Genomic DNA, 288,358 nt, shown 5'->3' with positions numbered 1-288,358 from the left:
TTGAAGATGGTATTTCCCAAATTTTAAAACTTTATTTCAAAAGTCTCGAAATTCGTTTTCTTTGTCAACTCGAATGTTTTATTTCAAATTAACCAATATAAGCATAATTTTTGTGTTGAATTTAAAGTAAATATAATACAAAAATTGTTAACATGAGTTATAAAAAAATATCTCATACGTATATTATCTCGTGTCATAGTTTTAGTTACCATGATCCACCGAAGCGGCTTGACCGATTTCAATTAAATTTTATATGTACATTCAGTAAATTTGATAATAGGTTTGTATGATATCCCATTTGTTTATCAATTTAAGAATATAATATAGTATGGTCGAGTTAATATATATTATTACACGAGTCTAGAACTTGCTAAAATATTCATATATCGCAAATAGCTTTTACGGTTACCGTTTTATATATACTGCTAATTGATATAAAGATTTAGCAAATAAATATCTGGAGCCTTTTTGACAGTAATTAACGGAACAGCTAGAAATCATATCCATTGAGATTTCGCCCGGCTCGCAGAACTAATGGTGTGTAAAATTAATGCAGCTCCAGTTTTTGACAGTTTTCTATTAACTGTAGAAATTAATAATTCCACTGGTGGAATCGATTAGGCTTTATATCGTTTTTATTTGAGTATTCAATTTTTTAGTAATGCAGGTTAAGAACAGGCTCACCTTATATTCTGGTTGTACTATGGTCTTTTTAGTTAGATTACCTAATACATGGTGTCTTCGATATGTTTAGCTTATTTATTTTTATTTAATATGTCCTGAAAAATATGCAACGCAAAAACCATTAGAGTTCGTTCGTCGTATATTTATTTATTTATAAATATAATAATATTACACTTTATTTTTGTTTCAAATCCATACTTTTAATCATAAATACGAAAATCAGTCTTCCTGTCTGTTACGCTTTCATGGCAAGTTAAGCTTTATTATAACTAATGACCAAGACAAGAGTATAAACACAGACTATTGGAAATTGTGAGGAACAGCTAGTCTCAGGCTCAAATAAAGAATAATATGAATTGTGGAGCCCACAAACAGTTTGAGTAGAAACAACGCGACGCGACGCGCGCTCTGTTCAGCGCGCTCCCCACCACCGCGCGAGTTGTGCCGTGATGTGAATTACGGGTGCAGTATCAATGTTGTACTATAAATATATGTAAATATTGTAAAATAAATTATTCTACTTCCATTCTTCTCATTGGCATTTTATTTCGAGTAGTCTAAGCACACTACAATTGGTGACCCCGAAAAAAGAAGAAATCTCATAAAAATGGAAAAGAAAGAAGAATTTTCTGACGCGTCCTCCTCTCCGGAAGCGGTTGCAAAGGAAGTGTCAACTATTTCTCTACAGTCAAGAATACCGCCGTTTTGGCGAGCCCAACCTAAGCTGTGGTTCGCACAATTTGAAGCCGTGGTATCTTCATACAAGACCAGTGAAGATCAAAAATATAATCTCGCTGTCGCCGTGTTAGAGAGAACAGACATCGAACAAGTGAGCGATATCATCTGCAATCCACCATCCACTGGAAAATATCTAGCGCTGAAGAAGAGACTATTGTCGGTATACGAAGAATCCGAATCCAAGCAATTCCAAAAGCTGCTAGGAGGATTAGAGCTGGGAGAACAGAAACCTTCTCAACTTCTTCGTGTAATGCGAGATTTATCCGGAACAAAAGTCGCCGATGACGCCCTGAAAGTTCTGTGGATGGGACATTTGCCGTCGCAAGTACGAGCCGTGCTATCTGTCAGCACAGAATCCTCGCTCGACACCATGGCTACGATGGCAGACAAGATGATGGAGCACACAGAACAAGCGGTAGCAGAAGTCCGTGAAGATTCAACCCCTAGAAGCAGCAGCGAAACGCAAAACAACTTGCAATTTCAAGTCTTAAGCAAACAAATAGAAAAGCTTACACTTGAGATTGCCGCTCTCAAAGAAGGTCGGTCCAGATTTCGTGGTCGTCAACCCTTTAGAAACCCACGCCATAACAGATCATCAACCAGATCGAAGTCGAGAAACGGAAGAAAACCAGGTGACCCAGAATGGGAATGCTCGTATCACTATCGCTTCGGTGATAAGGCCAGAAAATGCCAGTCACCCTGCGCTAGGCGACGGTCGGAAATCTAGAAGCAACATCGACGGTGGCGGGCGTTGGTGTTACTAAAGGGAGTAACCGCCTCTGCATCAGGGAGCTGAACACGAAAGAGCGTTTTCTCATAGACACCGGCGCAGACATATCTGTATTAGCAGCGAAAAACAGAAACCAAACTCCGAGCAACACCTACAAGTTGTACGCAGCGAACAATACGCCGATACGAACCTACGGAGAGAAAACTATAAATCTCAACATAGGCCTTCGTCGCACATACAAATGGACATTCATCGTTGCAGACGTACAGACATCCATACTGGGCGCAGATTTCTTACGAAGTCACAAGTTACTCGTCGATCTACATCAAAAGAAGCTCATAGACAGCGTCACTGATTTGAAGATAGAAGTCATAGAAACAACAAGCAATCAGCCCACAGTATACATCATAGACCAAAATCACATATATCAAGATATCTTAAAAAAATATCCCGAAGTACTACGCCCGATGTCAGTGAAGGAACCAGCAAAACACAGCGTCACACATCACATCGAAACCGCCGGCCCCCCACTCTTCGCCCGGCCTCGACCCCTCCCACCCGACAAGTACAAAGCGGCCAAGATTGAATTTGAGAAAATGATGGAGATGGGTATTTGCCAACCATCCAAAAGTCCATGGGCGAGTCCATTACACGTCGTCACAAAGAAAAATGGCTCACTTCGTGTGTGTGGAGACTACAGAAGACTTAACGCCGTGACTGTACCCGATCGCTACCCCATACCGAGAATTCAAGACTTCACATACAGATTGCACAATAAGAAAATATTTACGAAATTAGATTTAAAAATGGCATATTATTGGATCCCAATTCGAGACGAAGATAAAGCAAAGACAGCCATCATTACACCGTTCGGACTCTTCGAATTCAACTGCATGACGTTTGGCCTACGAAACTCTAGCCAAACATTCCAAAGATTTATGCACGAGGTACTACGAGGCTTGGATGACATCGTCTACTCATTCATCGACGATTTATTAGTATTTTCAAATAATCCGGATGACCACAGAAGGCACGTAGAACTTGTCCTGGAACGCCTAAGTAAATATGGAGTATCGTTAAACATCGAGAAATGTGAATTCGGAAGAAACAAGATTGAATTCCTCGGTTATCAAGTCTCAGTGGAGGGGATAACACCGACCGAAGAGCGCACTCACGCCATCTCTAACTATCCGAAACCAAACACGGTGCAAGATCTTAGAAGATTTCTTGGCATGGTCAACTTCTATCGTGACTGCCTACCTCATCAAGCCGAACATCAACACGAATTAAACAAATACTTACATAACGCCAAGAAGAACGACAAGACACCGATAATATGGACAACTGAAGCCGAAACAGCTTTCGATATATGCCGACAAAGCGTTCTCGAAGCTACTACGTTATCACATCCAGTACCCGGTGCACCGTTATCTTTGTTGACCGACGCGTCTGACTGCAGTTTGGGCGCAGTGCTACAGCAAAAAGAAAATGAAGTATGGAAACCACTCGCATTTTTCTCGAAGTCAATGAGCGAGACGCAACGGCGATACAGCGTGTACGATCGCGAATTACTAGCTATGTACACCGCTGTCAAACACCTACGACGTCTTATAGAGGGGAGCGAAGTGACCATTTACACCGATCACAAACCTCTAGTAAACGCCTTAACAAGACCGCCGAGCAACAGTGACACACCGAGAAGAGAGAGACAACTACATTATATCAGCCAGTTTTGTTCAAGAATCAAGTTTATACAAGGAGAAAAAAATCTAGCAGCCGATGCCATGTCACGCATAGAAGAAATAGATCTACTCACATGCATAGATTACGAAAAATTATCACAAGAACAGAAAAGAGATATCACCCTACAAGATTTGAAAAATCATCCGAAATTAACTTTTGCCGACACAATTCTGACAGGCGTCACTCAACCTATCACGTACGAGACATCGACAGGGAAAAATCGACTGTATCTACCACAAGCTTTTCGTTATGCCGCTTTCAAAGCGCAACACGAATTAAGCCATCCAGGAATACGCACGACGAGAAGAATAATGACTTCAAAATATTTTTGGCCGTCTATAAACAAGGACGTCGGAACATGGGCCAAATCCTGCATTGGTTGTCAGCGTGCGAAGATTCATAGACATGTCGTCAGTCCCTTAGGCGAGTTTTCACCGGCAAGAAGATTTGAACATGTACATACAGACATCGTTGGACCTCTACCGATCTCGCAGGGATACCGCTACCTCGTCACAATCATCGATCGCAACACGAACTGGATGGAAGCGATACCGGTCAAAGAAATCACCGCCGAGATTGTTGCTCAAGCAGTCTATGAAGGATGGATATCGAGATTTGGATGTCCTTTACGAATCACCACGGACCAAGGACGGCAATTCGAGTCATCATTGTTCAATGCACTAATGAAGAAATGTGGCATAAGGCGCATAAGAACTACAGCCTATCATCCTCAAGCCAACGGAAAAGTGGAAAGATTCCATCGCACATTGAAGGCGGCATTGATGGCAAGAGAGGCCAGTACAAGGTGGATAGAAAATTTACCTACAGTTTTGCTTGGCATACGCACTGCACTACGTGACGACAACACTAGTCCTGCACTGATGACGTATGGTTCTACGCTACGAGTCCCGTTCGATTTCTTTGTACCTACAAAGTCAAAGAATGAAGACGCCCAATTCATCCGCCAGTTCACAGAAACAATGTCAACTCTATCACCTGTACAGAGAATAATCGCATCGAGTAAGAACCTCTTCGTATATAAGGAATTATCAACATGCAGTCATGTATTCGTCCGCAATGACACTGTGAGAAGCCCCTTGATAGCGCCATATGACGGTCCATACAGAGTGATAGAGCGAAACAACAAATATTTCAAGATTGAATTGCCACTTCGAGCATCCAATATATCCATAGATCGACTCAAACCGGCACACATAATCAAGCAAGATGACGACGTAGCGGCAAACGCGCAACCGAGCCATCCCCACTCCTCGAAACCCGCACCAGCAACGAGTACATCTCAGCGCGCACTATCTGCTCACACGCCGAGTGCGCCGCAACCACGTATTGTCAAGCCGAGAAAACAGGAAACAACAACTATGCCGAAGATATCAAGACATGGAAGAGTAATCAAACCTTGTGTACGCTTCGCTTGAAGGGGGATAATGTGGAGCCCACAAACAGTTTGAGTAGAAACAACGCGACGCGACGCGCGCTCTGTTCAGCGCGCTCCCCACCACCGCGCGAGTTGTGCCGTGATGTGAATTACGGGTGCAGTATCAATGTTGTACTATAAATATATGTAAATATTGTAAAATAAATTATTCTACTTCCATTCTTCTCATTGGCATTTTATTTCGAGTAGTCTAAGCACACTACAGAATAAATTTAAAAAAGTCCGTGGATCCAAGGTTTAGTAGTAGAGGAGACAGTGCCAGGTGTCACATATATTGTTGAGGTTGACGGCCAAAAATGGAAACGTCATGTTAACCAGATAATAGACTGTTCACAATCTTTAAACGAAGTATGATTATAGGTAGTATAATTTGTAATTTTAAGTTACATTAATTATTGTAATGTTTAAGTCAAAGGGTGGAAGAGTGTCAGATGTCATATCACTAACCCATTCCTTGTCTATGTGTGGTTTGGCGCCTTAACTGTAAATGTGCATTTGTATTTAACAAACTGGTTTATTAATAAATTAGACCTTTTAATATATAACAGTGATCATTTAAATAATCTTTCATTACACGATTACAAGGCAACATAACCTTTCTGTTTCTTTCCATTGAGCTTGTAGAATAGATCCCAGAAGGCCATTCTCTTATGATACGGTCTGCTGCCAAGTGTGAGTTGTGAGTCGATATTCAGGTAGTACCACTGGTCTGATTCAACTGGTAACCATTTCACAGGAAGCAGGTCGGTAATTTCTGGAGTTGGATCACTGGAATTGAAATAGGCAAGATATATTTATTGTTATCTTTAAAAACATTTGTTATGGCAGAAAAATTGAAAATAATAACGTTGTGATTTTGTAACAATTTTCAGTGTGGCAAGGTTATGTATGGACTCAAGTCAAGGCAGAGCGCTACCACTCCATCATCATATCGACGCACTGTAGTTGTGTCCACTGTAATTGATATGACGCATAACGTGTTGACGAAGCACAATGGAGCATTGAGTCTTCGTCCTTATATAGATAGATTAGTAGTAAAATTCTTACCTGTATTTAGCAAAATTAGTCCACAAAGCAGTCACCTTATCTATCATGTCTTTATCAGCATCACTTGGCTCAGTTGCATTTAATTTAGTAAATATATAGCCGAGTTCGTCACCGTGCACTGTACCGTCTATGGTATCATTAAATGTATTTTGTTCGTAGTTTCGTCCACCAACATATGAAAACATGTAAAGAAATACATTTGCTGCTGAATTTGTTAAATATCTTCTAATACTTCTATGTATTGGATGAATATACGTGTGGTCAGATAGGAAATTTCCGATTTCGTCTTTATACTCTTTGCTATAGCCATTATCGCCAAGATAAAAACTTCTTACATATGTTTCCATCTCAGTTAACTCCTCTGTATTAAAATTAAATATTTTTGCTAATTCTTTATGGATCACGTTCAAATTAGCAAAATACTCCGAACTTTTATCAGCAAGAGTACTCGCTTGTTCTTTACTAGTAAATCCAGTTAGTATCGGTAAATTTCTTATTTTTGGTACAATAGCATTAGTATTAATCCAATCATTATTTATAAAAGACTCCACGTCATCAAATTTTTGTTCAGCACATGGTTTGAATTCTATATCAGTTGCCACTACTGCTGCTATAACCATATTAGGATCAGATTGAGTTAAAAATGTTATTGCATCATCTAAAGAATCGGTAATATAACCGAGTTGTTCAGACAATTTTATTGGAGCCTGTTTGTCATGTTCTATAAGCACCGTTGTAGCTAATGAAGATCCGCTTTGAAGTATAATGTTATTAAATAGATTATCATGATTGGAAAGTAGATGCAAGTCGATAGAGTGCCCTCCAGCGCTTACACCAAATAGGGTTATTTTATTAGTATCACCTCCAAATGATTCGATATTATTTTTAATCCATCGTAATGCTGTTAGTTGATCTTTTAGTCCTTGATTGCCAGGTATTTCCGGAGTGTCAAGACACATAAAACCGTATGGTCCCAGTCGGTAGTTTATAGTTACAAGAATAACGTTATGTTTTACCAAATATTTTGGTCCGTTTTCTGATATTCCACCAGTTCCTTTATGAAAACTACCACCATGAATCCATACCATTACAGGCACTTTGTTTTGAGAATTTGCTGAATTTGGAACGAAAACATTCAAGTGAAGACAATCCAATACTCCGATAATTTGTCCAAATCTGTATTGTGGACATGTTTTTGCATCATTATAAGCTTCAAATTCACCATCAAATTTTGTTATCGGAATGGATGCCTATAAGTGCATAAATTTTTATTTATAAATTATCGTATCAATCTATTTTATTTAATCAAAGACTATGAAAAATTAATTCACACGATTATTTTTTGTCATAGAAAATGTAAAAAAAATTGTACTCACCCCAAATGGGTTATTATCGTTAATCTTGGCATAAGGAATGCCCATAAACTTAGAGTAATCACCATCTGTAGCCCTCAATCCTCGTATCAATCCAACAGGTGCGTCTACCAATGGGTCTATTCTAACGTTACCCAAAATACTTGGAAAAAGTAAAAAAAATGGTAGCAGAAAATTCATTTTAACATCCATCACATTTTACACTGAGTGGATTGTTTATAAGAGTGGCTTATGTAAAACTCTTATCTATCAGAGATGTGTTATTGAAATACACTTATTTCAGTGATAAAATCGCAATGTTGTGTATTGATAGAAGTACTTTATCTTTATCTGAACTGCTGTCCCTGTTTAGGTTTCTATCATTATCGAGTTGGTCTTTTATTAACTGATTTGTTGAAGTTACAATCTAATTTAGCAGATTTTACCAGCGAAAGTAGTTTTGTTTTGATTTAATGTGTTTAATTGGAGACGGACATTGCCTTTCAATGTTGGTATTACCTTGTCCAAATTGTTACGAAATACTTGGGGGTAATATTATTAGAATTTAGTCAGGAAGAGTTGACTTTGTACTTCCTTTTCTAGTGTGGTTATTCAAGATAACACAAAACATCTTAATCCGCGCGTACTTAACTTATCTCTGCTCGTATTTCTCAATGCCCTTCTTTTTGAGCAATACGAATAACTGACACATTAAAAGTGTATAATTTATAATGTATGGATTCAAAATGAAATCAAAATTAGCAGTCACAGCTACAGAACATTATTTTATGCGCTGTAGGTTAGGGATAGCACAACTAGAAATGTTTCCTTCCAATAAATTTATGAAGAAAACATTATAGTTATATATATTGTACCTAAATACTTGGATTCCTTTTTACCATGAATATACGAGGATACGAGTTTCAGATTTGGTCAAAATTTAATGAGAGTACACTGTGGATCTGTCTTCTGCCTATACGGGGAAGATCACTAATATTATATTAGAAATTGCAAATTCAATACAATAATTTAATCGTAATAATTGTGATAGTAATCCTATGACGTCAGTTAGGTAATTATCCACTATTCAGTCTAGCTATCGCCATTTGTCAGAACCACTGTCCACTCTATAGAATTAATAACCCAATATTAAAGTGGGCTACAATTTACGAGCTTAATATAAGTGGTATTACATGGGGTAATTGCGCCTGACAGATATTAACAGATTTAAGCAGTGAATGTGAAATATGGTTACGGGAAAATAGGTGATTCGAATCGGGGTTTCACTAGATTTTTATTTAGGGTGGGTTGCACCGTCAACAATTACGTTAACTTTAACATGTGCAGGAAAACGTTTGCGTTTTCGCAAAGTTAACGCCATTTTGTCTAGTTTTTGGGGTCAGCTTAAAAAATATCTTAAAATTTTTACCAGTCGATGTTTTACGTCAACCTTTCTTGGAAATGCAATTGTTGCCTATCAGCTGCCTAGGCTGTGTGTCCCTTAGTCGCCACGTACGACATCTATAGAAGGATATACCACGCATCATAATGAGCAACAGTAAAGTTCGAAAAAGAAAGAAATTCCATTGCCTTAAAATGATGTTTCCTTAACATTAATATTCGTAAAAAAACAATACACCTGTCGTACCATCTTACGGAACTTCTTCCATTGGTTGAAATGAAACTGGCAAAATGCAGTCATAGTCTAGATCTTGATAATGATAACAGATTAGTGACATTATGAATATGAATAGTCTGTTATTTTTCTCCCGGAGTCTGGGCCGGCCCTACCATAAGGCGAAAGGAGTAGCCGTTCCAGGGCCAAGCTTTAGAAGAGGGGGGGGGTCACATTGGTCAAAATTTCCAAGATTTCCTTGCTTATATTTTGGTATTTTTTTAGAGAGTTTATTAGTTATTTTATTATTATTTAAAAATTGTTATTTATATTACCAAACAGGTACGCGGCCCCACTTGACGTGGTGGTTACCGTGGTGGTCACAGTCACCGCACAGCTGTGGACGCACGGCTGTGTGATGATTGTGGCATTGGTCCATTTATATATTTACTTTTGGTAATTTGTTAAAATAAAACTAGAGAATAGAAAACCTTGTTAACTGTGTTATTCTAATCGATTTTCCGTTCCAAATTAAGCATCCTAACACTGATCGCACGGTGGTTAGAGCATCCGTCTCTCCGGATCTGTCATTGAGAAAGACTAGGGCCGATTCATAAAGAAGCGAACTGAACGCGCGCAATAAACCAAGCTTATCGACGCGGAATAGGTTGACTGCTGAATACAACTGAGTCGTGGCTTACCTCAAACCTTATCCTTTGATTAGTTATCGCGGTTGCGACAAGCGATTAGCGTTAAGCCGAGTACCTACATTTGTACTACGTCGATTAGTTTGGTTTTTTCCTCATCCATATTGAATGCTGTGTTTCCAAGTGCCACGACAATGGCTGATAGATATAATGTATTTAAGTTGTAACATATTTACATGCCTTTTAGGTATACTTAAGAGTTAATCAAGAGGGGCGCCATAATTGGGTCTCCCTCCGGAATAAAATTTGTCTCGGGCCGGCACTCGGTGCTGAGAGATGATCCCAGCATCCCGGACAATATCCTCCGGTAATGAAAATAGATCTCGAGTCTAATTGCTTCAACAGGCTTCATTGTTTTTGTTTAGCTTCGGGGGATTAAATGGAAGCGTCTGTATTTCAGATAGTTTCAATCCAATCTCTCTTTCTTTACAGCTCACCTCAGACCTGTGTGGTTTTGGTTGTACCTAAAACCTGGGATATAAAAAATAAAATAAAATAAAAAAGCCCTTTATTTCTACTATCAAGTCGTTTTACATCCTTAGAATTAACTTTGTCTGTACACAACGAGATTCCGTTTTCTTCTTTCTTGTCGTCATTAGATTTGAAAACTCAAATATCACTCAAAGTTCGTCATCTGTGTTGTTATTTTAATTTATTTTAAATTACATTTATTTTTCTTACAGCTTACGTCAGATCTGTGGGTGGTTTTGGTTGTAAAACCTGGGATACAATACTTTTGTCCAATTCTTCATATTATTAGATAGCATATAATTCATGCCTATGTGTGATTTAGTGTCTATGGGTGATTTAGTGGAAAAAAAATGTTGTATGATTGACGTAGCACAAAAAAGCATTTGATTTGATTATTAAATTAGCACTCATTATATAAGTAATATTCATCGTTCTTTTTATCATCAAGCGGATGAGATCTTACGAAATAAATTATATCGTATAAATTTATTTAATCATCTAACCATGGTTAACTTCAGTAATCTAAGGATACTTCAGAACTATATTCTGTCAAGGTATAAAAGCCCTGAAATCATAACACTTCTTTTCGGGTAATGGTGTAAAAATATCAAATCTATTCTATTGCAAAACCAGACAATTTCCAGCGGTCAAATGACATCGTTCAAATAACGTTACCGCTCGTAGTAAATTAAGAGCGGGTTGCACCAGTCTACTGTTTTTGACGTTGATTTTAACCTGCGTATAAAAACGCAAGTGCGCCATTTTTTCTAAACGTCAGTCGCGCGCAGGCGCAGTGTGGTTCCGCCCTAGAATAGGACTACTCCATATCCAGATACGTGGCCGAGGCAGCTGATAGACAATAATGGCATTCCCAAGGAGCCAGGCAGACGGCAAGTTGTAAAATCACTGGCGAATTTTCCAGTTTTTAAAGCTATTTTAAGTTATTGTAACGCGGAACGTAACCAACAAATGCGGAGATGAGAGTGAGAGCGGTCGCAGGTCAAAGTCAACAAAATTGACTGGTTCAACTCGCCCTAAATCCTACAAATTAATCGGAACAATATGTTGCCGTGTTCGCTGTGTGCCGATGTTCGGTTCGCGAACAGAACAATATTTACTTTCAGTTAGTGGAGCACAAAATGCTTTAGAACTGTGATATTAGTTTGTGGAATTACTTTCTTTTATTAAAGTCAGGAAGGCGGTGACAGTGAAATGGAAGAAGTATTGATACATGTTTACCTCTGCCGGTACTCTCTTAAATTCCGGAGTGAGTTTAGTTCAACTCGCCGACGCACCCGCAAGTGTAGCGCTAGTGTTCGAGTGAGTTTTACAGAATGCAAATTAGCCATATCCGCGCGGAATCCAACGTGAGTTTTTTGATGTCTCTTACAGAATCGAAACACTGATATGTTGAGGTTTTTTTTTAAATTTGATAAAACTAACAAAGAAAAACTACTTAACTAACATTATTAAGACATAAAGTTGATATGTTGAGTCGAATTGTAATCAATATCTACAGTGTCCTTCGTATTCTCTTCTTATTCTAATCGTAATAAAATGCCGGTTGCTTTAGAATAGTGCAAACTCGCCCATAGCGTCGCCATGATTTTAAATAAATAAATAAATATATTAGGACAAATCAGACAGATTGAGCTAGCCCCAAAGTAAGTTCGAGACTTGTGTTATGGGATACTAAGTCAACAATACTATATTTTATAACAAACATCAACAATAAACATCCAAGACCCGGGCCAATCAGAAAAAGATCATTTTCCATCATGACCAGACCGGGGATCGAACCCGGGACCTCTCGGTTCAGAGGCAAGCACTTTACCACTGCACCACTGAGGTCGTCTAAACAAAATATGCTACACTGGGTTTTTATAACTCACATTTTTTAAGTATTATTATTTAAAGTATTATATATTATAATTCTCTATATCGACTCTGATAATAGTGGCCTCAGTTTTGTTTTTTAATTTGTTAAAACTGACAATGAAAAATTACTTAACTAACATTATTAAGACATAAAGTTTTACAGCTGTGTTACGTAGAAAAAAATGCGAATTTGAATCATATAATGTTTACCAGTCTTACAGAGTACGCGTTAAGAAAATTACCGAGATTTTGCTATGAAATTCACGCTTGCGAAGCCGCGGGCAAAAGCTAGTTAAGACATAAAGTTACAGCTGTGTTACGTACTCTATTCCACAATAATGATGGTAGGCAGAATTACAAATTGTAAAGTCAATGGCAATTTAATTTGTATGTTTGTTAAATAAATTCGGGTTTTATTACCGTAGGTGGTAGAGATAACGAGCGCGAACCATCAAAAGTGTAAATTGCGGTTTCGCTTTAAAATTATAGTATTTAGTCAGAAATAATTATATTATATCTTATATCATTATGCCATGTAATTTTGCCTTAAATCTATATATATATATATATATATATATATATATATATATATATATAAAAGAACAAGCGTTGTTTACTAATCAACATCCAGCCTAAAACATAGAAGCTATAAACGTAAAATTTGGGCAGTGGCTTTGGGTTATTAAGTAGTGCTCAGATTAGAAAGGAATTTTCGAAATTCGACCCGAAACGAATGAAAATCTTTACAGATCCACTTAAGAGACAAAAATAATGAGAACCGTGTTTTATGGTTATTTTAAATTGAACCTTTAGTTAAATGAGGGTGAAAAGAAATAACGAATAATCCCATTTAACATTTCGTCAACTAAAGATATGAATAGACAGCTCAGCGGTAAACATCATTGAATTGACGTTGTTACTGTTAACTGTTGATGGTTCGAATCCTGAACTACAATTATTTTTAATTAAACCTGATTATCTATAGGGTGATTTCTGTGAAAGTTTTATATGTATATATAGTATAAAAAGAATCTCTGTCTGTTTTGAATTCGTTAAACACAAAAACAACCAGACGGATTTTTTACGGTATTCACGGATAATGTAATTAAATTTTCAGCCCCGTTATATATACACACTAGCGGCCCGTCCCGGCTTCGCTCGGATAAAGACGTAATAAATAAATAAATCTAATAAGTGCGATTCCGGAGAAAGGTCCTCCGGAATCGCACTATCTATCAGATAAATCCGTGCAGTAAGTAGTATTTGAGTTTATCGCAAACAGACAGACAGATGCGATAGAGGACTTTAATTTATAATACGTAAGGATAATTAAAAAAATATATATAAAGAATACGAATAATAACCAAAATACACTTTTTGGTATAAATATTCTGAAAAATACCTAACACGCCAACAACACCACGGCATACGGCACGTAACTAGTTATGCATTGAAATCTATTCGTTACATTCCAGAAATTATAATTTTTCAAAGTTATATGAAACCTGCACACTGGTTGACAGTTCAGTTCCCTAGTGTGTATGCGACTAGCTGCGCGACCACCTGCCACTAGATGGCGGTAAGTCATGTCAGATGCCTTTAGGCCACTTGAATAAAATCTGACACCAGTGTTAGTAATAACACGATTCGATATGATGATGATATTTCAAAGTTACGATTTCGAGTGACCAAATTCCCCTCAGTGCGGCGCATAATAAGTTGTACAATGGTCCCCAGGTGCCGGAGAAAGTTTCTCCAAGAGACATCAATTATGAGGATCATAGGATTATTGCCCTGCAAATTAATAACCAGACCTTTTTGTTTGCTTCTTATTAGCCCAAATTTGGATTCAGAAGGAGTTTGTAAAAACGATTAATTACCCTCATTGGATACAAGACATAAATGTATTTTTGGATATCCTAAGGGTGAGTTGTATCAGTTTATTGAAACTTGCGCGCAGCCGATGTTTAGACAAAACAGCTTACATACACTGCGTTTAACGGCGCAGGTTAGAGTTGACTGAAACGAAATGATAATTTAATTACCAGAGGATGGTTTGAAGTAGTGATGTTTTAATCCAATGAACAATATCGATTGAGCTAGTCGAGTATTTAAAACATTTTTACGCTAGTGTTTCAGGAAAATTTATTTTCATTAAAAATTAGTCGAGGATTCAACCTTTGTTCAGCAGCGGGACATTAAAAGTTAACATAAAATGGTCAAAAAACAACATTGTTAGTTTGATCGTAATAAATAAAAATAGAATTTCACTCAAATTTAACGGAACACACCGACTGTGTAACTCGTGTGCGTGGCTTTTTTGTTTGATGCTGTATTGCATTGAAGTGTCAACAGCCCTACAGCGTGCACCGGCCGTAAACCCAGTGCCTGCTATTAGTAGCTAGCAATTTAGACAAGTTGCATCAATAACGCTATACCCGATCGGCAGCTAATCCCTGATTAAGCCTCTTAATAGGCTTGAGGTAATTGTCAGTAATCATTCAACAGATCATTATGACAAAATGTTAAAAACACAGCGCTAATAAACAGCACCATTATTACATAAACTCTCTTATTTTTTACCCTGTGAAAAAAAATTAAATTATTAATAGTCTTTAGCTGTAATAGGTATAACGGACGAATATTGAGAGAAGTTAATTTCAATAAATTCTTTTTTTTTACTTACCTATATTGTGGTGTATATTTTGTATAGATATTAGTGCATTATAATATAATCTTAAAATTGATTTATTAATAGATTGTTATTATTATGCCTGCAGCGAATAACTATCTATTCTGAAGTACTGTCCTAAATATTGTTGAACGAGTTTTTGAAAAGTAAACAATCTTCACAGTACTTATTGTCGAATTTTTTTTTGACATTGAATCAAATATTACTTAAAACCTATACATTATCTTTAGTAAAATTATCTAAGCCGTAGTATTTGTTAACTACGAAATTAATATCCTAAAAAGTGTATTTCAATATATATATATATATATATATTGCTTTAAAATCATAAAAAAGCCATGGTAAGATTGTTGATACATAACTTATAAGAAAAAACGGAGTGTATCATGTGTTTTAGTTAAATAGTAAACAAACAAATCACAAAGTTGACGAATCTTGACTTTGAGCCGAGCAACTTTCCTTTTCTTTAAATGACACTGTGTAATTATTTTATCGCTGTTTAATAATGTACTTAATAATCATCGTATTATGAGGGCTTCTAAAAGGTGTAACCTCTGGGCTCGCAATATTCTGATAGTAATATATTGATACTTATTGAACGCTAATGGATTCAATTCAGGTATACTTGATTTATAAGGGCTGAGGCAATTATAGTCGCATAAAAAATGTAGCTGGTTTCGCACCATCAGCGAACAAATGATAGTGTGTTGCGTCATGCGTTAAAAACTAAAGTTTGTAATTTTTTAAGGGTGTAGTGGTCCAGTCCAATGGTTAAGATAGACACCCGCCTGTTAACCAAGTGGTCCCAACTTCTAATCCTGTTTATAGGAATGTCATTTTTGACGCAAGCTTTTATTGTTGTCGATATATATTATTGCATTCAATGCGTGACAAAAAAAAATTCTGTGCAGTAAACCGTTGAGTAATTACCTCGTCGGGAGCAGACACACTTAGCGGTCAAACTTACAACACCCGTCTTTTTGCGTCGGGGGTGAAAATACAGCGTACCTATTTGCTTTCCACGCGCAGCGGACTTCACTGTGTTCAAATATTTACTATTCAGACATTCAGAACCTTATATAGCAGGGTTGTTATAGGCGCGTTGGGCACGATACAACGTGGACGGGAAATTCTATGGAAACTGGGAAGGTCCTGAGGGAATTTAGGGAAAAAAAGGTTAGGTACGTAACGTTTTCTTTTTGCCAATACTAGATAATATTCAGATAGACAAGTGTTAGAAGTATCATTTATTTATTTTGTTCAGTCGGTTGCCCGTTACTCTGCCTATTGCATGTCAACATCGGCTTATCGATTAAAAACTCAATATATATTACAAATTTTATTAAAATTTACTCAACGGCTCAGCTATGAACGTGACAGACTTTCGTATATATAATATTCGTATGGATATATTTTTTGTCATTGTTGTTTGGAATGGAATATAAATCTTAACACAAAATAATGTTATCTACTATCAAGTTTGAAAGTTTTAATGAGACGACCTCGGTGGCGCAGTGGTAAAGTGCTTGCCCCTGAACCGAGAGGTCCCGGGTTCGATCCCCGGTCGGGTCACGATGGAAAATGATCTTTTTCGGATTGGTCCGGGTCTTGGATGTTTTTCTATATATGTATTTGTTATAAAATATAGTATCGTTGAGTTAGTATACCGTAACACAAGTTTCGAACTTACTTTGAGGCTAGCTCAATCTGTGTGATTTGTCCTAAAGTTTATTATTTAAAAAAAAAATACGTGTATATTCCGCTTTCGCGAAGCCGCGGTCAAAAGTTTTATACTGTTCAATATGTACTCAAGAAAATACATCAACTTAACAAGCTCAGTGCGAAGAGCATTTATGAAAAGAGTAATTAATGAATATGAAAAATTATTATTTTATACATAGGTATATAGGTTTAAAGAAAATAAAACAATAATATATAATAAAACACATTGATGAGTCTTTAACATGATCTACAGGAATAATCCCAATGAATAATTCCTCTCACTCCACTAATTCTACCGGCATTAGTCAGCGAGGCGTGCTAAGCTATTCCCTTTGTGCCACTATCTTCGTCCCTAGTATGTCCATGGTAGGAAAACGGCGTGAGGAAACGTCTCTTTGTGGCTCAATAAAAAAGTAAATCACTGAAAATGTTTATGCTTCAAGAAATAAATAATTATTTATATGTAAGTTTTATATGTAATGATTAATGGATCACTATGATTATACATCATACTAATAGTTAAATATTTTGAAAAAAGAATTAAAAGTTAATAATAATAAAAATAAAATGTATGTATTATAAAATGTCAAACATTCAAATAAGTCAAGTGTTAAAATTAATTGTGTCTATTGAAATTTATCATTTAAAAAGTAATTTTTACACTAGTAACATTTTTCATCAAATTATATATAATTTTGTTTAAATAATTTCAAATGTAGTAATAGTATTTTATAGTTATTGGGTTTATAAATTTTGTGCCTGTCTGCGTGAATCTGGCAATCTCGGATATAATTTTGGATTACTTTTAATAAAATTGGCTATTCTATAGACACTCGGATATAATTTTGGATTACTTTTAATAAAATTGGCTATTCTATAGACACAGAGAAAGGCATTATGAGGTGAAAAAACTACTGACAAAGCAAATAATTTATATTTCACAGTAGTGATAGTATTTTGAATCAACTGTTGTAAATAGTGAAAATATAATCATTCTCATTAGCTATTATAGCAGTGTTCACTTACAATAAAGTACAGTTGTACATGATTGTTATAAATAACACATTGCTTTTTAAACAAAATTTTAAATACCTAATCAGGTTAAAAAATAAAACGTATAGTTAGGCAAAGGGCGCGGATTCGATTTCAACTCGAGTCCTATTTTCCATCTCCTTTTAAAATAGTCTCTTTTTCTCTTCTTACCTGCTACTTTTTCACAACGTATCGGGGTCAATGTCTGGGAGACAAGGGGATCAGACTGGTGTGCTATATTTTTCATGAGCTGTGCTTAGCCCGACGATAAAATTACGATTTACTGTTATTCCCGAATAAGGGCTCAAAATTGGCACTGGCTTTGCAGAATCGGCCTGTTATTGTTTTTATTATACCGGTTTATTGCGATCCCTAGGTAATATAAAATTTATTTAGCCTTATCTTGTTTCTTGTCGTAAGAAATGCATGAGATGGCTGTATAACCTTTTAATCTAAGACAGACAGCCTTGTTACGGTTCTCTAGATATTGTTCGCAATGATGACTAAAAACCAGAGGTAAAACGAATAAAATGTACATAGTTTTCTGAAGACAGTTTCGTGGAAGGACAGTTAAATATGATATTGCTACAGTAACTGATATAGTAAAAAAATAAACGAAAGCCCACGAAACTGTCCTCAAAAAACTACGAACTTGTTATTATAATTTAAAAGTATAATACCATCGACCGGAAATGGATAATAACTTCTTTTTATAATAAGTTTATAACTTCTCTTTATAATAAGTTTTTTCCCCTGCTGGAATGGGTGGAAAGGGTGTCAAAATTTCATTCTATTAATTTCTAATCTCAGAGAAAATCAGCACAAATGACTTGGAACTCTGAAATTGATGTCGGCGTTGCTTTTCTATACCTCATTGCTTTCATTTAAATCTTTTTGCCAAGGAGCTCTAAGCCAAATAGAGGCAAATATTTTTTAAATGAGCAGTTTTTATTTTTCTTATTTTCAATTGAAGAGAAGTAGTTCATCATGATATATAGGACAGAAGTTACCTACTGGTTATGTTACGACCTCGGTAGCGCAGTGGCAAAGTTCTTGCTACTGAACCGAGTGGCCCCGGGTTCGATCCCCGGTCGGGTCATGATGGAAAATGATCTTTTTCTGGTTGACCCGCGTCTTGGATGTTTATCTATATATGTATTTGTTATAAAATATAATAGTATCGTTGAGTTAGTGTCCCATAAAACAAGTCTCGAACTTACTTTGGGGCTAGCTCAATCTGTGTGATTTGTGCCTAATATATTTATTTATTTATTTAGGACTGGTGAGGATCCAGGAACAAAAAATACATCATCACAGTAGGCATAAGCCTACTCTTATCCCATGTCAGGTCATTACGGTATGTTAGTCTCTTCAACTATTTCGTATCTGATTTAATCAGTTTTATTGCATTAAAAACATAGTTACATTTTTCATAGTCCCTATAAAACCTATAACTAAAAACCTAATCTTTTGAATTAAAGTAATCGTATTTCGAACGAGGTGTCAATTTTGTTACATGTTCTCTGTCTTAGACCATAATTTATTGCGTTTTTACCGCTACTACCAACCCGAAATTTACTAATTTAGATCTCTCAAAGTTTATAAGCTCAGTGATTTCTAAAGGACTTCGAATAATTATTTATCGGAAGAAACATTAATTTTTGTTTCTTCTTATTTATGGCTGTGTATTATAACTAATTAAAATTAAACGCGGGGTAAATCGTAAATGATTTACATTTATTTTAGGAAGGATTTTCATTGTTTTCCTACCTAGCAGATTCGACACCATTATTTTCGGAACATATTAACTTTGTAGGCTTCCACAGTACAGCTTTGTATATGCGTATTACGAACTGTTATTTCATGAACTTTGCATTTAATATAAGTGATTTTATGTGTAAAGAATATTTTGTGTCATTTGATTAAAAAAAACGTATGTTTTAAAATGTTACTTTTTTTATTGTGTGTAGTTAAATAGTATCAAATAAAAATATGTACATGTCTTCGAAAATGCAAATAATTCAATGGCTTTTAACTCCTTAGTTGTTGAAAAAAATCTTCAGAATTAGAATATCGGGCGCTTCACGTTGCGTGGATAATTTAATTTTTTTTTATACTAATTTTAATTATAGATTTGATGACCTCGGTGACGCAGTGGTATAGTGCTTGCCTCTGAACCGAGAGGTCCCGGGTTCGAACCTCGGTCGGGTCATGATGGAAAATGATCTTTTTCTGATTGGCCCGGGTCTTGCATGTTTATCTATATATGTTTATATATTATATATGTATATATATATTATTTATTTATATTTTTTTATTTTTATGCGTGGTTAAATTTATATTATATCAATGGATTTGTTAAACATGTCACACATGCTTTTTAACTTATTTTTGAAAATAATAATGAAATGAAAAAAATTCTGGAATCGAGCGTGTCGTATATTGTATCAATCGTAACTAATATTATAAATGATATTATAAATGCGAAAGTAAGTTTGTTTATTACCTAGTAGACAGAGCGTGAGTTATATATATATATATATATATATATATATATATATATATATATATATATATATATATATATACTTTTTCGATCTTATTTGTTTTGTATTATACGGTCGCCAAGGACAACATCTTTTTCTGATTGGCCCGGGTCTTGGATGTTTATCTATATAAGTATTTGATATAAAATATAGTATCGTTGAGTTAGTATCCTATAACACAAGTTTCGAACTTACTATGGGGCTAGCTCAATCTGTGTGATTTGTCTTAATATATTTATTTATTTATATATTTATTTATTTATAACAGCCTTTTTGTTTCGTGTTTGCGAAGCCGATAGATTTTATTAAATATTTACAAGCCAATAAATTTATCTACAGCATAACCAGCGATGTGCCCATTCAGAATAATTCCACTTAGTATCTGCATCTAATGGATTCCTGCAGTCCATGGCCACTTGTCGAAGATAACTGTCTTGTGCTGCGTTCACAGCGATTTAGTGCCCACTACAGTTTAGTGCTTTGACCGTTTATGTCGGTTTTGATTTACATCTATTAAATCTAGATAGGCTCGAGCTAAGGCGACACTCTCTCCTGATTTATGTGCCTATTCATTACTGAATGTTGGCTGATAAATTTGAAAGTAAGTAAGTATGTTTGTTAACACTTTGCGCCCTCTTACACTCTTCGCCTACTCAACCAATCTTCTTGAAATATTGCATACATGTAGTTTGAAGAATGGAGAAGGATATAAGGTACCTTTCATCACGAAAAAATAGCTGTTCCTGTGAAAACAGCTATTTTTCCGGGCAATGCCGCGAGCAATAGCTAGTTAGATATATTTTCGCTTGTCTTACAGACTTGAAATTTTTAAAGTCGCTGTCAGTTTCTATGACAATGCATGACTAAAAAAATGACATTTTATTTTAGAAATTAATTATTTTAGAAATTTTATTTTCAAAGTGTAAACTTATTTATTTCTATAATGTCTACTTACTTGTATTTCGAACGAAGCACTGTTCATAACACTTTACCGGCCGATAAATGGTAAATAATTGCATTCGGATACAACTGAACAAAACGCTAGCAATTAAAATCGGAGCACTTTTAGAATCGATTGAATCGCATCGATTCAATGCGATGCTCGTAATCGAATTAAAATAGGATTTCCGCTCGGATATTTTGTTCCGTGAGCTCTCTGTGGCTTCGAAGCCTGCAATTTTAATTGCAGAATTTGCTTTGTAACAACCCTTTGCGATTCGGTGCAACTTGATTTTTAGGTTCTTTGGTTTATTTTCTGTCGTAATGCGCGATGGCACGTAATTTCCCGACTGGAATCAAAACAGATTTTATGTCACGCATTAATTGGTACTGCGCGTCGCTCCTAATGTGTGATTGAGAACAATATGCAATGAATTTGGTTAGATTGATGTGCTGTTGACTGTACCGGATTTGAAAAATATCTGCCTTTTAAAGTAGGTACTTATAATTTTAAACCATTAGGTCCCTTCATTTTGTTTTGTCACTTGGGATTTTAACCGTTTTTTCCTTTTTGTGTTTATCCGTAACCCCCTTTTTATTAGTTAGCTAGCGGCCCCTCCTTGCTTCGCATGGGTAAATAATAAATTATACATGTAAATAAAGAAACACACTTAAAAAAAAAACCGCATCAAAATCCGTTGCGTACTTTTAAAGATCGTGTACATAGGGACAGACAGAGGTGAGGCACTTTGTTTTATACTATCTAGTGTTTATATAGTATTTTATTTAATTATTGCGTGTTGATATAGAAATTTTGAAAGTTTACTTACTTACGTCTTGAAGACACAGAATTGGTATTATTATATTTACCAGCTAAAAGCCTACATTTAGTAAGCAAAAGGGGATAAGAAGAAGTTAATATTTGGCGTGTGTTCGAGCGCGAATATTGATTGGCGGTCCATTGACAAGGGTCGAGACTTGGAGAGAGGGACTGACCTTGCCCATACACCTGAAAGGCTTATTCTGGAAGATTTAAAGTGCCTTGTATATTTTATGGTCTTATGAAGTAGCTGAGGAAATAACTCGGTAAACGCTCAGATGAGTGAGAGAGAGAGAGACAAAACTTTCTAAATGAATAGGCTTCTTTAATTGATTTGAAAATGCACAATCAAGATTATTTTATAACCTTTGCGTTTTTCAGATTGCATTTAGTATAACTGTGCAGCAATATCCGGGGGTATTGCAGTCCCAAAAACGAAATAGCTATAATCCCAGTCAATAAAAAAAGTAATTTCAAAATCTCTAAGATTCGTAAGTACCTCTACCTGTAATTTTACGACGGGCCGCCTGTGTGACGACAACCCATTTGGGAAATACAATAAAATATTTTTATTTTTATCTCTCAACATTATAAATGAGATTAGCATTTTTGATACAACCTCATTTTCTACAATATACCTACCAGACAGTAGGTATCTATATTGCAGAAAATATGAGTTTGTTGTATAAGAAATATAATTTTACCCGAGATCAAAAAAGTATATACCTAAATACAAAACAGAAATTCCAAGAGTAAAATTCAAAGATGAACAGAATAGTGCCTCTGCAAATGGGTTTTCACCATGTGTGGTTACGGAGGTGTTGTGTTTGTCTTAGCCGGAGATGAAATACACACTATCGTGGGATGGGCTGCGGGGAGATGCTGTATTACATATGTGAAATTCTCCGAGAAATATTTGTTTGTTATTTGCGGATGGAATCTGAAATAGCTTTATAGTGCCTAATATTAAAGGCGAATGTTTTTATGAAAGTAATTGTCACAATTGTTTATATCTGGTTGATTTTCAACTTTTCGATTACAACTAGTAAGGGAAGTTTTAGTTTTACTTAGCGTTAGTTGCACCGTCAAATTTGACGTTGATTTTAACCGGCGTGCTGCTCACTTTTAGACAAAATCGCGTACTCTGCGCTTTTTTTTATGCACGTTAAAACGTCAAAGTTGACGATGATCCACCTTAAGAAAGGCAAAGGTTAAATATGTTTTTTTTATATTTTTTTGAGTTTTAAGAAAAAATTGATTCCATCACTGTTAAATGTTTTTACTGTTCTAATTCTATAGGTATAATTAGTGAGGCGTTTGAAGATTAGTCAATACAAAATTTGGTCCGATTGCCTATTACAGAATATTGCCCAACTAGACATGACACACCTGTACAGTCAGCTCTTTCAACAGCGACAGTTGCTTGCCTGTCAAGTTACCCTTCATGAACCTTTATTATGTAGTATCAAGGGCGAATTTCCTATGACTGGCTCGATGTTCAGTTGACCGTACTGCCGCATCGGAATACTGAGTGGCGTTAACAAGATAATGAGCTTTATTACCGTGTTATGGATCACGTATTGCGGATCTTAGTGGTTTGTCACTGTAATAATATTATTATTGGGTTCAATATAATTTTATGTAACTCTAACTAACAAATATATAGTTATCTTTTGCTGGAAGGTTAGGTTTTGTTAAAATGATCTTTAAAATTTCAAATGAGAATTAGGACTTAGTGAAACTAGACAAGGGCAGGTGGTGTTCACGTGGTTAAAGCCACGGGCAAAAGCTAGTATAAACCTAATTGATGTGAGATTCTTTATTTTCATTATATTATGGAAAAATCACTTTTTAAATTCTTCTTCTATTGGCTCAAAATGAACGTGATGACAGAAAAAATATTTTAATTTATATCACTGCTATTACAATGGAGTATTTATAACCCCCGACGCAAAAAGAGGGGTGTTATAAGTTTGACCGCTAAGTGTGTCTGTCTGTGTACGTGGCATCGTAGCTAATCAATGGGTGACTTTGATGCGGTTTTTTTAATACATTGCTAATTTTTACGCTAAGAACCACCGTTCTTAAATATATTTGATCAGAATCGGTTTAGCCGTTCAAAAAACTTGTAGCGAAATTAATATGAAAAGTCGGGGCTTTTTAATTTGTCTAACAAATAAACTTGTTAATATTCTTTTCCACAGCGATGCCTTCTTTCAAGGATTTCAGTTTACAGTACAGTGCTCTTTCATTCACCAACCCACACAATACATATTCTAATCTGCATTCAGTATGGTAGTTTCCGAGAACAGTGCGACCAGAGCCACAAATAGTAGACGTTATCAGTGTCCGACTCTGCTCCGATTAGTGCATTCAAGTGCAAGTGCATTGCACAGTGCGCCGCGGTCGAAGACGTCACTGATGTAACTTGCTAGATAAGACAATGTTATTATCTCTCTCTCTATTTATGACCTTATCTTTATAAGACCTACACAAAATTTGCTTCTTTAGAGAAAATCATAATTAAACCGAAACCAACTAAATGTAATTTAGCTTTGGACACACACACACTATGTCTGTTTGCTCTTAAGGATCATTCTCCTTAAGTTACTCGTTTGTATAAAATATTATTTTAGTGATTCCTTGGTCATATGGTCAAAAAATAGCATTCCCAAGGTGGGTAGTAGTTTATGAAATCACAGTTTCGTCTTCAAAATTTTAAGGCTATTTGTTATGCTGACGCTTCGCGGTGTCACAGGCGTCGCAACCGGGAACTTGCAACAGAGAGAGAAAGTTTTAAAATAAACAAATGAAATATCCTATTCAGTACTCTCTCTATCCATATGTTGGCACTCCAGTAGCACTGCATATAATTGAATCTGTGGCGACGGATCGCATTGGCTCCATTCCATTGCTAGCACTCCGTGGACTTAGTAAATGCTTGCTGAATGTAGCTACAGATGTAATGTATGCCCTTTGATCCAGAAATAGGTACTAATTTATTTCTTTCATTACGTTGCGAAAAAGTTTAATGTTAAAAATGTTAACAAACGTAACTCCAACTGGGTAATTGCATTTTTAACGATTAATTGTAGAAAAAACTGTGGATTAAATACAGTTTATTTTTTCTTTAAAAATATAAAAATAAAACACACGCAGAATTTTGGTAAGACCGAAATTAAAAAAAAAAAACATTTCGAATTGTCGTTTAAAAAACTATTACAAATAAATATTTTGTCCACACACAGTAAAAAAATGTTTGTCTCTGTTTCAAATTTTGAAAAAAAAATAGAAATAAAAAATATATACAAAACTTTTCCCATCGACGAGCAAACTCAACCTCAACGATAAAGAGATAGCACTGGCTGGCACGAGCCGATCGCGAACAATTCGAAAATCAAAATCACCTCAGTGCACCCGCGGCTGTGTGCTGTCAAACATGTCGGCGAAACAGACTGACAGAAATAAATGGAGACGAAGAAAGTACTCCAAGTCCGCTGATGATGATAATGACTGTGCGAGCCTTGCGTGGCTTCTCAACTTTCGGTTGGACGAAATCGTTAACGTTAAGGTGCCTGATGATGAGCCAGATTTGAAGGAAGATGTGGTTCCTGATACCCCACCTGCGCCAAGGAAACCGCCTTATACATATCCAGAGTTGATAGAACGGGCGTTGAGGGAAAAGGGGGAATTGACCGTCTCTGCGATTTATCAATGGATATCGTAAGTTACTCGTTTGTTGTTTGAAATCAGGTGGGCTTTGAAATTTTTGCTCATTATTCGAGTAGATTTATACATATAAAATATTATTTTAGTGATTCCTCGGTCAATACTAGGTTATGCTTTTTAGATAAACACGCGGACGGATGTTCGACGAACGATTCACAAGAAGTTTTGTTGTTCGCACAGTCGTGCCTCTGCGAAATATTAAAACTTTTAAGTGATTTACATAAACCATCATTAAGCATATATATTTACAATCTTTTGCCCATGGCATTTCTTACATGATAATATTATGGTTATATCTGAATCTTCATTAAGATAACATCAGAGAAAAACAATAATCCTATAAACAATAATCAAATTTCGTCTTCGACAGACACATGCGGCGCAACATGTCTTTTAAAATTCATTGTATAATTTACAAAATTACAGTAACGATTTTGTAACAAAATTTATAAATATTAATAGATTTTTTTTTACCTATGGTTAACAATAATAATAGTGTTTGATAACTATTTAAATATTGGGTACAAAGAAACTAAGTTAGTTTAAGAAAACCTATTTTAATTTTAACACATACCGATGATCTCAGAAGTCTCATAATCTCAAGCGCATATGAAAGTCATATCATTCAATGGTATTACATTTATCCACCCTAATTTACCTACTATAGACGAATTAGTACCACAATCAGTCATTCCACACTATTATGAACTATCACGACAAAGGAGCCAAAAGCTTTCATGCTCGTATCAAATTAGTCGCACAAAGGGAATAGACTTGATATTACATCGAGGGACGTCGACACGTCTTTGGTTTATTCCATAATCTGCGGTATAATGCGTAGATATTTCTGTTACATATATCCTTACTCATGTAAATATAGTCGTTTTCCTAGACCACCACTTGAATCCAGCGAAGAAAACATTGTAAGGAAATCTGCATGCTGGTACTAAAATTTGAATATAAACACATAAAATTGCCAGTAAATGGCGATATTTGTAGTCATATCAGATGCCTTTACGTGTTAACAATAACACACGCTATAAGGATATATTTATTTGAATCAAAATCTTATAAAAACCTGAACTGACAATATTGACTACACCTTAATAATATTACGTAATCAATAGAATAGATACCGATCCTGAATGGCTATGGAAGGAACATAAAAACGTTCAGATGAAAGAGAGATAGTAATAGCTATTAATGTAAGTCCTTAAAAAGTTATTAACAAATAAGACATAAAGCATTCGGTAGCCACTTAATACAATATTGGTATGGCTAATCCTGATTAGTCTGATAATCACGGTGCAACAAGCTTGTAAATAGATTACCTTATCGGACCACCGCGATCAGCTGTTATCTGTACGAGGGTGATTTTATTAATTCATTATCTGTTGTATCGTATTGATTTTTTCTGGATTCTGTTATTTAATGCATCTGATTATATTGCAGTATCGACATAAAATTAATAGATATTATAGGCGAAATTGTCATATTAATAATGTTGATATTAAAATCCTTTTAATAGTTTAATATATTTTAACAATTTTAAATTTTAATATTTCCCAATTTTAAAAAGGCTTTTAAAACTGGGAATTGTCAAAAACGATAAGCTAGCAACTATTTACTATTTCTTGATCTAAATTTCCATCAATAAGCCCAGACCACCATAACTTCCAGTTCAGTTAAGTATCATTAACACAACAATTTATCCGCAACACGAAATTTCTTCGCTTCTAAATATCAGAACCGTTTTCATAAATAACAACATTTATCAGATTACTTCCATCTACCTAATTGCTAAACTCCGATAACATCACATTACACCTACACAAAAAAGTCAACAGGTGCAAAACTCGCCCTAAGCAAAGCGTTTGACACCGGATGTATTACTAATGGGGTAAATTGGGGGTGCGATCGCTAGGTCTGAACATTGGTCGTGCTCCATGAGGTTATCGATCACCCTCGTGCCAGCCGGTGACGGGGCGCGCGGCCTAGCTACCGCGGTATATCACATCTTTGTAAACATTATTGGCGGGCGCACCGCAAGGAGACGTTTTGGGGCCATTGATTTTAATCTTTGCCGTTTGGGTTTGAGTTATGATTTGTTTATTTAACTGTTTAAAGTTTTTTTTCTAGATGCTTCATTCTTTAAGATCTGAACGTGTTTTTGTCTTATTTGAAAAAAAGCGGAATTTTACTTCCTAATATTAAATTTATATCATCGTATTACACCTTTATTGAAATTTCTTCTTTGAAATATATGATCGTTTTTTAGTGTAAACACTTTTATGTAATTTCACCACTGGAAGTGTTGTGCGCATTTATGTAGTGTGTTTGCTTATTTACATTCACAATAATCAAGGCTGACACAGGCGCTTTAAATTTTATGTTATATATTTTAATATCTCAAAAAGCTACAAACTACTGTTCATTCAATTTAATTTTCTTATTGCTTCCTGATCATCATCTGCTGCTACTGCTCAGCCTAGGACTCTCTTCTATTACGCCAACCTTCCTCCATTCTTTATCTATCTCCTAATGCCGTATTAAAATGAAAGTACTATGTCGCTATAATTAATTTTATGTTTGACTAAAGGTCAAAGTCATAACCGAGAAATGTATCTGTTTCAGAGATCGCTTCCCATACTACAAAGCGAACGACGAGCGTTGGAAAAACTCAGTGAGGCACAACCTCTCCATCAACCCACATTTCCGTAAAGGGGCCAGGGCTCCCCAAGGAGCTGGTCATTTATGGTCCTTGGCAGCAAACGCCATTGACTTGCTGCCCTTGAGGAACAACCCTCCAGAGGAAGACAGTAGGACGAGGGAACCGGTGCAAATGACGAGGATCATTGGCTGTCCTAAGGTATTTTTGTATTTTTTAGCCTTCCTTGTAGGTAAGGTTCCGAGATCGTATTAAAACAGATTTTTTCAGATGCTCCTCCTTCCGAGCCAACTGTAAAAATCAAATAAGAGAATGTAAGGGAATGAACTTATAACTTTCAACGACTTTCGTCGCCTAATAAATTGTCATGATGCCAGGCTGCTACACTGGAGGCCCCGGGTTCGATCCCCGGTCAGGTCAAGATGAAAAAAAATCTTTTTCAGATTGATCTGGGTTTTAGATATTTATCTACATACGAATATAGTATATAATATTGTATTAGTATCCCATGACACAAGTTTCCAACTTTCTTTGTGGCTAACTGAATCTGTGTGATTTGTCCCTATAGGTATATTGTTCGATAATTCTCATGGTTGATGTGCTAGCAACTTGTCACTAATAATCTCAATTCCATCAATAAGGCCCCCATGTGTGTAGACATGTACGTTTCGCAACTATTGGCTATGTCTATCACGTCAGGGTTAAATATTTGAATCTGTATCTGTAACGTAGCCTTTGCAGACTTACCTCGAATCACAATCCCAATATAAATTCAAATTCAAAAATTTTTATTCAATTTAGGATGATATACATCACTTATTGACGTCAAAAAAATTACTTAAACTAAGTCTACTGCCGACTTCCAAAGCGCAGGTGAAGAAGAAGCGGCGCAACAAACTTCACCGCAGCCTTTTCTCCAAGGACGTCAATTAACAAATATAGGTCTTAAATATATATTATAAATTAGGAGGACGAATTTACATCATTATTAAAAATGTCAAAATTTGAATAAATAAATAAAATAAAAGTTGTATTTCCAATAAAATTATTGAAAATTGTCACACAAAAAATATATATAAATAAAAAGCTAAATGTACAAAACGTACGTAATAATGTCATAAATCAATTACATATGTTATGAGGATACTGCACCACGCTTGGGCCGATTGCTTGCTATACGATTTCAATCTCAATGCAAGAAACGTCATTTGGCATTCTCTTGAATTTAACACTAGCGCCTAGTTTTGAAGATAATGGGATCACATAAAGATACATAAGAACTAAATAAGTGCCACCTTCACTATTTTAACTCATATAGTGATGACCTCTCATGCGAGGTTAATGAAATTTTCTAATTTCGAATTGAGTTTACTAAATTCGTAATTAGAAACATATAAGATTATTATATTAATATCATGCACTATCTGGTTTCAGGTTATAGTTCTGGATGAAGCCGCCATTGCTGCAGCAAGTATACTGCCTGACCAAGATTTATTTACAGGTGGTACAAGTAAGTATTTTTTGTCTCTAAAACTATGTAAATCATTTATCTGCTTGTTAATGGTAGACATAGTAATTCTAATGAGTAAACAACCTTAACTTACGGTACAGTAGATTTTGAGTGAAAGAGTAACAAACATACACACATACATCCTCACAAGTAACTTTCGCATTTATAGTATTAGACATTATATATCCGTTTATTTAAAAAAAATCTTTCCGTGGAAAATTCGCCGCGGGCACGAGATAGTTTCGTTTAAATATGGAGAATTTCCATATTTATACGAAACACGCAATTAGTTTTAACTAGCGGACCGTCCCGGCTTCGCTCTACGTAAAACCATAATAAATTGTAAACACAATAAATCACAATATATAATATTGGTGTAAAACGTACAAAAATCCGTCCGGTAGTTTGAGTTTATCGCGTTCATACATATAGACGCGAGAGACTTTTATTATATGTAGTTAACATATATATGTAGAAAGGATAAATTTGTATTTTTTTTTCTTTTTTCAGTGTTCTTGAACCCAGTGTCGACGGAGCAAGTGGTCCGCGAGTGTGGGCTCATCACGGCCGACTAGAGCGCCTCAAGTGTCAATTTAGGATAGACAACGGTTGACACGACTCCATTTCGTTCATTTTAAAATGAGGCTTTGAACGTATTATACAAAAAATCTTTGACAGAAATGTACAAAAAACATTTTAAGTACTAATATAATTTTCAATAACAAATATTGTAAACATGACTAGATATCGACGTCTCGCGTCGCTATTATGCATGTCACTCGAGACAATGTAAGCAAACGTGCGTGTCTCTGCGTGGTATTCCTCTAAGCGCACCTATTGAAGCGAACCTTAAACAAAAAATGCACCATTTATATTTGGTGGTCATGTAACCACTACAATAACTTTAAAATACCCTAAGCAAATAGGTATAAACTAATAAGTACTTTATAGGTTTTAGGTTCATTTCATATTCGAATGAAGATACATCTTCAAACGCTTTATCTTTAAAAAGAAATTATTTCATTCAATGCAACTTTTTATAGATACAAAATTAAACACATATAATTGGTTAATTTTGAAATACCAGCTTGATTACATTATAAACAACAACGTGTATTCGACGAATTTTGATAACTCATAAAATTTTAGTTTCATGCAAAAATAAATCTATAATTAATTATCCGTCCCAAAGTAAATACCGAAGTGGACCGCGGGCGTGGCAAACGGGTGAGGTCCGACGGCGGCGCTGTCGCGTAAAGATAGGATAATAATAATTTAGTCACTTTTATCAAATATTTTGAGTTATATCAAAGCTTATGGAACACAAGCTGTGTTGTTTATGACTGTTCAAAAATAACCCTTTTAATCTTTTAGAAAAAACTAAAAACAATTTTTCATGTCAAAATCCAACGTACACCCTCTCCAAAGCAAAGATCTCCAATGAAACAATATCACATTACAACATTTTAATGCTAACAGCCATAACAGAGGGCTCCCCGGGCTACAGACAGACCGACATGATACGGACAGTTGAATGTGTAATGTGTTCTTTGAAAATTTAATTCCACATTTTCCTAGATGCCTTTGTCCATTCAAAAGGATTTCATCTGTATCGCTGATTGTATTTAGCAAACAATTTTGTGATTTAAAAATAGTTTTCCGCTATGTTATTTTTTCTCCTCCCTCTCCTCTTGTAGCCGCGAAATCAGAAACAAGCGACTGCGTTTAGCAAACGCTTTATGATTGAAAATAAGTTTTTATTTGTTCGTCTTTCGCTAAACGAAGATGCTTGTTTCCAATTTCGTTTGGGGCTGTGAGAGGATCTTCTTCATAGTCGTATTCCCCATGTCTCACGGTCGTGGTCATTACGTGGAATTAAACACACACAACAACTTTCTTGGCTTTAGTAATGGAGTGGTTTGCCATTGCCTTCTCCATTTCACACACAAAATAATAATCAACCAGTGTGCAGGTTTCCTCACGATGTTTTCCTTCACCGGAGAGGATAGGGAGGAAGAAATAAAGCCGTGAAGGGCCTAGACCTATGCCCAGGTCCAGGGTCGATCAGCGTAAAAATACATAATAGTCGCCTACTAAACTATTAATAGGTTAAAAATGTACCACTTACCTTAATCACCATTACGTCAAATTCTATTTACTTTAATTAATTTACAAACTGACAAAGATTGCCACGAATATAATTTTCAAAATATTTACTGATATAATTATTACAACATTACCTTATCATTTAAACGTCTAAAAATACCAAGCTCAAATAGATTTTCAAGCTTTGATTTTAATTAAGTAATTAAATTTGGTAAAAGCAGTTTAATAGATTTTTATTTTCGATTTTATCAGCTTTCTATCGAGATAACATAATTAGGTTCACTTGAAAGCATCAATTACAAAATTCTTGAAATTGTCGTCGTTTCAACCGTTGGTAATATAAATAATATATTAATTAATTACTACTTAGAGATCTCACTATACTATGTAAAGATAAGGATTGATGTATTGGATAATAAAAATGTTGAAAAATGATTACTTATTTTTTTAACAGCACATAAAGTTCCTCTGTTTTTTAACAGCACATAAAGTTCCTCTGCATGAACCTCTATAGTACGGTAATAACGGCGAGTTTGCAATGAATTTGTAGTTTTTTGGTAGGTTGATGTGCTGTGGACTGTGCAATCAATACCTTAGACCTAACAATCGAAATTATGATCATGACCTACAAGAAACATTAATTCAAATATTGATTGATGATGATGAGATCCGAAACAACAACCGGTATGACAATCGCCTAAAAGAAGGTTGCAAACAACTTTGCTTGAAACCTACCTACTTGCTATTCTCTTACTACCTAATTCCTAATTTACTAACTACTTAGGTAAATAATTTTCTTTTTTTTTTTTTTGAAAAAAGAAAGCCAAGAAGGGCTTATATGGACGAAACAAAAGCACAACAAAAGTGCTGTCGTTCAGGAAGGTCAAAACGTTACGATGAACGGCTGAAATTAAAGAAAAATGGAAAGTACTTCAAAAACAACATTCTTATTAAATTTTTAATGAATGAAAATGTTGATGAAAATGAAAAATCTTATTTTTTTTTCCTTTACAGTCATACTGTCAGGATTTCTCTGGCAATATTGAGATAATCTGAAATGCATTCGAAGTTAAAACATAAGTACTTTGAGTGGCTTTATAAAATTCCATTTCAATAGCTTCGTTTTCAACAGATTTCTTTGAATATTTTAGAAGATTACACAAGAAATCTACGTAATTCTGTTTATAATTTTGCAAGTCTTATCACGTAGTTGAGATACTTATATTTTTAGCAGAAGCGGCCAATTACAGGGCGTTGGGATATTTAACTCGCGAGAGGAATCCTAAGCGTTTAATGAGAGAATTAGCAGCTAATTTCGATTAGGGTCAAATGGATTGTACGACTTGCTTTTAACTTGTTTTGCTTAGACCTTTAAAAACATATTGATTTGATTTCTTTGCGGATGTTTATTTCAACTGAAAATGATCGGATGTCCGATAAAACTCATTGAGAACTTAGGAATTTAGGTATACTACAAATACCCAACTCTATCAGTGTCATTTTGTGGTATTTATAAACCTACTATGATACGTATTTTAAAAATATAGTAATAACTTATCTAGAAAATTCAGTATGTGTACAACAATCTTTCTTTTATCGGTCTATATCTAACACCTAGAAGGCCTATAGAAAAAATAATATGCGCCTAATTATATAACTAAATTTTCACTTGATATCTTTAATCAAAAAAAGTTGGCCCGTTGGCTGAAGGAAAATTTTCCTATGCCTATATTTCTGAAAATAATCCAGAACAAATTCCAGATGTCTTACTATTAGATAGCCCTAATTATATAGATCAATTTTACGGAAAAACCTTTTACAAAAGACCAGGAGTTCCCGCTGAGTATAGACCCATGCATATTATCTGTCTGTTTTTCAAATATTACATATGTAATTATATTATTTCTTTTAACCCATTTTTTCATCTTCTGAGGAATAAAAAGTTAGTAGAACTTTTTATTTCTCAGAAGATGAAAAATGCTTTTTTGCACTAATGGCGTGTAGGTGTGGCTCCATCTATCATACAATCGATCGAACAGTTTACTGCGTGTCTCCAGAGAACGTTCGAGAATCGTGGCAAACTATTTGTAACTAGTAACTACAGTTGGGAGGAGTTACCAACAGTTTCTTTGTTCGCAACAATTCTGTAGTTTTATTTGCCTGGTGTTTTTGACATCCGACGATTCTCCCGGGAGGAAGCATGCTCGCAACTTGATTAGATGGTGTCTGTCTTGAAATAAAATTGTATGTTCTTTACTTATTTTTAATTTTATTTAGTGTCCGATCTTTATATTTAATTTTATTTAGTGTCCGATCGAAACTATGAAACCGAAACTTTCCGTTGATATATTTTCTATAAAAAAATCCTATTTTATTTAAATACTAAATAGTTTTGTAACTATTTATGTAAAAAAATTGTTCCAATGAAAGTTTCGGCTTAATTATTAGCCAAAACCGCAATTATGACTGAAATTTGAACGACTGATATTTTCTAAGACCAAAGTCAATTAATTCACCTGATACTATTTCCTTCCTTCTTGAAATCTCATAATAAAGAGAAAATTAGAACAAGGTAATTTTATATCATTATAATTATTTATAAACAGGTCACTTATATAAAAATAATTTATTTAAAAACATAATTTTAGGATGACAAAGAAACGTATACAATTCATAAAAATAAAGATGTTATTACACTGATGAACTAACTAGTTTTATATATACGTATGCCATTGTTCACTCAGTTCGTTTGCTAGTGTCTGCTTCTTCATTTTCAGTACTTTTCCCTTTATCTTGTTTTTCTGCACGAGTTTTTTTAGTATCTTTCGCGTCCTGCAGTGTCGAAGGCAAATCAATATTTTTCGTTTCTGGTAATGGATAACATAAAACTGAACCACAAATAGCTAAAACACCAAAAACGAGTCCTGTAACAAATTCTGGTAAAGAATTTAAAGGCGGCGCGACAATTTGGCCGAATCTAGACATTAAAGATAAAAATCCTAATGCAGACGATCGAACGGCAGTAGGGAATAACTCTACTCCAAAAAGGAAGGCAGTAATAAATGACATAAAGAAGAAACAATCACAGACACAGGCACAAATTACCCTAAGCAAGCTTAATTCATCCGGAATGAAAATAACTATTATCATGAAAAAACCTGATAAAAAAGTGGTTATCATTAACAATATACGTCGACGTAATAAAATTAAAAGAAAAATTGCTGATATAGTTGCCGGAACTAATAGAATACCAGAGATGGCAACGTTTTTGTGCATATCACCGCTCATTTGGCCGATGTATTGTGAAACTCCGAAAAAACCCAAGCCACATAGAAAATAGATCGCTGACATACAACTAATATTGATGAAAAGTCGGCGATGTTTAAACACTTCAATAAAATGCATCTTTTTTCTGGAACTGTTTGAACGGCCAGCATCATACTCTACGATTTCTGCCTTGAACGATCCATGTGGTTTTCTATTGCTGAAAATAAAGTTTTAGTTAATTTATACTACAGTCCGCGTGCAGCTCCGCTGGCGGTGGTTATGTCAAACATAAGCCACCGCCAGTCGAGTCATTTACTATATTAATTCCAAGTGTTTCTTCAAAATCAGTCTAGCAATTAGCCGTTTACAATATTAGTATTGATATGGGTATATTATATTGAGGGATTTTTATCCCGTGATTCATCTGTGTATCTTTCATCTTGAGAAAAAATAATTGAAAGAAGTAATTAATAAACGTTTTTCTATGTAGTTAAGTAGTTATGACTACAATACAATGTAGCTAACATTCATCGTACATTAATTCGTTATATATTGTCGACTCATTCGTTATCTTATTAAAGCTTAAAATTAATTCACTTACAATGTTGAGATTTTTTCCATTATTATCGCCGCCTCTTCAAGGTGGCCCTGGTCCATCAACCATTTTGGTGATTCCATTGTCAAATATCTTATTGACACAAAAAAGAATACTGGCACAGAAAGAGCTAGTTGAAAGTAGCTACAGTCTCTTAAAAAGTATGAGACTCCCGCAAGACTGATGTGTCCAACGTTGAGCGGGAGATGGAAAAGAGCCGATATCACCTCTCGATTATTCGGTCCACAGTGTTCTATGACAAACACAAAACTTGCTACGATGTAGCCACCGGCTGAAAAGCCTTCAAGGCATCTCATGAATATGTATGCGGTCACATTTGGCATGATACTTGAAAGACACCCTGATACTGCTAAGAGGAATATGGATATGGTGCACGCGCAACGACGACCAAGCCTGGAAATATCATTAAAGTATTCAAAATTTACATAAGTTAAGCTCATATCGATTTACCCAAAATCACTAAAATATTAGTCGCTATCACTGTTATATAACTGTATGTTCACATAATGGATATAAGCTACCTACAATCTGATATTGAAAATCTACGGATTATTTAATGGAAAACGACGTAGTACGTAGGCATAAAAGACAGAAACATAAATTCAAGAGAGATGTTCAAGTGTTACAAAAATTATTTTTAAAACGTACATTTTATACAAAGTTTAATAAAAGATATGAACAGACGTCGGTCCTTTTGTCGTACAAAATAAATATATAGTATAAGCATAAATATAATTAATTTCAAACTTTTTCTAAGAGGTTATTTTAATAACCAATTAAAAACTATCCAGTAGAAAATGATTTATCCAAAATTGTAACATAAAACAACTTTACTTACTTGTCAGATAAAATACCAAAAAATATTGATCCTAACAAGGTCCCCAAGTAAAGTATACTCTGAGTAAAACTTATAAGCCATTGAGTTTCACAGTACAAGTCAAATTTTGTCTGAACTGTTTCAGTGAACACACTTCTGTCCCACTTCACCTCATCGCAAGGACAGTAGTTCACAAGACTCGCGTTACGGATAACAAGATGAGTTTTTGTACAATAAAAATTCATATGTGGCGACAGAAATATTAGGCTCAAGAAATGCCAAAATACAGGAACTTGACTCAAGAATATTACGAAGAAAAAGAAGTAATGATAAAGGCGTATAACACTGAAGTATTTTTCTATCGGATTGGTTCGAGATGGAGCATTCTGTTTTTTCATTCTTCTATGATATTTTAAAAGATTAACAAAATAAATTACTTAACAACGTTCATTATGCCAATGAAATGTTTTTGCAAAATCTCGATGGACGAATGGCATTGCAAAAAGGAGCGTTCATTAATAAACAGCATTTATTTATTTTAAACAGTTTGATGTTAATATTATATGAGAAAACTGTAATTAGAATACGTTCAAAAGCTTAATAAAAAATCTATAACCTCTTTTCCAGATTTCGGTTGTAAAAATATAGAAAAAGTAAAATTTAAGGACGTTACTGGTAATGCCGCGCCACCGCACATTGTCGGTAATAAAAACTTTTTTCATTATCCCTGCTAAAGAGGCTTATTGAAAATAACAATGTCGCTTTTTCTGTTTTATTGTAAATGTCTATAGGAACGAGGCCTCATGTATCTGGGACGTACTTGGTATCTAAGAAATACTGTTTATTTATCGTCGTGTATACGAATATCATTCGTCTGCTACCGATACGCAAGTAACGTGAGTTTTTGGTTTTGGATTCACCTTGGTTTTGCTTTACAATAGAACCACTCCATTATGAATGTTGTATAAAACGGCTAAGGATCGAATAAAGCGAATAATTTCCTCAGAACACTTGGAAGTTGCTTCAAACTGGTACTAGAAAACTAGAAACTACCTTCTTTTGCGGGAATGGAACAATCAATCGACACTTATAATGCCAAAGTCTAGTGTCATAATTTCTAAAACCCCTTTCTACAACAAAAAGATACACTACAAATATTGTGACATCCTGTACAAATTAATATAAATATAGAAAGTTGTATTAACCTTTTTTTTCCTGGAAAAATACATAGTTATTATGAGTACGGCACTGAACGTCCGAGCCCTTTCTAGTAGAGCTTGGGATTACGGCTAAAGAGAAAATTATTGAGACAATATCCCAGTTTGTAACTTTAGATTAAACAGTTATTTGTATTTTATTTTAGAAATTATTTTATTGATAAGGCATATAAAATAAAACTTACAAAATAATACAATTTACGTACGAAAACTTTTGTAATAATAATAAATTCTAAACAAAATATGTAAGATAAATCATCATCATACATATAAAAATATTTCGATAGGTAATATAAAAGATAATCAACAAACATGATATTAATTTCGAAATCAATAAATTACTAAAAAAATATTTCTTTAAAAATTGTGTAACAAAAAGAGATTTTTAAAATTACTTCGAAGGAGCAGCTTCCTGATCTGAAGTAGCTCCCTCCACATTATGTTTGACCTTTTTTGCTTTATCCTGAATTTTTGTGTCTTCTACAGTTGACGGTAGTTCGACATTTTTAGTCTCAGGTAACGGAATACACAGGGCAGTACCAATTATCGCCATAATACCAAAAGTTAACGCTGCTGCAAATGGTGACAGTGTATTTATCTGCGGTGCCACAATTTGTCCTATCCTAGATATTGTTGACAAAGTTCCTAATGCAGACGATCGAATAGATGTAGGAAACAATTCAACACCATAAAGAAACGCAACCAGGAAACTCAAATAAAAACCGGAATTGCAAATACAGGCAAAAATTACTTTCAGCAGATTTAAATCTTCATTAAGAAACACTACAATTATTATAAAAACACCTGATATTAAACTGGTCAACATTAAAAATTGTCGTCTGCTTAACACTTTTATGAGTAACAATGCTATACATGTTCCTGGTATTAGCAACAGTCCAGATAGAGCGACATTTTTGTGTATATCCCCACTCATGTGACCAATATATTGTGATACGCCATAGAACCCCATGCCACATACAAAATATATGTAAGCCATGCATACGAAATTGATTGTAAGTCGTTTGTGCTTGAAAATTTCCCAAAATGTGACTTTTGTATTTGAAGTCATACTTGCTCTAAAGGCTTCAAGTTCAGGCTTCATGGACGGGTTGGGTTCTTTATTGCTGAAATCAATTTGCATGTTATTTTTTAAAAGTAACTTATTCAAAGTGCTTATGGTATGGTAAAATAGTGCATAGCTATTACCGACTAGCTGTACCGACCCTGAGTTGATCATTTATGAAGTTTCAAGTAAGTAAAGTAGATAAAAGTTTTGGTTATCTTTTTACTTCGTATACGTATGTAAGGTTTTGTAACACACCCGAACCTACAAGTTTTAATTCATATGTTCAAAAACGAATTAATGAATAAACACTTACAATTTATCTATTTTTCCCATCACGTCTGCTGCTTCATCAAGACGACCCAAGTCCAGTAACCATTTAGGAGATTCATACAGCAAACATCTCATCGATACAAAAATAATCAAAGGCACTGATATGGCAAGTTGAAAGTAATCGCAATCTCTCAGCAGATAGGATACAGCTGCAAGGGTCGCGTGGCCGAAATTCGGTGGTATATGAAACAAAACTGAAACAATTTCTCTATTGTTTGGACCGCAGAATTCCACAAGAAAGACAAATACCACGACAACGTAGCCACCACAAGCAGCGCCCTCTATGAATCTTACTATCAAGAAACTGACAATTCCGGGCATAAAACTCAGAAGACAGCCAGACACAGTTAAGGTTAGACAGGAGTAGACGCAAGCAGAACGACGTCCCCATCTGAAGAGGAAAAAAATATTACGAGGTTAAAAAAAATATTTGTGTTCATCCATGATTGATAAATGCGAAAATATTGCATACTGTGCTTAGAAAAAAGATTATTTTAACACTAATACGGAAACTTGTTATGAAATTTACGTTAATGATATTTAACACGACCACGTTAATGAAGATAGAGCTAATTTTGAAAGTCATTCTAGAAAACATATTTCGATGGAAATACCATTAAGAATTTAATGGTTCCCAATAATTATATTAGGTGTAATAATTAGGTGTAACAAATTCCATAAAGGTCTCAGTCCACTTACTTATCTGACCAACGTCCAAATCCATAAGATCCAAACAAAGTACCAATGTATACAGTAGATTGAGTTAATGTGACAAGCCATTGTCTTTCACAATGCAAATTAAATTTGGTCTGAATGGTTTTTGTGAACACACTCGTATCCCATCTGGGGTTCTCACATGGACAATAATTTTTACCACCTTTGTTAACATCACAATAGAAATCCATACGTGGCGATAGAAATATCAGGCTGATGAAGTGCCAAAATAGTGGGAGTTTACTCAAAAATAGAATAAAAAAGAAGAAATAGTGGTAACGTCGAATTTTTCTGAAACGCTGCTCAATAGGATTAGCTGATTTGACCGTAGTTTCTTCTGGCATTTTCATTGAATGTTTAAATTTAAATTAATCGAAATTATTAACATAATTGAATGACATTTTCATTTGTGACACAAATTATATTTTTGTGTAAAATCTCGTACCCGTGGAAGTAATACATATTCACGCATGAGTTTTTTGAAACTTTGATTCGACAACCTACTTACTTGATTCGATTCAGCGATTGTGCATGTGTTCCAATTGAAATTATTTAAATATATTTAATAGAGATTCAGAGTAAGCAACATATGTGTCTTTTGTGATACAGTTTGTTTATATTGTGATAAATAACTTGAAGGTATAATTTATAAAGAACACGATTTGCGCTCGACCTATTTCCTAAACACTCCAAATTCACGATTAACTTTTCATAAACACATTTCTTGCGTCAATTTTCAGAAAAAGTTTTCTCTTATAAGAAAAGTTTTTGAGTGGAACAGGGAAACCGTTTCCGAAGTTATAAGGATTGGATAACACGAAATAAATAGCTTATGATGGATCGACAATCCATCCATCTTGCTAAGATTATGATCCAATTGCGTCTAGAACGGTCAATGTTTGATATCCTATTATTTTCTTGCAATCAATTGAGCACATGAAATTTACCAAGAGGTAACCTTGTTGTTTCATACAATTACATTATTGTACTTACCAACGTGCCTTTATAGTTAAATAAATTACGTATTGCCTCATTAAGACATTCGGCAAATTAAAGTACTTCATTAGGTTCTTCTTATATTAATGGAAAGGTCTTCAAACTAGACAGGTTAAGTAAATATACGCTATCAAGTAACTAGTTTTGATATGTACGGATAATATTAAATAGAGCCTCGTAAAAATCTAGCGGCAACAAAGAGCTTCGCTCCCGTCCCGTGAAATCGGTTTATAAAGTACCAAATTCAAATCATTTATTCAGAAGTTAGACCTTCACAGGCACTTTTTCTCGTCAATTTTTATATTTATAGTTATTTCTCACAAACTGCAGCACAACTACTGACATTTCGGAACGACCACTGCTGAGACGAAATGCCGATAGAAACTAATTTGAACAGTGTTGGTCCCTATAACGTAGATTTTGATTAGTGGAAACATTTTTGCAAATCGACTGAGTAGTTACATCTACACACAATATACAAACACTGTCTATTTTCCGCGGCTTCGCTCGCGTTTATTTGCCTTCTTAGCAAAGAAATACTTCAGGAGTGGTCAATAAATGTATTTCATTCGTATTGTTTCCAGTCTTTAATTCAATTTCCCGCTACGATTTACGCTCAGTTCCATATGTCATGTATCTCACTTCAGAAATAACGAAGTGTCATACAAACTGGCAACCCCTAGGGGTGTAATATCCAAAACTCCTTACCAAAAAGTTTTAGCAGACGTCTCTTTAGTCACAATATACCTTCCTGCCAAATTTCATCTTCATCAGCTCAATAGTTTTCGAGATTTCATTAATATTGATTGAGTGTTTGTGTATAGATTTTCTTTATATAATATTAAATACATATAAGTTCACATTTAGTTAACTCGACTTGGCTTGGCACATTAGCAATATAAATGACAGGTGCTTGATCCATCACGTGGTGCGATTCCGTCGATAAATCACCCAATTTTCATTCACAGCATGTTTTCAGACATTAATCTTGTACAGTCAACTGAAAGTCACACGGCGGTTCTTTTTTATCGAGTGTGTTATTGCTAACACTGGTGTCAGATTTTATTCAAGTCGCCTATATAGGTAAATATATATCATTATCATACCAAACTAATGGTTGGTTGCACTGGCATTTATAGTAATAGAAGAATGTCTCGTAATAAATCGTGGAGTCGCGAGAGCTATATGCTCTAAGGGTGGATGTGTAAAATGTCATAACGCCGGGGGCGTCTGACTGGATCACCATGATTTCGCGCCCGGCAGACTCACCTTGCCTTAGCCGCCCACGCCAATGTGCCCCTTTGTCGCCAATCGCGGTGACTAATTTGAGGGGCCCATCCAGTGAGCGGCGAGTCACCACCTGCCGCTTAATAATCAGTAATCATGATTATTGCAGGTGTCCGAATCCTTTGTAATAGCCCCCGTTTTCAGTCCATCCAAATTTCATTCCATAGACTAATACATACATTCTGAAACCTACTCATGGGCATATTATTTCATTGGTATATCCTAGAGCTGGATTTGGCGGGACACCTACACGACATCAAAACTCGCCAAAGGGCCTCTATGTGTTGGATCTTCATCCCCACGCAAGCCCCACATAATTATTCCTTTATTTCAGGCAACGTAACAAAGTAAGCGATACATATTGATTTACATTCTAATGGCCCATTTAATAAATATAAAAACACAAAACTTTATAATTGGTGCGTTATGTCTTTTTCTGTTTACATAATTTAATATTTGACATTCGTCTGGATGACAAAACTATGGAATTAGTAGGTACTCCGTACAAAGTACCTATTAATTTCATGGACACGACATTGCTACACCAATAATGATTTTATTTGTGCATATAAAAGTGACTTGGTCGCATAATATGACAGTCAACCAGTGTGCAGGTTTCTTACCGGCAAGAGCTAACATATGTTGGTACAAAAATTATATGGAGATAATAGCGTCGAAATTGCAATGAATTTGCTTACGTCTATATTTTGTTGACTGTATCTTTTAGTAGAAGAGTTGCGACTCGGCAAAATGGACTTTTGCTGAATATTGCTGTTCGATAAATTTGAAATGATAACCCGATAATTGAATAAAATAAAATAGATGTTTATTTAGCTCTTTTAAAAAAGTTTATTATGTTGTAAGACTGTTAATGGAATGATATAGCATGTAGGATTTATTTTTATCTTTATCACAATAAAACGCAGTGCAATGCAATTGAGATATAATATGTTAAAGGATATTAACTTTTCAAAAATTTTGGAAAAAATAAAACGAATGTTTAACGAACTTACGCATCAAAATTATATATTAACACAGATACAATTACACGAACAGCCTAAATGATGATTTATCAAATGTTTTATTCGAATAAAAATAACAATTGCTTAAAATACTTACTTGTATAAAAGACTGTACGACGAGTAGACGGCGCATGGCGTGAGGTTGTCTTTTGTACGCCAATCGGGTAGAGTGGTTTAAAAGTTACACTTTACAATTCATTGAGTGTTACATTGTCGTTTGTTACAGTTACCACTCAGCTTTAAACACAATGTTTATTGCTTTATGTGAAATACAAGTGAGTTTAAAAAGATAGACGATATTAAAAGTAGTTGCGTTCAGTGTCTCGGTTCGGGCCTATTTGGTAGTTTGGGGTAGAAATTACCCTATATTCATTGAGGTTTGAATTATAACTACATATAATAAAACAAATTCGCTTTCCGCTAATGATTATTTTGATATTTTAAATAGATATTGTGATAACTGAGGAAGGTTTAGGTGTATTGTTTATTGTGGATGTACTCTAGTGAAGACGGTCTTTCCTCAGGAATCGCACTATCTATTGGTGCATACCGCATGAAAATCCGTGTCAGTGTATCGCGAACAGAGAGACAGAAGTTTGTTTTTGTAATGAATAAGTAAATGAACTTATAATTACAGATTTACACAAGAATCACAAGATATAACTTGGTATTTTAAGATGATGAGATGTATAATATATATAATGAAAATGAAAATGAAAATATTTTATTTACTTTAACAAAGTGATACAGTATAATCAAGTATTTGTGACCATCTATTAAGTGAGAAACACCTGTATCAGAAAGCCACGCTCTCCCTTAACAATGGTATTACAGTACCCAAAAACTTAATTCTAGTTACAAATGTGTAATGTGGATTACAACAAATGAATGAAAGTATGTGTGCAAGTCTCATTGTGCGAGTATTGCTTTTCTTAAGTTGTTATTATTATTATTATTTTTATTTATTATTCACTTGCCTATGTTATTTTATATAATATATTGAGCTGGCTTATTAGGGATATTTTAGGGAAAAACGGATTTTATATTAGAAAAACCAATGTGTAATGTCGACTGTGAGTAGTTCTTGTATTTTGCTTCACCCGTTTCCTTTCGAGCCAGCAAATGGACTCGAAATAATAGACAACGGGGTATGTAAATAACGCTTTGTATCTCAACAACTTTGATTCCCGATACGAGACGGATCGAAGTCAAATGGAATATTTTCCTTGTTCAAAGACACTATATGGAAAGCAAATATTTGTGGTGGTTACCATTGTTTGTGATGTTTTCTTTAAACTTCCGAAAGGGTTCGGTGATTTAGGACGGAGTTTGTATATTTTTGTGTTGCATTATTTAAAAAAAATATATATTTTGTTCTAATCTTTTTTGTTATCGGAGTGGTGATAGTGGGCTTTAAGTACATAAATTGTTAGCAACCATAAATTAGTCTCTTAAAATAAGGCGCGTGTTTGCGCTTTTCTGCGCTGATTAACGTACCCCGTCAAATTTGACTAGTGCAACTCAGTACTAAAACATAGATTTTTATATATTATTAAAAGTTGTTATTCAGATTTATCGGCTTGGGCTGTGCCTATTTCCTGTTTTTGATAGTTCAGAAAATTTGCATGTAAATGCAAATTAATTTTAACAATAAAATTATATAGATCAAGTCTGGTCCATTAAGCCAGGCGTCCATTGGAACATTATAAAACGACGATTCGACGACCTCTGCCGACCGAAATCTGCGAGGCTAGAAGGCCTTTGCCCAGCAGTGGGACACTTTAAGAGGCTATATAAAAAAATCTTACCTAAACTTACTTATCCGTGCAGTTAAACAATATACTTCTTCAGTATACGGGACACAAACCTTAGCTGTTACAAATTGGTTCACTACTAGTTCACAACTAGTTCACAACTAGTTTTTATTGTTTTATGTTTACTACGCCAATTTTTATAGAATTGTAAAATTTTTACCTTATTGGACACGTAATAAACACTTTTACTTTTTAAATGTGAAATTGCAGTCAGAAGTAGGTAAGTAAGAAAGCGATCTAGGTGCCTTTGCCGAGGAAGCTTTGTGCGCAGTTACCTCGCACCCGAGACAAAAGATGGGAGCCGAGTGGTGCACTACAGACAACCGGATTATTCTGGACTATTCTGGATTTTCACTCATTTATCTTTTCGTTTTTGTATAAATTGTTAACTGGCCATATGTAAATATGTTCGTCAGTACTGTATTCGTTAATTAGTATAGTGTCTTCATAGTCGTATTCCTCATGGCTGAGGATCGTGGTTATTACGTGGAATGAAACATACACAACAACTTTATTGGCATTATTAATGAAGTGGTTTGCCATTGCCTTCTCCATTTCACACACATGTTAATAAGAATCAACCAGTGTGCAGGTTTCCTCACGATGTTTTCCTTCACCGGAAGCAAGTGATGGACAATGAAAACTACTATACATGAGTCAGATTGGTATACAAACTCATGTGGCACGAGTAGGAGTCGAACCTGGGACCTTTCGATCCACAGGCGGGCGTCTTAACCATTACACCACCACCGCTTCACTTCACTTCACTGTACCGAGTGGTGGACTACAGACAACCCGAATATTCTGGACTATTCTGGATTATCATTTTTTTTCTTTTTTATTGTAATTGTTACCTGGCCATGTGTAAATATGTTTGTCAGTGCTGTATTAGAGCTGGAGAGCTGGAGAAGAAGAGAGAGAGAAAAAAATGTATGTCAGGCGTAGAATTTTCAGTCTAAAAAATAAAGCCATTTTCCGCGAAAAACTGTTGAATTTAGATTGGCGTTCTATGGGTATAAATTCTTTAATAAAAGTTTTCACTGACACTTTCCAGACTAGTTTCAAAAAAAGAAAAATACAAATAATTTTAAAACGGCATAAGCAACTTAAATGGGTAACAAAGGGCATACAACAATCTAGCAAAATGAAAAGACTTTTATGTACTAGCAAATCAGGGTATACTAATGAATCTGTCACAAATTACAGAAACAAATATTTATCAGTGTATAAAAGAGTCATTAGAAATGCTAAAAAACTGGCTGTAAAGGCAAAAATAGCAAAATCAAAAAATATTGCCAAGGATGTTTGGAGAATAATAAATAAACACAGGAACAAAAGCGATAAAAACAGACAAGATTTCCTTTTAAAAATGGATGGTAAGATAATTAATGACCCTGATGAAATTGTAGAAATATTTTCTAAACAATTTAATTTAGGTGATAATAGAAACTTAGTAGACATGAATGAGGCAATTACATTTTTCCAGGGGTCTGTAGAATTCGTGGAACAAGAAATGATACTAGATCCAACTACGCCAGAAGAAATAGCGATAATAGTTAAAAAAATGGACAATAAAAAATCTACTGGCTATGATGAAGTACCCATCTCAGCGATAAAAGATAATATTGATATACTGGCTGAACCTCTGAGTGAATTTTGCAACAAATGTCTACGGGAAGGAATTTTTCCTGACCAACTCAAACTGGCAAAAGTCGTTCCCATTCACAAGAAAGGTTCAAAGCTTGATCCTGGAATGTATAGGGCTATTTCACTATCACCGGTTTTGGCAAAAATTTTGGAAAAAGTTTTAAAAACTAGGTTAGTTCGACATTTAACAGCAAATAGAATTCTGCATCAGAGGCAATTCGGATATCAAAGAGGCGTGGGAACCATTGATGCAATAGATACTTTCGTTGATGATATTGTCAGTGCAATGAATAGTAAAAGAAAGGTAGCTGGGGTTTTCCTAGACCTAAGTTCCGCCTTTGATACCGTTAGCCATGAGTTACTCTTAGTGAAGTTGCATCATTACGGTGTTCGAGGTAAAGCCTTAGAGATATTCAAATCTTATCTGCAAAATAGACGAATGTTTGTTCAAATTACTTACCTGGATGAACAAAACTGTGAACAGGTATATAAATCTAAACTAGTAAATGTTAAAACTGGAGTACCGCAAGGAAGTATCTTGGGTCCTATATTATTTACAATTTTTATGAATGACTTAGTAAATTTTACGTGCGCAACTGATCCAGAATCAATAAAATTGGTATTATATGCAGATGACACAAATGTAATATTATCAGCAGATAGTTTAATAAATTTAATATTGACAATTAAAAATACTTTAAATACACTCATTGACTGGTTTAACGCTAACAATCTTATTATTAATAACTCTAAAACTAATCTAATCTTAATTAGGACTAATTCAAGGAATATTGACTCAATTGACATTAAATTAAATAATCAAAAATTAAATAATGCTAACATTGTAAAATTTTTGGGCGTGCACATAGATTGCTTTCTTAATTGGAAAAACGAACTGAAAGACATAGAAGCCAAAATAAGTTCAGCGTGTTACGTGCTTAGAAGTTTAAGGGACGAGGTAGATACTGAGCAACTTAAATTAGTGTACTATGGATTGATAGAATCAAAATTACGATACAGCATACTTTTGTGGGGATGTAGTTATAATTATAATTTGCAAAAGGCTTTTATACTGCAAAAAAGAGCCATTAGAACAATAACTCGAATACACCAACAAGATTCTTGTAGAGAATATTTTATTAATCTCGGTATTTTGACTGTTCCTAGCCTGTACATTTTGGTCTTACTGTCGCATTTTGCAAAACATGTGCATGAATATGAGAACCAGGAACAAAGGTGTTTACGAGAAAGCACTCGAAGAAAGACTTTCCCAATACAAATAGTGCCACAGCTGTTGGTGGTAAAGCATAGCTCACATTACCAGGCAATTAGGTTTTTTAATAAACTCCCAATGGAACTGAAAGATTTACTTTACAGCAAAAATTTTAGTAAAATGTTAAAAATATATCTATTAAAAAAATGCTTTTATTCATTAGAAGATTACCTGACATAATTTTTTGTGATTCCTTAATATTATTTTATGTTATTTTTTTTTTTTTTTGTAATTATTAACGGTATTTAATGTAAATAATGTATTTTTAATAATATTTCCACACAATGTATATTGTTTTTGAAATAAATGAATATGAATATATGAATAATATGAATATATTCGTTAGTACTGATCCATAATGATATTAAAGGAATTATATTTAAGTACCTAGCAGCCCGTCCCTGCTACGCTCGGTTAAAATAAGAACAAATTATTCTCTAAACCTTCCTCAGAAATTACACTATCTATTTAGAAAACTCGCATCAAAATCTATAGTGTAGTTTAAAGATCTAAACTTACATAGGGACAGACAAACAGCAGGACCTTTTTATCTTCGATTAGAAAAATGCCCTATGTAGTGATTTGTAATATACCAGATGTATATATAGATTGTGTGTGAAATGGAGAAGGCAATGGCAAACCACTTCATTATTAATGCCAAGAAAGTTGTTGTGTGTGTTTCATTCCACGTAATGACCACGACCCTCAGCCATGAGGAAAACGTCTATGAAAATGAAGTTAGAGATATCTAGTTATAGAGACTGTTTTATACTATGTAATAAATAGTATGGATGTTTTGTTAACAAACAACACTTTTTGATTGGAAAGTAAGATTGTATGAATTTGACACGTCTTCCTCGACGAATCACTGTAAAAAGACGAAAATAAATATTGTTAAAACAAAAATCTTCAGAATAGTACCGTTTGAGTTAAGTTCCATGAAAAGTTGATGGAAACCGTAATAGGAACACTTACTGCGCCGGAATTGAAATGTAGTCGTAATTGCAATAGATATACTTGTATATTTATATATAACAAAATGGCGCATGAGCTGTGAACATTGAAAGGTATTTAAATGTAAAGTCAGCATTTACTTTTCGCCTCACTGGCTCACGAGTGCATAGTCTCATTGCAACTAAACTGTGAATTTGGAAAAGGTACATTTATGAGCTCTGCACTCTGCCAAAGTAGCGTACAAATATAAAAAACTAAATTTATATTTTTTTAATATTATATGTGGCCGTTCAAATCAAATGGGACTAAGCTACACTTCTTTGTTGCCGTTATTCGAATACAAAACAACGACAATAATTTACCTACATTTACAAATAAATATTTTTGATTGATTGATTTAATTGATTGATTAGTAAGTTAACCAGTCGTGGGCCCTTAGTACAGTTGCAAGAAGAAAGGAAAATATACCTTCTTTTCCTTTCTTTTTCTGCTGGAAATATAAGGATCAAGATAAGGATCTAAGGAGCCTTAGAGATGGCAGTTGGTGAGAATTGGTACAGTCGACCGCATGTAAAGTTACCCTGCACGGCCCTGTATACGGCGGTAAGCTTAGCATGCGGTTGACTGTACAAGGCCGAAGATATTGAATCACTGTATTATAAGCGTTGACTTATCAACTTACTTCTGTAATCCATGATAAGAGGGAAAAAAAAGTACTTTTCCTGTCACTTCATAAAACAATGAATTCCTGTGTTATTCTTTGTTTCGTGCTCGGTTCAGTTGCATTTTGAAGATATTAAACGATCTAGTATTTTTTACATATTTAAACAACAAAATATAGACAAGAAAATTTGGGCTACTGATTTGTGTTTTTTTATCGGTTTGCTGGCATTCTCATTTGCCGACTATGCTATAAAAAACCAATAGCAAATACACAAACATTTTAAAGATATTTTTATAAAATAAATATTAATATAATTATTTATACTGATAGAAAAGTAATTGATTTTTAATTTGAGAAATTCTGCAAGTTTATTTCCTCACATTTCTATAAACAACCAATGTTTCCCGTCATTGTCCCATTTTATTTGCTTTGCAATACAAACATTGGAAGCCCCTTGAACGTTATTATCGACATCCTTCGCTTAATGAAAAAGACTTCCTACAAAGGAAGCCGTTAATATTTATTTCTAAACTTCAATATAAAATATCAGGAAATTTAGAAGTGAATGCTCGGTGTATTTGATAAAAATGTGGCCAGTATTTTTTATTCGATATCGGTTTTAGTTTCCATGACATTGCATTGATACATAATAAACACAAAGGAATGGTGCACCAAGGATTAGCTCCCAATGAGGTTACTCCTCAACTATTTACTGGACGGACATGATATTTTTATCGAAGTTAATAACCAAGAGGTTTGCTGATTTTTCACTCTGTGTCTATAAGCCACACCACGTCTGAGTGTCTCCGGTAAACGGCCGCAATGGAGGATTCCATTGAATTAAACTTTTCTTACGAACCGGTCAATAAAGCCCTTTTCTTATACCACATATCAGCAACATACAAGTATACAACTGAACATGTTTCTGCTTCTACCACGGTCAGTGACCGTTTACATCCTTCTCTCGTCTAAGCATTTTTCCAGTTCGTTCCTCGGCCATTGAGCATCGGAGCCCAGGGTGCGCCTTCCTACTTTCTCCTCTTCATTTCGCACGGTCGTCGGCATCCCTAGTTATCTGCCCATTGGCACGCATATCATCAATAACAACATCAAGCCAGCACTTCTTGGGTTTGCCTCTCTTGCCAGCTTATAGAACACTACATGCTGCCCGGGGCTTCGCTCCCGTGGGAAATGTGAGACAAAATATAGCCTATAGCAATCTTGGACAATGTACCTTTCTAATAGCGAAAGATTTTTTAAATCGGTCCGGTGGTTTCGGAGTTTACCCGCCTCAAACATACAAATTCACAAACGCTTACCTCTTTATAATATTAGTATAGATGGAAAGAAAATCTTGCGTAAACAAAGCTAAGGGACACGGCTAGAACAACAAAGGCAGAACACTGAGTAAGTACGTTGCTATCTCAATGTGGTTGCGGTTGTGACGTCACATGGTGACCACGCTTGACGGCAAGTGTAGGTAGATGAAAATGTGTGGTGTTTCGAATGTATGTGTACAGTCACGTGCAATATATGTTACTCAATACCTATTATTACCAACTAGAGTTTTAAAAAAATACAATAAAATACTAATAAATCCAATTTTGAACCTTTTTTATACCATGATTTAATTCAGTTTTTCGCGCTCACGAATTGTATATTACTTTTATTTTAGCAACTATATATGTATGTATACAGATATAATATCAAAGGTAATTCCTATTATGCTAAAATATGGGTCGTATTTCAATTGGTCATGCCACAAGGAATGGCAGTATTTCACGTGTAAATGGATATAAGACTTCAGGACCGACCGCTTGCGTGAAAGATCGTTTTGTTTCAAGTGATAGGAATTTCACGATAATAACTTCTTGCCTTAGCTTTTGCTTTACATTGAATCATTTAAAATAATTTATTGACTGGAAGAAATCCCTTTCTGGGATAAGTCCGCCTTTGTATGCGTCTTTTTATTATATTGCTTTCTTTGTATGCGTTTTCTTTGTCCAATAAAAGGTTAACAAACTTCTTTTTTTTTTGCAAAAATATCATTTTCAACGTCAGCTTTTACGGTCCACCATCATGATTTGCTTATTACGTGTGTAATTTCATGACCTGTTCAGGTTTGAGGAGTTTCCTCATACATACTTTTTCTTAGTTGTCACTCTTGACAGTCGTGGAGGTGATGGACCTGGCATAAGATCTTCTGTGCTGCCAGTCTCCTGGGCGAGGGTTGCTATTTTCACAATAGCTCTCAACTTCCGCCTATTGCTTTCATTTCTGGAGGACTAAAGGAAATTGTATCATTGTTCATACATGCCATACATAATAAATTAAGTCAAAGGTAATAAAATTAGAATTGTAGGTTTTGTATGTGTTGTATCCGCTCGAAAATAGAATCATTATCGTGGTCTTGTACGAGGCCACTTAAGGAATAAGAAGCCTTGACAGCTGATAAGCAATAACAATTTTCCCAATGATGGTTAACGTTATGTTGGATTAGAGATCACAAACACGCGCTAAGCGAGATGGAAAATCTAGGGATACCGTAAATCCGGAAAGAAAATATTTCTTGGTTGGTAAAATTAATTTGATGTTGCAGCAACCAAGAAATATAAAATTGTATTGGTTAATAAAATTATATAGGTACGTAAATGTTAATAATATACCGCTATCGCTTTTAACTTAGTTCCTGACCATCTGTATTGAATGCTGTCGGAAGTGTGGTGTACAATGCTCTTACAACTGTAGACAATGCGGCCACGATCTGACCACACCTGGGCACCGAGCTTCATACACAATTGTCCCAATTTTTTTGGTATAAATTAGTAGCTGCGCCATCTTGACAATCTTGGGAAATAAAGTTATTTTTTTATAAATTTATTCGAAATTGGTTTTTTATTTACAGCACCTAATGAAAAGTAATTTTAATTTCAGATGTCAACTTAGAAAGTGATATATTCAAAGATTACGTGTATATGATTACGTGTATATTTTAAGCGCATTGTCAGTTTATTTCTCAATATATAATATATTAATACTACTTTTTTCCCCACTTCTCACGATTTTCGTCATACTTAGCTCGCACTATGTCATATGTCATGCTCATAATAATTAATAGTCTGCATATTAACAACATATTTTACGCCCTATCAAAGTGCAACAGTGAGCTGTGTACATCAACTAGTATTTATGTCAACTCACCTATTTTTCAGAAATACATTATTTGAATAATTTGTTTGATTAACAGATAGACAGATAGATAGACAACTCTTAAGTTTACGGGTCATTCTCAAAACTGCGACACGATTGAAAAAAAAAATCTTACACTGATTTATGTCACTTTATTCATGAGAATCATTAATATAGACCTATAAACAGTATTTTAAAAATGGTAACCGAGCATGAGATATAATAGGTATTGAGAAAATTTAAAAATTAGAAAATGCATGTCCATGGTGCCGAACTGTAACCACGGAGCTTCGCATGGAGTAGATTTTTGTCCACGGAGTAAACTTGTGACTGACGATATTGACGAATAAATGAAAAAAATACAAACATTTTGGAATAATAAACATTTAATATTACTAGAAAAAATAGTAACATTATTCAGGAACATAACTGAGATCAAGTTTCTTTCACAAATCACAATAAAACTTATAAAAACCTTTGGAGAAACAGTAATATTTTTAAAGAACACAACTAAGATAAAGTTTCTTTCAAAAATCTCAATAAAACCTATTAAAAGCTTTGGAAATACAGTAATATTATTTAGGAACTTAACTAAGATCAAGTTTCTTTCAAAATCTCAATAAAACTTATAAATATCTTTGGAAAAACAGTAACATAATACTATAACTGAGGTCAAGTTTCTTAAAAAATCACAAAAAAAGTTATAAAAAAAATTGCTTTAACAAGTAATTAAAAAATATTATCGTAATCATCATCATCATCAAAGAAATTTTTATATTTATTATTATTTTTTCCAGAAGGCACATCTTTAGGCATTTCAGTATTTATATTTGCATTATCTATCATGACATCACTATTATTATTAGAAATATCTTTCAAAACCGACTCTTCATACTCGCTGTCGCTATCATTTGTGAAAAACTTTGTGATTCGGTGCTTAAAAGCCATTTTTTTTCGAGAAATGCTTCCAACTTGTTCTACATCTTCGCTATCACTACTATTAATCATATCAAACATTATTCGGCGTCTAGGTCCCTTGTAAATCTCAGGTTCTTCCATTTGCCCTATGAATTGTAACATCTGATCATCATCATCTAAATTTTTTGGAATGTCTGTATCTTTTTGGTATACATATTTTCCGATACCGTAGCGTTGGCAATCTTTCTCACATTTAAGACAGCTTAGTCTTCGCAAATAAATTGTATTTGGTTCAGAAATGTTCCACTAAATTTGATGGACACGCATTGTGTTTTTTATCGTTTTTAGCTCTGGTATTTTAGACAAAAGTTCATCGGCAACGCTAATTTCTTCTTCTTTTACTAAAAATACGTCTACTTTTGTTTCTACTGCAGTGAGGGTTTTGTATAATGCCTCTAGATCTTTAATATCTTTTCCGAGAGCAACATGACGATCAGCCGTCCTTTTCACATAAGCACCTATCCCATCTGGGGCACCCTTTCCATGCCCCGCTTCATGGAAATGCCAGCTAGCTTTTTGCAAGCTGTAGTGTTCTACTAAATGATTTGCAAATAAATAGAACATTTTTTTATTACGGTACTGGGTAGATGGACTGTCTGTTAGGATGTGCAAAATATTTATTGGAGTAAATACTAAAAGGCGAGATAATATTCCTTTGAGATGAGCAAATACTGCACATGCATCATGCCTAAGGGATTCGGACAAACTGCAGAACGATTTTGCTACAATATCACCAGTTGTAGGTGATTTATGGTAAGTCACAACTGTGTGTAAAGTAATTTGCTGGCGAGAAGCGCCAAAATGCACAGACTGTATCTCTTTACTATATTTACACATGTAATTCTCTGAAAAGTCCATGTGAATGAGAACTTCCCCATCTTGGAGTTGTTTTCTCAAATCAGACATTGTTTTTGCTTGCTGATTCCATGCATGTTTGTGTTGTAAAAATTTTGGCAACAAATTTATCATTTCAGTAATAAGTTTTACTTTCGTTGTGGATATATCTTTTTTTATTGTTCTAGAAACTTTTTTTGCAACTCCTGAGATGATCCGTTGCTCGCTGACCTTAGTCCACTTTTTATAAGAAATGAGGCCATCTTCGAAGGTATTTAATGCGGGAACTTTATGACAGCAAATTGGACAATTTCTCATCATGCATTCATCATTATCTGTCGAACATGTTACACTTTTTGCAATGTCATTTGAAGTTTTCTCGCGAATCAACTTAGAAATATGTAACTTGTCAATTATAAACTGAAAATTCTCATGAGTACTGCACAAACATGTTTCTCTTTTAGATATATTTGGTTCTAGAATCCAAAATGGTTTGAGACGGCAAAAAGTTGGGTAATTAATCTTATAAGGATGACCAAGAGATATGAACTTTTCAAAGAGATTACGTAAAGTATCTGATAGTAGGCGTCTTTGTTTTTTTACTTGATTGCGGGTAATGGTATCTTTCTTTCCGGGCATTATTCTGCTATTTTCATCAGATTCCAAAAACTTCAATACATCTTTCTTTCTCATGGCAGTTGTAACTTTAGATCGATCCACAATTCTAGCTCTTGATGGTAATATTTCTTTATCCCTTTGCGAAATTCTTACAGCATTTCGAGATTTCTGAACCCTAAGTGTATTAAGTTTAATCTGTAACTTTTTGATGGTTTTTTGTTGGTTTTCAATAACACGCTTTAGTAGACTATAGTTACGCTTTTTGAGTCTTTCTCCAACAACTTTCTGACGGGTGCTAGTTGAAGATGCCGGTGATGAACAGCCTGAAATCTGTGATGGACACTCTAGCGAATGATCCAAATTATGAACGTTTCCTTGCAAAGATTCGTCATCTGTAGTTGGAGGTGAATTTTCAGCTGCAACTCTCATTGCACTTTCTTGTCTTTTCTTTACTTGTTGTTTAGCTCTGTACTCTTTTCTCCAAATAGCTCGTTGCTTTCTTTGTTCTCTTGGTGTCATATTCTCAATAGTCTTGACTTTTTGTTCAGCCTTCCTTTTCTGCCACCTTTCTCTTTCTTTTGCTTTAGCTGCTTCGTATGCTACGGGATCAGACTTGATTTTATCTCTTCGCCGTTGCTCACACTCTTTCTTTTTTCGTTTGCGCTCCTCTTTTTTTCTTTCTGACTGAGTTCCCGCCATTTTAATACTGCTGACAAAAATTATATTTGTCTAATATTGCCTTTTTGTAAAACAATATTAATACGGTTTACATATACATATAAATTTAAATAAACAAGCTACCAACGTCTCCATTCCATGGACATTCCTCCCACTCCGTGGATAAGTTGTGACCATGGCGTAGAAGTCCATGGAGCGTAGATTTTTGAACGTTTACCCGAGTGACACAAAATTCTTTTACATTTGGAGGTTAGACAGCAGTAATTCATTAAGATGTTCAATTAGAGAATATATTTTCATTATGAATCTATAGGAATACTTACGTATTACTTCTTAGGAATAATCCACGGAGTTGTTCATTTATGCTTTCTAATTTTAAGTCTTTTGAAATGTAATCCTCAAAAATATACTAAGCACTACAGGTGATGCACTGACACTATTTCTGTCAAAGCGATAGTTAATAAGTTGCCACTTTAAGAACAAAAATAGCCCAAATATTGTAATATGATTTTTTTATAAACATTTGATAGTTGAAGAACATAGCGTTCATGGAGTGGTAAAAAAACTTGCCGGTGAGATTAAAGCCGAAACTTAGGTACAATAATAGGTAATATTAAAGCAAAAGTTATGTAACAGCAATCCCTAACCTTTTAGCATATGATTATAATAGATAAAATACCACGTTTTTTTGAGAGAACATGCCTAAAAAAAATGTTTTGATTATAAACTCGTAGTTGTGACAAGGCATGGAGCGGAGTTTTCACCTATTTAAAAATTAATAAAAAATTCTATATAATAATTATAGCTATTTTGTAAATAGGCACTTTTAAAATAAGTATGTAGGTTAGCATTAAATCTAAAACTAATACAACAAAGTAAAAACTTTAGTCGTAAAACATGTGTGACAGTTTTGCTGCTCAATTTTGAGAATGGCCCTTACTTGTTTCTCTTTCCACCCAAAGGTTGGCTGGAAGAAATTGGCTGCATTAGCGATAAGACCACCTTTGAACTCATTTTTGAATGTTTGAATATTTTGTTGTAACATATCTCCTTTGTGAATCGTGCAATAAAGAGTTTATCTTTTATCTATGGAGTCTATCTGTTCATCAAACAGTAAACTTAATAAGCAGTGAACTTAAGAGTTTGAATGAAAAACAAAATTTGCTCGAAGGAAGTGAAAGTTACACTCTTTCGAGCATATTGCACGTCTTTTTATACATGTAGCCTATGGGCTACATACACGCAAAAATCATACAGCGCTCTCCGCGTCCAATATAACAATGCATTTAGGGTGCTGATGGGGTTGCCTAGATTCTGTAGTGCATCAGGGATGTTTGCAGAAGCGAAAGTAGATTGCTTCTACGCTACAATGCGTGAAGCGGTGTGCATCCCTGGTGCGCAGGATGCGGGCCAGCACCAACAGCATCCTGAGTATGGTGGCCAGCAGAATGGACTGTGTGTACATCGGTCGCTGTTGCGCAGTCTCACACGGAACTGGGCAGCAGTGACTGATGGATGTTTTATTTGTAGTTACTAACAATAGGTTAAGGTTTGATTGTTACTAACAAAAATGGACTTATGGTCTGAATAAACAAAATTTTATTTATTTATTTATTTAATAGCATTAAATAAATTAAATAGACAAAAAATATAATAATAAAATAAAAAGATAAAAATTCAGACAAGAGTAAATGTTATTGTTATAGAACAATAAATAGATATATACTTAATAGATTAAAGAAACCTCATGATAATGAGAATGAGATGGATTTTGCGAATTTCAGCCGGCAATTGCATTCCATAAACAGACTGAGAGCTCTGGCCACATCAGGCCGACATACGGTAAATCAGGGCCGCTCACGTCGCCCCTATTTCGTCACTCGTGCGACGAAGCCTTTTGTTGGGTGCTATATTAATAACAGCTGGTTTATAATGGATTTTGATCATACTTATTTCACTATTGCACCACTAAACGAATCTTGATGTAAATTGTCACGGAGATAAACAGAATTTATTATCAAGGAGATAAAGCCTACCACATTGAAAATGTACGGTGTGCGTCAGCGTGCGATAGATTTTCATTCAATAAGTAATGGCAGTAGTCACCACGCGGACGTAGATGCGGGAAAAAGCACAGGGCTACTGGTATCAAACAGAATATTGCTTGTTTTGATGTACCCGAGACATCAAAACAAGCAACTTTTATTGTATGACATTTCGTGATTCGTTTTTTTTTTTTTTCAATTAAAAAAAAATTAATTTAATTTGCGATTCTACACATCTTAACTCTATGTAATGGCCAAACAACACGAGACAGTACAGTAGCGTTATGTAGCGGAATCGAACATAGAGTTAACGTTTTATAGAAACGACATTAAAACTGGAAAAAGGATTTTTTTTGGATTTATTACGTTTAGACAAAAGTTGTAGCCTTTAGAAGGTTATGCGTTAGATACCAGTACCCTGTATATAGTGGCTTAAATGCATTAAGTACATACAGCTTAAAATGGCCTAGTGGAATCTGTGCCGAGATACGGAATCATTTTTTGGGGGTAATTAAACTGATAAAGATGTGCTGTTTAAGATGCAAAAGCGATGTATTCGAGCAATGTTTAGTATAAAGAGTATAGACAGATATAAAACATATTTTAAACAATACAATATTCTAACACTTCTGTCGCTTTATATAATTGAAGTAGATATATTTGTTAGAAGCAATATCCATTTGTTTCAACGTTTATATCAAGTTGTAGAGGGAAATAGAAGTGGTGGTGACAGGCTTTGTCTGCATCCTTCTAAAACGGTTCTTCTCAAGAATAGTATTGTTTGCATGGCACCTAAAATCTATTATAAAATTTCCAGATAGTATATTAGATCTTAACTTGAGTTTGTTTAAGAAAAATACTAAAACATGTTTGGCAATTGTTATCATAAAATAAACGATTTTACGACGGATAAAATATAGACTTATGGCCATTTAAATAAATCATTTTTTTTATTTGAGATTGTATAGCAGCGACTGTAACTATATTAGTACACCATCATATGGTGAGGCATGTTGATTCTAAGTGTTTAACCTTTTCATTACATCACATATTAAAACAATTTACCTACACTAAGTCTATTGACTTCCAAAGCACAAGTGAAGAAGAATCGCCGTAACTAACTTCACCGCAGCCTTTTCTCCGAAGACGTCAATTAACAAATGTAGGTTATAAATAACATTCATTATTCTGAGGGTATTACCGGTTTCTTCGTCAGAGTCCAATGACCTTTAGGGTACTATAATATACTTATCTGTTTTACACAGCAAAAAAAAACACTAAAAACTATTCAGTGAGTTTAAAGCCACATAAGTCAGCAATAACGAGCATGTCCGTATTTAATCCGAGCTTAGCACACAATGCCACGATATTAAGTTCCGCTTTGCAACGATGAAAAAATATAAAGGCTGCCTTTGATGGGTATCTCAATATCTGTAACGTTGATCCGGACATGTGACGTCACACAATAGACAGTGGGAGAGAATATCGCTTTTTTTCTAACGTTGAAGATGAACTAGATAATATGCCTGCTTATTTAGATACTACATAATGTGGAAGGATGTTTGATAGGTGTCCTTTCACGTCAAAACGACGCTTTAATAGTATATAGCAATAGTTAGGCTGGAGAGTAACATATATATATATAACAGGGCTACTATTTGCCGTTCTCATTTTGTGTACTTGGACACATTCGGGGTTGTGACGCTGCAAAACTTGGGTTCGGCGTAAAAACATATCTATCTTTAATTTTTTGAGGTGAGGAGGTCACCTCAAAAAATTAAAGACCGGCACTTGCTAGCCTGATGAAAATATTTCCTTGGCTATAATGTCCTTTATCGCCTTGTACAATATCGACGGGAAAATTCGGGTACAGTTATCCTATTCCATACTGCACACCACTTGTGAGTGTCATCAGAAATGCAACTGTTTTTTCAAACGACACAATTTATAGCTACTGCGGTTCAAAATCTTTTGAACCGCAGTAGCGAAGGTAATGATTTTAAAGGTATCGGTAATCAAAATCAAAAGGTATCCTACCTTTAAAAACATTTTTCTAAAGAGAATAAATTAAATGTTATCGGAAACGATTCATTTCTAATTTATTTACAGTTAAGAGCTTTTCAATGCTATAACTTAGTATTCAAAAGTTCTTTTCATAACAAGGGGAAAGTTTTGAAAAGGAAATGAACGTTTGACGTTTTTCAGTGGACCGTTTCAGTAAGTTCTTAAAACAATGTCTTTGCTATTTATTTATTTTAATGTATAAGAAGACAATTGACATTGGATCGTATTGTACCTAGGCACATGAGTAAGGAGTCGGCAGAGAAGCTAAGCTTCCGATGAGGCGTCTGAAATGGTTACCTCTTTTAATAGGGTTGGCAAAGGAGATTTCGATAAAATACACAAAACATTTATTTGATTTACACTTCCATAAAAAAAAATTAAATAATGGGCAAGACTAATGTTATCTGTTGTGTTTTCAACATATAGGTAGTCAGGTACTTTCAAAGGCTTGCGTGAGGATGTAGATACAACATAACTTGTTGCTATATATCATATACACACACCCATACATATGACAGTTTTAAGAATGTTTATTACTCTATCTAATAATTTCGATGGATGGATTTCGATAAAATTTGATGCACAGGTAGACTTTACCGGGTTTATCAAAACAAGGTTTATTATTATCATAAAGGCGAGTATATAACAAATTGCAAGTGACAGTGCATTTTAAATAATAAACAAAACATAAACAAACCACCAATAACAATACCCCAAGAAACCGAACAAATACATTACAAATTCTCATAACCTTATAACCGAAGCAATTTTAAGCGTTGCACCAAACTTTACTAATATCGAGTTTACACAAAATAATGGGTGCGCAAGATTCGGAACAAAAGCCACAAATCGCTAAAACGTGGGACGGAACTCGTTACAATGGCAGCGCTAAGCCGCCGTGGAAACAATAAAATAGACGCGACAGTTAAGCACTTAACGTGTGGCCACGAAACCAGCGAGCGGCACTTTACCAACGACGAATAGTAAATGGAGTATTCGTACTACTAGTTACTAGCTGGATTCGTTTTGTTTTTTCATTTGCACTCACCGCAAACATTTTATTCTCTTTCTGTATAATTTCTTGATTATCTGGTAGATAAAGCTTTAAGTCCAGTTTTACATGTTTTTTAGGTATTTTCTCCAAGTCTTTACCGCCGCCAGGGACAAAAAAAAATACATTATTGACGTTATTGTGTAATAAGGCCATATCTGTTCATATATCTGTGAATAAAACAATATATTTGTGTTGACGATTATCTTGAATGTTGACATGTTTTTGTAAACATCAATATTTAAAAAAACTCTTTAGTTACTGAGTGACTGACTGACTGATAGACAACGTACAAACGAAACTTCTGGGCGTAGGTAGCTGAAATTTGGCATTTGTGCTTCACTACACTCCCCGGGGAACCTACACCCCGGGGAGTGTAGTGGAGCAAAATCCCTTCTGGATTTTCTGAAATTCCCACGGGAAACGGATTTTTACTCACATACAAAGTTGTGGGCAAAGGCTAGTGGTTTTATAAACGCTTATTTCGTGGCCCGTGAGGGTTGCGTAGGTAATGAAAAAAGTAGCCTCGTTTCGGCCCAAGCGAGTAATGGCGGTATTGCTGTTTCACACTTCTTCGCTTACGAAACAAAAAACTTTTCTAACTGAAACAGATCGGTTTTGGGGATAAATGTAACAATACAAACAGACTATTGATATTTGTATTCAACGGCATTGTCCGGAGACAGTGAGAATCACTGTAATTAAACTTTAATTCTAATTATTACCAAATCAGCGTCTTTCTATAAGCTCATATGTTTAAAAATCTAAAAATTATATTCAACTTTTATATCAGATATGTCATAAAATTTTAACTATTTAAAAGTCCTTTTGGACATTGCATTACCTCGTATTACTTAAATACAAACAAAAAATAATAACGTTATTAATTCATCAAAATTATCAACTCAAGTAACATTCATAAAATAAAATGTATTTAATTAACCAAACAAATATTGGAAATGCTATAAGCCAACTTGTGATAAATTGTAATGTATGTTAGTCTTTTGTAGGCAAAATGACTGATAATCCTAAAACTTCATCGCCAAATCGTGCTTTGCTGTCATCAGATTAGCTATTCGCTTTGTGAGAGCACTCCAAATATTGCCTCTGCGCGCCTCAATCAGAATAGGCTAGTTACCATTGGCTGCTATCAAGTGAAATAAGACACTTTTTTCCATTTTTTATGAGGCTTGTATATCGGTGAGTGAAGGTGACATCACATTTTCTTGTAGCCAAAAAAATGTTCCAAATAAGTAGTTTGACGACCTCCGTGGCCTAAAGGTCATCATGCCGGACTGTTACACAGGAGACCTCAGGTACAATACCCGGTCAGGTGGTAGATGAGATATACAAGATGGAAAATGAGAGTATTTATCTTTATATATTTGTATATTTATATTATATTATAAAATATAGTTTCGTTGAGTTACGATCGAATTTTGTGCTTTTGCGCGAAACACACATGTGCAAAAGACAATTGCGCGAAAGGATTTTCGCGCAAAACATTTTACGCAAGTGTCCTGACACGGCATCAGATAGATTATTCCGCCGGATTTCAGTAAACACATTATCTTTGACCGCTTTCGATGACCACAGAGCCTACAATCACCACAGAGCCTATTGGTTTAGATAAGAAAACATTCCTTTTGTCATTTAGATTAGGTAGTTTAAATGTTTTGTTAGAAGTAGGTACTGTGTTTTATATAAAAGGCAAACTAGGACCGGATTACATACAGAATGGTAAGTTGTCACCGTTACCCTGAAATACTAAGGGACATCACAAATCAGATATTGAAGTGAAAACTTCTTCAGCGGCGTTGTGCACTTTTTGTGATGGGTAAAAAAATGTTAAACTCGCGTCAGGACACGTGACCCTGATCGAAACTTCGTAAGATCTCAAAAATGCACAACGTTAATGTTCAAGTTTTCACTTCTGATGACACTTTCGGAGTGCAACCCGGTTTTTTTTTATTATTAAATGTTTTATTGTAGAAACTCACTTGTTGCGCCAGCTCGGTCGATCCTGAATTGTCATTTCAACTGGGCCTGTTTCAAGTCCTATCCGAGGTTTATTGCTAGCGCTGTAGTTAGATTTTATCTAAATCGGGCATTATATAATAGCATTATTTACAAAAAGGGCATCTCATATGATTTTTACGAACGCCGCAATTTTATCTGGACTATGTACGCATGAACACCGATGAACTCAAAAGCTGTTGAAGTGAATGTTTCCTAACGATTAATAATTTTTAGTTTCTCAAAAATAAGTGGTCTATGAATATCACTTTAACGTATTGTCAATCTTTCTTAAAATTATATTAAATTGAAATTAAAAAACTATCTAATTTAAAAACAACTTATAAATTAAAAATATCTAAAGAAGGCAAGTTGTATAGTTTTTTGTTTCAATCAATATAATTTTGTGTATCTTTCTTTTAAATATTATCTCTCGGGTACAAATTATTATAGCGATAAGGCCGCCATTCTACATCAATCTTTTCGCATTTGTATTTGTTTATAATTTATTATTTGTATTTGTTTATAGTTGATTATTATGTAATCATTTGATTTGAACCAATCATATTTGACATTAACTCATAATTATAATTATTATCACTAATCAAATTAAGTTCGATGATTAATTGAAAAGCCAGTAAAATAGCGGTGAATTTATACAATTAAAAAGCAGGTTGAATTTCACATATTTTGCAGAGAGGGTGACATGTGAACGGCGCGGCGCGTGATAAACGAGTCGACTGCTGTAGCAGAAATATGCCGAGTGGCGATGCAAATGGATTCTGATGCGCTTCTGAAACTAATGCTGTACAATACCTAGATGTGTATATCTATCATCATGATCATCAATAGCCATTTAAATGTCCCCACTGCTGGGGCACAGGCCTTCCTTACGGATGGATAAGGAGCTTGGGCGATGACCCATCACGCGGGCCCATTGCGGATTTGCGGGTTTTAACGACCGCATATACAATCGGGACCAACGGCTTTACGCGCTTTCCGACGCACGTCGACGTGCGACGACGACGACGCACGACGACGGAGCTTGAGATAAATTTGATCACCTATCCAGTGACCGACCATTGTGAGAGTGTCTTAACTGTCACTAACACAGGCCGAGCGTGCTGACCACAGCGCTCTTGAGTTGTATATAATTTTGACTATGTAAGTAGGTACATTATGTACTTTGATATATTATTAGAAAAAAAAATTGTAAGAAACAATAATGGTAAGCCCTTCTGGCATGATTGGGACCAACACTGTTCAAATGAGTTTCTTTCGGCATTTCTTCTCAGCAGTGGTCGTTCAGTTTGTACTCGTAGCTTGTGAGAAATAACTATTTAATATAAAAATTAACATCGCCTGTGAAGGTCTAATTTCTGAATAAATGATTTGAATTTTGAATTTATATCATATTCGCACTCGATACAAACTATACTTTGTCGCTGACTACATGGTTTTCGGCTACATATTGATTTGACTAATATTACGACTTTGTCGCGCTTCGTTTGTGTGCCCTGTCATTTATTTCGCGTTCATTAAGTACATAACTTGTTCATAACTTGTTTTTTGTCTATATCTCAGGCCCTAAGTAACATACCGCGATGAAACCTGTTCATAATTTAGTGATTGGTCCAAAATGCCTAACGACCCATAAAAAAACATATCCGGGAAATAAACAAAATATTTTCAATTTAAATTTCGATTGAACTCATTTTTTTTTTCCACTTCTAGATGCTTTAGATCCGTGGCTGAATGTGCACCAAATTTATGCCTCTCATAATATGTCTATTAAAAAAGCACGAAAAAGCACTTGCGTAATTTTTGTGACATTCGATATTCCGATTTTTATATTTTAATTTAACGGTAAAATAAGTTTTTACCAAAATTTAATTACTGTCATCAGAAAGACGTTATTATGATCAAGACGTGTCAAAAAAGTCGTGTCCAGGCAGTAAATCGCTGAGGAGTTTCCACATTGGAAGCCGAACCTGGATGCACCACCGAGTCGAGGTTATTATAATGACGAATTATTGTGGAAACTAGCGAAGTTGAAGATTTCAACTCTGTTAAAATTTTGTTGTGTCTGACCAAGAGGAAGTAGTTTAAATTTATCTTGCAAGATATGATTATGGACAGAGAGACGGGACAGGTGTAACTAAATAAATATTATATATAATATAAGGTTTGAAAATAACAATGGAATCAATCAAATCGCGTTTAAAATACATAGCTTGGCTAGATTGCTTCAAAGTACATAAACATTATATCCCAAGTTATTACAATATTTGTATATTGTAATTGCGAAAGTTTGTGATTTATTTTGTATATTTGTTAGTCTTTCACCTTAAATTTACTCGACGTATTGTTATGAAATTTGGTATAGGTACGTGTAGAATATAACCTGGAATAACACATAGGATACTTTTTATCCCGAAATTCCCACGGGAACTTAGCCCCTGTGCGCAGTTAGTATACTATAAAAGCAGATATTAGGTTACACGTAGCATAAGTATAGTTATTCACATGTATGCAAGTACGATAAAATTGTTCTTATTCTCTCCTTCGAACACGCTCAGAAGGAAATGTTCTAGAATTGAAAATTTAAAACCCTTGTTATCATTTTACAGCGCGTTCAAATAAAATTTCCTCGCTTCCGATTATTTCGCTATCATCGACATACCGAGGTATTGAATTGAAAGGGCCTTGACAGACAGCCAACGAAGTGATCCTATGAGGGTTCCGTTTTTTTGCTTTTGAGGATCGGAACTTCCCCCATGAGGCTGACATAGTCACACAAAGTGCACTGAAGCCTTGTTAAAAATTTTGAAGAAAAAATAAGGAACGGATCTCTAAAAAGATATATTATTTTTTGACTAGGTACCTAAGTCGAGACAGATATTTTTCACATTTTTTAAACATGGATATAGGTAGCTATACTTATCGCTTATGTAATTACAGAGTTAATCAAAAACAAATAAATAAATAAGAAAAATCAGACATAAAAATCATTTTATATCTACTGTGTTACCTATATAAAATTAATTTTTATTTCTCAAAATAATATTATGATTGGATGTAAGCCGTCTGAAATTAGATTTTAATCTTTTGAATATCTAATATATGAATTTCTTATTTGCTTCTAAAATAAATTTCAAACAAAAGTAAAATGTTCTAGAGCAGAAAAGTAAAATCTTTTTCTAATCAGATTTCTTCTGGCCAGTAACTTCAAATAAGCCAAGACAATCAGGCGCTTACAATCACGAATACTTATTTATAATTTTCTTGTCAATTTATTTGCAATCGAAGTGAAAACTCTGCTTATATAATACCTGTATATGTAAAGCGACATTTCAGCCACACCGGCTTTACAATCTTGGTGTATAATGTACTAAATAACGTAATAATTAATACATACACGGTTGATATAGCATGTCACTTTATTTATCCACTAGCTATTTGCGGAAATTTCCCACAGGAATAAGTAGTTATTTTTCCGAGATGAAAGGTATGTCCTTCTCAATAATTCAAACTACACGTGTGCAAATTTTCAAGAAGATTGGTCGAGTAGATAGAGCGTGAAGAGGTAACAAACAAACGCACTTACTTTCGAATTTATAATATTAGGATATCATCACGTTTTCAATATTCCAGCGATCTCCCAATGATATTGAGGCCAAATGTTTTATTCATCTAGGGTGGGGGTAGCAAAAAATACAATATTTTGACGTACCTACAGATGGAATTATTTTTCCATATTGATAATGTGGTACGCACAGATTCAGGGGATAAAATAATATGGCTTGTTTTATTAAAATTGTTACCGAAAATCTTTGTTTGAATATATCTATATATCATCTTCAATTTTATCATTATATTTATTTATGTAAATCTACATTAAATAATGATGCATGGATTTCTAGAAATAATGTTGATATCTTTCTAGGAAATTATATTTAGTTTTCTTCTTATCAATATCAGGAAGCGGTGTTAAGACGCCCGCCTGTGGATCAAAAGGTCCCAGATTCAAATCCTACTCGTGCCACATGAGTTTGTATACCAATCTGACTCATGTATAGTAGTTTTCATCGTCCACCACTTGCTTCCGGTGAAGGAAAACATCGTGAGGAAACTTGCACACTGGTTGATTCTTATTAACTTGTGTGTGAAATGGAGAAGGCAATGGCAAACCACTCCATTAATAATGCCAAGAAAGTTGTTGTGTGTGTTTCATTCCACGTAACAACCACGACCCTCAGTCATGAGGAAGGTCACGACTATGAAGAAGAATATCAGATACTGTTGTACGCTAGCTACGCCCCGGGGTTTCACTCCCGTGTATATAATATAATAGAATATTACCTGAAATAATACATAGCGTACTTTTACCCTATGTGTTATTCCAGATCATATTCTATTCGTGTACCAAATTTTATATCAGTCCGTCCTATAGATTAACATAACAGATTTAGGAGACTTGAGTAAAAGAGTAACAAACATAAACACATACATACAAACTTTCGCATTTATAACATTTGTTGGAAGTTGAATTTTTAATTTAATTATAAGGTTTTATCTCCATCAGCTTTTTTAAGGTTTTGATACATAAGGAACGTGGCTTTTGCACAAGATAATATATTATAATCAAGTAAGTATAGCACAGGTTTCAGTTAGCTTCACCGCTGAAAACAAGTGGTCAATCTTTTAATACCTACTGCAACTTATGAAACAGATTTATACGAATTCATAATTTCTTCTTTTGATAACAGTAAAGGTCATTTTGAAATATTTTGCGAATTATGACATACAGTTATTTTTTGGGATAAATGGCACTCCATGACCTTTTTCGTATTTCAAACTACATTTATCAAGCAAAGCTTTAAGATATTAAGACTAAATAGGTAACCAATAAATGTATGAACTATTTTGCTTTCACATTTATAATAATACGTTTCATTAATTACACGTCTATTACACGATAGTATGCAGCAACTAATTGGCCTAAATTAATATAATTTGTCTGCTATTACGACTCAAAAAGAAAAAAAAAACTAAATTCGCACCAGTTATGACTATCATTGCATCAACAACCACTGAAAACATCAATAACGCGTTTTGTTATTCCTGAACACCGCTCAAAGTTTTGAACTGCAGTAGGTACTAAAGTTTTCGAGCTAGCGTTAGGAATAGAAAATACTCGGTCTCGCGGGATTGTCTAAAGTGAAATGTAAACGGCAGGTTAAAGAGAATATACTGCAAAGGGGACGCTCGTGTACACCGCCGTTGGCTGGAGTTTGAATAAAATTCCACTTTTAGTTTAGACGTCGATTTCTAAAATGTCCCGTCATGTGTAAACAAAAGAAAATTACGTTGTTCTTCAGCTTCTAATTGTAAATGTAATTGTGAAATCAATGAATCACAGATTATCAGACATTATGGATCACAGAACAAAATAAAAGCGGCCAAGTGCGAGTCGGACTCGCCCATGAGGGGTTCCGTAACAGCAAGTAATTACAGACTAGATATCGTTCAAACCAATTTTGGGTGGAAGTTTACATAGTAATGTATATCATATATTTTTTGAGTTTTATCATTCTCTTATTTTAGATGTTAAAGGGGGGGGGCACTCACATTTTACAACTTGGAAGTGTCTCTCGCTCAAACTATTCAGTTTAGAAAAAAAAATATATTAGAAACCTCAACATCTTTTTTGAAGACTTATCTATAGAAACCCCACACGTATAGGTTTGATTAAAAAAAATTGAGTTTCAGTTCTAAGTAACACCTAAAATTTTGTTTTTCTATTTTCGTGTAAAATCTTAAGGCGGTTCACAGAATACATCTACTTATCAAGTTTCAACAGTATACTTCTTATAGTTTCGTAAAAAAGTGGCTGTGACATACGGACGGACAGACAGACATGACGAATGTAAAAAGGGTTCCGTTTTTGTCATTTGGCTACGAAACCCAAAAACGGTAAAAGTTTTTAACTATTCTATCACTAGGCTTTACAATGATTAAGGTAATTTTATATAACAGAATAACCTATATCTTGGATGTCGTATGAGGCGACTAAAGAACACACAGCCTTGGTAGATCTTAGGCAATAATAGCATTCCTAAGGAGAGTTTTCGTTAGACAAGTGGCCAGTTGTAAAATCACAGATGAATCTTCAGTTTGCTTTGCGCTAATCCCGGACTTCTCGAAGTCACAGTCCGAATGCTATCGGGAACCAAGTCCTTGGTATTTAGACTTCCCCTTCAATTAGTGCCTTTGATTAAGATAAATTAACTGCCACAGTATATATAAAAACAGTTATCAAACACCCAAGTCGTCAGGCTGACGTTGACTAAGCAAGAAGGCGTTATGAGCACATTCGGCCGAGGCACAAAGAGAAGCTTAATTTTGGTGACAAATAGGTCTCATCTGAAGTCCGCTACATTTTTATTCAAAATAAACGTGTGCTCTGTCTTGGGGCGAATACCCGAATGTATTATACGCTCAGCGGCACAGAACGTTAAAAGCCCTGTGTGGCTACCAATGGAACACGATACTCACTTTAATTAATTAAACGTTAAATATAGTTATTTCTTTAATAAATTTACATTAGTACGATTATCAATTCATCGAATTTCACAGTTGGGCAAGAAAATTCTAAGAATTTCATATTTAAATACAAAAAAACTTTATGGGCTTAGTTTTCAACGCCAAAATATGATAGGAGAATCATGCGCATGAACCACTTGTAAACGCTATGATATACGTTTTCTATGTAAACTGTTTCGTTATAGGACATATTCGTACGAGTATAATGATTTGGACCGATCGAAACAAATGCATATTGAGCTCCATCGAGACAAATGCAAATGGATTTTGTTTTGCTTTGTATGAATTTGTATGGCATCTACTAGTAATGCTACTGGTATTAGCTACATATGTATGTATAATTCACTTGATCATATCAACAGCATCCGATAATCAATTGTTAATACAACTATATTTATACAAAAGACGTTGTGTGGCCACAAGATTTTAATATAGGACGCTTTTTAGATCTAGTATTTTTCTTCGATTCTGATCAGACAATCGATATGAACTCACACATTACTCACCGAATTATCACCTACTTGTTATTCAATAGTAGTGCCCTGTTTAATACCCATTCATTTGGGCCCAGTCATTCGTCAGGGCAGCATTAAGACACCGTCTATTTGTGAAAGGGCGCACAAATGACGCATACCGCATATTTTATGCTCAAGATGCACGCTTTGTTTGTATGTTTAGTCAGAGGTTTGAAATCATTGTTTACATTTGATTTATGACGGTCGTTTTGCATCTCTGATTGAGCACATTGAATTTGTGTTTCGATGTTCGATATTATGTTAAAAAGATTTAGAAATTCGGAGCGCTTAGTAAGTCGTTAGCTATAGTTTTGATGTGACAAAGTTTTTTCTTTTTATTTTGCCGTTTTTTATGAGGCCGAATTTTCAAATTTTAATTTTGATTTTATGACGTCGCGTCATACCCCTTTGGAATGTTGTTGTTGCCTACCTACTGTCATGATTTTATAACGTTTAGTTGCCTTGTATGACACCTCGATAGAATAGGTAGTGGTCTTACTAGAGGACGTCGTCTCTACATCTACATCTAAACAGACAGATTTTTGTATTTGTAATATTAGTATGGATTTATAATTTATAATATTAATATGGAAGTATGGATATATGGATTCCCAATAAACAGTGTCAATAAAAATTGGACAATCCATAATATTTCATCACAAAATAATACACTCGCCACTTGAAACAAGTTACCGACCAATGAATGTCAAGACATACAAATCTAAACGAGTTCCAAAAAGAAAAGAAAATTACTAACACATTATTGATGGCACGAAACCATGCAATTTTACACAAATTTATTTCCAAGTCCATTAGGGCTCGCTTTGCGGCAAATGGCTTAATAATAGGGTAACACTAAAGACGTGTATTAGTGGGATAAACCGGGTTTTTCACTAAGCGACGGTCATTTAATGGCGACATTGTTTTAATGGCGTATAGCAGGTGAATAAAATGTAAATATAACCGGAAATGGGTTATATACGGCTAAAATAGTTTTTTTTTAGCGCATTTGGTAATTAATTACTCTTTCAATTATTTATTACATTGAGTAATTAATCATTATGTAATTATGTCCTATAAGTAAGATACGCATGAATGTTAAGGAATATAAAGACTTTGTTTCATTATATAGAAGTTAGTGCCATATATTATTTTATTATGTCTATAATAACTAACGCATTCGTGGATATATTGCGATAAAAAGTACTCAATGTCACACAGAAAAAAAATTGATTTTTTACTGGTGATAGAATTTTGGAAATCGGTCTCAGTTTCCAAAAATCCACCAACAAACTAACACACATTTTCTCTTTATAATGATAATGTAGATAGTATACATATAGGCCACCAAACATCTTTCCTCGATTTTATAAATACGTACGCAGTTTTTATTATTTTGGGCGTGTTTGTATGTTAAATGTATTCACCCTGCATTCCACAAACACACATACAAGTTTTTGTAATCACCGATAAATCCCGAGCAAGGGGCAAACAATTTATAATTATTTACTAACATCGACCACTATTATTGAGCTGTGAGATAATGTCGGCCTTTTGGATTCAGTATAAATACGAGGGTTCTGTTTATAGTGGTATTTGTGTAGAAAACAATAGATAAATTGCAAATTGGTGGTGAACGGGCTTCTAAAGCAGATTTATGCGATCCCCAAAAACAATAACACTGGTGTTAGGAAAGTTTCACTATAGAAAAATAAACAAATTTAAGCAATATGAAGTTCATATCAAGTTTATATTTATTTTATATCGAATCTTTGGCGATTTCTCGAGTTCAAGGTTTAACTTTAAACTTGAAAGTTAAAGTTGACTTATCGATTTAGGCATGGGCTTCCTCCCTAGAATAGGACAACTCCATATCCTCCATTGGATGTCGTTTGAGGAGATTATAGGACACGTAGTGTTGGCAACTGATAGGCAACAAGAGTATTAATAATCATAATAATTTCCGGTGCGGAATTGGTTATAAAATCTCAGTCGAATATTCAATATATATTTCATATGTTGGCCCTGGGCCTCACGGCGTCACAGCTCCGATTGAAAAGGAAACATGTATATATAAAATTGGCCTAAATTGCTTCGAGAAAAATTTTTTTTGCTCGACTTGGCGGGGGCAATGCCGTGGCTCCAGATGTAAGAAAAACTTAAATTTATAATAATAGATAGAACTTTACTGTATTTTTTACGTGACTTTTACCAGGCAATATAATAAAATATATTTTGGTTACAGTTCTGTGTATGTAGGTACATACGGCAAATCCCCACGAGAGACATGTCTTGAATTTTTGAGGCTCTGAATTCCTTTTGAAGACATTTCAATATTTTCCTATTTCAATATTATATGACCCTAGAATCTATATTCCCGCGAAATATGCTTCGAATTTAAAATTCAATTTATCATTAGTATAAATAAGAGTTTCAATTTTACATCTTTCAGAGATTGAAATATTTTAATTTCCCCTGAACCTATTTCAGAAATTAGTGTTTGAATTTCAATTTATTGAATTTAAGAATTGGAAAATTTTATAGGAAAAAATAAAATACAGAAATGCATTTTTTCTAAGCATGATCATTTTATTTGAACAGTTTTATTAACCATATCTCTTCGCTCTCATCTCTTCATATTCCAGGTTTAGTTCGGGGTTGTACTCGTATACCAAGCTGACATATGTATAGTAAATTTTCATCGACTACCAACGAAGCTGTGGTGGTGTAGTGGTTAAGATGCCCGCCTGTGGATCCTAAGGTTTCAGGTTCGTATCCTACTCGTGCCATATGAGTTTGTATACCAATCTGACTCATATATAGTAGTTTTCATAGAACAACACTCGCTTCCGGTGGATAAAAACATCGTGAGGAAATCTGCACCCTGGGGCTTAGTTTATTAGTATATATACGACTGAATGATGGGTAAGTAGGCGTAAAAAGCCATGTCAGATGTATTTAGGCGACTTGAATAAAATTTGACACCAGTAGTGTTAGCAATAATACACTCGACAAGATTGATGGATTACCAATTGCTTGTGGTGATTGAAAATATCGTGAGGAAACCTGCACTCTGGTTGATTATCAACTTGTGTGTGTAATGGAGAAAGCAATGACAAACCAAACTCAAGAAAATCGACAAGTATTTCATTCCACATAATGACCACTACCCTCAGTCATGAGAAATACGACTATGAAGAAGAAGTCTTAATACAATTTCTGTGCGCCTTTCATTGTAGCTATTATAGAAATATTAGGTATTTCTCTATATTTTGTTCGTAGTGTTGATCAAGTAACTCCTATTCATTTAGCTTTAGCACAGTTAAAGAGACTAAACTCTCAAGTACCAAAGTCCGATTAAATTGTTCCCCAAAAGAACACCTCCACGTAACTAAGAGTGGTTGCCACTTGCTTAAGTTTAGGATTCAATTTCCTCCTGAATTTCACAAACATTAGCCGTTCCTGAAACTTCGGCTTCTGGCAGCTTTGATATCAAAGTTGTTACTTGAACACACGGTAACTGGATGTCCGGTTTGTTTCCATTTTAGAAATAGCTCAAATGGAATTTCCGTACCTCCACTCTCATTTTACTGAGCATTTATGTTGAACGAAGCTACAGCTTCGATCGTTATAAAGAGTCGATTCACAGTGAGACGTAGCTCACCAATCACAGTGCGCCATTGTGACGCGACGACGATCACACTGTAATGTGATTGGTCAGTGTCTCACTGTGAATCGACTCGCTGGTGTGAAGTGAAATACAAAACACACTTGGCCCTTATTACTCGCACATTGCGTGTTAGCACTTTACTATCGAAACTTTCCGCAGCTAGCCAATCACATTGCAGTATGCGGTTGTCATCGCGTCACAATGCCGCACTGATTGGTTGACTTCATTTCACTGCCGATTGTAACAACGTAGCCTGGTGGCAAACAGGCGAGTTTCTATGCTTTAGAAATTAGCGTTCACGTTAACGCTAATAATCGTCACCACAAGCTCGTAGTGTATACACGGCTCATTTTCGTTTGTAACTGCCTGAGTATACACATGCGTAGTATTTTTTACAAAAATGAAAAATTTGACACAAGCTTTAATTGTTGTCAAAGAGATCTTATTACATTCAATGTGTGACAAAAAAACATGTCCATAAATCATTGAGAAGTTCCCACATCTGAAGCCGTTTCTGGGTGTACCATCAGGGCATGCTTATCATAATATTACATTATCATGCAAACTAAACGAGTTTACAAAATTTCAGCTCAATCGGTTGAAGATATATGCTTTAAAAGCGAGTTGCAAGATTCCACCCGATTAAATATGGTCTTTGCCAGCTTGTAAAAAACAAAAAAAACCTCTTTGTCTATTGAGTATTACGAGTACGTCAGTGTACATGCAACGCAAACTATATGAAACAATTCAAAAGTCTGATGTTGAAATGTTCAGTCATTACTTTTTGCATACATTTTTTTAATTACTCTAAAAGTGTACACGTGCGGTAGAAACACCATACATCATTTACATTTTTTTCAACTTCTAAGGGTAGGAAAATAAACAAAGTTCTAGGCGACCCCGGTCGCTTTGACTATTTTCTAATGACGTGACGTTAATGTGAGCGAAATAAGATGCTTATTTATGTTCACAGAAATTTAAAATACGTTTACATTACATTACATTATAAATTATTAACTGTGGAGAATTATTTCTTTCGAGATTATTTCTTCAAGAAATAATCTTGTGTGTTTTTCATAAAAACTTTCTACTGAATTTTAGGGTTTGAAATAAAATAAATATGTAGCCTAATTTTGACTTTGGGTCTTTAACTATTGACCGACAGACTTTTTCGTTTAACATTACGTCTCCAATTCATTATATATATATATATATATATTAAATATAAATTTGTATATATTTATTATAGTTAGAAATAAATTGTACCTTTTTAGTACTTAGTTTTCTATTTGTAAGATTCATATTTATTGACGACCTCGGTGGCGCAGTGGTAAGGTTCTTGCCACTGAACCTATAGGTCCCGGGTTCGATCCCCGGTCGGGTCATGATGGAAAATGATCTTTTTCTGATTGGTCCGGGTCTTGGATGTTTATCTATATAAGTATTTGTTATAAAATACAGTACCGTTGAGTTAGTATCCCATAACACAAGTCTCGAACTTACTTTGGGGCTAGCTCAATCTGTGTGATTTATCCTATATATTTATTTAATATATTTACACATGTTTACACTATTATGTTTTATACATAAATAAATAAATTAATTAAAATAAATTGTTTTTTTTTTCTGTCACAATATCGGTATAGATAACCTATTAATTTTGCCTATTCCTTGTACAGACCAATCCAGTTATTCACACAAAAGATAAAGCTATAGTATCGCACAGAAAGAGACAAAACATACTTTATCTTTTTGTAAGAATAACAGGGTAAATATATTCAATGATTTTGTAATAAACAATCAAATTTACATTACGCGTAGGTTCCTTAGGCTATGTAGGTGTATGTCTCTGGTAGGCTTTTCTGTTTGTTTACATTGTACAAGACGGGAGGTGACGAAGTTTTAGACAAATAGAACTAACCTCATAAGTACAACGGTTCCCTAATTTGCATGATTTACGTACACAAACAAATCCTTCAACACTAGAACTTACACAAAGTCCCACTTTATGTTAGTGTTAACACAAGTCTATAAACCTTTTGAATAATAATCTAAAATAAACATTTTTAAAATTTACGATTCTATATATATTAAACGTGACTTTCCACGGTTGAAGGTACCAGGTGTGGTAGGTTATGGACAGATTCTATATTATGTGATTTCATTTTTGATCTGAATAGTTTTTGAGTAACATATTGCAGAAATATGCGTATCGTCCTATATTTCTGCAATATGTATATATCAAATAATATATTTTTCTTTTATCTGTGGTATCGTCCATAAGGTAACATTTCCTGTGCAAAGGCGCAAATAAACTTCTTACAGATCCTTGTATCTGATACATCGAGGGAGACACTTAGATTGGGTTACACCAATCAATTTAGATGTTAACTTTAACCTGTACGCCGTCGTTTAATTAAATAAAATGGCGTAGGTATTTTGCGTTTTTTTTTTGCGCAGATTAAAGTTAATTTCAAAATTGACTGAAGGAAAAGGGGCTATAAATTTGAGAACTTATTTCGTGCGAAAATAATCCAAATAATAATAATCGGGTTACATTAAGATACCTAACCTGTAAAACTTGTGAAAAAAAAAACACCTATAAAGTTCCAAACCAATAAAATAAAGCCATCATTATTATCAGGCTATGAATCGACGTACCTACCTATCAAGAAGGTATTAAGTGTACCTCTTTACGATTAATTGGCCTCATTCACGATTCAATATTAATTATGGACAATAAACTTGTCTTGTAGCTACTGCTTTTGTTCAGATAAAGGAATTAATGGTTTTCGTATATAATTATAAGTAAATATGTTTGGAAAATTAACTGGCGAATCCAATTTCAGCATCAATATAACAATAATATGAAGTAGAATCGACCGCACGTCAAGTCCTGCATGGGCAGGACTTGACGTCCGGTCGATTCTACTTCATTCTATACATTGTAAAGATCCATATCTTTTACAATGAATTGAATAAGCTTGATGTGGTTCTAACTGTATACTTTATCCAGTTTATTCCATTCTCTCTCTATCTAATCTGAATGTATTTCCAGTTTCTTTCTCTTACAGCAATAAATTCTAATAAAAAATAATGTGTTGTGTAAAGTATATTATTCACATTCTTCAAGTTTTTAAGATTAAAAAATGTAATGTAGTCACAGTTGACTAAATCAAAAACTGTGGCCACTAAAAGCCGTTTAGTAAACAGAAACATAATATTGTATTATAGAAAACTTTGTAATAAAATTTTTCATTAAGAAATCAAAAAGCAAAATTGATAAAAATTGTGATGACGGGCCTGGTGTAAAGCAACAAAGTGCCTTAAGATGTATCTACTAATTTAACTATAAAATTACCAATTAGCAACTACCTCAAATTTAAATTTTAAAAAGCGCTCAAACAGAATATGTAAACGGCTCTCAAACTTGCCTAATTCAGTCATAGAGACCATTATTGAAAAGGCATCTAACGACTAACGTAACAAAGAAAACCAAATAAAATAATGACCCGAAAACTTCTAACTTAGGCAAACACATAAATTGTTTCAAGAGAGGTATCCTTTAGCTGGCAACACCGATAACTTTCCAAACGCGAGAACTCCTTATCGCAAAGGCTTAAAGTCCAATTTTGAATGCTCCCTAATGGCATAATGTCTTCACTTCTTGAGAAACTTGAGATTTGTTCTTTGCATCCGCTGTAATTCTTATTGTAGTGTCACAAGGTTTAAACTCGTGTGTTATTTAGAACGTTGATTTAGAAGAGTGAGTATCTCACAAGGATGAAATAATTTATTATAGGTTGCTGACCACTTTTTCGCACCCTTTGACTATTTGTTCCTAACTTGTTACGTTACGAACGTGAACGCTATTTTCTGGGGATAAACTTTTTTATTATTAAATTATATTGTTTTGAAAGAGGTCACATAACAATAATCACGAATTCTATTTTGGTAAATGGAAACATTTCAAGTGTGACAAATAGGGACAAAGGCACTTAAGATGAAATTGAGCCTCAATCATTCAGAAACATTTCGATAAAGCGCACTTGTAGAGCTTATATTAAAACCGTGCGCTGTAGAGAAAAAGATATAGGAAAATGGACCCTGGGCTTCGACAATTTACGGCTGAGGTAACAACCGGGAAAACGCTCAGATGAGTGGGAGGGAATTTCAATAGTTTGTGTATAAATTCATATGCCAATTTATCTAAAAAATATAATTAAAAAAAAAACTTTTAAATAATAATTTTTGAAAAGATTTGCTTTATATTTCGTTTTTATTATTTACTAGATTTTTACCCGCAGATTCGCTTGCGTAAATTTTTCCGGGATGAAAGGTACAAAATTTCAAGAAGATTGCTTCAGTAGATAAAGCTTACATATAAAGATGCAACAAACTTACTTTCGCATTTATAATATCAGGATAAGAGAAAAACTATACAACGTAGCCAGCAATAAATGAGAACTTTCTAGAAAATGAGATAAAAATTCAACTAGATTTAAATGATAGATAAAAATCTGAACCTTTCGATATTTGAATCACCTTCTATGCTAAGCACTAATCAGATTAACAGATTTAAAAATCAAGAATAAATTAATCGTTCGGATTTTAAAAACGTTTAGCTGGCGTGTTGCCAGCTGCCGCTGTAACTATCGTATTTTATCTGTGCCGGACGTCAGCCGTGAAGATTTATTTATTCAATTATTGAACATCACACGCCTGAAGGGACGGCGTGATGTTTAAATTTTGTTTTGTTTTTGTTGCCAGTAATCGATTGCTGGCGTTTAATAAAAATCCGAGTAGGACTTCTGTAAAGTTCATGTAGGTTCGTAAAGTTCAAAGCTTGAAGGAAATGTTTAGCTGAAAGCGCTAATTGGAGAAGAATCTTGATTTTGGTCATATATTTTGAACGCGTTAACTTACAAGTTTAAATTTTAAACAGCCTCAAACGGGGACCATCGACCTGGATATTTCGCCTAAATTTCAACTTAATGCGTGTAATGCGTTCATAAAAAAAAGACGGACAAGAAAATGATATATATAGGGCTCGTTTTTCTTTTCCTTTTACGGTACGGAACCCTAAAAATATTAAAACTTGTACTTATAATGGAATAGTTATGTAATCGGAACTGTATTTGGGAAGGCAAGCCTCTTATAATATTATTCAATAGACTCGGGATCTATTTCCATTCTAATATACGTGTATTCGACACGTTGCCAGATTGGAAGCTGTCTGTAAACCTCTAATCATAACATATTGGAGCCGTGTGTTACAGAAACATCAACATTTATGTTATAAGGAGGAGTGTATAAATATATTAGGACAAATCGCACAGATTGAGCTAGCCCCAAAGTAAGTTCGAGACTTGTGTTATGGGATACTAACTCAACGATACTGTATTTTATGACAAATACATATATAGATAAACATCCAAGACCCGGGACAATCAGAAAAAGATCATTTTCCATCATGACCCGAGCGGCGAGCCCTCTCGGTTCAGTGGCAAGAACTTTACCACTGCGCCACCGAGGTCGTTAAAATGTGACATTGTATGATACATATGCTTTTACCAAAGAACATAGCGACAGTTCACTGTAGCTATGTTCCTTTGCGTTGCTTTAAATAGGTTTGACGTTGACGTACTGAGTTGATTAAAAAAACGCGAAAGGTGCATTTTTTTTAATGTAGTCTTTAAACACAGAATTTTTTAATTCGACTCAAATGATCCGAAATTTTAAAAGTTTCGGTGAAATTAGGATAGCTTGAACTCACAGTTACCTAGCTGGCGGGAAGCCAGCTGCCAGCAATTAGGCTCCCGGTCTAACTGTCGCATTTTCTGAACTGTGGAACAAAGTCCAGGGAAAACACAGTGGTTCTAAACCTGTACTTGGACCAATGCGCTTGTGTCATAAGCACATTGAAAATTATTCTCATTAAAGTATCTTAATATGCATTTTTATATAAGTCTTTCTTCATTCACAAAGTCAGTTCAGCATCCAGTCACAGATAATTCAGTATTTTTTTTGTTAATCGAGTAAAATTTAACGTGAAGCATTCATATTCATTTAAGTTTTGGTAACTAGTTTTAAAGATTTGATAACATTTATATAGATAAGTAGATTATTGTAGCTTTTAACGCCTGAAACACAGGGTGATTTATTTACATCCTAGTTCAGGTACCTTATTAATTTGTGATCCTTTAATTTATATGCCTATTGCTGGTAATTTATTATCCTGTAACAATTGAATAAAGAATTGAATTGAAAATTGATTTGAAAATAATCAAAGTATTTGGAAATAAATCCATTCTTGAAAAAACATTATTTCTCGAACCATCGTAACATGATAAGTCACTGTGCGACACTAAAACAAAATAGGGGCTTAATGATCAAGCGTTTTCCTGATATGAATAAAATGTTTAGAACCACTGGTATAAACTCGGCAATTTTGCCGCTCGTCGCATAGACAAAAACTATGTAACGGATGGACAATAATGGATATGGACAAATGGACATATATCATCTTCAAAATATTTTCCATTCGAAGCGTAACTCTCTCTCTTTCTCCAATCTTCCATGCGTCTCTCTGTCTTTGGCAATTTCGTACCAATCACACTCTTGTTATCATGTCTAATCTGTTATAGACTTATTATTTTCTTTCTTTAATATTAATAAATAATACCTAATAAAAAAAATCATCACGAATGTTGTCAGCAAGCCTATGATAGTTTTATCTATGGTTATAAAGCTAATTCTGCGGGCAGATTTTATTCACAAGACTTATGGTCACAACCTAAGGACATCGAATAGAATCGAAATACATCAAAGTAGGTAGTAATTTCTCAAAAAGCTAGAAACTACTGGCATTTCGGAAGATCTATTGCTGAGAATAAATAAATAAATATATTAGGACAAATCACACAGATTGAGCTAGCCCCAAAGTAAGTTCGAGACTTGTGTTATGGGATACAAACTCAACGATACTATATTTTATAACATATACATATATAGATAAACATCCAAGACCCGGGTCAATCAGAAAAAGATCATTTTCCATTATGACCCGACCGGGGATCGAACCCGGGACCTCTCGGTTCAGAGGCAAGCACTTTACCACTTCGCCACCGAGGTCGTCGTCAGAAGAAATGCCAAAAGAAACTAATTTTACAGTGTTGTTCTTTATCATTCCCGAAGCACTTATCATTGTTGTTTCTTACATATTTTTTTCTAATAGAATGTCTCGCCGTTCAACTTTCCTTTTCGAAGGACCAAATGTTAGGATCTTGTTAAATTCCAAACAACTGCTGTTGATAATGTATTTTATTTTTATATTAATTGGGACACATGACAGAGTTCGTAGCCGTAGATTTTCTTCTTTTTTAGAACAACAACCTTATATAAAAATTAAAAAAATAAAAAACTTGTGTTGCCAGCAACAACTTGTACAGTCATTGAAATAATATTATTATACAATTTTGTAGAATTCTTTGGGAGAGGCAGTGAACTTCCCACTGTGGTCTTTTGGCTGAGATGATAATAATAGTGATGAATGTTGTTATAAAAGAATCTTAGAATAAAAAATAAAAACAATATTTCAAAGGCATGCGACAATACATTTACTACGTGTCAAGCAGAAATCGCGCACGTACGAATTATTTGTCAACGAAATTACACAGAAGCATGAGAAAGTATGTGATAATCAAAAAAAACAAGATATGTCCGTGACTTTGTAACATTGAGGAATTTATATTCACTGGTAAGAATCTCTCCAGATTAATTAATTAGATACGTTTCCTATATTGATTGATAGAAAATTATGTATATAGCATTTTACAATAAATTATAGTCACAAAATTTTAGAATCTATACATCCTTACATATTATAAAACAAAATCCTCTACCGCGTCTGTCTGTCTGTTCGCGATAAACTCAAAAACGACAGCACGGATTTTCTTGCGCTTTTCACCAAAAGATTGTTTGATTCCTAAGGAAGGTTCAGGTGTATGTATAATTTATTATGCTTTACCCGAGCGAAGCCGGGACGGGCCGCTAGTTTGATAAAAAACTGTAAGTCGTTTGTACATAGGAGATATTAAAGAAAATTAATTGTTTGGGTCATTATGGGATTAATAGAATTAATAGAAGCCATGACAATTATCTTTTTGAATTTTTGTTTGTCTGTCTAGATGCAATTTGATGCAATATTCATTTAAACAGACGGAAAATTAATTATTTTATTTGTTATCATTTAGTTTGCTGACTTCCAGAGCAATTCCCAACTGCAAACGTATATTATTCAATCACAAAACAAAACATTGCTGGTTTATAAAGGCGACACTCATGTTGTTTTAGGTATTCATTCATTCATATCGAGTGTGTTATTACTAACACTGGTGTCAGACTTTATTCAAGTCACCTAAAGGTATCTGACATGACTTTTACGACTTCTCTTCATAGTCGTATTCCTCATGGCTGAGGGTCGTGGTCATTACGTGGAATGAAACACACACAACAACTTTCTTGGCATTGTTAATGGTTTGCCACATTGCTTTCCCATTTCACACACAATTAATAATAATCAACCCGTGTGCAGGTTTCCTCACGATGTTTTCCTTCACCGGAAGCAAGTGGTGGTCGATGAAAATTACCTACCATATATAAGTCAGATTGGTATACAAACTCATGTGGTACGAGTAGGATTCGAACCTGGGACCTTTCGATCCACAACTATTAGATCACCACCGCTCCTACGACTACCTACCGGCAACTATTGGCAAGTAGGCAGACATTACTAAACTAAACTGTCCACCAATGAGCCTCCTAGATGTTTTCCTTCACTGGAAGCAAGTGGACACAAGTGTAACACATATGCAGACACTCAAAAAATATTTTTACAAACGCTTCATCTTTATCTACATAAGCAATTAAAAAAAATTGTTTGCAGGAAGTGAAAACTTGAATATTGACGTTTTGCATTTTTGAGGTCTTATGAATTTTCGATCGGGTCACGCGTCCTGACGCGAGTTTACCCATTTTTTACCCATCACAAAAAGTGCACAACACCGCTAAAGAAGTTTTCACTTTAAAAAATCCGAAGACTTAATGCTAATTTGTCGCACTCATAATAAAAACCGTTAAATTAAAACCGACGGCACAAAAACAGTACCCGCTGAAACTAAGCACTGATTTCCGGACGGATCGCAGTTTTTTTAGTTCATCAAAAATGCAAAACTCGCCCAAATGTGTGCAGTTCGGTGTGTTGCGGAAATTTTCAGACGAAACAGAAAAATTGCGAGCTCTTTTGTGATGCAGATTAGATGCAAGTTACAGCTGTGTGTGGAGCCGTTTTAATTCGATTCCAATGCAACTTTTATTTTTATATATGAAAGAATCTCTAACGAAAATATTATAGCTTATGTATGCGAAGTTACCGTAAACTGATCTATATTTTTTTACGATTTGAATTTTTTTACAATTCCTGCCTGGTCTGAGGGCGAAACTGTTAGGGAATGAAATGTCACGACTGTTTGAATGCGGCGTGTAACGTTTCATTAGTGTCGCATATTTTTTTTGAATAAAGAATCTTTTTTTTTTTTAAATAAACATTTATAAAATTAGCATTGTACCAGTACTTTACTTATTTATAAAATAGGATAATTAAATTGATTACTCTGTATGATACAATTTAATAAATACTAATGATAGCCCACGGCGGCGTTCAAAACGCTAGTGAAATTCACCCTAGGCCGATTTTAACGAAATTTGGGATAAAGTAGTTAATGAATTATCAAACTCAGGCTATTCAGCAAGTTTAAAACATATTTGAGATATTCAACACAAATCTATAAAAATAAATCTTGTAATCCTAAACTCAGGCAAAACCATGTACTTAGGTGAATTCATTCATTCATATCGAGTATTTTAATGCTGACACTTTTGTCAGATTTTATTCGAGTCGCCTAAAGGCATCTGACATGATTTTTGCGCAGACTACACAAGTGAACTGAACTGTCCACCAATAATGTGCAGGTTTCCTCACGATGTTTTCCTTCACCGGAAGCAAGTGGTGGTCGATGAAAACTACTTTACATGAGTCAGATTGGTACAAGCTCATGTGGCAGGATTCGAACCTGGGAACTGATCACAGGCAGTCGGTCTTACCCAATGGGCCACCACCGCTTGAGTTGGATGATAAATGTTCAAAACCTTTTCAACTATTATGATGATGACGAAGACGAAGTCATTTGACATTACTTTTACGACTACTTACCGCCATCTAGTGGCAGGTAGTACACACTAGTAAACTAAACTGTCCACCAGTGTGCCATCACGATGTTCCTTCACCGGAAGCAAGTGGTGGTCTATGAAAACTACTATGAGTCAGATTGGTATACAAACTCATGTGGCACGAGTAGGATACGAATGTGATACATGATCCACAAGTGTCTTGACCATTGCATCACCACCGTTTCAATTGTAAAAAAAAAACCTTATGAACTTGCAATACGGGAATTCAGTCGACGGAATTCAAGTTTCCTTTGAGGAATTTCTTAAGGAGCTTTACAAGTAAATGCTTAACGATTGAGAGGTTACATCGGAAGTTCTTTATTGTCTCACAATTTCAAACTTCCACCGGTGCATTGTGGCGAATCTTTCTCAATATAACAATGTGCTGTCGACCGACAATTGTTTAACAAGTTTTTTGTTTCGACTTCTTCTTGTAACATTCAAGAAATGTTGAATTAATTTAGAATATTTTTTTTTATATATTTTTTTTTAATCTATGGCAGTATGAGTGCTTTCATCACTGTCACAATTCTGATCACTCGTCTTTTACAGAACGATTCCAATGCAATTCAGTTCAATTTAGGAAACTAAAATGAATCGCATTCATACTAAAAATTAAGTCGATGGTACGAATTTGCGATGCAGTTCCGTTTAGGTCGTAAAGTGGATCGCGTTAAAAGATGATGGTAGCCCCCCAGATGCTTTAGGCGACTTTAATAAAATCTGATACATAAGTGAAAAGTTTATCACTGGGAGAAATATGTAGATAGACCTTTTGATTGGAAATACATTGGAAAATAAATGCACGATTAATTTAGAACAATTATACGATGATGTAATAAAAAAATCAAAGTAAACAAGCGAAAAGCATTTTATAGGATTAAAACTGTATGTGATGAATTTTAACTGACGAACAGCAACTGAAAAATGCCATAAAGACGACGGTCACAATTTATGCAATCAAAAATGTAAATTTTCTGTTAAAATTATGCTGATTCTGTAGATAGGTACGCTTTTTCGCAAACTGCGAAGTACACAGTTTGCGAAAAAGCGTACCTACCCAATTTTTGAGTTCGGCTGTCTTTAATAATTCCTAACTTGAACGTGGTAGACAAAAGGAAGTTTTATCAATGATAAATAATTTTCCTTGTCCGGAAGCAAGTGGTGGTTGATTTAAACTACTGTACATGAGTCAGATTAGTACACAAACTCATGTGGCACGAGTTAGATTCGAATATGGCACCTTTCGATCCACAGGCGGGCGTCTTAACCATTACACAACCACCGCTTCATATACACACAAAATGCAAAAGTAAAAACGTATAATAAAAAAATTTACTTATTATATTTTGTACTTATATATTTTGAGGATATCTTTGCAATAATTTTAGGATATTAATGCACAGCCTAGCGTATAACTATAAAACTTTAACAACTAGAAACATAAATCATTCGACGTTTAGCACAATATTCACAGTAAATAAAAGTTTCGGAGCGAATAAAACTTCCCGTGTAAATCATGTCGAGGAATCGTAAAACACGCACTTAAACGTGAATTAAACGTTAACGTTTTTACGGCACAGATTCGTATTGAACTAGGTTTTAACCGCGGCTTTGGCTGGTAACGTTTCTTTTGTACAAATCCGTCTGATTGAAGAAAGTATGTAACGGAAATAAAAAACCGATTGCTGTAGTAAAAAGCCGAAAACATATTTTTATAGAGGTTTCATCTTTATTAGCTGATCAAGAAATATGGTATGTGAATATATATAATATATAACTATGGGTTAAAACTAACATTCTTACCTACTTCACCCTGAAAACATACAATCTTTTTTGGGCAGTCGTGTAAAAAACAACTACACTTGCATTTATAACAATCAAAGAGATTTCTGTCTCAAAATATTATTACATACTATTGCAGCGTAAACCCACTCACGTGCAAAACATATTATTTTTTTTGAAGCAACTCGTGCATTAACAAATGATCTCTGGTAGCGCACTTCACATTCGTGATATATGACGTGAATTTGCAGTGGGAAAATGGAAACGACTACTGTGGCACAGTTTACTGAACAGTACTACGTACTAGTAACTTAGGTCCCTTTGATAATACTATGAAGAGGTGGTGGCTCAGTGGTTAAGACCTTCCGTCTGTGATCGAAAGGTCCCAGGTTAGATTATTACTCCGTGCCACATGAGTTTGTATACCAATCTGACTCGTGTATAGTTTTCGTAGACCACATAAGTATTAGTACTCAGTCTAGCTGTCTAATGTATTAAAATAGTTTTGACTCAGGCCACGAGGAAAAAAAAGGATAATTTTAACAAGTTCATTGTTTAAAAGTCTATGAAACAGGAAAAATAAATGTTAGGTGTTACGTTTGCACTTCAGTGCATTAATATGCACAAATTTTTTCGAGATGCAAAACAAGCAACTTTATGTAAGTAGTACTCAGCTTTTGAAATTAAGTAACATTTCAAAAAATGTACAGCTTGCAATAGTCAAAAATATGTGCGATAAGATCTTTAACTTTAATATTTTAATCAAAATCAAAACATTTATTCAGAAATCAGGCCTTCACAGGCACTTTTTCACGTCATATTCTAAATTAAATGATGTTTACCAAAGCTACAAACTACTAACATTTCGGAACGACCACTGATGAGAAGAAATGCCGAAAGAAACTCATTCAAACAGTGTTGGTCCCTATTATGCCAGAAGGGCTTATCATTTTTTAAATATAAATTTATGTATAATTTTTTATCAGTAATATAACAATGTAAGTACACAATAAAGTACATGGTCAAAAGGTATACATTACATATATATATATATATATATATATATATATATATATATATATATATATATATATATATATATATATATATATATATATATATATATATGTAATGTAAAATATATATATATGTAATTAACCAAACAAAAAAACTTGTAATAAAAGATCGAGCTCACCAGTTCCCCCGGCAGCACCCGTTCGCTAGTTGACGCGTGAGTCAGCCATCGCAAAGCTCAACCACAAAAGAGGGAACCTCCCGACCCGATCCACGACGCCGCCACCGGTTTGACCATTTGAGTGTGCATGACATACTCGATCTCCATAATCTAACATAATAGATACCTATGTTACTTTCAGACACTTGAAGATCACAAATCACGTATATGTTTTACAAGTAAATATAAATGTTTATTATTAAGAACCATTGAATGGACATAATAGACAGCCTAAAATAGTTTAAAATAAATAAATAAAATAAATATATTAGGACAAATCACACAGATTGAGCTAGCCCCAAAGTAAGTTCGAGACTTGTGTTATGGGATACTAACTCAACGATACTATATTTTATAAATAGATACATATATAAATAAACATCCAAGACCCGGGCCAATCAGAAAAAGATCATTTTCCATCATGACCCGACCGGGGATCGAACCCGGGACCTCTCGGTTCAGTGGCAAGAACTTTACCACTGCGCCACCGAGGTCGTCAATTTAAAAATTTGTTTATTTGGCTTGTATCTTACACGTGCTACATGAAGTTGTATACCAATCTGACTCATGTATGACATACATAACAAAAACATCGAGGAAACCTGCTTCTTCTGGTTGACAGTTTAAATTAATGTGGTTACTTGCCACTAGACGCGATTGGTAGTCATAATGTCATGTCAAATGCCTTCAGACGACATGAATAAAATATGACAATTAACAAGCGACACCGCAAAGCCCGGGGATAGCAGAGAATTCGCCTATAATTTTATGGCCGGTCGCCTGCCTGACGTCAACACTTTTTGGGAATGTTGCAATTTGGCTCTCAGTTGTTATAATGTCACGTTAGACGTACAATGTTCACGGGAGGATATGGAGTGGTCCTATTCGAGGGCGGGAACCACTCGTCGGATTTACTAAGCTATTTATAGACTACATAATCATGCCGACTGCATTTGCTGCGAGCATGCCACAACCCGGCTTCACCTCTCAGTAGGTAGGTATAATGTCAGGTCTGCGACGTAACTCAACATGGCTGGTGGCGACTGGTCATTATTTACACCGTGCGATTAATAATCACCATTTAAGGTTACCTCATAAATTAATAGTAAAAAAAATGATTATATTAATTTCTTGAGAAAATTGTTCTCAAGAAATTAATATAATCATTTTTGTATTCATACCTAAAAACTTTGTATTAATAATCAAACTGCTCCTATAATATGTCTTCCGAGAATAAAGGTGAGTTGCACCAGTCACTTTGACGTTAACTTTTTACAAATTTTGCTTACTTACTCACAAACTTTAGCATATATGAATTGTTCAATAACAATAAAGTGAACTCTACGTCATATACAACACAAATCAACTCAATGTAACTCGTAAACGTACATTCAACAACAGCCCATAAATCAACCCATATTCATTGTAAATTAGTACCTATTACCACGGCATAAAGATCCATCAAGAGAAGCTTGACATGCGGTTGACTGTACCAAGAGTTATCACTCGCTTACGATAATGAAATCGCTGACTAATAGCTGCAAACATGTTTGTCTCGACACTACGTTTGATGTATGAGTTGGCTCGGTGACAACGAATGGGGAGAAGTTACCGACTCAAAATATACTGAAAGGGATACTTATCACAGGTTTTGAAGTACCATTGTGACAAGAACTGACACCAAAACATTCTCCCTCGGCGAATTGTTCGAATGTCTGGAAAGTTTTAAAGTGACGGCGACATTGACAATTGTCAGTTGAATTTTGCCGATAGTTAAAATTGGAAATACTAAAATAGAATAAGCAAGCTCTCACTGCGCCATTAAAATCGAATTCAAAAAATAAAAAATCGTTTTGTAATAATATTATTTCGAATCTCTTGTCTTTCCGTGTTTCTGTGGCAACCGGAGCCCTGACGTATGGAGGCCTAAGGCCAGCTTAAAAAAACGAAAAGTACATAAGTCAGAAAAGCTAGATTTCTAAAAGAGTGACGGTGTAATAGGCAGACTAGACGGGACAGCTCCCGCCCCAGATAATTTGATTACGTATGCATTAAGTGCATTTCCATTTCCCATAGTACCCCACTTTTAAATCCGACGATGTAACTCTTAATGACACCCCTCAGTGTTCAGATCTGGAGCCGCGAATTTAAATTGTCTGTTTAAGTTTTTATGAAACCGCGGATTTAAGTTTTCGTTCGTTACTTCTGGAAGAAATGTTAATAGTAGCGGTAAGAAAATGGTCGTTTCTGCTTGTGTTGTGTGGTCAACAAGGCTTAAAATACGACATTTGTGTATCATTATCATCATTAAAGCTAAAGTTACTCGTTTCAAACTCAAACTATTCAAAGTAATGATAAGTTCCTTGGATTACCTAACATCGACCAATGTTAGACAATGATGGAAAATTATCTTTTTCTGATCGACCCGGGTCTTGGATGTTTATCTATATATGTATTTGTTATAAAATATATTATCGTTGAGTTAGTGAGTTATCCCATAACATAAGTCTCGAACTTACTTCGGGGCTAGCTCAATGTGTGTGATTTGTCCTAATATATTTATTTACTTATTTAGGTAGGTATCTATTATAGCTACCTAGCATCTAACTTACGAACCGGTGCAAATGCGCCTGTGAAACAATTGTTTATATATTGTGTCTCGATTCCGCGCGATCTACGGGCTAAAATAGTATTTAGGTATATTTTAGTTTACTATTTTTTTCAGTACAACATTTGCCACTGTTGCCCTTCCCTGATTTCAATAATTTTTGTTTTGATGATTTTGATCTCCGATCTTTTCAAATTTATTCGACCACTTATTCTTTATTTTTATCTATAGCATCTCTACCCGACTTCGCTCGGGTAAAAATATAATAAATTATAAACCTACCTTAGAAATCACACTATCTACTGGTGAAAACAGAATGAAAATCCGCGCAGTAGTTTTCAAGTTTATCACGAACAGACAAGGCGCGGCAGCGGACTTTGTTTTATAATGTGTAAAGATTTACGATTTATCGTCTAATAGTTTACTTCAATCTGCGAGTTCAAACTTTTTGACGACCTCGGTGGCGCAGTGGTAAAGTTCTAGCCACTGAACCGAGAGGTCCTGGGTTCGATCCCCGGTCGGGTCATGATGGAAAATGATATTTTTCTGATTGATCCAGATCTTGGATGTTTATCTATATATGTATTTGTTATAAAATATAGTATCGTTGAGTTGGTATCCCATAACACAAGTCTTAAACTTACTTTGGGGCTAGCTCAATCTGTGTGATTTGTCCTAATATATTTATTTATTTAAACTAAATAACTTGAACTGTAATGAGGTATCATAGTTATAATCGCTCACTATCAACTTAGAACATCTCATCAGTTAATAGATCACCGTTAACTTAGGACATGTCTCGACAATCACGCGATGGGACAAGACAACTCGCCGAAGTTTAGAATGACTGTTTAAAAGGAATTATTACAATAAATAGTATCCGGTTTCGGTGAAGACAGTTTGCTTATGGCGGGTAAACACGCGACGATGTCATTTTAACTTGGTCGGCTATTTCGAGACCATTCAATATTTTGTAATGGATTCTCTATTAGGTACTAAAAGTTACGAGCATGGGTAAACGCAGTTATATCCCGTAAAGTACACATATAAGTTTGTGTACTTGTACTTACGCAATTCCCTTAAAAGCATTAGTTAGTACTTATTTACGATGCTTAGGTATATTATAATTCACGCGAAGTGCCCCCTACATCGGTAGAAGTTTTACTCTGTGGAGTTTCATACTAGATCTACCACACCACAGGAAGATATGTCCTCCTGTGGTTGATGTCGTATGAAACGATTTAACGATACATAGAATTGGTATCTAATAGGCAATAACAACTTCCTCAAAGACTGACTAATGACACCAGTAAGTAAATTAACGAACATACAGCGTTTCGGCAACGGAAAGTGATTTTATATATTTACAAGAAATGTCAGAAAAAACAATCGATTTACCTTTTTAAAACGCCACAAATAAAGTTCGCATAAAACCTCAAAATTAAATTTTTCAATCCACAGATATCATTCAAAACAATATGAGATTTTTTTGTATTTCGAATACTACCATAATAGAGAGCCAGTGTTAATTTCTATCATTTACGGGACGTTGGCGTGTCGCATACGATTTGCTTAAATCACACAAACCTAAAACGCTTGTAGGATTGCCCATTTATGATTCACCAAAGAGTATGGTAATTATTATTTTTCTTGTTATGTTTTTCATCCAATTATTCTACTTAAATATGTACTTCCATTAATATTATAAATGTGAAAGTTTATTCGACAAAGCATTGCATTGAGATGATTTTTGATGTGAATATAATTGAAGATCTGAAGATTAAATCTACTTTTTGCTGCAGGCGAAGCCAATAGCAAAACTAGTATTATGATAAATGTTTTAAAGTATTACTACGAATAATGATTAAATAATAATCTAAGCCATTATTGGACTTGCATTCGCTGATATATTTTTTAAATCATATTTATACTATTTTACACATAATGAATCACAGTATACTATACATATCTATGTATATCTAAAAAACCTACAAATAATTATTGCAGCATATATCATCACATATAAATAGACCACAACATAGAAAGCTTGCGTACAGACAACAATATTACCCGCAAAGTAACACATATCCACCCTTATTACCGCCACATAAAGATCCATGCGCGTGTCTGCGTGAAGACTGTACTACGTACATTTTAATCCGAGTAAAAGCTCCGCAAATTAAAACGTCCAACTTAATTTATTCAAGAAACGCTGCGTGTATCCATCCGTCGAACATAAACCGTTGCACAAACACATTTGCATCCAATTCTACCGCAGAGCGCAGTCATTGTGCTAACAAATTAATAATGATATAGAAATAGGCTTGTGGTAATATTTATTAGGTAATAATTATTCACACTTTTTAGTGTCTTTTAAACTTTCCCACTTTGAGGTAGGTACGTAAATTCAATTAACGGGACTTACCACGAACCATTTTTGTTTAATGTTGCAGACGTTACAGCGACATACATAAAGTATTTGCGGTGTGCCGTTGCGGTGGTGAATGCAGTTTCTCAATAATACTACACGCACTATTTTTTATAAAACTAGGGCGGGTGATTTTTTATTTCATGTTGCTGACATTTACAAAAACTACTATACAGTAGGTACATATATGTTATTTAATGTATGTAAGTATATATATATATATGATATTTAATGTTGCTGACAACATTAAATAACGTATATATACCTACATATACGGCATACAGAGTTAGTTAAATAATATTTTTAAAAATTTCGCAAGATAGTCTACTGTTTACTGCTTACACAATAATCTTCTCCTTAGCGTCTAGACTATGAAAATACGAAACAAAAAATGGTGAACTTAGTCCAAACATGATAATATGGGTTTGCGCTGAATATTTTCCCATTATTAGGTCGAATTTAATTGCCAAAAAGAAATCACATTTAATCATCCTCATTACATCGAGTTTGTTATTGCTAACACTGGTGTCAGATTTTATTCAAGTCGCCTAAAGGCATTTGACGTGACTGGTAAGACGTTATGGAGGTAAGTAGTTGTAAACAACTACTTACCGCCATTTAGTGACAGGTAGTCGTATACACACTAATGACCTAAACTGTCCACCAGTGTGCAGATTTCCTCACGATATTTTCTTTCACCGGAAGCAAGTGGTGGACGATGAAAACTACTATATATGAGTCAGATTGGTATACAAACTCATATGGCACGAATAGGATACGAACCTGAGACCTGAGAAATAGGCGGGTGTCTAAACCATTACACTACCACCGCTTCAAATTAATAATGTATACGGTTCTAATTGTTTTGCTACACGTGCACTCTGGACAGTCTAATGTTAACACCCTATGAAGTTGTGGCTGTAGCGGACACTTTATCTGGGAAGAAAAGGAAAAAACCCGCAGACACGCATTAAAAAGAGAAAATAGGAACCTCATCTACACAATCCATAATTTGTGTCGCGGTATAAAACGCTGGTTGTTTGCGTAAGGCGATTGTTGAGCGGCCTTTGTGCTCGGGCCGCATCGCTCCGTCCCTCAAGGAATTAGTTCTTAGACCGCGGCTACGTGAATACCGAGAGGATGCAGAAAAAGTATAAACAATTCGAATTGCAATCCTTTTCTTAAATTATTTTTTAGTTCTTACTAGCGGCCCTTCCCGGCTTTGCTCGGGTAAAAACGTAATAAATTATACCTCCAAACTTTTCTCAGGATCGTTCTACTCGTATCTATTGGTGAAAATCCATGAAGTAGTTTTTGAGTTTATCGCGAACAGACAAACAGATGCGGTAGAGGACGTTTTATAATATGTAAGGATAAGGATATTACGGATTTTTTGTGAAGTGTGAGGGATAGATGAAGCACATTAGACAGGACATGGTCTGGGGAGAGGCGTCTCATGAACAGGCAGTTCGAACTGAAACATTATTTTCTTGTCCATTAATTTAAGAAATCTTCATGTTCTGTTTGTTTCGACCAACTTACATAATGTGCATGCATCGGTTCGATTGCATAATATGCAATTTGCAACTTTCACTGTTCTTTTAAATATATATTTTTTTAAATAATCACTTAAGTAAATACTTTTTGGAAATATCTTATTCTTCAAAGTATAGCAATTTCTAAGTTTTAACTTCAATATTTTATGAAGCATGTCCTTTCCATCCTGAGGTTGTAACTTCCTTCTTAAGATTAGTCATTTGCAGTGGTATGCGAGTGGGTTTAGCTCTAGAGATAACAGAAACTAGGAGATATGAGTGAGTAAATGATGAACTAATCAAAATTATCAACATAATATAACCAACAACAAAAAAAAAGTAGAAAAAATAATATTAATATTCTTGACCTAAATTGGTGGTCCATTTGTTAAGAACGTTCCTCTGGGACCGAATGTTCTTATTATATACGAATGGTTCGAAACCTACTCGTGCCACGTGAGTTAGTATACCAATCTGACTCATGTATAGTAGTTTTCATAGACCAACACTTGCTTCACGTGAAGGAAAACACCACGGAAACCTGTTCACTGATTGACATTTTAAGTTCACAAGTATGTAGCGATTACTTGCCACTAGATTATCAGATGCCTGAATTTGTCATAATCTAAATCTCCTTGAAGAGCAATTAAGTATGTATGTATACTCGATTCCATTTTCTTTATCTTATTTTTTCTGTGATCGTATATTCAACTATTCGGTTTCATTTAAACTTTGATCAACACTTCTGTTGTTAAGATTTAACGATCTAACCACGTTTTTGCAAACTTCTAATTTGAACCTCTAATCTCCTTACTTTAATCAATCTTAAGTAAATTAGTTTAATTAGGATTTCAATAATAAAAATGCCTTAGATACTTAATACAGAGTTTCTCTCTCATCACCTGTTTGCATTGTGGGACTGTGGCGTCGCGAAGCTCAGCGCAAACAATTATTTTAATTTTTTAGTTAGCTGCCTACCTGTGACGCAACTCTCTTGAGAATGCCGTTGCCTATTAGCAGCCAAGGCGTCTCTACACAGGAGTATTGAATAGTTTATATTCTAGGTTACCAAAAGCTACGACCACACAGTTTCTTCCTCAACCATAAAACGCTGGAGCCAACGGGGTTTCCTTACTTTTTCTTATCGAATTCATACGTTCCTCGGCATCCTTAGTTCTCCGGCCATAAGCTATGGGAATATGTACGTAAAATCACTTAAAAATTTAAAACACAGTTTAACTTGAACCGTGAGTTTGTAACGTCATTGGTGGAGTTAGCTGGCTGCTGTCGAATGAGTTCTTGCATTAGTTAAATGTTTCATTATTACATTCAAGACTGCTTAACGTTTGTGTGGCAATACAACGTGATGTATGTTTGTTGTGACTTTAAGTTTTATTGTGAATTATTAATTGTTATTTTGTAGGTCTGCAAAATTTCAATATTTTAGAAAGATCGGGATTGTATTAATCCTGTGCGGGTTCAAATTATAATAATATAATATTTTATACCTATCTATAGGTACAGTATTTATATATTTACGTAAACTAATCACACATATATTTAGAGAAATTAACACTTATATTAATAAACCTTAAACTACATAGATTAAGTGTTGTTAAATATTAAAATAAACAAATAAATAAATACTTAAAATACAAAATATATATAGTGTATATATTTTGTATTTTTAAAACTTTTCCTCCCATATCTCTTATCTTTGCGTGTTTTCTGTTTCATTTAGGGTTGGAACGTTCCAACCCTAAATGTAATTTTGAAGATTTGTTTGTTAGATTCTGCAATTGGTAACTTTGTCAACTTTCCATGTGAATGCTAATGCTGTGTATCAGCTGCCAAAGTGTCATTTTATCCTTTGTACTACATCAATATGGTAGGAAATAGTGTAGTTATATTCTAGGGCGGGGGGCCACACGCCTCGCTTCTCACCTTAACAGTGTAAGTTCATAGAAAGTATCTGACTTCTGTCCGTCTTAGATAAATATTATATCTATATCATCTAAATAGAAAATAGAAGCGAGAAGTGAGATTTGTCAGAGTCCTGGCAAGTGGAAATCCTTAGTCCCTGTCTGTCTACCCCGATGGGAAACGAGCGGAATGATACCTACCTATGTATGTATGTAAATAAGTAATTTGTGAAATATTTTTGTACTTATGAATAGAATTAGATAACTTTCATATATTTGTAAGCGAACATTGTCTCTTTGTTCTCTTGATCTGAGATTGTCCTAGACTAGGAAATTTATTATCTAATTTATTATCCAAATTATTATCCAATTAATATTTAGACCCATTGAATATTATATTTCTATAATACCAAGTTCTATTGATAGACATCAAAGAGAATTGTAATCAAAGGTATATAGGTAGTTAAAATACGTAAACTCTTCATTTCTAGCGATTAAGAAATTTTGAATTTATTATCTGTTTCATTTTTGATCGGTGTAATAGATTTACAATGGTAAATTATTTTTGTATACTTACAAGTTTATAAATAAATCATTCATTCATTAATTCATTCATTAATTCATTCATTAATTCATTCATTAATTCATTCATTAATTCATTCATTAATTCATTCATTAATTCATTCATTAATTCATTCATTAATTCATTCATTAATTCATTCATTAATTCATTCATTAATTCATTCATTAATTCATTCATTAATTCATTCATTAATTCACTCATTAATTCATTCATTAATTCATTCATTAATTCATTCATTAATTCATTCATTAATTCATTCATTAATTCATTCATTCATTAAAATGGTAATAACTAGGTTTTGTTATCATTAACAAATACCTGTTGATAATTTTGTTAAGTACCTAATCGAAATCTGCTGTAATATTTTAACGTAGTTTCAATGTCAATGCCTAGTCATAAAGATTTAGAAATAAGATTTAATAAATAAGCTTTATTTTTAATAGAATGAGGTGTCCATTGGCAAGGACGCTTGCCTGTAAAAGGAAATTATTATATTATTATAATAATATTATAATAATTATGGAATGGCGTGATCGTGAGAAAATGTGTATTCCAGTAGTTTATCATAAATAAATTAGCACGAATTACACATATTGAGCTAGCCCCAAAGTAAGTTGACTTGTGTTAAGGGATACTAGTTCAACAATACTATATTTTATAACATATACATAAATATATAGATAAACATCCAAGTCCGGGGTCAATCAGATCAGAAAAAGATCATATTCATCATGTCCCGTCTCTGTCCAGTATCTCGGCTCAGAGGCAAGCACTTTACCACTACGCCACCGAGGTCGTCGATAAATGGAAATATTAAAAGGATTTTGTTTTTATTTTTTATCGCATTGAATAAAATAACCATAAAAGTTAATCAATTGTTTATTCTCAGTTACATTCAAAGCTTTTGCATGTGCTATTTATGTCCTAATTATTACTATGTACAAGTCTTATTGTTACTATTGAGATGTTTGGTTAAACACGGTTTCAATACATTGCAGGGGTGATTCTAACTGTACAAAATGTATTTCTTATGAAGAAAGCATTCGTGATTCTTATCATCTGAATAAGCGAACTTGTAAGCTGGCTCTGGCACATCTTGTAGGTAATGTAAAAACAGCTTTACATACATTTTCAATGGATTTTTTAAAATTGATTTTAATTTTCTACATTGGTTTATTGAGATTCCAATTTTACATAATTACAAAACCATTTTCATCAAAAAACGGTAATTAAATTAATGAATCTGGATATACAATCAAAGCAAATTATTTTCTGGAATATCTTGCAGATAATATCTATTTATTTGGAAAGTATGTGTTCTGAAATCAGTTCTGAAAACATTTTACAAATGTCAAAACTGAACAGAGTGTGGTTTCGTACTTGACATGAATTAAAAATAATAATAAGACAGAACTATATTACATAATATGATGATTTAAATAAAGCTGTTTCGACATTTTATACTAGCGTAAAAACATTGTGAACATTGTTCAAAAATCACCTATCGAACCATTGACAAAAATATATTTTCATTTTCAATTTCTACAAACCTATAAATTAGTTATCTATCTAATGTTTTCGATACTTCAAATTCTATTAGATGTCACATTTTATGACTCGTATGGAATATTTCAAAAAATTATATTTTATCATTTTCAAAAGCCTCCAGAATAAATTACATGTATGGTATTTTTTGAGCTTTTCATTAAACATCAATAGAATTTCTAGCGTCGTCCATTTTCTTATCTACAATTCTTGCGATATTGTCTGCATGATTATATCTAATGTCATTTCACAAAACAATATTTGCAAGCGCAAACACTACTTATTAAATCACGCTTATAATATCACACTTTAAATTTTAAAAGGTTTTCAAAATAATATGATCAGATAAAGGACCCGTTATAGATACATCGTTATTTTTAACATCTTTGTCTTTTCTATGTAAATTACATTTCTTTTTATCATGTCTAGTTTCAGATTTGTTATGAGTCATTTTGATTTGGGAGGATATTGAAACACGTTTTTTTGTTGTACACTTTTTTCCACATTCACTTTTGTCACTTTCATTTGGAGGGACACTGTTTAAATGTCGTTGTACAGGTTCCCTTAGTAAATGATTTTTTTCTTGGATTTTGCCATTCCCTGACAGCTGTGAGTGGTCGAAACACGTTGTAGATTTCTGTGAAAGATAAATTACAATATTTTCATGCATTGCTAAATGCAGCCAGAAAATATTTTTTACAACTGTATAATTTTAACATTAAAAAAGAAAAGATTTTTAAATTCACAAAGGAACAAGCAAATTTTAACAACTTGAATGAAGACTCACTATAATGCAGCTAGAACAATATAAACTAACAGACGAATTTGTACAATCAGTAAAAAGAAGGATATCTTACAGTAGGGCTCACAGCCCGGGAGTAGATCTGTGAGCGGCCTTCTAACTCCATCTTGAGTCTCCAGTCTCGCAAGTAAATATGTGCGGCAGCACTCGGCCAGCCTCGACGCCAGGTGTGCCACCTGTTGATAATTTTAATATTAATATCCATACTAATATTAGAAATACGAAGTACGGCTAAACCACTTTGAACAACACAGGTTCGTATGTCGTGTCAACAAACCTGGTTATTAGCTGTAAGATCCTGGACTTCTGCCCCAGAGACCTGTACATGAGCGCGGTGGAACGCAGTGAAATGAGGTCAGATCTCACCGCCTTTTCCACGTAGCGGTGTCTGAAGTTCAGTCGTAAAGCCTCCAAGTAGTACTTAGAAGCTGGTGCTGCAAATCCTGCAAAAAGTTTACACGTGGAATCTAGATGATTTGACCCCCACTAACACGCCAAAACAGGGTAAATTGAATGCTTGTAATGACATCGCTTTTAAGTCGAAAACGCACTCTTGTTGATGTTTGCTCATATTCATGGTCCGCGATATTTTCTTACAATCCAACAAATAAAAAAAAACTTAATTCAAATATATATATAATTATAGTCAGGCTATCATGTCCTAATCTTCGCTGAATTGATTTCATGAAAATAATAAATCTTGAAAACTGTATGTAATAAGATTTTTTAATTATGCAAGAGTTGAAATATCATACATAGTTCTACGGTTTTAAGGAATATCATAGAGTATATAATATTATCAAGCTCTTTACCCTTAGTTCTAAACCAGTCTCCGAACAGTACAAAATGCTCCCAATTACTCGGATCTAACTCGAGAAGCTTGGTCAGTATCATCTTCTTGTCTCTTTCTGGCTTCAAAGATAGTAGTTCCACGTGTGCCTGGACAAACTTCGGTTGCAGCCAAATGCACTTCTCTAGCATTGCGATGGCTTGGTGGGAGCGACCGCTTTTTCTAAAAGGAATATATTTATTATATATTTTCAATTGCAAATTTTACTTCTTTTTTATTTTTAAGAACATTTTTGATCAAATTTATCTAAGATGCCTTATATTTGTCATGACACCTCACACTATCAATTGGCGTAAACCGAATGAAAGTCCGTGCAGCGTTTTTTGAGTTCATCGCAAAAACAGACGCGGCAGGGGGGGACATTGTTTCATAATAAGTAAATATAAGCTTACTTGTACAGTTTCCCAAGGTTATAATGCGCGTTGACATGATTCTTGTTGAACTTGATGGCATGTAAGAAGTGTTGTTCAGCGTTATCGGATCCCGCCACTAGAGTGCCCATGTTGTTGTGTGCACTTGCATAGCTAGGCCATAACCTAAAGAATAGACATATTTAAAGCTGGCATAATATCTAGTCGCCTGGAAGACCCTGATCAAGAGAGCCACAATGCCAGTAGCTGTGTTTCTTAAATCGAAAGTCGTAAAACTAATTTAGAAATCAAAAACGTTCCCAAATTCGCTGATGAATCGAAGGAAACTTTAATACAGATGTTCAAAGGCTTATGCGAGACTGTGGGCTGTGACTTTGAAAAATCACAGCTTAAAGATATATACAGAGTTCGACAAAAGAAAGGAGGTAAAAACGACACTTCAATCATAATAGAGACCTCATCAACCATTCTCAAGAGTGAAATTCTCAGAAACTGCAAGGCGTACAACAAAAAACACAAGCAGAAACTTTGTGCTAGCAACCTGGGCTTGAGAAGAAAGGAAGACACTCCAATTTTTGTGTCGGAGCAACTGACAGCTAAAGGCTCCCGTTTGTACTTCCTGGCTCGCGATCTCGCTAGGTCAAGAGAATACAAATTCTGTTGGACTTCCTACGGCAGGGTATATCTGCGAAAGTCTGACAGCTCGCCTGTTATTATTGTTAGAAGTGAAGCTCAGGTGCAGAGCCTCATGGCGATTGATTGACTAGGCTCGGTGACATATACTGGGCTATTGCATGTTTCTGTCCTACTCATAGTACCTAGTTCTTTCATTTTTAATTTTTTTATTAGTAGTTTAGTCTTATTCATTACTTTGTGCATGTGGTTATTTCACTGTTCATCCAGTCATCTCAAACAACAAATGTGCACAGTCAAAGCTGGTATTCAAAGTTTAGTGTATAGTTCAAAACTTACTGACTTACAGATGCAAAATTTGACGAGAAACAGATATGTTGCCTGCTTTTATGGGCACGTTTCAATTATTTTTTATAAATTACGAAAAAGTCAAATATTGTACTTAATTATTTTCTGCATGCATCAGTCTCTTCGTATTAATAAACAAACAAATACATGCTATAGATGTGAAAGTGGCTGGGGGATACATAAGATTCCGTTTTTGCTAATGAATAGATGCCGAACAACTTTCTATGGTATTTTAAACTCTGAAGTGCATTTAAACAAAATATTTTATAATTTGGTATATTACAAGTGTTTATTTCCCAATATAATGACATACATCATTCTGCTAAGTTGTAATTATGGATAGTAACTTTACTAATATGGAGGAAATAGACAAAGTCAATATTGCTGAATCAGAGCAGATGTCTATGAATGATTTCATAATAAGGCCTTGCATCACAAGTAAAAACGACTATACTATTATTTCACAAAATATAGTAAGTATATATAAAAATTTTGATAACCTTCTTGTTAACTTATCGCAATTTAAATTTAGAATTGACGTCATCGTTCTGAGTGAATGCAGAATAGATGATGCCAAACCAATTCCACAGCTCGAAAACTACATATCTTACCACTCCACTAACCATATTAATCAGTGCGATGGAGTAGTCATTTACGTTAGAAAACGTCTCAAAAATAGTGTCAAAGAAATCAAATTAAATAACGCTTCATGTATGCAAGTAAATTTACCGAATTTAACTATACTTGGTGTATATAGGTCGCCATCAAATAGAGTCGCAGACGGTTTCATATTATCATTAGATTCGCACTTAAAATCTTTAAAAAATCGTAAACAGGTAGTATTGACGGGTGATATAAATATAAACCTGATACCTAAAGCCAATGAAGAAAGTCAAAAAATAAAAAATAGACAATCTTATCTAAATATGCTTGCCCTACACGGTATCCTTCCTGGCCACTCTTTACCTACTAGGGTAAACTCCTGTTTGGATCATTTCATGCTGAAGCTGAATGACAAGAAATATATAGCTTCCATATTTATTCTCGACACAACAATTACTGACCACCGTCTGACATTACTAAAATTAAGCAATACTAACTCTCTTAATGAAAACAATGAAAATATTAGAAGTAAAAAAATCACAGACTACGAGAAATCCCTTAATTATTTAATTGTAAATAATTTCGCGGAACTGATCTCAATTAACGATCCTATAAAATTGGCAGATATAATTACAGATAAATTAAGACAATGTATTCTTGAAAATACCACATCTAAACTAATTCCATGTAAAGACCGTATCATAAAGCCTTGGATAACTCCTGGCATATTACGCTGCATTAGAAATAGGAATGACATGCAATCTAAACTTAAAAATGATCCATCGAATGAGGTATTAAAAATAACTTACAAACGTTATCGTAACCATTGTAACACATTACTACAGAATTTGAAAAGAAAGTACGAGCGTGAGAAAATTTCTAAAAATAACGGAAATCCTAGATATCTTTGGAAAGCCATTAATTCAATAACAAATAGAAATAAAAATACAAACAACAACTTGGATCTTTTAAATACCCTTACTACACCTGAAGCATCCGTGAATCACGCAAATGATTATTTTGCGAACATAGGAACGGTAATGGCACAAGATTTATTGGACAAATTTCCTTCATCAAATAGTCAAACTCTTAATGACCCTTCAGTTTCTCATTCGTCATCGTTCATGCTGTTGGATACGGACTGTGAGGAGGTTTATGAAATTCTGAGGGGACTTAAATCTGAGAGTGCTCCAGGCTGGGACAACGTGCCTTCTGGGTTTCTGAAATATGCTCATCAATTAATTGTTCCGATAATAGTTCATTTAGCAAATCTTTGTTTTAAAAATGGAGTATTCCCAGCAGCTCTTAAACAAGCTGTTATTACGCCGGTGTACAAGAGTGGTGACAGAGAAGATGTTTCCAATTACAGACCTATTTCCGTCCTGACAGCTATTTCAAAAATTTTAGAAAAACTTATTAACAAGAGACTTCTAAATTATCTGGAAAAGTATAACATAATTTCTAACTCTCAATTTGGCTTCAAAAAAGGGGTATCTACTGAGGATGCTATCATTGCGCTGACTTCTGTAATTGTTGAAGCAGTGGACAGTGGTAAGAAGTGCTTAACCTCATTTTTGGACCTCAAAAAAGCCTTTGATACCGTCTCTGTCCCTACTCTTGTAAATCGTCTTGATAAGATAGGAATAAGAGGGATACCGCTTGCTCTCCTCACTGACTATCTAAAGGACCGTAAACAACGAGTTAAGGTGGGCCCGTACGTGAGTGAGCAATCAGAGGTCAGACACGGAGTTCCGCAGGGGAGCGTGTTGGGGCCTACATTATTTCTTATCTATATTAACGAGCTCTGCAACATGAAGGTTAATAATGGCCATATATTTTCTTATGCAGACGATACTGCAATAGTATTTGTGGGCAACTCCTGGAATGAAGTGCGAAATTCTGCGGAGGTTGGACTTACTATGATAGCTAAATGGTTGAGGACTAACTTGTTAACGTTAAATATGGATAAGACTAATTATATTACATTTACTAATTACAATAATACTCAACCTCAAAATGATTTAAATATTAGGATACACATATGTATGAATTCTCAAGACTGTTCTTGTAGCATGATCAGTAGGGTTGAAAAGACTAAATATCTAGGATTAATGCTAGATCAGAGACTTACTTGGCACCAGCACCTGGAGCTTCTCACAAATAGATTGCGTAAATTGATGTGGGTATTTAAAACTCTGCGATATGTACTAGACACCAAATGGATTAAATTAATATACATTTCACTTGCCCAATCAATCCTAGGTTACTGCATTTCTGTTTGGGGAGGAGCTACAAAAACTGAATTTATTTTTCTCGAAAGAGCACAAAGATCCCTTCTTAAATTAATGTACTTTAAACCTTACAGATACTCTACCTCTCAACTATACTCAGATTGCGATTTGCTTTCAGTTAGAAAGTTGTATATTTTAAATATAACCCTAAAAAAACATAAATCTTTATACTTTGATGCTAGCAAACTAAACAGAAGACGGAGAAATAATGTGACTGAGATAGTCCCAGTCAAAACCACCTATGCGCAAAGGCAGTTCACTAGACAATCCTCGCACATATATAATCATCTCCATAGAAATCTGGACATCTACCGAACAACTTCTCATGAATGTAAAAAAACTGTAACCCTATTTCTAAAGAGTAAAACTTATGATGAGATAGAAATGTTATTATGCGCTTAATATAACACCCAAGCACAATATCATTATACTAACTAGATGTTGCTGGCCCTTAGGAATTGATTTATTTTTCAAAAGATACCCTATGTTTGAACCCTTAACTATAGCCGTACCGGATTTCATCAGAATCGGTTCACCTGTTTAGCCGTGAAGAGTGAACAGGCAGTCGGACTTTCGCATTTGTACTCGTAATTGGTTTGATAATTATTAACTTTAGACTTAATACTGTATATTCTTATTGGTGATTTGGTAACTATACTAGCTTAGTTGACAAGTTTATATGTTTTTCATTTTTATTGTGTCGTTATTTGTCGGTGTAAACTGTATGTTATAATATTGAGCTATGTTGTTATTGTTAAACATGATCAGTGAATTTGTAACAAATCAGTGTAAACAACTACTTTGGAAGAGCGGGCTCTCCAAACACAAGTATTTTATACTTAAATGGAGGACCCAATCATATATGAGCTATTGTAAAAAGAGTCTAATAAAGATATATTATTATATATATATTATTATTATTAAATCCATTTCAATTTAACTCTAATTCACAAACACGTTAACCATGTAATTGCTTGATATTAGTTTTTTGGCTAAATGTTGACACAAATCATTAGATTAAACTAAATATTAGGGGAAATACATAACTTACGGCCATATGGTTTAATAACAAAAACGCTAAAGAAAATAAATACCTCTCGGTGTTTTAACGTCGTGGTTAAGACTATAATGATGATAAATGTAGTTTGTTACATTATTAGGTACATTACTTATATTTTTTGAAATGTATATAATTGTTTTTTTATATATTTATTTTCCTGTTCCTTTCGTCGATAATATTATTTCACTTATTGGAAATAACAAAACTTACGGAGATTAAAATTTACTTAATAATTTGTAGTTTATATAATTGTGTCATATTGCAGATGTACAATTAAGTACTAATTATTAACTAACCGGTTCAGATGGCCAATTAATTTATTTTCAAATTCAATTTTAGTTCTAGAGGTGAGTTAGTATAAACAAACAAGTAGTTTAGTTTCCGAATTGTAGTTGATGTTAATAAATAAACCATTCAAACGTTCTCGTTGTGCCCAATATTCACTATTTTCCCTCAAAATAATGAATCGACATTACTGTCAAATAAATTTCAGCAAAACAACATTAAAAGCATAGATTTTATCTTTATTGAGCAGTGAAATTCAGTAAATTTAAACCCTCAGGTAATGGTAAATTCTCACATAATTATCATATATTTAAATACAGTGTTGTTTAAGTTATTTAATGTAAATTGCGTGTTCAATACTTAAGAGTGGGTTGCACCAATATCTTTTAATTTTATCTATGGTTATGGCACCAGTCATCTCCGCTCCGTTGTCGTTAAGACAAATTGCGTATTTGTATATAACTAGTTATTCGCCACGAATATAGACCTCACGAACACAATAAACTTTTACAAAATTGTGAATATTTCAAAAACGACTGAACCTGTTTTGATGCCCCAATATAGTATTTTATTAGCCTTATTATAGAACTAGCATTTGCCCGCCTCTTCGATCGCGTAAATTTCCCGAGGGAGCACCTATTTTTTACCGGATGAAAAATTTAAATAATGTCATGTAGATAGTGCATGAAGATGTAACAAACAAACAATCTTAATTTCGCGTTTATAATAGTAGGTTAAAAATTTAATTGTATTGTAATTCGGTATTATATGCTGTCGGTTTCTTTAAAAATAAAAAATGCCATAATATAGGCGTTCCTATGGGCAGATTAAAGTTTACGTCAAAATTGACTGGTGCAACTAAGTCTTAGTGTGAATGTGTAACGTTGAACTGAAACAATTACGCGAAGTAAAAGCATTCACTAATATTAATATTCGAGTTCTCATCTAAATGTGAAAACTTTACGTAATACTCTTATGAACTTTAAAGGTTTTGAGGTGATGATTAAAATCCGCGCTGCTTATAATAAACTTTATGAAATGTGGTGAGACTGTCTGCAAGAAATAATATACTTCTTCTAATATTTTAAATGCGAAAGATTGCGAGGATGTATGTTTATCAAAATCTACTGTGTGGATTGTTATGAAATTTGGTACACAGGGCGAATATAACCTGGAATAACAGATACGGTACTTTTTGTTACGAAATTTCCACGGGAGCGAAGCCCAGGGGCGCGGCTAGTAATAGCTTAAAATATTACAAAGGCCCTTATTTAACCGAATTGTATTTTCTACATATAAATTTTCGGATACTGTAACGAATGAATTTAACAAAAGAAAATTTTATTATATAATCTAGCGGCCCGTGTCAGCTTTGCTGGTATTAAAAACACAATATGTTATTGTGTTATATATACTTAAACCATCCTCAGCAATCACACTGTCTATTTAAAAAACCCGCATCGAAATCTGCTGCGTAGTTATAAGATCTAATTCTAAAACATTGGACAGAAAGACAGCAAGAAATTATTTTGTTTTATGTAGTGATTTTTCTATGTAGTGATTATCACAATAAGCAATATGTATATCAAAACACAAAAGGAAAGGGAGTCAAATTCAGTGTGTGAATGATGCATCAATGTTGATTTTGCCGTGGAGAAAGTGAGATCAGTGGTGCCAAAATTATGTTACAATTTTATTGATATCTAATAACTTCCTAAACTTTCTTAGTCTCTTACCTGAGCGCTTCTTTATAATGTTTGATGGCGCCTTCCTGCTGTTCGGTTTCGCGCAGAAAGTTCCCTAAGTTGTAGTGCAGTTTGGCGTTCTGCGGTAAAGTCGCTAGATCCACCCTAGAACAAAACACATTTGAGGGTAATTTACGTGAAAACGCCAGTCTGAAAGCCGTAAACAATGATTTCGTTCACTGCTCGCCAAGTAGTTCAATAAAACATGATCTTGACAAAGAGAAAGACAAAGATTTGCAAAAACATGAGTTTACATTTTTTACAATGTGGTGTTAATAGCTTAATTCTTCATGTTTCACCGTCCACGGGTATGCAAATTTAAATGGAGAGCATGCTATCGTCCCACAAAACAAAATCGAATAAATAAAAGTAGCTAAATTAACTAAATTTTTATGTAAATCTATCATTAAAAAATTCGTTTAAATTATAATAACATTTATCAATCAGCAAGGACCTGAGGTGCTTTTTAAATAAATTTAAATTCTGATCTTTAATTTGTTGTGGAATTTTGTTATAAGTTTCAGATGCCATATACTTTTACTGAGTAATGCCGTTTTAGAAGGGTGTAAACATAGTATATAATTATCGCAACGATTTCTTAATACAACATCACAAAGGCGTGGGAATAAATGAGCATTACATTTAACAAATATTGTGTTTAATAAATTGAGTGTAATGATAATGTTATTTTGAGTTTATTATGTCGATTATTTTGAGTGTTAATTATGAAAATATAAATTATAGCGCTGCTTAACTTTCTCAAATTCAAATTCAAATCATTTATTCAGAAATTAGACCTTCACAGGCACTTTTTCTCGTCAATTTTTATATTTATAGTTATTTCTCACAAGCTACAAACTACTGGCATTTCGGAACGACCACTGCTGAGAAGAAATGCCGAAAGAAACTCATTTGAACAGTGTTGGTCCCTATCATGCCAGATCGGCTTACCATTATTGTTTCTTACAATGTTTTTTTTTCTAATAATATATAAAAGTACATAATGTAAATAGTCAAAAGGTATATCAAAACATATATTGTGATCCGAGTGCTGATTATAATAGATATATATATATATATATATATATATATATATAATCAGCACTCGGATCACAATCATAACCTGTTTGCGTTATTATCCACCTTTACAAAACATATTTATAGGACGTCTAACTTTTGACCTTAAATGTGACGATAATCTTTTATTTCAAATAGAAAATTTAGCTTCAACATTGCGCACTGCAGAATATTACACTATATCTGCCCAGAAACAAAATACATTTAGAGGTAATTTACGAGAAACCCCACATAAAGATTGCTTTCCACATTCAGCTAAAATGTAGCATATTTATGGTGGCTTTATAATATTGCTTACCAAATATTTATCAAACATTATTATTAGTCGTAGTAGTTTAGGAAAATAAGGAAAAGTTTCTTTTAGGCAAAACATATTTAGAGGTGAATTCAAGCGAAAACTCTTTTCATAAAAATACAGCATAGTTCAACAAAACTTTTTGATAACAAATCTTAGGGCCTTAAATAAGTTTCAGTGAAACTGAATATCAAAATAATATTATAATGTACAAATAAAGTTGTACTAGTAAAAAATATATAGAAAAATGTCTTACACACTTCGAGGCGATTTAGGTAGAAACTCTGCAGTAAAGAATGCCAAGCAAATATATTAACAGTTTTACAAAACTCGAAAATGAATTAGCTTAAGAGTTAGGTACATTATTTTAATGAGTCTGAAACGGTTCTCCGACAATTGCTTCGTCTACGAACGTTTCGTCGACAGAATGTTTCGACATTGGGCGTTTGAACGACAGAACACTTCATCTACGAACGATTCGCCGACAGAATAGAGGAGACATTCTGTCGGCGAATCGTTAATAATATTACAAAAAGATGAATTCACAAAATTCTGAAACCTTTCCACCTTTAGTCTTTATAGCTAGCCAAGCTACACGACTGTACCTTTAAGAATATAGCCAGGGTTTCTAAGGTGTAAATCGCACCATTTTATGTCATGTTTAATACATTTTCTTGTGTTATGAATGCCGGAATTTCGTAATTTGATACCCAGCGGGAGTCTGTTTTATTTTAAATCATTTGCTGCTGCCTGTTTGACGGACGTTTTTGTATTATGAGAAAATAGAATTGTATTATTAAGGTCTATTTAAACAATATTAATGAGATTTAATGGACTATTTCTGTCTTTATTAAAATTATCTCATAAAATAAAACAGATGTTGACAATGAAATATATTTTGCTTAAAAGATTTTTTCAATAAAATCGTTAATAGAATTCGCAACGAGGTTACTTTTCAAGGAAAAAATACTAGTTTGTTCATTTGTTACAACTTCATCGAACCAAAGTTCTTTTAATCTTTTGAGCACAAGTAACTTTATACTTTAAATAGTACTTATCAAAAGAAAAAAAAAAAAGGTTATTATGATCTAGAAAGGTTTACAACGTCGATATAATAAGTTGAGGTCGTAAGGCAGTAAGACTTCCATTGAAAACTGATGGAATTGCATCATAAAAGGCCAAGCCATTTCTTATTGCCCATATTTCGTTGTTTAATGGTTGTTCAATATTTCTATAACAGCTGCTTTATGAGTCTTCGAAATGATTTAATCACAATCAAAAGTTTACAGTAACATAATAATTTATTACAATTTTATTGGTGTGGTTCTCGAATTATTAGGCTCACTCCTTATCCTCCTATACCTCTAACGACGTAACTAAAACTCACAAAAATGTGTTCTTAGGCGGACATATTAAGTGGACCCTTTGGAACATAATAGCCAAGAATGAGACTTGAACATTACAATATTTTAAAGAAGAACGACCTACTTTCATAAAAGGAGTTGCTGTCTAATCTGAACTTCGTGTGTGTGTTTCTTCCTTTGCCTATTTTTGGGTCAGTGGTTGAGCTAAAAGGTGATAAAATAAAATATCTAAAAGATATGATATGAGTCCGTATAGAACAATGAGCGATTAAGATGAGAATGTGGTGGTCATCATCATATCGAGTGTGTTATTGCTAACACTCGTGTCAGATTTTATTCAAGTCACCTAAAGGCAACTGACAGGAGTTTTACGACTACTTACCGCTGTCTAACGGCAGGTAGTCGCATTCACACTAAGTGAACTAAACTGTCCACCAGTGTGCAGGATTCCTCACGATGTTTTCCTTCACCGGAAGCAAGTGGTGGTCTATGAAAACTACTATATATGAGCCTGATTGGTATATACACTCATATGGCACGAGTAGGATACGAACTTGAGACCTTTTGATCCACAGGCGGGCGTCTTAACCATTAGCGGTTTTACAAAATTACCTGAGAAGTGTAGCGCGGTCTCTCCAATCGGCGTTTCGCCTGTACGTCCTGGCGACGCCGCTGGCAGCTAACACAGCTAGGCCGACGACCAGGCACACCTTGGTACCGGGCTTGGAGTACCACATCAGCTGGACCCCGTATGCGGTGATTATTACACTTCCCACACTGGTGAAGAAAAGAAAAAGAGTATAACAATTATTACACAAAAAAAACATATGACAAACTCCTGTTATTATCAATAACACTACCTTAACTTATAATCTCATAGGTCATACAAATGTCGACTGACATAAAAATCTTGAAAGTTTATACTGTGGTTAATCCAAATAGAATTGACTCTATGAATATCAAGTGTGTTTCTAAGTACCCTGCTTTATTGGGTTGACTTTGGACTTTGGTTGTGGTGGTCGTGTAACGGTGAAGATCGCCTGTGGATCAAAAGGTCTCAGGTTCGAATACTACTCGTGCCACATGAGTTTGTATACCAATCTAACTCGTGTATAGTAGTTTTCATCGACCACCACTTGCTTCCGATGAAGGTAAACATCGTGAGGAAACTGCACACTGGTTGATTAACTAACTTGTGTGTGAAATGGACAAGGCAATCGCAAACCACCCCATTAATAGTGCCAAGAAATTTGTGGTGTGTGTTTAATACCAGACATGAGGAATGCGACTATGAAGAAGGGTTGACTTTAGGCGTGCGGCCGGTCGATAATTTTCAGTTGACCTTGAACAATTCAAGGTTTTTAAGCAAACGACCTCGGGCGTTGAGACAACTCAAACAATAACGACAAGAATGAACATGGAAATACTTTTAGATGAGAGAATGTACAAATATGAAAATGGGTTAATTAAAGCTATATAATATACCTAGGTATATAGAGTACTCGTTCCGCGATCACAAAACCGACTGTGACCAGCAAATTGCTGGCAGGCACGAAGGGAATCACCAGGAGCAGAAGACCAATTACCGCTGGGGTGTGTCGCTGGACCTATAGACATTAAACATATTACCAATAAAGGTCATTATGGCATACTTCTACCGCACCATACGCACCTGGTAATTGCATTGATTGAAAAGAGAACTTTAAAGCGTCAACTGTAGACGTACTTTGCCTAGACAAGGTGTGAGCTGATAACGAGAGTATTTGTTATCAATGAAATTAGTCCATTATGCCTTACATTTTTTTTTCTTTTCTTTTGTCTATGATGTATACAAAAGATGAGCTTACTTTTCAATGAACGTCAACTTACTGGGTGGAAGCGATGTGGCCGAAGTGTGCTATGATATACTGGAGATCCTTTTTAATGGCGATGAGCAAGCAATCTATCTCTTTTTCAGAATCTCAATTCCACTGTAATTAACCCCTCTATATAGATATACGTAGAATATGGTTAAAAAAAAAACTATACAGAAGGCCACAAAATCAATGGAAAACGTAATGTATTTTACATTATTTTTCCAGGAAAATTGAAAGTTGGAAAAAATGGCATAAATTAATATCACCAAGTATTATTAAACTTCAACAAATTAGATTCGACCTTCATCAAAACGAGACAATAATGAACAACATCAGTCTAGTTCTTCGTTTAATTAATTTCTGGTCCAAATGGAAACTTGAATTAAAGATTTTATGTCAAATAAATGGGAAATTTCGTAGTTCAAGAATCTATCTATGGTCAGGTCGTTTATTTATTTTTGAAAATTGTAATAACTTTTCTCATATGGTTTTCCAGATTTTCCATCGTTATATATATATTTTTTTTTTTGGTTATACTCTACGAGCTTTAGCGTCAGTGTATTTATTTGCGAAAGCGGAACAAACATGAATTTCATACAAACTTTCACCCCCATTATATAAATTAGGGGGTTGATTTTCGAAAGAAAAATTAGCCTATGTTCCAACGGAGATCCTTATCTATATGCATACAAAATTTCACCAAAATCGGTCCAGCGGTTAACTTTCGCATTTATAATATTATATATATGGATTCAGTATAACATATTCTACAAAAAAAATCCATTCAGTTACACTATCGAGATATAATTCTTGAATTAAAAATTATCATTGTACAATATATTAATTTTACTTACCTATACGTTATGGTAAAAGTACACATACCTCCAAATCAGCGATACACCTATAGCAGAGTAGCAGCAAGGCCCCGAAAGCAGCACAGGTGAGCAGATTCCGAGGGTCCCACCCACTGGCTATGAGCGGAACAGACCCCATTTGCCAGTCGTGGCTCAAAGACCAGGGACACAACAGCAACCACCAATTGAAGGCGGCAAGATAGCAGAAAGTCATCAACCTAAGGACAATAATTTATTTATTTACTACATGTTGTTTCTAATGGTAAAACAATTTTCGAAATCGGTTCAGTAGTTTCAGAAATTACCCCCTCAAACTTTCTCACAAAGCCACAAACTCACAAACGCTTACCTCTTTATAATATTAGTATGGACCAGATGTTGCCCGGGGCTTCGCTTTCGTGGGAATTTTGAAATGAAATATATAGCCTATAGCAATCTTGAATAATGTACCTTTCTAATGGTGAAATAATTTTTGAAATCGGTTTGGTAGTTTCAGAGATTACCCGCCTCAAACATACAAACTCACAAAGTCAAAACTCACAAACGCTTACCTCTTTATAATAATAGTATAAATAATTACCAAATCTTATTCTTATTATAGATTTACATCCATAGATAGACACTTTAATAATAATTCATAAACTGTATTATTGCACAAAATACAATTTGTATTAGTATAAAGAAGCTGTAAGAAACATTGTCTAACAGTCAACCATTGGTCATTCAGAGAATGTTATGTGGGTGCAAAAAATTGAATTTATTGAATGACTACCATTCCCAATAAGGAGTGGGTCAATTGCATATTAAGTTAGGGTCAGGCTCCATTGTTCCGTCATTCTCCGTTGCGTTGACAGCCGTCGATGTGTCAATGGAGTAATAATTGCATGAAGTTTCGACGTACATCGACGAACAAACCTGTACAAAACAACGGAGCACAACAGAGCGGCAACGCGCTACGTTAACGCAACAGAGTAATGGGACAACGCTTATAACATAATAGCGATCAATTTGCACAAACATGAAATGAACAATCTCTAACTTATTTTTGGCTCCATCAATCAATGTAATCATGATAATCGTTATATTTTGTATCGTAATGGCATTAACTAATGCCCGCATCAAAATTATCACCTATATCAGCCTTTTTAGCACTTCAACTTTCCACATCAAAAATGCTCAATCTTAATGCTTCATTTTGACGTGAAAGAAGAACAAACAAACAAACAAAACAACACTTTCACCATAGTATAAATATATGAAGTGTTCCGTGTTCGCCAAATTGTATATTGGAAAAATAAACAGAATATCCCACTCCGACAAAGTTGCATGTCAATATTAGCAACTATATCGAAGTGGGATACTTTATCATTACACTAAATAAACGCGAACTTTTCCCGTGCGCCATATATCAAAGTAGGTAATATAAATCGAGATGGAACTAGATAGTGGAATATAAACGTTACCGCGAAGTTATGTTAGACCGTTAAACGGTTTATTCACTAGTTATTTGAAATGTTTTAACTCTGGTTAAAAAACATTTATGTTAATTACAAATGGTTATTTAATTTCATCTGTCGCGATCTGTAAACAAATTTTGCAAATTTAATTTTGCCTATTTCCGGCGAAAGAGTTGAGAATTTCCGCGTCGCTTCAGTTTTCATGCCAATGCATTGTTATGATTAGCGTGATCCGATGGTGCAGCCAAGATCGACTCCCGACGAGGGAACTCGGACAGCTTTGTCGCTTATTAAATGCAACAAGGTCAATTTAAACTTGTAAGTGCTTAAACTGACGTTTTTGTAAAGATTTTTATTCACAAGAGTTTAATTCACAATACACGAGTCGTGTGTCAACAACCCAGACGAAAAATGTATTTTAAGTTTAGCCATATGATCATAAGCTTGCACGGTCTACAGCTATAAACTTTTAAGTGGTTTTTCAATTAATGATCATAAAGCTCAAGTTTCATCTATACTTCAAAACTCAATAAAGTTGGGTCAACTATGACATTAACTTTAACGTGCGCAGTAAACGTAATTAACTTTAACGTACGCAAAAACCCAAAATACGCCATTTTGTCTAAACGCCGGTTAAAATCAACGTCAAATTTGTACGGTGCAATTCACCCTGAGATATTACATGACAAGTGTTGTGTTAAAAATATATATTAGTTATATTGTAGTGGCGATTGTGACTAATGTTTTTAAGCAGTATTTTATACATCCAGTATTATAATGGGTACCAACACTCAACGGCTGAGGAAGACACAGGGGAAACGAAGAGTACCTAATTAGGATGCCCAAATATTTGTATGTGAGTGAAAGAGAAACGTAGAATGCTCAGTTAGTCAAAGAGGGAGATAGGATATAAACTAGAGAATCTACTTTTAGGCGAAGGGCTTGCGGCTAACCTTAGTAGTAAAAGTATGTTGATCTTATCCGCTTTCACGGCCAAACTTGATGAACTTTGGAATATATATAGTTAATTACCCGAAGACCAACAAACAGCAAACAAACATGAGGACCAATACCTAGCTTTTTTTTATGAAATCTTTCTACCGCTGCAAGTAATAATGTTATAATTTGGGTATATTTCCACATACGCTTCTTAATTTGCGTAACCTATAATTACAATATTGACTGCTCAAAGCACATACAATTGTACCTCAATTTAACATGTAATTAGATACAATAAAAACTTATGAAATCAGTGGTATTTCAAATTTCCGAATAATTATTTAACATTTAGCTCCCAGCTCCTAATGACCGCTCCCTGCGGTCGGCCGTGAGCGCCACACCGCATATTTGCATCAGTAATGTAGCAACACCGCAATGTACTGCATGTCATCGTAATATAAATTAGGTATTTTATACGTACCTATTTCATATTATGCACATTTTTTAAAATATCAATCCCCAAACGACTAAAAAGGGGGGTGAAATTTTGTGTCATGTCTATTAGAACGCGGGAAATTCACGCGGGCGAAGCCGCGGGCATAAGGTAGTTATTCATAATAAACACATTTATTTGTTATATTTCTGCAAATTTCCATTGCAATCGCGAGAATGCTGCCTGCGTAATGGGCATAATCTAGCCATAATACAAATAAGATAATTTAATTTATTTTATTTTATAGTGTTAGCTTTTTATTAATATTTTTAAGTTTTACGGAATTATTTGAGAACATTTCGTAGATTTTTTTTGACATTTGACGTTGTCAAGATTCCGCTGAGCATTCTATCATTCTTTTTGAATTTGAATGACAGATCGAATTCGCCGCGCATTTTGTTACCGACATCGATGTGAGATACTTGTGTTGTGTGATAAAGAAAATTAAAACTGTGAAATATTCATATTGAGTATTAATTCCTACTCACTTTCGGATTAACTTATCAATAGTTAATTTTTACAATAGCTGTTCCTGTAGTATATAATAACAATTTACAATGAAATTTTTGATAGTGTGTTTAAGTGAGATATTGTGACTTCTACGTTTGTAACTATTGTGACTCGATCGGCGATGTATTAGTTAGCTAATAACAGCAAAATTTACATCATTCTTTCGAAAAAATATTATATACATATAATATAGTATGTTGTTTGTTATTATTTTTGTTTCCAATCAATAAATAACTTTGCTTGTTAACTCAGGTTGAAGTTTTGCTACAGCACTGCAATTTTTTTAATAGGTACACTTCTGAAATTGTTGAAGTGTCGACACAAAAAAATAATAATAAGAAGAATATTTGTGTAATTGTTAAACAAAATTATCGATTTCTACAAAACAACTCTAAGGATTTTCTTTTCAATGCAACATATCACCTTCAAACACGTATATATATATTTGTATTGATTTATATATACCTTTCGCATGTTTATATGTCATTAAAAACCAAACGACAGACATTTACAATGACACGATTTTGAACTCATCAACCTAATGGTTTTTCAGCTATAAATAATTTACTATAGCGATGTTTTCTCTGATAAATGCCACGCGAACGGGTCAGTCAATCTTTTCAATCTGATCGGTCGGTCTTCATTGTGTTCAATTGCTGAAATCACAAAACCCTTTTATGTTGAAGTAACGAGTTTTGTGCTATAATGACCTTATAATTATAGGTCTCATTGTTTTATATAATAAAAGCTTTTGTAGTGAAATATAACAAGAAACCTTTTTGATTAATAGTTGTTTTTGTAAGTATTGTATGAGTTGATATCAAGTTTGCTTTATAGTGGTGAAAATGTCATTAAAACTCTTAATTTTATTCCTTTTACATTCCTAATAAGTATTATTAACTTCCAAACTTACAGAAGTATGTTCTGTAAGTTGGCACCTTTTAGGAACTAGCTTTTGCCCGCGGCTTCGTCCCCGTTTATTTCGTGTGCCCACTCATAATCGAATATGGTCAATATCTCGGATTCTAAGCAACGAATCGCGATTAAATCTGTATTAGACCATCATATACAACTATGAAAAACACACGCACACATTTTTGTACTTGCGATCTCGAATATTAATTGATTTGCGATTCCATCAAATATACAAATATACCGATATACAAGCTTAATGCTTAGTGAAGGCCGTTGGGTATTGTCCATATTGGAAAATTTGGTAATGTTACTGATTAATGTGGTCATTAATTAATGGCAGCGCTGTCATTTGTATTCAATACGTCAACACATCACTCATACAAGATGGCTGACAGCCACGTGACACCTGTGGAGCCACGGGAAGATAAATTGACAAGGGACGGCAATGAGCAGCTATCACTGTAGATATTTTATGCCTCTCTCTCTCTCTCTCAACTTCGCGTGTTCTCGGGGCTGTGACGTGAATTAGTTCGGTTATATATATATATAAACCTTCGGGAATAAATTGTCTAAACAACGGCGTAAACTGCATCAAAATCCTTTGCGTATTTTAAAATAATCAAAGTCGGAAACAGACAAGAAAATATCGACTTTCGACGGGGCATAGATGTTTATTTACATCCTTCCAGCTGTCGTCCCCGACAGCTGGAAGGATATAAATAAATCTACAACCGGATCAATCAGAAAAAGATCATTTTCCATAATGACCCGACCGGGGATCGAACCCAGGACCTTTCGGTTTAGAGGCAAGCACTTTACCACTGCGCCACCGAGATCATCAACGATGGGAGAGAGATCTTACCTCACAAAGAAGCTAGGATGGAAAGCAGCTGGGTTGTCCTGTGACGAGAAGGTGGGCCACGTGCCCTGTAGCAGCGCCAACCTCAGACAGATCAGCAAGGCCAGTGACACCACCACTTTTATTGTACGTATTGACAGCCCTGTGCATTTCTTCTCAATTTTCAATGAGCAGAGTGACCTGTCAAAGAAACAATTATTTATTTATTTAAGGTAATAACTGCACACTAGCGCCACCATCACATCTTTAACAATTTCTAATGTTTATTAGCGAAAAGTAAAAAATCCTCTTTCCACATTATACTAAACTAGATAAAGGAATTTATTGCAAAGTAAGTACTATAGTTTTCCATTATACGATATAGTCACAGTCTACTAAAGCAAAATCTTTATAGTAGACTACTAAACAATTATAGTAAATATCTAATATACAAAAGAAATTGGTAAAAATGGGTAGGTGGTGCTAGTGTGCAGTTATGTGAGGACCTTAAGGAGGTATAGTTTAGAGGAGAATACTCGCAATCATGATTTCAGTAAACCACTGCGTTTAAACAACACTTTGTCTACATTTGAAAGTCATGGAGTCTATTTGTTTATAGAATTCGTGAAATATTTAAATTCTTATAAAGTTTTAAAATAATTACAACAAACAAACTTCTGTTCTAGAAGACTCATTGTTGACTCTTCTATTTCACATCTGAGATCTTTCTTGTTTTTTATAATTTTGAATTCTATCTTTATTCACTTCTTTCTTACAAAGATCTTCGGAAGACTTCGGAATCCTTTATTTTTTTTAAAAGTCGTTATAATTTCTGACATTTCCGTTTACTATTATTTTTATAAATTAGATAATTTATATATAATTTTAATATATAAACAATGTAGTTCCCACTACGGTCAGTCGAAAATGACAAATGAACGTGCGCGCCTTTTTAACAAGATACCCTCTAACATTAAAAATATTAACTCGTTCGATGTATTTAAGAAACAATTAGCCAAGCACGTCGTTACTATTAACTGAACTTGTCTGTTTTTATTTTTATTTGTTTATTAATGTGACAACGAATATTATGTCTATATTTTGTATTATGTTATCATGTAAGAGATGTATGTCTTAATGAGAATAAATATCTTTAAACCTAAACCTAAATTATAAATATGTATGCACACTGAATAACTGTTAAGCGCTAACCGATGTTCACGCTAACCGCAGTTTAGTGAACATCAAACTACCGGGTATATTAATTTTCCGCTTACAATATTGCTAATTCATCCCGATGCACTAGTTAATTATGTTTAGTTCAATATCAAGTATTAATAATAACTGCATTAATTATTCGAACTAAAGCAGCGGATGAACTGAAGTAACTAGCTGAGACCAAAACGAAAGAATTATACAAATAAGAAGTATACAAACAATTTAAAAAATATCCTTTGCTTTAAACAAGTAATTTTAACATTTTACCAAGTATACAATGTTGATTATTGTCTTGTATAGTTTCTTGATTAATCTTTAGTGTTACTTATCTGCCCAAAATTTATCTATTATAAATAATTTATTTCATTGTAATGTACAATATAAGCAAGTATTTTCAATTGAACATAAAGTTTAAGAGTCCGTTTTTACTTTTGCTATTAAAAAGTATTATATTTTTTTTCCTCCTTACGAAAGGCCAGCAACGGACGAAATCGAACACTAAGTTGAGCATCAGTATATAGTATCAGTGTGTATCAGTGATGCCAGTCTCCAAAATCAAAATTAAATCATTTATTCAGAAATACAGGCCTTCACAGGCACTTTGTCTTGTATTCTAAATTAAATGACATTAACCAAAGCTACAAACTACTAGCATTTCGGAACAACTACTGCCGAGAAGAAATGCCGAAAGAAACTCATTCAAACAGTGTTGTATGCAAGAAGGGCTTACCATTTTTAAAATATAAATGTATGTATCATTTTTTATCAGTAATATAACAATGTAAGTACACATTTGCGTATACAATCGCGTACTTGACGAGCATGCTCTGAGCGCCAAGCACTATAGTCCTTGGCACAATTTGAGTATACTCAAAGACAGGATTCTTGTTCTTCTAACCTCCTATCGAAAGACCAGTATAGGTAGAAGTAAAAACCAAGTTGAGCATCAGTATAATTATACCAATCTCCTTAATATACATGCTCAGAACGCCAATCACTACACTACACTTAGTATAATACTCAATTTTTTCATTTTCTTTCATATTCATAAGGCACACAAACAGAATACAGACAACAAAGAACATAATTTAAATTATAAATATTAAGAATCTTTGATCCACTAGAATTAATTCTTGTTATTCTTACCTCCTAACGAAAGGCCAGCAACGGTAGAAATCGAACAATAAGTTGAGCATTAGTATAGTGATACCAGTCTCCTTGGCGAGCATGCTCAACGCGCCGAGCACTATACTCAGCCATACGCATTTCTTGTTGCTGGATGGTCTGAAATAACATATACAATTAACACTTTGAAGTTTCCCATTTTGTTGTAGATAAAACATGATATGTTCGAGTTATTCAATATACCACAACGAATTCCCTAAGCCAGTGGTCAAATGGTTATACTTGAATTATATATTATTCACGATTGTTTTACAGTGGCCAACAGATAGAAAATGAAGGATTCTTTTACGCGACTGTACCATAAATATGGTGTTGACTGGTGTAAAAAGCCCTACTAGTTTCATTGTCGGCTGTAACTGGTCGTCCTTGTAAAAAATCAGCATTACATTTTGACAATTAGGCTCAGATTTTAAGACCGGCCTGACGTCTACTCAATCTAGGAACGCTCTTGTTGCTTATCAGCTATCAGACTCTCTTAGCTTGGGTAGGGCATTTATTGAAAATTTCGAGTGGTCTTATTCTAGGGCGGGAAATACATGCCACACATAAATTCTTTGGTGAATTTCACGAAACTTTGAACGCGCCGTGTAGCGTTTCATTCGTGTCCGAATTTTTTTTTTAATAAAGAATTTTTTTTATTTTTATGTAAACATTTATAAAATTAACATTTTACCAATACTTTACTCATTTATGAAATAGGATAATAAAAATTATTACTGTGTTTGGTACAATTTAATAAACACTAATGAGAGCCCGCGGCGGAGCTCAAAACTCTCGTGAAATTCACCCTCTTACCTATGATATACTAATAAGGACGATAGAAAAAATATGCAAGCTAGCACGTCGGCTCTACCGACCACACCGGCCACCTGTTGACAAGTAACATGTTTTTTTATATAAACAAAGCCATAAAGAAAGTGTGCAGTGAAGCGGTGATGAAGCAGTGGTTAAAACGACCACCTGAGATTGCAAGGCCCCAGGTTCACTTGCTGTTGGTGCCCCATGTTTCTAAAGATATACATAAACCACTTGTTTCTGGTGAAGGAAAATATCGTGACGAAACACGCATTCATAGTTGATGATCTATATATATATATATATCAAAAAATAAGCGTTTTTTACTAGTCAACGCCCCCCAGTCTAAACCATAGAAACTATAAACGTAAAATTTGGGCAGTAGCTTTAGGTTATTACGTAGTGCTCAGATAAGAAAAGAATTTTCAAAATTCGAACCCCATAGGGGTAAAAATGGGGGGTAAAAACTTTACTGATCTACTTGAAAATTGGTATAAATACTATGCAACAAAAATAATGAAACCCTTGTTTCAGGGTTTCTTAAAATTTGACCTTTAGGGTAGTTAAATGAGGGTGAAAAGAATAACGAATATACCCATACAAAATTTCGTCAACTAAAGATATGAATAGACGGCTCAGCGGTAAACACCATTGAATTGACGTTGTTACTGTTAACTGTTGATGGTTCGAATCCTGAACTTCAATTATTTTGAATTAAATCTGAACCATAATAAACCTTACTCAGAAATCAGCCTATATAGATAAGGCTGATTTCTGAGTAAGGTTTATTATGGTTTTACCCGTAGTTTTACTCGAGCGAAGCCTGGTCGGGCTGCTATTTTATTATATAGTATGTGAAGGCAATGCTTGGTTACCCTTTCTGCTGCATACTCACTTTATGATAAAAACAGCTTACCGCTTCAGTATGTACAGGGTGTACAGCAAACAACAGCGCAGCCAGCGCTGCAAAAGGCCGCTGCAGCCGCGCTATAGTGACGCACGCGCGAGCGACTAAAGCGCAGCACGCGGCGTGAAGCGCTACATTGCTGGCATGCCACCACCACGGCCTGAGCCCTGAAAGGGCATGGTTTAATCTGAAACAAGGTTAAAAAATAAGCAAACTGTGTTACATAATTTGATTTAAATATTTATAATAATTATAGTTAAGGCGATGACGGCATATTTTCGCTGGTCTCTATCAGCCATATATTTTTCATAATTTCCGTATATTTTTCTTTCCGTCTGTGTGTTTCCAAGTCAAAATTAGTAAGTAATTTTTTTTTAATTACAGTAGTAATGATAATAAATTTTACGCAGAAAGAACTAATGAATATAATAACAGAAAAACTGGTTTACAGTTTGGCGATTTTTTGTCTAAGTGATAACCTGTAATTATTTTTCTGGATCAATCAAACAAATAAATAGACTAATTATTATAATGAAGTAAAACAAGACCCACGAATGTCAATTGACGAGGCTGCGGTGAAGTTCGTTGCGCCGCTTTTTCTTCACCTGCGCTTTGGAAGTCGGCAGTAGACTTGGTTTTAAATATTTTTTGTCACACATAAGGTATGTATATCATCTCAAATTCAAAATTCTTTATTCAAAATTTTAACCCCGGACGCAAGAAGAGGGGTGTTATAAGTTTGACCGCTAAGAATGTCTGTCTGTTTAAACATATACTTTATGGTGAGAGATTTTTATATTTTTTAATTTAATTTTTATGAATTTGAGCTAATTATTACAATGACAATATTTCAAGCTTCAAATCAGTAATTAGTGAATTATAAGATTTCCTGCATCGTCACGGCATTGAGGCTTTACCCGGCTTAATGATTAAGTACGCAAAACAGCTATGATTAATGTGCCTTGTTGTGGGTGACCCGACTTCACAACTCATTAAATTATACTTTGGGTCGCCTACAGACAAGCTTCGGTTGTACATTGGACGAGTGGGGGTCAACCTTTAATGGGTTAACTCCCCACTCGTCCATTTAGTCCATTCCATATAATATATAGTTTAATTATAAAGATATTGCAGTTATCAATTAAATGATTATATGAAATTCTTTTTATAGCAGCTCATAAAGCCTATGAAAACTGCTTTTCTAACAGAATTTTGCAAATTTATAGACAAACGAAGGTAGAAGAAGCGATATAAAAAGACTCCCTAAAACTTATATTTGTATCAAAAACGTTTCATAAAACTTGAAAATAGTAGTACCAAATTAAAGATATACCATTAACGACATATACGAAACTCGTAAAAATCACTGATTAGAAGCTCAAGAGCAGAGATATACTCGAGATGACCATAAAACTGAAGGATCAATCTTGTCCACCGTTGATTTTATTTCTCTAAACACCATTACATTAGGCCTTCCCATTATCGCTACCCGTAAAAGTAGATTGTATCGCCTTTGCGGCTGTAATAAAAAAATATATCGAGCCGCGTTTGATTTTTGAACATTTCCTGACTTATTACTGGCCGTTACTGATCATTGTTTTTTTTCTGGGTTTCGGATCTTGAAAAGAAAAACTGTATGCCACAGATTATAACACACTAGCTCTTGCCCGCGGCTTCGCCTGCGTGAAATTATCGCGAAAGCGGAACAGACGATTTGACGATTTTTACCAACTTTCACCCCCCATTCGAGTAATTTAGGGGTTGATTTTTGAAAAAAAGTAGCTTGTGTTTGGGTTCTTTAACTACATGCATATCTAACACTATCAAAATTGGTCCAACGGATTAGCCGTGAAAGCCGTTACAACAGATAGACTTTCGCATTTATAATATTACTATGGATTTTCATAGCGTATAGAAATCGAAATATAATTTTTCTGTCTCTTTCTAATCCGTCTCATCCTACGATGCCTCAAAATTCACCAATTTTTTGTTTATTAGTCTGTTTTTATGACCAGCCGTCTGCGTCACGTCTGATGAAAATTTGAATAAGTATATATAGTTTGAAGTATGGAGAAGGACATAGGATACCATTCATCCCGGAAAAATAACTGTTCCCGTGGAAAATTTACGCGGGAAAAGCCGCGGGCAACAGCTAGTCTTTTTATCTTTTACCGGGAATCAACTGACTAGGATCTCCAAGGTCCGAAGTATATGTTTTTAGAAGGGATAATATTAATCAGCCCTTCGTCTACGGATGAGGGAAAAACTTCCTCAGTTCCTCATTAATGAATAATAACGCGACTGAGGTTTCCATTCCGTCCGCACGCGTACTGTAACTACGTGCTAAAACCTTTTCCCTCGCAATTTACCGCAGTTTCTTCTAAGGCCGTGTTTAAACTAGCATAAAGGGGCGGCTACACTATCGGTCTTTCACATTATGTCGAAAATGTTTGTAAACTACTGCCTAATATGGAATTAAGTGCTTTCAAAATAACTGTAGGTAATATACGATTTAAAGAGAATACTCGTTATAACAGTTTATTGAAAAAGTGCAACGTACATTAAATGACATTAGCGCGCAATAGACAATTAAAAAGGTTCCACGAGCGGGCCATAAACTAGAATATATTTTTAATGCTTGTTTATATTGTTTATGTTGTGAATATGAAGCAACTGAATTTAGCTGTCGAGAGTGTGCTTTTGATAATCTAATACTATTTAACATAACTATTCTATAGCGCACTATTCGACACTACAATCTAAATAAACTAACCTAAATCTAAATAAGCCCGTCCCGACTAGGCTCGGGTGAGACCGTAAAAAATATAACAAAACCTTTTTCAGAGTGTAACCGTACAAAAATCAGTCGAGTAGTTTTTGAGTTTATCGCATTCATATAAACAGACGAGACAAGGAGACAGTCTACCTGTCTCGTCTGTGTATATGAACGCGATAAACACAAAAGCTACTTAATAGTGATCTAATCAATACATATAATAAAATTGAAGAAAGGCCAAATTTGTACATTGGATTCTTTTTTAAAATTCTTCATGGAATATACTTAGTTACAGATATAGATGACGAAAATATAGTTTTGGAAATTTTTGTCTGTCTGTCTGTCTGTCTGAACGCGCATCACTCAAAATCTATTGGACCGATTTGCTTGAAATTTGGAGGTACCTTATATACCGGGTTAACATCTTAGATACATTTCATCCCGGTAAATGGTCAGGATCCCGTAGGATAATTGAAAAACTAATTATGAATCAAAAATGCCTCGGAATCCCGGGTTAACATCTTATAGACATTTCATCCCGGAAAATGAGGAGGGTCCTGTAGGAAAATTAGATACATTTCATCCTGGTAAATGGTCAGGTTCCCGTAGGATAAATGAAAAACTAATTAATATATATATATATATTTACTTGATACTTATGTTCACAAGGTAATTTTATTTATTTTCGTTGTATTCATACAAACATTTTTATCAGATGTCAGAACGACTTTCTATGTCTACTTTGTTTAATTCTTTATTAAAACCAAATTTACAATACAATACAAAATATATTTATTGCCCATAAAAACAGTACGAGTATTAGTACCAAATATTACAATTGTGTAGGTATTAGGACCAATGGTGGGCCTGTTCCAATCAATCTCTTCCAGCCAGCCTTTGGGTAGTGAGAGAGGATAACAGAAGAGCATTGCAGGGTTCATTTTGGGCGCAGTATGTATCAAGTAATAATTTAAGCAACTCGTTAAGTCTCACTATCTATCTAACGTATCCTAATTTTATTGTACATGTATTTCCTTCTATATAATGATATTTATGTATGTATATATATGTATTTATATGTATATGTATATGTGTATTTGGTATGCTTATATATGTATGTATATTGTATGTAATGTATTTATTTATATATAGTGTATGTAATTATATATTTGGTAGTTTGTTTTACTGCGCCTAAATGTTTTTATATATATATGTCTCCTTCCACCTAAAGGTTGACTGGAAGAGATCGCTTTAGTGATAAGTCCGCCTTTGTACCTTCTTATATTTATTACAAATTGTTTTCTGTGTATTTTTTCTTTTTGGTGCAATAAAGAGTATTTGTATTGTATTGTATTGTATCAATAAGTATATAAAACTCTTCCGTTACTGAGTGACTGACTGACTGACTGACTAACAGATAACGTACACCCGAAACTGCTGGGCGGGAAGCTGAAATTTGGCATGTAGGTGAGTGTAGGTGAGCACTAAGAGAGGATTTTTGGAAATTCTACGCCAAAGGGGGTGAAAGGGGTGAAAAGCTGTAAATATGAAAGTTCTACACCGTAAGTTAGTGACTTGAAAATTTTGATTTTGATAGCTTACAACAAAGTAATGAATACGTGTTACAGTTCAGTTCATTTTTCTGAAAATTAACCCTCAATCCTTTCAAAAGGGGGGGTGAAAGATTGTATGGTACTTAATACAATTTTCAAGATAAAACGCTGAAAATTGGCACACTTACTTTTTGTAGTAAGTAACAGTAATAGTGAATACAAAAATGTTTAATCTACGTTTGTGGTTAATAAAAACCCGGGACGTAAAACGTTATGGAAAATGGGACGGCACGCGTTGCTGAAAGCGGAAGTGGGAGTCGAAGCGGGAAGGAGACACGTAATGGGAAACGGGACGGGACACATTGCGAAAAATATGATGGCATAATATGTAGGAAACGGTACGGGATATCTACATTACATAGCAGGAAGCGGGATTGGCCAAGTTTGGGGGACGAGACACGCAGCGGGAAACAGGAAATTGAAGTAAAGATGAGAAAAAAAAGCGAATTTGAATCATATATATTTACCAGTCTTACAGAGTACGCGATAAAAAAATTACTAAGATTTTGCTATGAAATTCACGCGGGCGAAGCCGCGGGCAAAAGCTAGTAATCATATAAACGCAAATACATACAGCAATATTCATTTCAGGATCTCCGTAACAATTCCTTTTAAAAATGATATTTCCGTATTTGCTTATGTTAAGATTTATGTAAAAGGATATAAAGTGATTTACAAAATATTGTAAACAACTTAGGCCCCAGAAGAATAGTAATCATTCTGGAAAATACTGCATTGTCTACTTTGACGATATAATAGCAGTGATTACTGCGGCATATGGCAGGAAAATCGACTCAAATTGTCAACGAGCTACGGAATTTTATATCAGAAAACATAAAAATGTATATTTTTCACTCTAATAACAAAAATAGTATATCTAATTAGACTTATTTTGTTGACATTACTTATAAAATAGAATATTTTGTGTGCATTTCAACTTGAGAATGCTCATTGAGGAACTGTTATATAAACTAAAGTATGTTCGGCCTCTATATGTCAAAAAGTGCGACAATGACAAAATATACCACATGTGACTTTTTTATGAATAACTGGTTTATTATACAAATTCGCCTTTTAGGGGTCGCGGAATAGCCCAGGAGCCTAATGGAACAGTTGGTAAGTTTGATAGCGAGGTTCGCGTGCAGTATTAATATTTCCTCAGTTGACGCGGCGTGGTTTACTGCAACAGATTAAGACACTGCAGTGTTATTTACTTGCCTATATTCTTAACAGAAAAAGAGTTTGTTACATAGAAAATTTATGTAAAAACTGTTGTGAAGACTGTTAATGCGTCATTATCGTCATCAAGAGTTTAAGAACGACTGCGCAGTGTTATCTAGAGATATGCATCATTGCTCAGTCGCATTGTATGAAGTTTCGACGTACGTCGACACACGTTAGTGTCAAAACGTATAAAAACAACGGATCAACAGCGTGCTGCGTCGTCGCAACGGAGCACGACTGAATAATGAGGCATGGATTTTATTTAACCATGTTCTTGTAGCTAAATGGGTTTGTTAGATGGAAAATGATACGTAAAAATAATTTGCATATGAAATTTTTTATATTATTTTATTTTATGTTTTTATTTTATTTTTATTTTTTTGGAAATATCTCATAGAAGCTGTTTACATAATTTTTAGTTTATAAGTAAAGTAATTCATAATCAAAAAGTCTCGTTAAAAGTGATAATAATAATACCAGTCCCGATATATACTGAATTTTGTCACCGTCAAAGCATAGGTGTAAGTTAAGATTAACTTGGCTAAAGTTTACTTAGTTACAGCTAAACCAAGCAATAAATCTCCAGAGATGAAACTGGAAGCTGTGACTTCATCTCACTACGTTTACACGAGCGAAATTGCATCCAAAAGCTATTAATACCGATCACAAAAAACACGGAAAAACCTAATGGAAGACCGGGTCACGTATTATAAAATGACTATTACATAGCCATAGAGTTGTATTAATCTAGATGCTACATCGTCACAACGTCACAAGATAGGAATTGAATCCATCTTAAAATATGACCATTCCATATCCGTAGATGTCGTACGATGCGACTAAGGGACACGTATCCCACACAAGCTGATAAAGTCGATGAACTGTCGCTCTGTTCGATTTTACATTATTTTTTGTAAATGGCCAGTTGTACACATTATTATTATTTTTTAACACAATACACACACTAAGTATTCTTAGACATGACAAGTTAAACGAATGCTTGTAAAAAGACAAGCGAAGCCTACGTTGGAGAAGTTGAAAAGTAATTATGTTAATTACTAATTTTTCCGAAAGACGTTCTCATTTAAGATTCGGAATTGGTTGCTACTATTTCGCGGTTAGGCCTCCCTTATTGTGGACGTTTTGTTGACGTTTGATTGACGCGTGCGTCGGATAAACAACTGAAATTAAGAATGAAACAGAATGCAAAAACGAAAATACACGAAAAGAAAAATAAAAATATAAGCCCATGGACTGTGATAGTGTGGGATATTTTGACGAAGCATATTGCGTGTTTTATACTATTTTGAAAAGGCGAAGTTTATTGCGGACATACTATTGCAAATAATTACGAAGCATGTTGTTCATCTCGGTATGTTTTAATTATAATCATTTAATTGGCTGTTTTATGAATACCAAATCTGATAATAGATTAATGCAAGCCATAATATGTATTCAAATAACAAAACACGATAATTATCACTTCATTTTTATTCAACAGATGATTATTAGTTAAGTATTGTTCTTATTTTTACTCTGAAAATTTTCAAACAGATATTATACTTACTATACTTTTATAATGGAGATATTATTTTATGATAAATTTATTGTTTTTGTCATTTATAAAAAAGTGTAGCGTCGTACTTAGCAACTTTTCCGATGACACTGTATCTCTAAACTACAATTCGAATATATTTTTTTGTAATATACAGTAAATGTATAAGAATAAAATTCTATTCACAAACACTTCAAATCTGCTCCAAATATCATTCCGCTAGGTACTTCAAAGCAATAAAACCTAGAGACAGGAGCGAATCGGAATTCCGGCGTAGTATTGCCAGTGCAGAAAAATTGAGAATCTACAGTTTTATTTATTGTCAGCCAGCGACTGAATATTGCTTTGGTAATAAAAGCTGGGGTTCACTGCTATATCGCCAATATACGCCGCAATTATGGCGGCAACATGATGGCGGTTAAAATATGAACTTGTGACATTATTTTTTTTTTAATAATTATTTTAACCAATATATTTCTGTGTGGCTCCAATATCTATCTTATTAAGGATTAAATGGGTTGTTATTTTATCTTTAACACTACAAACACAGTGTTTTAATGCAAAGGTAAAACAAATACTAATTAACAGTTTTTAAGAGAATGATAATTAAAAAAAAAACATACATAGCTACACTACTAGTAATTCATGTATATGACAAATAGACATTATAAGGTTACAATTATAAATTATGGCGAAATATTGTTTCGAATTTTAAAATCGCTTTTTATTAATCCTATTTGTTCATATAATTTTCACTAGGCATTTTTTTTGTTTTATTCAATTTTTATATTCATTATCATTTATAATAGATAATAGGCAATATGAAATCAGATTTTAATATTTCAAGGATAGAGTCCTTCCAAAATTGGCTATACGATTGAATAAAAAATTATAATGTATGAAAGTATTTAAATAATCAAACACGATAATTAAATGTTCCCAGTTTTGTTAATTACGAGATTTACTATTTTTTCGTTCTCATTAAAGTATATAAGAAATGCTTTTTTTTACTCCAAAATCCGTGCCGTCACAATACACAATTACTGTCGTACAAGCTCTTTTTTTTTGACATTAGAAAAAAAGTAACTGTGAGAACAACTAACTGGTATTAATATTTTCCAATAAGTTTATGTTTCATCTCAAGTCACGAGTTTGTGCGGTATCAGTGAAGCAACCGGTTGTCAAAGCTGATTGGTTTTTCAATTAAATTTCCCGAGGTCCACAGCACGCCGCCATCACAATTACCAATCTTTGTTCATCCGAATTGGAAATTACGAAGCGGAAACTAAAAAAAAATGTCCGCCATATTGGAGTATTATTTTTTTTTTATGTGGCCAGTTACGAACACATTTTATCACTTAATTAGGATGGTGTAATTTTTTATTGCAAGTGATACAAGAGTTTCTTATACAAAAACCAAAAACAATATAAGATTACAAGTTTTTTTTCGAAAATAATCCGTGCACGGACATCCGTGCAGTAATCCAGTGAGGAGTTATCGCTGGAATTAGATTACATTTGATTGACAAACATCGGGACTAATGAAACTGAATAAAAGCTTGTAAAAAATATAGAATGAAACCATACGAGCACTAATAGAAGCCTCGCGTTGCAAACGGAAGGGCATTATGCATGAAGTAACCAGCCGGTTGTCGTCAGTCATTCATCAAACGCCAAATGGCGCAGCGCTACGGAAAAGTTAAAGTGCGTGTGGTTCCGTACTATGTGTTGTTTATAGTTCATATTTTATACGACTTAAGTTGTTGCAATTTTATTATTTTTTGGTTGGTTCCATGCACCAATGTTGGTTAATCTCTGGAACTGTCGAACGGATTTAATATATATATTTTAATATATATATATATATATATATATATATATATATATATATATATATATATATATATATATATATATATATATATATATATATGTTTTTATAATATGAATAACTACTCAGATAAAAAAATGTGCGTCAGCAATATGCGCGAAATACTTTCTTTTTAAAAATACAGGTTATGTTTGCTGCCTAAAGGCACACTGCATATAATGCTGCTCCATTAAAAAGTAATATTACATTAAAAAAATATAAAATTCTTTTATTTAATATTCAAAATTTACTTTTTTATTATTTAAATTATACTACCTTTAATAATTACAAAAATATAAATTCAAAAATAAATATTACCTACTTAAGCTAATGTAGCTTACATGCGCTGTCAAAGTGAGAGTTTTTTGTCCTATGAGTGTTTTTAGGAAGAATGTTTGTTTAAATATATATTCTTTTTTGTTTCGTACGGAACCCTACAGCGCGAGCGTTACCAAAATACACGAGCCAATGCCTACGAAGGTTCTGAGAGTGCTCAGCGTCCGCTTTGAGCGGGTGAAAAATTGTGTTTAGTTCGGTGTGTTTTCATTATTGAAGTACACAAGGTTCACCTGATGATGCCATCACGTAGTTCATAAAAAATATGTTTATTTTGTAGAACTTTATTTCTTAAAATCACATATCCGACCTGAAGTATAGAACAATGAAGGCAACTGCAATTATTTACCTCATCAAGTGATGTGAATAAACACACAAACTATTGGGCCGGTTTTGATGAAATTGCACAGAGACAGAGGGAAGCCTTCGGAAGTAACGTAGGCTACGTTTTTATTACGGTTTTACCCAAGCCGATAGATTACTTGCTATAAGAAATATGTAATTCATTATGAAAAATAATTATTTATAAATTGATCTTTTTAGAGTCCTATGTGGAGTCTAAAAGTATCAATTTGTTAAATGTTAATATTACCAGTTTAATAATAATATCGATAGTTTCATATTACGAAAACAATATGCTTTCAAAACATAAAATCAACTTTTCTTATAGCACAAACTTCTCTCTGAAATCAGCTTATCGTTATTCAAGATTGTTGAAACAAAATTTTATATGAAATTCAATTTTCCAATACAATAATTTTCTTCTCAAAGGTTGTAAAAGGTTATGATAGAGCACAGAGCGTCTTTGTTGCGATTTGTTCCCATTTGGTCTCACGTATTTAAGTGTCTCTAACACAAATATATAATAAAATATACATATAAATATAATTAAACTATATACAAAAAAATGCATTGCATATAATTTTGGTTACTATAATTATTTTCTGTAAAAAGGGTTATAACTTTTTTAGATATGAAAAAAAAACTGTTTATTGCAAGTTACCTTTATACCATTTTAATCTAAGCGATAACGCGCTCAAGTGCTTGGTGAAGGTCAATTTGGATGGTTCCCGTATTTGTGTAATAATAAATTTAAATTTTTCACAATATCTCAAATGTATGTAAATGTATCTATGTTTAAATATTATTTTTATTTGTGTACCATAGGGACGAATCTGCGTCAGTCCCAATGGGAGCCCACCGTCGTTATCACAACGTCCATTTTTCAGAGTCGGAAAGTAAATGTTGTCACTGCTTGATGCTTCAATGGTAATGGCGGCCGCTCCATGAAAATGAGCCTTTATGAAAAATAATAGTCCAGTGTTCTTGGCACCGTCTCGCGTAAACGCTACATTTTTCTCAATTTGATGTATCATTTTGTCATGATTTTTTTATGCTGTCAGAGTACCAAAGGGTAGATGGGACAGTGTAACTAAGGCTCCGCTGTCTGTCTGTCTGTCACCAGGCTGTATGTATCTCATAATATGTGATAGTTAAATAATAGAAATTTCACAGATATAGCAGAAAGAAGAAATACATATTTCTGTTGCAACAAATAGGTACTGAAAAACACAATAAAATAAATATTTAAGAGGGGTTCCTTAACAAAATACGTAATTTTTGTGCAGTGTCTATAGATAATGTTGCAGAACCCTTCACGCGCGAGTCCGATTTTTCCTGCTTTTTTATGGAAAATTATAGATAAAAATGAAATACAGTATAAGAAATTAATAAAAATGTAAGTTAAATTTTGAATTCATAAAACGTGTTCTTTTTTTAATCTATTTAATTTGGTCTTTAATAATAAATTGACAACATGTAATTGAATTTTAGCAATTGAGTAATTATGAAATTAATAACTAAATATGAAATATAATTTCAACTTTGACATATTCGCCGCAACGTATTTCATGTTCGCCGCGGCCGGGGTTCCAGACTATTTCGCGATAATTAGATCGCGAGTCGCAGCGTTCTGGACACGCATCCGAAACTCGAACAACGAGATACTCCGAACCTCATCTGAGTGTCTGAGCAGCCTTATCTTAAGATATTGGCTTTCCGTGCATCGCGACAATAATAGTAAATAATATTATTTTATTAGGTACTATTTCTATGTTTTTAATATTTATTTTAGTCTATAGTGTTATATGGGTCATGTATTTTACAAGTGCCTGCAATAAATGATTTATTAATATTATTATAGTGAGTATTAATCACTATTTGCCGAAAAAACACTGTTACCGTGGGAATTTTACGCGGGCGAAGCCGCGGGCAAAAGCTAGTTTATAGTTAAGAATAAAAGTATTTTTTTTAATATCGTGCACGACATTTACTTGAAAGCGTGGGTATTTCATTATTTAAATACAAAGTAGAATTTTTTACCACAAACGGGTCTTATGAACTGAAAAACATTCACCTACCACTGTTACAACAAAGACTACATTTATAATGAGCACACTGTACTTTATACACAGAGCAAGCAGAGTTATTAAAAACAAACGGCTGAATCTGTGTTGCACATTACACTGTACCAGAGTTAGAAATATTGTAAGTCATACAGAAGGTGCATAAATATGAAAAGTCGCAGCTTGACATAACACCGCTATATACTATACTAGATGTTGCCCGGGGCTTCGCTCATGTGGAAATTTTGAGATAAAATTTAGCCTGTAGCAATCTTTGATAATGTACCTTTCTAATGGTGCAATAATTTTTGAAATCGGTTCGGTTGTTTCAGAGACTACCCGCCTCAAACATACAACTTTATGCACAGTAGCGCCACCTATGCCTACGCTCTTCATAAAGCGAAATCAAAATCAAATCATTTATTCAGAAATTAGGCCTTCACAGGCACTTTTTCACGTCATATTCTAAATTAAATGATGTTTACCAAAGCTACAAACTACTAGCATTTCGGAACGACCACTGATGAGAAGAAATGCCGAAAGAAACTCATTCAAACAGTGTTGGCTTACCATTTTTTAAATATAAATTTATGTATAATTTTTTATCAGTAATATAACAATGTAAGTACACAATAAAGTACATGGTCAAAAGGTATACTGAAACATATTATGATCGTGATCAAGTGCTGATGAAAGGTAAATATATATACCTATATATATATGTATAATTAACCAAACAAAAAAAAAAAACTTTTAATAAAATATCGAGCTGACCAGTTCCCCCGGCAGCACCCGTTCACGAGTTGACGCGACATTGAATATCAGACTTTGTCCAAATTCTACAGGGATCGCATACTTTCAGGATAAAAAGTACCCTATGTGTTAATTATAAAGATATCAGCCACCTGTCTAGCTACCAAATTTCTATTTTCTCAGCCGTTTGAGCGTGATAAAGTAACAACTCATAAATCTTCGCCTTTATAATATTAGTGGGATGAGATGCTATCGGCAAACAATTTGTCGAACTTCGGCGATTTCTACGTACATTATTTTTTTCCCCTTACGGTATAAAACACATAATACAAACTACCCAATGTACGTACGAACTATTAACTAACTAATTGATCTGTATTAGTAACCTATTTCTGGTCATATCGCTTTGACTCACAATTATGAGTACTCAAAATTGTGTTTGTATAATATGTGTGGCAATCGTGGCAATAAAACCTCGTGGCAATACCTGAGAATTAGAAATCTTTGTGAGTCGTGAAAGTTAATTATCACTGACCAGCTTTTGCTCGCGGAATAGTATTTTTTCCGGACTATATTCTATGTCCTTTTCCAAACTTCAAACTACATGTACCTATGCAAAATTTCAAGATTAGTGAGAAAATACAGCGTTAAAGACGTAACAAACAACATACTTTCGTATTTATACTTTTAGTTAGGATTAGAATAACAGATGTCACTTCTATGTATTCGAAGTTCTATGCCCAGTACTCTTTATGTTGTAAGAGCACTCTGGAAACAGTGCAAAGATGTTCAGAAATTGCAAGCACGAAAATGTGGTGATAAAGTTTGGTTTAATTTGTATTTTAGGATATTTTAGCTACTGTTTGCGTGGCGGCATAAATTTTCAAGCTTACACGTTAAGTTACCTAATATGATTTTAAACTTTAATTACCAAGTTTATATGTGAACTTATAAACCTTGGTCGTAAGGGGACTTATTTTCACCGCACGTTTTTAGAGTTTCGCAGTTGATGTTGTCGATAAAGTTTACGGAACTCGAAAATATTATAATGTACTTGCTACGTCAGTACATCTACTAAATTGGAAAGATACTAAATACAGCGTGATGCCCTTGGTGTTGCAGGCGTCCATAGCTGCGGTGACCGCTTTCCTTCAGGTGGGCCGCATGCCTGTTTGCTACTTAGTAGTATAAAAAAAGCATAATTTTTGTGAGCTGATAACCGAGTCGGTATCCAATTAAATCGATGTCAAGATATGACAAAAAATTTTGGCTATCAAATTTGGTGGTTCTAGATACGGTGAGTCGCACCGTCAACTTTGATGTGATCTTAACCGTGCGCACAAAAACGCAAATTACGCCATTTTATCTAAATGTCAGCGGCGCGCACGTTAAAATCAACGTCTAATAATGACTTTTTTCCCTTTCAAATAATAACATAACACAGAAGCCATTTTGTTCAAATTCACATACATAAGAACATTTGGGCGATTCTTACAATATATTATTTATGGAATTCTATCTAGCCATTTGGAGATATTAGTCAATAAAGAAAATCACATCATGGAATTAGTAGGTACTCCGTAAAGTATTTACTAAATCCATGTAACACATACATACAAGATACGCGCAAAACATACACTTCCTTGCAGTCAGGTAAAAATATAAATTAACACAACTCTCGCTTAGTAGCGGTTAATACATTGTAAATGCTAAAGAATGCGTTCCGTTAAACACAAAACTAGCCATTTTACAACTTTAATTCCCCTGGAATCCCTGGATGTCGTAAACCATTCGCTGACGGCATTCCTGTTGCAAGTGCGCTGAAACGTTCGGTTTTACTGTCGCATTCGGGCCGTGATGTGCTCGCGATACATTTGAACATTTATTTCTTTGTATTACTCGTAAATAATATTGTTTTCATTTAATTTTCACACGAAATGTTAGGGAATATTGTGAGTTTTGTTGGATTGCAGAGTATTGGTAAGATGATTTTGATGTGATAGAATAAAAGACTATAGACGAACGGTTATCAAATACAGTTTTCTCTTCATTACATGTCGTTTCTACCAAAAAAGACATAGGTTATAGTACTACAAGCACATAATTATCCATAGATAAATGTACTTATAAATAAATATTATGTTTTTATCTAAAAACTCTAGAGGGATGCACCGTTAACTTTGACGTTAACTTTAATGTGCGCAGAAAAACGCAAGTACGCCATTTTGTCTAAAAGTCAGCGGCGAGCCGCGCGGCGCTTGTTAAAAACCTCACAACCCGAAAGCCATAGGATATACATAGACAATATAGATATAAATACATATATCTATACATAGTAAAGACTTACGGCTTGAAGAAAATCTAAATAAGTTAGCTACGCTTTCCAATCAGTTTTCCTTACAGTATAAAAAGGTATTTCCCGAAGAACTAACATTCTTCTCATATTCCCCCAAAATTGTTCAAACCATCGAAACGTTAATCACGCGAATGCGAGTTACACGCAACTTGTTTCATACCAGTTATTTATGGTTGTAATAAAAATTGCAAGAATTGCAATCATTGGTGCGTCGGCGACACGTGACAAATGTGGAGGTGGCGCGGTGCGAACGTTATATACGAGTATATCATGTGAAATGTAACACTCGTGCATTTGTGCAACTTGTTCGACATTTTTTATACTATATGTGATTATATTTTCAACACGATTCGTCGATTTTTATCTTTGATAGACAATGGAAGAATTATAATGGTCTCAATCTCCGTGGCCTGATGGTTATCTTGCCGGACTGCTACACTGTTGTTCCCGGGTTCGAACCCGGTCAGATCAGAATGGAAAATGATCTTATTCAGATTGACCTGGGTCTTGAATGTTTATCTACCTATATAAGTCAATGGAAGCAAATTCAGATCTGCAACTGAGGTCACAACACAGCACCAAAATTCCAAAATATTTACGTATATTCTTTTATTTTGACCTTTTTCAAATGGCGTCACCGTGTCTCAGCCTTAAATTCATAATTCATAATATTTAGTTGGGTATACATACAATAGGTATATATAGAACATGGGTGGGACATGGGTATACATACATACAATAGGTATATATAGAACTTATATTAAAATACATAGTGCGCCATGCTGCGCCGTCAGGCATACAAAATTGGTCTTACTTATACTATCTTATGGTACCAAATTATACAGGTACTTATACAATCATAACTAGTTTCATGATTATTTTTCTATTTATATTAAATACGACTGGGAATCACGCTATGTTAGAGAAATCACTATAAAACAAATTCACTTCCCGCTGTCTGTCTCTAGATATGAACGGATTTTGATACGACTTTTCAAAAAATAGATAATGCTATAAACCTAAGTATTTTCTTTTCTTTTTCTTCCTCTCAAATTATTTTCACTTTAAAAATGATGAATGAAGAGTATGTTTACCAATTTTCACCTTTTTATTTTGAAATTTATATTAAATCCCATACAATCTTTCACCTCTCTTTTGAAGGGTTAATTTAAAAAAAAAAACTAAAACACGTATTCATTAATTTGTTGTAAACAACTAAAATCCGAATTTGCACGTCACTAACTTCAACGGTGCAGAATTTTAATATGAAAGGTTTTCACCCCTTTCACCCCCTTCGGGGTGGAATTTCCAAAAATCCTCTCTTAGTGCTCACTCCCCATGGTACCTACATGCCAAATTTCAACTACCCAAGCCCAGTACTTTCGGCTGTACGTTGTCTGTCAGTCAGTCAGTCGGTCTATATTTGATGGTGCTTAAAGAGGTAGGTTTTTACCTATTTATGTAACATGCATAAAGCGTGCGACGCCGGGGCGGATTGTTAGTATTACACAAACAAGACACACTACGTTCATATCCGTATTAAATAATTGAACGATTCGAATGCCAGCCGAAAGTATATCACGCGCCACTTGCCCGTAATAGCGTAATATATAACCGTGCGTGCGTTACGTCAGCTCGTACACGTGAAATAAAACAAGTAGGGTGACAAACTAGACTCATTTTCGCGGATAAGACACTGGCCATACGTCACGAGGCCCCCACAAACTTTTCATCCGGTATCGAGTGTGAGATAAATCGATCGGTATGTTTAGTTACAGTTTACCATGTTCACGTGATTTATCGGGGTTGGAAGGACTGACGCTGGTTTGGTATTGAAAGTAGATCTTTTTAGTGTGTGAAAGATTTTTCATATAAATTTTAATGACAATACCCTTTCAGTTACTTATAATATTAGATAATATACATGTTTATTAATCTATACTATATTATAAAGAGGTAAGCGTTTGTGAGTTTGTATATTTGAAGAAGGGTAATCTCCGAAACTACCGAACCGATTTCAAAAATTCTTTCACTATTATTATGGTACATTATCCAAGATTGCTATAGGCTATAGTTTATCTCAAAATTCCCATGGAAGCGAAGCCCTGGGCAAGGTCTACTTTATCATATACGGGTCTTTGCCCCATGGAAATTTCGGGATAAAAAGTATAATGTGCTATTGCAAGTTATATTCTACCAAATTTCATATCAATCCGTCCAGATTTTGATTTTGCGCGAAAGAGTAACAAACATACACATATATGTATATCTTCAGAAACTTTTGCATTTATAATATTAGGACTAGCGGCCCATTTCGGCTTCGTTCGGGTAAAAATACAAGAAATTATAAACCTAATCCTTCCCTAGAAATCAGACTATCTATCGGTGAGAGCCACTTGAAAATCAGTCCAGTAGTTTTTAAGTTTATCACAAACCGACTGACAGATGCTTGAGGGCTTTGTTTTAATATGTAAGGATGGTTTTTCATCAAATCAACTTTGTGAAAAAACGTTTGAGAAATTGATGGAATGAAACTCAAACCTGAATTTCCTGGACTTCAGCAACAGATAAGGTTTTAAAATTAATCTTGTACTTCTTTATAATAATTGTATGTTTTATTTTTATATAATATAAGAGAGAGCTCGTGCTTTTAAATTTATATGTATTTTTCGAAAAACATATTTGCTTTTAAAACATCACAAACCATTTATTTATATTAACATAAAATGAATAGTGGAAAAGTACAAAAACATAATTCATTTTGAATATTTAACCAGTCTATGTATGTAAATATTACGGAATTCGATGATATAACAGAATGCATTACCCAAAAACGGAACGTCCGTATTGTTCATAAATATTGTCTGTGTGTTGGGTAGAAATGTCATTTACAAAATTTATATTTGCATTTGCGGCTTTTATACTAAATAGCTCATTTTCAAGCATTATTTGATTTATTCATTACACAGATTCATTCTGTCGAAATGGGAACGAACATAGGGCCGGACTCTACCGAAGCTGTGCTGTATACGGAGCGAAGTTGCAATCAACCAATAGAATTATTAACTAGGCAATGGTCGAATATGAAAATAAAAACGTGTTTCTACCCGGGAGTGTCGGCAGAAGTGAAAACTTGAATATTGACGTTGTGCATTTTTGACGTCTTACAAATTTTCGATCAGAGGGGTTAATGAATACCGAACCAATCACATTACGCCATTGTGACGCAACGACAACCACACGGCAATGTCATTCGTTCGCTGCGTCTCACTTCGAATCAACGGTGAGAAGTAAAATGCTAACCTGCGCTTCGCCCACAGGTCACGTGTCCTGACGTGAGTTTAACATTTTTTAACCATCACAAAAAGTGCGCCGCTTCTCAATCACTTCAAAAACTTAATTCATTATTATTCAATTATCTGTTTTTGTTGATTGAGGTTTTATGTGATTGTTATGAAGAGTATGAGAACCCTTTGTGTGTATCCCAATGTGTTGTATAGTTTGTGAGGTTACAAAACATTTTTTTTTGTTTTTAAGTTTTTTACTAACGATTTTTTGGATGATATAATTATATTATTAATAGTTATTACCACAATTTCTACAAGAAAATAACATGAAAAAACTTCTAAAAACAAAGTTTCATAAGTTAACCTATAAAACTGGACCGAAAAGGCGGAATAAAACATGCTTTTGTCGTTCTCCTACCATAATAACTCGAGATTTTTCCGATACATAATACATACCCAAATTGAAGAAGTGTTGCCAGTAACACTTACCTGAAAAAGAAAAATAGACATTATAACAATTTTCAAAATCATCATCATTAAAAAAAAAACATTTTTCTTTCTAATCAGTATATTTTTATTATTCATTCATTCATTCATTCCATTAAATATATTATATTGATTCGTCAGTAATAGGTACCTACCAATAGCGAAAAAGTGAAGCGTGCGATCGAAATATTGTATTGATTAGTTCAGAGTAACTCTACTCTTTAATGAAAATACTGACTGTACGTAGGCGCAAGACATGCAGAGATGAATGGATTCGGCTGAACTGGTACCCTATAGTCTCGATAGCTCAGCGGTAAGAGCACTGTCCCAGATAGACAACAATAGGGTTCAATTCCCGCTCGATTCCAGAACTTTTTCATCAAAAATAATTTAAAAGTATGTGTGACATGTATAACAAATCCATTTAATACATTTACATAATTGTTTGGATAAAATTTTAGGACATTTTATTTTTTCTTGAACGGATTATATGTATGAACTTCGAACGTTTCGACCTCCGTTAATTATCCTACAAACTATTTTATAACGACATTTTTTTTGGCGAACATACATACATACACATTACATAAAAATTGTATTGTTATTTTATTTTCAATATTTTATATAATTAATGAACAATATAACTTGACAGATATTAGAAACAACGACATATACTAAAAGAATAAAAGTATTTCCAACATAAAGTACCATAAGTTAAAATTTAAAATCAAAACTAAATAATAAATTAATTTTATGTTTGATTTTAGAACGATTCCTTATTTAAACCATGATCTGTCAGTTTAAAACAAAACAACACACATATTCGAAATAAAATTTTTCACACTAAAACTAAGATTATTAAATATATATATATCTACAAAATATTCCAACCATTACTAGAATGTGGCATTGAGTCGTTAACTACACTACTAAACTACAATAATGTCCATTGTTCAAATGGCAGTTCCGTACATTTGTGCGGTCTATTTGAGGTCGGTAACTACCCCGGGAACCCTGACTAAGCTAGCAATTGTTACGCTTATTTTTATATTAGCTTTTGCCCGCGGCTTCGCCCGCGTGATTTCCCACGGCAGCAGTTATTTTTCCGAGATAAAAAGTACCCTATGTACTTCGCCATACTTCAATCTCTATGTATGCAATTTATTACTATTTTTTACGTTGTATTATTGAAAGAGAAGTAATTGTAATTTTCTACATATTCTACTAAATGTTACTCTTTATAATAATAGTATAGATATCGCACTATCAATTGTCCAAACCCTACAAAAATCCGTCCGGAAGTTCCCCGACAGGGGTACCTAAACGACTGAACCGATTTTGATGCAATAAGAAATTAAAGTTTCTATTCTCTCCTACATACCTTTCAAATATCATCAAAATCGGATCAACAGTTTGAAAGTTATCGCGTTATAAACATACATACATAAATGCATACAAAAAAAAGTAATTTTGCCCCAAGTAGATTGTTAGACCTCGCTCGATTCGCTCGCTCTGTCAATAATATGTAAGGATTTATACGGGGATTGATCAAAAATAGACCAATCCCTTACCCCGATATGCGTAAGAACTACAAAAGCACACGCACCGCCGAATATTATCTGAAGCATGACATTAATTACTAAACTTGATTAAGTGTGAAGTTTTCTATCATAAGGTACTTCAACATTTACAAAATGTCGACCAAAAATACACAATAATTATTTTGAGACCTTAATTATTAACAGGAGATGTAACACCCTCAAGAAGTGGACACGTCGCTTCATTTAATGAGCTTTTACTTAAAGCTTCGTTAAGCACGATCAAAGCTTTCTAAATAAACATAGGTTAAGATGTTAAGCCTGATTTGGCTTTTGAACTAGCCTTTGACACCTGCCGTTGCTTTGTGGGATCATAATATTTGTCTGGGTTCAAGTTCAAATTAATTTACGAATATTATAATTTCTTAAGACTTTAAAAACTTTATATTTTGGTTTATATTTACATTGCATGTATTAATAAAAACACACATATCACGCTACGGATTCGTAGAACCTCTACACATATATTCGCTACGAGATTCGACTGAAGCCGTTACGAAATATAATATTGCTTCGTAATCAACTCTTTTTTTTTTTAATTTACGGCGAATTATATATTTTTTTTAATTTCTCACTGCATAGTTTAAATATTAAACACTGACTTTTTACTACTTTATAAGAAAGTATTTCCCAAAATATTGGAGTAATCGACATGACATACGGACAGACGGACACGACGTAAGAGTTCAGCTTTTACCGTTTGGCTAACGGAACCTTAATAAATGTATTTTATATTTTTATTTCTTAAGAATACTCAAAAAACCTGTACTAATTTAAGCAAATTTAGTACAGAGACAAGCTAAAACTAAAATAGTCTACCTATTATTGAAAACAAAACGCGGACGCAGTCGCGGCCAGCTAAGATAAAACAAGCTGAATATCCCCAGTAGTTGGTCCACCTTGGCTCTTGTCGCATCATCCTTTGCCATGCAAATGAGTCTGGAGTATCATTATTAAGCAAGTTTATTATTAATCATATTCTTTACTCCAGTAATGGAAGTTTTAGCCTTTTATCGACGTAACTAGGGCGGGATTATTCATAGATTTCCTTATTATATTAGTATTCTCATAAGTTTGCGCACGATCTCAATATTATAACCGGTTTATTGGCTTTTTGATTCGCTTTCCTTTGAAAAGATAGTCTTTGTTTGTGAACTAGGAAAAATATTATTTATTTTGTATTTGTACCTTTTGCAAAAGTTAGCGATGTTAAAATAGTCAAAACTGGTTAAAAATAATTTATATGTATTATAACGCAATTTTTTTCGCAGTTTTGATTATTTTTCACACTAACCCCGGGATTCACGGTGTCACAGCCCCGAATGCAACTGGGAACATGAAGAAATTACATGTTTTATTTATAGAAAAGGCAAAACGTAATAAATGTATTTAAATAGATAAATATTACAGGTCTTATACTGTAAACTGCAACATATATTTTTAACTCATACTTTGTTTTTAATAATGTATGAGTTCTAACAATCCTGGTATCCACTGGGTGGTCCAATACACACAAAGAGATCCAGAAGCAAAATATAAACTCACCTCAAAAATATTATTTTCTCTCTCCATCACCTCTTGGTTGATTAGTAGAAAAGTGTAATAATAAATACATAAATAAAATAAATAAACCCCTGACAACACAAATCAGAGTTCTCAGGCGCTAGTATACCCGACCCCAAATGAAATGGTATAAGGGATGATGAAGAAGAAGAAAACGAAGAAGGAGAAAAATGAGAATAATTTATCAAAAATAGTTCCATAACACAACGCAAAAAAAAAACTCTCCGACCCATCTTAAAAAAGTCACTTCTTCTAACACAGTTGGCTTAAGGTACTAGAAAATATGCACCGAGTGGCGGCAATTTGTGCAATTTTTGCAGGACCCGTACCCCCATTAGTCACCCCCCTCTCCCCCCACTTTGTCCTATCTTAATGGGTGCCTTCCCAGCGTTGTGCAAGATATTGAGAGCTTTATAGTTCCTACAATATTCACGGTATGTTATTATTACAGTGTGAACGATAAAATGTTGAATTTAAAAAGTAGTCGAAACAGATTGTGATAAAATTAGTTAAATCTGAAAAAAAAATTGTTTACTTCATTACCTGAATAAATTAAAAGTTACCCCCGAAGTAGATTCGAGACTTGTGTTATAACTATACTAACTCAACGATACTATATTCTGTAACATAGGTATTCTGTTCAATCTGAAAAAGATCATATTCCATCTTGACCTGACCGCGGACCTAATCCAGGACCACCAGTTTAGCAGTCCGCCATGATGACCATTAGGCCACGGTCGTGAATTTCCCATTATATGATTTGTTATCAAATCTTGGAATTTCAGACAGAGTTGAAAATTTCCACGTAACTTCAATCATCCATCTTGCAATATTATGACAAGCGTGACCTAACGGTGCACCCAGGATCACTCCCAACGAGGAAACTCCACATCGGTTTACCATAATATTTTTGATACAGTAGTTTATCCGATATTTAGTACATCGATTTAAACAGTGGTGACCGCAAGCGTACAAAATACTCTAATCAAAATTTAACCGCAACCTGGTTCAAAGGACATTTTGAACGAATATACGTGGAAATTAACGTTAATTAATCTAATTGCTTTAAACTAGAACCTAAGTGGACCTTCTTAATAGTAAGAAATTTGACAAAACTAAGTTTTCGAGTCGACCATTCTCCAGTGACTTTGGCAACTGACCCAAAACTACCCTGAGTTATAATTACTGGATGTGCCTTGGTATCTTGCGGTTACGAGATTTTGGTGTGCCAATAAAGCTGGAAGTTTGGAATTTAAAGCAAAAGATCACATGTGATTAAATTAGAACAACAGTGAGGTTAGCATGAGATTTTGCGATAACGTATTCATAGGTATCAAAAAAGTGAAAATATATAAGGAAAATTCATAGTACGCTCGTATAACTAATGTCATACGCTACTGAATTCTTTTTTTTTTCGAAAAAATAGTACTCTTTTTCGTCCTCTCCAACGTACTTCCAACTATAAGTAGATATACAAAATTGAATGATTGTGTAGATAAAACATTAACAAATAATTAACTAGGCCAAAACAATTTTATATATTTCATTTTTGTCTGTCTGTATTTCTGTACGTATGTTCGTTCGCACATCGCGCTAAAACTACTGGATGGAATTCGATGTAGTTTTTACAGTTGTATATCGTATGGTCTAACTAAAAATCTGGTATAGGTTTCATCGCGATACGCTCATAGCCTGTTGACGACCAAGAAGTTGTGAGCGGACGCAAAAAATAAACACGGGCGCAGCCGTGGACAAATGCTAGTTAATTTATAAAGAAAGGCTATATTACAAATCAAAATAATATTACTTTCTTATTTTACATAAATAGAACCAGTATATATAATATTTATTATTTAAATAAAGAGATTCGTTTTACGAAAACTACGAAATCAGATAAGAATCGTTTTTGCTAAATATGATCATTGACAAGTCTAGTTTTAACTTAGCTACACCAAGTTTGGATGTTCTTGAACTATGGCAAGGCGTGGGACTCACAATTGTATCCAGCAGATGACGTCGACATTTATAAACTTCTTGTAACTTGTAATAACATAGAAATTTGAAGGGTTACGCAAAAGCTATGTTTAACTCTTATTTGGAATGACCATTATTTTTATTATTATATGATACTATATTTTACCTAACTATTAATAACGATGTCTCGCTTGTTTCTAAGAGCGAGCGATTCGTTGAACTCAACTGATTACTTTATATGCTTTAAAAAAAGTAAAGCGTTGGTGGTGTCATGGTTAAGATGCCCTATGGATCGAAAGCTTGTATACCAACCAATCTGACCCATATATAGTAGTAGTTCTCATCGACCACCACTTGCTTCCGGTGAAGGAAAACATCGTGAGTAAACCTGCACACTGGTTTTATTGACTTGTGTGTTTTACCACCCCATTTTGTTCATTCCACGTAATGACCACGATCCACGACTCACAGCCATGATAATACATAAGCCATGGTATATATATATACTACTAGCTTTTGCCCGCGGTTTCGCCCGCGTTAGTTTCCCACGGGAACAGTTATTTTTCCGAGATGAAAGGTACCCTACGTCATTCTACAAATGTACTTCAAACTACATGTATGCTAAAGTTCAAGAAGATTGCTTGAGTATATAGAGCACGAATAGGTAACAAACAAACAAATAAACTAACTTACTTTCGCATTTATAATATTAGTTGGAATGAGAAGATAAAGTCAAGTTACTATTTAATCTGTAATTAAGAATTGTTTTTTTTAAATATTGTTAGTTGCTATAGGAAATAAAACATTAAGCCTATAAGTAACTTGTTCTGCAGAGTGGCCATGTAAGGATGGTTCGTGTTAGACTCATTTAATTATTTTCAAATACACGCATATAAAATCAATAAATCTTTGTGAACTTAATGTATATATTTAGGAACAAACGTACGAGGAAGGAAATAGACTATCTTTCATCTCAACAAATGTATTGTTACCGTGGGATGTTTACGCGGGCAAAAATAAATTATTATTTACGGAAAAAAATATTATTTACTCGGTTTGACTGCGAAATCGCAGTCAAACCGAGTAAATAATATTTTTCATCAATGAATTTCAAAAATGAGTAAATAATTTTTATCAATGACATAAATCATCGGGACCCGCCTTTCTACTTATTATTTTGATTTAAATGTGGACTTATTTTTTGTCGGAATAATAATGACGATAAAACGAATTGTCTTTTACTTATTTTTTTGCGACGAACGAATATACATTATCTGCGTGTATCGGAAACTGTTAACTGGCGAACCGCAGCGCTGAACAGAAGGATCTCGTTTCGGAGGCCAAGATCCACTTTAGGAACACGACCTAGAGGAATAGTAATAACATTTATACCAATTGCTGTGGCCAGACACACGTCGGAAATCTGCACCACAATGGAATTCCTGTTTCCTTAAACGCACGCGTTCGTCCGAGAAATTGCAACGTTCCGAACAACGCAATAGGTAAAAGACTCGTGCATTCCGTTAGGGCATCGCTGTAATCGAAACTGCAATTGCATTGGCTGAAGACCAACATTGCAAATGGATGATAAAAATGAATATATTGATGTCGATAAGGGTGTGGGTGCCAGTGGACAACTAACACTCTATTGATCAATTGCCGAATTTTTGTTCTAATTTCCAAATTTAGCCAAGTTTAAAACATGAGATAAACTGTTTTGAGTAAACTATTAGAGGAGATGATAACACCAGTGAAGCGGTCTATATATGGATTAATTATGTATGGGTAATAAGAATGAATGACAAAGACTTAACCAAAGCGGAAAATTTCATCTTCGCATCCCTAATTGTCAGTATTGGCGCGCATTCATACTTCACATCGTTCATCGTTTAGCCAAACGATGATTTTGTCAACTTTTTTTTGTTAAGGTTAAAAAATCACTAAGATGTCATAAAGACAATGCGTGATATTGACTTTGGATATCCTAATATTATAAATGCAATAGTACGTTTGTTTGTTACCTCTTCACGCTCTATCTACTCGAACAATCTTCTTGACATTTTGCATGCAAGTATGGAGAAGGACAAAGGGTTCTTGCATACCAAAAAAACAACTGTTCCCGAGGGAAAGCTAGATATAAAATATTTTTGGCAATCACCAAAATGGTGTGTCATTTTAGTGATTCTCACTAAAATAGTGTCGAAAGTATTGCATTCATTTCGTAGAATTAAATTTTGCTATTTTCGCATGTCTATTTTTGTCTTGTTCTCTCGCGTACTCGATTAGATAATGAAAAAGCTTCGAGTTAAAATGGAATCGTGAATTACGATTGGCTCTTTCGGAGCAGTTAGTTAGTTTTTGTTGTTATAGTCTTGAAAGCTATTCCGCTTTTAGACACGTAGTCTATGCCCTTTCGATCTGTATTTAAATGGAACATGGGGGATGGAAATTTGCAAAAAAACATATGCAACTTATACAAATTTTATATATTATACTCCCTTATTTCAAAAGGGATGCCTGTATGGGAAATCTCTTAAACAATCAGACAAACAGGGAGAGATTTGGAATGAGCTCGACTGGACATTCAGACAATACGTCCTGGCGACCCCAAGTAAATAAAAAAGGCACAGATAAAAAAGAATATTTATCGATTATGCATGCACCCATCAAAAATTGCTTTACTCGGTAATAGTATAGTATGTATGGCACCGAAAATTTATAACAAAATTCCAAATCAAAAGCTTAGACTTAAATCTTTTTAAAAAGCACATCAAGTCTTTATTAACTGATAAATGTTCTTGTTATTTGTAGTGGATAGCATGCTCCTATTTATTTATTTATATTTGCATGTATTGCCTGTATTCGGTAAAACATGTAGGTTTAATTCATTATAACATAATTTTGTATACTTGTACTCATGTTATTGGCAAATAAATTCTTTCTTTAAAAAAGAAGAATCTCGCAAACAGGACATGACGAATCACTCAGCTACAGGCCCATTAGTAGTACAATAAAACATAATCAACTTTTGAATTATACTTTAAGACAATTGACTTCACAACTTACAGCTATTTTCCAACATTAAAAACACATTACAGTCAACAAATCACTTCGAAATTAACAAGTGAAGTGGACATCGTAAGTGACAAGTTGACGGTTAAGTGGCGAGTCGCCCAGTCGCTTAGATGACTGCAATGAAAATGAGATGAACTAGGCGGTTTTGTTAGTGATTTGAATTTAGCGATTTGACGACCTCGGTGGCGCAGTGGTAAAGCGCTTGCTACTGAACCGAGAGGTCCCGGGTTCGATCCCCGGTCGGGTCATGATGGAAAATTATCTTTTTCTGATTGGCCCGGGTCTTGGATGTTTATCTATATATGTATTTGTTATAAAATATAGTATCGTTGAGTTAGTATCCCATAACACAAGTCTCGAACTTAATTTGGGGCTAGCTCAATCTGTGTAATTTGTCCTTATATATTTATTTATTTGAAGAATGGCAATTACAGCTAACAATACTGACTAATAAGTTTTTTACAAAAAAGGCATTTTTGACACACGATGTTTCAGATTGATGGTTGTCAGAGACATCTTATTACATTCAATGCGTGACAAAAAAAAACATGTCCGCCCAGTAAATCGTTGAGGAGTTTCCTTGTCCTCCCTGGTTGGACCATCAGGTCATGCTTATCATGATAATGCATTGTATATACATCCCAAATAAACACGTGTACGAAATTTCATATCATTCGGTTGAAGATTTTTGCTTCAAAGTTGAGTTACAAGATTCCACCTGAAAATACATAGACTTAAATACATTTCAAGTTAAATAAAAACTTGTGAAAAATATAGCTTTCTTTTTTTAAATGACAGTATATTTGCAGTTTATAAAGGAGACTGTTGTACTAATGAGTATCATTAACTGAAATTAATTGAACATGAAATTACCAAATACAACTTCAAATCTTTCATACACAAACACGAAAATGAAAGCCATACCAAACACCGTGTACAAATACACGGAAAATACTATTTGCATACTACATATAATGTAGATTAAACAGAAGGCATGTGGTACTGTTTACAGTCGTAGGGTAGGATCCACTATTTACATAATTGTAGTATGTTAGCCTCCAGACATATACCAATTCTAGTCAGCTATGTTTGAGAGTATTCTATTTAATGTGTGTTGGATTCATTTAAATTAATTAATTGGAATATTTTGCTGTGAATTGACATTTTTGATTAGTTTATAATAGTGTATCTTCCTCATATTGTTTCAAATGTTTTACGTACATAAAAATATCTCATATCCATTTGAACGCATAGCGACCATAGAATGTAGTCTCATGTAGACACATGAGACTACAAGTTGAAGAATGCCCTCATTGGGGACCGCCCCACAATAGTGAATTTGCTATTGGAACTAAAGCCACGTGTAAAATTTCATGACAGTGCTATTTACATTGAGGAATTCCCTCGTCGGTAGCCAATCCTGGGTGCAGCAGTAAATCATTGTACCATATACTAATGCAATGTCATCCAAACTATTATATTATACAAAACTTCAGCTCAATCGATTGAAGATATCTGCTTTAAAATTGAGTTGCATTATTCCAACCGAACAAACATTACCCCGATATATACAAAAGTTAAATAAAAGTATCTAAAATAATTCCCGCCTTGAGAAAACCGTGTTTCCTTCGGCGTAATAATTCTAAAACCACACGCACATTAGGATTTTAGTGTACAAGTTAGAACAATAGTGTGCTCGGGGCCAAAAGACCCGCAGGCCCCGACTGGCCCCGTAACTAATGGGGCAACTTCTAAAGCCAGCTCTAAAGGGGCATTGCTATGTTTATGGCCGTTGAAATATATTTCTTGGTCTTTGTAATATTGTTATTATTTAGTGTTAGATTTCAAGTACTGAGAAGCCATTGTCAATATTATTAGTTACTGTCATATTTCTGTGTCTTTCCTATAAATCTTCCTTTAAACCTTTAACTCAATAAATATATTTATTATTATATATTATCTCTTTCTCTCAATCTTGCATGTCCCCGGTTAAATTCGGTTGCGAGGCTTCAAACCTGCGGTGTAAACAATAAATCTTGCAATTCAGTGAATTCAGCTCAGATTTTATGATTGGCTGCCTACCTGACTGCTCTCCTGCCTATTTGGGAATACTATTTTTGCCTTACTTTCTTATCGAGTGTCTATTGCTAACACTGGTGCCAGATTTTATTCAAGTCGCCTAAAGACTTGACTTGATGTTTTTTTTTACTTCTAATTTACCACAGATTTAGAAAGGCAGATAGCGCACCATATCTTTGTATTTTACCCAGACGCGGCCCTTTCTAAATCTATGATTTTACTTATCAAATGTGAAGACTTTTTGTCTTTTAGTCGCCTCATATGGCATCTATACGCTATGGAGTGAATACTAGGGCGGAAACCACACGAATATGAAACAAAACGCTGATTCGCTGTATAATGTAACAAAAACCCAACTAACGTAACGAACTACGATTTGACACAAAAGGAATTAAACTTATCGACAGGCCTCTCCCGCGGGAGCGCGGATTTCTCCTGAATTCTGGATTTACAGGAGTTCCATTAGATTTGCTCGTTTTCGCTTATTTGGAGCAAATAACACAAATTGGACAGGACGTAAAAGGCAATTTGCTCTTAAAGAAAAGTGCCCAAAATCCGATACATTTTGTTTTCGCAAATGCTGATAGTAAATTGGAATGTAAACCTAATTTTGGAAACGCTCTAAGTACTCTACTGGTCATTATGTTTATCCGAAGTCTGGTGTTTGGTGTTTGATTTGAGGAAAGTATTCGTAATTTCAACTTTTCAAACATTACTAATTTTCAGGAGTATGCATTTTTTATTATTGCGCTCGTCCTTGACTCAATCTATTTTTTTTCCAATTATTTATTGAATTAATAATAATAAATCCATCCAGTGAGCGGGTCACCACCTGCCGCTTAATAATCAGTAAGCATGATTATGGCAGGTGTCCGAACCTTTTACAATAGCCCGTCTTCAGTCCATCCAAATTTCATTATATATACCAATACTTCTATTCATAATTCTGCAATAGCTCACACTCCCGCCGAGACCTGCTCATGGCCATATCATTTCATTGGTATATCCGGGAGCGGGTCTTGGCGGGAGACCTACACAACATCAAAATTCTCCAAAGGGCCTCTACGTGTTGGATCCATATCCCCACGCAAGCCTGTCAAAGGACCGGACTATGTATACAGAGATACATAATTATAAATAATAATCATTTCATTTCAGGTAATAATATAAGTACAGTATAAATTGAATAAGTACAGTATAAATTGAATAAGTACAGTATAAATTAAAGGACTTTTCTTGCGCGACCCAAATTTAAGTAATTTTTATCAAGACCGGACTTGAGTATCGATGTGATAAACCTAACAGCTTAAAACTGAATTGTCATAAAGATGGCATTCAATTGAAAAGTGGCTTTAAAAAACAAAATACGTCCTTGAAACATATAAATATCATACATACTCGTAGGCACATAAATGTTTTGTTTTTACATCTCTTAATAATAAGACATCTAAAATTGAAAATGATGTTACTCTCAGAATGTTCTTTCATGCTTTTTCAGAAATAATAAATTAGTGAACCGGTGTTATCAAGAAGTAACTACCGCTGTCTGGGTTTGTGTGTAAATGATTTTGTATCAACTTTTTTTCGCAGCATAAAGCTTAGGGCCGGTTCCTTATTAGAGACCGTTAGGGCCGATTGCTACATTACGCTCCGTTCCTACGACATCGCACGTTGCGGCTTCGTTCTTTCGGACGTCAAAACAACGAAGTATCGCAATATAATTGTTGGTCCGATGCGGGCATCGCTACTGTAGAATAAACTGACTTGTAATTGACTTTGAATAGTTTCCAATTTTTATCCGACTGTAAAGGAAGGTATTATTACATGTCAACTATCAAAGCACCCTAAGAAATAGGATGTGCGTGAAATGGAATGGTCTGACAACTAGGGGTGCCGACGACCGAGTCAAGTGGAGACGAAAAATTTGAAAAGCGGACTATGGGCTCCAAGAAACAGAAAAAACGCTCAGATGAGAGAGGCGTCCTAGTTGAGTGACGGAATCTTAGATAATAACGCGATGTGATGCGGTACGACCGCAAGTAAAGTAAACACATACATCCCTAGATTTGAAATTTGACGATAGAATTGCTCATCGTGTCACGCTGTCTTGATTTTTGTCACTCACGCAGAACATCCGACTGATCAAAGACAGTGAAAACAAGTCATAACTAGATGTCCTATTAAAAATATATATTTTCATTTATTCACGCTTTTCATAACCCAATATGCGTAACTTTAATTCTTCGCTTCACAATTCCAACATACATTAATCGTGTTAACGATAACGATAAACTGTACATTGAACTGAATCAGGATGTGAATAATTCAAAAAGGCACAACCCCAAAGCAATCATTTCAGAGACCAACCCTAATGTCATAATTTTGTTTGAAAAAAAAAATGCCGATATGTTTGAAGGTCAAGAGTCGGGTTATTCCAAAATGCGTCTTATGTCTACCTAAGAAATGTTTGTGTTCAATGTTTCGACGTTGCGTGATCGAAACCAGTAAAAACGTCAGTTAAAACGTAACAGGCTACGGAGGTACCCGGTACGCTGTGACACTTTGCAGAAAATGATATGGTTCTATGTTGGGTATAGATGAGTAACGATGTATGGATTGCTGGTGGCACGCACGGCTGTTTATATGTGGTTGTTATTGTTTGATTTGTTTATATTTTAGGGGGGGATACCGTAATTTTTTTCTGTCAAGTTGTTTACAATTTGCTTTATTACGATAAATATGATTGCGTGATAAATTACTCTATTTATTTATTTGAATTTTATTGCACAAAAATACAATTTAAGTTGCTCCACAATATCTGTACTTTTTTGTAATTTAGTTGTGAAAAAAAGTTATTTCAAATAAAACACAATTTGTGACAGTAATTGCAGTGTAATTAGTAACTAACCACTATATACTAACTACACTAATGCTAAAAGCCTGTTAGACAATTCTAACAGACTTTGAATCATAACAGACAATGATATTTGGATGCAAAATACTCAACTATGTAAATTAAATAAAATAAATAAATATATTGGAACAAATCACACAGATTAAGATAGCCCCACAGTAAGTTCGAGACTTGTGTTATGGGATACTAACTCAACGATACTATATTTTATAACAAATACATATATAGATAAACATTCAAGACCCGAGCCTATTAGAAAAAGATCATTTTCCATCATGACCCGACCGGGGATCGAACCTGGGACCTCTCGGTTCAGTGGCAAGAACTTTACCACTGCGCCACCGAGGTCGTCAAATAAATAAATATATTAGGACAAATCACACAGATTGATGTAATAATTATTCTCTTGTTATTTAATAGTTGAAGTTATCAGTTAGTTCCTACGTTTATTACTACAAAAATAATGATTTTAGTCTATTTTTGGTGAATTTATTGTAAAAATTGTACAGGAAAAGATATTACGCCTCGTCCTAATACTATAACGGAAAGAAGATTGTAAAAATTGCTGGAGTATTTACAAAAATGAAAAATTCGTAACCAAACGTAATTGAATAACGATCGTTTTCTTTCTTTGTTGTTTCTGGTTTTAACTGTATGTAACTTCTATTATACATTTTTGTTAGGTATTTCATTAACTTTGAATTTTAAAAAATCTTTATTCAAATTAAAATAGAAAGCGTCACTACTCTGAAACACAGTTTTATTTCTTACATATTTTAATGAACAGGCCTCGTATAAAAGCCTTAAAATTTAAAAGCCAGGCCCACATAATGAGAGCTTTAAGCTTCGAGGAGAGCTTTAGCAATGTCTAATGGCGGGATCATTTTTATACGGGACAATATTTTAATGTCAGACTTTATGAAGGGGGGGAAATTAATTGCATTTTTATTTTCGTAAGTTGCTGTATTTCTGTAACATAAAAGGGAGTTTACGATTATTTTGCAAATTACTCAAGATATTTTGCATAATGAAAGCTTTATTTTGGCCTTTAACATGAAATAACGGTTTAAGACCATTTAAATTTTAATTATTTTACTTACTACTTATACTTTAATATTAAAGGTCTTTAATAATAACAAACATTACAACAACAAACAAATTATTAATAAGATTTTTTTAAAGACGAAAACTGTCGATGCCTAAAGGCGATGGTAAACTACAATTACAATTAATTATAATGGTAAGCCGATCGATAAAACTACAATTATTTATAATGGTAAGCCGATTTGGCATGATAGGGACCAACACTGTTCAAATGAGTTTCTTTCGGCATTTCTTCTCAGCAGTGGTCGTTCCGAAATGCCAGTAGTTTGTAGCTTGTGAGAAATAACTATAGATATAAAAATTGACGAGAAAAAGTGCCTGTGAAGGTCTAATTTCTGAATAAATGATTTGAACAAAAACATACTTGATTATTAAAAAACCGAATAATCTTGCCCGTAAATCGAATCTTGCAATTAACCGGGTCAACCGCGTTTTTGGCGTTAAACATTACTCCAAAAGGACAGCCAATTTTCATTAAAATGGTCCCAGGAGTTTTTGAGTTTATTCGTTACAAACGAATATTTTGCCAACGTAACGGTATATGACAACTAAAGCCATCAACAGTGCGAAGTGGAGACGAAATAGTAGGAAAGCAGATCCTGGGCTCCAACACTCAACGGCCGGAGGAAACCATAAAAACAGACAGATGAAATAGAGAGAGAGATTGCTAACATTGTTCGGACGTTCAAGTTCTAGTTCACCATTAAGCGAGCAATGTATCAATTAAAATGTTCCGGCCCGTACCGCGCCTGTTACCAAACGGAACGGTACCACATTAGAGGAAACTGCCTTGACTAAATTTACCTCCTTACAGTTACCGGTTCAAGTTAGGAGAGGTTTATTTGTTGATTAACAGACGGGACGATTTTGCCAGCGGGCGGATCTTTATCAAGCGACGTCAATTCACTTTAAAAACGGTTATAAAACGATCCTTAATAATAAAATTTCAACGACGAACGAACTCAGTACTTAAGGCTATCTATAGTCTATATTTAAACTTTATTGCTGTCATTATTTATTATTTTTCGTTCTGAAAACGTTCAAAATTAAAACGCCTTAAATAGCAACAGTGTAACTTAAAAGCATATTTACCATTTATATACCTATTCTTACATCTATTCTTACATATTTATCCATCAAATAATTTAGGGAATATAATTTCTTGGTCGACGAAAGATCGGTATAGTCAACAGTACATCTGGTTACCCTGCATGAATAACCCTATGACGCGGTAATAGCGGCGAGTTGGCAATAAATATGGGCGGGTTTATGTGCTGTTGACCGTACAGGTAGTCCGGACCTGGATATGATATGGATAAAAGATGGTGCTGACATGTACCGCTAACTTTTCAACCAAAACCAAGGATCATTCAATTAGATTAATTTAAATAAAGCAATCATGATGTTCATAGTTTAATAATAAAAATATTACTGTATTTTAATTGTCTAGTATAGTCTTAATTACCATATCTAGTTTACACTGCATCTAGTCTTTGTTAACACAGTGTTTAGTTTAATTAAATTTATTTAGCATTTAAAAATATTTTGTATTAAGTATGTTTAGTGTTTGCTCAAACGTATATCTGGTTGTGTCTTCCGTTAAAATGTATCATTGTATATTTCTTCACTACAACATATTTTTAAAGCAATATTGTAATTAATACTGTATTTAAGTATAGCTTTTAGTGCTAAACGCGTCGCTGAGTAATGTATTTCTTCTGTTACTTCAAATTGTATTTATTATATATGTATGTGTTATATATTGTGTTTATTATTATGTATGATATGATGAACATGTAAAAATCGTAATGTAAATTGAAAATGTTCTGGACGCTGCGACACAAGCATCGCTTAGTGCAGAGTCCACAGTCCAACTTATAAATTGAAAATCTAACTACTAAAATGATTCTGTCAATTATTGTACTTTTTACTTTTGTGAATAAAGTTATTATTAAGTATTATTTTGCATTATATAGTTTACTTTGCGATATTTTCAGTGTAATAAACTGGAAGAGCAATTAGATTAATCTGCGAACTACAACGCCATTAAGTATACTTTACTTATACATATACTTTACTGCATATACTTTACTTACAGCATTGTATATTTTGTGCCAACAGTGGGCGAAGTGCGGGTTTCCATTTCACTTCTCACCATCGAATCGATTCGAAGTTGAGACGCAGCGAACATTGCGCCATTGCGACGCAACGACAACCACACTGCAATGTGATTGGTTCGCTGAGTCTCACTTCGAATCGATTCGATGGTGAGAAGTGAAATGGAAACCCACACTAGCCCCTCAGTGAAAGTTCCTCCCTTGCACCACACCCCAACAACCGGCACTTGCGTGATCCGTACCATTAATTTAGTGCGTGAAAAGAATCGGCTGAATCGAGCGACGTCGATGCGACATCGCGCGGCTTGCTTCAATGAGAATGGATAGCTGAGTATGAAAATGTTGTTGTATTCCCTTTGGAACCACTTGGGAGTTATTTCCATTTATTATTAAAATAAATAAAAACAAAAGAAGGCAGACACTGTCAACTTGTGGTTCTACATGCACACGCTATGGCCAAATAGTCTTTTTTTTCTTTTTTGTTTCAAGCGATATTTAAATATTTTTTTAATATCGTATTATACATATATATTTGATATTATAATTTTTTTTTAACCTAAACTTGATAACTTTACGTTATTAATAAAAAAATCAAACACACGCTCCAAAATAACTTTAAGTTTATTTCATTTGTTTATTTAGTACTTATAATTTCTCTTATACTTATAACTTTTTCTTTTACAAACGAGAATATATTTGAAACCATTAAAATTACATTTTTGTAATATTCATTTATAAATATGAAATAAACTGAACCCCGTAATCAATTTTATTTCAAAGCAAAACTAAAGGAACCAACGAGAGTTCACCAAAATTATCACAATTCGACCTTGATGTAACATCGACTTGGGAAAATAAATAGTATGTTTTATTTGACAAATGTTCAGCTTTATTCAGCAAGTTAACTTGAATATCGGTCTATTTTTTACGAAAAGAATATCATTTTTCATCATATTTATTCGAGTCAAGTTTGACGTTAGAAAATGTACTCGAAAATAACTAATAATATTTATTTTACTTGTGTTTTTCTTTCTGACTACTGTCAGATTTGTAAGCAGGTGTCTGAATATTTTATAGACTATGAAATGCAGCTAAATAAGTATATGATATTTCAACACGTCTAATTTAAAAATAGTGTTTTCAGTCAGACAGTTCTATAATTAGGAAAAAATCTATAAATCTGTTGCGAATTCATAATGGATATCGAGCAAGCACAACTTGATCACGTTGATCAAACGATTTATAGCTGATCAACGCTCATTACGCGGTTTTAAAAGCGTTTGCACAAGACAGGGTGAGTTGCACCAGTCAACTTTGACGTTGACCAACGACTTGACAAAATCCCGTGGTTGATAATTAATATAGTTATTTAGACGACCTCGGTGGCGCAGTGGTAAGGTTCTAGCCACTGAACCGAGAGGTCCCGGGTTCGATCCCCGGTCGGGTCATGATGGAAAATGATCTTTTTCTGATTGGCCCGGGTCTTGGATGTTTATCTATATATGTATTTGTTATAAAATATAGTATCGTTGAGTTAGTATCCATAACACAAGTCTCGAACTTACTTTGGGGTTAGCTCAATCTGTGTGATTTGTCCTAATATATTTATTTATTTATTTATAGTGTAAGTAATTTGTTCTCGTCTACGTTTCGAACGCCTAAAACAGAGTGAGTTGCATCAGTCAACTTTGACGTTGACTTCAATCCACTCTCAAGTCCGAAATATCTACCTACGCGTCACATTACCATATGTAAAGTTTTCTCACTGCAGAACACAATAATAACCCCATTATACGGAAGCTATCTTCCCAACACCCATTGCGAAATGCAATACAATATTTCAAAATGACGCTTGGCACGCTCGGTTCCGTACATTTAAATAATTTTGATTTCCAAATTGTTGTGTCACACGCACAGAAACTTGTCGTTCTGGCTCCGCGCCAGGCAATTACAGAAATTGTTAATTAAAAGCGGCAACTTGTAAGTGTTATGATAGAAGCATAAAAGGCACGAGACTCTGCTTTTTTCCCTTTTTTTTTTCCACTTTTTTCAAATTACATGATGAGTCAATGAGGGATATGCAAATCGTTCGATGATTTAGGATGACGTAAGTTGTCCGATCTGAACATAACATCTGATCTGAACTCAAATTCAAAATTCAAATTCAAATCATTTATTCAGAAATTAGACCTTCACAGGCACTTTTTCTCGTCAATCTTTATATTTATAGTTATTTCTCACAAGCTACTAACTACTGGCATTTCGGAACGACCACTGCTGAGAAGAAATGCCGAAAGAAACTCATTTGAACAGTGTTGGTCTCTATCATGCCAGATCGGCTTACCATTATTGTTTCTTACAATGTTTTTTTTTCTTTCTAATAATATATAAAAGTACATAATGTACATAGTCAAAAGGTATATCAAAACAGATTATGATTGTGATCCGAGTGCTGCTTATAATATATATATCGATGTGAAACACAATTAACTTACATGAAAATATATGAGAAACGAGATGACCAGTTCCCTCTGGCAGCACCCGTTCACGAGTTGAACATTTCTCTTTCCTCTCTCGGGTCTGCTGGAAGAGATTTTTTTAGAAATAAGCAGTACCTTTGTACTATTATTACCCCTTTTATTTTTCTTATATAATTTGTTCGTGTACATAAATTGGTAAATAAATAAATTAATATGAAAGAAGACCCTGAATTACCACGATTCATGGCTAGTGAACGAATCGGAAAATTTACTCAAATAAAAAATAAATACCTATCATCTCCTTTTCTGTCATAGTATCTGGGTTAATTAAAAATTTATAAATTCAGAATGAGGATTTTCTGAGAAAATAATTTTCGTCTATTCGAATACTTGGAAAAACCGACCCTAACATAAATACCACAAATCCGCCCAATAAAACTCAATTTTCTTAAATTAAAGAAATTTCTATTTTACAGATATGGCAATTAGCAACCAATGCTTCTCTTGGGATTCGAATCCACAAACTTTAACTCTATACAACGCAATATTCGACAACAGAGTACAATCATCTTCTCCAAAATCGCGCTAGAACCATGTTCCAAAAAAAAAGTATAACTAAAATATATTAGGTACCTTAATAAATCAACAGGACAATGACCCCTGACCCTTGAACTGCATTCGCAACTGTGCTTGACCGACATTTTTCCCGCGTAATGAACGCGCTTGTCGTAATTTTAATGAAACCACTACAAACGAGCGCTCGTTGAAGTATTCAGCACAACTTTGAGCCGAATATATTAATATTATTTAATAAATTAATATTATTTATTAACTCGACCAAATATTTTTTTTATTAGGTCACCCATTCCACCCAACCGACCATTGTATAAGTTGCTTGCCATTGACTCTAAACAAACAATTACATGTGTATTATACTATTTAATGAATAAACTGAATATTTAGCTGAGGTAGGTATTTAAATTTTAACAGAATCTCAGTCAAGAATTTTATTAATGTAAAGCACTGAAAATTGTTGCGGAGCTTCGGGCGTCACGGAAATTATATTTGGAAGCTTCGCACAGCTTCGTGTGGATAATGCGATGCGGTTTATGTCCAACGGCATAGCTTCATACAATGTACATTTTTCAATTTATAATACATGTTGGAAACTGGTATAATGTCCGGAGTTAGTCAACACTTCCTAATATGTGTCAAAGTCGCCCACCGCGTGTGTCTGTTTCTGTAGCTTTCTTCAAAATATGATAAAAAGATAAGAATTCTATTTTTTTTATCTGTGGTGTATGTGTTTTCACATCATGACACATACACCAAAGATGAAAAGAAATTCAATTAAAAGACGATTCGTACGCAAGACTACACGAGACATTGGCGTTTAAGTACAATACGAATAGGTATATATGTACAATAAAAGAAATAACTGTAATAAATAAAATTTTACGACCTCGGTGGCGTAGTGGTAAAGTGCTTGCCTCTGAACCGAGAGGTCCCGGGTTCAATCCCCGGTCGGGTCATGATGGAAAATGATCTTTTTCTGATTGGCCCGGGTCTTGGATGTTTATCTACATATGTATTTGTTATAAAAAATAGTATCGTTGAGTTAGTATCCCATAACAAAACACAAGTCTCGAACTTACTTTGGAGCTAGCTCAATCTGTGTGATTTGTCTTAATATATTTATATTTATTTAAAAAACTGTAGTAGTTTAGTTATCTAAATAACTAGTTGCGCCTAGAGGGAATTTCGGGATAAAAAGTATTTTATATGTTATTCCAGGTTATATTCTACACGTGTAAAAAAATTTCATAACAATCCGTCCTGCAGATTTTGCGTGACATATACTTTCGCATTTATTATACAAGGTTATGGTTTCGTCCGAGCGGTCCACTTTTGTAAAATATATAATTTTATACATTACGTTTTAAGCACATGTTCAAAATTCCGCACTAGATTTAGGAGCGCAGAAATTACATCCGAGTGAGCGCTCACCGCACGCTCCACGAGATTTGTGTCTAGATCTGCGTATGGAGTCTCATACATTAATATTGCTTTATCTTCGTAACAACTCTAGAGGTTTGCAGCTCTATCTTGCTACAGAGTAATAAATTCAAGTGACACAGTCTGTTGACGTCATTTTGTTATGATGTGTTTTTGAAATTGATCATAATTATTTTTAACGTGTGGGCTCTATAATTGGATCGCTTCATATCTATCCGTGGATGTCGTATGAGGCGAGCAAGGGACATATAGCCTTGGCAGAGTTTTTATTTTTACATATATGTATGTCAACCCTATTAAAACGAATCATTACCGAAGTATTAATAAAAGTTCAAGCTATGCAAAAATGTTAGTTCGTCGCTGTTGCCATTCCGGGTAACTTTAACTTTACACTTGACTGTACAGTTTGACCCAAAATGAATTAAAAATAATAAAATTTGTGAAAAACTTCTAACGTTAACTATTAACACGCTCAACCCCATTCAAAACATAAAACTGTGTTACTAAGCCGCAATGGCCCCAGAGATTATGTGTGTTAGCAACTTGGCTCCCTTGGGAGGTAACTGCTTAATTACTGACCCTATAATAAAGACCCACAGTAATTTCTGCGTTTAATCACTTTGTACTATTATTAAATTGTCAAAGGTGCCATTACAATTTATTGAAACAATATTCTCGGGCAATCTTTACTAATTGCCTTTTAGCTTATGTTTACTAACCACCATATTGGATGTTTCAAAACATTTTGTAAACACGAGAGATTATGCCAAATGTAAAAATTCTCCTTTACCATAAGCATAATCTATATTTATTCAGCTATTGGTTTCGATTCGTAGCTATATCAAAACGTATCTATATTTATAGAACTTCTCTAAAATTAGTCTACGATGTGCATTGTTATACTCGTAGATACACAAACTTTGTCTCCTGTAGAATTAGTATTTATACTATTATTGCTATAGCTACCAAGCTTATGTGTCCCTTAATCGCCTCATTCGACATCCGTGAGAGGACATGGAGAGTTTCATTGCGTCCAGCCAATCAAATTACAAATTTATTGGCAACTCTCGGCTCTAATACGAGGCTCGATGACAAACTGTTGTCTGTTGTCTGTTATTAATGTCATGTCGAGCGAGACGGGCTAATTAGCTATGATGTGATTAATTTATGAGCTTGATCACTTTAATATAAAACAGGTTTCATTGCTTTCTTTCTTTTCGGGTGTGTTAATTGATAACACTGAATGATATTGCATGAGTTAATCCATGCAGTGTAGTAGTGGATCTATGGAAGGAGAGATATCCCGCGGAATCCCTTAACCCGCTATCAAAGCAACATCCCCCTAAATCCAATCTCCTTGTAGATAACTACGGTTTCATCATATACGTATACGAGAAAAAGAATTCCCCAACTAAGGACTTGGGGAATATTACCCCTACCTCGACCCCTAATACTCTAGTCTCCGTAACCCTAACCCTATTTAAAGTGCCCGGACACGTCGCCAGGTTACAGATTTCATAAAACTTGCTTTATTCTTTTCCATAAAATGCGAAGTATGTACGTGTAGGGCTGCGGCCCTACATATTTTTGTGTTGAATATTATGACACAAATACATACGGTTCGTTTTGATGACTACAATTTTATCGTAATAAATTCAAATGTCTTTTTATAGGTATATGTTTGCCTTATGACTGTTGTTTTATTTTTGTTGATCTGTACTTATGACCGTTTTGGATTAAAATTTGACTACCGATAGGGCTACATTATACTCTAAACTGCTGTTATTTCTCATGTTTCTTCTTGATAATGATTCTTTGACACATTTAACGCAACGCATTATGTTCACTAGTGTGTATGCGAGTTCTTGCCATTATATTATGACGATAGTGTCGTAAATGTCATGTCAGATGCTTTTTTGGGCGACTTGAATATAATCTGGCACAAATGTTGGCAACAACACACCCAAAAAGAAAAAAAGAAGAGATAATATTAGTTACTTTTACACTAAGATTTTCACAGAAACAGAGCACTGAAGCGCATCGACTACTAAATAAAATATCGGAAAGACGTCAGCTCTACGGCTTTATTGTGATTTATACGGCGTTTGAAATATCCAATTCTTGCCTTTACTACTATTTTGGAAGCTTCGACATGCGATAAAAATATGAAGCAAGACGCTGATAGCTATACAAAGTATTTTGATTGCAACTTTTGGTAACATTGAGAGAATAAATATATTATGAATAAAAATTAAAACCTTTGTAACAAGCTCCGAAACGTCTGGGAAATAAAAAAGATATGTGCGCGTTTAATACCTGTCCTTTAATATATAATTATCCAACGCGAAAGTAGTTAAAATAAACAAGGTTACTGGCATCGTGACATCTGCTAGAAAACAAATGACGGTCATGAAACGGTTGAACGCAAATTTTCCAAACATTGCTAAGAACAATCTCGATTAAATTCTCTTTCAAATAAAAAATAAACTAGACCCAAACTCGGTGCAGCCGTTTAGCTGCTACGATGCCACAGACAGACATACAGAGATACACAGACACCTTGTTTCTATCGGCCCCACTGTACGAGCTCAATATTTTCAAAGAAAATTGTGATGTTTTAGACCTTTTAAGAGAAAACATTTTGATGAATCGTTTTCATCGCAAGCATAATGTTCTTGGAAAATGAAAAATATATTAATCTAATCATGTGAACAATTATTATATTGATATTTTTATATTTTATAGTTAAGTATACACAAACGACGACCTCCATGGCGCTGTGGTAAAGTGCTTGCCTCTAAACCGAGAGGTCCCGGGTCCGATCCCCGGTCGGGTCATGATGGAAAATGATCTTTTTCTGATTGGCCCGGGTCTTGGATGTTTATCTATATATCTGTTATAAAATATGTATCGTTGAGTTAGTATCCCATAACACAAGTCTCGAACTTACTTTGGGGCTAGCTCAATCTGTGTGATTTGTCCTAATATATAAAATAAAAATAGTCAATTGAAAAAGTTAAATTAAATTGAGTAAGTGATTTCTGATGCCTATATTTAAGATTTAATTAAAATAAATCATCTATTATACGATCAAACGCGATAATATCTAAAGCATAAACAATTACCTAGACAAATTAAACCCTTTGTTCGACCTGTTCATTGCAAAACAATAACGCCAAAACTTACCCAACTAAATATCAATTTCGGGGTAGTAAAAGCCGATTGTTTCCCCAGTCGTCATAAGGATTAAAATGGCTTACAGTTATTTATATTTATAAGGGTCGAGATAGCATTATGTGTATTTTATTGTCCTAAAGATCCCACGAGCCTTTAATGTAAAATAAGAAGGATGTAACGCTATCCTCTTATTATGTAGGTACATTATATATTCATGTTTATGTGGTTTATTTAATCATCATTATATTTAAGTATATGTAAGATTATTATATTGTGTTACATTCTGCAAAATAAACAGATAGATTGATTATGTCGCGGGGAAATTCGTATCTCATACATCTCTGAAAGATTAACTTTTTTGCAATACAATTTTAGCAGGTAAGTGTGTACAGTACAGCACACAGAGATACCCTGTTATGTGGCAGCAATAGTTGCTATTTCCCAATGAATTTGGACAGGTTTATGTGCAGTAGATTGTACATACATTGAGGTCATAGTTAGATTTATCGATATGAATAAATCTGAATTTTTGGAAAGCAAATTTCTGATGTGAGAAGTCTTAATAATGTTTCTGTTCTCTGAATATTTTGACCGCAAGTCTTCGAGCTGCGGCGAGGTTCATTGAGATAGGTATATAGGTAATATATAGGTATATATGTAGGTATAGGTATATCGAACACGTCACGATTTTTTCGGAAAAAAAAGGGTTTTGTCGTCGAAAATATGCTAAACATTTATGGATTTATTTTAAGACTGAAACAGATTATTAATGTCAAAATTCTTCCCGAACGAATAATAATCCGTTGTTTTAACAGCTCTCAAGTTTTTGTCCAGTTATTGTTTCATTAGGGAAATAGATGGAATGTTTCCATGCGGAGTCTCCTTGTTATTTAGACGTATGAATCTGCATTTCTCCCATATGGTTTGATTTGAATACAGGTAATTTTGTCGAACGTTTTTCTATTTGTGGCAACACTGACCGTCGATACGAATCAATTTCCAGTAAACCGCTGAAAGGACGGGATGAAAATACACAAAAGAAATATCTAAAAATACGTTCGATCCACTGACCGCTTTCTGATTTTAACTTTATAGGCTTTGGTATATTCAACTGTTGGTTAAAACTGTGATTGTATTGACGTATTGACTTCTTCTTGAAATTTTCCCACTTAAATGTCCCCATTTAAGTGTTATAGTGTCCCTGTTATGTTAACTATAAACTGGTTTTCTTAACTCTAATCCTATTAAATGGTCTGACCAAATGAGTGCTGTTGTGAATATCAAGATGCATGCAGCTCTTCACGTCGTAAAGGACCGGAACATACGGAGAGGCGTCGTGAAGGAAAATTTACTTCTTCGGGGTATTCACGACCCTCAGCATTGAGGAAAACGACGTGAGCAGGAGGAGGAATCTTTTTTTGATCTTGGTTTCTTGACGTTTGGCAATTACCTATATGTATTTTAATTTTACAAAATAGAAGCAACGATTTCAATGATATATTTTATACTAGCGTCTTTCGCTCGGATAAAAATATAATAAATTATACACCTTCTACAGAAATCACGCTATCTATTAGTGAGAACTGCATGAAAATCCTCGCATTACTTTTTGTGTTTATCGCGAAAAGACAAACGCAGCAGAAGACTTCATATATTTTTATAATCTGAGGCTCAGCAACAAGTCCAAAGATACACGGAGCTATGACAGCATCAATATAGACATGAGTAGGTATATTAGTCGTAAAGGGAAGGCTGGCCAGCATTTATGGTACACGGGGATAAGGCGTATTCGCATTGGTATCTCATTCTAGGTTCAAGTCACAAGCGGTAGCAGGAAACCGTATAAAATATCATTGTTTTTTAGCATAAAAATACCTATTTGCCATTAACTAGACTGTTTAGCAGTAAAAGCCTTGACTATGTATATTTTTTACTGAACAAGATCTAGAATACCAAGGAATACCAATATAGGGTCAAAATCAAGTCAATTTTCTATTGTAAGCATTGTGCTAGTAGCGTAGTTATGGAAGGTCTTTAAACTTGTAGCAGATTGCTTCAATTTACTGTTAAAAATATTTAATTTAATAGCACAAATATAATTACTTTATGTATTTTTTCTTGCTGGGAAAAAAAATGAAAATTGGTTTATTTGCTGCCACATATGTTAAGAATATTTTTACACAATCTGTACTGCAGGGAATACATGTACTGCAGGGAGCTTACAAGTGTACACATTCACAAGTGTTATCCACGTCTTCAAGCTGCTTTGTAGCCCTAGACTGAGACGTCTTCTCACTTAACTTCTTCTTTCCGGTCGATGTGGTTGTTGATCAACAGAAATAGTGATAAAAAAGGGAACGTAGATTTATATAACAGAATATGAACAAAAATCTGTATATTGGGATTTTTGTTCATATTCTGTTTTTCTTAGAGGTAATGATGTTTTATTTTTACTTTGTTTTTATATGTTGTGACCTTTAAATGGCCGAATGTTTCAAAATTTAATACCTATTTTGTATGTATGGCTGTTGGTATTCCTAATAAATAAAAATAAAATAAAAATTAAAAATCTCCATCTGTTTGTGACTCAGACCTCAGTCCACACAGGGCAGGACCGCAAAGCACTTAGGTATATAATATTTTTATTACAATCCTGGCCGCTTAGAAAGCTGGCGACCCACTAAATAAAATATTTTCCTAAAGAACGTTGTTATATTGTGAGCTACGCTAAACTCGGCGGTACAGTCGCGTAAACATTTGTTAGAGAAATGTGTTGGGAAATGCTAAAGTGCCATTTTATTGTGCTCTGTCGAAGTGCTGTAATTCATGTTTAGTAGGATTTGTTTCATAAAACTCGGATGTTTCGAAATTATTTTAATATTTATATTGTTACCTCAAGCCGGTGAATTCTTTAGATCTCAGTAGGTTTCATAAAATGATTTGCGTGTTTATTTTTTGATGGTTGGTTTGGTTAGTTTCAAATTTATTCAATTTAAAACAGAATTATGAGTTGGGTGACCTCTAACGTTAATAATATATATGTATTGTGCTCCTGTCCTTAAAAATATCACATTACATACTTGGAAACGTGAATGTGTATATTTAAAATTAATATCACTAAGAAACAATCGAAACTTTTATCCCTAACTGTACTGGCCGTGGTATTTCCATTGCGCGTTTTGATAAACCGTTATTTTAAGGGTCATTTCTGCAAGCCCTACGTTCCCTGAATGTGGTGGCGGCCAGAACATTTATGTCAAACAAAACATACAAATATTATTTTAACGCCATTTTTTTACCAAACGAAATCTTATTTTTATTTTCTTAGAGTCTCTTTACATATTATAAATCTTATATTTCGTTTTAATTAAGAGTATCTTTACATACTCGTAAACAAAGACCTCTGCCGCGTCTGTCTGTCTGTCTGTTCGCGATAAACTCAAAAACTACTGCACGGATTTTCATGCTGTTTTCACCAATAGACAGTGTGATTCCTGAGGAAGGTTTAGGCGTACAATTTATTATGTATTTACCCGAGCGAACCAGGGACGGGCCGCTAGTTTAAAATAAAATGACATAACTGACAAACTGATTTGCAAAATAGTCATTTGATCGTGTTGAAAAAAAGTAGTGTATTTCGTGTACACAAAGTACAGTATTCACATTTTTAACCAAATATTTATCTAAGGTATAAGAGTAATTTTTATTTTATTATATAATACGAACGCATATAGTATCACGTCTTTATTCCTTGCAAGGTAGACAGAGCCAAGACTTTTGGAACTCGAAGGCAACTTTTATATGTATGGACTATATTTGGATTGGGTTATTTATCATTTTGTTAGTTGCAAAATAAGTATTTTAAGTAATATTTATTTGTTAGACAAATTAAAAAGCCCCCGACTTTCAATATTCATTTCGCTACAACCTTTGAACGGCTGAACCGATTTTCATGAAACATGGCTAAAACACACGGGATAAAATTATCTATTACTACACCAAAAAAAACTAAACGAAAATCTGTTCATCCGTTTGAGAGCTACGATGCCACAGACAGATGCACAGAAACACAGACAGACACGTTAAACTTATAACACTCCCCTCTTTGCGTCGGGGGTTAAAAAGAGAATTTCCAAAGCGTTTATAAAGAACAATAGGTACACGCAAAATTCCGCTAACAAAGGTTGTTCAGAGCGCTGGAATTCAAAAATTTCAACTCGCTCCGCAAATTGATTGGCCCAATCCTTCGCGTGAAGGTTATTTAATTATCATCTCGTCTCAATTATTCTGATGTGCAGCCGAATGCTATGTTCGTTAGGCCTTGTGAGAAATTTACTTTGTGAAATTTTGGAAATTTATAATAAAAATCGGTTGCAGCGTATCTACTTATATATTTACGCGGTTCTTTTTTATTGATGCAATACACGGTTAATTAGCTAATGTACCTATGTAATATTTTAGTTTGGCGTTTTTATATTTTTACATAAATATTAGATATTATTAACATGTAAATTAACTTGTAAACATAAAGATATTAGTCACAGTAATCTCCGATATTACTTACGTAAATAAATACGTTTAGAAGTTGCATTAAACGTAAATTAGTAGTAAATAAAAGAATTCGCTTGCATAATTTAAAATCGATCGATCACAAGCCTCATTCTGGAGACATATTTCCACGACTTTAACTCAATCCACAAGGGCCACCTATTTATTCAAACCGACTTCAAATTCAACAGAAACCGATCGTGAACTCATTTATTATAATCCAAAAACTCAGGTGGGCCGCGATCCATCAAGTCAATGTTGATGGGGTATTAAGTGACAAAGATTAATATCATCCAATATATATGAGCGGCTTTGCGGCTTGCGGCTCTTTAATTTGGTCAGTGTGGCGTAAAAGCCACGGATTCAATTTTAAGCTAACAAGTTCGATGAATTTACTTATGCACCCGGTTTTTTTGTACTACTGCTACTAACCCGCCACGGCTCCGGTCGAGTAAAACCGTAATAAATTATACACCTTAACCTTTCTTAGAAATCATCTATACTATTATTATAAAGAGGTAAGCGTTTGTGAATTTGGGAGTTTGTATGTTTGAGGCGTACCCGCCTCTTCGAAACTACCGAACCGATTTCAAAAATTCTTTCACCATTATATAGAAGCATTATCCAAGATTGCTATAGGGTATATTTTATCTCAAAATTCCCACGGGAGCAAAGCTCCGGGCAACATCTAGTCTATTATAAACCTACATCAAAACCCGTTGTTTTATTACTTAAACAGTGGGAAGCGACTTTGTTTTATATTATGTAATAGTAATAGTGAAACGGGTAAAGGAACGTGTCCACACGATGGGAAGTGGTCACCAAGGGTCCTGAATAAATATTTTACACGGCCATTTTGAAATAGTGCAGAAAATTGCGACCGAGCCGCTCTGTGACTACGGGTTATTGTAACACGACGCGAAACGTCCGAAGTATAGTATGAACGTCCTATACTTTCTTATACTTTTCAAGTACTAACATCTTTATTGTTTCAAATAATACCAAATACTTAAGCGTAATAAGTAAACCGTTCTTCTTGATGCTTTTTTTATAAACACAACAAAAACTTTCACTATTTACATATGATAAATGGTTATAATACATCTGTTACTTAGGTCAATACAATTACAGTTCAGAATTCGATTTCATTGGCGCGAAAGTTTTTGCACGTTGGAGCGGGTCCAAACTATTACGGCAAGCAACGGGAACAACAAATATCTTTCAACTAACCCGGTGCCCTAGCTGCGCTGTGGAGTGCTAAACGACGCGATGCGAAGCTACGGTGTGTGAAGATAAGTGTGTAAAAAAATTACTGCGTCAACACTTAACAACACATATAAGTACATATACCTGGTACCTGTGTTACACATAGCAGATAATTTTGATCTCAAAGTGATATTGACTGGCATGTCAACATGTTACTTACAAACAACACAAACATAAACAGGCGACTTGAATAAAATCTCATAATGAAGAAATACTGCACTAAAACATTTAAAGGAAAAATTAGTCATGGACAATTTTAATTTTCGAAGCGTCATACGAAGCGGAAACAATTACAGTTGTTGACTAATTATAGACTGTTTCGCTAAATCAAAAACAGCCAGGAACTCGTCGCGCTGCTTTGTCGCATCTATAAGTTAGGACGTCGGGTAAAAGGCTAGCTTCTAGATTTCTTTGTTCAGCCTTATTTATTGTCGTGAACGGTGGAGCGGCTAAGCGTGACTGTTACGTTATAGTTTTGGGTACAAGTTTCAATACTTTTATAATCAGTCATTACCAGAAATGGTATTTCATTTGTTATTTTCTTGTTCTTTGTTTGTACCCAAAAATTAAGGCGCAAACCCTACTGTAGTTCCATAAAAAAAAAGAATCAACAATAAGTAATTTTAAGTTGAAAATAGCAAAAAAAAAAAACTGAATAGATCAACTTATATAAATCGAACAATTTTAAATGTCAGATTTTAATATATGATATATAATAGTTTTCTTTTTTAGTTTCTTTAAAAGTCTTTACACATATTTTGTTTATTACCCAAAAAATAAATGAAAACATGAATTTTCATACCATATTCTCAATAGTTTTATATTCTCAATATTCTCAATAGTTACCTGAAATAAAAAGAATAATAATGAAATTGAAATCACATTGCCGCGACTTCCCACAACTTTCTTCACGTCACTATTTTGGTTGACGGGTAGAAAAAGCCATAGCCTTTAATTCCACCATCTGCAATGATTTTTGTAATAAAGTTAAATAAATAAGTTGCAATATCATCATTTCTTAAAATCACAGAAGTTTCAATTAGGACGAGAAATACCTAGAGCGTTGACATTTTATTTCCAAGATATAAATATTCGCATCTTAAACAGTTCATTCACATTTCAGTCAACTGTTTGTCGTCGTCTGCAAAAAACTGTTCGTCGTCGTCTGCAAAAATGAAACTGTAAACAAAGACTCAACTCCGCATGGTCAGCAAAAAAATAATCATTGTTTTAAGATTCATCTGTGACCAATCAGCTGCCTGCCTGACGTTATCTTTGGGAATGCTATTGTTTCCTATCATAGCTGCCTAAATTATGTGTCCCTTTACTTAATCATCAACAACCATTGAAGGATATGGGAGTGGTCCTATTCTAGGGCGGAATCACACGCCACGAACACGGCAAACAAAGTTATTAACCAATTTAACAACATGATCGCTTCAATCCCTAATAAACAGTGTATTATTAGCCTTAACAAAGACATCTATCCACGTCTCGGTTAGCTGACAAACCGCAGTGATAAATTACTCGTGTGTCAATGATCACAGCACACCCATTTACTACAGAATCGTATCAGGAGCATAAGGTCAAATGCGCAGAATGGAAGATCGCAAAATGAGTGAAAATCGGAGCGTTGAAATCTATAGTGATAATTATTGTGAGTAGTGTGTTTGTTTACCCCTTTTCCACACCAAAACAAGAGTATTGGATTGAGGTGAATTTTAGTGTAGAGATAGAGAGCTGTAGAGTGACACAGGCTATATCATTGTCACAGACAACAGCTAATCTGCATATACTCATACATATTTAAGAAGCGCTTGTGAAAAGCGCATGATGACAAAAACGATTTTTAAAAATAATAACAATATTGGTATTATACGATGTAAAACTGCAGAAAGGTTTTGAGTTACATAGATATTGGATCAGCAAATTTTACACTTTGATATTTTTTTAAGTTTTATCTATTCGCGCTTTTTTCATTTTGCTTCTAAACGACTGCACAGTAAGCTTTAGTAGTATAAAATCATAATTTAGTTATAATTTAACCGAAAAATGATTTTGTGCGTTTCTGTTATAATTATGTTACTAGATTCGCATTGGAAAGTTGAAAGTTGCTTCGGTAGAAGATAAGTTAAGAAAGAGGACAGAGACTATCATGGTTTAGGTATGTAATGAGAAGGGAAGAGACGCATGTTACAAAAAAGATGATGAATGACAGAGGTATGGAGAAGAAGAGGAACAACTAAGAAAAGAGGAAGGAGCTGACCAATGCGTCAACTCGAGAATTAACTGTTCAGTTTCAGTTCAGTCAACAAGTTTTGTTTATCGTTGAAGTTTTACATTTCTGAGGAAATGCTGTGAATTTGATAATTATATATATCCCCACAACTTGCTCAATGATCAAGCAGTGTATCAAACGTTATATAATATTAATTACAGACTATTGTTCACGTGTATTGACCGCCGGAACAATGGAACTCCAATTGGCCGTAGCATAAGCATTAGAAACCAGGTTATAATGCCCGTTATAAGAATATCGAATATCTTATAATGAGCATTTTTAAGACTGTTTGAAGCGGACAATCAAAATATGAAACGTTAAGTGTCGGAGGCCAGAGTGCTCCGACAATAAACGGCTGAGAAAGAACCCGAACGGTAAAAGGGCTTGTTAAAAGAGAGAAAGATCTTGACTGTGTTGGATAATTCGGGCGGAAAAACAATGGGTAGAATATATTTGAAAATTAATATTCATTTATTTAAGTAAATATTGACTTTTAAAAATTCTGTATCACGTATTTATCTTTTACATGGTAGGCAGAGGGAATAATTAACGACTTAACTCCTTTTGGGAGTGCTATTGTTACTTATCAGCAATTAACGCTTCGTGTTCCTCGTCGCCTCTTAGGATATCCACGGGATATGGAGTGGTCCTATTCTAAGGCGGGACCACACGTCTTTTCAATTCATTTCACACATTGTATGCAATCGTTCAATTGAGAAATTTGTTCATACGTAGGTAATTACCAGGATCGTCGCTCGGTAATTACTCGGACGGCTGGCGATCCTCCGGACATCGATTACGATAATCGATTACAGGATATTAAAGCTTTAGCTTTATTACGGAATTACATACGTCTGTTGATTTCATTATAGATGGAAAATGTTACTGAAGTTATTCAAAGGTTGCAAGAAATTGTTTTGCAATTGCAAAATTACTCAGTTGTTAGTTTACATTTTGTCATATTATTATTATCAATAATGTTATAAATTATCAATAATAGTAATTTTGGTTTATGTGTTGTCACATTGTGAGTGATAAAAGTGCACTTATTTTTTTCTCAGACACAACTTAGTCAATTTCTATTAATTTCTAGTTCTCAGAATTTCTCTTAAGGATGGGTTGCACTGTCAACTTTGACGTTTACTAACGTGCGCAGAAAAACGCATTCATACCTTGATGAGACACAAAAAGTCGTGGTTATTGCTTTAGAGATTTCGATAGAAACTTGGTATATTTTTTAATACAAGCTTTTTTAACTTGCAATATACAATATATATATATATATAACTAGTTGAACGGGCGAGCTAAGCGAGCGAGGTCTACAAATCAATTTGGAGCAAAATACATTTTTTGTATGTATCTTTGTAACGCGATAACTTTCAAATCGTCAGTCTGATTTTGATGAAATTTGAAAAGTATGTAGGATCTGTCCATAGAATTATTAAGTTAGTGGAATATAAAAATCGGTTAAGTCGTTTTTGAAATATTCACAATTATGTAAAAAAATATTGTGTTCGCGGGGTCTAAGTTCGCGGCGATCAACTAATTAGTTATATCACTATGTCCCTATATGTTTATTATGATAAGCATGACCTGACAACCCAAGAATGGCTTCAGACGTGGGAACTCCTCAACAGTTCACTGCACGGACATGATTCTATTTCAACATATTGAATGCAATAAGATCCTCTCTGACAATAATAAAAGCTTGTGTCAAAAATGTCAGTTTTGTATAAAACTTATCGAAGATCTTGTCAAGTAGTATCATATCGAATATCGATTGTTCTTGCGCAGTATCTAGAGACGGCTTATAAGCAAACAGATTTCCCCTGTGGATATTTGTGAGCCTACTATAAAGAGAGATATCTTGACGACAATGTATTCGTAATCACGCTCGCAAAACAAAAGGGGTGCAAAACATGTTATTCATTTCAACGTTTATGTAAACATATGTGTTTGTATCTTATTCTTAGTGATACTTATTATTCTGTTACTTAAAACTTTTTAATAACACTGAAAATCTGAACGTGGATCTCGGCCTCCGGGACGAGAGGACAGTGTAACTGAACCATAGAATTTTTGCAACTGTTGACATTTTGTGGAAAAAAGTTACCTGATCAATATGAAAAGTTGTCTTTTTGTTGACTTCATCATTATGAGTTTGCCAAATTACCAAAATTACAAAAAAATAATAAATAAAAATAGACAATATGTAGGTAGTAGATCTCCGATTTTGGTTTTTAAGAAAATGCAATCTATATAGTGTTCTTTGCTATGTTTAGATATTGTGTGTTTACCCGTTTGATCTGTCCGAACGGATGAGAGGACGCCGGCAATTACGGTACAACTAATCTTAATTATTAATTTAGTGTTTATTCTATAAATTCATTACGAATATAGAAGAGATGAATGCATGAAATTAAAATTCAAAAAATATTACGCGCATTTTTATACACACAACAAAATACTTCATCAAAGTAACCGTCTTGGAACAGACGATATATCCCACTAGAGCAATGCGGGCTCCAGCTGGCTTACAAATAAATGCGTTTTCCTTAACGATGTGCCTGTCAGTTGCAACCGAGGAATGCATACTGCAACTCAGCGTCGGCTGATGCAGGTGCAACTTATCTTGCACTAATTGAAACCTCATTGCATTCAGATTTGTTTTATTTAAGTTACTAAAATAATAGTCTGACAATTACGGATGCTCACGACGAAATAAAGACAAACACAAAGAAAGCGGACCATGGGCTCCGACACTCAAAGGCTGAGGAAGGAACCGGGCAAGCAAATTAGAGAGAGATTAAACTACTACCCATAAACACTATCAATAGAAGTTTTAATGATCTAAACACGAGCAAATATACAGCGGAAAGCGACTTCGTGTTATAACAGTATATATGTATATTATACAGGGTTACTGGTATAAAACGCAAAACCTCCTGAAGGCTACTACATAAAAACAAGCAACTTTTATTCTATGACTTTTCGTGATTCATTGTTTTTTTTTTATTTTTCATATAAAAAATATACAATCTAATTTGCGATTCTATACATCTTAACTCTATGTAATAGCCAAGCAATACGTGACAGTACAGTAGCGTTATGTAGCGGAATCAAACATAGAGTTATCGTTTCATAGAAACAACATTAAAACTAAAAAAAAGGATTTTTTTTTGTATTTATTACATTTAGACAAAAGTCGTGGAACAAAAGATGTCAGTCTCTATGTACCTTATGCGCCTTTGGAAGGTTATGCGTTAGATACGTCTCAACACATCCTTTACATTATATTGATAGTAAAGCCGCTAACCGGCCAACCGATAGTCCAACAGATGTGATTGATGATCGCCTATCAGGGTTTACTCAGTCGATTCAAGTCGATAGTTTGTAGCGCGTCGGCTTGAATTAATCAGTCGATGCCACTTAAATGGATTTATAAAGTGGATTTTCTGTACAATCACTACATAGTATAAAACAAAGTCACTTTTCCCGTTGTCTGAATTTTATGTTTTGTATTATTTTCCATGATGGTTAAATGCAAATGCGAAATGTGAATCAAACTATATCGCATTTAAATTAAAATAAGGAATTTTTAATTAAAATATTGTTTAATAACGTCGATACGTGAAGTCTCACTGACTATTTGATCACTACGCAGACCGATGTAATAATTTTATATCGTATCGATTTTTCGTAAATGTGGGGTGAAAGTTTGTACTGGAAACAAAAGCAGATAGGTATATAAAGATGTGAAAAACTTTTGTTGGTATATTAAAATTTTATAAATAGGTACATTCTTATTAAAATTATTATATATTTCCGTATATGGGCATTTAGCCAATTATAATTAAACCAACTAGACATACCGTACATGCCTACTTACAGTTTTGAACTAAAATAACTGGAAAAAAATCGATAGAAATTTGTACTACCTTTTTACTTTCCTATTTTTACATTTTATGTTTGAACTTATGTTGTATATATACATAAATAAACAATAAATAAAAAACAAATGACCTATATACATTACTCAAGTTACCGACTAATACTTCATACACCCTGTATGTACAGGCAGGTAAACTTCCCAACTGACACTTGCAAAGTTTAATTAATCATACATGCCACAGCCTTAGGCATGCGTTCTACTATCAACGATGCAAGAGAAGCGACGACAGATCTAAACCAAGAAGTGCTGGCTTGTTGATGATATTTGACAACTATAAATATAATCATATGTATTTGATTGGCCCAAGGCAACAGAGTCAGAAGTCGCTCACTAGCTACGTTGTATTCTTCAAATTCAAGTTCAAATCATTTATTCAGAAATTAGACCTTCACAGGCACTTTTTCTCGTCAATTTTTATATTTATAGTTATTTCTCACAAGCTACACACTACTGGCATTTCGGAACGATCACTGCTGAGAAGAAATGCCGAAAGAAACTCATTTGAACAGTTTTGGTCCCTATCATGCCAGTCATCTTCTATATCAAAGGACAATTGAACGGAGTATCGATTGATCCGGCGCATGAGGTGCATGAAATCCCAAATAATGGAAAAGAAAAAGATAATTATGTTAGGGCCCATAACATATGTTTTTTTTACTTATTTATCATAAAACACCTAATAAAACAGTGTCAGTGGTTTTCAATGAACTGTTATAGTTATAGCAATGACAGTAGGTTGCTTTTAAATTGCCTTTAAATTACTATTAAATTTCGGTACTTTTTTTAATTTTATTATATACTATAAAGTTATTTCAAGCAAACGAAAATTATTTTATTTATTTTTCGTTTTTATTATATTTATTCAGGCACAAATAACAAATACACAAGTACTCTGTATACAGATTGTGCTGGTTATCATATTAAATGATACATTATATTTAAAAAACTGTAAGCCCTTCTGGCATAATAGGGACCTGTGTGACACTGTTTGAATGAGTTTCTTTCGGCATTTCTTCTCAGCAGTGGTCGTTCCGAAATGCTAGTAGTTTGTAGCTTTGGTAAATATCATTTAATTTAGAATATGACGTGAAAAAGTACCTGTGAAGGCCTAATTTCTGAACAAATGATTTGATTTTGAAAGACTTATTTTGTTTCTATGAATAATTAAATAGTGCAAAATGGGATATTAAAATAGAAAAGATCCCGATCTTTGACCTGTTATAGATAATGTAGAAAGCAAGAAAGCGCTTAGGTGAGAGAGAGAGAGCTAATAGCTTCCTTCCTGACAGTGGTAAACATACCTTACCGCCCACATTCACAAAGCAAACATTGGTCTAGAAATCGTCGAAAACTATCAGAAACATCAATTTGCTTTGAGAATATGGAAACAAATAAACAAATCCGATTACACGAAGGGTTGTGCTCGAAAACCGTAGACTTCTAAATTTTATAGACTTTTCCTTTTGACACCCAATTTTTCTTTTATTTGCCTGGTGGAAACGTCACTGGTCTTCCTGGGCCCCTTCTTAATTCCACCTTCCTTCTATAATATATCTGAAGAAGGCATCGTATCGTAGTGTCCTAACATTATTTAAAAAAATATATGTACTAAAAACAAACTCTGCCGATATCGCTTTATAATGTGGGAACAGGTAAAATCTAAGTGACCGTGATCACTAAGCATAGCATATTTTTTCTTCTAAAAGTCGTTATAAATACACATAAAAAACTTCGTAAACAAGGAAAGGAAGTAAAAAGGAATGCCTTTGCCCAACAACGATGAAAAAAGTGCACAGCAAGCGTCCGAGAGTGTCGAAAATAATTTAACTAAACTTTTTATTTCACGGTAAAACCAAATTATAACTTAAAAAGACAAATAATTAAAGAATTACATTTTAAAAATGGAACTAATCATTGCACCAATATGTGTTGATAATGTTTTAAAACACTACACTAAAACACATTACTGCCTACAATGATTGTTACTGTAATCTGTTCAATTTCTGCATATTATGAAGTCTGTGGCAAAAACCAATAGTACGTTGAGGATTGTAATCTTATTTTTATAGTTCCCCCCCTTCACTCCTCATAACGAGGCGTGTGGCTACCCCCTTATCGCCTGTCGACGGGTATGTAAACGCTATCGGTGAAGGCTTAATACAATGGATTTTTTCTATTGAAACCAAAAATACTGGCTGGACAGAAATTGTTTCAGGGAAAAATCGTAGCTTTTGTTGCTCTTTATTTAAGCTCTGTTTGGTTTTTGGATACTGTGCTGTTAAAAAAATGTAGATACTAATTCTCTTTTTTTACTATACTAGGTATATTTGATTTTATATTTTTTATTCGTCAACAAAGTACATTCAGTCATCTCGCTTATGATAATTATGCATCACCGTCACTAACTAAAGCTACGTATAAATATTTCATGACCGTACTATTTTAACGTTGAGGAATTCCTTCGTTGGGAAACGATACCCGGTACAACATCAGATCATGCACATGCATAATAATGCATTGTCATTCAAGTTGTATATAAAATATCAGCCCAATCGATTTAAAATTTCTGCATTTCAATCGCAAGATTCAACCGGAATAAACATAGTTACATACATATATTACAAGTGAAATAAAAGCTTCTAATAATATATAAAGCCTTTGACAATAACACACAGCCTAAAAACTACAGGCTGTAAAAAGCCGACACTTGAAATGTAGTAAATATAAATATATTAGGACAAATCACACAGATTGAGCTAGCCCCAAAGTAAGTTCGAGACTTGTGTTATGGGATGCTAACTCAACGATACTATATTTTATAACAAATACAAAATATAGATAAACACCTAAGACCCGGGCCAATCAGAAAAAGATCATTTTCCATCATGACCCGACCGGGGATCGAACCTCTCGGTTCAGAGGCAAGCACTTTACCACTGCGCCATCGAGGTCTTCTTAACCTGGAGTAACACAAAGAGTACTTTTTATCCCGAAATTCCCATGAGAGCGAAGTCCTGGGGCATAGCTAGTATTATGTATTGGTGAAAACCGTATGAAAATTCGTGTATTTGATTTTATCGCGAACAGACAGACAGACGCGGCAGAGGACTAAGTTGGTTAATTCGTATTAATGGCCCGTTAATACTCGTTGTAATATTAACTGCAATATAACATTAAATGTAACGTGATATGTTACCTCGACGCTAATAAATTTTGATAAAGTCACGCGCGGTGCTATCGCGAATTTCACACTCTCCTCTGATTGTCCGGTGTGTTATGACCCATACATCATTTTGTATAGAATAGGGCGAGTTTACATGGTAATAATTTTAACTGCTGTGTTTTTAGGGTACACTTCCTCACCTCTTCACACGAGTTCAACTCTCACTTGAACAGTTTTTTTGCGTAACTGTATTGATAAGAGAAAGTATAAGATTATTTATTTTTGGATTATAAAATTTTCATTAGCGACTTTTGCTTCTGTCTATACTATATGCATGAGCACGGCTATTTTGACATTGACGTGCGTCGCATGCAAAATTAAACAAATAAATTAGGTACTGAGAGTACCACATTATCTCAACTAGCTTATTATTTGTCGTTTCACAAAATCTAATTCCAACTTTAACAATTCTATTGGAATTGGTTTTTACGTTGAACTTGAATCTTTACTTATTATATCCATCCATACCCATACACGAAGCTGAAGATGAACAAAATACCGATGCACTAATCACTAAATAAAAGTTATCTAAAATCTCACTTTATGTCAGTATAGAACGGGTCTAAATAACTCCCTGACTGCATTAAATATCCCAGGATCTCGGTCTAAATTTATCGCTAAACTAGTTTCCCAAGCAACCTTCTGTTTTACCGTTATATAAAGTTATCTCACAAGATTCCACCCAAGTTTCTTTTTAGGAAGTTTTGTGTACGGATCGCAATATAGTTCTTGAGATGGAGGTATGAATTGACTGGAAAATACCAGAGAAATATCAGTTTTTGAAAATAATGAGATAAAAAAGTTCTGGAATCGAGCGGGATTGAATCAGCGCCCCTGTCTATCCGAGACGGTGCTATCGAGACCATACCAGTTCAGCCGAATCAATTCATCTCGTCTCACGCCGACGTACAGTATTTTCATTAAAGAGTAGTAGGTACTCTTGCCTATTCTCTCTCTTACTCTAGTATCCAATACTGAGAATGAATACTACTTTTACGAAAATACTTAATTTTCATGAACATTGATGAAGTATCTGACATAACGACTTCCTTCGCTTATGGGTTATAAGTATATACATTTCATTTGTGTTATATTGTATACAATAAAATTATATCAAACAAACAAAATTGAAGTAGTGGCGTGTAGTTCCCGCCTTAGAATAAGACCACTCTTTGTCCTCTTTGGAATAAAAAGCATTGACAACTGATAGACAACAATGGCATTCCAAAAGAAGGTTGGCACCATAGGCCATGGTCATAAAAATAGTCAAATCTTCAAAATTTAAAGATTAATTTTTTTACGTGGATCTCAGCCTCGAAAATAAAAAACTGAAAAAAATGTATACGAAAATAAAAATATTTGATATTCACCCTAACCAAAGGATCGACCTGATCCAATACTTCATTTTGTTTTCGATAAAAAAACCAACCATACGGACACATTTCATACATTGCAAATTGCGAAACCCAAAGCAATTTTCTCAACGCCTCGAATTGAACTCGAGATATTCGATTGCAACGAAATCGATTGTCATTGGACGTGTACAGCCTTGAATTTGAGTCGAAAAGAAACAAAAATCGGGAAAACTCCACATTTGCTGATTATTCTGTCTAGCACTTGAAATATTTTTTTTTTTTTTGTTGGAGTGATGCTCTGAGAAGCTTTAAGAAGGAATGATTGGAATTGGCATTGAATAGAGCGGCTTGGAAATACTTAACAGTGGGATGGAACAGGTTAAATATATATATTTAATATATTAAATATAAATATATATATTAAATATATATATATATTATATACATTTTTCAGGCCATTGCCATTCCGGGCGGGTGATTTTAAATATATATATATAATATTTTTATTGTATACAATATAACACAAATAAAATGTATATACTTATGCATATGTATGGCAATGGCCTGAAAAATGCATCCCATCCTAATTTGCATCTCGACACAAAGCAACTATATTATTGAACTGAGCGCAACACAACCAGTTTTGTATGCAAATGTTCGCGTAATGATCATCGAACTCATTCTGTGCAGGGAATTGCCGCTGATACGAACCGCTTCCGCCGTCCCCGTACCAACATTTGTAATTCAGATAATAACGTGCATTTTAATAGAGCCATTTGTTTTAAATTGATATTCTGTTTATGTATGCTCATATAATACCAACTAATATTAGAAATGCGAAAGGAAGTTTGACACAGCATTTCATTCTTCTATCTAGTGTGTTATGTAAAATGTATGCGCCTTTCGCATACATTTTGCAGGTCTGTCTGACACAAGCTTTATTACTTAATAGTCAGTTCTCACATCATATTTGTGAACACAACAATATTTTTTTATTTTTTTATTTTATTTCATCCTGTTAAAATAAGGGCTTCCGCGAACAATTGATACCTATAACCAAAGAGTATGCAGGAAGAGAGGAATGATATACTCACAGAAAGCGAGTGAGACTTGTCAGGATAGTCGCAAGTGGAAATCCCTGGCCTATGCTTAGCCCCATGGGAAAACAGACGTGATAAAATTTAATTTATGTATATATACTTTTTTATTCATCATTTAAAGCTGACAGACCAAAAATATGAATATGCCAATTTTATGAATAACATATGTCCCTCTTACACTCTCGTTCTCTTATCTAAACGCTTAAAAATTCATTTATTTGTATTATATTTTCGGCAATTATTTCTGGACGATCAAAATTACAATAAAGTTAGAACTTATTGGTGCATGTGTAGCGTAGAACACTGTCACGTGGTGTAGCGGCTACGATGTCGCGTAGCAGTGCTACGAGAGAGGTCGTAGCACTACAATTCGTCCTTTGCAGGGAATTGCCTCTACTAAGAACCGCTTCCCTTGTCCCCACACTAACATTTTAAATTCAGAATATAATATTTTAATAACATTTGTGTTGGATTTTATATTAAAGTCACGTTAAAAGTTTATATAGTAATGTTGAACGTCTACAACGTATCGTAACACTTCTACAATGTCGTAGCGCGTCTACGAATCATCGTAGCACGTCTACAATATAGCGTAGCATGTCTAAAATATACGTTTAACGCTTAATCATGGTGAAATTTAAAATAATAAATTCAAATTCAAATCATTTATTCAGAAATTAGACCTTCACAGGCAATTTTTCTCGTCAATTTTTATATTTATAGTTATTTCTCACAAGCTACAAACTACTGGCATTTCGGAACGACCACTGCTGAGAAGAAATGCCGAAAGAAACTCATTTGAACAGTGTTGGTCCCTATCATGTAATAAGTTACCCAAGGTGCTTAATTTATTCAAATATGTTTTTAATGATAATTTTATTTTGATACAAGTTTAAAAAATAGTCACAAAAAAATAATAATAATAATAATTTTGAACCAAAAAAATTCAAATATAGACACAAAATAATTTACAAAAAAGCACTTACCTAAATGAAAGCGTAGTCAAAGGCCTATACGACTTATGACTGTTCACATCAGCCATCGGAGTGCCCCAAAAGTCGTCCAAAAACAACTGCTTCAGAGAATTAGTCCCTGTGACGTCACCATTAGTCACTATAGCCGGGATATCGTCGTGAACAAAGTCACCGTTTAAGCTGTTAATATAACTGAGAACAGCGGTGGCTGTCACCATGGCGTAGATGGCAAAGTCGCTGTGTTTGCTCGAGGGGAGTGAGGGGGGCTCCTCCCGCACGGGGGGGAGGGGTTTGCGTTTCATCCTAGGGCTGTGTCGGAAGGTCCGCACTGTCAGGCTCCGACATTTGCACATTTGTGTTCCTGTAACAATAAGAGAGAGTATTAAGATTCTAAATTTACCAGAGGTAGACCTTAGTACAGTCAACAACACAAGTTACCCTACATGACCCTCGACGGTACAGTAATAGTGGCGAGTCTGCAATGAATTTGGGTAGGTTGATGATTGTAGGCTATTGATTGTCATCTGCATGGGTCCACTCTCATATATATGAGCCGCCAAACAGCACTACTTGCATTGTTGTGTTTCGATTTAAAGGGTGAGAGAGGTCATCATCATATCGAGAGTGTTATTGCTAAAAATAGGGTCAGATTTTATTCAAGTCGCCTAAAGGCATCTGACATGACTTTTATGACAACTTACCTCCATCTAGTGGCAGGTAGTCGCATACACACTAGGGTACTAAATTGTCAACCTGCAACTACAGGTTTCCTCACGATGATTTCCTTCACCGGAAGCACGTGGTTGTCGATTAAAACTACTATATATGAGTCAGATTGGTATACAAACTCATGTGGCACGGGTAGGATACGAACCTGAGACCTTTCGATTCATGCTTGTGACACCCCACTACCAACACAAGTGGACACCACAGCCTATGAACGTCAGGTGTTATAGGCTGCGGTGACCACTTACTATCAGATGGGTCGCGTTAGGATTAATATAGGATTAGGATTTTGATAGACGTATGAATTTTAGGTCCGATTTAAATATTAATACATCACCCTACGTCATGATAATTAGGTATAGTTTTTAACACGTTATTTAATTATATTTACATTATGTATAATGTTATTTTGCCGTACAAAACTATAACAGTGAAATTTCTCCATACATTCCATATTATGGAGCAATGTCTGCTCCACTTATAGATTTAGATCGAGATTATTAAATTTAACTTCCGAATTAAAATGTCAGATTGTAGTTTTCTGCGAAGCAATATAATTGGGAAACATTAACATTTTAACGGTAAAACTCGTGAATGAAAAATAATTACGAATTTCTTCGAAGTATACCATTAAAAATTCCATTTTTTTATAGAAAATGTTATTTGTTTTCAATTCGAAAAGTGTTTTCAAAGCAACCCAACTATAAGATAAAACAAAACGATAAATATAATTTTTCGCTTATATTTCTAACACGAATATACCTATAAATTCCAAACTTATATGAGATGTGAAACAAATTGATGGCGATATAAAACCTTCATATGTTTTCAGGTCTAAAACCGAACATTCCTTTTCTGAAAATAATAAATTTTGGGCACGTCCTACGATGATAAAAATTCATATCGCTGCTATGGCCTATATTGAAAAATAGTTGTTAAGATTAAGGTCTAACGGTCTGGCGAGCAAGTGTGTGGAATCCATTTTTATTTCGAAATTAAATTTTTCGCATAAAAATTCTTGTTTTATTTATTAAATTACAAGGGACTGACTTCTTGTTTTGCATCACAAATTCAGAGACTTGGCTTATGTATGACGTGTGTATTTATTTATCTGTATGTTTACTTGTGGATCATATCTAAACGAATAAACCTATTTTGATCTAGTTTTTCATTTTATTTACAAGGTGATAGATATTTAGAGGTTCTTATGATTATTAAATTTTACTATAATATTTTATACACATATTATATATGTGATTATAATAGATAATATTTATGTATACTATATACACGAATAATATAAAGAAAAATTGTTTGTTTCTTTTTTTCAATTTGCAATTAAACACGAGTATATACAAATTAGTGTTATAAGAAAAATCTAAGCCCATATGTTTCCCGAAAAGATATGCAAAAATAAAAATAAAAATTAAAAGCATGCTATATACTCGTAGTACATGACAAAAAATAACTATTTATCATTATCTAAGAATAGTTTTTCCACGAATTTAGCCTCAGTTTTATGTGTTTTTGTGATAAAGTCATAAAATAAATACAAATTACTCCCATTTTTGCTGTGGGTTAAAAGTAGACATCTATTATTTCTGACAGTCGCTAACAAAGCTTCAAATCCAATTTGCTAACTCATCGACACGACTGTCAGACTGTCGTGGCGTCGATAACGTTGCAAACATTGTTACTACAAAATAATGGCGATTAAATAAGGACGACAGAAATTATCTGATGAGAAATAGGCTTTTCTATTGACTGGCACAATGTGTTCTTTTTGGTGACTTTTAGATCTTTCCATTTATTGAATTGTTAGAAGTTTTTTTCACATGTTGAATACAATACGATCTCAAATATAACTATATTTTTGGAAAAAACTTATTGAAGTTAATTTCGCAACGTCGCGACGCCACTGACAGAGGGAGTGATGTTGTCTCATATTACGATTCGTAATAGAGTACCTGTGTATAAAATAAAGCCTGTTGCATTTTATGCGTTTATACATATAAACGCATAAAATGCAACAGGATAATCAAATGTTACTCTCATTAATCACTTCTATTTTATAGTGATATTTTTAGTTCTCATCCTTACATATTATACAAACAAAAGACAAAGTCCTCTACTCCGTCTGGCAGTATGTCTGTTCGCGATAAACTCAAAAACTACTGCACGGATTTTCATGCGGTTTTCACCAACAGATAGTGTGATTCCTGAGAAGTGAGAGTTTACGTGTATAATTTATTATGTTTTTATCGGAGCGAAGCCGGGTCGGGCCTAATCGAAAGCCGGTTATAATTGAAACGCTTATTTAACTTCAAAATTTGTCAAACTCAAACGTCAAAACAAAAACTTCAAACGTCACAAATTTTGTCGTCTTTATACAAGCCCCAAAAGCATCTAATTTGATTTGATAGCGACTACACTATTAATAAAAGGTATACACATGTTGTTATGTTGAAAGTGGCGTGTCATGGACCATTTTTAACCATCTATTATTTTATATCGACTTCAGATTGTGATGACTGTAAATCATAATCACAAACCAATAAAAATTTTAGCGCATTACTATTCTATAGTGCTCATTGTATAATAATGATAATCAATCTCGATAACTTCGTCTATTCATAGCATATAAAAAGTTCCCACAAATAACATGTACTGAGTAGAATTCAAAATATATACAATCTTTATATTTTTCAAGTTTTCTTTAATCCACTCACGTGAACACAATACATATTCAAAGTAAATTGTGGAATACACTCATTTTTGTTTTACTCACGCTCCAATGGAACACGGATAAACTGAGGTTGTGAGATAAAATAAACTTATAGAAAATATGAGAAAGTTTTTATAATATAGCCAGCAGGAGCTTCATAAAACTAAATCGATCAATCGATCAATAATAAAAACAAAAGTGAGCCAATAATGCCATAAAACCAGGAGTATTATAAGTATTATGCAATATTATGCAATTCTTTTACTTACTCTAACAAAGTCATAATTTTTATATTATGGTGTGATTACAAACAATATTTGTGTCGTTTTCTAAATGGATTCACTGGTACTCCCATCCCTCCCATGTCATTAATGTGATCCGAGTCACAGATCCAGAAAGTTCTTGGAACTTTCTGGATCTGTTCAATCGGGATCGAGTTTTTGAGAGGAGACATAATGCTTTAATCCTAATATTATAAATGAGTTTGTTAACTCTTCACGCTCTATCTATTCAACCAATCTTCTTGAAATTTTGCATATGTATTGTTTAAAGTATGGATAAGGACATTTCTTCCAGAAAACTGTTTTCGTTGGAAATTAACGCAGGCGAAGCCGTGGGCAAAAGCTAGTTACACATAAGTATAGGCCAGTTGAATAAGAAAATCTAATCTGCATTATGTGTAAAAGTTTTATTATTTTAACCCTACGGCGTAGAGATTATAAAGATAATTAAACAACAATATAATCGCAATCCGATCGACCCGCGCAGGAACCTGATTAGTTAATTAGCTTCATCTGTATCTATACTATTATTATAAAGAGGTATGCGTTTGTGAGTTTGTAAATATGTATGTTTGGGGCGTGTAATCTCCCAAAATACCGAACCGATTTCAAAAATTCTTTCACTATTAGAAAGGTACATTATCCAAGATTACTATATGAAATTTTTATCTCAAAACTCCCAAGGGAGCGAAGCCCAGGACAACATCTAGTATGTTATATGCCAAATAGCGTTAAGTCCATCATTTGTGCATATTATTTTTGTAATTGTGTGTAATATATATTTTTCAATAAATATGTCACCCAATACGATTAACCCGAGTATTCGCTACCCGAGTGTGGTGTGGTGTAGACATTTAACCTCCACATTATCTTTATCATACATGCTATAATATGTAATAAATTACACAGCCCAGCTTAGCCGAACTTAGCATTTTATATCTAGATCAAATACCGCCTGGTCTGCTGAAATATTAAAGTGGAATAACATATACACAGTTGTGTGCCGAGCCTCGCTGAATTCGGAATAAGACAATAGAATTGTCAAGACATTTGTGGCGTGTGGCTCCGCCCTACAATAGGACCATCGCTACTGGCGAAGGAAAACATCGTGAGGAAATCTGCACAGAGGTTGACAGTTTAAGTTCACTAGTGTGTATGCGATTACTTGCTACTAAACGCGGTAGGTAGGTCTTAAATGTCATGTCAGATACCTGTAAGACACTGTAAAAAAATAATTACATAGATGAATTATTTTTAAAACAAATAATGGACGACCGTGAGGAGACGGTAATGTAAGAAAGTGAAACATGGGCTCCGACCATCATTGGCTGGGAAGGAACCGAGAAAACGCTTAGATAAGAGAGACATGTACAAGAGGAAGAGCAATAAAGAAGTGCTGGAAATCGTAAACGAAAAAATAACTGACTGCTGACAGAAATAAAAATGGAAGAATGACCCGACGCCTTATTTAAAACTGTTTTTGAAGGAAAAATGAAAGGAAGAAGAGGTCCAGGGAGACCGAGGAAAAGCTGTGCAAGTCAACTGAAAGAGAAGGCAGGCGTTGTGTCGTATCGAGACATTAAAAGCAAAGCCGAGGATAGAGAGGCGTGGCGTATCCTCCACCGACAAGAGCATAGTTCTTAAAAAAGAAGAAGAAGTAGAGAAGCAAGTACAAGGGCGGACTTATCCCATGTCTTCTTCTTTCTTCATATTCGTATTCCTCATGGCTGAGGGTCGTGGTCATTATATGTAATGAAACACACATAACGACTTTCTTGGCACTATTAATGGAATTGTTAGCCATTGCTTTCTACATTTCACACGCAAGTTGATAATCAACCAGAGTTCAGGTTTCCTCACGACGTTTTCCTTCACAGGAAGCAAGTGGTGGTCGATGAACTACTATAATACTACTACACATGACTCAGATTGGTATACAAACTCATGTGGCACGAGTAGGATTCGAAACTGGGACCTTTCGGTTCACAGGCGGGCGGTTTTAACCATTACAACACCACCGCTTCATATCCCATATAGTTATTTCAAATTCTGTGATATATCCATGTATCCAGTTGTGTTGGCAAGCGCGGTATGGCGGTCACGTGTTGTCTATAAAGCCTACCCGCAAAATTAAATTCATAACCTCGTCTCGGGCCCTCAATATGGGACATGGTATTATAAATACACAGGCATAACAGCTGAGCCTAGCCCAGATCTGTAGGTTACTTTATATTTTGTTATTTTCTTTTGTGAAGGAGGCAGTGTAATTTTTGAAGCTTATTTACATAGAATTGTATTAAATTTCTTTGTTTTTTGATTTGTCCGAGTTCGTATCAAATTATGAAGAAAAATTATATCAATGATATAAAAAGTTCCGATCTTTCAAAATTTTTAATTCGATTAACAAAGAAAATTAATCGAATTAAAAAAAAATTTATTCATATAAAAAAATATCAAAACGTTATTTTTGCGTAGTAGTGCAAAAATAAAGATGGGTTAAATTAAACAAACTACTGTAAGCTAGTAATTAATATTGAAATTGGTTACAAAGTGTCTTATTTTGCGTGTTAGAGTGCATATTTCAATCATTCAATTTAGTTTGATTGTAATTATTTTCAGCATAAACGTTTATTCCCTTTTATCAAAACATTTTGTGATTATTATTTTTTTAATAAGAATATTATATTCCAAGTGAAACTAGATCAAAAATTCCAAACCGAATCTTACTCGTTTCCAAGTAAACATTATTGCATCAGCTACCATTCAGTGTATGTCAATTAACAATACTTTTAATATTTGAAACCTTTCTCATTATATTAGTGTAAAGGATTTCATAAAAAGGTATACAGCCGAAAAGCAAATCGTTAGTATAACAGTTAGCTTGTTACCGAGAACAACTTGGAGGCTAACTCGAGAGATCCCGCTTGTTGTGACGTCTACCATTGTTGGAGACACGGCTTGGAGATATAAAAATGTTTGTTGAAAAATCTGCAATTGCAACCCGGATTTATTATTTCCATTTCTTATTCTCAATCAAATTGCAAATTACTAGGTAATAGTAAGAAGCTTAAAATTGTTTTTATGTTTTGCGATGCAAATGTGTTTATACACATTTGAAATTTAACAGAAAGAAGATAAACGAAATTCTAACTGTTCATATTAGAACTTATAGGTATTTTGATGATGTCATAATAATAGCAAGAACACTACCAAAAATGTTATACCTTAAATAAGAATAATTTTCCTGAAATAAATAATGTTTGTCTTTATCTTTGTCAATTTTTAGATCATAATCTTCTTCCTCTTAGTCGTATTTCCTCATGGCTGAGGGTCGTGATCATTAAATAAATAATAATAAATAAATATATTAGGACAAATCACACAGATTGAGCTAGCCCCAAATTAAGTTCGAGACTTGTGTTATGGGTTACTAACTCAACGATACTATATTTTATAACAAATACATATATAGATAAACGCCCAAGACCCAGGCCAATCGGAAAAAGATCATTTTCCATCATGACCCGACCGGGGATCGAACCCGGGACCTCTCGGTTCAGTGGCAAGAACCTTACCACTGCGCCACCGCGGTCGTCATTACTTGAAATGAAACACACGCCACAACTTTCTTGGCACTACGAATGGAGTGGTTTGCCTCCATTACCTTCTCCATGTCACACACAAGTTAATAATCAATCTGCAGGTTTCTTCACGATGTTTTCCTTCACCGGAAGCAGGTGATGGTCTATGGAAATGCAACTTATCTCGAACCGCGCACGCAAACAAAGTTGCACACGACTATTAAACAATATAAAATTAGTTTATACTCAGAGTAAAAACATTCTTTTGCCTTTATGACACGGAGTAAATGATCGCAGTCTCCAAGAATCCCATTCAGCTATTCAGTACCGACAGACAGCGACCGGCATTGTACGGCGGACAGTGTAACAACGGTTTTTTGTTCGGCTATGCGCTGATAAGGTAGGTTTCAAATGGAAAATGTATTAGTTCCCGCGTTTTATTTGCGATCTGGTAGTAATGGAGGGAACAATGGACTGGCTACAGTAATCGCAGCTAGATAAGTCGAGAATGGATCTCCGCAATCTTGTGGAATAAAAATACCGAAGTGTAATAATAGAGATCTTTGATTTTATTGTTAGGAACGTATCTAGTTCATTCTTTCTCGTGTATAAAAAGTTACATAAGTAGCTGAATGAAATGTTTTGTCCTTGTACAGCATAGTGATTATCGACTATATATACACAATACATGTATCTTTCTTTTTCATTTTAATTTATGCGCTTATTTGTGTTCAATTGTTATTACAAATAGACAAAAACATGTATTAATTGAATCAAATAACACATTTCAATCGGATAATAGAACCCTTGTAACGTAATACATTAGTTATACAGACGTAGGACGGTCGACCGCAAATTGTGGGTTTTTAACGCCGCTGAGTGTCGCCCTGTCGGACACGAGGCTTAGTTTATGTTTAGGGATTAAAACGTCTTAGTTAAACTAAATAGTTAGTTTAATTTCTCGGTAGATTATTTTCTGTGGCGTGTGGTTCCGCCCTAGAATAGGACCAGGACGCTATCGTACGTTAAAGGAGTAAAAGTCTAGGCAACAATAGCATCTTCAAGGAAGGTTGCCTTCAAAGAGGCAGCTGATTGTAAATTCAAAACCGAATCATCAAAATGTTAAAGATTTTATTTTAAGCTTGTAATTTAAGCTAAGCCACGTCACAGCCCCGAACTCGACCAGGTATATGCGGATATGATTAGAGATTGTCACATAGATTCTGTTTAATAAATAGTTTTAATTATTCTGAATAATTCTATTGATAACTATATATACGCTTCACACACAAATTATTATAAAATATTTTTATGAAATATTTTTCTTTGCCCAGTGTTGGACAAACAATCACCAACAGACTAGATAAAAAGGATAAAATATATAATAATTAAACAATTAATATCAGTCATAGCAGTAGATACCACACGCGAGCAAGGAAAAATTCCTGGCTAAATGAGATAGGACAAGCTTCCTATCTCAAATCTATAATGGTTTTATAAGAAAAAAAAAATTGTATTGGTAATTTTCTGTCGTAACTTAGAAATTATATATATTTTAGAGACCGAGCAATTGAATTAAAGGATATATTTAACTGTAACCCTGCGGCTTTTTAACGCGACCAAATGTCGACCTTACTCGCACGGGTTTAGCCTATGTTACGAGGTTAAGATGACTTACACATTACTGCTATTATAAGATTTGTGTCTTTAGATAAATAATCCTTTTAACTAGTTGCGCCTTGTGAATACACACTCGTGGTAATTTTGGCCTATGATAATAACCTACCTCTATTGTGGCAAAAGATCGTAGAACATAAAGTGACACCCCAGGCGTTGCAGGCGTTGATAGGTAGGCCCTATACCTGTTACCTACTACCTGTGGTAGTATAAGAAAAGGTATTTTTTCTTCATAAAAACGTAAATCTGCAGACAACTAAACAACAAATATGTATGTGTTTTCTTCGTGCAATAAACAAACGACGGCTGCGCGTGATAGGTGTTGCAGACGTCTTTATAGGTTACTGTGACAACTTATCATCAGGCCCACCTGATGGGAATTTACTAGGAACTCCTGATTTTTACTGTCCTTACTGTTACTCCTGATTTCTCCTGTTTTTTACTTTATTTTATTTTATTTGAATGGAAGTTTATAAGCTAAACAGATAATATAATAACAAAAATAGCAACTAATAGCCATTTACAAATCGTCACTAATAGAAACTGTTCAAACAATAATAAAACCGACATATTAAATAAATGCTAGACTTAGACAAACATTTACGCTAAAACAAATATAAAGAAAAACAACCAACGAATTAATATCTCTAATTTGAAAAAAATCTGTGAAAAGGGCGCACTAGACTATGTCTGAGAAAACCTTATTAGTAATTGATGTCTTTAAAGCCGCCAACTATTTGCCTAAAATATCCACGTCGCCTTCACATGAGCTAGCTTATTATAAATGCTACATGTCCTATAAGTGAAAGAATTTTGCCGGTAATTTGTTGCTGTCACAGGTACAAAAAGACAGCAATGAAAACGCAAATATATAGATAGAATACTAGTTCTCTGGCCCAATTAATGGCAGACACCGTCAACTTCCGACGCCTGAATTCCAAAATTGATAGTAAACAGCCCGCTAATTCAGTTATAGATAGTTATTCAGTATATAGATATATACAGCAAGCGAAGCAGTATGGAAAAAAGCTAGCAAACAAACTATAGCGTTAACCTTATTAGTAATTGATGTCTTTAAAGCCGCCAACTATTTGCCTAAAATGCTCCCTCATTTTCCCTTTTTAAAACATATAATTGGTTGACTGTCGGAAATAATGTATGTATCGCTTGCTATATTTAACCGTTTGGCTGTTACGATGCCACGGACAGACATACAGATACACAAACACGTTAAACTTATAATTCTTTCTATCATCGAGGGTTCAAAATAAATCATTTAAAAAAAAAAGAAGACAAAGAATATCGATATCGTTCCTAACATACTATAAAGCAAGTAAGAACCGGGAATCATAGACCGCACTTAGTGCATTAAATATTAACATGTTCCCTTCAAATTCCCTTTTTACCCACTAGGATTGTCGGTGTAATGAATAAATTAGCTAGACCGAATCATTTGTTAACGCAGCTGAGTCTGCGTTATTGTATAAAATAAGAATTGTTTAACGCAGACTCAGCTGCGTTAAACAATTCTTATTTTCAGTTGGTCTTACTACAAACTTTTTCCGATATACTTTACAATCTCGTCTTAGTTAATATGTCATAAATGCGAAAGTGAGTTTGTTTATCAATCTATATACGATCGATATTTACTTTCTTAAATATCTTCGACATAAATATTAAGGTCAGGTTGCATCAGTCGATTTTGACGCCATTTTGACTAAACGCGGCGGCGCACAGGCTAAATTCAAATACAAAGTTTACTGGTGCAACTTTAAGCAATTTTAATTTTAGTTACATTTAATATACAATTCTCAATACTGAAATCTTTATCTGTATCCTTAATTTAAGTAACAAAACCTATTTCTTATATATAATAGAGACAATTAAGTACCGGGCGCAGCAACTGAAGAGGGGCTGACTTGTCACACTGTCAACATTGCTTTACATACAAATATCCTTATTATTTTATTGACAAAAAACTTATAACAATCAAAACGTAACATACGTTTATGTAGTCCCTAAATAAAATAAAGGTAACTTCCCACTTGAGCTCTTTAAGAAGTCAGACCCGTAAATGCTAAAAGAATGTAAACTACCCTATTTTCACACCCTCTTGACAACCCCTGCCAATCAAATCCGAACTGCCTAATAAACGACACCCTACTAAGTTAAACCTCACAGTTTTACAGCCCATTCCTGAGCTTCCCCTACTAAATACACACACGTTTAGGAAGAAAAAGGTTTGAACATGACTTTCATTTTTCGTATAAAGTCTAGGTGATGACTTTGAGTTAAACTGGGTTTCAACTAGGCGAGTTGTGTGAAATATAACAGTAACTTCGGCAATGAAAATTTATTATTATTTTTTTACTTTTTGATGACGTGTCCCACTGCTGGGCAAAGGTCTTTTCCCCTTATTTTTGCACGCGTCTCGATATGTATGATAGGTCTTTATTTGTTAATCTCGATCGTTCATTCCCAATAATTTTGAGGCGATTGGTGTGGCTAATGGTACATATTTTGTGTAAAAACCTGGGAATCAGTAATCATGATCACTACACATTTTCACTTAAGGTGCATACTTGCACACTAATGCCATTGTAATATAAAAATGTGGCAAGGTATCGATAAAAATTAGATGGTGGCTATATAGTGTACAGTCAACAGCACATCAAGTTACCCTTTATGGCGCGGTAATTAGGGGCGAGATTGCATTGAACTTGATGTGCTCTTGATTGTACGTAAGTAGTTAAGTGCGGACATAATATTAGATTAGTTCCGCAGTTTCATTATCAGACAAATCTGAACCACGATATCGACATAAAACTCTGTAGTGAATTCGTTAGGTCATTCGGGGATCGTTTCCGCAAACGTCGGGTCACCGTAACGACGTGGCTGAGAATACTATTAAATAATACGGGCCACATTACTTTCTGGTTAGTTTCTTTAGATAAACATTTTCAATAAAAGATCAGTTTCATCTTCTTCACATAAAAGAGGACGCTTCTCCACAAACAATTGCTCATTTGTTCGTTTGTCGTAAGTGCCGAATTGCCTTCACCGCATTCGGAAATTCGAGTTAATCCACATATCAGCGTTGTGCCCGCGTGGTGGTTATGGCCCACATTTATTATTCATCATAGACATACTATAATTCGTGATTTGGATGATGATAATGGTGTGATAATTTAGATCATTATGATAACACGAATTTGCCTGATATCGTCACGACACGCAAAGAAGAGAGACTTTTCGAATGTCTAAACCACCTTTGCTTCTATTGTAGTGGAAATCAAGAATTCTCTTTTTCCAGTCGAAATAGCAGACAAATTATATAAATTTAGAACAATAAGTAGCCATAGGCACTCACACACATAGCAAGTCAACAGATGTGCCATGGATTGAACCGCTCCACAATAACACAAAACATTAGTCAAGAAACCCTATTCGACTCTGTTATCTTCCATTACTCTTTTCATATTACCTGTAACAAAAATAAAAAATACGTATTTGAAGTAAATTAAAATGTATTTAGCTCCTAAAGTCAAATTTTGAGGTAAAATTATCATGTAACAATCAGTATTTACGACGCCCGAGGGATGTGATGAAGTAGATTTTGTTTTAAATGGCAATCCAGAAGTTCTAATAAAAATAAAAATAAATAAATTATTATTTTTAATTCTTAAATAGCAATTAGCAATTTTGATCCAATTAATTTCCAAATTTTTAAAAATCGAATAGTGATAACTTCAATTGATTGTTAAATCCAATTACAAGTATTTATGCGTGTCAAACAAGTCTCTTAGATTCTATCGGTTAACGGCTGAGTCAGGAACGGGTAAATCTTCAGATGAGAGAGAGATGGCAATGCCAAACCAGAAAGTCATTCTGCCTAATGTTTAAACCCATGGTTTAAACTTACCTCTACTTACAATAACTCAAGAAATAAAAGCTAACTCAATATAATAACATGTTCAATTCAATACTGACCAGTTATATGAAAACTCAAATAAAATACAAGGTCTGCAAAAAAAAAAAACTATCACACATTGAAACACTCGACTCGAAAAGCTGACAAAAACAGTGTCGCACGAGGGCCAGCAATTCCGCAAATTCGTTTCGTCCAAGTATGATTTATTGTCGAATGGATATCTTAATAACTCCCCAGCAAGTTTCATAAATCAGTAGGCGGCTATTCTATTATAGCTGCGTCATAAGAACACTTGATATTTTATTAATGATTTGTCGTATTACTTCCATGCTAATGTTAGTTGCCTATATCTCTATTAAGAATGTATAAATATTTGTAAAAAAAAATTCAACCTATATTGTCTTATTATATTTATATTGGACAAAATAAGTATGGCGAAGTTAATATATATATTTTTTCATAGATTCATAAATTTAACGGCATTTCTCAGTATTGTACATGCTATAGGTATAAAGATCATAAGTACATAGTTATACATGAAATATATAGTCGTTACTAACACTATAAAATGCTTAATTCGCGTTTAAATTTCACTTCTCACCATCCAATCGATGCGAAGTGAGACACAGCGAACCAATCACATTGCGGTATGGTTGTCGTTGCATCACTATGGCGTAATGTGATTGGTTTCGGTTTCGTTCTCGAATCGAGTCGATGGTGTGATATAATTGCAAACAATTTACAATGAGAAATATCACTACAAATAACATAAATAGGTACATGAATGTAAAAAGTGTTCAAAGAAAATCCATCCATCGATTTAGAATTGATTGAACAAAAATTTGAAAGCCAATCAAGACCCCTTCCGAAATCCACACATGTACATACAAATTATATCTATCACTAATTCAACGACACGACATCACTTCCCAAACACTCAACATTTACCTATTTTCAATATTTAATGTTAGCCTTGGTAAATAGAACATTCCAAGGTTGTCGAAACATGTCATTATTATGTTTCAATAAATCGATACACTATAGAATGAAATCGAATACAAATTTTAGTCGCGGGTCTCCAGCCTCCTCCAATATTTTACAAAAATGCCATTTTTGAGACAAGTTTTCATAGTCGTTGAGATTTTGTTACATTCAACGCGTGATACAAAAATTATGATCATGCAGTGAACCGTTGTAGAGTTCCCTCATCGGGAGCCTTGCGTATTACAATAATGCATTGCCATTATTACTAATGTCACGTGTAAATTTTCATGACATTATGCTTTTACAAAATACATAAATTTCAAGTTGATTAAAAGCTTGTGTAAAATAAGCAATCAAATTAATGAACCCCACTTGTAATGAATTGCTAAAGGCTAAGATCGAATGTCCGTTACAACTTTGCCCATAATTAAAGGAGGCCCATCCTAAAATGGCCTTTTGAGTTACGTCAATAATACAAATAGTATTTGAAAATAATACTCGCTTAAGATGGTGAGCGCACTTCGCATGGAATGTCTATTTATTTTCAAGTAATTTCGTATAATTACGCTTCAAATATTAGTTTACTATTAGGTCGGAATAGGTTTTTCATAGTTACAGTTTTAAATCGAAAGCAACAATTATCTGTTTAACTTCCACAACCTTCGTTTATAAAATACGTGAATATTTACACATTTTTTTTTAGTAAGTATTCGTGCCTATGATTAATGTCAATAGTCAGACCGCAAAAAAATAAATTATTAACAAGAAGGAGATGAAAATCAGCAATTACTACTTAGTAGTAAAGGCTCCAACTGAAAATCAGTGTATTGCTCCTAGAGTAATATCATCACTGAGTTGTGGCCTGTTTAGATTACTGCAGCACACACACCCATAATCACTTTTTGTACTTACCCACTTTTTTTTTTTTTTTTGTTTAATTGTATTTTTTTTTTTTGGTTGTTATGTGTGTGTCTGTAGTTTTTTGAATAAACTTATTTCTATTCAATTCAATTTTAATCATCATGAATAGTTTAAATAGATAGATATCGAAAAACTTTACATTTCAGTTAAAATACCTAATTTCGCAAAAAGTTCAGTTGTGAACACATTATCTTATTCTGTACAGCAAAGTAATTTAAAGATAAATAACATTAGCAAGTCAAATAGCGCTCTATCTGGTCTTTATTAACTGTCAAACTGTGAAGGAGGCAAATTGACTTGACTACACCCCCCTCCTTTCTTATCTGTGTATTCATATTTTACTCAAAATCAAAATGAAATCATTTATTCAGAAATTAAGCCTTCACAAGCACGTTTTTCACGTCATATTCTAAATTATATGATGTTTACCACACTACCAGCATTTCGGAACGACCACTGCTGAGAAGAAATGCCGAAAGAAACTCATTCAAACAGTGTTGGTCCCTATTATGCCAGAAGGGCTTACCATTTTTTAAATATAAATTTATGTATAATTTTTTATCAGTAATATAACAATGTAAGTACACAATAAAGTACATGGTCAATAAGGTATGAGTGAGTCGTGAGTGATGTCGTGAGTCAGCCATCGCGAAGCTCAACCACACTAGAAGATACTATATATGCAATAAACATGTCAAAAGAATATATAAATAATCTCTCTGATTTTTATCTCTCTGACTCGATAAAATTTATGATTTCAGTCAGAATATTGAGCCAGTTTTTAGCAACATTCCATTTCAGATTTTGATACTTTTATATTAATGTTACAACAAAAGTGTCCGTTTTTTTTAATTGGTATTGGTATTAATACTATTAATTTTCAAATAGTATAGACCAATAAGGTTGGTGTATTTAAATATTATTATTTTATTATCCTATAGTCTATTTCAATTTATATTGCTGTAAAATTACAATAAAATGAGTGTATAAACTACAAACCCGACTACTGAAAATTACGCTCTAAAAATAATGAAACGAGGAAATATTTTTTATTGTTGATATCTAAAATTGTTGTATCAAAACTATTCAATATTATAACATTGTTTACATAAAAAAATCGTAGAAAAGAAGAATTAGAAAAAACTGAGTTAACGTACTTGATTTTCCCCTACTTTTAGGCCCCACTCACAATTCCGCCACAGCTGAAATTCGGCCAAAATTCTAGCATGTAAGACCAAAACAAAACTGGTCCCGTGCGTCGTTACCGTTAATTTGAACTCCGACCTCGGTTAATTTACTGCACATAACACCGCAATCTCCATCCTACACACTATTACCCGGCCTCCAATTAACTTAGTACTGCTGTATTAACCGACTTCAAGAGTTGGGAGACAAAATGTTCATCGGAATTAAGTCTTTCTGTGTTTACCCAAACTGATTGTCGATCGCGATAAAAAGTACATATAGACAAATATTATTTGTTTGCAAAAACATGAGTTTACATTTTTTACAAATGCGGTGTTAAAAGAAAAACTTCATCCTACATGTTTAATCCGTATATGGATATGCAAATTTAAATGCATGCTATCATCCCACAAAAAAAGAACCGAATATATAAAAGTAATGTTATTGGTAGAAAAGACAAAACAATCAACTAGGTATTTTTTTATCTGAGTAGTACCATCATCATGGGGCGCCATGAGTGCCAAGAGAACATTGAACAGATTTGTTGAAAGTCGAACAACACTGAAATACCTAAATAGAATAAATACCTAAAATACCTAGATATTTATTTGCGACGTACTTAGTGTCTTAAGGGTTACACGAGCTATATAGTGTATCCAAAAGGTTATAACGGGTCATTAGACTTTGAAACAAAAAACAAATTTAGATAAATGACGCAATCTGACCTTCGCGAGTCAGGTTTTGAGAAGTTTTATAGTTCAGAAATATTATTTTCATTATTCAGAAAAGGAAGATAAAAATATAATGAGCACAACATAATCATTATCAAAATACTTTTTTTTTAATATCATTTTAATTTCCGCATAATAACAAAGCTGAAGCTAAAATATTAAATTTAACCTTTGTCTTTCTAACACAAATGCCAAAGTAATAAATTTAAATCTAAATTTAATATAGTATTCAAATTTAAACATCTAATTTATAAAACTGCCGCACGTTAAGCGACTAAATTTTATTCATATACGAGATACACGCACACGAAGTCGAGAAAAAAAACTAGAATGTATACTATACTTTGTTAATACAGCAAAGTCAATAGATTCCGTAAATAACTATAAACGTCACAAAATATTATTTCATAACCTCTTGGTTAACATTCTTAACATTTATCTTATAAGAATAAGTCGTTTTAAGATACTCATAAAATATTCTTCAAAACAAAGCAGAGGTAGTTGAGTCGTTACCAGCAATTTTGTCTTTTATTCTCTTAAAATAAGAGCTAAACTTTACGATCTAAGTTTCCGAACGGTTAACCCGACAGGAAATATACTCGTAGAAGACCTTCAAATTTCGCCGCTCGAGTACTCATTCAGAATATAGTACGAGAAACATGAAAACTATCATTTTTAATCTTCATATAGTATTGAGCAACAATCGATTTGGGAACGAGGTTTGATGGATGGAGTATTTTTCATTCGACTCTAATCCCTGCAGTAGATTATACCACCCTATACGACACGACCATTGCTTTGTCTTTTATTTCGTCTATGAATGCCCTTCCTGGTTCTCTTTTCCCTTTGTCATAGTAAGTCATGTCAAGATAAATAAAAAAGTAACGAAACTATTTTAAAGTACCTAGTAGTAAGAAGAAAGGTAAACCAAAATACCTTCAGAATAGGTCCCTGTGCGAAAGAATGGTTTACAGGACTTACGCGCCACATGGGCACTACTTTGCCCATGTGGTCCAGTCAACTTCGACGTTAACTTTAACCTGCGCAGAAAACGTCAACGTCAAAAAGTTGGACTGGTGTAACTCATTAGTGATTAAAATTTTATTAAAAAATAACTGCGAACATATATTTCCGATTATTGCGAGGAATCATATCAGGCATAGGTCGACACGTGCACATATAAACTTCCAAGTTATTTTGGCAAAGAATAGGTATAATATATCAGAATAAAAGATAGTCTTTGTTAGGATTTAGGGCTTTACATATTTCAAGCACTCTTGTCTATTGCGCCATGAGCAAAATCCTTTTGATCCTGAATAACTATATAGTGTTGTCGAAAGAATCCAGTCACATATTTTATCGTACCGCACAAGTACCTATTTAGTTTATTCCATTTTGTTCACCTGGGTGATATTACTTAGGTTATCAACTCCGCTTTCAATTTACCTGGTGGTTAATTTGACCTGCGGTTATTAAATTCCACATTTTTTGTAAGAATCAGAACTTATTTTTATACGAATCGCATAACTATAACATACAATAAAAACAAATTTGATTTTTTATAGATACTTACTCCCACTGTTGGGCAAATGCCTCCCCTAATTTGTTCCTCGCACTCCTGTCTACGGTCTTTTCAAACTCCTTTAAAAGAAAAGAAAAAACAGGAGACGAAGAAAGCAAAAAGAAAATTGGAAAAGAAAAAGATAATTCGCTCAGTTGAATTAAAGTTTGGACACATATTTAGGAAATTTTTCGTAAATTAAAATTTAAAGTTTATAAAAAACAATCATAGTATTTCCCGTAACACCGCATTCACGGCCTCAAATCGCATCTAAAACGATAAAGCAAAATGGAGAACTTGATAAACAACTTTTAAACCACCTCCATCCCGATAAAGCTCGTCTGATCGGTCAAATGTTGCCAACGATTAGCTGGCAGCTTTACACGGAGCTTTTGGCGGTTTTCTACGAGTATAAGATTACAGTGTTCTTTACGATTTTCTCTAAGTTTATTATATACTTCTTGGTTCTTATTTTATTAAGGGAAAGCGCTATATGGGTACTGGAGAACTTCTCGTAGGCAATCGACTAGCACCAATCTAAGTGACCTTTGACCTTTGACCTAAAAGCTGCAAAACTTTTAGGTCTGTCTACTACGTCCACATACACATGATACAGTATGTTCGTTTGTTCATTGTTTAAATATTTATTTTTACATTTTCCTTCATCGTGGAAAGTTAAATATAATATTAATTCGATGACTTACGATGATTTACGCATAATAGTAGTAGGGTAGGTATTAATTATTTTTTTAAAATTGAAGATACCTTTTAAACAAGCTTTAAAGAACTAAAGCTTGTTGAAAAGTGTGATAAGTAATATACAAAATATTACTTTTATGAGTACAGTATCTCATTACAAAGATTAAAACTTAAACTTGTAGACATTTTCACCGCCATTTTATCCGCTATCCGCTGCCCCTTTCGCTGTATGTAAGACGTTTGCCTATTGCGTTCCTCAAACATTCAATATAGAACCATTCTCATTTTCCTAATGGAGGGTTATTGTTCGATACCTCCATGTACACGAGTCGGACGTGGCTATAAAAAATACCATTAGTATTGTATGTATCGCTAGAATGGAAAACTTTAAACGTCAATATTTTTTATCGTTTCCCAAACAAATAGCATTTGAAACTATATGAATTTGTTTTGAGTTTTCATTTCAATCGTATTCGTAAATTTATCGTATAATCGTATTTTTAGAAAAATTGTGTCTATTGATTTATATTTATTTACTTTCAAAAAATAGTTGTTAAGTGGATTGCGCGAGTCATTTTTGACATTTACTTTAATATGCATATCGCTATTAATTAGTTTAAATGGCGTACTTTGCGTTGTTCTGCGCAGGTTAAAGTTAAACTCTAACCTGCGCAGCACAAAGCAAAGGACGCCATTTTTTGGTCGACGTCGCCGGTGCGCAGGTTAAAGTCAAGGTCAAAGTTGACTGTGATAACTCACCCTTACTCACTAACATCATTGTTATGAGTGTAAACTTGAAATAAAGATTTTATTATTAATACATTCGAACCATTCGTGCTATATATAGCAAAAAAAAAAATATTTTTTTTTATAGAAAATTTTCTAGAACATCTGAGCTGTGAGCCGACAGACAGATGATGCCCGGACGTGCCAACTTGCAAGATTGCAGGATTTACCAACACTTTAATCAATTCTTGCCTTGAATGGCTGATTTACAAGTACAAACAGCTTTTTTATACATAGTGCACTAGCAACCCGTCCCGGCTTCGCTCGGGTAAAACCATTATACACCTAAACCTTCCTCAGAAATCACACTATTATTAGTGAAAACCCTATGAAAATCCGTTTGAGGTGTTAGTGCAGGTTTACATTTCACTTCTCACCATCGAATCGATTCGAAGTGAGACGCAGCGAACCAATCACATTGTGCCATTGTGACGCAACGACAACCACACTGCAATGTGATTGGTACGCTGCGTCTAACTTCGACTCGATTCGATGGTGAGAAGTAAAATGCAATCCCGCACTTACCACTCTGGTAGTAGGTCGCCATAGGGAGTTCAAACAGACGCGTATACTTAACAATACGAAAGGAATTATAGAATATTTACAATCGAATATCTATGAATGTGTTAACTTTGATATTTTCTGTACCTTTTCACACTAGTGATCATCGTATCAGTGCAATCGCTGAACCGATTTCGATCTAGCTTTTTTTTAAAGAGAATTTATTTTATTTAATGTTTGGAAAATATGCGTTCGGCCGTTTGGAAAACGTCAGTTACTTACTAACAGATAAAATTATGTCAACAATGTTTTCTTACATTTTAAATGTATGTTTTAACTTTGCTCCCAGTAAAAAAAATAGAACACCTATTTAAGTTTACATATTTATTTGTGTTCATCTTTTTTACTTGGAACAAAATAATAATTTAATAAATAAATAATTCAGTTTATATAATGAAATGGTTCAGAATTTTCACTGAAACGTAAAGAACGTCAGAAATATAGTGGATTCTCGTCCATCGAATTTAAAAGTGTAATGCGGGTCACTATGTGGCGTAATAAAAAGCCGCGCAGGTCCCGAAATCCAGGAAATTGGCCACTTATCCCGGGCCCTGTACTGAGTGCTGGATTATAATCGTGAGATATTTTTGTCTACGTTTTATACATGACTATTCTTTATTGAAACGGAAATTAAAATAATATATAGGTTCATACATTTAATTTATAAAAATACATAAAGTAAGTAAATAAAAATAATTATATACTCGTATAACTTATACAAAGACATTTTTTTATATTACATCTGGTTACATTCGAAGCTGTGACGCCCCGAAACCCACGGGTCGTGTAAATAGTCAACCATCAAATTTTGAATACTTGCCTATGCTTTTACAACCGGCTGTCTGTCTGTTATCAACCCTCTTCGGAGATGCCGTGTTGCCCATCACGACTTTCTAGGGCTGGACCACACGCCTTATACTTAGTTAACATCCTAATATGATATATGCGAAACTTTGTAAGGATTTGTGTATGTATGAATGTTTGTTACTCTTTCACACAAAATCTACTGGACCGATACTAGAATAAAACCTGAAATAACACAGGGTACTTTTAATCCCGAAATTTCTACGGGAGCGAAGCCCCGGGAGACACAGCTAGTACGTTATAAATCCGAGTCGGTGTAATTAATAAGAGGAAGCAGCTTTAAACCAAGCTATGGCTATAGCCATTTATCGTGGACATAATGTCGACCACTTAAATATAGTGGTTATACGGGTATTGCGTTTTAATATTGCAGTTTTCATTTCTTTCATCTATTAATAAAATGTTTAAACTTAAGGCTTTAATGGTAGTGATAGTGGAAAACTCGGGCATGACTTTTCTATCAGATTCTTTTATTTTCTCTTTGATAATAAAAATGAAATTATGACTATGTAATAAACAGACAATCCCCCGAGTAGATAATAAAAAATTACGTCGCCTGTTTAACTTTAAACGTATGTTTGTTTGTGGAGTACGTTCGTAATCTTGTAATTCAATTTTGAAGCGGATATAATTAAATTAAAATAATTAAATTATTAAAAATAATTAAAGTTAATAAGATGAAGGGGAAGAACTCTGCGATACTGTAATAACATTTGTCCAAAAGAAAAACCTTGAGATGATTATTAAATATGTGTGGTTTTTTTTATATTTTTTATATCATTTGGAATGTGGTTAAATATTTTTATTGCCATATGATGAGGAATGCCATATTAGTAATTGGAATTAATAATTATGCTAATGTCAATGTACTATATTTTTCTTATTTAAATTATATTCTAAAATACCATTATTTATATTCTCATCTCATTTATCTTATAAAATGGAAGCATATTAAATACCACGCTTAAATAACAAATTACAATGTTAGTTTACAAGTTCATTACAGGACTAATGTTACCATTTTTCATCGTAAACACAGGGGTGGGGTGTTAGAAAAATGTTCTTATAAAATTTTAAGTACAACTTTCTGACAAATTTTCACATGCTTTGTGTTTTTTCATAAGTTGTACAAAAATTTTGGAAGCATTAGTATTTTTCTTACTATTTTTAAACGAACCAAGTTTGGTTCGTTTTTTTTTTTGTTTTTGGTTGTATTTAATCAATTAATGTTTTCTAGAAATTCCTTTTTCACGAAATTCTATTTTTGATATTTGGAATTGCTAATAGAATTTCGTGAAAAGTCAAGTCCAAATATCAAAAATAGAATTTCGTGAAAAAGGAATTTCTAGAAGAATCTATGTTAGTAGGTACACAAAATAGTTGTTTTTAAAGGGGCCATTCCTGCACCATACCCCCCGAAATGGCACATGAATGATTGACATAGTCACAGTCTAGCCTGTCAGCTATCATATTTAGAGCGCAGGGTGCTGCGCCCCACAAATGAAATAAAAAATCACATGTTGGAGATGTCTCAATCTACCAACTAATATCATAAATGCAAAAGTAAGTTTGTTCGTTCGTTCGTTTGTTCTGTCGTTCGTTCGTTCGGGGCGCAGATAGCATTGAAAGAGCAGCCACAAAATCACTTAATACTCACTTTTAATGTTCATTTAATTTATAATCAAGGTGGCTTATATTTCTCAATAAAACTCCAGATGAGCGATTCTTAACTAGGTTTCATTAAGGTTGCTCTATCCTGCATAAAACAAAGCCTTCCAGTCGAACAAGAAACATAAATTAGATTCACAAAACAGGATGACAAATGACCTAAACCCTTCGGGCTGTTTCGAGGAAAATTCCAGTTTCTTTTTTAAGGCTGCGACCATAGTGAAAAGCGGAGAGATTTTTAGCGACATTTGTTGTGCGACTCACTGAAGCGGTAATGGTTAAGACGCCCGTGGATCGAAGGGTCCCAGGTTCGAATCCGTCTCGTGCCACATGAGTTTGTATACCAATCTGACTAATGTATAGTAGTTTTCATTGTCCACCACTTGATTCCGGTGAAAGAAAACATCGTGAGGAAACCTGCACACCGGTTGACTATTAACTTGTGTGTGAAATGGAGAAGGCAATGGCAAACCACTCCATTACTAATGCCAAGAAAGTTGTTGTGTGTCCACGTAATGACCACGACCCTCAGCGATGAGGAATACGACTATGAAGAATGAACCGAACTCAAGTGACTCTGATCTCTATGGGGCGGTGGTATGGCCCACCATACCACCATTGGGGTCATTATACAGTCAGTTAATAAATGATATTTCTATTATTGCAGATTGTGGATATGAATTGTGAAAATGGAATACACATGACTGTTATTTATGTATGTATAGTTTGGTACAATAATCAACTCTATCGTAGAATTATGAATCAACTAATTGTCGATCAAAATATAAATTAGATCGAATCTGTGGTATACTTGCGAGATTACGTGCCCCGTCCTCGCACGTAATTGTACATCACAGCCACATGACTGATGCTCCAACGTCTGTGCGTCTCGCCGTCTCGTAAACAACTGAGCGCTTGCTCGCAGCGCTATGACTTATATCACAGTAGTGGAGGGGAAGTGAATATAGGCATACACTACAGAATCGATTTCCGTTGATCTGTGAATTCAAAATGCAGATAAATTGTTACTTTTAAAAGTGAAATTGTAATGTAAAAAAATTGTTTAGAAATGAGTGAGTTTATTAGAATATTAATCGCTTCAGCATACACTACAGTCGCGGCGTTAAGTGCCTTTATATCGATGCCAATTGCAATCGGATATTTTCACTGTCACACACATTTGCCGAACCTTGTAACACATTATGTGAAAATCCGATATTAATGATTTAACTTCAAACCTTACTGATATAATTTATCGCAATGATTTATTTTCTGTTGAAAAATATTTATTTATTCCATCCAGTACATTTTAACATACAGATAGACAGATAAAAAATTCAAAAAACATTTGTTTTGACTTCTATTTGTCCCATAATTTCTTTTCTTTAATATCTCCTTTGTACAGACATAACCAACTTACAGTTTTATTATATGTATAGATTTCAAAATATACACGAATAAATTAAAAGTGGTCTGCATTCTGCCAAAGTGACGCAGAAATATTTTTTTTTAAAATGAAAATATCATAATTCCATTCAGAAATCAATAACGACCACTACATCCACGTCATCAGCAATCAAAGGACCAATTGCCTTTCACACCACATCTATTTATATTATGTCCCCAAACTGGGTCACAACACAATAGCACGTGGCAAACCAGTTATTTTCCACTTTCACATTAATTCGGGTCTGAAAAGAAGTCCATTTAGCGCTAACGATGACTTATCGATAATGTCATTCGTTTTTGTGAAATGCACAGTCCTAGTTAGGCCATTAAGGGTTGTGGTACAATGCATATTGCTTATACAAATTTATACTGTCCAATGTTATCGCAACGAAGCGGTGGTGGTGTATCGAAAGGTCCCAGGTTCTATGGATATAGGCTGCGGTATCTGCTTACCATCAGACAATGCATGCTTGTTTACCCTTCTTCTTCATCCCATATACTCCTTATTTAGAGAAAGTCTAGTGTAATTAGGTTTCTCTATTTGCCTTTCACACTGTGGTTCAAAAAAGCCCAACAAAAAAGCCCGTTGCTCGTTTATCCACTATACTATCGGATCGTATGCAAAATATATTTATTTTAGAGCTAGAATAGACGATTAAACGTTATTGTAACGAAACTACACCTTAACGAAGTATATCTGGCTCGAGATCAAAATCGAAAAAAATCGAAAATAATTCAACTTTATAATAGTACCGACTCCGTCAACAATTTTTTAGTTTCATTTGAGTTTCTATCATAGACGTCTAGAAACTCGTAATAACGTTTTGTAATCGTTTCAAAATTACTAGTTGCAGTTGCGTTTCAATCAAAATTGCTAGATCGATGAATGTTAATGTAATTATAGTTAATTATGAAATGTTATTTTTCATAAGCGACATAATTTTCATTCTGGATTTCCATAAGTGTAGAACAGGACAGAATTGGATTTAGGCTAAAATTCGATTTTTAGACAAAAAAAAATAACAAAAAATTTCCTAAAAACACCATATATAGATCAAAGTACCGAAATTAAGTACAGTCTTAATAATAAAAAAGTCCAATCAACCAAACACGAACATTTCCAGCAAACAAGGGTGATTATACACAATCCATAATCCATTACATAATGGAAGTAAGTAATTAATTTAACTAAAACACCGCGGAAATAATCGGGAAATATCTGAGAAAAAGTATCCCTTGGCAAATTACTGATGTAATCAACTATAGTAATATGATTAAGTGGGAAACAGAATCTGTGGTGTAAGAGCTCCGCACGGTAATCCTGCGGTGCCGTGCAAGTTACAAGCTGAACCATTTATTTTTTTTATAGTTTTGCCAATGGATTTAAATAAATATATTAGGACAAATCACACAGATTGAGCTAGCCCCAAATTAAGTTCGAGACTTGTGTTATGGGATATTAACACAACGATACTATATTTAATAACAAGTACATAATTATATATAAACATCCAAGACCCGGGCCAATCAGAAAAAGATCATTTTCCATCATGACCCAACCGGGGATCGAACCCGGGATCTCTCGGATCAGAGGCAAGACCACTGCGCCACTGAGGTCGTCAAATTGATTTGATTGACTTGAACCGAGAGAAAACAATAAAATCTTCTAGGATTTAATTGTTTTCTCTCATATTTGCGTATGTTTCGGGTTTTATACGAAACTGCAATGGCGCGAAGCCAACAAAAAAAAAACAGTCAAAAAGTCAGATTCAGTAAAAAATATTGATCATATTTTTTTTAATTCAGCTGTCAATTTACAACTACCCCTAATTTAAACTTTCCATCATCAAAAATATTGCATATTTTTGTGTGTCTGTTATTTAAATGGAGCGTTTTGGTTTTGTCACATATTTTTCTTAGGTTCAGTTGCATCAATCAATTTTATATTAGCGACGGCGGCGGCGCGTAGACTAAAGTTAACATCAAAGTTGACTGGTTCAAACTGGATTGCACCAGTTAGATTACATTATACCTATTCAGTGCTTCTGCGAGTTCGAAACATAATATCGTCAAGGAATGTACGAGTACGCGCGCCCATGGTCAGATGGAAAAAGGAAAACAGACTCTATTACACTACAGCTGAAGTTGAAATCAAAATATCGCTCAGATGAGAAAGAAAGATTCAGTACTCTTGGAATTTGTTAATGAAAACCAAAATGATATTTGTCACAATGACCAATGTGTTATTCTTGTAAATGTATATTTATCTTCCTCAAAATCAGCGCCTACATTACGAAAGTCGCAAAATATCAACATCTCACCCATTAAAGTAAATCAAAGCGATTAAAACAAACACTTAAATTAATTCAAACAAAACAAAACACATTTCCACCCCCATTAGTCCCCTATAAACCGCTATCGTTTCAACCCTTGCGCCATTTCACTCATCATTTGTTGCTAGGGTGTCAAACCTGCCTACTCGCTAGCTTCGACTATCTTGTTTGTACAGACTGACAACCCTACAGATATTTGATTACAATAGGGCTGTCGCTTGATTGAATTTGCTAAATTGTGTAACATATTATCAGTGTAGTAGACATCCACACTGACTTATATATAAAATGTGAAAGGGTAATTGTTTGTCCTTCTTTCACGACAAAACTGAGCATTGGATTGGAGATTGTTCTGTCCGGAATAGTTAGACGAGTGGAGAGCGGCATGTCCGTTTCAAATCTACTTTTTGCAGCAGGCGAAACCGCGAACAAGTGCTAGTTCACATCTAAATTAATCTTTCAAAAGTAAAATAACCTCTTCCGTTTTATGACTAGATATTATTACAATAGTATTATAATTTTTTTTTTCGTAATCGAATCCTGGGTCCGATGAACACAAACACAAAAACCTTGATCACACCCAGAACAGTACACAAAAATCTGTAAAAACAAATATAATTTTTGTCCATGCTGGGTATCGAACTCATTGCTTGCGGTGGCCGAACTATAGTCTTGTCTAAAATATAGCATTTCCGTCGATAATTTACAGTATCTCTAACACATGATCTGTTCCGAAAGTATATCAGCTTACATTCATTTCAATAATATATATATATATATATATATATATATATATATATATATATATATATATATATATATATATATATATATATATATATATATATATATATATATATATATATATATATATATATATATGGCATTTTGCGAATTGGACATTCTGCAATTCAATATGACATTCTCATTTATGTCGTCGGTCCAATGGTAGAGTACCTATCGAATCTGAAAATAGCAATTACAGGAGAGCGAAAAAGAGTTTCTTAAAATTCCTGTCAATCAGGTTCTCTACGAATCTTTTTACAAATTGTGGATATATGCGTTAAAAATAAATATCTATCATTGTGTATACTTAAAACTGAAAAAATATTATGTGTTCATGTCAAAAAAGCAGATTGACTCATTTACTTTGGTGAGCTTGAGAAAAAAATCTTTATTTTAAGATTTTAAAGTAAAACTACCACTTAGCCTAATAGACCGTTGTGAAATAATTCTCTCAACTGACTTTTGGACCAAGGTAAAGTGTTATATCTACCACTTCAGCTAGTAGAATATTGTTGAAAATTTAAATCAATTGTTTAACAAAAGTAAGGTATTGTATGTACCACTTCGGCTAGTAGAACAATTTGGATTTTTTGAAGAATACTTGTTTTTTTACGGCTAAATACCTAAGATAGTTTACTTTTGCAGAAAGATAATTTTGTACAGATAACAGAAAGAGAAAATGTTAATATCTCCGTCACTTTTAATCGTGATGTTTTGACACAAAATGCGCAAAAAAAAAAAACATTGATAATAATGTAAAAAGTCAAACGCCAAAATAGCGGTTACGAGATTTTACAATTATATTCACTGAAAATTATCGTATATTAGATTTCAGACAAGATCGCTGAACTTGTTTTATTTCGGAAACTCACCAAGTTTACGCTAAATTAGCCACAAATGCCACAATACTTACCGCGTACCACCGACGTTTAATATCAAGCTACAATTTCATATCAATTTAGTTTCCATCACTGTGACATAGAGAACTATGTTGCACAAAGTGATTCGCCGTTGCGTGTGCCTAAGTTTTCGTATTATACTTCGCAACGTCAGAACCAATAAATCTGTCAATTAACAAATAATTACTGTCTTATTAGTTACTACAGCTCTTGCAAATGACTATAGATAAACTTGAAATCGTTTTCAAATAAATTTCAAGTATTCTGATTACCCTATAATAAAAGTATGTTTTTATAATTGTCAACTCGCGAAAAAAAAAAGTATTATTAAATGAAATTTTTTATCAAAAGTTCCATCCATACATAAATTTTTCAACAAGAAGTTGGTGTTATAGATTAAATTTTAATACTCTTAATATAATTTATATGGTTATATGAATAAGATGATAAGCTCAGTTTTTTTATTTTTATCAGCAAAGCATAATAAAAATCCAAGCTCGAATTTTAATTTAAGAATACATACTCAACCTTAGTACTATATATAGTAACATAAACAGGTAATACGATAAAAATTGTATGGAACCCAATCTTTCTCAACAATAGACGCATTAGACTAACAAAAGGCCCAAGTTTCATGCTCCAAAAAGAAGGTTCGGCCAAAAATGTACTGTTTACTTCCCCTTAAATGGATCTTCTTAAATCCGCGCTTTCATCTAGTTAATTTTGTTTTTAATTTACCATTGGGGTAAGTGCTGTGGTGAGATGTTTTTTTTTTATATATAAATCGTTCGTATCGATGATTGGGCATGAGTCGGCATTTTGTTTTGTGCTAAATATATTGGTTTAGGGAAACAAAAGTGGTCGTGAATATCATATTTAGGGTTCCGTTCATCTCTTACGATGGTTTCGATGTTTGGTTGGATTTTTGCAATTCTTCGTTTCAAAAATCTTTGCATTTCCCGGTTGTATTTGGCACAACCACCCCTCATTTGTTAGAATGTTATCCAGAACTACTTTTTTTCTGCGGATTCGCCCGCGTAAATTTCGAACGGGAACAGTTATTTTTCCGGGGTGAAAGGTACCCTATATACTTTTCCATATTTAAAACTACATTTGTTTAAAATTTCAAGCTGATTGTTTGAGTAAATAAAGCGTAAAGAGCTAGCAAACAAACATACTTTAACATTTGTAATATTAGTTAAAATAAGATTAGGATGTTAAAAAAATATCCGTTTTCTAACCAATAAGTCGCTTACTTAAACGCCATAAAAAACTGTAAACAAGCCAAACTAACCCATTAAGAGTCTCGTTAAGTAGACAGTAAGTACAAGATCGTCTTTTCTTACGAGAAACTAAAAGAATTAGACGCGTTAACGGTATGGTGAGGATTGAGAAACAACATCTCGATAATTCTTGCTAAGCTAACTGAACCTGTGTATTGTATCCCAGTTTGCTTGGATTGTAGACAATCTTAGAGGTGTTGTTTGCAATCTTTAATGGATTTTGGATTAGACAAGGGGGTTGTCTATCAAGTTATACTATTAGTGGCACAATGTTATAGAACCATACAAAAAATCCAATCGGCTACGCTGTTTATGATAATTTCGATAATTATCTTTATTCGCGCTTTAATGTGCGTGTGTGTGTGTGTGTGCGTGTGTGTGTGTGTGTGTGTGTGTGTGTGTGTGTGTGTGTGTGTGTGTGTGTGTGTGTGTGTGTGTGTGTGTGTGTGTGTGTGTGTGCACGTGTGTGTGTGTGTGTGTGTGTGTGTAAAACTATGATGGTTTATGTACGCCTTTGTCCGGGCTAAATAAAAGGCTTTTATTTAGACTCTATTGCTAAAAAAAACACAAAAAAGATCAGTACAGTATTATTTGGGCTTTGAAACATATGGGTGTGATTTTTATTCGGAGAAATCTAATAGTTACAACAAATAAATTGTACTAAATGTCGAACTAAAATAATAAATCAATGCTTCAAATATTTTTCTGATAATAAAATTTTATAAGCAGTGCCAGTTGCACTTGCCCACCTTGTTGTCTGTCCATCAGACAGATCCTAGGTTTCTGTAATCATTACCTTAGGTAGGGAACTCTAAAACATATCGATAAACTTTCGATGTGTTTCACATACATAGCTTCCAATATTTTCCGAACCCTTGATGGGTTAAATTTAAAAAAAACATGCGCCATAAAAACGCCGGAGTATCCTATTGTTGTTTTTACGCATAGTCCAAGAGCCAGAGCCTAACTCCTGCAATATTTTCGCAACACATGCTTCCGTGTGGGAGCCCCTGTTTGCTTTCATGTAACCAATATTTTTTCTCTCTCCGAAGTGGCTAAATATTTGAACATTTGATTGTGTCCGTGTTTTTGTCGCTGTATATGTTTTCGGTGCTGACAATACAAATGAAAAATATGTATAAAAAAGAATGCTTTTGTAGCAAATAAAAAGTAATAAATGTTGGTTGTATTTTTTTTTTACTGCATGTTGGAGTCGTTCTATGTACTCGTACGACGGAAGACAGAAAATTGAGAACTTTGCCTAGTAATGGGTTACATAAACATGTTTATATCTTGTTTATGGGTCCCACTGCTGGGCAATGTACACTCGTGAACTTATCCTTGAAAGGCATCTCTTCCAGTCAACAAAAGTTTGACTGATAGTATAAAAAGAAATCTTAAGCTAATTTATATCTTCTTTTTTTTACCCATCGATAAAATAATATTTGAACAATGTGGAAATCAACTTTCTGCTTATTTATTCAAATGATAAATACAGTGAGTGTGTGACAAAAATGGACTTATCAGTGGCGTCGTGGGAATCGACACGCTAAAAGAATAGCAGTACAAAGTATATAGGTATTAAATTATCCACGTTAATATCAATACCACAACAATGTGACACGCAATTACACGTTGTAAATAAGGAAACGATTTTCAGAAATTTGTACCCCTCATAAAGTTGTGAAAGTTGAATTATACCAAACTTACGAGGGTAGATAATCTCGTACAAAATTTTCCGTTTTCCAACTTTTTACTTTGTTATTTTGAGATTTAGCTAACCAACTTTCGCTCCCGTGTCTCTCCCTCTCTCTCTCTCTCTCTCTCGTATTTCCGGTTACTACCGCAGTAGTGTTTCCTTCTCCATTTCACATGAACTTCGGCATTTCTTACTTTATCCCTCATGATATCATCGGCGTGTAATTTTTATATGACATTATAAGCGAGTTGCGCCGTCAAATTTGATTTTAACCGGCGCGCCGCAGACATTTTGATGAAATGGCGTACTTTGCGTTTTTCTTCACATTTTATAAGATAACATCTAAGTTGACGGTGCAACCGACCCTAACTTTATTCATGACGTTGAATTTGACGTTAACTTTACCTGCGCACAACATCGCAAAGTACGCTATTTACGCCTTATCAGCGGCGTTCAGTGTAGGTTAAAGTTAATGTCAAGTTTGACTGGTCTAACATACCCTTAGGTTTTATCTAAACAGTCAAATTAAATGTGCAAAACAGACTTATATATTAACCATGTGCAACTTCACGATCTCGACGACCTCATTATATTTATAGCCTAAGTAAAAAATGTGGAACTGTTTGATATGGTTCTGTATCAATATCAAATATCATCTCAAATAATATTATTCTATTAGATATTAATATCAAATATATCCATAAAAATCAACACCGCAATAGTGTAAAAACTAGTATCCGCTTTTATAACATTAGACGAGTTTGTCAACCTAGAACTAAAAGTATATAAAAACTGAAATTGTATTTAGATTTTTTTGAAAGGTAAATTCACGGTGGTGAAGTGTTAAAAGGCTAAGTATTGGTGTATGAATTGACAATAAAAAAAAACTATTTCTCTAAGAATCTTATGACATACACACGCAGAAAGCTAAAAATACACGACCCTACCTTTTGCCGGAGTCGAAATCAAATGGCTTGTGTATGATCCGTTTGAGGTAAATCCTCTTCATTAGTGCGAAGGATATCTCTTTTTATTCGCAGATATCACAGACGGGAAACTCGTGGTACGAGTAGCAAAAAAGTTCGACGCAAAAATTTCAACAGAAAAAATTTACACAAATGCCACGGAACATTTTTCTTATTTTTATGAAGTGGGTGAATGTTTCAGATATTTTGATTATGATGACACGATTTCGGGGAAAAATCGTTTCAATTGGCATTTTGATGTCGCAGTTCTGAACCTAGTTTTGTAACATCTCGACGTTCACTTTTCTTCAGTCTGTGGGAATATTCGTAATGGAAAGCGTCGGAAGTGCGTAACGGGAAGCGCTCGCTATTTGCTTCGAATGAGCAGAACTATGCTCATTCTTGAAAGCAAATATCCCGAAGCCGTCAGAAAGAGTTATTTTTTAGTAATTATGTATTTTTTAAGGGAAAGATCTGAAGAATTATAAAAAAATTACGTAGGTAACATATATTTTTCCATATTACTTTGTGAAAACGTATTATACATAATATGTACATATTATTTTACCAAAGTACAGCTTAAAACGAGACCTATCTACCCTCGCCTTAGCTCGCAATGCGCCTGGTTTTTTTATAACTTTGCATAACCTTCCTTTTCCATTCCATTATAAAAATGAAATTAAAAATCCCCCTCCGCGAAGTTGCTGGCATCATCTCATCTGTTAGAAAAGATCTGACGATTTCCAAACATTGAACGCACATTTTCCAAACATGCTACTCCACTATCGATAAAATTCTCTTTCAAACATAGAAAACTAGATCAAAATCTGTTCAGCCGTTTGGCTGATACGGCGTCACGAATACACACAAATATAGAAACACATACACGTTAAACTTATATTCCCTCGTCCTGTCGTCGGGGATTAAAAATGGACCAAATCCTGCGCCTATGAATACCGTACGCAGCTCTCAGTTCTCAATAAAAAGTAAAATTAAATGGCTTTTGAGGTAAAATCTTTTCAGGCCATGTAGAGGAAGCCGTAAGGTTTTTTTTTTTTTTTAGTTTTTTGAACCGTTTGTTGTTTTAATCACTCAGATCATTTGAGGTCAGGTGAAAAAAATATAGTTATTTATATTTTTTTATCTAGCTCATATGTTACATACATTACAAATTTTTTGACAATTCGACAAGATTTTTGTTGGTTTTAAACGCGGTCTCTAATAACTTGCGTAACATTAATCGATTTGTTAAATCAATTAGTATACCCAGTATAGTCAATACTAAGATAAACTAAACTGTAAAAATCATATTATTATACAAATTATAGCATCAATTGACTTTGGACTCGTACAGAATTTAAAACACCTGTGTATAGACTGTCTGGATGTTTCTCATAATGAATTATATTTATTGTCACACAATAACAATGACTGGGCCGGGCCATATTAGATATAGATATAGCACATTTTTTAAGCATTCTTTTAATATTCCTAATAAAGCTGTAAACCCATTTATACAGCACTATAAACGTTTGTATACCGAAACTAGGTATTTTAAAATTATTTTATGGTAACACTAAAGGCATTTTACGACCGTGTACGTTATTCCGAAGGCTCACCGTTTCGAGAAATGTTATTCCGTATTTTATAGGTTATTATAGAGCTATGAATCATGATGTAGGATAGAAGTGTCAACAAATAGTGTGTTTCCGATCGGTAATATCTAGCCGAGTAAATAGCAAAGCTGAAAAGAAGGATGCTAGAATGAGAGAAATATCTCTTCTCTCATTCTAAAGAAGAAACAAAATAATATAGATAAAAAGGAGGTCTGTAAGGATGGTAGTGACTATGACGAAATTATGCTCCAGCTCTGACAGTGAGAAATTAGATTTGATGAGAAGTTGGATCAATAGAATTTAATAAGTTTTTGGCCAAAGCTCTGAACGCATGAAAATTCTAAACATAATACCCATGGTCGGGTCATGATGGAAAATGATCTTTTTCTGATTGGCCCGGGTCTTGGATGTTTATCTATATATGTATTTGTTATAAAATATAGTATCGTTGAGTTAGTATCCCATAACACAAGTCTCGAACTTACTTTGGGGCTAGCTCAATCTGTGTGATTTGTCCTAATATATTTATTTATTTATTTATTTTCGTTGTTTGACTCAACTTTGAATATTCCATTTTCAAAGGCCAAATCATCATTTAAAACCTTTTTAAATTTTGCTGTAGTGTTTTTGAAATTTTATTTAAGTACATTTTAAATGTATTGATTGGGTATTACTATTATCATTTAGTTCTGTGTACCTCCAGGATCCCTACGTATTTGTTGACAACTCGAGAACGGTTGAAATATAAAAGCAATACTCATGATATATTTATTTCCAATTATATTTTTCGTTATGTCTATTTGAGTACACCGTTAGTAATGTTTATATAAAAAAATTATTAATACAAGCTTTTGCTGGCGGTTTCGCCCGCGGGATATAAAGCAGCCTATGTCTTACTCCGTACTCTTATGTTAATTTGAAATTTCAAGATGATTGGATGAGTAGACAAAGTAAAATTGTAACAGTGGAATTATACCAATAAATAAATATATTAGGACAAATCACACAGATTGAGCTAGCCCCAAAGTAAGTTCGAGACTTGTATTATGGGATACTAAATTAACGATACTATATTTTATAATATATACATATATAGATAAACATCCAAGACTTGGGCCAATCAGAAAAAGATGAACTTCCATCGTGACCCGACCGGGAATCGAACCCGGGACCTCTCGGTTCAGAGGCAAGCACATTATACCACTGCGCCACCGAGGTCGTCAAATAGATTTAGCAGTAAAAACAATATTCCATATATTATATACAACATATTTATTTCAATATACATTTAATATAGAGCAGTTGATTCAGTGGGGTTCGCCTGTGAACCGAAAAGTCCCAGGTTCGAATCCTACTCTATCACATGTAGTTCTCAACAATCCACTTGAAGGAAAATATCATAAGGAAACCAACACTCTAGTTATCTAGTGTGTGAAATGTTGAAGGCAATAGAAAATTTTAAAGAAAGTCGTTGCGCGTGTTTCTTTCCATGTGATGGCAGGACCTTAGCTATGAGAATATAGAGCAATGATCATTCTTCCTAAAGGCTTAAAATATTTTTTTACGGTTATGTAAATAATTATTTTTGTTAATTTAACTTTCAAAAATCAAAATAAGATTCATTCAGGGAACGTCCTCTGATACCTCGTATTGACAGCAAAAGTAAGCGAGCTCGACGCTGTTTTGGTGGCAAGGTGAAGAATGTAGACAAAGGACGTATATTCCAGCAAACGTGACTTTGATGGATGGAAGCAGCGTCGCATAGGTACGGTCTACGGCCTGTATTCAGCTTGTCTGTTTCAGCCTCCGAGCCGGCTGGGTGTGGTGCATATGTAAATCAAAATGAATTAATTCATTCAGTGTCGGAGTGAAAGTTGTATTTATATAGTAGCAAACTTACTGTATTATTCCATAAATCTCAATCTTGCCCGTCCAAACATATTTTTGATTTTACGAATAAATTTTTCACTTGTTAAATTTTTTTTATTTTTATTTTTTTTTATCGCATTTTCTATATTTGTTACATGTATTTCAATGCAAGTGATGTAATAATTTTTGACACAATAAAAAATTAAAAAATATACCTACTCTTTATTTTCCTAATGAATAAACTGAAAGTCAGTGACGTCACACGTTTGTTTGTAACAACGGCCACGTGACAGTAATCCGGTCGAAGAGGCATCAAAGGTAATCCCCAAGAAGCTTACTCCTACGTGATTACGTGATACTTTGATTTCGGGGATTTTATTACGAAGATGAAAATCGTTATTAGAATCTTCATAAAAATTGTACAGTCTGTCTCAATCCTTGATATCTAATGTGATGGTAATAAATGTCAATTTGCAATTAAAATAGCTTCGATGTTTTTGTTATACTTTTTAAATTATTTTTTCCATTAATATAATATAATATATATATGGCAATTTATAGAAATATTCCAATACACTTTAAGTTTGTTGACTGGATTGTTCATTTACTTTGAATTGAATTAGAAGTTGTGCGTGAGTTATTTATTCAAAGAAATCGTTGTTTGTTTGATACAAACATATATATTATTTAATAACTTGTATTATTTAATAACTTTATCTTAATTGACAAATAACCACCTTAGCTACAAACAGTTCAAAATAAAACTTAACTTATTGACTTAGATTATTTTTCAGCGAAATAAATTCAAGAAACTGATTGCAAATATCGACAAACCAATAATGTCTACCTAAAATACCTTTTAGAAAACCAACAAAATAATTTTCATTATTACACCAATATTGGAAAAACATCACATAAAAGATAAAGCCAATACAATAAAATTATAATAACAATACAGCCGAATGTAAATGGAGATTAATCTGGCAGAGCAATTATAATGAAAATCAAATTCCACGACTCGGATTAAAATCGGAAGCCAAATTTCCCCTTACTGGACAAGTATCTCAAAATACATCCTAATGATACGAAATTTTCTCAGACAGTAAATCATCTAAGAATTTGAGATGCTCAATTTACAAAACGAAATCCCTTTAATTATCTTACCTTCTCAATTTTCTCAACCAATCGCTGGAATCATAGTAACCGAGAATACTACGTAATTAAACAGATAAACAAAAGTTCACACACTATTAAAATAATTTTTAAACAAAATATGCGTATGAAATCGTGAATGATTCAGGAGCGGACCGCGCGCGCGTCCGACCCGCTTCGCAGTCGCCTATCGACTGACCGACCGTGACTGACTATCAACACGGCATGCTTGCTACTGGACTGCATTAGCGAGAGCGCATGCGTCGTGCAACTTACCCTCGAGAATCTCACAATCAACCAACTGTGTCTTTGTCAAACGAGCGAATTTGACGTTTATGGCCGGGCAATAAGCGTCAATTGTGGTGGCCGTGGCCTCGCTAAATCTTTCGAACAAAGTTTAGTGAAGAGTTTAAAGTTTGTATTTGATTGGATAGTTGTGATTAATATTGAAATTGAGTTTAATAATACGTTCGTAGCTGTTTGCTCTGTTCAGACTGCGTTTAATTTATGGAACCTACATTTTTTTAAAATATAAGTAGAGATTGAAAAAAAGTCTCTTGCAGCTCACCTCTGATAGTGTAATTTTTAATAACTATTATTAATGTTTATTTTAAAATTTAAATTTACGTATTACAAAGTTTCATAAATATTATAATTATAATTCCTTCTCTTTATTCTTTTCTGGAATCATTCTAATATAGTGTTATTGAATCTAATTACAAGTGGACTTCGCGTGAAGGATCTACCCAAGGTACCTCGACCTTGTTGGCGCAGTTGCCAAGTGCTTGCCTCTGAACCGAGAGGTCCCGGGTTCGATCCCCGGTCGGGTCATGATGGAAAATGATCTTTTTCTGATTGGCCCGAATCTTGGATGATTTATTTGTTTTAAAATATAGTATCGTTGAGTTAGTATCCCATAACACAAGTCTCGAACTTACTTTGGGGCTAGCTCAATCTGTGTAATTTGTCCTAATATATTTATATTTATTTATTTATTTACCATATGGTACTACTTCTTATATATGTATATATAAGGTATTTTGTAACATCCTGTATGGATTGTGGGGGACTGGTGTGTCTGATCTAAACAGATTGTTTTCGGAACACCAGCCTCTCCCAACTTGGATTAAGACATCTTTTGTTTACTACACAGTAGTCTTAAAAATATGTCAGATGCCTTTAGGCGACTTGAATAAAATCTGACACCGGTGTTAGCAATAACACACTCGAAAAGAAATATAAGATGCTATAAATATAATAATAAGAAAAACATTTATATTTCATAATAAGTAGGTATTCAGGCATATCCTAACTAATATTAGATATAAATGTGAAAGTACGTTTGTTTGTTACCTCTTCACGCTCAATCTACTCAACCAATCTTCTTGAAATTTTGCATACATATAATTTGAAGTACGGCGAAGGGCATAGGGTACCTTTCATCCTGGAAAAACAACTGTTCCGTGTGAAGCCGCGGGCAACAGCTAGGCCGCATCATGAATGTTAAAACAATATTCATAACTACAGCTAACAAGATCAGTAAATAAATTAAGTGCAGCAATGAATTTAATCATGGCGCCCTGTTTGTATTCATTCCGCATAATCCCCCTTTTCAAGGGCACCTCATGGTACATAAATCCCCTACGGGTATCATTATGACCCCATACTTTTTCCCCTAAAGTCGTCACCTCATTAAATTGCTTTGGGGGCCTTTGCTGTAAAACCATGGGGTTTATAATGAAATGGAGTCAACATCATGCGAATTTTGTTCAGACAAAACGTGAATTGTCAAGCTATTTTTTCATCTCGACTTTAAAAATAAAATAATTTAGGTGGGTTTTTAGGTTGTATTAAACATTAAACTAGTGCAATAAAGGATTTTGTATTGTGTATTCTATAAAATAATAATGATAACAGCACAAAAAATAAACAATAATACTTTATTGAGAAATAGGTGTATATTATTGAGATGTAATTTACAAGATAATTAAAATATAATAACTATACTAGGACATAGGTATCAATTTATTCTAATTTTGTCAATATGTTTCCTCTTTCTTTCATCTGAGCGTGTCCCCGCTTACTTCCACAGCTGCAGGGCGTCGGAGCCCGATATCCTAATGTTTTTCTCCACTTTACAAACTCTTCGGCATAAACATGTTTTAACAAAAATATCATTATTATTATGGGTATCTTATTTAAGTATTATATCTGTTTTGCTGAACCACGAATCTACACGAAAACAAAATATTTTTTGTACTTTTAAATCATCATTTGCGACCTCCATTACATTCACAGTTCCTTGAGTACAGCGTTCATTTTTTATCTGGATTTTTTATATGCAAAATCAATATAGCCCCTTTTGTCACGTAACGCCCCGGAGTAATTTATACGCTAGTGAAAAACCCACATAATCCTGTTATCTCTATAATGTTCTTACCGGTGATATAAATCCATAGGGGTTCCTTACTTTATCGCCTTTTCTTTTATATCGTACTGGTCAAATAACCAACTATTAAAGTTAAAAATGTCATTTAATGCATGTCATGATTTTTTTAAAATAAATTACTAGCGACTCAGAAAGAAAAAAATATTATTAATTATACACATCAATTTTGCTCTGGAATCACACCATCGATTGATGAAAACCGCATGAAAATCCGTGCATTGGTTTTTTAGTTTATCGCAAAAAGGCGAACAGACGCCGCAGAGGGCTTTGTTTTTATAATATTCTTAACGTGACTTTAACTTAGTCTATAATTGATGAGGAGAAGAGTTTTTTTTTATAATGATATAGACCTTTTGGTAGAAATATTACTTAAAACAATCAATGGAAAAGAACAACCTCGCTGCACTTCGAATAGGACCACTCCGTGTATTCAAGTGGATGTCGGGAACTGAACTACATGGAGCCTTGTAAGCAATAATTCAATCCCATTTTATCTTCTTCATAGTCGTATTCCCCATGGCTGGGTGTCGTGGTCATTACGTGGAATGAAACACACGCAACAACTTTCTTGGCACTATTAATGGAGTGGTTTGCTTCCATAGCCTTCTCCATTTCACACACAAGTTAATAATAATCAACCCGTGTACAGGTTTCCTCACGATGTTTTTTTTCACCGGAAGCAAGTGGTGGTCGATTAAAACTACTATATATAAGAGTCCGATTGGTATACAAACTCTAGCACGAGTAGGATTCGAACCTGGGACCTTTCGGTTCACAGGCGGGCGTCTTAACCATTACACCACCACCGCTTCTATTTATAACCTGAAACAAAAATAAACAAACATATTTTACCAGCATCACATACATACACACTGAAGCGAACAATCAAGGTTTTTCTTCCGCCAAAAAGCAAAAAATGCAAATAATCTTTCCTCATCACATTTAAGAGGACAATTTAATGGTATTGCTCCCTTCTCCGAGCCAGCTATATATCAAAATTTATTATTTAAAACGTAACGCATATGAATAGTTCGCAGAGACCCCTGTGGACCCGTTTGGACAAATTAAGGAATTTACAGAATAATAATAAATAGTAAGTACCTGTATATGTTGATTCGCTGTCAGATTTTAAGAAATAGGCTTGTTCGATCTTAAATTTTAAAAATTACTAATATTAATATGGAACACAAATCACCGACTACTAAAAGAGTCTAGATTAGATTGCAGTAAGATTCTTTTTTTTAAAGTAACAAACATGAGTACAAATAGACAAATTGAGGTCAAAATGAATTAAACCTACATGTTTTACCGAATATAGATATGCAAATATAAATAAATAAAGAGGAGCACGCTATCCACTACAAATCCAAAACAAAAAAGAATTATAATGTATACTAGCACTAAATTCTATCCGAATCTATCATTCATCGAACTAATACAACATCGAGTTGACAAAACATTGTTAGAACAAACCATTGGACTGTAAAAAAAATAACATAAATAGCAATAATTGTAGGTATGAGATTTCGAAATAACAAAAGAAACATTTCTTCTTCTTCATAGTCGTTTTCCTCATGGCTGAGGGTCGTGGTTATTAAGTGGAATGAAATACACACAACAACTTTCTTGGCATTATTAATGGAGTGGTTTGCCATTGCCTTCTCTATTTCACACACAAGTTAATAAGAATCAACCAGTGTGCAGGTTTCCTCACGATTTCGTTCACCATTTCTACAAACATTAAAATTTTCTACATCGCCTAAAAATTAAATCTCATTATCCATATTTATCTTTAGTGGATGCTGTACTACGCGTCTATGAGATACAAAACTTGCATCAACATTATTCCACATTGTGGTTTGAAATCAGGTCGTAAAACCTAAATCGAATCATCAAAATGTTTAGAAACATTTTATTAAATTTTTGTCTTTTATTAAATTGTACATCTATGAACAATATACAAAAAAATATCAAGGAATTTCATTACAACTAAGTAGATCTGAACGGTAGAGAGTCGACGAGTTAAACGAAAGATTTATTAGTTGATTCAGACCAATATACAGATTCATTCCAAATTTACTATTTTTGTTTAGTCAGTTCATCCTACCTCAAAAAATATATAGGTAAAAAATATAATGTTTTTTTTTTTTTTAAGAACGCGAACGTACGTACACACGTGAAGAAAATTTAAGAAAAATATAAATATGATATTTTTATACCCTCCATATTTTGTGATTGCCTGCCCCATTGCCGAGATAACCGACTGCGCCTCTTCATATTGTATAAGACATTTCATACAGATAGCGATAAATTTACCAAGTTGAATCTTTCGCATGTCAAGGATAAAGATTCGCTTATTATTTTTAGCATCTCACATCTTTACATATAATCAAATTAGAATAGTGCTTTGTCTATACATAAGATATAGAAAAATAATTATGGTGGGTCTATAAGGCTCTAATTAAAAGCCAAAACATTTTTTTTTTCTTCAGTCTGTCTTTCTGCCTGCCTGTCTGTCTGTACGTTCGTAGGTTTGACGTTTTGTTTTACTGGCAGCTATAACATGACTAAGATTGATTCACAAATTTGTGTGGCACGAGAAAGACTAAACTAAGAACACAGTATTTATAGAATAACCCTCAAAATAAATACGATAAAACTTATTTTGATCGTTTTAAAAAACATTTGCTTCCTCTTTCTTTCTGTTTGGGGTTTATGAGATGGAAAAACGTTACGGCGTCGTCGGCTCATTGTTAAATTGTTATTGTATTTTTTTATAGTCTCCTTTTCATGCCCGCTTTGCACGCGTATCGTTTTGTATGACGTTGATGTTATGCAATAAAAATTGTAAATATAAATAATTCTGTATATTTTTGTCTTTGATTCAGTTCACAAGAATAAATGGTAGTTGATGCTGTACTATCTTCTAGATAAGTAATAATCATTGTTACAATCTAAAACTTTAACATTGAGAGAGATAGAGAGAGATTCATTGATAGAGAGAGAGAGTTTAGTTGATTAAATTGGAAGTCATACGTTTCGTTAAACGTATGTATCTTGATTATCAAGGAACTTAAAAAAATATTGATAGCTATTATCTCAAAGAGACCTATCTTAATATAAAATTATTGCGTCACCCCTCGTAATTACATGTTACGAGATCGTAATTACCTTTTATATCACAAACAGCCAGAAACCCACTTGACTATTCAAATAAATCGCGGGTTTCTTCGTCCCTAAAATTAACCAACATATTTGCATAAGCAAAAATCTTGTCCTCAACAAAGCCTTACTGAATTATATCTCGTCACGTAACAGAACGCATTACTAAAATCATCATTTCCCTCGGCTTATATATTCACAGAAAAAAAATAAGCCCTTCCCGCGCACTTGCCTAAGCCTAACCTGGCTTCCTAGATGTGTCACGAAATGCTACATGACGTAATCTAACGCTGTGCGTTTACGATAGACTGCAACGACAACAATTATGTGCTCCCAACACTGCCTGTTACGAAATTGTCGTCTCTTTTCTTAAATACATTCTTGCCAAAAGAGTGTCAAAGACAGCAAATGTGATTTAACATTTTGTAACACGCTGTGTGTGGCAATCTATGCCTTTGTCTATGAAATATTTAAAATTATATTAACATATCTTAAGGATTAGAATCCAGTCACTATATCAAATTAATCTCGATTAGACTAATCGATCACTGTTCAGCTAAATATAGCCGTTGAGTCTCGCGACTCCTCCGAACTGTCTGCACCGTAAGAAAATCACGTTGCGTGGTCTTGTCGCGTTTGTCGTTCACGTAGGACGCAGTGTAATTTCGTAGGCAGTTCATTCGGCCATTTTAGTGGTTCCATCAGCTTTCCACCCCATAACGTCCCTCGGAGGCATTGATTGCTGCCAGAATTTGCATTTTATAATTAAAGAATTAGATCCGGCGAGCAAACGTTTACTCGACTCACATTTTAATGATGTCCTTTGCAATCTTGTGACGTCTGTTGTTTAGAGTTGGCGTTTATTTTATGGAGGTTTTAGCGGAATTACAAGCTATTTTGAATGGTTTAAAGAAGTTTTATGGTTATATATAGAGATTACTAATTTACTCGTAATCAGTTTTCATTTCGGATGTGAGGACAAACTTTTAAAAATTGGTTATATACGATTTCCATGTTTTGTTACTCACAGATGCTTAGATATTTTTATTTACTGGATTATTTTTGAGAATGATGAATAATTAAATAAATAAAAAATTCAAATAATTTATTTCAGGCACAGACCAATAAAATATAACAAAAATTCAGAATGTTTAGCAGTCGCAGGTTTCACTCCTTATTAATAAAAAAAAACACGGATTACGCATGAAATATTAATTAATGTTGTCTTATTCTTTTTTCAATTTTATTAAAAAAAAAAGTTTTCATTATAATTACTTAGTCCAATACAAATATATACGACCCATTGCTTCTCGATGGCCAGTGTGATTGATCGATAAATGGCAGAATTAAAAATAAATAATGAATGAAATTTATTCATCGGAACGCATTCATCTCCACAATACTCAATTAAAAAGGCCAGATTTACTTTAACTATGTTTAAATATTCAGAAGCGCCGACCCATTCGTATACATTACTCGTTACATAGATATACAATTAGCTAGACGTTGTATCTGTAACACTAGGGCCCATGGGACTCTCGTGGAAATTTTGGATGTCAGTTTGAATCCTAAAATAATATTTGTATGTTTGTTATATTTTGGTAACTGATTATATTATCTTTCTTTCTCTCTATTTGCTTCCGGTTGCGTTCAAAGCTGTGACGCCGTGAAGCCTGTGGCAGCGTAAACACTAAAATAAATTAATAAATAAATAAATGTTGATGATTCGGCTATGATTTTACAACTGATGCGAAAATAATTTGTTACCTCTTCGCGCTTCTGTTCAACCAATTTTCTTCATACATATAGTTCAGTAAATGACTAATAATACTACTTTTTATTCCGGGAAAAGGAATATTTCCTACGGGAACTTGACGCGGGCGAAACAGTTAAAAGCTAACAATTCATAACTGCCAACTGACAATTGAGAATCGAACCCAGCCTTTACGAAGCTGTTTCTTCAGAAAGGCATATTCATTTACCACAATCTACTATGGTGATTGTTCTATTTAGAGCATCTAGTAATTAGTAATGCATCTATGTGCATGCTCATTGTATTTTCAACGGAATTTGTCAAGCAAATATGGCGATTTCCACACGTTATCTCGACCCGGATCAGCTAAATATTTCAATGAATCAATTTTCCATATCTTTTTCCATTCAGTTCAAAGTTCAAATGTTATTGTTTGGCGACCTCGGTGGCGCAGTGGTAATGTTCTTGCCACTGAACCGAGAGGTCCCGGGTTCGATCCCCGGTCCGTTCATGATGGAAAATAATCTTTTTCTGATTGACGCAGGTCTTGGATGTTTATCTATATATGTATATGTTATAAAATATAGTATCGTTGAGTTAGTATCCCATAACAGTCTCGAACTTACTTTGGGGCTAGCTCAATCTGTGTGATTTATCCTAATATATTTATTTATTTATTGATCCGAGATTGTAATTCGGCTAAATCAGATAGTATTTTCTTCAAGAAATTTCGATCGATTCACATCTATCTATAAAAGGGTGAATTTCACGAGCATTTGAATGCGGCATGTTGCGTTCATTAGTGTTCGACATTTTTTTTTTGAATAAATAATCTTTTTTTTTTAAATTAAACATTTATAAAATTAACATTGTACCTGTATTTTACTTATTTATAAAATAGAATATATAAATTGATTACTGTGTATCGCACAATTTAATAAACACTAATGAGAGCCCGCGGCGGAAATCAAAACGCTCGTGAAATTCACCCAAAAACATATTTAGACATAAATATATTTTATGTAACTAATTAGAGGAAAAACATAGGTATTATAATTACTTTTACAACAATAAACTCATATCTATTTTACAAATAAATAAAGGATTAATTGATTGCACTAAATGCATTTTGCACACCTTTAAAATATTAGTATTTGCTTAGATATTTACATTTACTTCCTACATAGAAAGGGGCATGTTTTCGATTTCAAGTTTTATTTTTATGATACTAGAGGCACTGTTAGTGTTGTCGCTCACGAGTTCTATAAATGAACATTATAAATAAAAATATTAACTAATTATGAATTAACTATTTAGTTTACAATTATCTGGTTTACAGCCAGATAAATTTAATAATTTAACTTTTTTAAATTCATTTAAAAAAGTTAAACCTTACGCTTTAAGCCAACGTTTGTTTAGGGTGAGTTGCACCGTCATTTTAACGTGCGCACCGCTGACGCTTAGACAAAATGACGAAGTGACTTTGCGTTTTTCTGCGCAGGTTAGAGTTAACGTTAAAGTTGACGGCGCAACCCACAGTCTCTAAGTTAATCTAGTCAATATAAATAGACATTAGCTTAAAGTATGCTTTATCTTTTTTAATGAATCAGAATGTATGAATACAAAAGTAGCAAAGTGAGTGTTCATTCTTAATCTCCCTATAAACTAGGATCCACGTATTTAATTTGTAAGGCGGCGTTAACTGCGTCCGCCAGATGTCGCTTTAATAAAACCAAATCAATGTTCGCTCAGTGCCCGTTCAGCTGTGAATGTTATATTTTGCCGTTTCTTACTTTAAAAAGTATCTTTCTTATACAACTTTTATTTGACCCCTCGAGCGTTCCAAGCCACTAACTAAATACTGGATCTGAAATGCATCATCAACTTGCAATAGATGTGTGAAGATAACTATGTTTGTTCGGATAGAATCTTGAAACACAATTTTGCTCAAACAGAAATCTTCAAGCGATTAAGTTATAGTTCCATACATTACACATTTGGTTTGGATGATAATGCATTATTATTACGAAAAGGCATGATGTGTAGGGTTAATTCAAATATAGAATAGAAATAATATGATAAGATAATAAGATAAGAGAAAATAAAATTATACTTATAATTCATTTTCACGTCAGAAAACTGAAGAACGGAAGTGAAGCGGTATGACAGCTGCTACCATTCACTCGCTCGGTCCATTTAGTCTAGCTAGGAATCAAACCTTACCTTATTAACTAAACTCACACCTTATTTTAGTACCCCAGATGGCCTGATGATGTATGCATTTTGCTTTTGTTTTAGGGGTGAGCCTTTCCATTCCAGCACTACTTAATAGTTGAATGAGACAAGATCTCTCTGAAAACAATAAAAGCATGTATCGAAAATGTCATTTTTGTAAAAAGAAACCTTGTTTAAAATTCCCGTTTCCCACATCCTTGAGAGGTGAAATCTGTCAAGCGAAGATTTCATCAGCAGAATCGCCGTAATCTGTCATTATGGATGATTATATCACCGGCGTCAACGAGAATCACGTCGCTCTGATTTCATTTGCTAAATCGTGTGCAATATTTTTCAAAGATTTAGCCCAATTGATATAACTATGTCTATAGATAACTTTTAATCTACCATTCATAGTAGTAATTACATTAATGTCATGGAATTGAGGACGGCAGTCCTTTTTTTTTGTAAATTGGTTTACTTATTTTTTTAAACCCTTAAGTGGTATCTTTGCCCAGCAATAGGTGTTCCAATGCTGCAGTTGACCTACCTCACTCTCAAATAAAATTATTTTTCTAAACACAGAGAAAATAAACATTACTAATAATAAACAATTTTTCAAATTTCTCTCGTGAATTTTACAAAACCCTCTGGCGTAGGCTTTACTCTTTCTCTTTACTATCATCTGAACGTTTTCCCGGTTGCCTCCTCAGCCGTTGAGCGTTGGACTCCAGCGTCCACTTTCCTACGTTTTCGACGTTGCGCAGGCTTCACTCTGGCTACATATAATGTAAAACGGTACATTTCGCAGTCGCGGCTTGTGTCATCAAACAGCGCAGTCGTCATTTGTCACGGCCATAAATCATCCTGACGAGTCATGTCCCGCTGCCGGCCGCCGGTGTTAAAGTTTGGCCGAGATAATTATTTCTACTATACCTACCGAAGCCTTACCTCTCTCTCTCATCCTGACCTGTTCACAGATAGATAGATTTATAAAATCTTTATTTGTAGGTTCTTCATATTAATAACACATACAATACAAATTAACTCGAATTTAATTCACTCGATCTAACACACTCGTGTTGCAGCAATACAAAAAGGACACACACAGCTGCATTCGGGGGCTGCAACGCCGCGAAGCCCAGTGCAAGATTAAAAATTAATAAGTTCATGATTCGTCTGGAGTCTGAAACGGTTCTCCGACAATTGCTTCGACTACGAACGATTCGCCGAGGAGAAATTCTGTCGGCGAATCGTTCGTAGATGAAGTGTTCTGTCGTTCAAACGCCCGATGTCGAAACATTCTGTCGACGAAACGTTCGTAGACGAAACAATTGTCGGAGAACCGTTTCAGACTCATTCGTCGCGATTTTACGACTAAAAAGTGTCATCCAATACATACGTATTGTGGTTGTGTCCCTGGTACAACTCACACGCACGTCAAATTTGATAAATTCATGATTACGATTCCTAAACACCTTCTAAGACATACATAGACAGACACAAACAATATTAGAAAATATTGTTTGTGTCTGTCTATGTATGTCCGTAAATGTGTTACTATGGCCAATTGTTACTAACCCCTATGGATCGTGTTGCCTGAATTAAATGATTATAAACTATTTGCTGAGATAGCGATTAAAATGAGAGAACGATATTTTTTTACATTTAATTGTATTACATGAAGATCTACCGAGGGTACAAGAATGACTTAAAGGGACCAAATCGTTTATTTTAAAGCTTATCTGTTTCTCTGATGGAAGTAAAAATAAATTAGATGTTTATTTAAACCCAATTTCATCAGAACTTGAATACGAATGAGGGACAGGAAAACAGGGGAAAGGAATCAAATATTTAAAAATTGTTAGGGCTTTATTACCTGAGGTATATATTTCCTAATTATTTTTTCCTGGAGTTTCTATGACGTATTAAATTGTTAGAACCATTATATAAACTTACTTACGTCAGCGTGAATCTTGTTTTATTTTATTTCTAAATTAATAGTGTGAATGAAACAAAAAATTGTTGGACTAGGTAGGACACACATTTGTAAGATTTTCGCTGGTTTCATTATAAATGGTTTTGGTTTGTGTTTGTTTCACAAAGACATAATTCAACATAATCATTATTTTTCTTTCATATCTTATATATAGGTACGTACGTAGAAGATATTACCATACATACTATGCCTATTTATATGGATATTTATATATAGATTAAATTTTATGCTCTAGAATTTCAAAATCGATGACACATGCCATGTTATTATGTTTGAAATCCACTTAAAACGACGTAGGGGTACATACCCGTCGCATCAAATACTAAGTAACCATACGTGCTAGATAGAGCGGGCGATCAAAACTGCTTGCTCAGCTTCTACCTAATGCATACGGTTATGAGGCTTTGGGCCCTACCATCGGTGAAAGTCTTAAAACATATTATTCAAAAACGTCTTTATTCCTTACAAATCTTAACCTAACAAATCAATAACGTCTTTATTCCTTACGGGGTAGACAGAGCCAAGAGTTGGCAAACTCCAATGCCATGTTTATATAGCGAGCTTTTTGGTGGAATTGGGGTTCAATAGTGATAGGTTGCTAACTTATCGCCTATAAGAAGAATCTCTAGTTTATATCCTTTTCAAGGGAAAAGGCTCTTCCCGCGCTGATTGTGAAAGTCAATCAAGGGATTGAGTTTCACAATCAGCGGTATTCAATCCGGTAGAGAAGCAGCGGCATTCTAAATTTACAATAGGTACATCAAATATTAAGATAAATGATATCGTGATTAACCAAACTTTTAAATCTTTTGAATTGTTTTCGCCTAAGGACGTTTTTTGTATTCTCCGATCTCGAACATAACTCGATCTTATTAATTCACTTTTACATCTTCCGAGTTTCGATATTAGGGGTCATGACACGCCACTTCCAGTCCAAATATTTGCCTATACCTGACCAAAGGCTTGTTAGTGTTGTCCAGTGTTCCCTGCTTGTTTGGCTTCCAGATATTTAGATTCATTATGAATCTAATTATCCGTTGTTCGATAGAGAAGGGTAGACAACCTCTTTCATATTACACTAATATATTCCATGCAAATTTTCGGATGTCATATGTTAGTATCTTACATCAATTAATGGTATTTTAAAGGAGAATGCTGGTCATTGTTAAATTAATTTGGAGTTTGTATTTTGTGTTTAGGTATGCTATTGTAGTTTATAAAGTTGAGGAAAACCCACGGGAAAACGCATGTCATGCATCAAAAGGACTGCGATGTAAAGAAAAGATAATTTCAGCCGTTTACTTTAACTTACGCAGAATAACGCTAAGTACGTCATTTTATCTAAACGATGGCCAGGTTAAAGTTAACGTCAAAGTTGACTGGTGCAACTCACTCTTAAAAATTATTTCTGTTACTGTGTTAAATTTTACACACTATATTAGACAAAAGATTTGCGATGGATGGAGTTTACTGGGGCAACTCAAAAAACTTATTTTGGAGCCACCAAAGCTGATTTGATATTATGTAAATATGATATTTGCATACAATTTATATAGTAAAACCATATAAAATATTAATATGGCATATCTTGCACTTCACGCCTTGGAATAAACCCCATTAATTCAGGAGCGAATCGCACGTTTTCCCACCAACCAAATTATATTAGCGGTCAGTGCGTGTCTTATCGCGTATTCGGACCCGGGTCATTTACTGGTACAGTCAACATCACATAAACCCAACCGAATTCATTGAAAATCGACTCTATTTTCCTCGCATTAAGGTCCACGCAATGAAACTTGACTATGTAATTAGTATGATTGGATAAATTCTTAAACACGAAAAACGTTTACAATGTTCGATTTTTAAATACAAAATATTTTTGTAAATAGATATAAAGTGGAGCGATTGCTGAACTTGATTATATTTTAAAAAATCCATAATTATTTTATATCGCTTCTTTCATTAAGGTGAAATACACCAGTAAATTGAAATACACCAGGTGAAATGCCAGTTATTACAAAATGTATTCATCTATTGGATAACTTTTATTCCGAAATTCCAATGTGACAGGAGCTTAAGGCTGATGCAGTATTTCACAAATGATCTCTATACGACTCCAAAGCCATATAAAGGTTATTATTAAACTTTTAAAACGCGATTCCACATAGCAGGCCGTTCATTAGCCCCGTGATAAAAGCGAGCGTTTCAACGGAATTGCAATTTTATGTGAATAAAACGAACACAGGAATACGTACACATACAAGTTCATTTTTTCCGCTGCCAGTTCTAAATTAAAAGTTCTTGATCATTTTGTTCATTCAAATTGATGAAATTTTGTTTGCACCGACCGTCAAATATCTGGCATTTTTGACAATAAAGTTAAACGTTTTATCGCATAAGCCTGTTCACAACATAGTATATTAAAAAGTCGCTGGCTGTCTCTCCTGTATGCTTAGAGATCTTTAAAACTACGCAACAGATTCTGATGCGGGTATTTTTAAGAGATAGAGTGATTCGAGAGGAAGGTTTAGACGTATAATTTACTATGGTTTTACCCGAGCGAAGCCGGGACGAGCCGCTAGTTTAGGATAAAATGTACATGGTCCGTGATTGGCTGGCTGTAGTCAGCAGGGCTACCATACACTATTAGGAGCTTCACGTATTGAGGACACGTTGAGCCTGGGAGTGGATTTCCGGTTGAATATATTGAATTTTCATTATTATGACAATATTATTTTATCACATTTAATTTAATTTAATTCAATTTGTAATTTATAATTTGTAATCAATCAATCTATCTATGGACATACGTCTGAAAATAAATAATTTTTATTTTTTTATTTATTTTATTTATTACGTGGCGATTCATATGCAGCATAATTCAGTTTAGGAACCAAAATAAATCCTGTATATATATATATATATATATATATATATATATATATATATTATAAAACATTCACCTTCATGAGAACTACAATACAACTAGGTATTTTCCTCCTGCGCAGATTGTAAAGATCGTTCGAAGCAAAGAGCTATGAACTGGAGATTTTTCTCATATCATATCGATTAACAACCTATCAATATTAAACTTGAATCCACCAGGAACCCTGCCTTCGAGATCCGCATCTTTTGGCTCTGTCAACCCAAATAGAAATACTGTATCCACTATAAAACAAAAACACGGTGTCTATTTTAATAACAAAATATTGAACTGCAAGAAACGGCGGAAACTAAAGTAAATAGAGATATAAATAAATAATAATAAATATATTAGGACAATTCACACGCTAGCCCCAAAGTAAGTTCGAGACTTGTGCACAACAACGACATAGCACGAACAAATACATATATAGATAAACATCCAAGACCCGGGCCAATCAGAAAAAGATCATTTTCCATCATGACCCGACCGGGGATCGAACCCGGTACCTCTCGGTTCAGTGGCAAGAACCTTACCACTGCGCCACCGAGGTCGTCATATAATTACAGTTAAATGCTAAAGCAATAAAATATTGAAGACATTTCAAGGCATGGTGTAACTGCATTATAGTTGGAACACTGCCACATCGGAAACAATATTAAAATTAAAATATAAATAAATATTCATGGCGCTCCGAAACGTGATTTATTTCCATCTGAATTTCCCCAGAAAAGCTCAAGGAAAGCTTAATGCATGTACGACTCTAAAATAAGCTTGTGATTCGCTAAAAATGCAAAGCTCCAAGTTTCCGCCTTTGCAGTGCACCTTCAACTTGCTCTTGATGTTTGATTATCTATTTTAAAACTTGGAACCTTAAATGCCCTGCACATTCGCGGCTTTACAAGCAAACTGTAGTTGATGAAATGAATTAATCATTAATACATTCATTTGAGGTTTTATAAGCAAACTGCAGTTGACGAAATCATTTTACCTACACTCTTAATCAAAACTAAGAACATGTTATTATGGTGTGTTATTGCTATTAATGTGAATTTAAATCAAGTCTCTTAAAAGCAGTGATATGTGAACGAAACGAAAACAAGGGCTTTTATAATGTTATATATTTTAGTCTAGCTTCAGATGTGAAGCAAAACATAAAAATATACGTTAATAAGTACATGTCTTCAAGATGAATAATTAACACTAAAAGCATCTCCCAAAATAATTTCACAAAACACATAAGCCATCTCCACTATTCGCGAGTAGTCAAGACGGGAGAGAAGGAGACGGACATATATATTTGCAAATTGTTACAAGATGACGCTAATATGCATTTCTGGGACCGTACTCTGAATTGTAATATTTAATTTTGAACTAAAACGAATGACGTGCGCGCAACTTAACGAAGATATATTAATTATGTTTTCATGCAACATATACTGAATAATTCGGTAGTTATGTTGAATAGAAGAGATTTGTGTGAACGTATTATTAAAAATTTTATACTTTACTGGATAACTGTATACTTTCGACAACACTTCAAAGGTGACGAAATTGGCCGAAGTCGTCTTGAGCATCTTTGATAATGCGCTAATATGCTAAATTGGGCAGATCGACTCGAAGAAGACAATATTAAATGAATATAATTTTCTTTGATCTAAAACAAACTTATTCATAAAAAAAAATACATTTCTTATTATGGAGCGACTCAATTTTAGATTTTTCTGGTAATTATTATGTTTGTCATGGAATGTGTCACGTGGAACTTTGTTATCACGACATAATAAATGAAAGTCGTGATAACCCAGTTCCAAGATTACAATTGTATTTATATTAATGACTGAAATTAAATATTATATATTTTCCTATACGCTGACAGGTTATATTATTATTTACACATTTTAAATATTGTGACAGATATAAAAATATTTATATCTCGAGAACATCTTGTAGTAGACGTAAAATTCGAAACGAAATACTCGTCGGGACGATAAATTAAAATGACTTATTGTTGTGAAAGTGCCTTAACGCTTTCTCGCGGGTAGGCTAAATGGGTTAGCCCGGGCTTAAAATTAAAGTTACACTTTGTAGACAGCCATTCCCACGACTCCAACAATGAGGGTAGTGTTTTCTTTTAGATGTTCCGTGAAAATGAGCAAGTTTCAAACTTGCGACTCGGGAATTTAGTATTGAAAGTGCATAACAAGATCAGATGTCGACGCTTTTGTGGATATCTGTTGAATATAATATATTTTGTCACTGTTTGGATTTTTTTGCGTTCCTTCTCTCTTCTCACTGTTCTCTCTTCACTGTTCTCTTTTCACTGTTTTGATTATTCTACTTGTGGTAGTTATAAACTTTATTCGTAATAACTTTATTATGTAAAACTGGGGTTTGTTTTAAACTTACACCAGAAAAAACAAATTTCTGGTGTAACGGCGGTCTTATATGTAGGAGGAATCGCTTATTAATTTCACCAGCAGCGATTGGTTGAGAGGACATGAATGCGATAGAATTATCATTATGATGAGTTGCACCGTCAATTTTGACGTCGATTTTAACCGGCGCGCCGTTGACGTTTAGACGAAATGGCGTACTTTGCGATTTTCTGTTCGTCGTGTCAAAGTTGACGGTGCAACCGACCGACTGACACCTAACACTCCGACACGGCCATCCTGTAAGACCACACGATTTCGTGTGTTAATTTGGGCAGTCAAAAATTGGTCTTAATAACCAATCTCATAAAAATCAATCAAATCGCTAGACATTACACATTACACGCCTAAAATTATACAACTAAATAAATAAATTATATCGCCTTTCTCTGAACTTAATATCCCCAATAGAATGGACACCACTTCTTGTGATAAACAAAAAGTAATTTACTAATTACCCCCGATCCACCCCACTGGATCCAAGTGTATGATTGACGCCACATTTGGTGTACTTCGTAATTCAATACTAAAATCATTTTGATGTATTACCACCAACCCGTGCCATAGTATAAAATACGCACAGTAGGGCAACTTTTTATTTTTTAGTGAACCTATTTCAGATGTTATTCAATTAATCGGTATAAAAAAACTGACACATGATTCTTTTTACGCAAAATTTTGTGAAAATAAATGTTTTTAAATTACATTTTTATATTTCTTTCGAAAAACATAATTTTTAATTGTTTTATTTTAATAACTTGCCTCTCTTGTTGATATTTAAAATTAACCATATTATTACAGTGTTACTTCAAGTTGATAATAATTGATAGACTTGTTGTAAAATTCTGATTTTATAAATTTTATGTTATTAAACAGAAAGTCTTTAGCCGTTTATGTTCTATGGCATCCCTAGTTTTCAGATCATCATAGAAAATAAATAAAGCAATAATGTTTGTGTTGCAAAAATATTTTTCCATTAATGCGAATTATGCAAACATGAACTACTGTTTAGGAAAGTTACTGTGGCTTGGTGATTGAATTATATCAATTTAGTAATTAATCTTAAGTAATCATAACGTGCAGATGATCGATTTATGATTAAATAAAGTGGGTATTTCTCTTATCTAAGTTCACTTTTAAAATAATACTTAAGAGTGAGTTGCACGAGTCAACTTTGACGTTGACTTTAACGTGCGTAGAAAAACGCCATTTATTCTAAAGGTACGTGCAGTGTTAAAATTCACTTTAAAGTCGACCGGTGAAACTCAAACTTAATTTGGTCAGCTTGTGCTTGTATAATATTTTACTCGTATACTAAGTTCCATATCTTGGAGACGAAAAATAGGAAAGCGAACCCTAAGCTCCAACGCTCAATGGCTGCAGAAGGAAACGCTTAGATGAGAGAGATATACATTATTAGGCCGGCTCAGTGACCTGAAAGTGGATTTTGATCACCGAAACGAGATATCGCCAGAGTCATATGTTTTGCTCTGGTTCGCGAGTTGACAGCTCACGAAGATCAATCATTAGGTATCTTACAACTATGTTTATTACTTAACATTTGTCTATTACGAAGTTCGCGCCACGAAAAAAGCTACAGTCGCTGACAACAACAACGTGGGCAATCTGTTATGAATAGTTCCACTTGTTGCCGCGCGACTACCTTCGCAGCGCGGATTTGCCAACCCTATTGGTATTTAAAATAAATTTAAATAATAAAATAAAACTGTCATTCATTCCAGTAATCTTGGTTTTAATATAAGGCTAAGACTTCCCCATTTAAAATGTACCTAGTACATTTCAGTTTTGACTATTTATATTGCATCAAAAAGTCACTTTGTTTATTGAGTCAAATTCTAAGATTAATAAAATAGGCTTAAGTTCCTTTGAATAAACAACCGCTGTATTTTAAAGACATTGGAAGCGAAACGTTATCACTAGTTTAAATTCTCTTTATCGTGTCTACGTATTATTGTTACAATTATTTTATTTTTTAATTGTTTTATATTTCCATGGACGGAATAGATAAAAAGACTGACAGAATCAAACAAAACAACGTACATCGGAAATTATTAAAGATCCTGTTTTAAAACTAGATGGCGCTAATTTTTAACCTGGAAGTACCTAAATTAAGTTGCGCTATCTATTTATTTATATGAAAAGTTTATTCGTTAAGGAATGGTTCCATCTTTCGAACACGAACATATACAAACTTTTAAATATATAGCTACTAGCGTCCCGTCCCGCAGCGCCATCTAGACTGTTCTTACCATAGACGAGTTGGCTACTTTCTGATGCATTCAGTACGACATCGGAAGTAGATTGATTTCAATGATAATTATCGATTCGATACACCTAGTGACATCTAGCGAGCCATGAGGAACTAAAACCCGTACTATATGTTGTATGAACTCTGTCGGTCCTTTTATCTATTTCGTCCATGATATTACCAAGTAGGGCAATAGGCATGCTGACCACCTGATGGTAAGTACTCACCACAGCCTATCAACGCCTGCAACGCCAGGGGAGTCAAACGCGATTTGCCTTTCCCTTCCATGCTAAACGCAATGACACGAACAAGTGACGTCACAACTTGCAAAAATGTTCGCAAAGATAGCTATGCTGGTTCGACAGTTACAATATTACGCTTATGTTGACGACATCTTAATAAAAGTTATTATATTTATTTATTTTTTGGATGGTTGAGTATGTTTTTATATTTTCATACTTTTTGAAAATGGACTATCCAACCAACTTTAAATCTTCATATAGAGATCCAGCTGTATTGTTACATTTTATGAATTGATATGATATAACAGTATATGATATAATGATTCTAAATATACTTATTGTATCTAGCTAAATTATAAATATTTTTTACAAATCTCTGACCTTGTCAACTAAGTACAATATTGCTAATTTGTTCCTCTTCTCTACCCAAAGGTTGCCTGGAAGAGATTGCTGAGTAATAATGCTCCATATGTACCTAATCTGCATTATTTATCAAATCTGCATTGTTTATGGACAATAAAGTTCATTATTATTATTATATTGGTGGCACTAGATGCGGGACCGTAGCGTCTTAAAGATGTTCATAAGACGATGTCTGAATTTGACAACGAGTTCTCTTAGTAGGTACAAAACAAAGTTGACTTTTTAAATATTTATGCAACGGTCACGGTAAGTGCATCTGATGCCAAAGTGGTGCATCGCCGTTGCATTTCTAAGAACCCCGACGGTAGATATCAACATTTGCAATTCAGTGTTTCGCCTTTACATTGGGCCGTCCATTTTTACGAATATATTTTGCTTTTAACGTAAATTCTATTGTAGTTTTGGCACTGAAAAAGTTTGAACAGTCTCCGTAATGATAGGTATTTATGTATTTCTTTAAGTGAAAAAAATAAATGCTTAGCGTGAATTGCACCAGTCACTTTGACGTTGACTCTATTTGCGCGTCTTCGACATTTAGACAAAATGGCGTACTTTGTTTGTACAGGTTTAATTTAACGTAAAAATTGACTTGTTCAACCCACTGCTAGATTGACAGTTCAACACTGAAGCACTGGATAGTAGCTCGAGGCCTCAACAGATCAAGTAATTACATGTGCAAGTTAATACTTAGATAAGTAACCTCTCAACATTTTAAATAAAGATAAAGAAATATATAATTATTATAAAAAATAAAGGATAGGAAAGTAAACAAAAACAATTAACTAAGTACAGTCACAACCCATCAAATTACCCAATTTAATTGCACATTCAGCACTAATGCCGCGTCATAATGTTAATATCTTAGGTAGATCTTAAGCTTCGGGTGTCGCAGCCGCAAATGCAACCGAGATCTGACACTCAGAAAAGAAAGAGAAAGAAGAAAGATAAAACGAAAACTAAAATAAGTTACATTTTCGTTTCGTGTAGGTACACCATTAGATACTTTCTTAGGTATATAACATTACCTGTGGAGACTTTTAATTGGCTCTCTGTTTCATACTCTTATTTCTATGTTTTTGTTACTTAGCTGTAAATCTTCCTAAATAGTGGTAAATAAATAAATAAACCTTTGGATATTTTGTGTATTGATTATACCTACCTCTAATATAATATATATCACTTTACCTGTAATATATGTTAAGGCAACTATAAAGTTTCAAAGTGGTACAACGTACCCGTAAGGATCCATAAGGACGGGTACATTGTACCAGTCAACTTTGAGTGAAAAGCGCAACTTACCCTAAAGTTAAAGTTAATAATATAATAATAATAATAATAAGACCTGCTCATGGGCATATCATTTTATTGGTATATCCGGGAGCGGGTCTTGGCGGGAGACCTACACAACATCAAAATTCTCCAAAGGGCCTCTACGTGTTGGATCCATATCCCCACGCAAGCCTCTCAAAGGACCGGACTTAGTGCCGTGAATCCCAAAAGGAGATACAAATAATAATAATAAAAATGTTTATTGCCATAAAAGATTACATGTTACAGATTATTTGTATCGAAACTAACACGAAAGAATCTAAACAAGAAAGAGAACATGCAAATCCGATTGTTATCAACAAAGGTTCCCACACTAGGCTTAGCCTGTCTCGTGGATAACCTTATAATTAGAATTCACAACAAGAGTTAATGTGGACTAATACGAACATGATGACATGTTTGACACATTAAAATAGCATGCAATACAAATTTACGAGAAAAATAATATTTACAAGATACTTTTTATGAAAGCTTCAGTGGTGATGTAGGACCAATTTAACAACTCGGTTAAATTAACACTAAAGTTGACTGATGCAATCAACTACTCCTTTATTTTATAACCCTAGGCTGTAAAAGCATAAGATTTATACGGCCAGGGTCTCTATTTAATTTATGTTTACCCGACTTCGACCTATCGGTTTACACCTTAATTGGTTTTATGTCTGATTGAATTCTTCAATTATGAGCCATCAAAGAAAAGTTTTATATCATACTAGCGGCTCGCCCCGGCTTTGCTCAGGTAAAACCATTATAAAAATTAGCCTATGTCACTCCTGAAAGAATCCTCAACTCACGCCTATCTCTGTGACAATTTTCAGCAACATCTCGGTCCAGTACTTTTTAAGTTTATTCATTACAAACAAAATAATAAAAATACGAATCAATTCCTTTGTAATATTAACATGGATAGTATAGATATATTTTTATAATGCAGAAGCCAATTGGCAAACCACTCCATTAATAGTGCCAAGAGAGTTGTTGTGTGTGTGTTTCATTCCACGTAATGACCACTACCCTCAGTCATGAGGAAATACGAATATTCAAGGATATATTTCAAATGTAATATAATTAAAACCATACTGTTATACAGTTTGGTGTTGATACTCGCCATCGCCGTTCAAATAAAATATCCATACTAATATTATAAAGAGAAAAGATTTATATTTTTGTGATGAATAAACTCAAAAACAACTGGGCACACAGACTTCACTTGAGCGAAGCCAGGCGAAGCCATTACGTCATTAGTCGTGGAACGTCATACTATTTCCTTTGATTTTCATAAATGTACTCGGGTAAAAACACAATAAATTATACAGCTAAACCTTCCTCTGGAATCACACTATCTATTGGTGAAAACCTGTGTAAAATAAAAATCCGTGCAGTAATTTTTGTGTTTATCGCGAACAGAGATACACAGCAGAGAACTTTGTTTTATAATATGTAAGGATTCGATTGTGATATAACATGTCAGCAACTATAAAACAGAGTGTACAAAGTTTAATACCAAAAGTAATTCCATTGTGAAACTAAAAACTCTTCCATTTTTAACAAAAAAGGCCGAAAAATATGTTATTAAAGATGATTCGACACAAAGGCGCGCAGGGTGAGCCTTATCGGTGCTGTTCACTGAATGAAATATAGATTTCAGGGGACACAGTTATGCAAACGAGTACAGTTATAGGTTTATAGGGATCTCTATTTTAAAATCAAACATTTTTAAGGGTTCCGTGCCCAAAGGGCGGTGGTGTAATGGTTAAGGCGCCCGCCTGTGGATCAAAAGGACACAGGTCGAATCCTACTCGTGCCAAATAAGTTTACCAATCTGACTCATGTGTTGCTTTTGGTGAAGGAAAACATCGTGAGGAAACCTGCCCACTGGTTGATTAACTTGTGTGTGAAATGGGGAAGGCAATGGAAAACCACTCCATTAATAGTGGCGAGAAAGATTTTGTGTGTATTTTATTCCACGTAATGACCTCGACCCTCAGCCATGAGTTAATACGACTATGAAGATCCACAGGGTCAAACTCAGACTCCACTGTCCGTCCGTATTTCTTCGAAACAATTATTCATACATACACAACAAGTTTATTTGTTAGACAAATTAAAAAACCTTCGACTTTCAATAGTCATTTCGCTACAACTTTTGAACGGCTGAACCGATTTTGGTCAAACATATCTGTAAACCACCGCATAAAAATTATCAATCAATTTAAAAGAAACCGCATCCAAATCGATTCACCCGTTGATGAGCTACGGTGCCACGTACACAGACAGACAGACACACTTAGAGGTTAAACTTATAACACCCCTCGTTTTGCGTTGGGGGTTAAAAAACAATCCATATCTGAATTAGGAAAATTCCTTCTCATTAATACAAGTCTTAAAAATATTAAAATTTCCGAAACAAAACAATTAATAAGACGTAATGGCCATTATTCTTCACAAAAACATCGTAAAATCTGCATCCATCATAAAAATTTGAAACAACGAAAAAATATCTCCGCGACAATAAATTTCAATAAAGTGTGATCAATCGAGTTTACGACAAAAAGCCATGCGAGAATCGCCTCTATACCAAATGATTTAAGGCCGAATTTATTTTGCAAACTACTGTTACGAACGTGAATTTATGTATGTCATAAAAGTGACAGGGTCGACTCAGTGATGGAATGCTACAAGAAACTGTAGGTATTTAAGAGATGCTTCATGATCTTTTTTATTACTACTTGAAATGGGAGTAATAGCTATTAAAAATAGAAACAATTGAAAGAATATATACTCCTCAAGCATACATAATAATATGCATAAGGCATAGTAAATAGTGCCTATAGTGTTACGCAAAAGGATGGACCTTGTATCTGAGATACAGACTCGGCATAGTTTAGATAGTGTGTTGTGTGTGTGTGATAGTGGACTATGATGATATACTGGATCTTTTTATAAATATATTAGGACAAATCACACAGATTGAGCTAGCCCCAAAGTAAGTTCGAGACTTGTGTTATGGGATACTAACTCAACGATACTATATTTTATAACAAATACATATATAGATAAACATCCAGGACCCGGGCCAATCAGAAAAAGAACATTTTCCATCATGACCCGACCGGGGATCGAACCCGGGACCTCTCGGTTCAGAGGCAAGCACTTTACCACTGCGCCAAATGCGTCGAGGTCGTCAAATTTATATCGTAAGTAAAGTTCAAAGTGAATTGCATGCAGGAATATTATACATAGTCTTATTTGTGACATTTTGAAAAATAAATAAATATAATTATATAAGTGAAATAATTGTTTAATAAATCTCACATCTCTCTCTCCTCCTCTCAGTTTATGATGCTGCAAAGTCCGGTGTCAGAAAAAGAAACAATAAAATTTTGTACATTCAGCTTTTCATTTTAGAACCGGCCACCTGCCTGACGTCAACCCCTCGTGACGCAATACCTACACTGTGTATCTAGTCCCCATTGGAATCCACACTTTGTGGGGATCTGCATCTCAGAAGGTATAAGCTGAACCAAAACCAAACACCAGTGATTTTTCAAAGATAAAATCTCTGGTGCGTCAGATTTTTTATCGACTGTGTTATTGCTAGCACTGGCTTTAACTGAGCCTGAATTCCTGTATTCAACTAAAAACTAATTAGTCGATTCTTGATTTGCGAGTTATTCCTGAGTTTCCAAGAATTTGCCGAACGTAGATAGTTGGACACTTTAGTTAATTAAACGTTAGGAGGGTTCTCGCCACAAAAATTATACGAGTTTTATATGTTACTAGCGGCCCGTCCCGGCTTCGCTTGGGTAAAAACATAATAAATCATACTCCAAAACCTTCCACAAGAATCACTCTATCTGTTGGCGAAAACCGCATGAAAATCCGTGCAGTAGTTTTAGAGTTTATCGCGAACAGAAAAACAGACGCGGTAGGTTTTATTTGTTAAGTGTATTTGTTTGTTTTTCTTTCGTGGCAAAACGAAGCAATGAATACATTTTTTTATGTCGACATAGTTGGAAGGTCCAAGTTTCTAATTGCTATACCAAAATTTGCCGTAAGTAATTTTTTGCCGCGGGCGGAGCCGAGAGCAACAATTTCATGATTCGCATTTTAAACCCGAAATATAAATTGTAGCTGAGTAAACTTGAAGCGGTGGGGGTGTAATTGTTAAGGCGCCTCCACTTCCACCTGTGGATCGAAACGTCCCAGGTTCGAATCCTACTCGTGCCACATGAGTTTGTATACCAATCTGACTCATGTATAGTAGTTTTCATCGTCCACCACATGCTTCCGGTGAAGACGCAAACATCGTGAGGAAACCTGCACACTGGTTGATTCTTATTAACTTGTGTGTGAAATGGAGAAGGCAATGGCAAACCACTCCATTAATAATGCCAAGAAAGTTGTTGTGTGTGTTTCATTCCACGTAATAACCACGACCCTCGGCCATGAGGAATACGACTATGAAGAAGAGAAACTTCAAGGCGGTTTTTAAAAAGCCAGGTGGTTCAACTCTTGGTGTATATAGTTTTACTGGCCCGATGTTACTTACTGGTGCTTTTTGAAAATAAAACCTGTTCAAAGCTGTAGTCGTATATCAAAGTTGGCTATTAAAATACATTTTAATCTCTTCATTAATTCCCAATTAGCTCAGATTTGTTTTATCGCGATTTTTTTATGTTATAACTTAAATCTAATGTGATGCAAAAATTCAGAACTTGAGTGGGTATCGGACCTCCGATCTATAACAGGACAGCGCTCTTACCACTGAACTATGAATTTTTTGACCTCAAGAAAAAAAAAATTAAAAACATCGACAAAATTTTTCAGTGTCTAGGAACACGTCAACACGGAAAAAAAAGATCATTACTGTGCACTAAAACGTTGAGGACTGCTAGTCAGGAGCCGATCCTGTTTTCATTTCGAACATGTTTTCATCCAAACTGTATAATGTAGCTCAAATTCTACATTTTTTATTTAACTTCGGATATGGTATACATTACTTAATGACGTCAAAAATCTATATACCTACTGTCGACCAAAAGGCACAAGAGAAGAAAAAGCGGCGCAACATAACAAGCTCCATCGGTTTATGAGTCAGCTTCAAAACTAAATTGTAAGATTCAAAACAAACCTTCATATTGCATTAAACACCTAAAACTTGTAAACGCCTAGAATCACACCTTAATTTTTACGCAAACCTGGGCTCGCGGCCTCACAACCACGAATATAACTGGGAACACATTACGTGTACGAGATGAAGTTTTACACAGGCAAAGCTACCTTTAAAACACATAAGGCTTTACCCCGAACTTATACCATTAAGATAAGATAAATCGCTGCTTCAGTTATTATTTGTTACAAATGGATTTTTAATGTGCAATAGCTAACTGTAGAGTTCATTAAATAAACTTTTTTTTTTTAATTTATTTAAATTTTGACATTTTTATTAATGATGTAAATTCGTCCACATAGTTTTTATTACCTATATATATAAGTACCTACATTTGTTAATTGACGTCCTTGGAGAATAGGCTGCGGTGAAGTTTGTTGCGCCGCTTCTTCTTCACCTGCGCTTTGGAAGTCGGCAATAGCCCTAGTTTAAGTAATTTTTTTGACGTCAATAAGTGATGTATATCATCCTAAATTGAAAAATTCATTTTTCAAATGCATTATCGTTAATAACACTGGTGTCAGATTTCTTTCAAGTCGCCTAATGGCATCTGACATGAGTTTTACGAGTACCTACGTACGAGTACGTACTAAAGTTTATACTTTAGTTCAGTATACTGAACTCTATAGTAACAGGATCTCACACGATGATTAAGATGTTATAATAAAACTCATTCATTTGTTGTTATCACTGTAACTGTAACACGATAATTTTGTATGTTTTTATTTATTAGTCAAATAATACAATTAAAATTTAATTAAAACTTTGTAATAGGCAATAAAAATTCTTCCTCTATTCAGAAATATTTAGTACTACTATGGAGTAAAAAAATATATTAAAGAGCCTATTGAAACATGAGTTGTCGAATGGACTGTGACAGAGGATGAGTTACAGGCCAAAACAGCGAGAGTTATGGACAGAAAACATGGGCAAGTTTCCAAACATCCGATTTAGTACAGTGCCGAAGCTATATATTTTAACTTACGGTGTCATCAAATAGCAATACTTCTAGGAGTGTCAACTGTTTTAAATTACAGTTACAGTATATACAAATGTTATAATTATATTATATTATAGTGTAAATCCATATCCAAACACATTATCCTTACATAAGACCTATATTTGTGAATTGACGTCCTTGGAGAAAAGGCTGCGGTGAAGTTTGTTGCGCCGCTTCTTCTTCACCTGCGCTTTGGAAGCCGGCAGTAGACTTAGTTTAAGTAATTTTTTGACGTCAATTGATGTATATCATCCTAAATTGAATAATGAATTTTGAATTTGAATTTTTATCTATATTTAATTTTGTTTTATCACTTTATTAAATCAGTTTTGTATTTTCTTTTTGTTGTATTATCCTTCATTCTAATAGGTATATTTTGTAAACACGTTTAGGGTAGCAAACTTGTTCTTCTACCTATATATTATTGTGTATCTTTACGTGTCTGTCTGTTAGCGATAAAAACAAAAACTACTACACGGATTTTCTTATGGTTTTCACCAATAGATAATGTAATTCCTGAGGAAGGTTTAGTTGTCTAATTTATAATATTTATAACCGAGCGAAGCCGGGACGAGTCGCTAGTAATACTTTAAATGTGTAAATGTGATTGTTTGCCTTTCATGTCAAAACTCGTCATGATTTGTGAAACCGAAATTATTTTATTTGGTGTGTAACTTTTTGTATCAAATTTACTATCTACTAACAAATTTATTGTGTCAAAAATCAACACTTTAATGACGTAGTGTTTTTAATGATGTAGTAGTAATACAATTATATATAGGCATATAATTATATCCCTAGGGATATATCTTTATTACGACTTTTTCTATCCTATTGCGACATACATACAAACAAATATAAAATTAAGGAAGTAAATAGGTATGGATGCGATTTTTGAAATTGTAAAGACGAAATTTACGTACTTATTCTTCGTAGAAACAAATTTCCAGATTTCAAATGTTAAATTTTTGAAACGAATTATTTAGAAAAGAGTTGAGAGCCGAAACTCTCCTGTCTTGATATTTAAAGGTAGTTTTAATACAGCTTAAAATCAGTTCGCGGTAAATTTTAAAGCCTTATTAACTCGGGTACGGGGAGCCTAAGAAGAGATAAGTTAAATTGGAAAAGCGATCATCTTCTAGTGCGACACTAGCGCAAATAATAACCTTTAAGAAACTCAGAACAAATATAAGTCGTTGCTTCACAATTTTCTGAGTTGGTATAACGTTATCGCTCGTATATTTACGTAACGGTTTATCTTATAATAGCTGCCCGTCCCGGCTTCGCTCGGATAATAACATAATAATTATATTATACAACTAAACCATTCTCAGGAATTACACTATCTAATGGTGGAAAACATATGAAAATCCGTGTGGTTTTTATTTGTATCGCGATTAGACAGACGCGGTGAAGAACTTTGTTATATGTAAGACTTTTAAACTAACGACTTCACGCGGCATTAAACCTTCGGGAATTAATTATGAAAATAATATTGAAGACTGCAACAAAATCTGTTTAGAAACAGACAGACGCGGAGGGCAACATAGGTTTACACTGGCAGTGATAGTGATAATGCAAATTTTATATATTACTTAACTTTTAAGTTCCATATAGGCACATAAAGAATACTAAGGGCGACTTGCACCAGTCAACTTGAACGTGGACCTTGAACTGCGCGCCGCTGCTTAGCGCCCTGCCGACTTTTACACAAAATGGCGTACTTTACATTTTTCGCAGATTAAAGTTAACGTCATAATTGACTGGTGCAACCGAACCTAAGCATCTAAAGTCTAATGCTGAACCCACAAATATCACGGAGGCTATGGCAACAGGTTGATTTTACAACCAAATGTATGTAGAACTGTCAAATAATGAGATAATCAACTTGAAGCAGATCCTGCCTGACGTCAACCCTCTTTGCGATGCTATTGCTGTCAAGGCTATGTGGCCCTTAGTCACCTTGTATGACATACATGGGAAGATATAAATATGGGCGTGTGGTTCCGCCCTAAAATAGGACCACTACATATCGTGAAAGTCGTAAGAGGCGAGAAAAGGACACAAAACATTAACGGCTGTTAAGCAATAATGTCTTTTAAAGGATTGGCGTCAGGCGGGCAGCCGGTTGTAAAATCATAGCAAAATTTGTTTACGCTATCCCTGAGCTTTGGGGCGTTACAGCTCCGAATGTAAACGAAAACACGCGAAGATAAGAGAGACACGGGAAGATATTCAGGTCGGGACCACACTACACAGGATTTCTGCCTGTACCAACTAACCAGAATTACTGTTACGTTGCAACCAAAATGACCTCTTCTATTCCAAACCTCTTAAATTGTAAAATATTTATATCAGAAAATAGTTAAAGGAAAACCACACCCTAAGCTTCAGTCGCTTTATTACTTTAAGATAGTCGAGGCCCCATCTGCGTTGGAGCTGCAAATAAGGCCGCGTCCACAAAGGCACGTCAGCATATCTGCGTAATTTACACCGCGAAACTCTATTTAACTCCGCCAAGTTGTTGATTAGGCGCGTGCCTGGAGTCCTGGACTACGCGCGCCACTGATCACCGAAACGAGGAGAGGAAAAACGAGTAATGTATCTGAGTTGCTCGATTATTGATTATTGTTTAATTGTTAAATGATTAGAATTATTAAATTTTACTGAATATTGTATAACTATTGATAAATGCTGATGCTTGTGTAAATGAAGCAATAAAATAAAATTACTTACGAATTTTTCGGGTAAAGATAAGTACAATATCTCTGAGCTTAGATATACTTGTTGCTGAAAAGGAATTAATTAAATCATTTGTGTAATAGCATGATTAGCTGTATTACAAATATACAACCCATTCCACACATTTAAGATGTTTGCTAGCCAGATCTACAGCGCAAGCTAATTGTTTCTTAGCTAAGAAAGGATTTTCATTTGTGTAATACTTATTCATAATATTCCCTTAGTGATATTGAAGTGTTTGTCATATCCCGTTCTTTATTATTTGCATGCAGCGTTCTTTGCTCCACCTCGGGGTTTCATTTATGTAATATTGATATTTACCACGTGATTTTTGCCATATCTCCTTTTTTGCCAGATCTGCAGCGCAAGCTAATTGTTTGCGCGCAGTCTTCCTTTGCTCCTCGGCGAAGTTTTATTTGTGTTACTAGTTATAGTGCCAGTTCCAGTCCAGCTTCTGAACTTAACCGGTTTTGTTTTTATTGTCGTATCGGTTCGGTTTCAAAACTGAGTAGTAATCTTATAATCACTTTCATGAATTTGATTGAGGTCGATTGTGGTCGACGTTCCACCTAATCATACATCTTGATTAGAATCCTTTCCTATTTTGCGAATTGCTACAGTCTTCAATTCCCTCCTTGCGTTTATATTCTTATACAATTTAGTAATCTTCAAGGTATATAGACCTGAAACTGTGCTCCCATTAACAAAACAACTTGTTCTTGTTATAACTTATGCTTGTTTCTTGTGCATTCGAGATGTGAATTAATTAGCAGAATATGCTGACGGCGCACTCGAGTTAGTTACCAAATTGAATTGCCCGGAATTTCGTACGCGAACATGTAATGATTTTGGTTACTGCTAAATATTATCCTTGAGTCTCGTCTCGTGAGAATTCCTGGATTGTTTTTTCAACGTCTTCTGACTCCGTACGAAACATGAAAGAATGTCATCAAATCATCAAAAATAAAAAATGGTTGCCTGTAAAGTCGGTTTTACGGGCGAAGATTTTACGTGACAACGTCTTTTTACGCGCGCGGCAGACCGATCATAGTTGAGTGGGAGAGAGACGCAAGGCATTCGGCGGGCCTCTCTCTCGTTCGGTGACTCATCGTAACGTTACCGGGCGTTACACTTTTTCATAAGTGACTCCTAGCCGCAACCTAATTTAAGACGTTGTCACGTCAAAAGAATTTATCTATCTACCTGTATATCATCATCCACTGCGCAGCTCTCCGTTACCCACTGCTGGGTTTTTCCATTTTCACCTTCTCCTACTTCTCTTCTATCTCCTCCACCTTCCATGATATCTTCTAGTTAGATTCCCCACCCAGTTCCATTCTGATGTCGCGACTCTGAAGACCAAGTGGTTCTATTCTGAGACGGGATTCACACAACTCGTAACGGAAATCTTGCACCCAAATTATTACTATCATTAGTAGACGATAGCGTAAAATCAAATAAATACAAAAATTGTACAAGTATAAGAATAGGACTTCTCAGTGAGTAATCTAATGATACACGTGATGGTTATGACCTGCTACTTCCTTAAAAGCTTTAAATATAGAATATATTTGTGAATAAATATAGAATATGTTTATATGTATATCTACATACATATAAAAAGCAAAGGGAAACAAAAACGATAAAAAAAATCGAATGCCAGTCATGTGTTGCGCAATTAGCTTAGTGAATCCTTTGTATGTCTACCGCAGTAAATAGTTCCCAAAAATGGCATTATTTTACCAAATTTTAAAAATTCATACTGCGACAATAAAAGTTTTTTTTTTTTTGATAAAAATATCCGTTCAACGTTTTTATCTGGAACATGTCAAACCCTTTGTGAAACCAATGGTACACTGAACGCAATATATTTCAGTAGGAGTCTTGTAAAGTTTAGTCAATTTAAACATAATACATTTTTGCATGTATTGTTTTTGATATAGGTAGGTTCTCAGACCACACTATAACGACTGAGATAACCACTTGAAACATTGTAACTCGCTTATATATTTGGCTTTCACAAAATCTAATTCCAACCTTCACAATTTTTTTTGAATGTCCATTATCCCAAGCATATATTCATAGAATTTCAAGAAGTCAAAAGCAAAATCAAAATTAAATCATTTATTCAGAAATTAGGCCTTCACAGGCACTTTTTCACGTCATATTCTGGATTAAATGATGTTTACCAAAGCTACGAACTACTAGCATTTCGGTACGACCACTGCTGAGAAGAAATGCCGAAAGAAACTCATTCAAACAGTGTTGGTCCCTATTATGCCAGAAGGGCTTACCATTTTTTAAATATAAATTTATGTATATTTTTTTAAGTAGGCAAACCATATGCACATTCATTTAATATATAAAGCATTTGGACGAATGCAAAAATGTGTGATGTTATTGAAGTGAAAACGTCTTTAGCGGCGTTGTGCACTTTTTGTGATGGGTAAAAAATTTTAAACTCGCGTCAGGACACGTGACCCTGATCGAAACTTCATAAGATGTCGAAAAGGCACAACGTTAATTTTCAAGTGTTCACTGCTGCCGGCGCTCCCAGTTTTTTTTTTTCTGTCATATCTTTGAAAGCATTGTCATTATCACAGTATTATACTAACTGCTGTTTCTAATAATCATCAAAATAAAAAATTGACGTTTACTCTATTATATTACGCTCGTTTGAACACGGCCTTAATTTCCAACCAATATTTGTTTTATTTCTTTCCAGCGGAACACAAGCTTTCCAGTAAATAAACCTAAAAATCAGACAGTTATTCTGTCACTATCACAAAGAGGTATTGTTTTTGTCATATTGTTTTGTTACATTTTTAGAGAATAGTCATATCAACTTACGCGCATGGAGCTAATGATAGAATGGTATTAATATATATTCAAAACAGTGTTTGAAATATTCGTTATTTATCTGTGGTTATTAGTTACATACCGACTTGAGACCTTATGAGTGCTATCAGAAACCACTTGTCAAGTTATATGATTTAAAGTATACATACTCATATGAGTTGTAGCGGTAAAATTTGATATTAACTTTAACCAGCGCAGTAAAACGCGAAGTACGTCATTTTGTCTAAACATCGTTGTCAGCATTCAAGTTACAGTCAACATGCAACTTACGCTTATAGTGTATAATAGTCAACGAACTCCCAATAAAATAAATCGAAATAATTTTCGAAATGAAAATTGTATCTGCGAATCAAAAATATACAATTTTAAAACGTTTCAGTCGAGAATATTCCATATTACTTTTGTGCTTAGTAATCGAAATTTCATAACAAAATCAACCCAAACATGACCCTTTCATAAATATGCTTGCCGATGGATTTATTTAATTAATAAGTAATTAATATACCTAATTATTGTGGGTGATTTATTTGTAACCGGAAGCAGGTTACATTAATTAATATTCGTGCTACAGATTTATTTTGAATTAGCAGTAATTATGTCCTGTGCATTGTGTACTACCTGTAATTATTGTGAAAGTCCAGAAACAGATTAAATTAGTTAAATTTCTAGTTAATTCTTATTATGCGGATTTTGACACAACAATTTATAGATTGTGTGTGTGTGATATGCTCGATTTATGATTGAGTTCTTTACATAGATGGGAAAGTCCATTGTGTTTTCTGAACGTTGTCTTTCTAATTTCAGTGCACGTAATTATTTTCATTGTTATTATCCATAAAAATTTATATTATTTTCATTTATTTTTCTATCTGAGCAAAATTTTATTTTTATTTTATTTTATATTTTATTTATTCATTCATAAAATGATCATCATCCAAAAGGATTTTATAGCTATCAATGCCCCACTGCTGGATAAAAGCATCCCCCGACTTTTTCTACTCGCCTCTGACTCTTGTCTTATCAAATTATCAACACCATATTTTTCCGTATCCGCCGAATCAAAATGATAAGAGAGCATAATGGCACTTTGTGTTTTAGGATACAGATTTAGCTATATTATATAGTTTTGTAGCTACAATAATCGCTTTATTAGAAACGCGTGGTCCCGTCCTAGAATATGACCACTTCATATTCTAATTGATGTGGTACACGGCACGTCTTAGCAGCTGCGGTTGTAAATTTACTGCCTAATCTTCAAAATTTCGAGAAGTCTGACAGACAGACAGAGTGAGAGACAACAATTACTTCTACTTACGTTTTGCAGTATAGATTTCACATAAAGCCAACAAAGTACGGCTGGAGGTATCGGAAAATACTCACGTCTATGTAAATGAGGTTTTCTATGTCGCACCTGAATTTATGGGTAATTTAATAAAGCTACATCCCGTAACACGTGTTCAGTTTTGCATATTCATTTTTTTACTGGATTAATTTTATTTAGTTTTATATATCCCAATGTAAAATTCAAGGAATAATACTAATATTGCACATGACATCTTGACAGTTTCCGATTGAACTGAAATTTTACATATTGAGGCTATTAGGTCCATTTTTGCGTCAATCCAGAATATATTATTCTGTCTACCAACCACCAGCAAATCAAACCACTACTGAGTGATTCACAGAGCGTTTCGATCGCTGCGGCCGCGCTGTCATTACGATCTGTCTATTTTCTATAGTACAGCTTTATAGGAATAGAAGAATAGGAATTGTGTGGAACGTAACACACACAACGATTTCCTAGTCAATAAAAAAATAAATATATTAGGACAAAACACACAGATTGAGCTAGCCCCAAAGTAAGTTCGAGACTTGTGTTATGGGATACTAACTCACCGATACCATATTTTTATAACATATATACTATATAGATAAACATTCAAGACCCAATCAGAAAAAGATCATTTTCCATCATGACCCGACCGGGGATCGAACCCGGAACCTCTCGGTTCAGTGGCAAGAACTTTACCACTGCGCCACCGAGGTCGTCAGGATATATAATATTGATCAGGAAGTCGTTGTGTGTGTTGTTCATTATTAGCTGTGGGTGAAATGGAGAAGGCAATGGCAAATCGATCCATTCAAATACTAGGGGATAAATCATCATCATTTTTCTAGTGGTATATTATTACTACATATTAACTCATGTGATACGAGTAGGATTCGACCTTGGGATCTTACAGTTCACAGGCGGCTGTCTTAACCACTGGACCTCGCTTCATGCTATAATTAATTCATTTTTATTATTTAATTTCCCCGCAATATCGATCGTTTATGACAGTACGCTCCACACTGTCGTCGAATATAGTTTGCCAAACTTTAGCGGATTCTGTATACATTGCTGGTTTTTCATTGCGGTAAATAAAAGCGCTCATACTAACTACGCAATGTTCACGCATTCGCGACTGTGTGGAGCTGGCTTAAAGCATGATATAGTTAGGCCCTAGTCTCTTGTAATGGTTGTCAACTTTGACGAACGTCGCAGGTTAAAGTTAACGTCAAAATGGACTGGTGCAACTTGCCCTAAACGTTTAAATAAAATAACGAATACACTAACAATAAAGCTAGCAACTGTGCGCAACACGGAACGTGATCCTGGGTCGCGATCTCTCGGGACAACTGGGCCAATAAGATCTTGTAATCCATTAGCTACTGGACTTCATTATATAACGTGTGGAATGTATGAAATTATGCAATAGCTTCGTCCTTACCGCCGTTTTGACTGAATTTGAAAGCTTGGTTTTTAGGAAAGCATCGTTTCATAAATCCATACTAATATAACAAATGTGAAAGTCTGTCTTTTTGTCTATCTGTTCCGTTTTCGCGGCTCAACCGCTGAACCGATTTTAATGAAGTTTGTATTTATGTAGTTAAAGACAGGTGTAGGACACGGTGTAGAATATGAAAGTTCTACACCGTTAAAGTTAGTGACTTGAAAATTTGGATTTTGGCAACGAAGTAATGAATACGTGTTTCAGATTTTTCTGAAAATTAACCCTCAACCCCTTCATAAGGGGAGTGAAAGATTGTATGGGACTTAATACAATTTTCAAGATAAAAAGCTGAAAATTGGCACACTTACTTTTTGTAGTAAATAACAGTAATAGTAAATACATAAAATGTTTAATTAACGTTTGTGGTTAATAAAAAACCGGGACGTAAAACGTCATGGAAAATAGGACGGCACGCGTTGCAGAAAGCGGGAGTGGGAGTAGGAGCGGGAAATGGGAAGGAGACACGTAGTGGGAAACAGGACGGGACACATTGCAAAAAACATGATGGCACAATATGTAGGAAACGGTACGGGATATCTACTTTACATTAAATAGCAGGACGCGGGATTGGACAAGTTTGTGGGACGAGAAACGCAGCGGGAAACAGAAAATTGAACTAAAGATGAGAAAAATGCGAATTTAAATAATATATGTTTACCAGTCTTACAGAGTACGTGATAAAAAAATTACTGAGATTTGTTATGAAATTAACGCGGGCGAAGCCGCGGGCAAAAGCTAGTTTAAAATAAAATACGAACAACACATTGACATTCAATTTGCATGCAAATTTTGAATTGAAAAGTATGACAGAAAGTGGGTCAATCACCACTTTCGAGATTTGATTTCCGGATTTCGTTGCAGGTAAAACTGCGATTGTCAACGATATAGGAAAATTCAAATATCTTTGTGAGTTTTCTTGGGTACATATTTAAGTGGTTTTGTTATTACATATTGCACATAAGGCGTAAGACGTAAAGAGATAAATTAATTTGATCGTGATATCATGGTCTCGATCATGGCTTTGGTTAAAGCAAAGGGTATGGGTTCGATTTCCATGCGATTCCAGATTTTTTTCTCCTCACTGTTATCTTGAGAAGATATGTTGGTATATTCGGTATCACTGAGAACTTTATATACTCAAGATCAGTAGGTATTCTCTTGAGTATATACTCAATAAACTCCAAAGACTCCTTCGTTTGATTGATTGAAAAGTGTAACAAACCAGAGAGTAGATTCCTCTGAATGGCAAAAGACGACCATGTCCACGGATGCGGTGAAGTGACGAACTAAACAATCTCAAAAAAAGGATGGCGCGAAATAGCGCACTGCGTCGTAGGAAAAGAAGACAAGGGTATTTGGCCATTACTGGGACATAAATGACTATTGATTTGCATAAAACATAGTATAAAACAAAGTCGCTCGCCGCGTCTGACTGTTTCTAAGCTTAATTTTTTAAAACTACATTTTGTATTCTCGGAAATTTTAAATGAACCCGTGAACCAGGTCGCCAGTAAATAATAAATTAATGTTACATTTTGTTCTATTAATAAGTAAAAATTAGCAACAGCCAATAATAAGAGGTCATCATAAAGGCCCGTCCCGCCTGGAGCGCAATTTTAGCGGCGTATGAACTCGGAACTCGGCAAATTCGCTTATGGCGTCACTAACAAACAACTCCTGGGACGGACGTGACGCGAACAAATAAAAAGCACTTGTACAAGTTTGATAGAGGAAATTGTTTTAAGTAAAACTGGAGATTTCTGCTTCTTTGTTCTTTTCATGTTTAGCGCAGAGACATTTCGATTGCTGATCTTGTCTTTGTGGAGTTTGGAATTTAAGAATTCAACATTTTTATAATGACATAATTAAAACTGAATAATATTGGTACAATCTGAGCGTCACATATTTTGGTAAAAAGAGTGGGCTTAAAGAGTTCAAATTAACTATGCTTAGTACAATTACGTATATGTTAACAAGTAAACATTTATCAAAGTGTGTAATGTAAAATAACAATACAAGTAAAATGAATGCATGGAGAATAAAGAAATAATCATCTAATCATCACACAACACAGAAGTAATCACAAACACATAAATACTTTCAAAAATTCTTATGTTATACATATATTATGTATATATATAAAGAAGAAATATAAAGTCACAATGTTTCATAGCCAAACTTTCGCTCTCTTTAGTGATTTTTGTCTTCATATCAATATTATGTGCAATAAATTGTTCAAAAGCGTTTTCGTAAAACTAAATGAATGCATGGAGAATAAAGAAATAAGATAAGATTAGGTACGCAACGAAAATTAATTGGAGTCATATATAGAGAGTGATTGATGTATACGAATCTTTTGTAACAGGCAAACACATCAATACTTTCAAAAAGTCATATGTTATACATATATTATGTATGTAAATGTATTTAAAGGCCAATGAAAATGCGCCTTTATTCAAAGCCTGTGTCTGAGCTGAACAATATCTCAACCGTCACGCTGCGCATTTGTAGGCGTCATGCTCCGTTGTGGTTGTTCTTGTAATAGAGTAAGTACGTCCGTGGAACAGGTATTCCTAGGAAAATTGTTTACAATGTCAAGTAGAGAATTTGCAAAGTGAGATCTATTATCTGAATATCGAAGCATATTTTGATTATTATTGTTTGCGCATGATTTTCTATCACGAAACATGTGTTGATTTGGATGAAATTTGAAGCAACATATGATGTAGCATAAATCGCATATAGTGTACTTTTATCCCGGAATCCTTCCGGGAGCGAAGCCCCTAGAATGCAGCTACTAAGTAAATATATTCTAATCAGTCAAGTTGGAACTAAACTGATAGTATATAGCTTAAAAGAAAATGAACAGAAACAGATATACATTTATTTACAGCTTACAACGTGATACAACGAAACCATACCATAGATAGATTTGTTTAACATTTCAAAAAGGTCAAGCACATGATATAAAGAAAGCATTTTGTTTTTCAATAACACCTTTAAAACAACATACGTTTACGATTCACACATTTAAATGTGAAAATTTCTATTACAAAAACTATAGTAGCCAGTACAATTCCACACATATAAAGAAGAAATATAAAGTCACAATGTTTCATAGCCAAACTTTCGCTCTCTTTAGTGCTTTTTGTCTTCATATCAATATTATGTGCCATAAATTGTTCAAAAGCTTTTTCGTAAAACTGCATCAGACCAGTTTCAAAAATGTTGAGTCCTTTCTTTTCGTACAGGTCGCGCAAAAGATCTCCTCTTCGAAAGTAGAAAGCAATAGGTACCACATTAACAATTTCTGACATAATATGAAATGAATGAACGTTTTCTTCTATATGTTTGGGTAATTCAAACACATAACTTTGAATATACATAAAGACAGCAACATTTTCTGATTCACTATCAGCTAATTTTGTGAGAGGATCGTCAACAAGAATAAAGCTGTCATTTTTTAGCTTACAGCCCTTTAAAAACATGCCTTTTTCAACGTAGATATTATTAACTTCCGAAACATAGACTTTGTAGTTGTTTTCGCAGAGAATGTTAAGATTATTTGAATTATGATTTTTGCCATTGTCCATCAGATATGGTACTAAGAGTGTCGTAAAACCAATGCGCAATACTAGAGCAATCAAAATCCAAACAAGAAACACCAGTCTGAGCGGTTTCCTTTTCAATAGCACATTTCTTCCCACTAAAATTCCAAACAAATTTATAATGATTTCTGAAAAGGTTATGTTTATCTCACGTTTTTTAATAATGATTGTATACATGAAATAGATAAATATAATGTTAATAAGGACGATAAAAAGCCAAACCTCATTGGAAAATACTCTCAAAATGCTGTGGATGTGATCACTGCTAACTTCTTTTGTGACACAAACAATTTTACCATAAAAAAGAGGATAGCTTATATCAGATAAGGCGCTGTGTTCTCCAAGATACAAACCACCGTACAAGATATCAATATTGCCTGCATGCAAATCTGTTATCAAAGTAGGTTGCACAATATGTGTACGATTATTTACTTCCAAAATATGATTATTTGATATATTTGAAGAGTCCACATCAGGTAAGCCAAGAATTAGACTGGATATCTTAGTTTCTATGCCTAAATGGATGTCAGCGTAATTTAATAATGCAGATTCACTCATATTCCTTAAAAGAGTATAAGGTGGTACAATTCTAAAACCTTGTACGAATTCACAACTGTATAGTATTCTGTAATCGTATGCGATGACACGTGTATCTCTTAATAAACAAGAGTACTGTTGCATGTCTCTATGGATCATAATTTCACCACATCTTGGTAAAGAGTGGTAATAAAAAATATAATCAATTTCAAATTTTATAATCACCAAAGCCATGTAAATATCATGAAATCTCAACGTTATAAGTATTTCTTCAATGTTACTCGCTTCAGTGGTAATCACTATGAATCTAGTGTCCGAAGACCACACATAACAAAACCAATTTTTCAAAATGCTATTTAGATGCTGCGCGCTTTTCGTAAATAGTATATACTGGTGATTTATTAAAAAATGTTTATATTTACAATCATTCCACTTTTTCGTCCATTTTATAATATTGTAGTGTTTTGAATGTAAGAATGATCTCATCAGTTTGTTGGATTCGTCTGGTGTTCCTGTATAATTTTCATTGCTTATAACAACTGTTCGATAAATGAATATTTTTCTTGCGAAATTGACTATACAGTCATTGGGAACGTCATTTTCATTATCAACAATTATGTCGTTAGCAAAAACATGTTGAATTGCAATTATTAAAAGAAAAATTTGATATCTTAAAAATTCCATTTGAGTTTGGTTAACCGGTTCAATGTTTTGGAACGTAGTGAAGAGGCAGCTATACTTTGTTGTAATCAACTCAAGTGGACGTTAAGTGCCTATTTTATTATGTATTTCCTTTGAAGACTTAAATTGTTTCAAGAAATATTAGAAATATGACAGTTTTCTGTATTAAGTAATTGCTCCTTTAAAGTGTTAATGGGAATATCATCTTTTACTTAATGTTTTGGCCTTAGTAATTATTTTCATATATTAATTCACTATTCACATTCAAAATTCTTAAATCACACATTCATATATTATGGGGGATTTAAGATTTTTTCCTGCCCGTCTCTAAAACTCATCCAAATCAATCTAGCAGTTTTATTCCATGAAAGGTTATTTCCATTCACAGTTATAAATATTGGAAGGCTAGATAGAATAGATACGCGTATTTAGTGGCGTGTGGTTCCGCCCTAAAGAATTCCGCCTTTAAGAAAGGACTGTTCCATATCCTCCCGTGGGTGTAATAAACAACTAAGGGGCCTTGTCAGCTGATAGGCAAAAATAGCATTCCCAAAGAGGGTTGACGACAAGCAGGCAGCTGATTGTAAAATCACAACCGATCTTCTTGGTTTATTTTTTACGCTGACCCCAGGTTTAGCGGCGTCACAGTCACGAATGCAAAGAACAAGCAAAAAATGAGAGAGACACCTGTACGTATATATATTTGAATGTCAGTCTTTTCTACATTAATTAATTTCAATCTTTAACAGATTAAATTTTCCTTAATGAATCGCTCTTTGTTGGAAATAATTTTGCGGCGGGTGAAGGTAATATACACCGGAACAAATTGAAAATAATGTCTTGCGTCGAAGTAGGTACTTGCTGTTATTAAAATGTGTAATTTATTGTATGACAATAATTTTGGAGTAAATATTTAGTGATTAATCGATGACTTTGATTAATAACCATTGTCTAGGGTTTAATAATGAACAAAAAGTAATGGAACGACGCAAAAAGACAAAAGAGTAATAAATATCAGCTATAAGATAAGTTTACAACAAAATTCCACAACAAGTTAAAGATCAGAATTTAAATTTATTTAAAAAGCACCTCAGGTCCTTACTGATTAATAAATATTATTATAATTTGAACGATTTTTTAATGATAGATTTAGATTAAAATGTAGTTAATTTATTGACTTTTATTTATTCGATTTTGTGTTGTGGGATGATAGAATGCTCTCACATTTAAATTTGCATACCCGTGGACGGTGAAACATGTAGGATTAAGTTTTTCTTTTAACACCACATTGTAAAAAAATGTAAACTCATGTTTTTGCAAATAAATAATCTTTGTCTTTGTCTTTGATATAAAAACAGCATTCAACCTGTGTTAGCAATAACTCACTTGATGTGAATTAATGAAGAACTAGCTTCTACCTTCGGCTTGGCCCGCTTGAACTTGACTGAACCACGGGATATGTACTACTTCCCGGAATTAGTAAGCCTACGTCTTTCTCTGTACTCTTAACTATATCTATGAGAAATTTCGTGTAGAAGATTGGTTTAGTAGATAAAGTGTGAAGAGGGAACAAACTTTTTTTTATTAAAAATTTTAGTGTGTTTGACTTCAATCTAGCCTGACGGGAGATAAAGTCTAAAAGTACACACTTACTTTTGCGTTTATAACATTAATTAGGGACATGGATTTAGTAAGTACTTCGTACAACGTAACTAATTCCATGGTTAGGGATTCAACACTGAAATAAATAAAATCACACAAGTGGGCTTCAAAACAGCTGTCATTAATCGAGAATCGTTCTGTGCGATCTGTCAACTACAATGACAAACTTTGATTTATTGGATGGTACGGTGAGGCATTGCGCCTGACTGTGCTCGTATTGATTGAGGTCCTATATTGGACTAGTCTGGTAAGCCAGACGATGGTGGACCCAGGATGATTCACTATTTCTCTTAACACTCGATGTAATTTAGGGCCAAAACACTACGTCAACATCCTGCCTTAAAGTCGTATTCCACATGGCTGAGGGTCGTGATCATCAAGTGAAATGACACGAGTAACATACGACACGAGTTCATTGCTATATTTTAGAGTAATTTTCCATTGCCTACTCCATTTCACATAGTTGATGATAAATTTATTAACTTTATTGCGCGTTTTGAACCCAGAGTGTATCAAGTTGTGATATGTCAATCGAAAACTTATAATAATAGTGTCTATTTTATAGTCAAACAATAAAACAAAGCTTAATAATGAGACCTTGAGAATAGACACAAGCCCAACTTTAATCATCACATAATAATATAGCCAATAGCAATCTTGGATAATGTACCATTCCAATGGTGAAAGAATTTTTTAAATCGGTTCGGTAGTTTCGGAGATTTTCCGCCTCAAATATACAAACTCACAAACGCTTAACTCTTTATAATAATAGTATAGATGTACCATGAGTACCATATATACCTTTGTTAACATTTGCAACTGATAGGTAGCATACAAACAAGCAAGCTTAATTACTCAGGTGCATTCTGAGGCATGAATACTTTATGTACGCAAATTGACCATGTTCCATATAAATATATATTGTATAGCTGTAATAAATATATGTCGAAGGACATAGAAGTTTAACTCGTGACTTCAAATAATTTAATTTTATACCAACTTCCATCCAGTCTTTCACCTTTCGCTCTTAAGAGTGTAATTTTCCGTTATTAAGCCAAGGTTTAATCGTGCTGCACTATTTTGCGTTGTGACAACGCAGCGCTTTATTGTTTGTGTGCTCCGTTGTTTTGCATAGGTTTTGCCGTTGACGTTCGTCGACGTACATCGAAACTCCATCAGATTTTTGCTTTGCTCTGCGTTGATCCATCGACGGACCGAATGACGGAACGCAACATAGCAAGGGCTAGAATCCATAGATAATAGAAATATTCTAGGCTACACTATTTTTTATGCAACCAAAATGGCCCACTTTATAGGCTGTGGACACCGCAGCTTATAGAGACTTAGGCGGCTACTTAGCCATAACATTTTTGAACCACTGGCCGAAATACGAAAGGGGTAAAGCGTGCGCGTTGCGTATCCTGACTAAAATATTTTCACTTATATACAAACTACTCCTCCAAACTTTTTGGAAATTGGGCCAAGGAAAGACTAGTACTGACTTAAATGCTTTGGTCTCAAGCTAGAAGATTACCTAAGTCTACTTTTCTCTCTCTTCTCACGAATCTCTCTTCACACGAATAACAACTGTGAAATTGAAAGACCATTCGCAAATGACCATAATATAATCCATCGTGGCTTGAAGTCTAAAGTCTCAAGTGTTCCAGGCGCTTCATAATTAACAAATAACCTTTGTACATTCGACATTTTATATTCTGTCTTTGACTATACGTTTGCATAAAACATGTGAATTGAACTATGATATATTTGCACGATATACTCGTATGCTATATAGCATCATATTTTATGTAATACCTAGGTTAGGTATATTACATTTATTAAATTATACCTAAGTATAACGGGGCAACTTTTTATCGCATAAACTATTTTGTCCTATTGTTCTTTGGCATACAATATTTTGGCATAATATGTCTAAGGCATAATTGATTTTTGGCATATAGTTAGGTAAATGTGGCATAAAAAAAAATAATAAAAATAAAAAAAAGTTAGGTTAGATAAGGTTCAAATTGTTACAGTATGCTGAGTTACATTATGACTTTTATTCTTATAGATAGAGAATTAGAGACCCAGTATAACCACCGCTTCAATTTGGACGTATATTTATATATATTTTTCTAATGAAAAAAAAAACAAAAATATATGGAGCTTGTATGACAGTGATGTGCTATGATGTGCACTTTACGAATTTTGGAGTCAAAAGGCATTCCTAATGCACTTTAATGAGAACAATAAAATAGTAAATTACGTAACTAATAAAACTGATCAGTGCCATTTAATTGCCATTATTGTGTTTGGTTATTTAATTAAGGTTAGCGTGCTCGGCCAGTGATAGTGGCGGTTAAAACACTCTCACAATGGTCGGTCATTGGATGGGTGACCAAAATTATCTTGAACTCCTCCGAGCTTCGAAGGCACGTAAAGCCGTTGGTCCCGGTTGTATTTACAGTCGTTAAAACCCGCCAATCTGCTATGGGCCCGCCTGGTGGGTCATGGCCCAAACGCTTTATCCATCCACAAGGAAGGCCAATGCCCCAGCAGTGGCCACGTTTAAGACTGTTTATGATTGATGATTTACTTTTTACCCAGTCAAGTAACCAATAAAAGATTGCTTATTAGAAGCATGTTACGTGACGTCACGTCATGTAGGTACAAAATGCGACTCAGTTCGGCGAATATTGCGTGTCGCATTAAGCTATGTAGGTAGGTTGTTTGTCAGTTACAAACAAACAAACAAACAAACAAACAAACAGTGATTACGCTCTCGAACTGTCTCAGTTTAATGAAGCTTAAATTGTTCAAAGATATTAATTACCAATGCTTACTATCAAGGCTTGTTTGATCTCTAATTACCTGTTTGAGGACATTCACAAATTATAGAGGAAGTGGATAGTTTTCTATAGAGGGTTGACGTCAGGGTGACAACGGCCAAATAATGAACGACCATGGAATTAGTGGGTAACCCGTCGGAGTATAAGAATACACGTGAATGACAGAACTTGCGATTTAAGGCGTTATAAGTCGATGATATATTATGATAAGTGGACGGCATAAGTCATCACTACTACTTTCTTTTATATTTAACTACTATGATAAAATAATATACATAAATTTATATTTAAAAAAATGGTAAGCCCTTCTGGCATAATAGGGACCAACACTGTTTGAATGAGTTTCTTTCGGCATTTCTTCTCAGCAGTGGTCGTTCCGAAATGCTAGTAGTTTGTAGCTTTGGTAAATATCATTTAATTTAGAATATGACGTGAAAAAGTGCCTGTGAAGGCCTAATTTCTGAATAAATTATTTGATTTTGATTTTACACAGTATAAAACAAAATCGCTTCCCGTTGTCTGTGCCTATTTAAGCTTAGATCTTTAAAACTACGCAACAGATTTTGATGCGGATATTTTTATTAGATTGATTCTAAAGTAAGGTTTACATGTATATAACATGAATAATATTGCACCCGTGCAAAAGACGCGGCGGGCTTGGTTACATACGATACGATTGGTTACATTGGTTATATTAAATTGTGAAAATTAGATTAAAGCTACTATAGTGTTCTTCACTACATAATATCTCGGTGGCGCAGTGGTGAAGTGTTTGTCTCTGAACCGAGAGCCTCTCTCGGGTTCGATCCCCGGTCGGGTCACGATGGAAAATGATCTTTTTCTGATTGGCCCGGGTCCTGGATGTTTATCTATAAAATATAGTATATGTTATAAAATATAGTATCGTTGAGTTAGTATCCCATAACACAAGTCTCGAACTTACTTTGGGGCTAGCTCAATCTGTGTGGTTTGTCCCTATATATTTATTTATTTTATTTATTTACATATAATTCTGGATATTCTGTTTTCTGACACGGACCAAGCTTCCTGGAAGATACACGTATGCTGCCAAAATACTCGCCTCTTGCGCTCGTTCGCAATGAGTAACCCCATATTGCATAACATCGGCTTCCAAGGATTTCACGTTGTGCTTATTTGTTTGTTCCCCTTTTTACCCCATTTTTAACATAGAAATCTCTTATACCTCTAAATAAATTAAAATAATTTAGGCACATACAACAGGTTCCAATCTATATATAATACCTGTACTCAGGTTAACTTGATGACAGGAATGATGATGAATGATGGTTCTGGCAGGAATATATTTAACATTTGTTAGAGTGTTGTAGATTTGCCATCGACACGCGAAGAAGAAGAATAAATAAATATATTAGGACAAATCACACCGATTGAGCTAGACCCAAAGTACCTAAGTTCTAGACTTGTTTATATATTTTTCATTCCAAACTAATATTACATCAATAGGGTTTATATATACGGCTCCAATGAGAACCCACCAGCAATGGCTTCCAGCCAAAAATACGCATCGCTTCCTGAGAATCCACTGGTATGTGTTGTCTCATACATTATTGTCTTGTTAGATTTATCTTGGGATCTGTAGACAGGAAACCAGTCTTGAGAGCCGAATCTGGTAATGTATTTTATAGAGTAATAGCTTTTGCCTGCGGGTTCGCCCGCGTTAATTTTCCGAGATGAATGTGTCCTTGAGATATATCCTTCCCCATACTTCGAACTACATGTATGCAAAATTTCAAGAAGATTGGTTGAGTAGATAGAGCGTGAAGAGGTGACAAACAAACAAACTTACTTTCGCATTTTAGGTAGGATACTTTTAGTAATATGTTATAACCGCAGTGAATGAAACTGAAAGAGAATAATGACTAGAATCTCGGTTCTAGCGACTCCTCAAAGTCGAAATAGGAAAGTGGACTCTAGGCCCCAACGCTCCAAAATCTTGAGAAGAAACAGCGTAAACGCTCGAGTAAATGATGGGAGAGATAGATAGAGCAAGTTTAATAAATGTCTATCATAATAGGACAATTAACGGAGAAACTGCGTCCAGTCTGTCTACCCATAAATTCAACATCAGCTGTAACAAAACAAAAGTTTCATCCAATTCTCGTTACCACATACTTACTTATAGAACATGTAGTTTAAACGAAGCGGTGGTGGCGTAATGGTTAAGACGCCCGCCTGTGGATCGAAAGGTCCCAGGTTCGAATCCCACTCGTGCCACATGAGTTTGTATACCAATCATACTCATGTATATTAGTCGTTTTCATCGACCACCACTTGTTTCCAGTGAAGGAAAACATCGTGAGAAAACCTGCACACTGGTTGATTCTTATTAACGTTGTGTGAAATGGCGAAGGCAAATGGCAAACCACTCCATATAGCGCAAAAAAAGTTATTGTGTGTGTATTCCACGTAATAACCACGACCCTCAGCCATGAAGAATATGACTATGAAGAAGAAGAGTTTAAACAAAAAAAAATTAAAACATCAAGTATGCTAACGGATCCTCGCATCTTTTTCACTTAGGTTAGTTAGACCGTGTTTTTTTTTTACTTTTATTAATCTATGCAAAACATTATGCAGGTCATTGTTTACATTCGATTACATCCCCCTCTCAAACCTTCCGCCCGCTGCTCCTGCATAATTTAAATAGCAATTCCACTCTCGTGTTCCGTTCAGGACCAATTTATTTTTAGATGTTATTCTTATTGCAGGCTTTTAAATTATTTAGAGAAAGGGTCAATGGTTTTCGACTAAATCATTTCATTCTTTCTCTTTTTTTGTATTTAATGTATTAAAGTAAATGTGTCTCGATTTGCATTATTATTATTATTACTTATTTACTTGATAAATTGTACTAGCTGCGTCCCGATGCTTCAATCCCGTAGGAATTTCGAGATAAAATGTACCCTAGGTTATATTCTACCTATGTACTAAATTTCATGACAATACGTCAAGTAGGTTTTGCGTGAGAGACGTAACAAACATACATACATACATCCTCACAAAGTTTCGCATTCGTAATACTAGTAGGACTTATAATTGCTATTTACCTAAAAAGTAAAAAAAAATTAAAGCCTACAAATTATTTTTTTACTTTTTTCCTAAATGTTTTCTCTATTTCTATGCCAAATTTCATCAAAATCGGTCAATCAGTTTTCAAGTTTAATTACAAATAAATACAAATCTTTTCTCCTCTTAGGTAATATTGGTACTGATACAAAAGGATGACATTGTTATTGTTTGTGTTTACGAATAAACAGCTCAAAGCAAAAAAGACAATACAAGAATCGGTTACTAACATCACCTTACTTGTCATTATATACCAGCTATTTAGTAGGAAAATAGAAAAAAGAAACGGACTTCACGCTTTAACAAGTTTATTTGTTAGACAAATTAAAAAACCCCCGACTTTCAATATTAATTTCGCTACTACTTTTGAACGGCTCAACCGATTTTCATGAAACATGGCTAAGAACAATCGGGATAAAATTATCTATGACACCAAAATAAACTAAACGAAAATCAGTTCATCCGTTTGGGAGCTAACGATGCCACAGACAGATACACAGATAAACAGACAGACCCGTTAAACTTATAACACCCCTCTTTTTGCTTCGGGAGTTAAAAAACAAAAGCAAAGCATAGTACTGGCCGGTTTGTGTACATTCCATTAAGCTGGCCTCCCGCGCATCCTCTTGCATATTTTAAACACCAATTTTGTTCACTTACTGTTTTATTCACGCTCTTTGCAGCTCCCTTTAAATGGAGATATACTATTCTTATCCTATGAGGAATTTAATGCCAAGATCTTCTGCTTGATTTACAGTACATGGATTCCTCATTTGATCATTATGTAACTTTTCAGCAAATCTATATGAAAGTTATATGAAACCTATATATATCCCATAGAGTTACAAACGCTGCGGCCGCGCTGTCATTATATATATATATATATATATATTTAATGTTAACAAAATTCTGGATTACTATTTTACTATCTGACTTTAAAATAAAATAAATATGTAAACTGTGATAAAGTCAACTTTACCGAATGATTGATTTTGAAAATGATTCCAACAAGATAATTTACGTATCGTAATGACAGCGATCGAAACGCTCTGAAAACCATTTGCACCTAATGACGAAGCATTAGCGTACCTTACCATACTTTTTCATATTTTGACAAAGACGGCAACGCGCATGTGACATCCCGGGCGTTTAAAGGCTGCGGTGACCACTTACCATGAGGTGAGCCGCATGCCTGCTTGGCATTATAAAAAGATCTATATTTTTTGTACCTAATATTTGACTTCTTTTCATAATTGTAAACAGTAATTTTTTAAATGTACACAATATTATTATTATCATCGTAGCTATTTCTCAAAACGATCACACGAACAATACTAGAATTTAAACTTGCAATACTAAATCACAACTAAACCCAGATCTTAGTTGTTACAATTTATTACTACAGTTTAAGGTGGACATTACGGTTCTTTGGTCATACAAGTTAAAATAAAAGGACGATTCGCACGATAGGAGCACACAGGGGCCTCGATAAACTGTGTACAGTCAACATCATGTATAAACATACTGCGTTAAATACTCTCCTTCTCTATTTGGCGGTAATTCATTCATTCATATCGAGTGTGTTATTGCTAACACCGGTGCCAGATTTCATACAAGTCGCCTAAAGGCATTTGACACGACTTTCGCACAACTACCTACCGCCGTCTTGTGGCGAGTAGTCGCATGCACACTAGTAAACTAAATAAATCTGTCCATTTGAAATAAGCTACAATTATTTTTATACAATATTATAAACAAAAAATAACCTCAATGTGCAATCAAACATGGCGCAAAGAAGAACAGAAATAACAAAACTTTGTACTCGTTTAAACAATTGAAGTGAGAAAAAACCATTCCATCTAAACGGAGAACATTTCAGTAGAACACTTGAATATATTTCTTACCGCTTAAATAAGTAACTGGCACCCAGAAACGGTGAGCAAATAAGAAACCTCTCAGAGGTTAGACAATGGCGGCAAACGACACAGATTTATATAATAAACTAGATACCACATGCCTTACGATCTGAGATTACGTCCAATATTTTCCCAATCTATACTATTATTATAAAGAGGAAAGCGTTTGTGACTTTGTAAGTTTGTATGTTTGAGGTGGGTAATCTCCGAAACTACCGAACCGACACTTGATGATTGTCGGCACTGTGTTCACACGCTTATTCAGTATCTCATAATTATGCAAAAGTAAAAAAAAAATTGAAATGCCAATTTGTTCACTAAAGCTACTTTAAGAAAGATATATTTAGCCTACTTGGCAGTATAAAAAGAATTGATAGGTATTTTTTGACTTGTGAGTATTTTAATAATGAGAATGCAGTATCTAGTATTTATACAAATCTATAGACAGAGAAATCAAATGATAAATCTAATTGGTATTATATTGCATTTTGTACATGAAAATAGTCCTACAGTCTACAGTTTTATATGGAGATGCGGTGTCTAGTTTTATACAAATCTATAAACAGTAACATCAAATGCCAAAAACTGTGAATTAAATATACAAGTTCGGGAGAAAGGGGAACATTTATGTTAAGAAACGTTCACTTCAGAGTAATTTAGAATTAAGTTTTCAGAGGAGACGCAATTGCAAATGTTCACCACAGATATCATTCTGCATACGCGATTATTATAGATAATGTAGACATCATAACGAAACAATAGCCTGTCCGGGACGAAGAGCCAATACTAAAAAGTGCTCATGTTGTCAAGAAGAATACGCTTGCCAAAATCTGTTTACTCAATATACCGAAGACACTGCAAAGAGGAGAAAGATAAGCAGAAAAGCGCAGAGACCTAGGTTCCTCCGACGACGTTTAGCGGCGGTAGAAATAACCGGGAAAATACCCACTTGAAAGAGAGAGATAACGCTGGGGATGTTGGATTTCCCATCTGGAAAAATGCAAAAATAAGTGAGAATAGTCATGATACAATTGTTGATCCTCTGAATATGAGTGTGAAAATAGCATTAAAACAAAAGGTCTATCTATACTATTATTATGAAGAGGTAAGCGTTTGTGACTTTTGAACCGATTTCAAAAATTCTTTCACCATTAGAAAGGTACATTATCCAAGATTGCTATAGGCTATATCGTATCTCAAAATTCCCACGGGAACGAAGTCCCGAGCAACATCTAGTATATAATAAAAGGATGGTCGATAAAACAGCACGTCCGATGTTGGTATGCGCTTATGCGGCCTGAATTATTTGTGGCTAGGCGGTGGAATACTTGATCCTCTGATTGGTATGTAGATACGTACAGTCGGTGGCAGATAACATAATACACGTAACCCGTAACACGTCATTGCGTCCACACGTTCACGTTCTCTTTTTTTTTTTTTTTACAAGTTTCGTACAGGATGTGGGAAAAACAAATCCCATGCGAATATCAGTAACGTGCCGCAGTGCTATGGGTATTAGTGTTCGAATTAATTCATATCTTTATGTCTTACGCAGTTACAGTATTATCATTATACTAATTAAAGTTTTACGTTTGAAAGAGGTCAAAGTTCATAAATACTGAAAATAAAAATAAATTGATGGATCTACATTGATCAATCTTTGGCCTGCAAACGATCCGAATGCTAAGCGTGACTGACTTGAATTAACATGATTATTTTACGTTGCTACATATCATAGGTATCAATCATAGCTATATAGAAATACTCTTTATATCTTTTTATAAAAACCACATTGTTTTATTGTCGTAAGAGAGATGTTATTGCATTTAACATGTGACAATTTATTGTCATTCAAAGCAAACCTGTATACATAATTTCAGCTTATTCGGTTGAAGATATCTGCTTCGAAAATGAGTTGCAATATTCCACCTGAACAAACATAGTTGACATTCATAATAAAAAAAGAATAAGTAATGAAAAAAAAAATTGCTACAAACGTTTCAAATAATTTATAATTAAGACACTTTACACTAAAAAAAGGAACGGAATAAAGCAAAAGGAAAAAGTTGAAAACCATTAACACGTACCACAAAGGCAAAGAAATTGGCAAAATTATTTCCATTTGGTCTTCCGAATGCTTGTTAAGACTGAATAGACGACCGTATCCCACTTCTGATACAAACGTAATTAAAACTTCCCTTTTATTATCTGGGAAAGAATAAAAACTGCCGAAACATCTTATTGTGTGGAGCATAGACAATAATCCAACTAGATTATTAAATTTTTATATGATACCAAAAGTTTGGTAATGATACCAAGAGTATATGAACGGTAAACATAAAATTTTTATAAATGTTTTGTTATTATACTTACATATTATAAAACAAAGTCATATGTCGCGTCTGTCTATCTTTCGTTGTGTTTCTGTGTCTACATAGCCTTGTCAGCTGATAGGTAGCAATAGTATCCCCAATGAGGGTTGACGTAAGACAGCACCCGTTTTTAAAATTACAGCAGAACGTAACAATATTTTAGACGACTTTCGTGGCGTAGTCTCTTCCACCATCTGCAGGGCAATCGCGCTAACTAGCGCGATTCCCCTGCTGTCCTGTTTCGACTATCAGTTCGGGAAAATATTTTCACCTTTTTCACACAGGTATTTGTCTGCAGTTGTGTTCGTTTCTATATTTATGTCCATAGAGCCAGAGATAAAAACTTAATCTCTCTCTCTCTAATATAGCCGTTTTTCTAGTTTCTGGGCCAAATTTAAATTTAAATTTAAATTTCTATATTCAATTTAGGATGATATAGTTGAGCATCTATGTACTCGTATATATTGTATATTCTGAGCATCGGAGCCCAAGGTCCGCTGAGTGCTTAATATGAGCCAATTAATGTTGTCCGTTATTTGCCATCTCTAGTTATTTATTTATCGATGTAATGTCATGTTAAACTTAATTCTCACGCCATTACCGCGGTAAGTCTGGAACTTTGGAATTAAGGAAGTTAAAGCCGAAGTAAAATAAAATTGCAATATTCGACCAACATTTTTAAGAAAACATGAAGCTATCGTAAAATTTGTATATTAAATTTGTGTACAGACAATTAGTTGTCCTGTTGCGGCCATTTTGGGAAAGAAATGAGTTTGTCTACCCGATTGTAATGCCAACTCCACACTGTCGTCGAACTCAGACAATGCGTAGTTAATATGAACGCTTTTATTTTCCGCAATGAAAAACCAGCAATGTATACCGATTCCGCTAAATTTTGGCAAACTGTTTGACGACAGTGTGGAGCCGCCGTAAAAACTCATGATAGGAAATTCTTCTCATAGGTGGTGAGGCAAACTGTCAATATTTTAGACTCTCAATGTTGAACAAATGAACTTAATCTTTCGTAACCTTCCAGTTTCGCGCCTTTTGGCTCTGGTTACGCCGTAAGGTGAGACGTGATACGAACAATAGTGTAGAACCAATAGTGTGGAACCGGCAATAATTGGGTACACGTACCAGGTTTCTATCTCTTAGACAAGAGTTTTATTCCTATTTTCTACTAGTTCCATCTGATTTGCTAATGTTCAGTTGCATTAGTAAGATGTTTACTTTTTAAATTAAATAAATAAATTTTAAATTAAATTTATTTATAATATTTGTATGTATCTATATGTGTTTATCTATGTATACTGTATATATTAAATTTTATGTAGGTATACTTTGTATTTTATTTATGTACCTATTATATGTATTCTATGTATTGACTTTTATTCAATCAAGCACCTATCGCTTTAGTCTTTCTGTTTCTCCCGAAGGTTGACTGGTAGAGAATGCTTTTAGCGTTAAGTTCGCCAATTGAACCAATTTTGGCACATAAAGTTTAAATAAATAAATAAAATTAAATAACGTGCCTTGGGTTTTTTGCGAGGTCAGAAAACGCAAAATACATTATTTTATTTAAACGACGGCGGCGCGCGCTTTAAAGTTAACGTCAAAGTTGACTAGTGCAACCCACCCTAGGTATGAGTTGCAACAGTCACTTTGACCTTGACTTTAATGCGCCACCAACGTTTAGACAAAATGGCGTACTTAGCGTTTTTCTGCACAGGCTAACTGGTGCAAAGTTGACTGGTGCAACGTACCCTATATTACAATCTTAAACTGAATTTAAAAGTTACAAATTCAGTCTTCAAAGTTTTCATCCTGGACCTGTTGAAACGTGACCACGTCTTTGTCTCACACAACAAATAATTCAATTAATTGTACCCGCCTTCGGACAAGAGGTGCAAAATATATAGCCAACAGAAAGTCACCCGAGTATTTACAAGAGTGAACGACGTGAAAAACCACAAAGAAAAAAGTTTTGCATGCTCAATTAGGCTAAATGTTAGATTAAGTTACGTATTTATGATTAAGATAAAGAACAATTGCTTTAATGCAAATAAATTATCATTAATTGATTGATAAAAGTGCTCTTTTACATATTATATCACCCAATAAATCCCCTGAGTCCTTATAAAAAGAGCTCCAACCGCCAATTCAATCTCAATAGCATATTATAATCTCGATATACAACGACTGTATGTTTAATGTTAGCGCATTTTTTTGTGTACTTATGACTAAGCTCGTCAATTCCATACAAAAAACGCGTGACACAAGACGTGACGCAGATGAAACGTCTGGCATAATAGGGACCAACACTGTTCAAATGAGTTTAAGTCCGAAATGCCAGTAGTTTGTAGCTTGTGAGAAATAACTATAAATATAAAAATTGACGAGAAAAAGTGCCTGTGAAGGTCTAATTTCTGAATAAATTATTTGAATCTGAATTTGAAACGCGCGCTGTGGGCATTTGGTCCGATTTTCTTTGTCCCACCGATCGAATGACATGAGCTATTTTCTTGTTGGTTCGATTAATCGGACTGTATGAAACTGTAATTCGAATCCGTTATGTCCTCCCGATGAGACGACGCGCCGCTCTCGTTAAATCAGTCCTTTATAAGTATAATTATTTCTCTGTTTTGCTCTTTAATTTGTGCAAGGGTCGACTCGGAGCGATTCGTATCTGGTAAATGAGTGATTCTGCTAAGAGGGATCCAGAACTCGGTATCATCTTAATTGGTGGCCGCGGGCGCGTTGTGGGAGTTTATTGTTAGACTATTCTCTTGGATGACCACGGTGGTGCAGTGGTAAAGTACTTGCCTCTGAACCGAGAGGTCCCGGGTTCGATCCCCGGTCGGGTCATGATGGAAAATGATCTTTTTCTGATTGACTTAGGTCTTGGATGTTTATCTATATATGTATTTGTTATAAAATATAGTATCGTTGAGTTAGTATCCCGTAACACAAGTCTCGAACTTACTTTGGGGCTAGCTCAATCTGTGTGATTTGTCCTAATATATTTATTTATTTATTTTATTCTATTAGCCATGACGCATACGATAGGATGATATGAAATGAACAAGAGTGGGTTGCACTAGTCAACTTTGACGTCACTTTACCCTGTGCCATTTTGTCTAAACGATGGAGGCGCGCAGTTCACAGTCACCGTCAAAGTTGATTGGTGCAACTCAGCTTAAGGTTTTTATTTATTTATTCATGGTTATTGATGGGTAACATATCTCCTCGCTATTTTGTAATCTATGGAAGTGGTTTTTGTGGAAATCGTTTTAAATTAATAAATTAGTCAAATATTAATTATTAAAAATCATATATACAACTGCAATAAATCTCACTCGATTTTAAATTGTTTAGCCAATCAAAGACACTAATCTGACTAAAGTCCGGTTCGCACTTTGATTAGTATATGTGCGAGTATCAAGTGCAGGTAGTACTTGATACTCGCACTTAATACTAAAAAATTATAACCTTGCTTAATGTACTAGTTGTCATACAATAAGCCTAATAACACATCGTGACACACATACTTAAGGGTTACTGCCTCTAGCTGGTAGGAAAAATTCCTAATAATCGTAGTGTGTTTTACAATTTACCCAGAAAAAGTTTAAGCTAGCAACAACGGAAAACAAATATGGTATAATACGAAAGGTATCTAAGTTTTGAACTGGTTCGTTGCTAACTTTTTACATGCCGCTCGTAAATTCCAATGATTCCCGACATAACAAAGCTAAACGTTTTCAATATAAACAAAGTTTCGTAAGTTTTTTTCGTACTAAATCTTAACTCTCTTCTGTTTTATGACTAAACGAAATATATTCATAAGAAAATACTTCGAATTCAGCAAAAATATTGGGGATAGAAAGTGTAAAACTTTTCTCTTGCAGAATGTAGGAAATAAGTATACAAACAAAATAGCGTATTTCTCGCCATAAAAAAACAATGTCATTTACACTTTAAAAAATACAAAGTTAATGGTCTGTGTAAAACAATAAATTAAATATGAAACTTGTACAAGTTTCATATTTAATTTATTGTTTTTGATATTTATAACAAATCTAAATACACAGACAAACAGGACAGAACGAAGAAAGATGACCCCTAAGTATTGGGAACAGCCAAGGAAGAAAAAATCCATACTTACTATTATTATAAATTAAAATGCGTCTTTCGCGCCAGAACAGAGAAACGGATTGAGGTGATTTTTAGTGAGGAGATAGTTGGAAAACTGGAGAATGTCACAGGCTACTTTCTGCTGCGGGCGGAGCCGCGGGCAACTGTTAGTAATCTTATAAAAGAGTATTCTGATGAAACAAGATAACCGCGAAAGATTAAATTCAAATGAGTATAGAAGTTTTGTGTGATTAGATTTTTTCGCTCGTCACAGTTTATCAGCGTGCATTATGAAGTACTAGGCTATCAGACTTCTGCAGGAGTTAACAATTCAACGTAACCTCGCCACGCCTTTGTAGCAGACTGTTAGTGTTTGTTTTCAATTAGTGCGCGGCTATGGTGTCCTGGTAGCATGTTTATGTGCCATTTAATTATTCACCAGGTTGTGACAGCGGGATTGGTCCATCCGGGAAGATACATGTCGTACCATTGCAAAAGTTCTTTGAATATCTTACGTTCTATAAATTCTGAGATGTATTAGGTATGTATTTAGCAATCTACCATATTTAACATATTGTTTTAATAATAAATCATTACTATGATTTACGAAGATCACAGCATTGGGCCCAAACAAAAGACAAACAAGGGATTATTTTAATAAAAGTTCAAATATTTCCTTATTTTTTAAATTATTTTTATAAAAAAAGAAACCTATCACGAATAAGGAACTCTGTTACTATTTTTCATGTCACGAATTTTACGCCATTTACGAAGTACTTAACTAATTCCATGGTCTAGGCTGCATAGACAAACAAAAAAGAAAAATATTTGGTTGCAAAGATTATGGATATTTTTTTATAATCTGACTTGTCAAAGACCACTATTAGCATATCCCAAAACCTCCCATTTCCTTGATTGATTCCCATTCGTGTCCGAGCTAGCTGTAGTCACATCCAGAATAGGATCCATTAGCAAACGACTGTAAGCCGATGTCCTAGGTGAGCGACAACGAGGGATCGAGTATATCAAATCTCAAATGGTCAAACAAATTAGTTTTTTAGAAAAATGTCATTTGTGACACATTACATTCAACGACATAAAAGTAATATCCATGAAAACTGTGAAGGAGTTTCCTCAGTCCCTCGTCGGAAGCCGATCCTGGTTGGATCCAACATTAAGCATTCATTATAATGCATTATCATCCAAACAACTAAGTTTGTAGCGTAATTTTTGACAAAATACTTACATGGTTTAAAATTTCACGTGAAAGAATGGTCAAATTTCTTAATAAATTATTTTTGTCACAAGTATATACATGTGCCCTAACACTATTTTCTATGACGCACAGCGTCACATTGCGTTGTGCAGCGTTCAGTCACTCACCTAAGCTGGGTGGCTGGTAAATTTCGGCGTGACGTCATGCGGTCCACCAGCTAAGTATAGACGCATTAGCCGATTAGTTCCTCATACAGGTAATACTATATAGACAGAATTCAGAAGGCCTACCACGAAATATAAACACGTAGCACGTTACAAACTTCCACATACTGTATCCTGTAAATGCGAAAATAAGTTTGTTTGTTTAATAGTAATTTTCTTAAAATTTTGCACACATGTAGTTTGAAGTATGGAGAAGGATATGGGGTACCTTTCATCCCGGAAAAATATAATAAATATGTTCCCCTGGAAAATTGACGCGGTCGAAGCTACGGGCAAAAGCTTAGTACTATTATAAAAATTCGCACTTGGCCGGTTATTTTCCATACTGTATAACATAGTATAAAAAAAAGTGGGGACGCAATGACGTACTACGAGTTTTATCCCCCATGGTAGCCCCCCAGAATCACCATTTTCTTATCAACAGCGTTACTACTGGTTACTACACACGTGAGTCAGACTAATACACAAATTTATATAATATACTCGGATTCAAACCTAGAACCAGTCAGTCGATTATGATTTGACAACTGACCAAAGACAATATCGATAGTACCAATAAAAAAATATATTTAATTTTTCAACGGATGGATAGAAAGGCGATAATTGTTAGGTACAACATTAGTATGCTATACGTTATCAACAATATCCTAGAATAACTTATCAACTAAAACTAACCATTCAACCATATCCATCCTCCATTAAAAAGCTCTAATGCCAAAACTCTTTTTAATTTCCCATGTCCAATTTGAAGTTCAATAATGAATTGTAATTTTAATTGGCCGAGCAATTATTATTAATGTAAAATATCAATTTGTTTCCAATCAATTTGTAACACTTAAATCCACAGGAATTATGTCAAATTCCAAATTATGTGTGCAAATAAAATGTTAAAATGTAGATACTACTATAATGATTTTCGTATGAATGACATTATAAACTAATATTATACCTAATGAATATGAATGAACGTGTCTTCGCACAAAATTAATTCAATGCACATCAAACTGTGTTAGCGAGCTTACTATAGTATAAAGATTAGTTGCATAGATACCAGTAGAGATACGTAACATTTTGTGGCTATGTGTTTTAACACAAACCGTTAGGTTTGAAGATGAGAGAAGATGAAGTTGTTTTAAATTATTTTGACGACCTCGGTGGCGCAGTGGTAAAGTTCTTGCCGCTGAACCAAGAGGTCCCGGGTTCGATCCCCGGTCGGGTCATGATGGAAAATGATCTTTTTCTGATTGGCCCGGGTCTTGGATGTTTATTTATATATGTATTTGTTATAAAAAATAGTATCGTTGAGTTAGTATCCCATAAAACAAGTCTCGAACTTACTTTGGGGCTAGCTCAATCTGTGTGATTTGTCATAATATAATATAATATAATATATATATTTCTACATGATATGAGGTAAATTACCTCAAATTTTCAGTTATATCAATAACTTATTTAAATTCTTATTAACATATTAATGACGCATAAAAATCCACACACTGATTTGTTGACACAGAAAAAAATATGAATATTTACTTTAATTCCGATATGTTGAACATAATTTTCTTTTAACTAAAATTTTAATCAGAATTAATATTATTTTTCGGCAAATTAATATTTTGATAAATTAGGGTGTGTTTCACCTGCCAACTTTGACTTTAACTTAAACCTGCACGCCGCAAGCGTTTAGTCAGGCTTTGCGTTTCTGCGCAGCTTAGACTGGTGCAACACTGGTCCATTAACGTAGCACAAACGCAGTTAAGGAACCGCCCCTTTATTTCTGCATTTAGAGTGTTCTAAATTAACTAGAAACTTTATTAAAGTTCGCGAAGCTTGGTCGTTCTTTAATTAAAGCCTACAAACTAATTAGATACTAATGGCGTCGGAATATTTAGGGGAAATTCTTGGTTTTGTGTTAACGCACCGCTAAACATGCTCGATACGGAGCGTGTTTCGGTTCAGTATGTTCTGGGAACAACAAGGGCGATATAATATGTATAATTTAAAATCACCGCTATTACCGCGCCATTAGAGGTTCGTTCAGGGTAACTTGTGCTGTTGACTGTACAAAGATTGGATCGGTCGGTGCTAGGTCCATGCTCGCCCCCGCTCCCCGCACCCAGTGGCAATTTTTTTTTATTGTTCCTTGCTGTTACTTTTTGTGCGGTAACGCACATACCTTCAAAAAGTCCTAAACAGAGTTGTAGACGACAGCGTCAGCTGGTTCAAATTATATTTCAAGGGATATAATTGCGTGAGTTAAACGATGCAGCAGTTTTTTGCAACCTTTATTTTTCCAACAGATTATTTAGAATGACACAGTCAATATAGTTTTTTCTTTAACAAAACGTCATAACCTATTGAGGTTTTAAGTCAATGTGGCCATCGCCAACAAGAGTTATAATTTATATTTTCACTTGTATTTTTTTCTTTTAAATTTTCGAATAAATAAATAAACAGCCAGCATCAAATTACATTCAAAATACACATCTTATCTCTATTTCAATGTACATCCAAGTAACTACATACAGTAAATGGGTGTTTTATTGCGGATACCCTATTGGTCCCTTCGGCGCCGTTTCCTTGATGAAATCGATTTTTAAATGGACTCACGTATGTCTGATTGGGAGTTGTGGCGACCCGCGTCCTCGGCTTTATGGGCCTTTAAGAATTAGAAGCGTATTTAAGAATTAGAAGCGTATTTATTGTTGTTGTGTGTGTCTCCTCTCATTCAACTACCGACACAAATTACGACTTGCTGAGAAATAAAATCTTTCAAAAGACTACTGTTTCTATTCTTAATTGACAAAACATATTATTCTGTGGATGAGTACATGTCTGACAATTTAATATACATAGAAAAATAATCGTGAAAGTAGTTATTACATATACCTGTATAATTTGAATTTGCAACCACAAGATTGTATAAGTAAGACCAATTTTGTATGCCTGACGGCGCAGCTTGGCGCGCTATGTATTCTAATATATACCCGTGTCAACAAAAATAAATATCCACGACCCTCAGCCATGAGGAATACGTCTATCGATAGAGATACAAACATGAATACTGAAAACATAACACTCCTTTTTTGGGCAGCCGTGTAAAAAACAAGATTAGTTGTGAAAGGCTAAATCAATATTAAGAAAAAACAATGTCACTAATACATTTATGAAAGTTTGTAGTTTCCATTAGCGGAAAAATGGTAAATGTACAGATGTAGGTTTAATTTACCAGATAATAGATTAGAGCGTAACAAAGATCATATTTTTTTATTGTTGTCCTCATTTACAATGAGTTATTTTTTATTTTGTATAAAACTTGATTTTCATTGTATAAAAATTAAATATTCTTCTTAAAAATCTAAAGTTCAGGACAAAGTTACAAGGTTTGCTGCCGGATACATTTAAATATTTTCTTTTTGGAAATTTATCCTATTTCATTAAATTCTCACTGCTTTGGTACATACATTTTAAATAATCTGTTTAAATATCCCAATGCTGGGTAAATATCTGTTTTGTTTTTTATTTCCAATAAGATAAATTTCACATTTGCAATTTACTGAAATTAAATTTTACAAATACACTATGAGTTGCGAAACTCGACGGCCTCGTTTAGCTGTATGAAACTGCTATAAAAATATTTCCTATATATAATCTTATTATAATATCTTTAGTATCAACTTGTGTACTGCAATAAACGCACGGGTATTACACATATGTAGTTTCATCGATACTCACCTAATTTGACTACACGACATATGTGAAAAGTGGTGACCCCGACGTGTATCTCCAGTTTGTAGCTCTTTCCCTTAATTGACTTTTACAATCAAGATAACGCTCCTCCCGCGTAGAGGGAGTGTTTTTTTCTTTCGCTCTCAGACCAGCGTTACAAATCTTTAATCCGCACACTAGCGCCACCATCACATGTTAATCAATTTCTTTTAAAAAATTCTTCTATGCCCTCCATATTTGCTTCCCTTTCTCTCAGCTCGTCCATTCGGGGTAACTTTTAATTGGTATCGGCTGTGAGTAACCACACACAGATGAGTAGCGACAGGTGACGGCGAGAAGCTAAATTATATTACGGGAGAACATAATAAAAATACTATTTTGCTCCCTTTTGTTTCTAGTCCAGAATAACCTGATAATTCTGTTGCTTGATTATTGCTCATGGCTGAGGGCCATTATGTGGAATGTAGCGCCGATATCGATTTCCTGGACAATCTCCAGTTGCCCTCTCCGATAACCGTACCAATCCACACTCCATGCTAAATAATATAAATGCAAAAGTCTGTCTGTCTGTTCCGCTTTTACAGCTAAACCACAGGACCGATTTTGATGAATCGTTCAAATATAGGGTACTTTTTTCAAAAATCATCCCCAAAATGTCTAAAATGGGGGGTGAAAGTTTATATGAAAATCATGTCTGTTTTCCTAGAACCGCTCGGTAGATCACAACTGATGGAGAATGGATGAAGGCAAGAGAGTTACCGTAAAAAAGGTCAAAATTAAACTGAAGATAGGAAAAGATGGAGATACTCCACCGAAATGAACGCTGAAAACGGCATCTCAATGTGTCTGGAAAATAATATCTATCACTCGAAAAGCGGGGAACAATTTTGCATTTTTCTCTCGTTTACACATGAATTAAAATTTTAGGTAGATTAGAATTCAATCAAACCAACAATAAACAAAATCCCTGAATAATCAAGAGATAAATCGAGCTTTGGCGATAATTATCGTAGTTTCAAGAAAGAAATCAGCAATTCTGAGTAGCCGGGCCATTAACCGAACTAATAAAAGAGGCTCTTAAAACTCAATCCGCACTGAGGAATTCCTCGTCACGTACTGCCATTTACTCTGTGTTATATACTGTCTTATACTAATAAAGATTATATCTAACGATTATATCCTAGAAATTGCACTTTGAGTATAAACAATATTTAGTCATGAAGGGTCTAGGTCTATTAATTAGAATACCCAATGCGTATGCCGTACGCACGCATTACGCAACCTCGGTGGGGCTGTGGTAAAGTGCTTGCCTCTGAACCGAGAGGTCCCGGGTTCGATCCCCGGTCGGGTCATGATGGAAATGATCTTTTTCTGATTGGCCCTGGTATTGGATGTTTATCTATATATTTATTTATTATAAAATATAGTATCGTTGAGTTAGTATCCCATAACACAAGTCTTGAACTAACTTTGGGGCTAGCTCAATCTGTGTGATTTGTCCTAATATATTTATTTATTTAATAGATTTTGTATTTATAATGAGAAAGCGTGCGGGCTACGAAAAATACTTGCAGCACGTATGATTGTACGGAATTTTAACGTTCTATTATCAAACACACGTGAACGTGCATTAAAATTAATACATTAATAGAATACATGCTTATTATGTGATAGTTTTATATAGACTATCATTTGTTTAGAGTGTCGGAAAACATAGTGAGGAAACCTACACTATAATGAATAATTTATCAGTGTAAAGTAGAGACGCAAATGGCATATACTTAAGACATCTTGAAAATGTGCACAAACTGCATTCTGTATTGAAATTTCGAGATAACCACTTTATCAATATCTACAAACTAGAAATTAATTATCGCCGACTTCATATCGGCACCGAGATATTGGTTACCCTGATTTATATCGGCTAGGATTTCACGGTATCGAGTTGAACCGATGATGTGGCTAATCGATTCTCGCTAGACGATTTTAGTTCGTGCATTCGCTATAAATACTGCCACGTTAATAACCGATCTAATTTCGATGATCGGTTTATATTTATTGGCAGTGAGAATTCCGATATGAAAGTGTTTTTTAGGTTTGCTTGTAAGTACTTAAATTTGAGTAATTACACTTATAACTTTTAAATGATAATAAACAAAGAAATAAATAATAATAAATAAATAAATGCTTTAAGCTATGATAGTATACACTATACACTAATATTATAAAGAGAAAGTGTAAGTTTGCACGTAGGGTACTCCCAAAATCTTGATTACCATTTAGCACTCACTCAATACTCAACCGAATTCTTATTCCTTTTATTTTTAATAATTTTTTTCTTTTGTTTTTTTCTTTTAGTTGTATTAAAAATTATATTATATTAATATTGTTGTAAATAAAGTCAACGCTGTAAAACCGAATTCTGAAATTATTTCATGAGTATGAAGCTTATTATTATTGCACAAGCAAGCTTATTATTATAATATTGCACATATAAGTTACTAATCAATGGATTTTGTCACAACAATGTTGAGGCAACCTGGTCCTTGGTGTGCGGAAGCAAAAAAGTTTGTGTATCCCGCGTGATGATACCTCAGTATGATAACCGTATTATTAATGCGATGTGATGAGTATTCCAAATGGAATGCAAGATGTAGGAAATTGCTTGCGATCACACTAACTAGTTTGCAACTTGAATATAGCCTACATAAACTCTATGCGACGGTGATAAGGGTGAATTTTGCAATGATTTACATTTCTGCCTGTGTTGTTGACTGTACAAACTTGTAACAAACTTTGATCTTCGACCGGAATCGACTAATTTGTGCAACTGTAATTACACTTGAATTCAGGGAATTGCCGGCTCGATAATATTTGTTCAGTTGCACGGAATAGTTGATTAGGTTAAAGTCAGGTGGTTCGGTGGTTAAGATTGTGATCGAAGGTTTGAAAAAAAATCAGGAGCTACTTGCAGGAACCAATAATTTAATGAACTGAGGGTAGGATGGAAATTCATATGCGCTCGCACCTAAAATCTACAGATCTGCCTCCTACATAATCCGTACTAATATCTATATATATATATATATATATATATATATATATATATATATATATATATATATATATATATATATATATATATAATAGTGATATTATAAATGCTAGACTGTATATCTATCTGTTCCGCTTTCACCGCTAATAAACTGCTGGATTTTCATACACACTTTCACCCCCATTATAGTCATTTGGGGGGTTGATTTTTGAAAACAAAAGTAGCCTATGTTAAAACTGATTTTTTAACTATTTACACAGACGGACAGACTTTCGCATTTAAAATATGAATTATAAAAGATCTATAATAAAACTTAATTACTTATTTTTAGTACAATAACGCTATTACGCACAAACATTATTTAGAAAAGCAATTAACAAGAGTTCGTTGTATTCAACATCGACCGATCGACATTGAGCGGCGGCCGATACAAGGGAGCAATTGTCCCGACAAGCAACCTAGATTAAACACTGTTCATTTGGTGTTGCCAAATTAAACCTCGTAAAAAGTTATTGTTGCCAGTTATTCTTATTATTTTTACGATGAGATGATTAAAATGGTTAAAATGCCGTCTACTTATGTTATATCTCTTAAAAGATATATGGAAATTCAGTTTACTTAATTACAGACAAGTATGATTTTTTGTAACATATAGTTCCAGCAATGTGACAAGCAAGCGCTAACATTTTTTTTATAGAATAGGGTGGTAAAGCAAGCGAGTCAGCTGACGGTAAGTAATCACCGCTGCCCAAGAACATCTGTAATACCAGGAGAATCGCAATAACGTTGCCGGCCATTTAAGAAATGTAATTTTATCAAAATATACAACTTTAAACATATTTGCACGTTACAAATTATTTAATTTAATAATTTACGTTACAAATTAAATTATGTAATTTAATAATTTACGTTACAAATTAAATTATGTAATTTAATAATTTACGTTACAAATTAAATTATGTAATTTAATAATTTACGTTACAAATTAAATTATGTAATTTAATAATTTACGTTACAAATTAAATTATGTAATTTAATAATTTACGTTACAAATTAAATTATGTAATTTAATAATTTACGTTACAAATTAAATTATGTAATTTAATAATTTACGTTACAAATTAAATTATGTAATTTAATAATTTACGTTACAAATTAAATTATGTAATTTAATAATTTACGTTACAAATTAAATTATGTAATTTAATAATTTACGTTACAAATTAAATTATGTAATTTAATAATTTACGTTACAAATTAAATTATGTAATTTAATAATTTACGTTACAAATTAAATTATGTAATTTAATAATTTACGTTACAAATTAAATTATGTAATTTAATAATTTACGTTACAAATTAAATTATGTAATTTAATAATTTACGTTACAAATTAAATTATGTAATTTAATAATTTACGTTACAAATTAAATTATGTAATTTAATAATTTACGTTACAAATTAAATTATGTAATTTAATAATTTACGTTACAAATTAAATTATGTAATTTAATAATTTACGTTACAAATTAAATTATGTAATTAATTGAAGTGTGTTGAAATGTACAAATCCAATGTACTGATATTGCAAATGCGAAAGTCTGCCTGTTCCGCTTTCACATATAAACCATTAGACCGATTTTGATGACATTTGGTAAAGCATGTACAACTTTGCAGTTTTGGTTTCACCAACCAACTTTGACATTGACTTTGGCCTGCGCAGAAAAACGCAAAGCACGCGCAGGTTAAACTTAACGTCAAAGTTGACTGGCACAACCCACCCATCGACCTAACATAAAATATTCCAAATGTTTTTGAAGCCTCTTACAAGTACCTACTTGTTTTGTGAATGAAAAATTCACAAGTACAGTGGTTTTAATAATATTCCAACTATAAAGCAAGTGTCCGTCTGGACGGAAATTCTTCCCCCTAAACTTGTTAATAATGAATCACCTAAACTCTGGACACAGTTTTAAGTATTATTCTATTTCTGTTTAGTGTTATTCAATTTTCTGTTTAATGTCCAATTCACAGAAACGACAGAAATGAAGCTATTATTGTGAATGTAAATGGTGTATGTAGGTATTTTAAATTACTGTTATTATTTTAGTTAATTCAATGGCGGATTTAGCAGAAGGCTGGTAGTTTGGAGCCTAGGTCGGCAGATTTTAGGGGGCGGTGAATTCAGAATGTTATGAGGTTTCACAATACAATCTGTCCAATTTAAGAATTTGATATTTTTTATACTATCGATTGCGAAGGTATTGTTCGATTGCGGTGCAGAAAATAATGACATGCCCGTTCTTATTATTTATTTGTTTTATAATAACATTAAATGTATTATTAAGGTATGTATAATTACTGATTATGGTTTATCCCAACTAATATTATAAATTCGAAAGTGAGTTTGTTTGTTTGTTACCTTTTCACGCATTATCTACTGGACGGATTGCTATGAAATTTGGTACACAGGTAGAAAATAACTTGGAATAACACATAGGGTACCTTTTATCAAGAAACTCCCACGGGAGCGAAGAGCAGGGGCGCAGCTAGTAATAATATAATTCAGTTATGAATATCCGCGTATCCGTTCACACCATCCTAAGCTTTTTGCGATAATTGACAACAAATCTAAGGACGAGTTTCACCAATTAACTGTGACGTTGACTTTAACCTGCACGTCGCCGACGCATAGACAAAAAGGTTAAACTTAACGTCAAAGTTGACTGGTGTAACTCGTAAATGGGTCTCAGATCGAATCTCAATTCGTCATCACTCTCATCCGTTAGTCCGTCCTCAGTCGTTAAGCTTCTATAGGACAGGATTCGAATCAAATCTTCATAAGTCTTATTAAACTCGAATCTAAAATCAAGTTCTCACTACGGAACAATAAGATTCAAGGAATCAGTTTATACAGTCATTGAATCCAGGCCTATAAATCAATTAACTGAATGTCCGGCTTCCGACCACAATAAGACAGCAACCCTTGGGAGCATCCATCCCTGTCATAACTCAAGGGATGATTAATTTACCCTGCCAAACAAAACGCTCAAGATTGTGGTCAGTGTCCATTTTGAGAGAAGCTATAAATATTTAAATTTACTATTTGAAATTGAGATATAAGTATATCTTACGCTACGGTATATATGCCGACGTTTGGTTCCCGCCCTGTTGATATCAAGCAGGCAGGTCGTAAAACGCAGCGGAATCTTTAAAATTCGCTGGCCTTTACATCAACAAGGGAAGTGTTCCTGAACCAAAGGACCATGAGCGAACCCTGCCGTACACTATCGGTGTTGCTCCGCGTGCTGAAGGAGCTGG

At 34.2% G+C, this 288,358-nt stretch overlaps 6 protein-coding genes across 6 annotated transcripts; 1 reads left to right on the top strand and 5 right to left on the bottom strand.

Moving 5' to 3' along the window:
* Positions 1–5,744: 5,744 nt before the first annotated feature.
* Positions 5,745–8,020, bottom strand: LOC128669395 (venom carboxylesterase-6-like). The gene is made up of 3 exons (XM_053744204.2): positions 7,775–8,020; positions 6,399–7,648; positions 5,745–6,119 (listed from the first exon to the last, which is right to left on the bottom strand). The coding sequence occupies exons 1-3, from the start codon at positions 7,961–7,963 to the stop codon at positions 5,930–5,932; spliced, it is 1,629 nt and encodes a 542-aa protein (XP_053600179.1). The 5' UTR covers positions 7,964–8,020; the 3' UTR covers positions 5,745–5,929.
* Positions 8,021–25,595: 17,575 nt separating this feature from the next.
* LOC128669567 (hepatocyte nuclear factor 3-beta-like) lies at positions 25,596–32,592 on the top strand. Its single transcript, XM_053744474.1, has 4 exons — positions 25,596–25,895; positions 28,536–28,770; positions 30,004–30,079; positions 30,590–32,592. Exons 1-4 carry the CDS (start codon positions 25,612–25,614, stop codon positions 30,652–30,654), a joined length of 660 nt encoding a protein of 219 aa, XP_053600449.1. The 5' UTR covers positions 25,596–25,611; the 3' UTR covers positions 30,655–32,592.
* A 2,172-nt stretch (positions 32,593–34,764) lies between these two features.
* LOC128669565 (solute carrier family 22 member 1-like) lies at positions 34,765–37,441 on the bottom strand. The gene is made up of 3 exons (XM_053744472.2): positions 36,907–37,441; positions 36,054–36,461; positions 34,765–35,669 (listed from the first exon to the last, which is right to left on the bottom strand). Exons 1-3 carry the CDS (start codon positions 37,281–37,283, stop codon positions 34,922–34,924), a joined length of 1,533 nt encoding a protein of 510 aa, XP_053600447.1. The 5' UTR covers positions 37,284–37,441; the 3' UTR covers positions 34,765–34,921.
* An 819-nt stretch (positions 37,442–38,260) lies between these two features.
* Positions 38,261–40,676, bottom strand: LOC128669566 (solute carrier family 22 member 1-like). Its single transcript, XM_053744473.2, has 3 exons — positions 40,198–40,676; positions 39,482–39,889; positions 38,261–39,226 (listed from the first exon to the last, which is right to left on the bottom strand). The coding sequence occupies exons 1-3, from the start codon at positions 40,560–40,562 to the stop codon at positions 38,494–38,496; spliced, it is 1,506 nt and encodes a 501-aa protein (XP_053600448.1). The 5' UTR covers positions 40,563–40,676; the 3' UTR covers positions 38,261–38,493.
* A 13,606-nt stretch (positions 40,677–54,282) lies between these two features.
* LOC128669545 (uncharacterized) lies at positions 54,283–56,623 on the bottom strand. The gene is made up of 2 exons (XM_053744449.1): positions 56,490–56,623; positions 54,283–56,194 (listed from the first exon to the last, which is right to left on the bottom strand). Exon 2 carries the CDS (start codon positions 56,185–56,187, stop codon positions 54,283–54,285), a length of 1,905 nt encoding a protein of 634 aa, XP_053600424.1. The 5' UTR covers positions 56,188–56,194; positions 56,490–56,623.
* A 40,758-nt stretch (positions 56,624–97,381) lies between these two features.
* LOC128669462 (protein O-mannosyl-transferase TMTC1-like) lies at positions 97,382–220,362 on the bottom strand. Its single transcript, XM_053744319.2, has 15 exons — positions 220,156–220,362; positions 183,224–183,572; positions 121,764–121,941; positions 120,848–120,921; positions 120,014–120,151; positions 117,674–117,850; positions 112,526–112,715; positions 111,273–111,394; positions 110,400–110,564; positions 107,043–107,156; positions 100,108–100,251; positions 99,678–99,877; positions 99,143–99,308; positions 98,921–99,041; positions 97,382–98,700 (listed from the first exon to the last, which is right to left on the bottom strand). Exons 2-15 carry the CDS (start codon positions 183,562–183,564, stop codon positions 98,380–98,382), a joined length of 2,451 nt encoding a protein of 816 aa, XP_053600294.1. The 5' UTR covers positions 183,565–183,572; positions 220,156–220,362; the 3' UTR covers positions 97,382–98,379.
* Positions 220,363–288,358: the final 67,996 nt, after the last annotated feature.

Source organism: Plodia interpunctella, chromosome 4 (genome assembly GCF_027563975.2).
Source record: "Plodia interpunctella isolate USDA-ARS_2022_Savannah chromosome 4, ilPloInte3.2, whole genome shotgun sequence".
In the NCBI taxonomy this organism is placed as follows: Eukaryota; Metazoa; Arthropoda; class Insecta; order Lepidoptera; family Pyralidae; genus Plodia; species Plodia interpunctella.
Note: the sequence above shows the minus strand (reverse complement) of the source record. Positions and strands in the feature narration are given on the sequence as shown.

Excerpts from the sequence above, each read along its gene's own strand:
- LOC128669395 (XM_053744204.2), bottom strand. The coding sequence starts at position 7,963 with ATGGATGTTAAAATGAATTTTCTGCTACCATTTTTTTTACTTTTTCCA. Across the intron at positions 7,649-7,774 it reads ACGATAATAACCCATTTGGG|GCATCCATTCCGATAACAAA; the intron begins GTGAGTACAATT and ends ATGCACTTATAG. Across the intron at positions 6,120-6,398 it reads ACTAATTTTGCTAAATACAG|TGATCCAACTCCAGAAATTA; the intron begins GTAAGAATTTTA and ends TTTCAATTCCAG.
- LOC128669567 (XM_053744474.1), top strand. The coding sequence starts at position 25,612 with ATGTCGGCGAAACAGACTGACAGAAATAAATGGAGACGAAGAAAGTAC. Across the intron at positions 25,896-28,535 it reads GCGATTTATCAATGGATATC|AGATCGCTTCCCATACTACA; the intron begins GTAAGTTACTCG and ends TATCTGTTTCAG. Across the intron at positions 30,080-30,589 it reads TTTATTTACAGGTGGTACAA|TGTTCTTGAACCCAGTGTCG; the intron begins GTAAGTATTTTT and ends TTCTTTTTTCAG.
- LOC128669565 (XM_053744472.2), bottom strand. The coding sequence starts at position 37,283 with ATGAAAAAACAGAATGCTCCATCTCGAACCAATCCGATAGAAAAATAC. Across the intron at positions 36,462-36,906 it reads TTTGGTATTTTATCTGACAA|GCTTGGTCGTCGTTGCGCGT; the intron begins GTAAGTAAAGTT and ends TGATATTTCCAG. Across the intron at positions 35,670-36,053 it reads ATGGAAAAAATCTCAACATT|CAATAGAAAACCACATGGAT; the intron begins GTAAGTGAATTA and ends CTTTATTTTCAG.
- LOC128669566 (XM_053744473.2), bottom strand. The coding sequence starts at position 40,562 with ATGAAAATGCCAGAAGAAACTACGGTCAAATCAGCTAATCCTATTGAG. Across the intron at positions 39,890-40,197 it reads TTTGGACGTTGGTCAGATAA|ATGGGGACGTCGTTCTGCTT; the intron begins GTAAGTGGACTG and ends TTTCCTCTTCAG. Across the intron at positions 39,227-39,481 it reads ATGGGAAAAATAGATAAATT|CAATAAAGAACCCAACCCGT; the intron begins GTAAGTGTTTAT and ends AATTGATTTCAG.
- LOC128669545 (XM_053744449.1), bottom strand. The coding sequence starts at position 56,187 with ATGGCGGGAACTCAGTCAGAAAGAAAAAAAGAGGAGCGCAAACGAAAA.
- LOC128669462 (XM_053744319.2), bottom strand. The coding sequence starts at position 183,564 with ATGTGCAAATGTCGGAGCCTGACAGTGCGGACCTTCCGACACAGCCCT. Across the intron at positions 120,922-121,763 it reads ACCCTGTACATACTGAAGCG|GTGGCCGGTGTGGTCGGTAG; the intron begins GTAAGCTGTTTT and ends ACTTGTCAACAG. Across the intron at positions 120,152-120,847 it reads TCCTTATTAGTATATCATAG|ACCATCCAGCAACAAGAAAT; the intron begins GTAAGAGGGTGA and ends ATGTTATTTCAG.